This window comes from Macrotis lagotis, chromosome 1, assembly GCF_037893015.1.
Source record: "Macrotis lagotis isolate mMagLag1 chromosome 1, bilby.v1.9.chrom.fasta, whole genome shotgun sequence".
Lineage (NCBI taxonomy): Eukaryota > Metazoa > Chordata > Mammalia > Peramelemorphia > Peramelidae > Macrotis > Macrotis lagotis.
This window is the reverse complement of record NC_133658.1, coordinates 362,648,847-362,937,204: the sequence shown is the minus strand read 5'-3', so window position 1 is coordinate 362,937,204 and position 288,358 is coordinate 362,648,847. Positions and strand designations below refer to the sequence as shown.

At 39.8% G+C, this 288,358-nt stretch overlaps 3 protein-coding genes and 1 pseudogene across 8 annotated transcripts in view; 2 read left to right on the top strand and 2 right to left on the bottom strand.

Moving 5' to 3' along the window:
- The window catches only part of UNC5A (unc-5 netrin receptor A), a 100,110-nt gene extending 41,184 nt beyond the window's left edge, over nt 1-58,926 (top strand). Inside the window, exons 2-15 of the mRNA XM_074212325.1 lie at nt 28,340-28,561; nt 35,749-35,892; nt 36,473-36,576; nt 37,347-37,527; nt 43,271-43,435; nt 45,053-45,241; nt 46,695-46,997; nt 50,666-50,753; nt 51,113-51,281; nt 51,558-51,791; nt 52,045-52,194; nt 57,253-57,420; nt 57,724-57,902; nt 58,144-58,926. Of these exons, the coding sequence (XP_074068426.1) occupies nt 28,340-28,561; nt 35,749-35,892; nt 36,473-36,576; nt 37,347-37,527; nt 43,271-43,435; nt 45,053-45,241; nt 46,695-46,997; nt 50,666-50,753; nt 51,113-51,281; nt 51,558-51,791; nt 52,045-52,194; nt 57,253-57,420; nt 57,724-57,902; nt 58,144-58,309 (2,462 nt within the window). The 3' untranslated portion in view covers nt 58,310-58,926. The remainder of the gene's footprint in view (nt 1-28,339; nt 28,562-35,748; nt 35,893-36,472; nt 36,577-37,346; nt 37,528-43,270; nt 43,436-45,052; nt 45,242-46,694; nt 46,998-50,665; nt 50,754-51,112; nt 51,282-51,557; nt 51,792-52,044; nt 52,195-57,252; nt 57,421-57,723; nt 57,903-58,143) is intronic.
- Nucleotides 58,927-59,372: 446 nt separating this feature from the next.
- Nucleotides 59,373-103,372, bottom strand: HK3 (hexokinase 3). Its single transcript, XM_074202745.1, is given in 21 exon segments — nt 59,373-59,435; nt 59,437-59,560; nt 59,742-59,829; nt 59,832-59,924; nt 82,482-82,581; nt 82,968-83,063; nt 83,764-83,883; nt 84,058-84,206; nt 84,446-84,486; nt 84,488-84,721; nt 87,999-88,232; nt 88,451-88,606; nt 88,821-89,031; nt 89,111-89,172; nt 89,174-89,224; nt 96,065-96,159; nt 96,326-96,445; nt 96,763-96,917; nt 97,245-97,311; nt 97,313-97,417; nt 103,184-103,372. Coding segments are annotated over 21 exon segments (2,388 nt in total). The 5' UTR covers nt 103,208-103,372.
- Nucleotides 103,373-114,080: 10,708 nt separating this feature from the next.
- UIMC1 (ubiquitin interaction motif containing 1) lies at nt 114,081-255,070 on the bottom strand. 6 transcript variants are annotated; one of them, XM_074212321.1, is made up of 14 exons: nt 254,971-255,070; nt 231,985-232,115; nt 198,937-199,024; nt 183,256-183,380; nt 181,218-182,360; nt 178,071-178,135; nt 174,668-174,753; nt 171,996-172,075; nt 167,267-167,432; nt 129,175-129,253; nt 127,075-127,243; nt 125,792-125,855; nt 124,851-124,887; nt 114,082-123,699 (listed from the first exon to the last, which is right to left on the bottom strand). In XM_074212321.1, exons 2-14 carry the CDS (start codon nt 232,105-232,107, stop codon nt 123,501-123,503), a joined length of 2,424 nt encoding a protein of 807 aa, XP_074068422.1. In that variant the 5' UTR covers nt 232,108-232,115; nt 254,971-255,070; the 3' UTR covers nt 114,082-123,500. The 6 variants fall into 6 exon arrangements, with proteins under 6 accessions (XP_074068421.1, XP_074068422.1, XP_074068423.1 ...); XM_074212322.1 differs by lacking the exon at nt 254,971-255,070 and adding an exon at nt 233,885-236,125; XM_074212323.1 differs by lacking the exon at nt 254,971-255,070 and adding an exon at nt 234,045-236,125.
- LOC141505961 (cytochrome c oxidase subunit 6A1, mitochondrial pseudogene) lies at nt 117,587-117,901 on the top strand (annotated as a pseudogene).
- Nucleotides 255,071-288,358: the final 33,288 nt, after the last annotated feature.

Below are 288,358 nucleotides of genomic sequence, written 5' to 3'. Positions count from 1 at the left end.
AAAAAAGATGCGTGATCAGAAGGAGGATAAGAGGGGGCAGAGAGGTGGGCAGATGGAGAAGGGCATTAGAGTTGCTCCTCCACCCAGTGCCTCCCATTCCTGAAGTGTACAACCTAATTTGCACCAAAATAAGAAGAGACCTTATTCTATCTCTCCTTCCTTTCATTCCCAGACTCCTAGACAAGTCTTCTCTAGTCATTGCCTTTACTTTCTCTCTCATCACTTCTTACTGCTTTTCTTTCTAAGTCTGACCTCACCACTCAACTGAAACATTTCTCTTCAGGGCTGCCCAGGATTTCTTAATGAATAAACCTGTCTTTTCTCATTTCATACCCTTCTTTGCTTTAGACCCTCCTGGACAGTCTCTTCCCAGAGCTTTCCTGGTGATCTTTGCTCCTGGTTCTCCTCCTGGTTTTTTAGCCACCTTTGCGGGATCAGCAAAGTCCTCTAACCCTGGATGTCACCTAAGACTCCATCTCTACACCCTCTAGTTTAGAGGCAGCTTGGTGACCTGCTAGAGACTTGGGTCTGGAATCAGAAAGACTTGAGTTCAAATTCAGCTTCAGACACTTAGTAACTATGTGACCCCAGACAAATCACTTAACCTTTTCTGCCTTAGTTTTTTCAATTGTATAACGGAAGACAATAAAACCATCATCCTTCTAGAGGCGATGTGAAGATAAAAGATCTTTCTTAAGCCCTTAGCATAGTTTTCTGGGATGTTAATACTTGTTTCCTTCCTTCCTTCTTCCTTCCTTCCTTCCTTCCTCCCTTCCTCCCTTCCTCCCTTCCTTCCTTCCTTCCTTCCTTCTTCCATCTTTGGTGAGCTCATTAAAGCTTTCCCCTTAACATGTTACAGTCTCTTCATGAGATCTCTGTCTAGCCCTAATCTCTCTCCTAAATTTCAGTTCTTGTCACTGACTGCCAATTGAACATTTCCAGCTAGACCTTCTGTAGTCACACAGCATGTCCAGAATGGAACTGGTCATCTCCTCTTCCCCTGGTCCACTGCCTCCCAGCTTCAGTCATGACTCTCCCTTGCCCTCCCTCCACTTACTCCCATCCATCTCCACTTGAATCTTCTCCACTCAGATAGTCGTCATCCTGGTAGAGGACTTCAAAGGTTCCCATCCCCCTTCACTTGGATCTGTTTCCTTCTCCACCTCTGACCACCATCCTGGTGGAGTGTCAAATGAATTCTTGCCTAGATAACTGATATGACATCCTCACTGAGATTCCTGACTTCTTACTTTCTCTCTCTTCTGTCCACTCTCCACATGGTTATCAGTTATTCTCCTAAAGTACAAGTCTAACCATATCACATCACAAAAACCTTCCATGATTCCCTATTGCCTCAAATTTGTTAGTTTGGTCTGTCAGTGTCTGTCCTGAACCTGCCCTTCAAGGATTGTTTCACATGATTCCCCTTTGTGTACTCTCCATTCCAACCAAGTTGGCATTCCATCTCCTGCTGTCATCAATTCACATGGGCTCATCACCATGCCTGGGATACTTTCACTCTCCTCTATATTTTAGACTCTCTAGCTCCCATTTGTGCTCAAGTGGTGTACCACTTTCTATGAGAAGTTTGTGCTTAAAAGACTTTCCCTCTTCAGTTGATTTTTCATATACATATGTGCACATACTTACATAGATATGTATACTTATACTTAACTCTTGATCTGATGGCATCTCCTCAATAGTATACAAGGGCCTTCAGGACCAGGATGATTTTTTTTCTTTGTATCTCAGACATCTGGAGCTCAGTGCTTTTTATGTAATAGGCATCTAACGTGTTTTTTTGGTTAAGAACTACCAGTTGAACCACAGAAGTGAGCTCACCCTTGAGCCAATAGCTAGGAGCTCCACTTCACCTGCCTCCTTTCTTCTCTTCTACCCCCCACCAGCCATGGAAGGTGCCTCTCCTGCCTCTTGACTCAGGAACAAAATTTCTTAGCCCTCTTATAGAAACTATATCATATGAAGATAAACTTGGAGGAACTGCAATGTTTAACTTGGAGAAGAGAAGTCTCAGGAGAGAGTGGGGAGGAGGTTATGCAAGTTGGCTTCAAATATTTGGAAGATTAAAACATTGAGGGAGGTTTCTTCTTGGCTTTAGAAGGCAGAACAAGAACCAGGAGCAGTGGTTTGGAAGGTTAGGAAAGGGAAGCAGAGAAGCCCATTAAGAAGTTTTTGAAATAGTTCAGTGGAGAAGTAATAAGGACTTAGATTGGGGCTGTAGTAGAGGGAGAGAAGCATAGGAACAAATCTAAATATCATTGCTTGATCACAAAATGTTGATCAAGAATGAAGGAGGAGGCAGCTAGGTGGTGCAGTGGATAGAGTACCGGCCCTGGAGTCAGGAGTACCTGTGTTCAAATCCTGCCTCAGACACTTAATAATTACCTAGCTGTGTGGCCTTGAGCAAGCCACTTAACCCCATTTGCCTTGCAAAACCTAAAAACAAAACAAAAGGAATGAAGGAGAAGGAAGTTTATTCTTCATTTTCCAACCTGAAACTGCTAGCGATGTCATAAAATCCAAGATTTAGCACTAGATGGAACCTCAGAGGCCAGCTAGTCCAGCCCCCTTCTGTTAAAGGATGAAGAAACTGAGGTCCAGTGAGGGTTAGTAACCTGCCCCTTGTCACATAATCATCCCAGATCTCTCAAGTGAGTGCTTTCCCCATTTTAGCAGATACACCTTTCGTGTGTGTGTGTGTGTGTGTGTGTGTGTGTGTGTGTGTGTGTGAGAGAGAGAGAGAGAGAGAGAGAGAGAGAGAGAGAGAAACCTAGAGCAAGAGAGTGCCATTGGGAGAAGGAATAGGTTTGGAGAGGATTATGAGTCCACTTTTGGACACACTGAGTTGGCAGTTCTTGTGACACATCAGGTAAAGATGTCCTTCAGGCTTCCTGGAGAATTGAATCTAGACTGGATACATATATTTGAGAGTCAGTTAATGTGCCAGGGTTGAGACTGTGAAAGATCTTGGAATAATACCCTAACCCTTGTTTTGTAGAGCCCTCATGACTGAACCTTTGGGAACTAGAGAGGAAAGAAATAGTGAAGGGGCAGAGAGAAGGAGAACCCAGTGGGGAAAGTATCATGGAAGCCAAGGGAAAGATAAATAGTAAGGTAGATAGTCTAAGTATCCTCTTAGTATTGTATTGGAATCAGCAGCCAAAGGCCCAGTCCAGTCCATTTATTAAGAGTCTACCATGGGGCAGATAGGTGGTGCAGTGAGGGGCAGCTAGGTAGAGCACCAGCCCTGGAGTCAGGAGGACTTGAGTTCAAATCCAGCATCAGACACTTAATAATTACCTAGCTGTGTGACTTTGGGCAAGTCACTTAACCCCACTGCCTTTCAAAAACAAAAAACAAAAGAGTCTACTGTAAGCAAGTACTGCTAGTCTCTGGGGCTACAAAGATAAAACAAGAAAGCCTTCTTGCCCTCAAGTAGTTTATATTCTACTGGACAGGTACAACATGTGAACAGAAAAAATACTACTTAAGAGACCATGCTACAATAAATACATGTTACTTTGAGAGAGTACTAGTCACCAGGTGGTCCTGGAAAGCTTCCTGTAGGAGGTGGCATCTAAACCACTTCACCCTTGTGAAGAACAGCATCTTATAGGAAAGGAAACACTTTGTAATCCTTAAAGCATTATAGAAACAAATCATTGCTGTTACTGATTTGAGGGCAGAAAAGGATGAGCAATGATGGCAAGAGAAATGAGTTAGTAGTAAGAAATTAAGCAAGAGATGATGATTGTGGAATGAACAGTATCAGGATTAGAGGGAGGGCAGAGGAGTGAAGAATGGGTGGCAAGGCAATGAAGAAAGTTCATATACTCAGCAGGATGGTGAATCGGTTGGGTGACTATTGAGAATTTGAGCAATGAAAAGGAGGAGAGCAGTGTCATTAACTCACTGGATGACTTCAAACTAATCACTTCCCATTTCAGAGACTTGGTTTCTCTATAATATGATGGAGTTGGAATAGATGTTCTCTAAGGTTGCTTCTAATTTTGACATACATACTGTTTTACAATCCATCTCAGCCATGCCATATTCTAAGTGTGATTCTAATTCCCTTCCTTTCTCTGGGTCTCAGTTTCCCCATCTGTAAATTGAGGGGGCTAAACCATGGGATCTCTAAGGGTTTTTTCTCATTCTGATGATCTGTGAATTAGCCTATGGAATAAAGGGAAGAATTTTTTAAGATTGGGAAGACCTGAATGAATATGCTTGTGGGCAGAGGTGAAGGAGTCCTTGAATTGGGAGAGATTGAAGATGCTGAAACCCCAAGAAGCTAAGTGAATAAGCATCAAAGGTGGAATTTTGAACAGATTTCATGGTGAGGAAATTTTTCCTCTTATCAAGCTGAGATCTACCTCCCAGTAAGTTCCCCTCATGAATCCTCTAGGATATTCATGATTATATGATTTTGCTCATCAAATTCCAGGTGCTAAGCCTGGGCCTCTTTGAATCCAGATACTAGATAACTACCATCACTACAATAATAATTAATAATAATATTATAACATTTTAGGTTGGCAAAGCTCTTAACAAATATCTCACTTTTTCATCACAACAATCCTAGAAGGATAGGTGACATTATTACATCCATTTTATAGTTGAGAAAATCAGGACAAATAGAGGTTAATTGACTTGATGTACATCTAGTAAGTGTCTAAGGTTGGATTTGAACTCTTCTTTCTGTGTCCTGTTCATGGCTCCATGGAGCTGCTTAGGTGTAAGACAAATGATAGGAAGCGCTCCCTCATACATCATGAAGTAAATTCATAGGACTTGTTATCCTAAGAAGCAGTACTCACTGAAAATATAGATTCAAGAGCCCTTTAAATAAATTTCTGGTAGGATAATCTTCAATTAACTAGTAGAGGAGTTAGATGTATTTGGGGACATTTTTGAGCAGGCTGTTTGTAAATCTCAGAACCTCAGAGCTGGCAAGGACCTCAGAAGTCTTTTGTCTATCCCATACCTTATAGGAATCTTCAACAAATGGTTATCCTTGACTTGAACACCTCCAGGCAATGGGAAAACCCACCCACCATTCTACATCAAATTAACTCAAATTGTTAGGAAGCTTTTTCCTTTTAAGTCCTCAAACCTGCCTCTGTAATCTCTGCCCATTCCTTCTCTTTCTTCCCTCTAGGCCCAAGCAAAACATCCAGTCCTTCTACACAATGAGCCTTAAAGTACTCAAAGCGCTCTTTCCGCCCAAGAATAAATTCTCTTTCTGCTCACCAAGTCTTCTTTTCTTCAGGTCAAATATCTCCAGTTTGTTCATTCTCGTTCTTAAGTAACATGGTCTTATCAACATTCTGATTTTCTTTAACTGGGGATATTCCAGGTTGTCATTATCATTCCTCATATGTGACACCTCAATCTGAACAGTATTCCAATTGTGGTCTAACCTGTAGTACTCCTTCTAGATACTTTGTGAATCACCATGAATAATCTCATCTTCATGTGGTCAAAGATCGAATTAATGTTTTCTGGCTTTTCTGTCATGCTATTGATTCAGGTAAACATTTACAGTCCCCAGATTTTTTCATACAAACCCTTGTCTAGCTAGGGACCTAGAAGCTGGGTTATCTTAACATCATATGGAGGCTGTATGTTTTTGGATCCTGAATCTGTCAACCAATATCTTAGTCATTCCTCCCATTTTTGTGTTATCTACAGATTTAATTAGCTTGCCAATGTCCTCACTCAAGCCATTGTTAAAACTCTTAAACAACATGGGAGTATAAAAGGACAGATGGCTCCCCGTTGCTCGTTACTAGAGAGTTGACTCTCCATTAACAATCACTCTTTGGGTCTGATCACTCACCCTATACCACCCCCACCTCATTGTACTCCCACATAGCCCACCATGATGTCTACAAGAACAAAGAGATTTCATTGATTTCAAGCTTTCTCCTGATCTACCAGAACTCACCAAGAAGTATAGACACCACCAAAAAGAAATGATGTTAGCTTGTTCTGATGCATTTTTGAGGAATCCCTTAGCACTTAACCACTTCCCTTTCTGAATACTCACAAACCATCCCTTTAATCTCCTCTAGAATATTGCCAAGAATACATTTCAAGCTCACTGGTGTATAGTTAAGAGACTTTTTGCTTTTCTACGCCTTCTGAAAATGAGGACAAGTATATTGAACTTTCTCTGATCCTGTTGATCCCATTGCCATGATTATTTGAGGACCATCACCCTTGGCTCAGCCAATTTCATCTGCCAGTTGTTTCCAGTTCCCTGAGATACAGTTTGTCCAGACTCAGTGATATATTATCATTAAAGGCAACAAGTTGCTCACTTGGATTTCAATTCCCTATTAATCATTTTTGTTCTGTCCTTCCCAGTCAGAAGAACCTTTCCACTGGCAAAGGAAATGAGCAAAATGAGAATTGAGTAGTTATGTTTTCTTTTCCTAGACAAGTCATTAACTTCTCTGAGCCTCAGTGTCCCTGCCTGTAAACAAAAGAATCATATGAGCACTTTCTTCACAGAGTCATAAAAATCAAATGAGATCATATGTACACAGTCCTTTCCAAACATAAAAGTGATATATAAATAGCTACCATTGTATTTAGTATTTATTTCTAGCATCTTTTGCCACCATCCCTCTACCATGAACAGCAGTCCTGTTTTTTCTTGGAACTTTTTCCTCACTCTTGACAAAGAAGTTTAGATTTTTTTAACCTTTTTATTCCAGGGCCCCTGCAACAAACCAATTATGTATTGGTTGAATGAAAGATTACAAGACATTAGGAAAGAGCGCAGGATTTGGGGTCAGAAGACATGGGTTCACATTCCATCTCTGTCACTTTTGTGACTTTGGGCCAGTACCATAAGGGAAAGGGAATGGAACAAGTTTTTATAAAGGACCACTTTGTACTAGTGCTAAGTGCACTGGTGTATACTAAGCTCACTGTGCTCAGAATTCACAAATATCATCCTGTTTGCTCCTCATAGCAACCCAAGGAAGGATCTGCTGTTATTATCCCCATTTTACAGTTGAGGACAGTGAGACAGACAGCAGTGATGTGACTTTCCCAGGGTCAAATAACTAGCAGGTGTCCAAGACCGAATTTGTACCCAGATCACTGAAGCTTAAATACTGCGACCACATGATAAGAAAATTGAACTCATTGGAAAAGGCTCTGATTTTGGGAAGGATTCTGACACAGATGCTGTCAGACACTATACTTCATTTCTAGGTCTCAGTTTCTTCATCTGTGAAATGGGGGAGAGGGGATTGTACTAGATGACCTCTAAAGTCCTTTCACACCATTACTGTTACCTTATGACTTGATTCAACTATTAACTCTGCTGTGGGATTGTGGGCTAGTTCTTTCTTCTCTTTGGACCTCTGTTTTCTCTGTACAATGAGAGTTGAGTTAGATGAATTGTGGTCATTTCCAGCAATGAATACCAGCATCCCTGGGGAATTAGAAGGGAAGGACCTGAAGCTCCTCTAGGATGAGGGCATCTGGAGAGAGAAATTTAATTAAATACAGGAGCCCTGATTTTGATAAGAAGGCAGGATTAGTCTCTGGGTCTGGGCTAGTTGGCCTATGAGTCTATGACCGTAGACTAGGTCTGAGTAGGTTTGCTTAGAGATACAGCTTCCATTTCTATAGCATTTTATATGCATTATACATCTGTATAACAATTTTTAAAGGTAAATAGTATATTATCCCTAATTATCAGATGAGGAAACTGAGGCACAAAGTGCTTAAATGACTTGCCCAAAGTCACTGGCATAGTAAAGGTCAAAGTGAGATTCAAACTCAGGTCTCCTGAATCCAAACGAAGAGCTCTTTCCACAGCCCCATACCTAGGCCTCCTTCTGGGTTTGATAGGTAATTTTGATCTTCCAGATACTAAAGAGGATGGGTTTGCCTTGGAAATTTGGATCTCTTGATCCTGGTGAAGATGAAGTTGCTGTCAGCTTTAGTCTCCCAAAGTCCTAGTAAGGAATTAGGGTTATGGTAGTAGCATCATGTCTAACCTAAAGATAGTTCTTTATTCTTCCTTGTCCTTACCCTGGAGTTTTTTACCTTCTTCCCAGCAGATGAGTCATCTTTGTGAAGTGGGCCCCCGTGAAAAATAGCCACAGTCCTGGCCTAAGAGCCCAGGCTCCTATCCCACCAACCAACAAGTGGGGTGGGGGGTGGGAGGAGGCCCCAGCATCCTTTCTTCTTCTTCAATTCATTAAGACCCGTAAATTTTCTCATTAATATACTTAAAGTTCGTTTTAAGGAGAACGAGCTAGGGGATAATTGATAATAAACCCTTGGTTAATGCCCTGGGTTTACTGTAGGTAATTTATATCTGCTGATAGCGTCTCTTGCTCCCAATTACCCATTTAGCGGCCGAGATAACAGCCAGTTCAATCAGCCCGATACCAACTTTTATATCTTCCCGCTCGATAGCAATAAATACCGATACAGGGGAACTCTCCATACCCACTGAAGGTTTTTTTTAAAGATTTAAATATTCATGCAATTATTAGTGATTTATTAGACACTAATGACCCCTTCCAGGGGCCCTAAATCTTCCCCAAAGATGCCCCAGCCCTCTCCATCCTATCTACCTTCCACCAGGAGCCCTCCCCCACTTTTGTCTTCCCTCTTCTTCCCCCTCCCCCTTTCCCACACACAGCAGGGGAGAGTTGTTGAATTCTGTTGCCAGCCTTCTATAGCTGGCAACAGAGGCGTCTCCATGACGACCTGGGAGGCAGGTGAGAAGGAGGCTGAAGGGACCAAGATGGGAGGTCCAGCTGAGGAGGGATTCTATCAACCCCTCAGGTTGGGAAGTGAGAGATCACACCATTTATACATACCTACACATGCACACACACACACACACATACACACACATACTCACATACATTGTGCCCATATACAGAGATAGATGGACAGATGGACAGACAAATGGACAGTTGGGTGGAAGCCATCTGAACCAACTATACTGAGCCCAATATTAAAGAGCTCTCTTGGCTGGTGGGGGTATGGGGGTCATGATGAGTTCCAGAGAAGGCTGCCCTCTGATGGCATTCTCCTGGGGCCCCTTCCCTGGACATTGTGCTTCCTTTCACCTCTCCTCAACCTATTCCTTCCCCTCAACCCATAGACCTGTTGAATCTCAGAGTCTGTGACCATGGATGGGGAATCTAAGTAGGCCTCACCCTCCAGGATTTCAGATCACACATATACCTTATTGCCTTCTCTCCTCTTCTTTCTTATATAAATACATTAGATTTGGAAGGAGGAACTTCAAGCACTCCATTTTACAGATGAGAAAACTGAGGCATAGGTGCATGAATTGTCTTAGAATCATGGAAGGGATTCTGTCCAGGTCCTCAGAATACATAATGTAGAATATTAGAATCAGAAGGGGCTTTAGCTTAGAGTCTATATAAATTGGAAGGAACCTTAGAAATTCTAATCCAACCCTGTGCAGAGAAGGAAACTGAGTTTCAGAGTGGGGAAATGATGTGCCCAAAGTCACACAGTAGATAAGGCACTTGCAGAGCCCTCCTCTCTACTCTTTGTCCTTCCTCCTTCCCCTTCCTTCATTTCCCTTTCTTCCCTTTCTTTCTCTTCTTCCTTTTTTTCCTGAATTACTTCCTCCCTTCCCCCTCTACCTTGGGGCCCATTAAATAGGGGCAGGAGAGATAATGAACAAACCAAGAAAACATGAAATCAATACCAGGGAAAAAGTGCCCCTGCCATTGAGGGAAATAAACAAGCTGGTAATTATTTGGACAGCGGGTAATTAAAATGGGGTGAGGGCTAATTACTGCCTCATCGGGGGCTGGGCCACGAGGGAGGCTTCAGAGCTACAACCCTAGTGGAGGGGCTGCTGGGTGCATATCAGCCAATCCCCTGCCTAGATGGGAGAGCACACTGCGATGATGGGTAGAGACCATCACTCACTGCCTGCTGCCTTCTGGCTGACCAGTGCTGATACCTGGCAGTCATCTCCCTTGAACACTTCACTTACAAGGTTTCTTTCCTGGTGCCAGTGTGGACAGAAGACTATTAAAGAAACTAGGCATAGTTTCCATTTACATGTGTGATAAAGAGGACTCATCTTCTCCATATGTACACACATACATATAAATACACACACATGTGTTTGTATATTATGTGTGTGTGTGTGTGTGTGTGTGTGTGTGTGTACACACATACACACATCTCAGCCCTCCCCTCTCCTTAGGGAGCCAACTACCCCTTAATTCAGAGGCAACGACTTGTTGGAAGTAATGACAAGAAGAGGCGTTAATGCCACCCAGGGACAGGGACTCTGGGCTGGCAATTTAATTACGACCACTTAACATAATGCAAAGTCCCTTGAGCCTCCAGCCAGTTTGTTTTGGGAGCTCTGGAAATGAGGAGAGGGTTGCATTGGGGAAGGGCTAATGGAGGTGGGCAGTCTGTGCAGTAAAAGCCTTGCGGTCAGAAGACTTAGCCACAAACTACCGCCTTTCTGGAGCTCTTTAAGGTTGACTAAGCCCTTTCTGTCCATCATCTTTATGATCCTTATAATCAACCCTTCAAGGTGGATGGTTTGAGCATTATGATTCCTATTTTACAAAGGAGGAAACTGAGGCTCAAAAAGAGACTTTGACCACAGTCATAATGTTAATCATTCACATTCCTCTAAGCTTATTTATAAAACACCTCTCTCACAACAAGGGAGCAAGGAAGAGAACACAAATATTATGTTATGATCTTTAACAGGTGAGGAAACTGGGTCCCAGGAAGCTAAGCCTCAAGTTCACCTCTTAGACTTCAAGTTCCTATCTACAAAATGAGGATCATGATGCCTGTCTGCTTTTCCCATCAAGCTGTCATGAGTCCAAGAATAATAGCAATAACTCAAACATTTTAAGATTCATTAAGCACATGCTTAGGCAAATAATGTTCTGAGTACAATGAATACAAAGAAAGGGGGATCCCAAATAGTTCTGGTCCTCCAGGAGTTTATATACAAATAGGTGCAAGATACATAACAGAGTAGAAAGAAAGTGACTTTTAGAGAAAGGGCCAAGTGACTAGAAGGCTGGTAAGGCCTCCTGCAGGTACTGTTTAAGCTTAGGGTTAAAAGAAGCCAGGGATGTCAAGAAGTAGAGATAAGGAGAGATAACATTTCAGGCATGGGGAGGGAGACAAACAATGCAAAGGTGTGGAATTGGGAGATGGATAGAATTCCATAGGAAGAACAACAAAAAGTCTGCCATCATTGACTTGCAGGTTGTCTGATAGGGAGTAAATCAGGAGAAGGCTAGAAAGATAGGAAGGGTTTAGGTTATGAAGAACTTTAAGAGTTTTTATTTTATATAGGAGGTCATGGAAGCCACTAGAGTTTATTGAGTAGAGGGGAGAACTAGGGTGGAGAACAAGATGATATGGTCAGACCTATGCTTTCACTTTGAAAGCTATGTAGGAAATAGATGGGTATGGGTAAAGGCTTGAGGCAGGAAGACCAATTAGGAGTTCGTTGCAATAAACGAGGAAAGAGGGAATGAGGCTTGAATTAGGGTGATGGTTGTGTGGGTAGAGAGGAGAGATTAGATGTGAGAGATGTTATGAAGGTAGAAATGACAAGATTTGACAACTGATTGAATAAGGGAAATGAAGAGTGAGGAGTTGAAGACATTTGGGAAATTGGGAGAATGATGGTACCTTCAACAATAATAGAAAGTTTGGTTGGTGGGGTGGGGCAGAATAATGAATTCTGTTAGAATGTGTTGGGTTTGAGATGCCTTTGAAAAATCCAGTTCGGCATGCTGGGAGGGGAGATGAGTAAGGGGATCATCTACACAGATATTAATAGCTATTATTTGTATAGTACTTTAAAATTTTTCAAATTTATTTTTAACATTCATTTTTTAAAAAATTTGAGTTCCAAATTCCCTCCCTCTAACCCATCCTTATCCATTGAGCAGGTAAGAAACATGATTGCTTCAAGATTGACATAGAAACATGATTTTCACAGCAACCTATAGGTTCTGTAAGTATCCCCATTTTACAGATAAGGAACCTGAGGTGGAGAGAAGTTAAGTGATTTGTTCTAAGTCAAACAGCTAGTGTCAAAAGTAGGATGTGAATTCAAGTCTTCCTGAGCATTGAAGCATCTCCTCAGTGGATGAAATGCTAGCCAGTGAGACTGAGGAGAAAATATCCAATAGAAGAAGGTATTTAACAGTGTCACATGCTGCAGAGAGGTTAAGAAGGATGAAGATTGAGGGAAAGGAAAAGCCATTAGATTTGACAAGAGATCATCGATAACTTCGAGAACAGCTTTAGGGGAATGATGAGATTGGAGACCAGACTTCAGAAGAGCATAAGAAAAGAGGAAGCAGGGGTACTGAGTGAGAGTTAGAGAGCAGTAGGAGTGATTTTCCCAAACAACTAGTAAATGACAGATTTAGAATTTGGACTCAAGTCTTCTATTCCAAATCTAGGTTTGTATGTGTAGATGTATATAGATAGATAGATAGATAGATAGATAGATAGATAGATAGATAGATAGATAGATAGATAGATTGATTCATTGAGCTGTCTGTAGACCTGTAGATATAGGATGTAGTTAGATCTAGATATAAATAAAAATCTAAAAATAGATATAGCTATCTGACTACTGAGGAGGAAAGTGCCCATGATCTGTTCAGAGCCTTACCTTGACCAAGAGATTCATCCAGCCTTGTTCTCCACTTCCTCAGATTTGGGGGAAAGAAGTTTTCTCCCTTCCAAATGGCCCAGGGAAAATGGCAGGGTAGCAGTTCTTCCCCACATGCACATCCCATTCTGCATCAACCTTATCCCTAGGCAGCATCACAGTATGAAGAGTAGTTCCTAAAGATGTAGCATCTGATCTGGTTCTTAAAGAACCAGGATTTCAGAGGGAGGAGCAAAGAGGTCCAAGGATTCAACCAATTTATAGACTTAACGTTCTAATTCTACCGATGAGAAATCACCTCCCCAGAGAGTGGAATCAACTTGTTTAATGTCACAGGACTGAGACAAGAACCTAGGGTTTCTGATATGCTCTTCCAGACATCCAACTCTAATCTTTCTCTTAACCACCAAATCTGGCACCATCATCTGCCTGTTAGTTAGCTTTCCCCAGATGTCCCACAAAGCATTTAGACCCAATAACAACAAAAAATATGGTTAAAAGTGGAACATCGTATTCATCTGGTGTAGGTAGTGACTCAGTAGACAGAGTTGTTGGACTTGAAACTGGGAAGACTTGAGTTTGAGACTTGCCTAAGACACTTGGACAAGTGTATTATCACATAAGAGAGATTCTTACTCTCTCTAAGCCTGTTGCCTTATCTGTAAAATAGAGACAATAATAGTATTTGCCTCAGAGCTGTTGTGAGTTAATGAGTTAATTTATGCAAAGTGTTTTGCTAACCTTAAAATGCTAAGTATTATTCTCCTTTAAACCTGTCCTTCCTACTATATTGGACTTTTTGACTTTTCTCTCTCTTACCTCACCCACCAATAGCCAATCAGTTGCCAAATCTTGCCGACTAGAATTCCCATTTTGAACTCCATCTCCTTTCCATTCACTAAGTTACCACCTAGTTCAGACCCTCATTGTCTCTTGCCCGTAGAAGCCTCTTGGTCTCCCTGCATCCATTCTCTCCACTCTATCCACCCACCATACTACTGCCAGAATGGTCTTTCATGGCTCTCCCCTCTCCATTGCCTGTAGGGTAGAAGTTAGGCTTCATAGACCGGCATTTAAGACCTTTCACAGTTTGACTCCCACCTCCCTTTTCAACCTTACTTCACTCCCCTTTCAAACATTCAAACGTGAATATAACCTAGCTGTCTTTCTCCTATCTTCATCCACTGAAACAAGTATCCTTGTTCCTAGAGTTCCCCCCCTTTCTCATCTCTCCATCTCAGAATCTTTACCAAGGCTTCATGGCTCAGCTTGGATACCATCTCCTATGTGAAATCTTCCTCCATCTTCTGCATCAACCCCAGTTCCTACTCTTACCTTCTCCGTTTTCTTTGTGCAAAACTTATTTATATGATATGCTGCTCCCCACCCCTGTCATTAAAATATAGGCTCCTTGAGAGCAGGGATTGTCTTTAGATCCCCATTGCTTCAACAAACATAATAATTGCTTAATTACTGTTTATCAAATTAGAGTTAATTGATTTAAAACTGGAAAAGCCTGAAGAGCTTATCTTGTACAGTTCGCTCCCTATTTTACAGGGGAGGCAAACTGAAGTTCAGAATGATTTGCTCCAAATCACACAGTAACGCCTTCTCTCCCTCCCTTTTCTTTTTTTTTACAATTGAGGAAATAGTTCTAACAGTGGGAAGTGACTCACCTGATGTCACATCAGTAGTAACTGAACCCAACCTTCTTCTGTTGAATATTCTTTCCTCAGTCTCATTGGCTAGCATTTCATCCTCTGTAGTGATGCCTCAATGCTCAGGGCTACTTTGCTTCCCTGGTGGTGACAGATCCTCCTAGACCCACCATGGTAGGGCTGTAGAATCAGAACAGGTCCACCCCACCCCCCAACCTCCTGGCCAGGAGACTCTCCCAAATGAATCACCTGGCAAAAAGACAGAACCGTAAAGAGGGGTCCTATAAAAGAGGGATCCTTGCACCAAACCATAGGCCAAGTTCTTTAATGTTTTCTCAGCTCTTGAAAGGTATAGGCTAGGAGGGTCTTTTCTCCCTCCCCTGGGGCCTGCAGGTAGAATGGAGACATTTGTAGTGGATAACACTCAACCTAAGCCAATAAAACTGGATGAACCCATCTGCAGATGGGCACCCTAGAATCAGAAGAATAAATAGCAGCTTCTTGAGAACAGGGCTAATTTCATTTTGTCTGTGGCCATTGTGAAGGGAGAAAACCTCTTTCCCCTACCCCAAGGAAGTGTAGGCTAGATGTGTTTCTTGGTCAAGGTGAGACACTGAACCAGCATGTAGGCATGACCATGTGAATATGTGTTTTTGCCTTGGTCCATCACTGCATATCTGTTTCTGTGTCTGTGGGTAACATGTGGTTTTGTGCATCCGTGGTTCCTGTACAAGTGTGACAACACGCCTGTAACTGTGTGAGGAGGGAGTGGGGTTGGATGTGAATGAATGTGGCTATGTCATTGTCTGTGGGTGTGACCCAGTGTTCACGTGTGACATGAGGTTTTGTGTGTGTTTATCTGTGTGTTTCATTTTTTTCAGAGCCTGGGTATTTCAGAGACGTGTTCCCTATAGGGAGCAATAGCATTTGCCAAGCAAGGTCACCTACCTAGCACGGGTGATTTCCTGGGGGAGGGGGGAGTCAGTGTGTGTGTGTGTGTGTGTGTGTGTGTGTGTGTGTGTGTGTGTGTGTGTTACTCATCTTGGCTGCTATGACCTTGGATGAGCTACCTCCTCCCCAGGCCTCAGTTTCTTCCTCTGTAAAAGCAGAGGCATACAGTCCAACCCACACCTGAAGAAGGAGCCTTTCTGCAGGATCCCTGAGTAGTGGTCATCCAGGCTCTCTGGCAAGACCCCAGGCCTGGGGCACCTCAAGTCATTAGGAAGTTTTGTTATGGAGTAATGTCACCAGCTCATGTCTGTAAAGTGACTTATTCTCTCTCTCAAACTCTCATTCCATCATGTCACAACTCTGTTTTCTCCTCTGTAAAATGGATACAATTAGCCCTCCTTATGCCTTTCCCCTCACCCCCCAACGAGATCGGGAATGTCAAAGTGCTTTAATACTTCTTGTTTCAGAGGTTTGTTCCTTCCAGCTCTAATTCTGTGTGTCTCTGGGGGAAGGGCCTGAGGGACTCAGTTTGTGTGACTTGTACTTACCCACCTGGACCCTCTCACTGGGCCCCCTGACACTCTCAGGGGCCTCATCCAAGGTTCCAACCTTGGATGGACCCAAACTGTGTGAGGAGCACAGGGATGGGTCTGCAGCCCAGCCGTTGTGACAGGGGGCTTGTTGTTGAGCCAGTGGGATATGAAATGTCTCTATGTCCAGGACAGGGCTTTTAATTAAATTAATTGCCAGCTACGTTGTAAAAATGCTGATGGGACTATAAACGAAGCGTCCTGGAGGCCGTTTATTATCCCCAGTCAGAGGCTGCGGCAGCACCTGAGGCCGGTGGGCTAGGACGTGACCAGGATACAGAGAATAGGGGTCTGCAGAGCAGTCAGGGAGAAAGTATGAAGTGTGAGGATTGGGCCAGACTCTGGCCACCTAGGGGGCCCCTGTTCCTAGCCTGAGGATGATTAAAGTCTTCAAGAATTCCCTTCAGACTGTTCTGCATTTTTCCCCCAGACTCAAATCTGTCCTCCCCATTTGTGGGGGTACAATCTGCATGTACCTAAGTGTGCATGTGTGTGTATAAGCATGTGGACTGGTCCCTTGGAGCCTCAGCTCCTACCTCCTCTTCCTCCTCCTCCTCCTTCTCCTCCTCCTCCTGATTCAGCTATTCTCCCTCCCAATTAGAGCTAGCATTGTCCCCTCCTTGTATCAGCTCATGGCCACAGACCCCTCCCAGCCCTACCAAATGCATCCCCCAGCTTTGTCTCCTGCTGCCAGAGTGCTCCAAGGGAAGCCACGTGGAATAGGCCTTCTATGTCTCCTTCACCCTGGGACTGGGCATCATATCCTGCAGAGCTGGGGCCTGGCATTGATCCAGAGGGTATCCAACAAAGGTCCTCAGCCTTTCAGACTTGGACTTGGACCCCAGCCTGCCAGTAGCTGGTCCCTGTGGGTTCCCAGCAGCTGTTAGGACTCCACATACACACAAAACCCTACTCCCCACATATACCCCAGACAGGCTCTCCATCCAGTCTGAAGAGCAGGGAAACGGGGTGTTTAGCAAACCAAGACGCCGGAGCAGGAAGGAAGCCCTTCTCCCCTGCTCACTGTGGGTTGTGAGGAACCATAATTACTCCGGATTCCATTCCACTTAATTGCAGCTTATTAAATTCTAACCAGCCAATTATCAGCAACAATTACAGCTTAATCCAGGGACACAATAGCTATTTTATCGTTTGCTAATCAAATGCTTATTTAGGGCTTCGCTTTATTAACTGTTTCTCTGGCCTGAAGAGAGGCCAGCCAGCTGGGGGGGGGGGTGATTTTGGGTCCCTTTCTTCCTGCACTGCCCCTCTCCCTTTCCCTGAAGCCCCTGTCTTTCCCCCATTAGGGGAAGGATGGCAGGCACCTGTCCTAGTAAGAAAGGGCTGTGAACGAGGAGCCCCTCCTCTCTTTGCCAGCAGGACCATGGATCACCTGTCTGTTTCCATCTCTGGTCCAGAGAGTATTGGGTACCCACCACTGCTGAACTACAATGATCTCCTGTGTGCTTGGATGTGCCTCTGTAGATAGATCGATGGATGGATGGATGGATGGATGGATGGATGGATGGATGGATGGATAGATATAAATATCTATATATATATGTGTGTGTGTGTATACACACACACACACACACACGGATTTATTGGTGCTTGTATGTGGGGTAGCTATGAATGGGTTTGGGTGTCACTGTCTGAGTAAATCAGATGGTGAGTAGCTACATATATGTTATACACACATATGACTTAGTCGTGACAGCCAGGGTGTGAGTCAATATCATTGTATGTGTGTTGGTATCAGAGAAAGTTGGAAAACATGTCAGTTCATGTAGGTATGATGTGGATGCAAGCTTCAGGGCCGTGTGTGTGTGTGTGTGTGTGCATGCGTGTGTATGCATATGCGCAGGCATTTCCATGATTCGGGGTCTTCTCAGGGTGAACATAGAGACAGTCACACTCCAGGAGAGAGAATGACTTTCCCATGCACTTGGAGATGTTGCTGGGTCCTGTGACACTGTCACAGGCGAGTAACCATGGAAACAGCAGTTGGGGAAGGGGGTGGACACAGCTCTCAGAGGTTCAGCGAATGGGCTGCAGGCTGGAGGGCACCGGGGTAGGAGGGATCTAAGAGAAAGTGGGCCCAGAGCCAGGCCATCTTTGGGCTCCTCTCAGACACCCCCACAGTCATGAAGAAACTAGAGAGCTTGAAGTGCAGAAGGGACCTCAGCATTAACCCTTCCCCTGCTGCTCCCCTCCTCCAGGCAGTCATGAACATAATTCATGTTTAAAATTATAGGATCGCAGAATCAAGAGGGATCACCTGATCCACTCTCTTCTTCATTTTACACTTGAGGAGACAGCCATGGAGGAGCTCAGTGATCTTCCAGACTCACACAACCAATAAGTTTCTGAAGCAAAACTTGAACTCAGATTTTCTTGCCTCCAAGTCCAGTGTCCTACGCCATGATTTTTTTAAACATCACCCACTCTTCCAATGCTTCCCCCTTCCCCATATGTTGATCTCTTATCACAAGTATGTATAATTAAGATAAACCTATCTGTAACACATTGCTCATGCCTGGAAATGTATACCTCACTCTTGCCTGTGACCCACCACCTCTCTGTCAAGACAGGAGATACCCTTCACTTGGGGTCCTGAAGACATGACTGCTGGCTCTTCTAACCAGAGTTCTGAAGGAATATTTAATATTTTTCCTTGACATTACTATGGCCATTATGTAAATCTCAATTTCTTAATCTGGAGTTCATGAACTTGTTTTGTTCTGGGGGGTTTTTCAACATTTTGAAAACTGAATTTCAATATAATAGGTTTGCATTTCAATTCTATTTAAAAACATTATTCTGAAAAAGGGATCCTGAGGTTTCACCATACGGTCAAGGGGTCCACAGTACAGAAAAATATTAAGAATCCCCAGAGGAAAGTGGTGTTCTGCATCAGTCATTATTGGATCGAGTATTGGACTTGGAGTCAGGAAAACCCAAGTTCAAATACTATTTCAGATATTTACCTACTGGTTAAATGCTGGGTAGGTCACTTAACCTCTCTCCACCTCAGTTTATTCATCAGTAAATCAGGAACAATAATTGTACTTATCTCACAAAGTGGTTTTGAGGATTTGCCATCCTTAGGCACCAAATATTTTCTAGTATACTCTTTTGCCCAGACCTCCCCTCTGAAATGTCAACAAACGTTAAACACCTCCTGTATGCATAGAACTTTGCTCTCTGCTACAGTTAAACTAGATAGTTAAGTAAGAAATAATCTTGGCCTTCATGGAGATCCCAACCTAGAGGGAGGCCAATCTCTTTCTGCCTCCAAATCCTACCCATCTTTCAAAGACTAATTCATGCTCTGCCTCCTCCAAGAAGCCTCCAGCTGTCATCCATCTCTTTTGAGTCCTTGTGTCCCTTACTCAGCAGTGCCTCACTTAATGAATCTCTTGTAACAAAATTGTTTTCTATAAAGAAACCACTCATGTGTTGAAGAAGACTCCCTAGGGGCAGCTAAGTGGTGTAGCAGATAGAGAACCTGGAGTCAGGAGAACCTGAGTTCAAATGTGGGCTCAGATATTTACTGGCTGTGTAACCCTGGCCAAGTCACCTAACCCCAATAATTTAATGAATAAATGAAAAACAAAAAAAAGATTTTAAACTGCGCGATGAGAATGGCAGTATGCTTATAGAGATGACTTTGGAGACAAGATCTGAATTCAAGTTCAGCATTAAAGAGAACTGGCCAGGTGACTGAGCAAATCTCTTAATATCTCAGTGCTCTGAGGCAACCCTCTGTTGCAGTGCCTTATAACAGTCAATAGGTCTGCATTTGTAGAGAATGTTTTCTTGCTGGTAGTTCTTTGAGCTGATGAAATCATAGGGCCAGAACAATAATAAAAATCACAGGGTGCTCTTTCAGGGTGCATCTTTCAGAATGTCCCCCAGCAGTTGGGACAGAGGAGTCATCCACCTCCCCCATTCTCCAGTTCTCCCTAGTAGCTCTTAGAATTTGGCCCTTTTTCACACAGTTGGGGCAGGTGGTCAGCTTGAAGCTGGGGGCCCACATCCCAGGCTGTGGTTTCCTCATAGCTAGAAATTGCAGCCATTTACCAGTTCAGTGGTATGGCATAGATTGAGGTGGAAGAAGAGGTGAAGAGCTACAAGAGGAGAGTCGCCATCCCTTGGTGGTAGATTTGACTTGCTCTGGACAGATTCTACTGAGGAGCTCAGCCCTTGACTCTCTACATTTTATCTCATTCACAGAGATCTCATCCAAAGTTTACCTTTCTGCAGAGAACTCCCAAGTCTATGTATGTCCAGCCTTGACCTCTCTCTGGGCTCTAGATCTTCATTTGAGAGGTATCATTAGTGACAGATATATAGTTAGGGTATGAGAGCTCACGTTCTGGCTTTGCCATTTACTGCCATTTAATCCCCTAATCCTCATATGATGAGTTTTCTCATCTAAGTGTCATGAACCTCTTTGGCAGTCTGGAGAAGCCTCTGGACTCCTCCTCAACAAAGGAGGGAACTCTCCTTCAAGTTATGAAGTCTTTCCCTTTAAGGCACAACTCTTTTATCTCTTTCTCCATGAAACCTTCTCTATGCTTCTATCTTCCATACTTCCTGCTTTGCCTGGTCCTCTCCTTCACTGTCTCTTTTCTCTCCCTTGTTTCAGTGATTTGTGTATGTCTTCCTTTGCATTTGAGTGCTGCCTTAGGGATTCAACTTTGACAGCAGGGTCTATATCCGTAGCACCTTGAATAGGGCCTCATATCTAACAGTGACTTTATATTTATTGAAATGAATTGCATTTTAGCCCTAATTAGAGAGACAACCCCAGATAGACTTTTGGTATAAACTTCGTTTTTGTAGGGGTCTACAGCATGTGTTGTGGCGGGGGGGGGGGGGGGGGGTTGGCTAATATTATTACCACTCCCTCAAATATCACTTTTCACATCCTTTTCTTAATTTAACCAATATTTATTAAGCACCTACTTCTAATATTCTACCCCCTTTAGGAAGCCTTCCCTGATCTCCCATATTCTTGGGATTGGTGTGCTTTTCTTCCCCAAATTATTTCATGTTCTCTTATCTATTCTATATGTTGTATGTTCTGATAGAATGTAAGTTCTTTGAGGGCAAAGATGGCTTTCATTTTTATCTTTGTATTTCTACTATCTAATAAAATATTTATACATAATTGTCTTTCAGTTGTGTCTGACTCTTTATGATCCTATTTTGGGTTTTATGGCAAAAATACCAGAGTGGTTTGTCATTTTTTTCTCTAGCTTGTTTGACAGATAGGGAAACTGAGGCTAACAGGGTTAAGTGTCTTGCCCACAGTCACTCAACTGGAAAGTGTCTGAGGCCAGATTTAAACTCAGGAAAAAGAATCTTCCTGACTCCAGATCTAACTCTCCACCTAGCTACTCCTTTATACATAGATGCTACTTTTAAAAAGATTGATTCAAATGGAATACTATAGTCAGAGACAGAATTGTACTGTATATTAGGGGTTTGAGTAAGAAGCAATCCTGTCCCTCTTGGAGCTCACGGCCCAGTAGGAAGATAAGACACAAACACAGCATTACCTACAAGTGCATCTTAAAAGTGCTTATGAAATGGTACATGAAATTCAAGCAGAGACTGCTGCAAATCTGGTCCCTGATAAATGATCTTTTGCCTAATCTGGCCCAAAACCAAGCCTCCTTGTCATTCCTCCTTCCCAGATCTTGCTGCCGGTCTCTGGTCATCTTCCTCATTCCCACACTTCTGGAACTTGGATTCTCCCCTGGGACTCCTCCTCGCTTCCCAGACATTTCCAAACCCCGTACTGACTCCTCTCTATCTGTCCTCTTTACCTTCCTTCCTCCAGAACCTAGACTCTGACTGGGTTACTTGCCAAACATTTCTAAACCATGTCTCTCACATCCTAGTCCCCCCATGTTCTGTCCCTCTCCAGTTGAATGAAAGCTCCCTTGAGAGGAGGGACAGTTTGTTTTGATTTTATTTGTACCCCCAGCACTTAACTTAATACTTGATACTTAATAAATGAGTATTTAATTAAGTAGTAATTTTTTTCTCATTACAATCTCTAATAACAAGAGAAATTCCCAGAAAGGGGAGAGAAGACATACTGGAAGAAATTTTGGTGAAGTAAAAAAAAAAAGACATCAATAAAAAATGTCTTTTTTGAAAAAAAGGGAAATTCAAATCCCAACAACTCAGAGGTTTCACTTCACACCCAGGAAATTGGAAGATGACAAAAAAATCAAAGTAGTCAGTATTGTGGAAAGATAGGAACTCTGTTGGAGCAGTGAATTGGTCAGCCATTCTGGAAAATAGTTTGGAATACTCCTAAGTGACTAAAATGCCCTCACCCGTTGATCTGGATAGCCCACGGCAAGGCAGAGGCACCTGGGAGATCTGAATGGAGAAGTTGCCTAGAAGAAGCATTATCTGAGCTGGGCTTTTAGCAGATGGTTATGAATTCACCAGGCAGAGGGTAGGAAGAAGGACACCAGGTAGAGGGGGACAGAAGGAGAAAAGGCAACAAATCCCAGGGCATGGTCAGTGCTCAAAGAACTGTCCATTTTAATTGGAGTACAGAATACATGGGGATAATATGAAATTAAGCTGAAAAGGTAGGGGGCATCAGACTGTGAAGGGCCTTGAGTGCTAAACAGAAGAATTTGAATTTTATTCAATAGACAACAAAGAATCACTACAGATTTCTGAGCTGACTAGTTACTTGACTCTGTGTGTGAGAAAGATTATTCATCTATTGATCCTCAAACCAGACCTGGAAGGGAAAGGAAAAGGGGATATTGGCCCCATTTTACAGATCAGAGTGATAAAAAGCCACAAGGGCACTCATGCCTGTCACTGGGGACAGTGCCCCTCATCCTGGCCTCAGGACTTATCAGGCTGCCCTTGGCAGGCAGTGTACAGATGTGTCCCTTGGGTCTCCCAGCTAGAGCAAGAGGAGGAGGCGGGTGAGAGCATGGCGTGGCTTGGCGTGATGCAGCCCCCAGAGAAGTGAGCTGTGCCCCTCATTGGTCACGGAACATTTATTTTTCATTAGCAGTTAAATGCAGACATGAGGGATTGTGGCGGGTTCAGCGGGCGCCTGACGCTAGCAATGCTTGGTGCGGTAATGGATGGGCCGACAGGGATGCCGGGGAGGAAAGCTTAGGAAGTCCTTGTGCCTACCCCACCCCCTTCCCTCTTCCTGCTACCTGGTGGACACAGCTCAAGCAGCTGGGCATAGGCATGCCCACCAGCTATGACAAATCCCAAGCTATGCAAGCAAGCCAGCTCTGAGCCCCTTGGACCCTTTCCCTTCCCTCCCTGAATCTCTTGACTAAGTTGGGATTTCAGAACTTCTGATTAGAAACCTCCCCACTCTCGGGGTAGCTAGGTGGTGCAGTGGATAGAGCACCAGCCCTGGAGTCAGGAGTACCTGAGTTCACATTTGGTCTCAGACGCTTAATAATTACCTAGCTGTGTGGTCTTGGGCAAGTCACTTAACCCCATTGCCTTGCAAAAACCTTAAAAAGAAAGAAAGAAAGAAAGAAAGAAAGAAAGAAAGAAAGAAAGAAAGAAAGAAAGAAAGCTCCCCACTCTCCAGCAACCATACCCCAAGGAAGGAAATGTGAGTAGGAAGTTTAGGTCTCAGTTTGTGGCCAAGAAGTGGGTTCTTGAGCATCCTGGAATGTACAATGGAGCTGCAGGTAGAAAGTGAGGGAGCCCCCTGGGAGGGGGTCAGAGGAAGGGGCTGAGCTGAGCAGACCCCTGAAGCATCCACCTGCCAAAGCAGAGCTTCCTGTTTGGGAAGAAGAGGGAAGGAAATGAGAGCTAAAGCATCTTCCTCCACTTGTATGCCCTGGCCATGGGAAGAGAGAGACGCAGGAAGTGAGGAGACCAATGGATGGGTCCAGGCCAGAAACCTGCCCCAGATAAATTGGAGGTTTGTTCCCCACTTCAAGGCCTTAAGGAACTTGCCAAAGTCCCTCTGCTTCTCTGCTACATTGAAATCACAGACTTCTGGATCCGGAGGGAACTGTAGAAATCATAAAATACCATCCACCCATTTTACAAACAAGATTGAGGCTGAGAGAGGCATGGGGATATGCTCAAAGTCTGACAGTGAATTAGTGGCCAGAGCTAGAATTCAAGTCTCCTAAGTCCCAGTCCCTGGGGCTTTTACCAGTACCTTTTTTTTTTAAGGCAATGGGATTGAGTGACTTGCCAAAGGTCACACAGATAGTAAGTATTATGTGTGAGGCCGGATTTGAACTGAGATCCCCCTGACTCCAGGGCTGGTGCTCTATCCACTGAGCCATCTAGCTGCCCCTCTCTGAGTCCTTTTGCTTCTTTTTTCCTCACCTTCACCATTCCCAAGACCCCAATCTTTCTAAATCCAGAAGTAGGGGTCAAGGTAGGGTGGTCAGGAGAGAGCAGGTTTGGGGTTGAAATTCAAAAAGTTGGGCAAGATATTGAGGGTGGGGAAAGCTAGGTGGCTCAGTGGATAGAGCACCGGCCCTGGAGTCAGGAGAACCTAAGTTCAAATCCTCCTTCAGACACTCAATAATTACCTAGCTGTGTGACTTTGGGCAAGTAACTTAATCTCATTGCCTTGCAAAAACAAACAAACCAAAATAAAAGTTGAGGGTGTTGTGCATATGTATGTGTCAATATATATTGACATATGTATATATGTAAGAATATATGTTTGTGTATAGGTTCTTTACAAAAAAAAAAGTTGAGGGTTGGACAGGTTGGCAAGCTGGTTAAGACTGGGGATAGGAAGACATTAGGTTGTTTTTTTTTTTGGTTTTTTTTTTGTAAGGCAAACGGGGTTAAGTAGCTTGCCCAAGGCCACACAGCTAGGTAATTATTAAGTGTCTGAGACTGGATTTGAACCCAGGTACTCCTGACTCCAAGGCCGGTGCTTTATCCACTACGCCACCTAGCCGCCCTGATAGGAAGACATTAGACTGGAATCAAATGAAAGTTAAGATTGGGGTTGAATGTGGAGGGTAGTTTCCCAATTTAGAATTTGGTGAGATGGATTAGAGAGGTAGATTTAATGTGGATAGATCAAATCTGAAATTGGGACAAGATTAGATGACAGGGTTGAGTCAGGGTTAAAAATTCCTCTATTTGGATTTGTCCTAGTGTTAAGCCTGGTTAAGAGGCAGAGTTGCTGCCTTTTCCCTAGTCTCTGGCTGTCCGTATGCTCAGGAATTTGCATGAATGATCCCAACTGCCAAAGGGAGGTCAGATGAAGGGGAGAGAGAGACCCAGAGAAGAGTGAGAGACTAGAGAAAAGGGGAAAGAGATGAGGGAGAAGTTATATAGCATGAAGAAGTGAGGACTCGAGGGAGGGACATGGAAGTTGTCTCTAAGTGTTTGAAGGTCAAACAAGAGATGAGGTCTGCCCCATGTGGTAGAGATTACAAGTTCCTCTCCTTAGAAGGGTTCAAGTTGAAGCTAGATGACCCCTTGTCAGGGATGAACTTAAAAGGAACTTCAGTTCAGCTAGAGGTTGAGCAAGATGATTTAGAAGGTGCCACCCAGTTCTCATTGTAGATCTGCCCTACATGTACAACTATTCCAGCATCCACCAAATGTTTTGCGACAGAAACTCCTGGGAGGGTCATGTAAAGGTTGCTGGGCTGTTCATGGAGAATTTGGGTCGAGAACCCTCCTCCTCCTTTTCCTTCTCTTCCTCCCCCTTCTCCTCCTCCTCCTCTCTCAAATTTAGTAGTTTTGTAAGACTAAGCAAAAGGAGAGAGACCAGAAAGAAAAGAACTGGGTAGGGTGACTGGAAAGCAAAAGTGATGATGGCCCAAACATTAGCTGCCATCTCACTCAGCCAGTAATGGCCTTGTGGAGGAGTGAGTTCTCCTCCTGGTCACTGGCAACATTTAAGAGAAAGTCAAATGTCTGCCCCTCAGGGAACCTGTTTAGGGGACAAATGGAGAAAGATAGGGTGTGCTAAATATCCTTTAAATACCTTCTTCCAGGCATTCCATTATGTGGGGGGCGGGGTGAGAAATGATGGTCTTAAGAATCAGAGAGCCTTGGATTTGAGCCCCAGCCCAGAGACTCTGATGTGCTATGCTACGGAAATTCTCTGACTCAGGATTAACAATACTTGTATTTTTGCTTTGTAAGCCTTCCAAATATTACCAGAAGGGGAACTAGGATGACCTGGGCCCTTCCCTTCCAGCCCACTCTTTTGTTCGCCTTGATTTCAAGCTCCTCTGACTTGGCTGAAAGATACCCCTAAACAAACTTTTGAGTTTCTAAACTGTCCTACTCTTAGTACTCTTTCTCTTGTGACTTTTCTCCTTAATGTCCTAGTAAAGCTTTATTTCAAACCTGAAAATTTGAGTGACAGTTTCTTCTTGGCCAAGGCCATGTGGAAAAATGAGGAGAGCTCTGCCCTTGGAGCATTCTGTAACCTAGTCATTTCTCTCCAGTATCTCTGTTGGGTATGTCTCCCAATAGAATAACTACCAACACCATCACCACCACCTCTACTTCCCTTGTGCTTTCCTGCAAAGCCCTAAGATTGGATTTTATAGCTAAGAGGACTTAGGCTTCAGTAGCTCCTAGGATCAGAGATTCTGGACCAGATGGAATTTTAGAAGTCATCAAGTCTGGCCCTTTCTTATTACATATGAGGAAATTGAAGCTCATAAAGGTTGGTGACATCTAAGCTCTCATAAGTAGCAATTAAGAGAAGTCAGATTTGAACTGAGGTCCTCTGACTCCAAGGGTGGTGCAACAGAGACCACTGGTTAGAGTCCAACCCTTGAATTCAAATCTGCCCTCACACTTAATACAAATCACTTCAAACCCTGTTTGCCTCAGTTTCCTCATCTGTAAAATGAGTTGAAGAAGAAAAATGACAAACCACTCCAGTATCTGTTCAAGAAAATTATAAATAGGGTCATGGGAAAGTAGGACATGATTAATCTTCTAGACAATGAAAACAACCACATCTTCTAACTCCAGATTCAGTGTTCTTCCCATTACACTACATTATCTCCCAGTGACAATGTGAACTTGCCAACATTTGAAGGGATTTTCAGCTTGAGAGCTTAAAGAAAGCAAAAGAACCAGTCTAGAATCCTGAGGGCAGGGCCAAGCTTTCTCTTGTGTTTTCTTTTTACCCTTTTGTCCTTCAGGACCTGGTGCTAGGAGAGAGGCAAGATGATGTTTCCCTGATCCAGGGTCCTTTGTCCCCACTGGTAGACTAGTGATCCCTCTATCCCTCTCTCCCTGGTCTCTGCTCTGACCAGACTTACTCCAGAGAATGTTGTCCAATTGTCAGCCACATGTTTTAGAGGGGACACTGATAAACAAGATCACATTGAGAGAAGGACAGTTCAGGGACTGGACCAGAACACAAGGATCATTTGAAAGAATAAGGAATCTATTGCTCAGGCAAGAGAAGAGTGGGGAAGACATGATAAATGCCTCAAATGGAAGAGGGATTAAATTTGTTCTGCTAGGCCTCAGAGGACAGAACTGGAGAAAGAGAGGGAAGTGATTTCAGCTCAATATAAGAAAAATCACAGAAATAGGAATTATCTCCAAATCAGAACTATCTGAAAGTAGAATGGTTTGTCTTGGTAGGGGATGGGCTGGGGCCTGCCAGTCCCCATCACTGAGTATTTAAGCAGAAAGACTATTTCTTAGGGATATGGAGATTAGACCAAAGGACCTAAGAGAGTCCATGCAGTTTAATGTCTGTGGCTTACCTTTTGTGTGGGAGGGGCCAGTGATGTTAAAGGGAGATGGTGGGGGGAGCTCCACCAGAAGGTCCCACCAGAAGGCAGAGGATTAAGCTGAGGACAAATCTTTGTGATCTCAAATATCCTACTACTCTTTAAAAAAAATTTTTTTTTTACAATTACATGTAAAGAGCATTTTCAACATTCAGCTTTTTTGAATTTTTAAGTTTCACATTTTTTCCCTCCTTCTCTCCCTTCCCTCCCCCTCCCCATAAAAGCATGCATACAATCTGATATAGGTTGATTGTTAAACTTCTTTACATATTAGATGTGTTGTACTGACCTACTCTTAGTACTCATTCTCTTGTGACTTTTCTCCTCAATGTCCTAGTAAAGCTTTATTTTAAACCTGGAAATTTGAGGGAGAAGGAGCTCCTTCTTGGCCAAAGTCATGTGGGGAGAGCTCTGCCCTTGGAGTGTTCTGTACCCTAGTCATTTCTCTCCAGACCTTGGTTTCCCTAATTGGTCTCTCACAGCTCTAAATTCTACAACCACAACTGACCAGGTATGGTCTGTCTGAGGGGACAGATCCTAAGACAGGATGTCTGGGGTCCCCTCCAGAGGTCCACAACACTGTGTTGTGTCTTTGCTTATTTCTAGGTTTTTCATTCTTTCTCTTTGCCATCCCAGGTGCCCAGCAGAGTGCCACTGTGGCCAACCCAGTACCTGGTGCCAACCCTGACCTGTTGCCCCATTTCCTGGTGGAGCCTGAGGATGTCTACATTGTCAAGAATAAGCCAGTGACACTTACATGCAAAGCCAGCCCTGCCACCCAGATTTACTTCAAGTGCAATGGGGAGTGGGTTCACCAGGGAGACCACATAATAGAACACAGCACCGAGAAGAGCAGTGGTAAGACTGGGCCATGGATGGGAAAGGGGAGTGGGAAGGGATGGGGAAGGGGAGGACACCAGGGATGGGGAAAGGGAGTGGGACAGGGATGGGGAAAAGGAAAGGACAGAGAGGAGGGGAAGAGAAGAAGGGAAGGGGAAAAGATGGAGGAGGGGTTGGGAAGGGTCAGGGATGCATGGATCGTAGAAAACAAGATAGGGAGGGCTAAGGAAGCAGGGATATACTAGTGTCTGATGCTGTTAGGAGCAGAATGAGTTTCTGGACCAAGACAGTTTTTTTCTAAAGACTCAACTGATTATCAGGGGGTAGAAATCAAGGAGAGGTGGATTTTGGCTCAGTTTAAAAGCAGTCACAGAAACTTCAAATGTCCCAGCTGGAAGGAGCTTGCATGTCTAGCTAGGGTGACTCCCAGTATTTACTGGTAAAGAAACTGAAGCCCAGAAAGGATGCTTGACTTGTCTCAGATCACACAGGAAATTAATCTTAGAGACAAGAATTGAATTGAGGTTTCTTCCACTTCTGATTTATGCTTCTTTCTTTCTGGCCCTTTGATCTGGACCATCTCAGGTCATCTGGTTCATTACCCTCGTTTTGCAGATTTGGAAACAGACCAGGAGAAAAGAGGGGCCTTGCCCTAAGTCACACCTTTAGGAGATAATAGAGCTGGGATTCAGTCCCAGTCCCTCTCTCAGGCCAGGATCCTGAGCCCAGCTTCCAGCTCTAGTCCTCAGGAAGGGTGGAACCCCCAGAAGTAACAGGTCTGGACACTCTGGCTTAATTTCACCTATGTGCCAGACAATGGATAGAGCAACAGGTCTGGAGTCGAGAAGACTTGAGTTCAGACATTTATTTATTAGCTGTGTGATCTTGGGCAAGTTTCTTAACCCTGTTTGCCTCAATTTCCTCATCTGTAAAATAAGCTGGAGAAGGAAATGTCAAACCACTCCAGTATCTCTGCCAAGAAAACCCCAAATTGGATCATCAAGAGTTGGATAGGACCAAAATGACTGAACAGCAAACGTGCCAGATGTGCTAGGTGCTAGAGATAAAAAGACAAAGAATATCTATTATTAGTAATAAAAATTATCAAGGTCTTCTATTCAGACAAGTTATTTTAGTTCCCCATGCAGCTGTCCCCAAGCTCTTCCTTCACCCAACTCAGTCTAGTTGCCCATGACTTCCCTTCCTTAGAGACATGGGGCAGTACTGTAGAGAACAAAGTGGGGAGAATGTTATTACTTCTGACAAATGCAGGTACCTTAAGGGGCTCCTTTATCAGAACCTTAGCTAGTTAAACTAATCCTTGCCCTTTTTCCTTTTAGATTCAGCATTAGGGAAAGGAGGCAGGGCAGGTAGGAGCTCAGGCCTTTGGGGGAGGGCAAGAGTAGGGGTCCTTAGTAAAGAGGAAGACAAATGAGCCTAGGCATGCTAGGGAGGAGACTCAATTAGACCTGGAATCTGGGGCCTGTATTTCTTTCTGCTCCCCAAGTCCTAGGCCTCCCAGGGGCAGGTAACCTTTTATAACTCCCCAGTGAGCCAACTGACCCATGAGTTGGGGCATTGGAGTGAAAGTTCAGGAATTTGGATGAAAGTGGAATGCAAATAACAGATCCAGAGCTGGAGAGAACCTCATGCATGGAGAACTAGGTCACCATGGGACCAGAATATTGAGAACAATGGTACAGAAATAGCATTGGCTCTGGGGCCAAAGGTCCTGGATTCAAATCCTTCATCTTACCCCACTAGCTGGGTGACAAAACCCTTATCCTCCCTGGGCCTCAGTTTCCTCATCTGTAAAATGAGAGGGTTGGCCTAGATGGGAGAGTTTCATTCCAAAATTAATGAGTTCTAGACTGAGGGTTATTACAATAACCACTCCATTCAGGATCCTCCACATCATTTAACACTAATAGGATGACCCCCAAGGGCCAAAAATGGGCCTGGTCACCCTATACTCCCAACCTTCCTGTCTCACCCTCATTCCTACTCGTGGTCCAGTCCTTTGTGTGAGAGACTGTTTTTCCAGAGCAGCCCCTAATTCCTCTGGTCCTCATCAAAACTATGGTAGCTAATTTACTTCATTACCTTAGGCGAGTCACTCCCTTTTGCCCACCCCTAAAAATGAGGGTATCTTTTTAGGTTCTTCCTGGCCTTGATATTCTATGTTCTGTTTTCTAAGCTCCCTTCCCACTCAGATAGGCTCCCTACCATTTCTTGTATCCTATACTCTCCATCTACCTCTAAATGCTGTGACTGTCCCCATAATAGAGCCTGTCCTGCATCATGGTTTGCATTGTTGGGACTATGGGAATGTTGGGAATTGCTATTCCAGGGAATTGTTGACCCTATTTATTCAATCCTGACCTTGAAAAACAGCCTGCACATTCATTGTCTCTGACTCTGTGTCCTGTCCCCCTCCCTCCCTCTCTCTACTTTTCTTTCTTTTTGTCTCTGTGTCTCCCTGTCTCTTTCTCTATGCCCCACTTCCCCTCCCTCTTATCTTTACTCTTTCACTTCTCTCTGACTCTCTCTCTCTCTCTCTCTCTCTCTCTGTCCCCCTTCCCTGTCTCTGTCTGTCTCTCTCTGTGTCTCTCTCTCCATTGTAATGGACCCATTAATGAGCATGGCCATGGTGCCCAGTGCCAGTCACTGGACTTGTGTTGAGCATAGAGAGAAAAAAATAAGGGTGCTTGCAGGTTCAGCCTGATGACCTCTGACAGTCCTTGGAGTTCAAATTCTTAGATTCTGTTCCATCCTCACAAAGTTAACCAGAATTTAATTTGGGGGGTGGGGAAGCTGAGAAACTGAGCGACCCTTGCTTATTATTAATAATAATATGTATTTATGTTCTTGTTATGTATTTAATTATAATAATATAATTGCTCTTGCTGTAGTGCACAAGATTTATACAATGCTTTCCTTGCAACAGCTTGGTGAGGCAGCCAGCACAGGGCTTACCCCCATCTTACAGATGATGAAACTGGAGTCCAGAAAGGGGAAATAGCTCCCTCCAGGAAGGTCACAGGAGGTAGTGACAAGACAGGGGATGACATCATCAGTCTCCTGACTCCCTCCTCTCCATAGACCTACACTGAAGATGCCAGGGCCCATAAGAGAGCTTTATTTGGGAAGATGGGAGGGTTGTTTGCCTGGGAGCAAAGACCCCACCACCACCAACACTACCAACAGCCAACCCTAGGCAATCAGAAGATGGGAAGAAGCAACTTTTGTTCTCTTCCTAAACTGAAGAGGGTCAGGGTTGGTGCAATGACTTTTCCAGGTCTGAAATGGGAGAAAAAGGGGGGGGGGATGTGATAAACAATATTGCAGAAACTGACTCTATAATAAAGACCCAAATTTGCTGACTGAAGCATTTAAGCACCATCTTTGAAAGTGTAATTTATTGTTTATTAAAGAAACTGATTGGTTATTAGAACCAGATTTATAAGAGGTTGAAAATATAGCAGCTAAGGTCATCCTAGGGGCTTAGTCAACAAACACAAACCTACTTGTGCTGATCTCCACTAAGGCCCATATCATTAGGTCCCTCCCTTCCCTCTGCTCCCCTCTTATTTTCTTTCTGTCTACAGATTCTCTCTCTCTCTCTCTCTCTCTCTCTCTCTCTCTCTCTCTCTCTCTCTCTCTCTCTCTCAGCACTCACTCACTCACTCAATTGCTACCACTGCCCCCAGTTGTCTCTGATTTCTGCAATAGGCCTTTGGAGCTTGGAGGGACAGAACCCAGGCTTTGAAAAGGGAAAGAAGGCCCAGGGGAGGGGAGGTGTCCTGGTCCTGTCAACAGAGCTAAGCCGAGCCCTGCACAGTGAGCTACCCCAAATCATCCCACTTCTTTCTTTACCCAGTCTTTTTCTTAAGGGCATATATTTGTATTATGCTGTACTGGGTGAAAGGCCTCTCTGGGGCAGAAGTGAACAGAGATAACCAGGCCACACTGAGAATGGAGTGCAAGAGGAAAAGGGAAGAGAAGACAGGGTAAGGGAAAGGAGAGGAGAAGGGAAAAGAAGAAAGAAGGAAAAAGTGAAGAGATGGAAAGGGAGAAGAGAAGAAGAGAAAGGAAGTGAGGAGGAGAAGAAGAGGAGGAGGGAAGAGAAATGAGGAGAAGGTAAGGGAGAAGAGGGGAAGAGAGAAAAAAGAAAAAGAGTAGAAAAGGGCAGAAGAAAAAAGATGACAGGAAAGGGAGTTGCTTACCATTATATGGTATAGATAGATACCAGTCTGCTTCCCTTTTCAGGCTTACCAGGAAGGGAGCCTAAGGGAGTCGGACCACAGCTGAAGGCAAGGTTAGGGCTCCATACAGACATTGCCTATTTTAAATGCAATTCAAAGCTTAGGCATGATCCTGTCTAGTAGGGGGATAAAACATCAGAAGAGAGAACCCCGTTATGTAGTGTTAAATTACAGCTGTGTTTTTAAAAAGGAGCAAAACTGGGTAAGATCCTGGGTCAGAGAAGTCTTTATGACAAGATATCAGGGAAGACTTCGTGGAGGAAATGGTACTTGAGCCATACTTTAAATGACAAGTAGGAATTATAACAATGAGGAGGAAGCATTAGGAATGGTGTGAAAAAAAGCTTTGAAAGTCAAGAACATAGAGTAGGTTTGGCGTCTACAGAGTAAGCTGGTTTGGCAGAAATACAGAATTTATAGAAGGGAGGAATACAAGATAAGGCTGGAAAGGTGGGGCAGTGCCAAATTGTTTTGAGGCTTGAAGGCCAATCTGGGCTTTGACTTCAATTCATTAAGTAATAGGAAGTCATTGAAGACTTTTGAGCAGAAGAGTGACATAATCAAATCTGGATCTGAGGAAGATGAGTCTACTGGTAGTATGAATTATGGAATGAAAATATGAAGATCTTTTAGGAGGCCAGGGGAATAACAAAAAAGGGATAGATTTTTTTAAAAGATGTTATATGAACATAAATATGAAGTAGTTAGAAAGAAGAGTAAATTAGGCAGTAAAGATAAATGGTCCAGGGAGGGTCCACATCTTTATTATCAGTCAACACCTTAGCAGAGTTAACTTGGCAAGCCCAGTGGAGAGGTGGACTTTAAGTTTGACATATACTACTGGAGTGACCTTGGGCAGTCTCTCAGTGCCCCTGGGAAATGCTGCAAGACTGGACAGTGTAAATCTGCATAGGGAGAAAAAGTTTCTCTCCTATTCCAGTGAACAACAACAACTTAACCAAGGTTAGGATCACAGGATCTGCAGCTCATCCTCGAAGGGACCTCCAAAGGGATCTATCTGATCCAACCAGGAGGGTATGATTATCCCCATTTGAGAAAGCAGGGCCCGGAAAAGTTCAGTAACTTAGACACCTAGAATGTCAGAGGTGGAAGGGACCTGAGAACATGGAATACCAGAACAGAGACCTTAATCCAGCCCCCTCACCTTCTATTGCAGCACCAAAGAGGTCTAATGACTTGTCCAGGGTTACCCAACTAGGGAGTATCAGAGCAGGAAACTTGACTAGGGACTCACACCCAAGACTCAAACCCAGCCCTCACTCCTAATCTGGTGTTGTTTTAACATGCCATTCTAAATTATAAAAATAGGATCCAGAACCAGAGGTAAAGAGGGATCACCATTAGTTCTTTGGGGGTGAGGGAGCAGGAAGCAAAGGCAAGTGGTATTGGAAAGTCAGGTTAGCAAATTAAAAAGACAGCCCCTACAGCCCTCCAACCACCCCATTCAAACCAGCTGAGCTAAGTTTGGCTCCTTCCGCTAGGCTCAGACCTGACTCCCTGCATTGCAGCCCTAATTGAATTTCTCTGTTAACAATAGAAACACATTCCCATCCCTGCCTCGCTCTCTCTTTCTGATAAGCCAGTGACCCGAGGGAAATTGGGGTCAGGAGGAGGAGAAATTAGAAACAAACAGTTTTTGCTCTCCTGGGCACCCTGCCTTTGGTGGCCAGACACACAGGTGTTGGAAGGGACAGACAGATGGGAGGAGGAAGTGGTGACTGGAAGGATATCACAGTGGCCAGAGGACCATCAAGCAGGACATATAGAAGACTCAGTCTATGGCTGGCAAGGATGCTTCCTGCCTGGATTCCTGTTTGTCCTTCAAAGTCCATCTCAAATACCTCTTCCTCCAAGAAGCCTTCCCTGATGTCTTCTCATAAAGACTCCCCCCCCCCCATCCCTCTGGCAGCCAGAGCAAAGATGGATGACTGGGAAGTGAAGTTGGAAAAACCCCTCTTCTCTCTGGACTATGGGAGGACCCTGTCCTTAGTGCACAAAGAGGAAGGCGATGATTGCCTAGAGATCAGAAATGAAACCTTGGCATTCAAGTCACTGGGCTCATGTCTGTCTGTCACTGGTGTCTCTAGTCCCTCATTCAGTGCCTAGTCATGCAGAATGAAATCTGGGACCCAGCTGGTGCAGCCTCTGACCTCAATGGCCCTCGGGCAGATGAAGTTCGTTCATTCTCTCTCTCCCCCTCCCTCTCCCTCTCCCTATGAGAGAGAGAGAGAGAGAGAGAGAGAGAGAGAGAGAGAGAGAGAGAGAGAGTGTTTGCAAGGCAATGGGGCCAAGTGACTTGCCCAAGGGCACATAGCTACAAAACTATTAAGTGTCTGAGACCAGACTCAGGTCCTCCTGACTCCAGGGCCAGTACTCTATTCACTGCACCTCTCTCCCTCTCTCTCTCTCTCTCTCTCACACACACACACACACACACACACACACACACACACACACATACTTCTGAGCACGGTCATGTCAGGACACACTCACTTGGCCCTGTCCCCAACACAAGCACTTATTTCCTTATTTCATACCCTGACATTTAACCTTTCTGAGCCTCAGTTGTTGGACCTGTAAACTAGAACTGGGTGAAGGTAGGAATGTTGTATGATGACACCATCTCCAAGACCCCTTCCAGCTCTGAAAATCTCTCCTCAGCATCCTAAGATCTCTTATATTCTGTGTTCTCAGGACTATCTACCTGTAACATGACTCCAGGGCAGTTTACACTGATGGCCCTCTCCAACACTTTCTTGGCCAGATTTGAATTTCTGGGTTCCCTGCAGCTCAAATGCCAGTGGCTCCCTGAGGCTGCGATCCTTGCCTCCCCCGAGTCAGCAGGGTTTCTAGCAGGCCCCTGAATAACAATAGTCCCATCCCACCACCCCCCTCATGGTCCTTTTCCTCCACTTCTAGGACTGCCAATGATGGAGGTCCGCATCAACATCTCCAGGCAACAGGTGGAAAAAGTCTTTGGTCTGGAGGAATATTGGTGCCAGTGTGTGGCCTGGAGTTCTTCAGGCACCACCAAGAGCCAGAAGGCCTATGTCCGCATCGCCTGTGAGTACCGTGTGGGTGACTGGGAGGCAGGGCCATAGTAAAGTGGGATTACAGCTCCTTCCTTGGGCAGAGAGTTGGGTAGGATTGAAGAGCCTTTCCCTGGATAGGGAGATCCAGCCGGAATGGACTGGATGGAGGGGTAGAATCAGGCGGGCCTCCTATGGACAGGGACTCAGGAAAGTGCCCAGGGGCCTCCCTCTGCTGGACCTCAGTCCTGGCCTGAACTCTGAGGGGCTTGAACAACAGTCCAGGTCAGACTGGCCTCCCTCCTCTCACCCCAGGATAGAGAATACAGTCAAGGTTAGAGTCCCTTTCCAGCCTTGAGTCTAGCCCAAGAAAAGACTGGATCAGGAACAAGCCTCCGTCTTAAATTGTGGAATCTTTCTTATCTAGTCCCCTCGAAGGCCAGACCCCATTCCCCCACCACCACCTCAAGAGAGCCAGCTGACTTGCAGAGTACAGATGCTGCTTATTAGAGTCTGGATTCTGTTCCAGTGCCCAGGAAAAGTCCTCCTCTTGGTGCCTGGCAGAGCCTGCGCCAGACACAGGAAGCCCTCATCCCTCTCATTTCTCCTCTCAGATTTGCGCAAAAACTTTGAACAGGAGCCTCTGGCCAAGGAAGTATCCCTGGAGCAGGGCATCATCCTGCCCTGCCGCCCACCTGAAGGCATCCCTCCTGCTGAGGTAAGAGGCAGGCTAGGATCTGTGGGCCAGCATAGGGGCAGGGAGGTCCAGCTCACAGCCCATTTTCTCAAGTCCTTTGAAGCCTGTGAAATCCACAGTACAGCCTCCTTCCTATTCCTCTGGATCCCCAGCCCTACACACCAACCAGATCCCTTGGAGCACCTCAGCTCAGGATATAACTCTGGGCAAGCCACAAGAGAGTTAACCATCTTGATCTCAATTTGCTCATTGTGCAATAAGAGGAATATACTTAGACAAGCCCTGAAGTGCCTACCAGTCCTGATATACAGTGATTCTACAAATCCAGTCTAGTCTGTAAACCCTGGGCCAAGACAAGGTTAGTTTAGACCTGACTGGGCATCATATTACTGATCTCTGCCCCCATCTACCACCACCATCTTGTGTCCAGGCTTGGGCAGTATCCAGGACACATTTGTTGCTCATTAATCTAAGGACTTGGGAGATTCTCCACGTTGGCTCCTCTGCCTCCCCACTGACTATCAAGTCTTCTTTCCACTCTGCCCACTGCCACTCCTCCGCTCAGATCAAGACCCTTCCAGGGTCAATTGGGCAGCCCCATGTAGGCAGAGCTCACACCCCTCCTCAGGGCTTATGCAGACAGTGCCCCCTCTAGGAAGTCATGTGGATAAGTCCCAGAGGAACAACGTAGACAGATACCAGACAGTAACCAAAGCCATCCTCTCCCTGGTAGAGCTCTTCTGGGCAGAACCTGTGGAGACAGATCTGCTAGCATCTCCCTGTCTTCCCAGGTGGAGTGGCTCCGAAACGAGGACCTTGTTGACCCATCCCTGGATCCCAACGTCTATGTGACCCGGGAACACAGCCTAGTGGTGAGACAGGCCCGCCTGGCTGACACAGCCAACTACACCTGTGTGGCCAAGAACATTGTGGCACGTCGCCGCAGCTCCTCTGCCGCTGTCACTGTCTATGGTGAGCTATAGCCCTCCCCCTTCCTCTGTGGTCTCTCAGTGATCTTGGCCAGGACTGGAGGGAGAGTATGTGGAACTGTGTGATCTGAGAAGGGTCAGAGGTGCTCTGGTCAGAGAGAGACATGATCATAGATGCTATGGTCTCAGGGGACCTGGGGTGGGGCATGGCTTGGGGTATCATGGGAATGGAGAGGGGGCACATCACTGGTGGTGCTGTAGGAGATGAATGGCCAGGCAGCAGCCTGAATGTGGGAGAAAAGAAGTCTATAGAAGGATAGTCCAAGGAGGCATGGGTACAGGAAGGGGTTGGCCCAGGGCCAGGGGCAACTGAAAGCTAATGACCTTATTCTTTGACAAACAGCATAAGGTGAGTGATGATGTTTCTCCTAGAACAGGCTGGGGTGAGAGGTCACCAGATCTGTTCAGATTGCTGTTGTGGAGCACAATACTTTCTCTGTTTGGGTTTCATTGCAAGTGGCTGCCAGAAAAGTATAACCAAGTATAACCTAGGAGATAAGGTCCCATGTGGGAGCTGGCTAGAGTCTGGACCTCCCACCCACTGCCCTCATCTCCTCTTCCTTCTCTGCCTTGAGGCACCTCCACTTACAACCAGGAATGCACAGGGCTAGTAACAACTAAGGACATTGCATCTGTGGAGTCCTGGCCTCAAAATTTGCACCCCCAAGCCTACCCTGGGGAGGTGCTCCGTGCCAAGCCTTGGACCTCGCTGACCTTGGTCCCTTCTCTGTCCCACACCAGTGAACGGTGGGTGGTCGACCTGGACGGAATGGTCAGCCTGCAGTGCCACCTGTGGGCGAGGCTGGCAGAAACGCAGCCGGAGCTGTACCAACCCGGCACCTCTCAACGGGGGCTCCTTCTGTGAGGGCCAGAGCGGCCAGAAAACCGCCTGTGCCACCCTGTGCCCAGGTACTGGCCCCTCGCCTCCACCACCATGGCCACCCTGCATTGGTCACTCAGCCGCCTCCATTGCACTAGTCCCACCATTCAGGCCAGGCAGGTGGGCCAGAGGCCATTTTAGCTGAGGGTGATAGGACTGCTGTCCTTCACCCCTGTCAAATCCCCACTAGGAAAGAGTGTTTCCAGTTCTGGATACTGTACTTTAAAAAGGACCTTGACAGACTGGAGCATGTTCAAAGGAAGACAGTCAGGATAATGAGGAGAATGGAGAAAGAAAAGATAGACTGAAGGAGTTGGACATGCATAGTTCGGAAAGGAGAAGACTTGGGGCAGGTGGTTATGTGACGATGGCTTTCAAGGAAACTGAGTGGTACATTGAACAGAGTGCTAAACCTGGAGCCAAAAAGACCTTAGTGCAAATCTGACCTCAGGTGACCCTGGGCAAGTCATTTAACCTCTGCCTTAGTTTCCTCATTTCCTAGTGAATAGCACCTTCTTCCCAGGGTTGTTGTGATGATAAGGTGAAGTAATATTTGTGAAGTCCTAGGGGATTTTACTTACATTTCTTCTGTCTGGGACCAGAGAGAACAACCAGAAACTATAGGGAAAAGATGTTAAGAAATAGATTTTAAGCTGAACAGAAGGAAACATTCCTTAGCCATTAGTGGTGACCAGAAGTTGGATTGAATTTCTGCTTTAGTAAATAAAGAATTCCTATCAATGGAAGCCTTTGAGCAGAGGCTTAATATTGGTGATCACATGGAGGTGCTGTTTGGTAGACTTGATGAATTTGGGTTCCTTCCCCTTCCAGCATTCTAAGATTCCATGGAAAATATCCTTCCATTAGTGCTTCTTTCCTGAGTTCCACTTAGACCCTCTTTCAGCAACTTCCCCTGAAGGAAGGACCTTTCCTCTGTAGCATCAGGTAGGAATGAATGTTTGAGATGGCTTTTCCCCAAGAGTAATACTGGATACAGGGGGAGAGCAGGTTTTCAAATATGCTGAGAAAGGAGCCTTGTCTCCTCCCCATCAATGCCACATCTGTTTTTCCTGAGTCAGGGCTCAAACTCTTCCTCTTGCCTTCCATAAGAGGAGTTGCCTCCAGAGGGGTGTATTTTGTAGGTTTTTCTGGCACCAAGACCAGAGAAATCATATCTCCAGTAAAAAGAGATGTAAGGTGAGAAAAATGGCAGAAGGAAGATCAGTCCATTAGGTGTTATGCTAGGAAATCAATGGAGAAAGTGCTAGAAACTTGGGTTCTCCTTTTGGCTGCAGCACCAATCTTCTATAGGCCTCCTTCTCCTCAGCTGTAAAACAATGGGTTGATCTTCTCAGACATTCTGTGTATTCTAGGTTCTGTGGTCCTTTCCAGCTCCACCATCCTATGGTCTAAGATTGTTCTCCAGCTCTAACATGCTTTAAGATCCTTTACATCTCTGATATTGTAGGTTCTAAGGTCCCTTTTGACTCTGGCATTCTATGTTCTAAGGCTCTTTCAATATCTAACATTCTGTCTTCTGGGCTCCTTCCATCTGTGATATTCTGTGTTCTTTGATTCCACATATAGACAAGTATTTGAGCACCAGAGCTGGGATCTGGGCACAGTGCCCTTCGGCTCTGGCTTGTCTTCAGTGAATTGATTTCTCTGTATAGAACATTGATCTCAAAACCCCATTGACACATCCCCTGTGTGTCCCTGGGGCCTTAGTTCAACTGGAGCCACCAGCTCTTTGGTGGGCTGCCACAAGCTGGGCAGTTGATATGTGGTTGTGAAAGGAACCAGGAGGTCAGGAGAGAATGATGAGGGGAAGGAAGGAAGAAGTGCCCACAGTGGGTAAAGGTGGAAGGGTGTCCCTCAGGCAGGCACCCAAGGGTTACTGTAGAGACACCACTACATAGGGTCCACATGGGACCAGTAGTTGGATGGGCCTGCATGAGAGTCTGGTTGAGGTCTGACCCCGCCAGCATTGGATGTTGTTTCTTAGCCTTGACAGTGTTCTAGGGCACAGCTGACCATCATCTGACCATGCCCAGTCACCCACAATCTTCCTCTGCTCTCAGCAGCAATGTCAGTCATCAAGCTTTTATTCCTTGCCTACCCTGTGTCAGAGACTGGCATACAAGGATAGAAAATGAAGCAGCCCCTGCCCTTAAGAAGCATACAGTCAAAGCTGGGGTGGAGGCCACAAAAGACTTTTTGTAGAAGGTGGAACTTGAGCTAAGTTTTGAAGAAAATAAAAGATAATTAGAGGAAAGGGCATTCCTGGCATGGGGGACAGCTAGAACAAAGAAGGTGTGGAGGAAGGAAATGACAAGTTGCATGAGGAAGGGTAGGAAGGTCAGTTTGGCTGGGCCATGGATATGTGAGGGGCAGTAATGTGGAAGAAAGTTGGAAAGGAAGTTTTGGGGCCAAGTCGTATAAGACTTTACGTGCCAAACAGAGGAAGTCATCTGTGGTCCAGAGACAAGAGAGAGCCATGAGAGTTGATTATGTAAAGGGGAAACACCAGCAAACCTAGGCCTATCCTAGAGCAGCTGAAGAGTGGATCGACATTCTTTCCCATTTTAGCACATGATGATTAAGGGGTATGTGAGAGGGTGTCTCCTGCTGGACAGTAGGGAAAGACAAAGGTGAAACTGCAGTGCCCGTCCTTAAGAGAGCTCCCAGGGCCCTTGGGGAGCGGGTGACATGAACTGTGTCCCTGACTCTGGTGTCTTCCTGGTCTGGGATGGCAGGAAACCAAGAGACACTCTGTGTGCCAGAAACTTTGTTTCCAGAGGTAGGAACCATGCTGGGGAAGGTGTGACTCCCAGGTGTAGAGCCTGGATTCAAATAATGTCAGTACATTGATCAACAAGCATCTCAAACATTTGCTGGGTGCCAGCTATTGAACTAGGCACTGGATATATAAGTAACAAGGATGAAACAATTCACACTCTCAAGAAATGTGAATAAGCCCCATCCTCTCTATGAGCCTCAGTTTCCTCATGAATAAAATGGACATCGTACCATTTGCAATACTGACCTTCTGGTTGTGTAGAGAAGAAAGCACTTGGGAGCCATTGACTTCTCCTTCCCAGCCTCAGTCATCCTAGAGCCTGGGCAGGCTGGCTTACAATTCAGTCTAGCAAATATTTATTAAATGTCTAAGTCCCTGTACTGGGCAATGGAGGTTTAAAGATGATACCAAAGCAGGCCTCAAAAATCAGGTACTTACAATCTCATGGGAAAAGATGCAATAACAGAATAGCATAAAGGCATTGCAGAGTTCTATACCATGAACCTTGGAGAGATTCAGGAGGGAAAAATTCACTTTCACTTGGGGGTGAGGGAAGAGAGGAGATGCACTTGAGTCTTAGTGGTAGAAGAGAGGCTAATAGGTCAACTCCATACTTAAGAACAGTGTGAGCCCAAGTCAGAAGAGCCAGACAAGAACAAGGTCTGCAAGGCCTTTTTCTCTGTGCCTCTGAGGTCCCTGCCAGCTCTAATCTATGGTCCCATGAATTGACATCTGGAAATGGGTAGAGAGGCTGGACTTGCTCCCTGAAGGATAAGATAAGATTGGGTAGATAGATTGGAGCTAGGTTCTGGAATGCCTCAAAGGCCAGACTAAGGAGTTTGGATTTTATTCTCTGGGCTAGGGAAAGAAAGATGAGGGCTTGAAGAACTGGGGATAGTTGCGGTGAAAGAAGACAAATGCAAGAAATATTACAGAAAAAGAATCGACCTGACTTAGCAACATATTGGTTGGAGGGTAGGGAGGTTTGGGGGGCAGCGAGGGAAGGAGAGGGAAGAATCAATGATTGGGTGGTTTCAAGCTTCAGTGACTGGAATGCTGATAGTACCATCCACAGAAAAAGATGCTATAGGGAAAGGAGTAGCTTCTAGGGAGAAGATAGCTTAGTTCAAGGTGCTGCTATCATTTGAGGGGCAGCTTGATATAATGAACAGTTAGGCTTGCAGCCAGGAAGATTTGGGTTCTAATTAGGCAACTGAGACACATTAGATCTGTGACACTAGGCAGGTTTCTCTCAGCCTCCTCCCATTTCCTTTTCTACAAAATGGGGTCAGTCATACTTGAAGCACAATATGTCATTATTATACAGGTGAAGATGGTCACCATCCATTTAGAAACCCAAGACTGAACCTTGGGGGAAAGGTTAAGGTTGGAAATGGGCTTTATCCACATGGAGGTGATAATTTAAGCCAAAGGAGCTGATGAGATTGTTAGGGGAGAGAGGAGAAGGCCAATGATAGAATGTGTGGGAATAAATGCTCATTGCTGACCTTATAAAAGCAGAAGACCACATGCCATCATTTGAGATAAAGGCTAGCTAAGACAAGGAAACACTAGCTATGTGAAGGCTCGGGTGTTATAGTCTTAGACTGGAAAATCAGAAGATTCCAGTCAGCAGAAGAGCATGTCTTCACAAGGTCCCTCTGGGGAAGGGCATAGAGCTTTTCATCCAATGGAGGTTCCATTGCTGACTCTCCCCTTAGCACCACACCTAGCCCACCAGCCTTGGCATCATACCACCTCCCACTTCCATTAGCCCTCGCCTGCAGCTGTTGCCATCACTCGTCGCTGCTGCCATCATGTCCGCCGACCACCCTCCCCCTGTTCCACTCTTCATGGTTCAGATGGACAAGCACAGACCTGATGTCTCCAGGTCCCCTGAGGCCTGCTCTCTGAGACATCATCCTTTGTTTTTTCACCAGAGGCGAGAGGTGGAATGGGGTGAGGGAGCTTGTGTTGCCCCTGTGAGTAAGGGATTGACTGTTTCTTTTTTTGCCTCTGTCTGGTGTCCCCGTCTCACATGTGCAGTAGACGGAGGGTGGACTGAGTGGAGCAAGTGGTCAGCCTGCGCACTGGACTGTACCCGCTGGAGGAGCCGGGAATGCTCCGAGCCCCCACCCCGTAATGGTGGGGAAGAGTGTCATGGAGCTGACCTGGATACCCGCAACTGTACCAGTGACCTCTGCATCCACAGTGAGTTTTTTCCATACTGCCACCTCACCCCAAATAATGATGTTTTCCTGAAATTTAAACATTCCACTACACAATGAGTGTTTTCTCCATGTGTCCCATAACCATGAAATTTTCCCCTACAGAGTCCTCTCTTCTCATTCCTCCATCCCCCGTAAATCCCCCCACACTCACCCATCACTTCTTTTCTCCAGCCTTGCCTTGAGTCCTGTACAGTCCTGTGGTCCCAGCAAAGGGTCTCCTTCCCCTACCCCAACCCCACTCAGCTCTCCTGACATATTTCTTCAATCATCTGGTCCAACTCCCAGACCTAACAGCCCTGACCCTCAGCTATGTTTGTAAAGCCTCTCCTCCATCACACTGCTCAAAGGGGAATACCTGAGTTTAGGGCTCTTGAGGCACCCCGTTTGTGTCAGTCCCTTGCCCGCTGATAGCTCCCCTCCAGCAGTCCTGCACCTGCCCTAAGTGGCATGATGGAAATAGAGCCTGGCTTAGAATCTTGGCTTTGTTGCTGTGTGACCTTGGGAAACTCCCATAACCTCTATGGATCTCAGTTTCCTCACCCTGAAGATTGATGGATTTGGACTAAATAACTCCTAATGTCCTTTCTAGATCAAAATCTATGACCCTGGGAGACCCTCCCTCCCCAACACTGCCTCCCATCATGTCAGAGTGGGTCGTAGGTGGGGGAGAAAGCAAAGGCTGGAAGCTCTGGACCAATGTCACTAACACAAAGGTTCTAATACGATATTTCCCAGAAACAACCTCCTCCCCCAACCCCCACCTTCACTTTCAATTAAAAACCTAATTATCTGTGTCAATTCCTTCCTGATGGACCTTCCTTCCATTATGCAGATTCCCACTAAAATCAATATTGATTCCTCCAGACAGCTAATCCTCCCTCTCCCCACCAGGGCCCCTTGTCCTTTCTATTCAGCTCTTCCCCCCCCCCCATCTAAATCCTATTTTAAGGCCCCCACACTTTTATGTGCTATTCCCACACACACACATACCCAGCAGCCCTAGGGTCAAGGAAGGATGACCAATCATGTACCTGGAAGAAAGAAAATATAAAAAGCAGGAGGAAAAGAAAGAACCCTCCAGAGGGGCCACCCCATCTCCTGCCTAGCCCCTCATAAGGGATACAGACTAACATAGGACTCTGCCACAGGCCAGAGTCAACTGGTCTTCCATAGACCCAGGGAAGATATGGGCTTGCCTCCCTCTGTCCCCTCCTCAACTAGAGAGACTTCCAAATCATAGAATCCCACTTAGAGCTGGAAAGTCCCTTCAAAGAGCATAGAATGACAGGGCTCAAAGGAGTCTGAAACAGAACTGGAAGAAATCATAAACTTCTCTAATCAACTTAGATAATTAGGGTGGGGAGATGACTTGTCCAGGGTCATGCAAGTTAGTAATGGATCTGACACCAGGTTCCAAACTACCCTACGGTTTTGTGGCTATTCCCAGTCAGAGCAGCAGCCCCTGGTGAGGACAGATTGACAGCTTCCATAGGCACATATCCACATCCACATCCAATAGAGATGCCCTCTTGTACTCTATGAATCCACAAGTAGGTGGCCAGAAGTCTCTTCATCTTTTACCAAACCCTCCTCACAGCTGCCTCAGGCCCAGAAGATGTGGCCCTGTATGTGGGGCTTATTGCTGTGGCTGTATGTCTCGTCCTTCTCCTGCTTGTCCTCATCCTGGTTTATTGCCGAAAAAAAGAGGGATTGGACTCGGATGTGGCTGACTCATCTATTCTGACTTCAGGCTTCCAGCCCGTCAGCATCAAACCCACCAAGGCAGGTGAGGTCACCCTGCTCTGCCCCAATCTGGCAGGCCTACCCTGGCCAAGGCTCTTCCAAAGCCCTGTGGCGCACTATGAGCTGCCCAGGCATGGGTGGGCAGTTGGATGGACAGCATCAACTAACAAGATGGGCCTGACAAAGGGGTCCATATGTCAATGGCCTTGACCAAAAATTGGAACTTGGAGCTTCCCAATGGTTTCCTAGACCAAGTGACTTGCAAAAAGAGAACCAGACTTGGAGTCAAGTCACCTCCCATTTCAATAGCTTTCCGACCCTGGGTACATCATATAATTTCTTGGAGCCATAATTTGGTTGTCTGTAAATTAGTCATAACTCCTTCCAACTTCCAAGAAGGATTTGAGGGTTAACCTTCAATTTGTGGTTGTTGAGTTGTTTCAGTTGTGTCTGACTCTTTGTGATCGCTTTTGGAGTTTTCTTGGAAAAAATACTGGAGGATTTTCCATTTCCTCCTTCAGTTCATTTGAGTGATGAGGAAACTGAGACAACCAGGGTTAAGTGACTTACCCAGGGTCACACAACTAGTAAGTGTCTAAAGCCAGATTTGAACTCAGGAAGACAAATCTTCCTGACTCCAGGCCTGGTGTTCTCCTTGCCATACTGCTGCCCCCCTAATTTAAGTTCACCACAGCACCATTTCTCAACATCAGTTAGCAGAGCACAAGGAACACTATTCAGTTTGGTTGCTGACTTTGAGGACAGAGTGGGGTTAGTCAGTAGATGCTGGAGCAAAGATGATAGCTGGGTCTCCACATCCAGTTTAGTTTGAGTAAGTAATGTGGCATAGCAACCAAGAGAAGGGGACCATTAGTCTCTGCTACCTTGTGTCCCCCTGATGTGACCTCTTCTGTACATGCTGGGTCTAGTTTGGGGGCTGGAGGTTGTCTTGAGGACAAGGCATAGCATCGGGGAGTGCCAGTTCTTGAGATTGCACAGTGCTGAACCAGCATAGACTGGAGTTTGACTCAAGAATGGCCACCAGAATAGAAAGAATACTAGAAAACCCAATTTGTTGGATGAAAGGCAATGGAAATATTTGTCTGAAGGAAAGAAGACTGTTCTTCAGTAAAAGAGAGAATTTGATAACTAGACAGGCATATGAAGAGCTATCACAGGTATGGGGGGGGGGGTTCAGTTTGTTCTACTTCCTTCTCAGAAGGAAATACTAAGAACAGCAGGGGGGACAAGAAGAAGACCCCAGCTCCATATAAGGGAAAAAAACTTCCCAGTAGTTAGATCTGTCCTGGAGTGAAATGGACTGCCTTAGGAAGACAGCAAGTTCCCCATCCTTGGAGATCTTCAAGAGAAACCCGAATGGCTCATCTTAGAGATATATCCAAGGGTTGTTGTGCCAGCCTAGAAGACTCGTAATCTTCTTGATCTCAATTTTTAACTTTTTCTTCCCACCCTTTTCTGTTTTCCCTTCCTAACAGACAACTCTCACCTGCTGACCATCCAGCCGGATCTTAGCACCACAACCACAACATATCAGGGCACCCTCTGCCCTCGACAGGAAAGCTCTGGCCCCAAGTTCCAGCTCACCAATGGACATCTCCTCAGCCCACTGGGCAGTGGCCGGCACACCTTGCACCACAGCTCGCCTGCCTCTGAGGCCGAGGATTTCGTAGCCCGTCTCTCCACCCAGAACTACTTCCGTTCTCTGCCCCGAGGGGCCAGCAACATGGCTTATGGGACCTTTAACTTCCTGGGGGGACGACTCATGATTCCCAATACAGGTAGGGCTTGCTGTGTGTTAGTGAAGCTCTCTCATCAGGCCATGTTCGGCATCCTACTGGAAGGGGAGGACCAAGAGAGAAGGGAGTAGCTATGGGAGAGTAAGAGGCAGATTTTATGGAAAGCCTTCTCTAAGACGGGAATGACGATACATGCCCTAAATCCCTCACAGGGCCATTGTGTGGATAATACTTTATAAAACTTAAAATGCTACTGTTAGTACCACCATAGCTTGTTAGATAAATGTGTCTAAATGGGCTTGGGGTAACAGGAGCTTTCAGGGAGACAGAGGGATGGATCACTAGGGACATCTCTTTTACAAATTTGAAGTGGATCAGCAAGGGAATCCTGGTGGTCTTTTTGCTATCCCAGTCCCTTGCTCATCTACAATATAGGAATTTTACAAGTATAGCAGAAAGAGGGGCAGCTAGGTGGCGCAGTGGATAGAGAACCGGCCCTGGAATCAGGAGGGCCTGAGTTCAAATGTGACCTCAGACACTTAATAATTGCCTAGCTCTGTGACCTTGAGCAAGTCACTTAGCCCCATTGCCCCTTTAATTAAAAAAAAATTCTTAAAAAAAAGAGAAAGGATAGCAAAAAGATTGGGAACATCAGTAATGGGACAGTGAGTGAAGCTGGAATTACACAAAGCCACATGGAACAGAAGGTTTGTGAGGCTGAGTCAGATGCTGAGGGTGATGTCAGCGAAGGGATCTCTGCAGGAGATAGGGGATTCCTTGCCCCTGCCATGTAATCACACATGGTGGGCCGGTTCTCCTGGCTTTGATGGAAGCCAGCCATCCATTCCTGAGCTGCATCTAAGTAGCTCAGGACAAGGCCACAAAAAGCACTTCTGAGTGTTTAGAAAGTGAAGCAGTGATCCCTGAGAGCCAGCATGGGTTCATTGAGAATGGTAGGACATACTTGTTCCTGGACTGGATTTCAATCTAGAGGGAGGTGGATAATAAATGGGGCTTTCTTCTGTTCAACATTTTTACAAGGGACTGGGGAAAGGATGGAAAGAGGGTGGGAAAGGGGAGGAGGGAAGGGAAAATGAAAAGAAATAAAAATCAGTGCAAGGGAAGGAAAGGGAAGGAGGAGAGATAAGGAAGGATGGGAGGGAAGAGGAGGGAGGGAAGAGGGAATTAATAAACATCTACTATGTGTAAGCATTTGACATTTAATTCTCACAACTGTAGGAGGTAGTATTATTATTATTCTTCCCTTTTTTACAGTTGAGGAAACTGAGGCATATAGCAGTTAATTGACTTGCCCAGAGACACAGAGCTAGTAGTGTCTGAAGAACAGATTTGAAGTGTGGTCTCCAGGCCCAGCGCTCTATCCACTGCGCCACCTAGTGGCTTCTAAATGACATATACAACATTCTTATCAAATATGCAGATGACATGAACCTGCAATAACTAATCCATGGATGACAGAATTTGGGATCCAAAAAGATGATGAAATATTTGAATATGGACCAAATTTAACAGGGTTAAGCATAAAGTATTCCACTGAATTCAAATAATCCAGTTCTTTAACTACAGAATGACTGGTGGAGATGTGGCTAAACACTAGTCTATGCAAAAAGAAGCTGGAGATCTTAGTGCACTGCACTGCACTGCACTGCACTGCACTGCACCAGGGCGTCTAATGGTGCTGTACTATGCCTCCTCCTGTCAAGCAGCTGACATTTATGTGGCCCTGGCATGTTCTCAGAGTCCTTTATGGACATTATTTCCTTTGACCTTTACATCCATCCAGGTGAGGTGCTGCAGTGGATAGAGATCTAGACCTGGAGTCAGGAAAACCTCAGTTCAAATCTAACCTCAGACACTAGCTGAATGACGCTGGGCAAATCACTTTACCCTGTTTGCCTCCATTTCATTATCTGTAAAATGAGCTGGAGAAAGAAATGGCAAACTCTTTCTGTAGCCTTCACAAGAAAACCCCAAATGGGGTCATAAATGTGACTCAACAACAATAGAAAATAAGAATTGAATGGTAGATTGGTGTCAAATCATGGAGGGCCCATAAAGCTATCGTATATTCTAAAGACACTATAAAGCCCCTAAAGACAAAATAAACCACCTAAAGGTGGTTTGAAGGATGGATTAGAGAGAAAAAGAGACTGGGGAAAGGGAGTGCAAGTGAGGAACTACTATAATGTAAAAGGTGAGAGACTGAATGCGAGTGGTGTCTATGGTAGTTGAAAGAAGGGATGTAGAAAGTAAAAAGAAGGTACAAAAGATACTGCAGAAAGAACTTTGATACTAGGCAGCTAGGGAAGCAGTAAAGGAGATGGAAAAGTGACACATAACTGAGATTACCAGCAAGGGTAACTGGAAGGCTAGGTGTATACTTCATACAAATAGGGAAGCTTGGGAAAGATGCAGATTGGGGAAGTCATAAACTGGGAAATAATTGAGTTTGAAAGACCAGTGGGGAATCTCTTTGAAGATGTCCCATGGGGGCTAATGATCTGAGACCAAAGATCAAGAAATAGAGAAGTTGAATTTGGGGAACTGTCGGCATTGAAATGAACCCATGGCAACTGATAAGATCAGCAAGCAGAGAAAGAACCCTTAATGTATAGAGATCAAGTCTTGAGCAACACTCACCCTTAGAAGACAGGAGATGGATGGGAGACTGAGAATGAATGGCCTGACAAGTTGCTGAGAATTGTCACAGAATCCAAGGGCATACAGAGCATATCCAGTAGGAGAGGGAAAGATCAATAGTTCAAAACTGCAGTGAAATTAAGGAGTTAGATAGTCATGAACTGCAGAAGTAAAGGACCAAGAAAGGGCCATCAGAGTGAGCAGGGAAGAGACCAAGAGAGCAGTCTCAGCTAAGCCATGGGGTCAGAAACCAGGCTGCAGAGTCAGGCAGCCAGTGGGTAGTGGAAGATGCCGAGCCAGGAGAAGAGACGGCTCTTCCTAGGAGTCTGGCAGTGAAAGAGAGGAGCAAGATGAAACAATAGCTTGAGTGGAAGCCAACAGATGTTTCAACCTCTTGCCCAGATTTTATTTGAAGATTTATTCATGGTCTCTTCTCTCTCCCTGCCCCTCACTTCCTCCAGTGTATGACCTTCTAGAATCAGACTAATGGAATTTCAAGTAAGAAGAGAACTTAAGAGAGCAGTGAGTCCAACCCCTTTATTTTACAGAGAAAATAATAGGTTCGGAAAGGGGAAGTGACTTATCCAGGGCCACATAGGTAGGAAATAGCAGAGCTAGTATATGAAGTGCGGTACTTGGAGGGGCAACACAGGTAGAATAGACAAAGCAACAGATGTGGAGTGCCATTCTGTCTCAAACACTTACTAGATGTGTAACCCTGGGCAAATCACTTAACCTCTCTGTGCCTCAGTTTCTTTGTAAGGTAAGAGGATTGGATTTTTACCTCTGAGGTCCCATCCACCTCTGAATCTATAATATTATGCCTAAAATCCAACATCTTCACAATGGGTCTATGACAAAAACAGACTTCATACAATAGAAATCACATGTGATTTCCACCCATAAGAGAAAATATTTATGGATTATGACACAGATGTTTGAAGGGAACAGGGGAGAGGAAGGGATACAAGAATGGTGGATAAAGAGTGTCTATACTCAGAAGGTAACAGTGGAGTCAGAGGCTACCTTCCCAACTTCATTCCTTCTAGGAATCAGCCTCCTAATCCCTCCAGATGCCATTCCCCGGGGAAAGATCTACGAGATCTACCTCACACTGCACAAGCAGGAAGATGTGAGGTGTGGACATGACCTGGGCCCTGCTGGGGAGGGGGCCAAAGGGAGGGTTGTCCCCAGCCCTGCAACTCTCAAGGGAGAAGGAGGCTTAGCTTGGTCTTCATCCCACCTTCTGCAACCAAGTCCTCTCAACTCCTGCCAGCTCCATGGGCATAACTCAGTGGGCAGGAGTTCCTTTGTCCTTTGGCCTAGTCTAGCTCATATACCAGGAATTCTTCACCTGCCCAGGGAGCTGGGGGGGGGGGCGGTCAGCATTAATCCTAGGGCATCCCCTTGGAATGACATCATTGCTCCTTAGTCCTTTGCCCTTCTCCCACTGATGCCTTTCCTCCCTTCCCCTGTCCCATATTTTCCTACTTGAGGCTGCCCCTAGCTGGCTGCCAGACCCTGCTGAGCCCCATCATTAGCTGTGGGCCTCCTGGAGTCCTCCTTACCCGGCCAGTCATCCTCTCCATGGACCACTGTGGGGAGCCTAGCCCCGAGAACTGGAGTCTGCATCTCAAGAAACAGTCTTGTGAGGGCACCTGGGAGGTGAGAGACTGGGTAGGGTAGGGACGGGTAAGTGCCCCTGAAGTATAGCCCCCTCAAGTGTATAGTGACCTCAAGTGACCAGAAGGATGACAGGACAATGGAAGAGGAGGAAGAAGAGAGGCAGAGGTCATCTGAGTGTGGGAGGGAGGAGAGCCTTGGTTCTAGGAACCCCAATATCAAAGCCTGATGGCAGTAACCCTGTAGGATCCCTTCCCCCAGGGTGGTGCCTGAGTTAGCACCCATGCTCCTTACTTCCTCCTCCTTCCCCCCCCCCAGGATGTGCTGCACCTGGGTGAGGAGTCACCCGCCCACCTGTACTACTGCCAGCTGGAGACCCGAGCCTGCCATGTCTTCACAGAGCAGCTGGGCCGCTTTGCACTAGTTGGGGAAGCCCTCAGCTCAGCTGCTGCTAAGCGCCTCAAACTTCTGCTTTTCGCCCCAACGGCCTGCACCTCTTTGGAATACACCATCCGTGTCTACTGCCTCCACGATACACACGATGCACTGAAGGTGCCTGGCCCAGTCCCAAACCCTCCTGACCTAGGGGAACCCCACTTCTCCCACCCCCAGGGGCAATCAGACATCTCCTTCCTCAGCAGCATGAGCACTGGGGAGCTTCTCTGTGCAGGTGGGAGTTGGGGGTATGGAAAGAGAAGATTCATGATTGGGGGCAGAAGAGTGTGGGGGCCTCTGAGGGCCCTGCCAGCTCTTAGGTGTTTGTACCCTGGAGCATGACTCCCGACATGACTTGTCTGGGGGGCAGGAGGTGATCCAGCTGGAGAAACAGATGGGAGGACAGCTGATCGAGGAACCCCGAGTCCTCCACTTCAAGGACAGTTACCACAACCTGCGCCTCTCTATCCATGATGTGCCCAGCTCCCTGTGGAAGAGCAAGCTGCTTGTCAGCTACCAGGTGAGGGATAAGGACATCTGTATCTCACCTGAGGTCTTCCTCCTTGGGGCATGGAGGATCAGTCCACCAAAAACAGGAAGTGACAACTCATCTGGGGGTATTCCACCAGGACCAAGGGAAGTTCACTTATAGAGAAGCAACTGGGATCTTGCCCACCCACCACATTGCCCCACTAGAGAAATTCTTGGGGAACTTGTAGGAACTTGTAGGCTCTCCATCAAATCCTCCATTCTTTCAATGAGATCCCAAGAAATTCTCCACCAAAACTTCCCAAGTATTTCTTTTCTGGGCTACTGGGCTATTTAGCTTAGCAGGATAAGTTAGAGGGGTAGATCTAAACGATATAAGAAAAACTTCCCAATGAGCTGCCTTGAGCAATAGTTAGCTCCCTCTCATAAGAGGTCTTCAATCCAAAATTAGATGACCACTGACATGTCATTGGTGGGACTTTGTAGGGGTAGGGAAGAGACTGGATCATCTTTCTTGCCTTGTCTAGCCTTCCAGCTCCAGTTGGCATTATTTCTATACTGGAATCCTCTCTGGCTCCCCTCTAAAAGGCATCATTTCTTCCTGACTCCAGTCAACACAGGTCCTGAATTCATGGCCCTTTTGTATCCCAAAACCTTCCCAAAACACCCACGCCTTTCTTTCAGACAGAGAATAGGATCAGCCAACAGAGGGCCTGAGCTCATGGCCCTTATGTCCCAAAGCCTTTACAGGGCAACTTCCTTTTTCTTTGATATAGAGAATTGGTCATTCAGAAGGGCAGAAGAGCTTTCTTCATTAACACTGCAGGCAAAAAAAAAAAAAAAAAAAAAAAGTGAAATCCACCAGATGTATAGGATCAAAGTCCACAAACAAATTCTTATCATGAGACCCCCTGATTTCCTAGTAGACAGAAGCAAACCTTGCTTGTGGAACCAAATGCATGTTTTCCATGTATTTGAATCTGACAGACACCTGGCCATGTGTTTGCTGTCCCAGAAGCCAATGACTTCTCCCTGGTTTTATCTATACCAGTATTTCTCAATCTAAACCATGGTGCAGATGAGGCAAATAGTTAAAAGCTCTACTGCAAATCACCTTCCTCCATAGTCTCAACAGAGTATAACTAGGGGGGTACAGGGGAATACTCAGGGAGAAGGAAGGAACCTGGTATTGGAGCAGGACACAGGGAGAAATGTGACAGAACTGTTTTCCCCCATCCACAGCCCTCTAGTTTCATTTAGACCATTTAGACTCATTTAGATATCAAACTCAAAAAGAAAAACAAAGGCCACTAAATTATCCATAAGGATCCCTGCAGGCTACATATACATTTAGAAAACCACTTGTTAAAATTATCTATAATTTGGTATTTATTCTGTTAAATACTTGATAATTACATTTTAATCTTATTCCGGTCATGTGTTTGACACCTCTGACCTAGACTGTTTCGGTAGCCTCATCAGATATAATTCCCTTTCACTGTTAATCTTGTCCTTCATGCCATTATCAAACTAATCTTTCTTATACATAGAAATGGTCATGTTACTCCTCAAAAGTTTTCCATGGCTCCCTATTCCCTATTGAATACAGATGAGACTTTTCTGCCAGGGGATTTCAAGCCATTCACAGTCTTAAACCAGCCATAATTTTTGTTTTCTTTCCTATTGCCTTCCACATTTTCTGGGCTCCAGCCCAACTGACCTACTCCCTGTTTCTGATCCAACCAAACCATGCTCTCCATCTGTGACATTGTGCCTGCTCTTCCCTTTTCCTGAAAGACCCCTCCTTACCTTTCTTTGCCTGCTGTATCCGTACTCATTAGTAAAAGCCTTACTAACTCAGAAGTAACTGGGCAGAAATATTTTGGTGACATGTCTTAACAAGTGATCATCCAGGGGTGTTGTGAACTAGGGCTGGGGTGAACTATTTGTTTTTGTTTCTATTTTAGGTTTTTGCAAGGCAGATGGGGTTAAGTGGCTTGCCCAAGGCCACACAGCTAGGTAATTCAGTGTCTAAGGTTGGATTTGAACTCAGGTACTCCTGACTCCAGGGCTGGTGCTCTATCCACTGTGCCACCACCCCTGGGGTGAACTATTTGTAAAGGGCTTTAATACGATGCCTAGGATAGAGTAGATGCTTAAATTTTACTTGAAGACATTCAGTGATGGAGAAATCACTACCTTTCCAAGGTAGAAATGACCGAGTTTGGGATATTTCTGATCGTTTGAATTAAAATGTATCCTTTGCAGCCTTCATCCATTGCTTCTCACTTTGTCCCCTGCGGCCAAACAGAACACGACTGATTAATTCTTGCAAATGATAACTCTCCAACTTAGACATCCTTAGTCCTTCATACAAACTCAAATGGATTGATCTTAAGTACTCTCCCTCCATCCTGGTCACCCTATTCTGTATAAGTTTTAACTTGTCAGTGTTTACTGTGAAGCCCAGGATCGAACATTATATTTCAGATATTGTCTGGTCAGCTGAGGGCACAGTGGAACTATTCATCCATTGTTCTGGGTCATTGGCTTTTCAGTGAGTAGCTTTTGGGCCTGGTCCTTCATCCAGTTTGTAATTTGCCTAACTGTACTATTGTCTAGCCCACATTTCTCCATCTCATCCTCAAAGATAACATGAAATACTGTCAAATACCATACTGAAATCCAGGTGTTCTCTGTCTACAGCATGACCCTAGCTTATAAATCCAGTTGTTCTGTCTTATATGATCTGTTTCAATGATGAGTTTTAATAGTCATTTTTTGTTCAGTTGTATCCTATTCTTTGTAACCTGTGGACCATACTGGCCACAGGGTTTTCTTGGCAAAGATCTGTCATTTCCTTCTGCAGTAGATTAGTGATCATAACTTCCTTTAAAATTTTTTTCTTCTATCTTCTGTTTTTACATCACCTCCTTTTTCCATGGTATCCTTCTCCAGAAAGCAACCCTTATTACTAAGAATTAAAAAGTAAAACATCCTCTGTAATGTTCAACATTTGTATTCCCCCTCCTCTGCAGAGGTACAGGTGGTGACATTTTGTATCTTTTCTTTGAGAATAAGCTTGATTATCATTATTTTGTAATAGTTATTCTTGATTGATGTTATTTTCATTCTTTGTTGTTGGTTGTTTTTCAGTGATCTCCAATTCTTCATGACCTCATTTGGGTTTTTCTTGGCAGAGACACTGGAGTGGTTTGCCTTTTCCTTCTCCAGTTCATTTAACAGATAAGGAAACTGAGACAAACAGGGTTAAGCAACTTGCCTGAGGTCATATAGCTAGCATATTGAACTCAGGAAGATGAACCTTTCCAACTACAGGCCTGGTCACCTGCCTGCTCCCATTCTTTGTTGTAATATATTTTCTTCTTGGTTCTGTTTATTTCACTTTGTGTCAACTTATGTCTTCTTGTGCTTTTCAGAATTCTTCATATTGTTTTTTTATGGCCCAGTAATGGTCCATTATATTTACATATTACACTTTGGTAACTACACCTAATAAGGGACATCTACTTCGTTTCTAGTTCTTTGAGAACTACAAAAAGTGGCCATTGTCTCCTTTTCTAAAAGCCCAAGAACCATCCCTTTTAATTTAGCCATCTAGAATTTTTCCAGGAATAGAAATTCATTTTACCAGTTTATAATTAAACTCTACACACTTTACATACTTAAAAATTGCCCTGATCTTTCAGAGATCACTATCAACCCCTTCTTCAAGCAACTGTTGAACTCAGTTCAGGATTTTTGGTGCTGTCATGCTGTTTTTGCTGGATTGTCTTCAGTTTTAATTCCCCATTAATCATTTTTATTAAATCTTTCTCAGTCTGAAGATCACAATTCCTTAGGAGAGACTGTAGAGCTAACATAAGAACTCAGCAGTTTTGCCTTCTGTCCATTACTAGTATTCTATTCTACACAAACAGTGGTTCTGTTCCTTCTCTGGTCTTCCTCTTGTTCCCAATACTATATTCTCATTGATTGGGATCTCCCTCCAACTAGAATGTAAACTCCTCGAAGGCAGGGAGTGTCTCCCCTTTGTATTTGTAACCCAGTTGAGTTGTTATATAACATTTATTCTTCTTGTGCTACTGACATTAAGCTACCCATTCGTTATCCTTTATCTGACAGTTCTCCCTATATTTTCCACTCATAAGCTTCTCCAATGACATGCCTGACTCCTTTCGATTGCCCACTGAGTATCAACTCCAAGTCCTTAAAAGTGTTAGTATTTCATAACTCACAGTTATCAGTCTCAGGAAAAATTGGCACCTAACAAAGGCTTAATAACAACTGTATACCTTTTGTCTTTAGTATTCATCCCCAGCTTCATTCTGCTGCTTCTAAACTTTAGCGAGTCTTACCCTCATTGGTTATATTTCTATTGCTTCGATCTTTTAAACATGTCTTTTACAAAGCTTAGCTGGTCGATGAGCTCCCTACCCAGCCCCATCTGTCTCTAGGACTCAGGGTGATCATTAATGATGGGATGTAACCCTGACAAGAGGTCTCCAATAGTGTGCTTTGAGGATCCATTGTTGGTCTTGTGCTATTTAACACTTTTGTATAATTACTTGGATAAAGGCATAGATGCCCTGCTTATCAAATCTACAGGCAACACAAAGTCTGGGAAAGCTGGCATTATTAATGTCATAGTCAGTTTTCAAAGAGCTTCCTACAGGCTAAAACACAAGGTTGAAACTAAAAAGAAGAAATTAATAGGGGTAAACATGAAATCTTACAGATGAGTGCAAAAACAACAAAAAAAAACTTCCAAATTACAAGCAGTTCTCCTGCCCTTTTATTTTCTCTTTGAAATGAGAATGATACTTTCACACTTTGCAGGGTTCTTAGAAAAGCACTTTGGTGACTTTAACATGATCTAGAAATGGGCATTATGACTCTTTGCCCTCTCCCATCTGAGACCACTGAAAGGGGCCAGCATCAGACCTGCTATCCCTGAAGTATGACTCAAGTCCTTAGCCTGGTGCAGCAATCTATCTTCTCCTGGGGCCACTGCAGTCCTGAACCCCCAGGCTCCCCAGTTTTAAATGCTCTCCTCTCCCCCCCCCAGGAGATCCCGTTCTACCACATCTGGAATGGTGGTGCCCAGCAGTTTCTTCACTGTACCTTTACCCTGGAGCGCTTCAGCCCCAGCACCACTGACCTAGCCTGTAAGATCTGGATCTGGCAGGTGGAGGGTGATGGGCAGAGCTTCAATGTCAACTTCAACATCAACAAGGTGGGAGAGGGAAGGAGGGTGAGGATTCCTCATGATCATCCCCACTCACCCCAGATCACTTGCTCTCATCCATACTGCTTGACTGGTAGATCCTCTTAGGCCAGCTCTCTCAAGGTCCATATTGGATGGTTCCTAGCTCCATGAAGCCCTCCTAGACCACTATCCCATGATGCTCCCACTTCTAACCACCTAGAGTCCTCCTTGAACACACCCTTGGGCTCTCATATGGTCCCTTGGCTAGATGGAAGACACCATGAGGGCTCGGGGCAATCTGCCATCTAACATCACTCCTCCCTGCCACAGGACACGAGATTCTCTGAGTTGTTGGCTCCGGAAAACGAAGGGGGGGTCCCAGCCCTGGTGGGCCCCAGTGCCTTTAAGATACCCTTCCTCATCCGTCAGAAGATCATCAGCAGCCTCGACCCACCTAGTAGCCGGGGAGCTGACTGGCGAACTCTAGCCCAGAAACTTCACCTGGACAGGTAGGTAGGGCTGGGAGGTCAGGAAGCCTGATTAGTCCACACCACCTTAGGCTGGGCCCCTTCCCCATATCTTCTACTCACTTTAGGCTGTAAAGGGCCTTCGTTTCTCCCATTTGCCCCTCGTTTCTGGGGAGGGATACTAAGAAGAGGAGGGAGCCCCTCCACGGCAGAGTGGGGTCGGACCCCTCGGAAAGCGGGATGGGGAGGGCCGTGGTAGAGCACTGACGCCTCCCCCCCGCAGCCACCTGGGCTTCTTCGCCTCCAAGGCCAGCCCCACCGCCATGATCCTCAACCTGTGGGAGGCCCGGCACTTTCCCCACGGGAACCTCAGCCAGCTGGCCGCCGCCGTGGCCGACCTGGGCAAGCAGGACACCCCGCTCTTCATGGTGTCCGAGGCGGAGTGCTGAGGCCGGGGCGGGACTGGCCCCCACACACGCACCAGCATGGGGGGCGGATACCAGCTGGGCAGAGGGGTGGCCCAGCCAGGCCGCTGGGCGAGGAGGGAGGGGAGCGCCCCGGGCCAGGGCCAGGGCACGTGTGTCCGCGTGTGTGTGTCCTGCTACCTCTCCCTCCGCCCCCCCGGGGCCACACATGCACCCGGACACAGACGCGGGGGCAGCGCGGGGGTCCCCTCGCCCACCCCGAGCCGGGCCTTATGCAAACATTTCTGTGCCTGTGGGGGTGGGGCTTCCGCCTCAGCCCAGGCTTGGCCCGTGCCCACGTCCCCCCGCGCCCCCCACGCCATCCCCACGTGTCTCACGCCCCCCTCCATGTGCCCGTCACACGTGCCACACACGTGCCTCACGCCCCGCCCCGCCCGCCCCTCCCCTCCGGCCCCGCCGGTGTATATGCAAAGGGAGGCCGAGTGTCTGTGCTGTAGTGTCCCCCGGCCCAGCAGGCCCGCGGCCTGGAAAGACCGTTTCTTTTTCTAATTCTGTATTCAAAGTGCATTCGAGTACTTACACTTGGCCTTATGTACATACGCCTTGCCCGGGGCGGGAGGGTTTTAGCGGACGTGAATAATGTAAATAAATGATCTATATATTGCTAACCGGTCTCGGTTCTGGGGGCGGGGTGGGGCGGGGCAGCCAGGAGCTCCATCCAGCCCCGGGGCGGCCTCAGGCCGGGCCTGCTGGGCCAGGCTGCAGACCACCGGGGCGGCCCCTCGGGCCATGATCTGATGCGAGGAGCTGGGGGAGGGGCGCCCAGGCCGGCCCGCCCCCGCCCGCGACCCTCCCAAGGGCAGGAGCTGGCAGAGGGCGCCGGCCGCGCCCACCCGCGCCCACCGTCAGGCCCAGCCGGCCCGGGCCGCGTTCTCCCGCATCTTCTCCAGCACGGCTGCGCGGCCCGCAGGGAACTGGCCTGGCACACCTCGCGGATCACCTGCTCGGGCATGACCTGGACCCGGCGCCTCCGGAGGAGCCGCCCGCCCCTTCCCCAGCTCCCCCCTTCACCCCAACTCTAGAGCCATCAATGTGCCCCCCAAGGGGCCAGGCACCTTTCGACATCGCACAGGAACTTGATCTCCAAGATAATTCTTGTTCATGAGACACTGGCACATCTGGCCATCCTCCAACAGGACTCCAAGGCGGGTCAGGTGCAGGAGGATCTGGCAGACTGTCTCACCCATGTACATGCTGCTTATCAGCTTTTCAAAACTGGGCCGTGTTGGCATGGAATTGGAGGGTCAATGGAGGAAGATTGGCCCTCACCCCTCTCCTCATCAACCCCCTCCACTCCCACCCAGGCCACAAGCCAGGGGTCCCTTAGGCGAGCTTGGCCTCCTGGCCTCTCCTCCAGACGGACCTCTGGTTCCTCCCCACCTCCCCGTCCTAGCACCTTTGTCTCTTCGGGTTGTTGGAAGATTGATCCACATCGATGTCAAAGGGTGTACAGAATTCACACAGAAAACGGCTATCCCCAAAAGACCCCACTCCATGTTGATGCACATGCAGCCTGCATCCCCTGGCACAGCTGATACATTGCACATCTCCTCCATGTAGCACACATTGGTCCCCATCCCTAAGAGAAGCAAGGATGGCCCCGTCTAACCACTGACAAGATTCCTATCCTTCCCCTTTTCCCAGGCTGGAAACCAGGCATCACAGTCTGTCCATTCTTTTTATTCAATTATGAAAACATTTCTGGATCACTGCTGTATTCGAGCCTTTCCAAGCCACACATGAAATTCAGAGAGCAGGACATCTGGAGTCAGAGGTCTTAGGTTTTAATACAGACTTTGCAATTTATTAGCCAAGTGACCTTCTAGTGATGGGAACAGATGACTTAACTAAGCTGAATATTAGCTTCCTCACCTGCAAATGGAGAAAGTTGGACAGGAAAAAATCAAAGGTCTCTTCCCCACTCCAATACAGCCTCAACTAAGCTGCCAACATGATCTTTCTAAAGCATAGGTCAGCCCATGTCATCACCTCGCCCCCTAATGAGTTCCAAGATCAAATAGAAACTTAAGTGTTTAACATTTAAAGCTCATCATAACCTGGACCCCTCCTTTCATTTCTTACACCTTATTCTCCAGTCCGTTTGCAACACACACCTATCTCTCTTAGTTCCCTAACTTCCTTCAAAATCAAACATTCTACCTCCAGGAGACCTTTTCTCATCCACCACCTGTAAGACCTTCCCCACTCAGGTGCAGTTTCATCAACTCTGCATGTATCTAACTACTTCTTTAACAATTGTCTTCTCCATTAGAATGTAAACTCCTTGAGGACAGGCCCTGGTCTTTACCTTCATTTCTAACTTCAGTGTTAGGCATAGGACTAGCACATCATAAGTGCTTCTTGAATGACTATCCCTACCCTTGGAAGGTCATGGTCTACTTAGACGGAGAGGCATGGATAAGACATGAACACAAATGACAGTAATATGTGGGCCAAAAGGAAGGGACACGGCTATGCTATGGAAGTTCAAAGCTGAACCCGGAAAACTTCAAGAGGGAGGTCATCAGGCAAGTCCCCTCTAAAATCCCCCCTTCTGCAAGATTTTCCCAATCCTTATTCTAGTGCTTTCCCTCTGTGATTCTTTTTGATTCATCCTATCTCTAGCTTGTTTGTTCATAGCTGTTTGCCTTTCCTGTCTCCCCTTAGAATTTGAACTCATCAAAGAAAGGCACTGACTCTTTCCTTTCATTGTATCCTCAGCATGTGATCCAGTGTCTGACACATAGTAGGTTCTTCATAAATCTTTATTGACTGTATCAAGTGCTGTGAATACAAAGAACAGTCCCCATCTTCAGAGACACTCACATGTCACTGAGGGAGATAACATGCAAAGGACTAAGTCCATAGAAGAGAGGAATAGGGGAGTGGGGACCAGGAAAGGCTTCTTGCAGAAGGGAAGATTTAAGCTGACAGAAACCAAGAGGCAGAGATGAGGAGGGAGAGCATCCTAGGGATGGGAACACCCAACAGGCCAGCATCATAGAGTATGGGAAGGGGAGTAAAGTGTAAGAAGACTGGAAATAGAGGAGGGGGTCAGGTTGTGAAGGGTTCTAAAAGTTAAATAGGGATCCTAGAAATAACAAGAAACTACTATAGAATACTGAGCAGGATGATAGGAGGAAACATGGCCAAACTTGTATTTTAGGAAGATCACTTTGAAATTTGAGTGGGGATGGGGGGGGGGGTAGACAGGAATAGGAAGAGACTAGAGGCAAGGAGACCCCATCAGGCTATTGCAATAGTCCAGGTGTGGGGTGATAAAAGCCTACTCCAAATCAGAGGTAAGGACAGAGGAAAGGAGACATTCAAGAATTACTACAAAGGTGACATTAACAGGCCTTGGCAACAGTTTGATTGGCGGGTGGGGAAAGAGTAAGGAATTGATGATGACTCCTAGGTTTAAAACCATGCCTGGGAGGTGGTACCCTTAACAGAAATAGGAAGATGGGAGAAGGGGAAGGTTCAAGGGGTTGGGGGGGATCAGTTTGGGATGTATTGAGTTTGCTGTGTCTATGAGTCATCCACTCAAGATATGACACTGAAATGAGGTTTTACCCCACAAGTGAAGGGAGTTTTCTAAAAAAAGAGGTACCAATAAGGACCAACTGAGGATATTGCTTCCAGTTAGTACAGAAAGAAGGCACAAAGAATATTCTATTGACCTACATAGAATGAATAATGTTTGCTTTTCTGACTGAGTAATAGATGGCTCAAAGTCCAGCCTAGTCCCCCTCACACAAGAGAACACAGAAGGCCTCCAAAAATCCCTCTTCTTTCTCCAGGTTTCTGGAGAGAATGACTTTTTATAAAGTAAGTATGAAAGAAGAGTTTCAAGATAATTTAAAAAAAACAAAGAGGATTGAAAGATGGAGATAGAATGGGACACACTGAAAGAAAAGATCTCAGAATGCTTTGAGAGAAACAATGATCCAAGATCCTTCCCATAAAGTAGGAAGCTTGAGCTTCTGAGGAGGAAGCAGCTATTTACACTTAGAGGAATGATTATATACATCCTTAGATGAATCAGGAGAGAGATCATCCAGTAAGCAACAAGGGAAGAGGGAATGAGAAGAGGCTGGTAATATTTGAGTCAGCATTGAAGAACAGAATGTGGATTTCTTAAAAAAAAAAACAGCTTAAATTACAGAAATGATGGGCTCTTGGCTAGGGATGAAGTACATTTAATAAGGGCTGGCAAAAACATGTATTTGTAGAGCCTTTCAAATCTAATTAAAAGAGCTTTAAACTGAAAAGGAAGGAAAGGGGGAAAAATTGGCTACATATGTCTATCAAGATAGATATCAACCAAAATAAAGCCAGGGTAGGAAGGAGAAAAACAGTAGAGACACAGCAGAGAAATTCATACAAGGAACCATAAATAAATTCCATGTCTATTTCTACATGTGGCAAGGAAGGGAGGGAGGGAGAGAGGGAGGGTGCACAGATGGAAAGGAGAGAGAAAAATTTATTAGGTACCTGCTGTGTCAGATGGCACTGTGATAGGCACATTATCTCATTTTGGTCCTCACCACAACTCTGGAAGGTTGGTGCTAATATTATCCCCACTTTGGAGTCGAGAAGACTGAGGCAGGCAGGGGTTAAGTGACTTGCCCAGGTTCATAAACTAGTGTCTGAGGCTGAATTTGAAATCAGGTCTTCCTAACATTTAACCCAGAACTCTATATACTACACCATCTTGTTGTCTCTAGAAAGGTGAATAAGTATTGTGTGGGTAATAAGCAAGAAAAACTTATGATCCTAACCCAAAGAAGAATTTTTGACTCGCAGATGTCACTGAGACTTGAAGTTGAATAGGATCTATGCAGAATATGTGGAAGGATATACGTGATTCAGAACAAAATGAACTAAACAAATGGGAAAGTCAAGGAACTCAGTGGGGGGAGATGGGTGAGAGCATTTGGGGATGGATATATAAAGAGGAGGAGGAGGAAAAAACAAATCAATATGGTCAGAGGGTTATACTACAAGGGGCTAGAGCTGGAGAGAGACTCAAATACCATCTAATCCAGTCCCCTAATTCCGACAATTCCCAGAAGACTGAGGGAGGTAAGGTCACATGCCAATGGTTACACAGGGAATAAGCAACAGAGGCACATTTTCTGGATTTCTTCTCTCTCTCTCTCTCTCTCTCTCTCTCTCTTTCTGTTTCTACCTTTATCTCTCACTGTATTTGTCACTGTATTTGTCTCTCTTCTTCCTTCCCTCTCCTTCTTTCCCTTTCTCCCTTCTCAAAAGCTGTGCATCTAATAGATTTTTTTAATTTGATCTAATAATTTCATCTTTCCAAAGGAAGAGGACATGACAAGAAGAATAGAACCTGATGCTGACCCATAAGAGTTACTGGAGTAAACATGGTGGGAATCTCAAGGCAAAGTGACCCATTGTGGAATTCATGTCTTTTTTCTTTTTTTTAATTTATTTTTTTATTCTCATTTTGTACAAATTTTTTTTTACATTAATAAAAATATTCTTGTTTACAAGTAAACAAAATACCCCTCCCCCCATGAATATAGATAGACTTGCTTGGGCTAAAAAAGTAAAGGGGAGAGAAAAAAATTAAAATTAAAAAAAATAATAGTAATAATTGTAGGTATGGCCAGGTGGCGCAATGGATGAAGCACCAGCCCTGAAGCCACGAGCACCCGAGCCCATATCCAGCCTCGTAAACCCAACAATCACCCAGCCGTGTGACATGCAAGCCACCCGCTCCCCACTGCCCTGCAAAAACCAAAAAGAAGAAAAAAAAAAGACCCAAAATAAAATAAAATAGTAATAATAGTAGGGGTGGCTGGGTGGCAGACAGAGCATTGGCCTTTGATCCAGGAGCACCTGGGTCCAAATCCAGCCCCAGACACCCAAAGATCACCCTGCTATGTTGCCCCAGGCAGGCCACCCAGCCCCACTTGCCCTGTACCCTCCCCCAAATAATAATAACAAAAAATGTGCTTCAGTCTTTGTTCCAACACCAACAACTCTGTCATGGGTGGATCACATTCTTTATGATAAGTCCATCACAAAAGTTACTTCCATATTTTTCCAACGTTGCCATTGCTGATCGCAGCTCCCTCCTTTCTTATTTTTCCACTACCATGTACTATATTTTCTCTCTCCTTTCACTCTGACTCTGCTGTAGGGTCGCTGAGTGGTGCAGCAGACAGATCCCTGGTCCTGGGGCCAAGAAGCCCTGAGCCCCCATACCACCCCTTAGGCCCAGAATCCACCTGCCCCTATGGTCCTGGGCAGGCCTTCCAATCCCAGCCCCTTGCAAGAAGTAAAAAAGAAAATGTGTTATATCTGACCACTCTCCCCCCATGGTCCATCCTCTCCTTTATTCACATCCCCACCCCTTCCCCCTGCTCCCCGCTCCTTCTTACTCCAGATGTCTATACCCCATTGAGTATATTTGCTGTTTCTTCTCCTAGCCATCTCTGATGAGAGCAAAGGTTCCCTCATTCCCCCTTGCCTCCCCCTTCCATATCATTGCAATAGCTCATTGTAATTAAAAAAAAATCTTATTATGTGAAATATCTTGGACTTTTCACCCTCTCCTTTTTCTTTCTCCCATTCCATTTCCCTTCTTTTCTATTGACTCCATTTTTACACCATATTTTATCTTTGAATTCAGCTTTCTCCTGTGCTTCAACTAAAAAAAACTCCCTCTACCTGCTCTATTATCTGAGAAGGTTCATATGAGTATTATCAGTGTCATTTTTCTATGCAGGAATACATGCAGTTCATCCTCATTAAGTCCCTCATATTTCCCCCTTCTCCTCCAATCTCCATGCTTCACCTGAGTCCTGTATCTAAAGATCAAACCTTCTGTTCAGCTCTGGCCATTTGGGCTAAAAAAGTAAATTCCCCTGGTTCATTGAAAGTCCATCTTTTTTCCCTGGAAGAGGACATTCAGCCTTGCTGGGTAGTTCATTCTTGGTTGCATTCTAAGCTCTTTTGCCTTCCGGTATATTGTATTCCAAGCCCTCCGAGCTTCCAATGTAGTTGCTGCTAAGTCCTGTGTGATCCTGACTGTGGCTCCACTATATTTGAACTGTGTCCTTCTGGCTGCTTGTAATATTTTCTCTTTGACTTGGGAGTTCTGAAACTTGGCTATAATAGTCCTAGGGGTTAGTTTTTTGGGATCTCTTCCTCGGGGGGATTGGTAGATTCTCTCCATCTCTATTTTGCCCTCTGCTTCTAGAATATCAGGGCAATTTTCCTGTAGTAATTCTTTGAAAATGATGTCAAGGCTCTTTTCCTGATCATGACTTTCAGGTATTCCAATAATTTTTAAATTATCTTTCCTAAGTCTGTTTTCCATATCAGTTGTTTTCTCAATGAGAGATTTCACATTTTCTTCTAATTTTTCATTTTTTTGGTTTTGAAGTATTGATTCCTGATTTCTGGTAAATTCATCAATCTCCCTGAATTCTATTCTTTGTCTGAAGGATTTGTTCTCCTCGGAGAGTTTTCTTATCTCTTTTTCCATCTGGCCAATTTTGCTTTTTAAAGCATTCTTCTCAATAACTTTTTGAACTGTTTTATCCATTTGACCTAAGCTGATTTTTAGCATGCTATTTTCTTCAGCATTTTTTTTGGATTTCCTTGACTAAGCTGCTGACTTCATTTTCATGTTTTTCCTGCATCTCTCTCCTTTCTTTTCCCAGTTTTTCTTCCAACTCCCTCATTTGCTTTTCAAAGTCTTTTTTGAGCTCTGTCATAGCCTAAGCCCAATTTCTGTTTTTTCTTGAAGTCTTTAGATGTAGGAGCTTGTGCTTCCTCATCTTCAGACTGAGCATTTTGATCCTTCTTGGGCTCATTTGCAAAATATTTCTCAATAGTCTTCCTCTTATTTCTCTGCTTGCTCATTTTCCCAGCTTGGGCCTGGTTTTGGGGTGTTTCCTGAGCTTTTGGGACACTCCCACAAGGGTCTCACTGTGTGAGGCTCTGTCCTCCCTCCTGGTCTGTGAATGACCATAAGTGTCCCCCTCTGCCACAGGGCCGAGGTGGGGGGGCCCTGTTGTTCTATTGGGGGGGGGTCTAGACTGCAATCAGCATCTGAATGTGGTCAGAACCCCAGAGTCCTCAGAATTCATGTTAAAGGAAGGAAAGATAGGGCACGGTCCAGCAGGCACTCTAGGACTTGAGGAAAGCAGATTTACTCCCAGCAGCCCTCTTTATGGTTAAAAAGAACTGAAAACATTTGGGAACTGACTGAAAAACTTTGGCATATGGATGCAATGGAATGACAAGTGGATGGACAACTAGAGTCCTCTACAGAGTGATCCTCATGCTATCGGGAGAAAGGAAAAAGGGGTGGGGGGGTCTGGGCAAAATGTCTGTCTGAGCAGAGATGGACAGCCCAGTTCCTCTGCATCTACTCTAACAAAAAATGTCACAGTCAGACTGTATAATGATCAAGAAATACAATGAGAAACTATAGTAAGCATTTATTTCTTCCACTCCTGAACTCCATAAAAGTCCACAGGAAAATAAGAAAGGGAGCCTACCATGAAAGTTAATCCCTCTATTTGGGCAAGCCCAGTCACCTAGCATAACTAGACTGCAAGGAGCAGAAACAAAGTTCCCTAGAAAAAGACACAGAGTGAGAGGAAAGCCATAGTGGGGATACCATGGAAGTTACTGGGAGCATTATCCAGCATCCTAGGCATGGCAATGCTCAGACCAGGACTCCAAGGTCCCCAGAACTCTAACCTGAGGTGCCATAAAGAGTCTTATAGATCTAGAACTCTAAGTGTCAAAAATCCAAAATCCCAAGTAAAGACCAAGACTAATTACCTTACCTTGGCCATGGAAGACAGAGACTGACCTTGGTACAAAGAACAAATGCAAGAAACAAGGTTTGAGAGATGAGTAAAGACACAAAGGTACAGACCACTATGAATAATCCAGAGAAACCAAAAAAATCCAGTCAAGGAGAGAGGAACCACATAACAACTGCAAACAAAGACTCAAAGGAAAAAAACAGAATATTCCCCCCAAAATTATATGACTATCTAGAAGAAATGAAGCAAGCAATAAAAAGACAGATAAATAAAAGTTCTGGCAGAACAAATTGGGAGGATATAGCTTAGAACAGAAAATGAAAATCTTTGTCCAGATAATGGAATCCCTGAAAATTATTAAACAGAAATCAGTGACTCCTCAAAACAGCAATAAGTAGAACAAAATCAAAAGATTGTAAAAATGGAAGAAAATGTTAGTTAGCTGTGATTGAAAGCAACTGATCTATAAATCGAATCAAGGAGAAATGATTTAAGAATCAGAGGGGCGTGGCACAGCTAGGTGGAGCAGTGGATGGACCACCACTTAATAATTACCTGTGTGACCTTGGGCAAGCCATTTAACCCCAATTTTTAAAAAGAATTATCAAGGATGAAAAATGACTCCCTAAAAACCATAAGGAAGAGAAGCTATTATTTGTTTTTGGAATCTGTCATTTGTGGGGTTTGGAAGTTTATCAAATTTAGGATAAAAAAGGAAAGTTCCAACATGTAAGGTGGTCGCTCATAAGGAACTTATGGGAGTTCATAGGTAAGAATCGCATAAATAAGTAGGCGTGGATGGAACGCAATATGTATCTTTGGAGAGAACTTCCAAATTGATAACTATTATAGATTGATTTGAATATTAAGTATCTTGAGTAAGAAATTATGAATATACTTCTTTTATGTTTTTCCTTTATCACGTTTTTCCCCCTTAGTTCTAATTCCTTTTTCACTACATGACTAATATGGAAACTTTTACCAGATTGTTCACAGCAATGGGGAAGGGGAAAAGGGAAGCAGAGGGAGGATGACAGAAAAATGTGGAACTCATAAACGTGCAAATGGATGAATTTCCTTTTTTTTTAGGTTTTATTTTTGCAAGGCAAACGGGGGTTAAGTGGCTTGCCCAAGGCCGCGCAGCTAGGTAATTATTAAGTGTCTGAGACCGGATTTGAACTCAGGTACTCCTGACTCCAGGGCCGATGCTTTATCCACTACGCCACCTAGCTGCCCCCAAATGGATGAATTTCAACAACTACCTTTGCATGTAATTGAAAAAACTAAATACAAATCATTTAAATTTTAAAAACTATGCATAAATACAAGGAATTCAAATAAACATGAAAATATCTAGATGAACTGAAAAATAAAATAAGTAGAACTAAAAGAATATATGCAACTAAAACAATTCAACTGAAAAGATCACTAAAAGGAAGCCAATTTCTGAGAAACTGAAAAACCAATAATGGTCCTAGAAAACAGATAATGAAATTTACTTGCTAATTCCTATTAGGGAGACTGAGTATTACTAAGACTGAATGTCAAATATAGTCACTATATCTACATTTTCACTTAATTTTTCTCTGTTACAAGGGAGAGTTCAGTTAGGAAAGATGAAGTCTTTTTTTTTAAGGAAACACTGTGATCTAAAGACAAAAGACATCCATAAAACATTTTTAAAATAATATCCTAAAGTGATAAACAATTCTAATAAGGAGGAAAAAAGGAAGTTGTTCAAATAAACCAATATGGATGCACATGGAACTCATCAACCAATTTAGATTTTTTTCAGATGTATTTAGATGAGGAAATTATAAAAGAGGGTATTAGAAGATGATTATGAAAAAAGTGTTGGTCCATGAAGATTAGTATCCAAAGTGATAACCCAAAATCAAAACCCCCCCAAAAAAAACCCAGAAAGAACTAGAATTAAATTAATCATTTTATCCTAGATAATGATAATAATGAAACAACATACCAAAACCTATGGGATTCATTCAAAGAGACTCTCAGGGGATATATTATAGCTCTAAATGCTTACATGAATAAATTGAAGAAAGAGGAAATCAATGAACTAAACATGCAATTAAAAAAATTAGAGAAAGAACAAATCAAAAATCCCCAATTAAATACCAAATTAGAAATTCTAAAAATTAAAGGAGAAATTAATAAAATTGAAAGCAAAAAATTTATTGAATTAATAAATAAAACCAAAAGTTGGTATTATGAAAAAACCAATAAAATTGATAAACCTCTGGTCAATTTGATTAACAAAAAGAAGAAAACCAAATTGCTAGTATCATAAATGAAAAAGGTGAACTCACCATCAATGAGGAGGAAATTAAAGTAATAATTCAAAATTATTTTGCCCAACTCTATACCAATAAATTTGATAATCTAAGTGAAATGGATGAATATTTACAAAAAATATAAGTTGCCCAGGTTAAATGAAGAAGAGATTAAATACCTAAACAACCCTATCTCAGAAAAAGAAATTCAACAAGCCATCTTTGAACTCCCTAAAAAAAAAATCTCCAGGGCCTGATGGATTCACAAGTGAATTCTACCAAACATTTAAGAAACAATTGGTTCCAATTCTATATAAACTCTTTGGAAAAACAGGGAAAGATGGAACTCTGCCTAACTCTTTCTATGAAACCAATATGGTGCTGTTACCTAAACCAGGAAAAGTTAAAACAGAGAAAGAAAGTTATAGACCTATTTCCCTGATGAATATAGATGTAAAAATCTTAAATAAAATCTTAGCACAATGATTACAAGTTATCACCAGGATAATACATTATGATCAAGTAGGATTTATTCCAGGAATGCAGGGATGGTTCAATATTAGGAAAACTGTTAGTATACTCAATTATATCAACAACAAATCTATCAGAAATCATATGATCATATCAATAGATGCTGAAAAAGCTTTTGACAAAATACAGCATCCATTCCTATTAAAAACACTAGAGAGTGTAGGAATAAATGGACTGTTCCTTAAAATAATTAGCAGTATCTATCTGAAACCATCAACAAGCATTATATTCAATAGGGAGAGACTAGAAGCATTCCCAATAAGATCAGGGGTGAAACAAGGGTGCCCATTATCACCACTACTATTCAATATTGTATTAGAAATGTTAGCATCAGCAATTAGAGAAGAAAAAAAATTGAAGGAATTAGAATTAGGAAGGAAGAGAAAACTCTCACTCTTTGCAGATGATATGATGGTCTACTTAGAGAATCCCATGAAATCATCCAAAAAATTACTGAAAACAATTAGCAATTTTAGCAAAGTTGCAGGTTATAAAATAAACCCTCATAAATCCTCAACTTTTCTATATATGTCTAGCAAGATACAGCAGGAAGAGCTAGAAAGAGAAATCCCATTCAAAGTAACCTCAGACAATATAAAATATTTGGGAGTCTATTTGCCAAGACGGACTCAGAATCTTTTTGAAAACAATTATAAAACACTTCTCACACAAATTAAATCAGATTTATAAAACTGGGCAAATATCAACTGCTCATGGATAGGTAGAGCTAATATAATAAAAATGACAATTCTACCAAAACTAAACTATCTGTTTAGTGCCCTACCAATCAAAATTCCAAAAAATTACTTTAAGGAGTTAGAAAAAAATGTAAGTAAATTCATATGGAGAAATAAAAAGTCAAGAATTCCCAGGAGCTTAATGGAAAAAAAGTGCAAAAGAAGGTAGCTTAGCCCTACCTGATCTAAAATTATATTATAAAGCATCAGTCATCAAAACTGTTTGGTATTGGCTAAGAAATAGAGTGGTGGACCAGTGGAATAGACTAGGTGTAAAAGCAGGAGATGATTATAGTAATCTGCTGTTCGATAAACCCAAAGAGTCCAACCATTGGGATAAAAACTCCCTCTGATAAAAACTGCTGGGATAATTGGAAGTTAGTATGGAAGAAACTTAGATTAGACCAACACCTCACACCCTTTACCAAGATAAGATCCAAATGGTTACAGGACTTAGACATTAAAAAAAAATACTATAAGCAAATTAGAAGATCAAGGACTAGTTTACCTGTCAGATCGATGGAAAGGGGAGCAGTTTATGACTAAGGAAGAGTTGGAGAACATCACCAAAAACCAATTACATGATTTCAATTACATTAAATTAAAAAGCTTTTGCACAGATAAAACCACTGTAACCAAGATCAAAAGAAATGTAGTAAATTGGGAAACAATCTTTACAACTAATGATTCTGACAAAGGACTCATTTCTAAAATATACAGAGTACTGAGTCATATTTTTAAAACAAAAAGCCATTCCTCAATTGACAAATGCTTAAAGGATATGCAAAGGCAATTTACAGATGAGGAGATCAAAGCAATCCATAGCCATATGAAAAAATGCTCTAAATCATTATTAGAGAAATGCAAATTAAAGCTTCTCTGAGGTACCACCTCACACCTCTCAGATTGGCCAATATGACCAGAAAGGATAATGATCATTGTTGGAAAGGTTGTGGGAAATCTGGGACACTACTACACTGTTAGTGGAGCTGTGAACTCATCCAACCCTTCTGGAGAACTATTTGGAACTACGCCCAAAGGGCAACAAAAATGTGCATACCCTTTGACCCAGCAATACCACTACTGGGTCTATACCCTGAAGAGATGAGGAAAAGGGGTAAAAACATTACTTGTACAAAAATATTTATAGCAGCCCTGTTTGTGGTGGCAAAGAATTGGAAATCAAGTAAATGTCCTTCATTTGGGGAATGGCTTAGCAAACTGTGGTATATGTATGTCATGAAACACTATTGTTCTATTAGAAACCAGGAGGGACAGGAATTCAGGGAAGCCTGGAGGGATTTGTATGAACTGTTGCTGAGTGAGATGAGCAGAACCAAAAAAACACTGTACACCCTTACAGCAACATGGGGGTGATGATCAACCTTGAAGGACTTGCTCATTCCATCAGTGCAACAATCGGGAACAATATTGGGCTGTCTGCAAAGGAGAGTGCCAGCTGTATCCAGATAAGGAGCTGTGGAGTTTGAACAAAGTTCAAGGACTATTCCCTTTAATTTAGGAAAAAACCAGATATCTTATTGTCTGATCTTGTTACCTCTTAGAATTCTTGTCTCTTCTCTAAGGATATGATTTCTCTCTCATTACACCCAATTTGGATCAAGGTACAACATGGAAACATAGTAAAGATTGACAGATTGTTTTCCGTGGGGGAGTAGGGGGAGGGAAGTAAGATTAGGGGGAAAATTGTAAAACTCAAATAATATCTTTAATAAAAATTAATTAGAAGCCAAAAAAAAAAGAACTAGAATTAAAAGACTTTGTAGAAGAACTCTAAAATATAACAAAGAAGAGATTGTTATTGTTGGTGGTAGTGGTTGTTGTTGGAAGAGTCAAAGAAGAGAAAGTACTCCTGCTTGCTGGGTGAGAACAGAACCATTGTTCTGCTTTTGTTTTGTTACCAAGAGGAATGATCTTTGGACTGAAGAAAAGAGAACAAAAATAGTTAATAGAAAACCGAAAACCAAGGATAAGAAGTCCTTAGCTAATCTTGAGCAGTCCAATCCAACTAGGCCAAATGAGTTACAACCCAGGACGCAGATGTGCTTGCTGAGCCACCATCAATGAACTTTGAAAAATGACAGAAAATGGGAAAGGTGCCATTACACCTGAGAAAGGCAATAGTTAATATAATTTTCAAAGAGGGAAGATAATAGAATCTGCAAACTATGGGCTTACTAGTCTTCTAGTATGTTGTCTTATTGAGGTTTTTGGATCAGTCATGTCTGTTTCTTCATGATCCCATTTGGGGGTTTGGGGGGTTTTTTGTTTTGTTTTTTTGTTTTTAGTTTTTGCAAGGCAATGGCTTGCCCAAGGCCACACAGCCAGGTAATTATTAAGTTTCTGAGGCCAGATTTGAACTCAGGTACTCCTGACTCCAGGGCTGGTGCTCTATCCACTGTGCCACCTAGCCGCCTCAATTTGGGGTTTTCTTGACAAAGATACTAGAGTGGTTTACTAGTTTTTTTCTCCAATTCATTTTACAGATGAAGAAACTGAGGGAAATAGGGTTAAGTGACTTGACCAATATCAAGATATATTAGCCCAAAAAGCTAATGTGATTTTGGGGCTATATTAAAAGGGTAATAGCTTCTAGGACCAGAAAAGTTATAATTCCACTATACTCAGTGTCACACAATCTCTAGGTTAGAGAGGACATCTGGGGCTGAAGAATCCCTTCAGCAAATCAGATGAGCTTTTGCTCTTCTTTGGCCTGAAAAACTAATTGTTAAGGAAGTTTTTCCTTCTCTTAAACTTAAATTTGACTCCCTACGATTTACAGACTAGGATCATCCATTGTCCCTAGTTCTGTTCTCTGGGGCCAAGCAGAACAAGTATGATTACTTTTTCACAGATAGCCTTTCCAATAAGTGAAGCAGTTAATAAGTCCTTCCCAAGAATTTTCTTCTCTAAATGACACATTCCCAGTTTCTTTTATCTTATTCTCCCATGATGTGATTCTTAATATCTTTCACCATCCTGGCTGCTCTCCTCTGGACACTCTCCAACTTATCAGCATTCTTCCTAAAATGTGAACTTATCATTCCAGATGAATCTGATGAAGACAGAGCACAATAGGATTATCTCTTTTCTAGCCTGGCCACCAAGCCTGTCTCTCTTAATGCAGACTAAGCAATAATGACAAGTAATCATGCATCATGTTAAAATTTGCAAAGTGTACTATAGATATTATCTCTTTTATCTTCATAGCAACCTTAGGAGGTAGATACTATATTATCCCCATTTTGCAGCTGAGGAAACTGAGGCAGATGGAAGTTAAGTGATTTGCCCAGTATCCCACATACAGTAAATATCTGAAGCTGTGTTTGAACTCTGATCTAACTGACTCTAGGTTCAGCCCTCCAGTCATTGTGCCACTTAGCTGCCATGATCATATTAGCTTTCTTGGCTGCCATGTTAACTTTTATTGAGATAAAATTCATTAAAATTTCAGGTCATTTCCAGATATTCTTCTTTGGTTAGACCACATCTAGTTCAGTCTTTAGCTCTGAATACCACATTTTAGAAAGAAAATTGGCAAGCTGGTAAATATCTAGAGGATAGAAGCCAGGATGATGAATGGTCTTGAGATCATTCCTCTGAGTCAGTTTTAAGTCATTATGGATGTATAATTTAGAAAACAGAAGACTTGGGGGGTATGATTTCTCAATGTAGAAGAGAGATCATATTTTCTCTGCTTGGCTTCGAGAGATCAAACTAGGAATAATAATTAAAAACTGCAGAAAGGAGTTTTGCGTATATATAAGGAAATTCACTAGTGATCAGAGCTACTCCTAATTATATTGGTCTGGAAGGTAGTCACTAAAAGACTTTAAAGGAAAGAAGATTGGTCTACTTTCACGGTAGAATTTGGCCAGGTGTGGGTTAACATACTAGATAGACTAAATCTCTTTCAATTCTGAGATTCAATTCTGAGATTCAATGATTTAGTGATTCTATGTAGGTACAGGTTAAAAAAAATATCAAAGGCATGGAGGTCCAACCAATCAAGGTACTAAAGGATGGAGCCAACCAGGACAGGTAGGGAGCCCTTCCTTCCACACCCAGACTACCTCCTATTCAACTTTCACCAAAATCTTCCCTTCCCAACAGTTGTGGACCCAAGACTGAAGAGCAGACTCATACAAAGGAGACTGCTGATAAACTCTAGGCATTAAGGAGGAGGGGAAAGTATACCAGACACACTTTTAAATTTAACCTACATTTTTAACATTTTCTCCATCATTTTCTTAAATCTATACAAATAACAATAAAAGTCCTTATTTATAGCATTTACTGATTTCCAAGAGGTAAAATATTCATACTGAAAATTTAACAATCAGTTCTCATGAGTCAACCTTTCTTTGACTACAATCCTCCCAGTAAGAAGAAGACTATCTCCTGTTGTCCTGATCCTTATCTGGCCTCTGGACTCAGATGACTCCAGAGGAATCAACCCTTTCTCACTTAAATTGAATTCACTTTCATGTCATGGTATCACATCCCTGATGTCTTGGTCCACTTCTAGAACAAAGGACAAACAGCAACAACCCACTAAGACAGGAAACTACAAAGCCTTACCATCTGCCCTGGTGCTGTATCATAAGAGCCAAACCTTTCTATCTACCCTGCTGTTGAATTCTCTTATCTGTTTTTTAACTTCCCTAATTATAATTTGAGGTCTCTGAGAGTAGGGATTATCTCACTTTTCTGTTTCATACTCTTAAAATGTTGCACAATGCTTCATACATAATATATGTTTTTTCCAGTCCATTCCATAGAAATGGAAGATGAGAAAGTATGTTCAGAGAACAATGAAGAGTTTCTGATTTAGCTCTAGAGGCCAAGATATACATAGAAGAATAGTGAGAAATAAGACCGGAAGAGTAGAATCAACTTGAAGGTCAAAGAATTAGGAAGATTCATTCCTTCTGAAAGTCTACCTAATTTGTTCCTTCTGCTACACTTTCACAATCCCGGCTTAATTCAGATCTTTAGTTGTCCTCCTCTGAACAAATATAAATTACTGCCTGCCTCCAATCTCTCCTCTCTCCAGTCTCTCCTACATACAGGTGTGACTGTCACACCAATACCTTCCTCTTCATAAAACTCCCAACAGTTATTAAAACCCCACATGATCAAAAAAAGCTAAATTATTCAGCCTGGTATTCAAGGCCTTCAACAAGTCAGTCTTAGCCTGTATCTAAATAAACCTCCTTCTGATTACTTCTACTTCCAACCCACTCATTCCCCTTGAGGGGGTCCTATCCCATAAGCTTTGTTATTGTTAAGGGATTTCAATTGCATCCAACTTTTCTTGACACCACATGGGGTTTTCTTTGCAAAAATATTGGAATAGTTTGGCATTTCCTTCTCCATCTCATTTTTATAGATGAAGAATTGAGGCAAACAGGATTTAGTGACTTGCCTGGGATCACACAGCTAGTAAATGTCTGAAACTGGATTTGAACCCATGAAGAGGAGTCTTCCTGACTTTTTTCACTGTGCCACTTTGTTGTCCAAACATGGTGATAAACTCTGTGACAGGTTCTTCTTACATGGCCCAATTACTGATTCTACAGACTTTTTTCCCTAAAAAAACCCCAAACAAACAAGGAGTGGCTAGGTGGCACAGTAGATAGAGCACCAGCCCTGGAGTCAGGAGTCCCTGAGTTCAAATATGGCCTCAGACACTTTAATAATCACCTAGCTGTGTGGCCTTGAGCAAGCCACTTAACCCCATTTGCCTTACAAAAATCTAAAAAAAACAAACATAAAAACTGGAGTGCTTTGCCATTTCTTTCTCCAAGCTCCCTCCTTCCCTTCTTCCATATCCCTAATAACAATAATAACAGCAATAGTAATTATGTAGCTCTTTAAGGTGAGTGAGGCATTTTATGTATATTTGTCTCATTTAATCCTCATAAAGATTCTGGGAACCCCATTTTACAGATGAAGAAACAGACAGAGTGACTGACTTGCCCATATAGCTAATAAATATCTGGGGCAGAATTTGAACTTGGGTATTCCTGATTTCAAGTCCAATACTCTATCCAACATACCACCCACCTGCTAAGTCCTATTCTATTAAGTTGGACAGTGAAGAACATCAGGGATGACTCAGGAAGATGTACAACAGGAGGCATCTAATAATTCCCTAAAGGTAGAGATATTAAATTGATTCTGTATAATTTGATAATTGATTCCACAGTTATTGATCCTGGTCTGTATTACCAATCTATTTTGTATTTTTTTTATTTTTTTATTTTTTTATTTGAATTCACGAATCCAGCTCTCCCTAAAAGTTAGTTCAAAAGAAAAGTTATTCTTCATGCTGGTATCCCCTAAGATACTTCATGGATATATTTGTTTAGCCACATAAAATCACCACCTCCAAAAAATACAACATCTGTCCTTTACTGTCTTTGTGTAGTTAAGGAAGTTTTTAATCTATTCCAAGGAAACAGCAAGTCCATTAGTTCTTTGCCCCAGCAAAGATTACCAGATTCAGATGGTTCCTATAAAACAAATAGCATCCCTTAAGTGCTAGAGGGTGGCATGATTAGCCTCACCAGAATGCCAGTCCACCTTTCTCAGCATAGCCCATCAATCATAATATTCATGCCTCAACCATACAAACTATCACCTTTTCTCCTTTCCTTCTCTAGGTCTTCTCTAGTTTTCCTTGGGTTGCTCATATGAAATGCTTTGGGTTTTTTTAATTTTTTTTAATTTTTATTAAAGATATTATTTGAGTTTTACAGTTTTCCCCCAATCTTGCTTCCCTCCCCCCACCCCCACCCCACAGATAGCACTCCGTCAAGTCTTTACTTTGTTCCCATGTTGTACCTTGATCCAAATTGGGTGTGATGAGAGAGAAATCATATCCTTAAAGAGAACAGAATTCTCAGAGGTAACCAGATCAAACAATAAGACATCTGGAGGTTTTTTTTTCCGAATTAAAGGGAATAGTCCTTGTACTTTGTTCAAACTCCACAGCTCCTTATCTGGATACAGATGGTACTCTCCTTTGCAGACAGCCTAAATTTGTTCCCAATTGTTGCGCTGATGGAATGAGCAATTCCTTCAAGGTTGAACATCACTCCCATGTTGCTGTTAGGGTGTACAGTGTTTTTCTGGTTCTGCTCATCTCACCCAGCATCAGTTCATGCAAATCCCTCCAGGTTTCCCTGAAATCCCGTCCCTCCTGGTTTCTAATAGAACAATAGTGTTCCATGACATACATGTACCACAGTTTGCTAAACCATTCCCCAATTGAAGGACATTTACTGGATTTCCAATTCTTTGCCACCACAAACAGGGCTGCTATAAATATCTTTGTACAAGTAATGTTTTTACCCTTTTTCCTCATCTCTTCAAGGTATAGACCCAGTAGTGGTATTGCTGGGTCAAAGGGTATGCACATTTTTGTTGCCCTTTGGGCATAGTTCCAAATAGCTCTCCAGAAGGGTTGGATGAGTTCACAGCTCCACCAACAGTGTAGTAGTGTCCCAGATTTCCCACAACCTTTCCAACAATGATCATTATCCTTTCTGGTCATATTGGCCAATCTGAGAGGTGTGAGGTGGTACCTCAGCGAAGCTTTAATTTGCATGAAATGCTTTGTTAACAGTGACACACGCATCACTGTTAACAAACTGATCTTCTTCAGAGTCTGTACTTCAGATTATCTTTGCTAAAATTAATCAAGACAAAGGAAATACCTCAGCAAAGAATGAGGAAAAATCTTTATGCCCACAGACAGCTATATGCCAATGCACAAAACAGGAATTGGCAAATCACATTCATGGGCCAAGTCCAACAAGGCATCTTTAGCTTGGTGGAGGTGCTAGGATGTATCTCTCAGAATAGGTGGTAATTTTGCTGACCAAAAAAAGCTACTTTAACATCTTGATGCTAGGGGATCAATAAGATATCAGATCTATTAAGTGACATACAGCATCACAAGGTTACTAAGTCTCAGGGGTGGGACTTAAACCTGTATATTCCTAAACTGTGATCCAGAACTGTATACATTTCACCACATTGCTCTGCTATTGTTGGTGCCATATGACTTTGAGTAAAATCCTCTCTAGAATTCAGTTTCTTCTTCTGAAAAATGAGAGGGTTGGAGTATATCAGTGGTGTCAAACTCAAATAGAAAAGAAGACAACTAAATTGTACATAAGGATTCCTGTAAGCTACATTTGGACTTAGAAAACCACATATTAACATTATCTACATTCATTTGTATTTTTATTTATTTTGTTAAATTTTGGAATTTGAAATTGCAATGCATGTTGGATGCCACCTGGGGTGGAGGAGGCAGTTAGGTGGCACAGTGGATAGAGCACTGACCCTGGAGTCAGAAGGACCAAAGTTCCAATTTAGCCTCAGACAATAGTTATATGACCAGGAGTAAGTCATTTAATCCCAAGTACCTCAAAAAAAAAAAAAAAAAAGACATCATATCACCATCTGGTATAAATGATCTCCAAGTTACTTCCTAGCACTAAATCTATGGTTTAGACTTTAGGGGAACAAATTTTAAGAGTTCAGAAGAAAGGGGAAAACATGAATCTTTGGCCTAAAGTCCTAAAAAGAAGCTAGTTCAAGAGGAATGGGAAGTTCAGGGATGAAATTCTAACAGTGCAAATTTCTATTAGAAAATAGAAAGCAGAAAATTTATTAAAAAAAGGCTTTGGAAATTTCTTTATGTTACATGAAGAGGTTATCTTATGAGCTCAAACATTTAAAAAAAAGAGGAAGCAAAGACATAGAACTAAAGACAAATACAGAAGGGTAGCAAAGACTTGTTGAACAGTGTCAAAAAGGCCAAAGACTGAAAAAGACCCCCTTAGAACCATGAGCCAGTTTGGGGTTGAGGAGGTCTGTGTGTCCTTGGATGGGGGAAACAATTTACACCTTTTTTCCCCACTAACTTCTAACTAAAATTTAGCACTTCTTTCAATTCTTTAGAAACATTATTCTGAGAAAAGATACATAAGCTTCACCAGACTTCTAGAGAGGCCCATGACACCCAGAAAGCTGTGTCCTAGACTAGGACAACCAAGGCCCATGATAAATGCTTGTGATAATAAAGGTTATTTAAAAAGCTTTGTTGGGAGAAAGAAGAGCAGGGATAGGATGGATGGACCAGTGACCAGCAGATGATAAACAGTTAACATCCATTTGGTATTTGTTTTCTATTTCAAGGAGTATGATTTTCAGACTGGGAAATATAGATCAAATATGGTTAAGAGGTGAAATAAACGTAAGGGAACACCCAGTTATTCTAAATGGGTTTGTCTCCTGGACTGAAAAAATTACATCCCAGAGCACAGAAAGAGCTTGAAAATGTAACTGCTGAACAGTTGCCAGTTATCTTTAATGATAATGAAAAAATAGTAAGGTCCTCAGGACTGAAAATGGATAAACAGTGTACCTTTTTTCCCCAAAAAAAGATGGGTTCTAGAGACTACAGACCATTGACCTTGAAAGTCAAGCCCTGGTGGAATTATAGAATCAATTAGTCATTCAATGGATGATAGGTCAGCACTCAGTTGATGGCAATAGCCATCACAAGGAGTCAACTTAGGCTTATTGAAAACAAAGCTTGACGGATTCAATAAATTTATTTCCCCCTTTTTTTTGAACAGTTACTCGACTTTGATAGATCAGGAGACTGTCTCCTCAGATCTAGTGAGCTTTTGAAAGGGTCTGGCAAGTTATCTCTGTGGAGGAGCAAAGAGAACCTAAATGACAATACAATTAGGTAGACTCATAGATGAACAACTGAACCCAAGAGTTAATTAGGAGATTGTGTCGACCTCTGACTGGGGCTGTGCCACTGGGCTCTCTTTCCTTAGCTTTGTCTTAATCAACATCTTTATTTTATTCAGACACATGAATGAAGGTAAAGATAGCATGCTTATCAAAATTACAGATGGAAAGAAAAAGCTGCTATGTTTAATGACAGAATCAAGATTTTTCTAAACCTTAAGCTGGAATGATGGACCAAATCTAATAAAAATGAAATTTAATAAGGGACCATGTAAAGACCTGCAACTAAGTTAACAAAAAAAAAAAAACTACAAGTGCTGCTTCCCCCAAAGAAAAACTCAAAGATTTAGTGGACTACAAATGTAAGATGAATTAGCTGTGAGATATGGAAGGTTAAAAAAAAGTTAATGTGACTTCAAGATAGATTAAGAAAGATCTAATAGAAGAAAAAGAAAAGTATTATCCTCTGCCCTATATCAGACCACACTTGGGAATACTGAATTCAGTTCCATCAGTCAATTAAGCACATGCTCTGGGCCAACTGGTAGTGATACAAAAAGAGGCAAAAGACAGTTTCTGCCCTCAAGGAGCTTAGACTCTAATGGGAGAGACAATAAGCAAATATTTATACAAACAAGCTATGTACAGAATAGGAAATAATTAACAGAAGGCACCAGAATGAAGAGGGATTGAGAAAATTTTCCTTGTCAAAGATAAGATTATAGCTGGGACTTGAAGAAAATCAAAGACAGTGGAGATAAGAAAGAAGAAAGGAAGATTGCCAGAGAAATTGCCCAGAGCTGTGAGATGAGCTGTCTTATTTGTTCAGTTATGGACACCATATTTTGGGGAAAAGATGGGCAAGCTAGAACTTATGTGGAGAAAGGCCAGTAGGATGGAGTGATGGGGAATAAGAAGGAACCATGTCCCAGTAGAATTGGTCAAAGAAACTGTTTAGTGCTGCTTAGCCAAGATTCAAGCTAATGTTTCCAAATAGCCTATGGGTAGTCATGTAAAAATTGCACTATGGGGGCGGCTAGGTAGCAGTGGATAAAGCACTGGCATTGGAGTCAGGAGTACCTAGGTTCAAATCCGGTCTCAGACACTTAATAATTACCTAGCTGTGTGGCCTTGGGCAAGCCACTTAACCCCATTTGCCTTGCAAAAATCTAAAAAACAAACAAAAAAAAAAAACAAAAAATTGCACTATGTTGGATCTGTGTGACCACAGGGAGTAGAACTAGGAAGACAAAAGCAGAGAAGAAAGCAAATATAATTTCACTCAGCACAACAAAATTAATTTTATAATGATGTGAACTGAGCTGTCACTAGGACTTAAAGCAGAGCTGAATATCTCTGTCTCTCTCCTTCCCTCCATCATCTATCTCTCTCCCCATCTCTTTTTGTGTCTCTCTCCCTCCCAAATTCCTCTCTAATTCTCCACTAAACTTGTCTCTCTGTCTTTATCTCTATCTCCCTCTGTCTCTCTGTCTCTGTCTCTTTCTGTCTCTCTCTCTGTCTCTCTCTTTCTCTCTCTCCCTCTCCCCCTGCCCCCCGCAACAACAGCTTTCCTCCAGGAACCTTCTTTGTTTAGTTTCAACCCACAAAGATCATTTCTTCTCTGAAGGTTTATTGCCAATACCATTACAGTCAGGAACCATGATGTTTCCCAGTTTACCAACTCTTCCACCATTTTACAACTCTGAGTCTTGACTCTGGCTCCCCATCACAGCAAATATGAGCTTCTCTGAGGGCAGGGACAGTGTTTTATACTCTTGGGGGAAGTAAGAGGAGAATTACCAAGAAAGGGTTCAGAAAGGACTTCCAGACCAAATGACAGACATAGGGCCTTGTAGTCCTTAGGACTAGTGGGCTGCAGATCAAGGACATATCCATGGGGGAAGGGAAAGTATGCTTACCACTGAGCCTATAAAGGCTCTCCTGCACTTACCTACAATGAGGCCAACCTCACAGTTGGGGTCCTCATACCCACAGGACATCATGGTACCCACTGTGTCATTGACAATGGCCATCGTTTTCAGCTCCACCCACTATGCACAAAAGGCCACCAGTTGCCAGGCAACAATCATCATGGCAACAGATGCTAGGCCTACAGCCTCTGGCAAAGAGGACCCTCCCCAGAAGCAGGGAGCAATGTCCTTGCCTTCAGTGAAACCTGTATTTTAGTAAAGGGACTTAAGAACTCCCAAGATGGTAAATTACACCCTATCTCCCAAACCCACTCCTCAACAATCCCATGTGAAGGCTTGAATCACCCTCCCCTGGAAAGGTTCTCTAGCCAACCAGAATAGATCTTCCATTCTCCCTAGATGAAATGTCCCCTAGTATCCTTAAAGTGAGAGCCTCCCACATGTCTTTCCCAAATGAGAACTTCTGGGTCCACCACTCAAATCCCACTGTCCCAAAGAGGCCCTACCTCTCTGTGTTTGGTGGCATCTCGAAGCAAGGACACAACATCTTTGCCCTCACAGCCTGATGCCTTAAAGCCCTTGGTCCAGTTCAAGAGGATAGCCTGCAAGTCAGGACATAAATAAGGGGGCTCAGGACAAATCATAGATCAACTATATCAAAGGCTCCTTTCTTCTACAGTCCTAATACCCTCCATTAACTTGTCCAAGAAAGGTTTATGTCAGTACCCCAAGACCTCCTCCAAATTATATTTATGTCTTTTTTACTTCATAATATAGTTAGATTTCATTAGCTGAAAGGTTTCAAAATATTTAGAAAAGATAGTAATGTGGACCTTTTAGAAGGCAAGCCTAGATAATATAGTACAGAATGAATAAATTAGGAATACACTGGGGTAAACACAAAGTTATTAGCATTTTCCCCCCAAAGGTAGTTCAAAAGCATTACAGGGAAATGGGCAAGGGGAAGAAGTATTCTATGAATTCACAAGATTTATATCTAGAAGGAACCTCAGAAAACTTCAAGTCCAATCTCATCATTTTGCAGAAAAGGAAATTGAGTCACACAGATGGTAGAAATATCCAAGAGGCAATAAATACAGAAACTAAGTTTAATTGGTTTAATTAGTAACCAAGTAGTTAAGTAGGAACCTCCTGGTGCCACAAGGCAATCCTAGAAGCCTTCTCTCCCCAGTCTTGTTAGGCCCCCCACTCCCTACCACATTTTGCATGTGTCCTTGCTCCTGTTCCTGCTGTTTCTGTCTCCACCTAATCACTTCCCTCCATATTTCCAAGTCTCTTCACCTTATCCAGGCCAAGCTGTTTGTAGGGGAAGGAGAAGGTGAAACCCAAGGGCAGAGTCTGCCCACTCAGATCATACTTCTTCTAGAAGTCCACTATGCAATCTACAATGTAGTCAAAGAGCTTCAAAGGGTAAGAATAGAAGACAAGGTTCAGAGATCTGTACCAGAGAGTTTTTTCTCCAACTCCCCCACCCTGCCATTTTCTCCCCAGCCAATGCTGCCCCAACCTCCAGCCTGAGGAAAGGAGTACCCTAAACCATTGGTTAAAATGATGACTAAGGGGCAAGGCTGGTACCTCTTGCCCAGTCCCCTGGGCCACGTTCTCCAGAATAGTGAAGACCTGACTGGTGATCTTGACACCTCCCTTGCTCCTACCGTCCACTTTCACACAGAGCACACGGAAGTTAGTGCCCCCAAAGTCCAGAGCCAGGAAATTAACTCTCTCTGCAAAGCAAATGAAGCCACACTCTCAGAATCCCATTTTCTACTGGGAGAGAGGTCAAACTTAGGCTTTCTGAAGCCCTAGGCAGAAGTCTAGAACCACTCACTCCCCCAAAACCCTCAGAGTCTTTGTCATCCCCCTAGGATTTCAGGGACCTCGGGGCAGGGATCAGACATGAAATTCCCATTGCTCCTTTCTGGGCACCCATGCCCTGGGATGCAGGGGGAAGCATTCCACTCACCAGTGCCATCAGGTGTAGAACAGATGTAGGTGGGCAGCAGACTTTTCTCCCCGCACCATGGCCTCCCTCATTTGGGCCTTCACAACCTGTAGCTGCTCACTGTTGAGCTTAAAGGGTGCCAGAGTCTCCTCTAGCTGATTGCGATGTAATACCATACGAAAGGCCACAGCAGTCACCATAGCCACCCCCCAGCCTCTGCCATCCTCTGAGGGTACAAAGGTGATATCTGAATCTGGCATCAGGAGCTTCACTGTCTGCTGGAGCATGGTGCTGAACCTGGCCAGGGAGTTGAGAAAGATCTCAACTTGGCACTGCTTCCCCCCTATCCCTTCTGGGCTAGAGATGGAAAGGAACTTAGAGCCACCTAAATCCAAATTGCTCATTTTAAAGCTAAGGAGATTGGACCCCAGATCAGGTGCAAGTGACTCGTCCAAGGAGACACAGTTAGGCAACAGAGAAGAAAAGGGAATAGACCCCTTCATTGTAATCATCCTTGGAAGCAGGTGTTATTAATCTCTCCATTTTGCAGATGGGAAAACTGAGGCAGAGGCTAGGTGACTTGCCCAGGGTCACCCATCAAGTGACTGAAGCTGAATTTGAACCCAAGTCCTATCACCGCCTATCCTCTGCCAGCAGCCATCTCTATCTACACCCAGAGCCCCTGACTCTCTATTTAGGACTGTGTCTAGTAGGCAGTCTCTTGAGGTGGGGTATTCTTTCCCTGAAACATAGGAGACCTGAGTTGTACCCACATCTGCTATTATCATATTATCATATTTAGATGATAAAGTAGACAGAGTGCTAGATTACAGTCAGGAAAATCTGAGTTCAAATCTGACCTCAGACAGTTACTAGCTGTTTGACCCTAGCCAAGTCACTTCAGTTCTGTCTGCCTCAGTTTCTTCCACTGTAAAATGGGGATATCAATAGGACCAACATCCTGAGTATCAAATGAGGTCATATTTTTAAAGCACTTAGCACAGTACCTGCTTAGCAAATCATTTCTTCCTTACTATTTCCCCATCCAAACCCCCAGGGTCCCTAATAGTTTCTTAGGCTTCATTTGGCACTGTTGGCCACTACCTCCTCCTGGGTACTTTGCTATTTTTGTGACATTCCTCAGTTGTGGTTCTCCTCCCACCTCTCTGATTGTTCCTCCTCAGTCTCCTTTGATAATATTATCCATGTCAGGCTCCCAAACTGACTATTTCTGCAATGCTCTGTCTTAGATCTCTCCTTCACTTTCATTTGGTGATCTTATCAGCTACCATGGGTTTAATGATCATCTCCATGCCATTGAGTCCCCTTCCTATTGTCTCTCTCCTGAGCTTATCCAGGATCACCAACCAACTACCTACAGGTATTTCCCACAGAGAATCTCTTTTCTTAAACTGCCTTTTCAATTGAAAATCTTACTTTCTTCCATCCCCCTCTTCCCTACACCTCCCACCTCCCTAGGAGAAACAAATTTTTTTAAAAACCCTTTATAACACATATGTATAGTCAAGCAAAACAAATTGCCATGTACAAGAATATTTGTCTCATTCTTCATCTTGAGATCATCACCTCTGTTATAGAGCTCCAAGAAAAACATCAAACTTTTACAGGAAAAAAAAACTCATTATTTTCCTTAAATTCCATGCTTCTTCCTATGAGGTTTTATTTCCATCAAGTTTATCATCTTTGCTCTAGCAACTCAACTTTTCAACCTGAGTCATCCTCAGCCCTATCCTCTCCCCTACTACAAGATTCAGTGAGTTGTCAATATTGTTTATTGGGTTGCTTTTTCATTGATATTTTACTTTTCCAATTACAGGTTATGGGAGTTTTTCAACAAGTTTTTCAACATTCATTCAGTTACATATTTCTAAGTTACACATTTTTCTACCATCCTCCTTTCCCAACCCCCTCCCCTTGGCAGCAAATAGTCTAGTAAAAGTCATGCATATACTTTTGTGTTTAACATAGTTACATATTAGTAATTTTGTGTATGAGAAATTAGGTTTAATGGAAAAGAAAGAAAAGGAATAATGATAAGAAGGAGAAACATAAGAGAATATTTAAAAAATAGTATCCATTCAGATTCTGTGATTTGTTTGTTTTTCCCTCTGCATGTGAATGTTAATCCTACCAGCACAATATCTGTCACATCTGCCCCTACTCTCCATTCAGACCTTTAGCATTTCCCCTCCTAAGTGGTCTCCCCACCTCCAGTCTCTTCCCTCTCTAAACCATCCTCTTCTACCAGCTTCCCAAGTGACACTCCTAAAAAACAGGCCTGGCTCCAATCCTCCTGGAACACCAAACCTCTAGTGGCCAATAGAATAAAAGACAACCTCCTCTGTCATTCAAAAACCCTTCAGATTGGTTCCAACTTGCTTTTCCAGGCTTATTATTTTTGCACATTCTACATTCCAACCAAGCAGGCCTAATAACTGAACCTGGTACACAACATTTTTTCTCCATTCCTATCCACCTTGTTGAAGGGTCCCACTCCCAACCTCTACTTCTCAGAACCCCTGGGTCCTTTCCAAGCTGAGCTCAAGCTCAAGTGCTTGACCAAGACTTGCCTGACTCCCCTCAACTGCTAGGGCCTTGGCTCTTCCCAAGTATCTGCAGTGACTTTGGATAGTATTTGTGTTTACTTATATGTGTATTATATTTGCATTTCCTGATATGTATTAGATGTTATGTTTGTATTTACTTATAAGTCATGAAATAAAAGCTGCTTGAGGACAGAGACTGGTTTTTTTGTATGCTTAGAGCCTAGCACATTGTCTGGCAAACAAGCTGATGCATAATAAATGATTGTTACTTGATTCCTCCTCCTTCTGGTTGGATCCATGGGTTGGCTGAGCTGGTCTGGAAGTCATCTGTGGGAAGGAGACTGGGAGGAAAACAGCAGGGAAAGGGGTCCTGGTAGGAGTGGAGGAGTTGGGAACAGACCTTCCTCTACCACATAGCAACCCCTCCCCACCATATTGTTGTCATTTTTTCAGTCAAGTCCAACTATTCGTGGTCCCATTTGGGGTTTTCTTGGCAAAGATACCAGAGCAGTTTGTCATTTCCTTCTCTAACTCATTTGACATATGAGGAACTAAGGCAAGCAGGGTTAAGTAACTTGCCCAGGGTCACACAGCTAGGAAGTGTGGAAACTGAGGAAGAGGAGTCTTTCTAACCCCAGGTCTGGCATTTGATCCTCTGTGCCACCCAGCTGTCCCTACTAACCCTGCTTCAGAGCCCAAAGTCACACACTCTACTTGCCACCAGGGAGAGGGGTCCTGAAGCAATCCTCCTGTTCTTCCCCACCCAAATCAAAGTTTTGGTCAAGACTTCACCAGGTGGGAAAACTAAGGAACAGAGGCAGCAAACCTGGGTTCACCACCTGACCCTGATTCTTATCAGTTATGTGGCCCTAAACAAATCCCTTTCCCTCTTTCTTCTCTGAAAAATGAGAAGGTGGAGTAGACCCCTTCTACAAGTACTCTCAACTCTCAGGCCCACGATTCTAGGGTTTGGGACTCCCCCAGCCCTCAGCCCCAAACCTAGGTACCTGGGATACTTCTCAAAAATAAAACCACAAGTAGCCATGGCTGTGCCTAATTTGGATCTCTCCTGGTTGTTCTTCACTCATTGAAGGATGACAGTGAGGGCAGCAGCACAAAGTTGGGCAGCTCAGGTAGTCACAGCCTCACACACCATCTGAACTAGCTTACATTCCTTGATGCTGGGGTTCAGTCCCAGTCCCTGCAGTATTACTTGGGCCCGAGCACCGTCCTGAGAGGGACTATAAAGGGAGAGGACTGAGTTGTGTCCCGGCCTGAATGCACAGGGGTCAGTATCAGATAAAAGGGTGCCCCATGTATCATCAGCCCTTTATCCCTTATTCCTGTTCCCCCCACCCCATGAATATACACTGTCCTCCGCGTCAGGAACCTCCAACAGGCTTCTCAACTCAGGCGACTTATCCACAAATCTGGATCTCCCAGTGTTCCCCCAACTTATTCTTCTATCTCCAACACATGCTCTGTGCACACAAACCCACTGGTTAGCAGAGCAGGGGTTATGATGCCACCAAAAAGGACCTCCTGGCCCATCAAATGTATCAGCACCAAGTGGACGAGTTCTCCCAAGTACATACCCCCAATCATCTTCTCAAACCTGGGGGTCCAGAGCAGAAAGGGACAACTGGCATTAGAACTGTCCTCAAGACAGGGAAGCAGAATAAGCACAAAGGCTCTGACCCAAAGAGACCTGGCACTAACATTCATTTTCTCATTTTTTTCAAAAAGAGTATATGGGTGTTGGGGAGGGAAAGAGATGAATCAGGACAAAAAAACAAAGCATTTCAATCCTTCCCCAACTCTAGCATTACCTTTGAGTCCCAGGGTTCAAGGATTTCTGGTCCAGTTGGAAGTCAAAGAGTGTCTGCATAGGCTCCAGGATCCCATTGTCTCCAAAAGAACCCCACTCAACATTGATGCACATTCGGCCTTGTTCTTCCCCCAGCTTCATCACATGCCAGACCTCTTTCATATAACAGGCATTGTTACCTGTGTCGGAGGCCAGAGGGGATTGATTTCAGTCTCTCTAAGTGAGTGGGCAGTAGTAGAACCACCCCAGTGTGCCCAGGCCCCGGAGGCCACCAAGTAGAAGCATCCTCACCTACAACAAGCCCAATCTCACATGCCTGGGGCTTGGAAAAACAGCCCCTCATGGTACCCACTGTCATTCACTGAAGCAATCACATCAATGGTGTAGACCTGAGGAGAGAGGTCAGTAGGGGGTGGCCAGAGCCTGAGGAGACAGGTTGCCATCACCACTACCCATGAGATACATTTCTGAGCACTTGGGGCTATATCATGACTGAAATCTAATTTTTTTAATCTTGATAGAATTTTTACCATTTGCATGTAAAGATAGTTTTCAACATTCATTTTTGTAAAATTCTGAATTCCAAATTTTTCTCTCTCCCTTTCCTCCTCCCACCCCCAAGACAGCAAATAATCTGATATAGGTTATAACATGTACAATCATGTTAAAAATATTTCCAGATTAATTATGATGTGAAAGAAGAATCAGAACAAAACAGGAAAAACAACAAAAAAGAAAAAAAATTTTTAAAAAGTGAAAATAATATGCTTTTATCTGCATTCAGACTCCAAAGTTCTTTTTCTGGATATGGATGGCATTTTCCATGATAAGTCTTTTAGAATTGTCTTTGTTCACTTGTACTGCTAAGAAAAACTAAAGTCTGTCATAATTGATAATCCCACAATGTTGCTGTTAACTATGTACAATGTTCTCCTGGTTCTGTTCACTTCACTTAGCATCAGTTGATATGTCTTTCCAGGTTTCTCTGAAATCCACTCTGAAATGCTCATCATTTCTTATATAACAATAGTATTCCATTACATGGAATCTAATTTTGATTCACATTCCTGGAATCAATGGAATTTAATACATTATTCATTCAGCATTTATTTAGCACCTACTGTTTGCAGAGTACTGGGTTAAGGATTAGGGAAGGTACAAAGTTTGGATAAGTCTCAGTCTGGTCAGGGATATCTCAGAAGCTGAATTGGAAGACACTCTCTTCTTCATCTGGTTCAACTCATAACAGAACAGGTTCCCCTTAGACAATACTGCCTTGGAGCAGCACCTAAGGAGCCCCTAGAATGAAAGTCTACTTGGTTCCAAGTTTACTCACTCTACTTTTGGAGAATTCTATTCATTAGAAAGTTTTTCCTCTACATCTTCTATCCATTGCTCCTTGTTCAGCCTTTGGAGCCAACACAAACCCAGTTAAAGCCATATTACAGCCTAAATTCATATGAAAAGAACTTGAGTGCCCTTTAGCCGAAAGTTGTTCCTGACCAGAGGACTGAGAAAGGTTTCCTGAAGGAGGCAGATTTTAAGTTGGGCTTTAAAAATCTATTGTATATGATTTACATGGAAATGGTTTGCATGACTACATTTGCAAACTGCTTGCCTTCTCAATGGGGAGAAAAGGAGAAAAAGGAAGGACGGAGATCATTGGAAACTCAAATTTTGAAAAAAAAATAATGTCAAAATTGTTTTTACATATAATTGAGAAAAAATGAAATATTAAAGAACAAATAATGGACTTGATGAATAAAATGGGGAGAAAAATATTGCAAGCAGAGAGATATAGTTGGGGAATAAATAATCAATATGATAAGAAAGTTCAGGGAGGAGAGAAATCAATTTCTGTAAAGGACCTTGAATGTGAGCCAAAGAAATGTGACTATAACTAGGTAGCCAGTGTATAGTATTGAAATCTATTTTCAAATCCTGATTTTTTTCTACGGTTTCTGTGACCTTGAGTAACCTCTCTGGTACCGTTTCCCTGTAAATAAGGAAGTGGATAAGATGATCTCCAAGGTTCCTTCCAGTAAATGACATGCCCTCACTTATCACTTTGAAGATTCAACTTTATTGTGTCATTTATTATGGGTCCATTAAGTGTCAGGAAATATGCTGAGGGTGAAGTTACAAAAGTAAAAATTAAACAGCTCCTAACCTCAAAGAACTTTCTCGTTCCTGGGGGGGAGGGGTGGGTGAAACAACTAAACTCAAAAAAGCAATTGAAATATTTACAAGTCAATAAAACACCATTGGGGTTGGGGGTAGAAGGATGTGCACCAGGAAGAATCTGGATAAGCTTCAGGTGGCATTTAAATTTAGTTTGAAGGAAGCTAGGGATTCTCTGGGGGTGGAGGTGAGGCAGGAGTAGAACCCAGGTATAGGCAACAGCTTGCCCAAAGGCATGGATGGAGATGGGAGATGAATGTTCTGTTCACCTAGTAGCAAGGTGGCTAATTTGATTGGAACATTAAGTTTGTGAAGGAGTATAATGCATAATAAACCTAGAAAGAGAGACACATTGGCACCAAAAAAGCTAAGTGCCAATGCCCCAGCCTCCATGGCATGACTCTTATCTTGATGCTGGCCATACCTAGCTGACTTGGTCTCCTCAGCTGGATTGACATCCATGTTCTGCTCCAGCTTAAGATAAACATGGGGCTCTGTTGTAAGCCCTCATGGTGATCTCAGTAATTCCCAGGGATTCACTTCATATCTATATGCAGATGGTTCTCAAATCTAAATGTCCAGTTCTAAAATCTCTCCTGAACTCTAGTCTGGTATTGCCAACTGCTTGCTGGATTCAAAGCCAATCTAGTCAAATTGAACTCATTCTATTTGCTCAAAACCCATCTCTTTTCCATATCCCCTTATTTCTGACCAGGGCAGCATCCTTCTTCCAGACATCCAGTTTCACAATTTCAACAACATCCTCTACTCTTCCCTCTTCCTCAGACACTTACCAACTGTGTGACCCTAGGCAAGGCACATAATTCTGCCTTAACTGGAAAATGGGTATAAAAATAGCACCCATGTTCTAGCATTTGTGGTGAGGACCAAACAAGATAGGTGATTGGCACAGTGACTGGCACTCTCTTAACTCCCACATCCAGTCAGCTGCAAGCCTCATGGTCCTATCTCCACAGTATCTTTCACATTCATCTGCTTCCCTCTATTCACAGTGGAGAAGACCTCCACTTTGGGGCAGTTTTTGTCATCAGGATGCTTTTTCTGACATTGAACCTAAATTTTTTCCCCTTCAATTTTCATTCATTGTTCTTGTACTCTGGAATAAACTCCCTTTCCCTCAAACCCATAGCTAATCAGTTGCCAAGGCTTGTCATTTCTCCCCCCTCTCCTTCCCATCTCTCCTATTCATTACCCTCCCCCCTCCTCCACTCACATAGACCCCCCCTCAAGTTCAGGTCCTTACCACCTTTCTGTCTGGACTAGTTCTTAACACTCCTAATTGTTCTCCCTGCTTCCAGAATCTCCCCTCTCCCATCCATCCTCCACATCACAGTCAAACTAATATTCCCAAGATGCAGGTCTGGCCAAATTATCACCTGATCTTGTGGCCTCTAAGGATAAAATACAGAGACATTCAGAATCCAGCTCAGACCTTTTCTTTCAACCATTATTTGTTAAACTCTTCTTTATAAACTCTACATTTCAATCTGTCTTGCCAGGAGGATCCATTCACCATCTCCACACCTTTGCATAGGCATGCACTTTCCTGCAAGGTTCAGTTCATGTGCTTCCTGCTATTGCAGGTTGTTCTTGGGCTGTCTTATTCTAGATTCTTAAATTACTTTAATTAAATTATTTTTATTTATCTGTTTACATTTTCTATTCCCCCAGAAGATTGTTAGATCATTAAGGGCAGGGTTCTTTGTTATTATTTGTTATTATTATCTGCATCCCCCAATATCTAGCAATGCCTGCATCTTGTAGGCCCTTATGAAATGTTTGTTGAAGACTGTCGTATATATATATATATATATATATATATATATATATATATACACATATGTGTGTATGTGTGTGTGTGTGTGTGTGTGTGTGTGAGATAAAACACTATTGTTTTGTAAGAAATCATGAGGGATGGGATTTCAGAAAAGCTTGGAAAGACCTGCATGAATTAATGCTGAGTGAGATGAACAGAACCAGAAGAACACTGTACATAACAACATGGGGTGATAATCAACCATGACAGACTTGCTCACTCCATCAGTGAAATAACCAGGGACAATTTTAGGGGATCTGTGATGGAGAATACTATTGGTGCCAGAGAAGGTACAGTGGAGTTCAAGACCAAAGATTATTATCTTCAATTTTTTTTTGTTTTTGTTGTTTTTAGATTTTTGCAAGGCAAATGGGGTTAAGTGGCTTGCCAGAGGCCACACAGCTAGGTAATTATTAAATGTCTGAGGCCAGATTTGAACTAAAGGTACTCTTGACTCCAGGGCTGGTGCTCTATCCACTGCACTACCTAGCCGCCCCTATCTTCAAGTTTTAAAAGTTGTCATATATATTATGTAATTTTGCTATCTCTAATGTTTTCTTCCTTTTAGAACTGTTTCTTCTCTCAACACATTCAATTTGGATCTATGAATATGATGGAAGCATATGTAAAGACTATTATCAGAATGCCTTCTGTTGAGGAGAGGTGGGGAGGGAAGGGAGGGAGAAAGAAAAAAATTGTAAAATCCAAAACCTTGCAAAAAATTGATTGGCAGAAACTACCATTTTTTGTAATTGGAAAACAAATAAAATATTTATATAATTTTAAAAAGAAACATCTGTTGAATTAAAAGAAATGGATATGATGGGGTAAGAGAGTGTGTCAACCAAGTGGCGCAATTCTTATAGCACTTCTGAAGAAGCTATGTAGATCCTGTCTGGTTAAATAACCTAACTGACAAACATCAATTTTTTACCCATTATCACATGAGTGTTCTTTATACACACGCTAGAAGCCATGTCAACCATTCTTATCCCCAGTAAGGAGATGCACCAGAACCATTTCCTTTGCCTTCTAGCATTGCTTAAATTGAGGGGAAAAGATCTTCTCTAAATAGTATCCCACTCTCCTTGAGTAATTACTCTAATTCCATCCTTTCCTTTCCTTCACTATCACATTCTTCTATTGAGTAGCTACCCTTTCTCCCTCCTTAAATATACTCTAAGGTCTTTCTCAGCTTGTGAGGTATCTTTCCTACCTCAACAATCACTACTTGGCTTTGGTTCCCATCAACCTAGTGAAATTACTCTCTCCATGGCCACTTCTGACTCCTGATTATCAGATCTCATGATCTTTTGGCAGCCTTCATTCTCCTTGACTCTTCTGCCTCAGTTGGACACTACTGACCACTATCTCCTGCCTTGCTTTCCATGATACTCTTCTCTCCAAGATTTCCTCCTCCCCCTGTGTCTTCTTCTTGGTCCCCTGACTCTGGTCTCTCCTCAAGGTCTCTCCCATCTTTTCTTTAGCTATGTTATCTGTTGAACGTAAACCTTGAAACATCAAACTAATTTCCTCTTACACCCACTCATATAGTACTATAAAAATCAATAGTCATCTCTCCCTTCTGGTGTCATCCCTTGTCAAGTCATCCACTCCCAATAATTTATTACTGATTTCCAGCCAACTTCCTTATCTCTTTCTCCAATCCTTTATCTGAATTCAAAACTCTCAACTATCCAATTCAACAAGTTCAAAAGTGAACTTGATTTCCCAAACCTATCCTTCCCCTCTTAACTTTCTAATTTTTGTCAAGTCATAGGCACTTGGGCTAGAAACCTCCAGTGTCATTTCTGACCTTACTCTCTTATAAAATTCTATCCACCAACACACACACACACACACACACACACACACACACACACACACACACACACACACATCTCAGCAATTCCAAAGTCTTATAAAGTTTTCTTATTTCCAGTTACTATCCAAGGTCAAGCCCTCATAGCTTTTGACTCAGACTACTATAATTGCCTCTTAGTCTTTCCTCCTGTCTCCAATCTCTCCTCCTTCCATTGGGCATATACAACCAGATTTGCCTGTCTTCAAAATGTCAACTTTGTCATATACCTTCCATGGCTCTCCACTTCCTATAGAGTGTCATCCACACTATTCAGTTCAGTCCCACCTTTCTTTTATACCTTCATCTCATGCCATTGCCTAATTAAGCCAATCAAGTGACCTCTCCCTGCTCAGAGATAGGACAAGCTCCTTCCTACTTGCCGTCCAGCCTGCCCCTCCATCACTGCCATCTTCCCTGCAGGCTCATCTAAGCCTTTCCCATTGTCTGAGGATCCATTCCATACAACTAGGGAATTTTAGAGCTAGGAGGGTGAAGGGTTCTGGCTGACCCAGCACAATCTGAGGTCTTTCTCTTCTGAAAAGAAACACTGACTTTTTCCTTAAACCTGTACCAAAGGCTGCTTGGTGATATTAGGAAGCCTTTGTATGCACATCATCTCCCCTATGGCGTGAGCTCCTCCAGGGCAGGTTTTAATCATTTAGGGCAGGTTTTAATCATTTTTGTCTTCTCTAAGAGGACTGAGCAAATAGTAGACTTTTGATAAATTCTCAGAGTAAAAAATACAACAGTAGAGGTGATAGACACCTTGTTGTTGCTGTTCAGTCAAGTCCAACTATTAATGATTCCATGTCCTATAGCACACAAGGTTTTTTCTCTTCTCCACCATCTCTTGTCAATCCAAGCTCATGTTTATTGTTTCCATGATACCATCTATCCATTTAATCCTCTGCTGTCCCCTCTTCTTTTGCCTTCAATTTTTCCCAGCATAAGGGTTTTTTTTTTTTCCAAAGAGTTCCCTTCTCAGTATTTGGCCAAAATATTTAAGCTTCACTATTCACTATTCCAGTGAATAATCTGCATTAATTCATGTATTGGCCTTAAGAGACCTTAGAGATCATCTCTTCCACTTATTTTACAGAAGAGGAAACTAAGTTTCACACAGTGGTTAAGTGAGTGACTCAGAAATAAATCTTTTAATTCCAAGTCCACATTTCTTTCATTGTACCATAACTTTTCAGGCTAATTAACTACATGTCCACAGTTTACTATTTAGAGTGAGAAGGCGATACCCCACCCCCAATCCTGCTGAGGTTAATCCTGGAATTTCTGGCACCTCCAGCTCCAATGTATCTTTTTTACCCAAATTCCCCCTTCCTTAAACTATTCTCCCACTTTTCTCATCCCCTGTCTCTGGATAGCCTCTCTCAGCAATTTTACCACATCCTGGCCTTCCACGCCACTGCACTTGAAGCCCTTGGTCCAGGAAATAAGGGTACTCTGAGGAGAGATTAAAAAAAAGGGTGATTAATCCTCTCTGTTTTCATCCTTCCTCTATTTCTCTCCTAAATTCAGCTCTTTCCTTAGGAGATGCTTATCAAGGGAGTTGACAAGTCAATTCCTAATTCTCCATAGACTGAAAACTCCCAAGACTCCTCCATCACACCTTGGCAAGACCTGTGTTGTGACAGGGGAAGGAGAAGTTGAAGCCCAGTTGTATGATCTTGGATCCCACCTTCAGCTGGTCCAGGAATTTCATCAAACATCCAACAACAAAGTCAAAGAGCTGTAGGAGCAGGAGGTGAGGTTTTAGGGGGTAGGAGGGCATTAGGGAAGCTGCAGACAAGTGATCAGTCCACAGGGCAGTGGAAGATTCTGTCTTCAGAATTTTCAGCTGACAAAGTCCAGGTTTTAGTAATGTGAATACTGCACACTGGTCCACTCTGCCCAACCAGTTGGCTTAACAGCCAGAGACCAGGTCTCAGGAAATGTCCAACATATTGAGTGCCTCCAGGGGATGCTAGGCATCATTTTCTCCCCACAGGGTTTGCCAAGGATGTCCGGGTATCTGAGCATATGAGCACTGCAGACTCAGCATCTTACCTGTTCTCCAGGGCCTTGTGTGATTTCTGTGGGGATGGTGAACTCCTGAATTATTGGTTCTTTTCTTGGGCCAGTGACACCTGTGAGTGTCACCCACAGCACCCTCAAAGTGGCTTCTGATGATCCTATTTCCAACACCAGGAAATTGCCCTGCTCTGGGGTTGGGGATGGGAGAATGGAATAGAGAAATAGGGATAGGAAGGTTGTTTCCTGCTCCTGCCCTCCCTAGGAGAGCTCTTCCCCTATAAGTCCTTCCCTTACTCTATCTCCTCACTTCCTAGCCTACTGAACCTCCCAAGACCCCCCTCTCCCAATAAGGGGATGGAATAGTAAGCTGGAGGCATAGTCACTAGAGAAGAAAGAAGAGGAAGAAGCTGTCCACTGACCCTTCTTTGAGGTAAACAGGACTCTGGCCCTGGGTCACTTCCCCCTTGGTATGCATTTGTTTCTGGAGCCTGACCCTACTAAACCTAGAAACCTACCAGTGCCTTTGGGGGTGGATCAAACATAGGTGGGCAGCATCTGGACAGTGGGGGAGGGGTCAGTCCGGCTGGGCCAAGGTCTGCTCCATGTCCCACAGTAGGTATTCAATTCAATTAAATTCAAACTGTTTCAGGCACTCCTTCAATTCAAACTGTTTCAGGCACTGTTCTACCTGGAGAGGAGGATGGGCAAGTGGGGATTATGTCCCTAGTAAAAGCCCAGCCTTGGCTGGAATCCCAAAGAATTGGGACAAGTGGTTGGCAGACTCTGAGAATGTGCCTAGGCCACTCTCATCTTGAAGGACCAGGCACTGTTGCTCATGTTTAAGAGTCTTCAAAGGTTTACAGCGTACTTCCTCAAAAAGGGGGGGGGGTCCTGTGGATAGAGCTTTAGAACTGGGTTCAGGACTGAGTTTAAATTCTGCCTCTAACAGCTAGGAGACATTAAGCAAGTCATTTAACCTCTGTTTTCCTCAGGTTCCTCCACTATAAAATGGGATGATAATGGGCCCTACCTCCCAGGTCATGAAGAGGATCAAATGAGATTAATATTTCTATAGTACTTAGGACATTGACACATGGTAGGTGCCTCAATAAATGATTGTGTCCTTCAGAAGCAGTATGTCCTATAGGTTCAGCAGATATTACTGTTCCCTTCTAATATGAGTCAAACTGAGTTGTCTTGGTGAAATGACTTGTCCAAGGGCACACACTTGGGATCAGAAATTTAGAGCTGCTAAATGATTAATTATTAGAGAAATGCAAATTAAAGCTTCTCTGAGGTACCACCTCACACCTCTCAGATTAGCCAGTATGACCAGGAAAGATAATGATCATTGTTGGAAGGGATGTGGGAAATCTGGGACACTATTACACTGTTGGTGGAGCTGTGAACTCATCCAACCCTTCTGGAGAGCTATTTGGAACTATGTCCAAAGGGCAACAAAAATGTGCATACCCTTTGACCCAGCAATACCACTACTGGGTCTATACCCTGAAGAGATAAGGAAAAAGGGTAAAAACATTATTTGTACAAAAATATTTATGGCAGCCCGGTTTGTGGTAGCAAAGAATTGGAAATCAAGTAAATGTCCTTCAATTGGGGAAATGGCTTAGCAAACTGTGGTATATGTATGTCATGGAACACTTTTGTTCTATTAGAAACCAGGAGGGACAGGATTTCAGGGAAACCTGGAGGGATTTGCATGAACTGATGCTGAGTGAGATGAGCAGAACCAGAAAAATACTGTACCCCCTAACAGCAATATGGGAGTGATGTTCAACCTTGAAGGACTCACTCATTCCATCAGTGCAACAATCAGGAACAATTTTGGGCTGTCTGCAAAGGAGAGTACCATCTGTATCCAGATAAGGAGCTGTGGAGTTTGAACAAGGTGCAAGGACTATTCCCTTTAATTTAGGGGAAAAAAACAGATATCTTATTGTCTTATCTTGTAACCTCTTAGACTTCTCTTTAAGGATATGATTTCTCTCTCATCACACCCAATTTGGATCAAGGTACAACATGGAAACAAAGTAAAGACTGACAGAGTGCCTTCTGTGTGGGGGGGGAGCAAGATTGGGGGGAAATTGTAAAACTCAAATAATATCTTTAATAGAAATTTAGAGCTGGAAAGGACTGGAGGGATCATGGATCTGTTTTTCATTTCACAGATGAGAATACTAAACCCAGAAGAAAGAGCTGGATAGTCAAAAAAGGACAACTTTAGCAGAACCAGGTTTGAATAGACTTCTCCCTCCAAATCTAGTGTTCTTTATGTGACACCATGCTTCCCCCCACCCATAGGCACAGCCACAAACCCTGAGGGCTGGGGGTCTGGAAAGAAAGAGAAGCTCCTTCTGTTCTTCTGACCCAAACTCAATATCTCTCTGCTCTCTCTCTCCCCTCCCTCCCTCCCCCTCCTCCTCCCCTTCCCCTCCCCCCTCACAATGGCTGTTGGAAACCTTTGCTTTGCTCAATCTCCATATACTGTGCTCCCTCTTAGCAAAGTTCCTGACTATCTACTTTACTGAGAAAACATTGGCTATCCATCATGATCTTCCTCTTCTTCCCTTTTCTCTCTCATAATTCTTCTATATCATCCCCCATCCTCCTCTTCTTTGCTCCAGTTTCTAAGGAAGAAATGAACCTCTTTCTTGCCAAAACCCACTGCTTTGGCTTCTGTCCCTGACCCCATTCTTGCTCTTCTGTGGAAATGGATCCCTTTCATCATTCCTTCTTTGTGTCATCTTCAACCTCTTTCAATTTCTGACTCCTTCCCCTCCTATTTTCAAACAAGCTCTAGTCTTCTCTATACTTAAAAAAAAGATCCTTCACTTAACTCTGCTATTCCCTAAAGCTATCATCCTGTATCTATCCTCCCTCTCACAATTAAATTCTTAGAAAAAGCTGTCTATGCTCACTGCCTACATTTCCCCATCTCCTTTTTATTTCTTTTAATCTGGCTTTCAGTCTGCCACTTTACTGAAACCACTGTCTCTATGAATATCAATGATCAGAGTCATAATTAAGGATTCCAGAACCTGGAGCAAATTCAGCTAAGGTAGAGACAATTCTCCCACAGTTGAAGTTCTACCCCACCCCCACCCCACCCCAGAGCTCCACTGCTGAACATCCCTGCTTTCTTCCCCTCTCCACTCTCCGTCATTAGGTCATCATCCAGATCCCATCATCGAACCTTGGGTGTCTCACAGGATTTACTTCTTGGCTGCCTTTTCTTCACTCTCTCTATTACTGCACTTCCCATGGATTTAAGATTACCATCTCTAGTCTATCCAGGTCTCCTACACTAATCTCTCTGCTGCCCTCCATTTTTCACAGCTCTCTTCAAGAATATAAGCTTCCTTAGGGTTGCAAATGTTTCATTTCTGTTTTTGTAGCTCTAGCTCTAGCCACAGTGTCTAGAATATAGTTGGTGCCTAATAAATATATGTTGAATTAGCTTCAAATCTATAGCCTCCTTCAGAGGCCACTTCCTACAGTGACTTTTTCTAATATCTCCCCTCCCTCTACTCAGTTGTTAGCATTATTTTTACATTTTAACTGTATGTTTACTTTGATGTACTTTGCATTTTTAAAAAATCTTTGTACATGTTGTATCTTCCTATTGGAATGGAAAAAGCTGTCTCCCTTGTACATGGTAATTAATAAATGTTTGTCAAATTAATTATGTTCAATGACATGTATTAGGGACATTATTATTGAGATCATCATTCAGATATAAATTGGGTTAGCTTATGAAATTTCTTTTAGCTCTAAAATTCTGTTATTTCATTGCTCAGAATGGGCACCAGTCTCTGGCTAGGCTAATATCTGAAGCCAAAGGGAAATCAAATCTAGTTGTGTCCACAGCTAACAAAGAGTTTGGAGACTTCCAACAGAGTTCTTGTTTTGGATCCCCAAGGAATTTCTCCATTCAGTAACTGATGGGTTATAATCTTGACCAAGACACATCCCACTTCTCTGAGACTGTTTACTCATCTTTGAAATGAGGAAAAGTTGGATGCAATAATCATTACAGAATGAGTTTATTAAGATACCCTACCAGAGGCAAGACATCTCACATCACCCACCTTCAACCTCACTGAGGACTAAGAGGCCTTTCTAATTTCATGACTTCTCACTCTCATTCCCCTTGTTTTTACTTCTCCCATACCCACCCATTCTCAAATCTAGTCATCTGGTTCAAACAAGCCCAGATGTTTTCACAGAGAAGGACTTTCCTATAGAAAAAAAGATTCTGAAAGGTGTGGGAACATCTCAAAAAAATGGAAGAGAATAGGGTCCAGGAACAATCAAATGAATGGGTAGATGAGATAAAATTGGGATCAGGGAGAGGACGGGATCAATACATTTCCCAAGCCCTCAGCTCCTGTATATCATAAATGACAACAGTGCCTCTCTCCTTAATACTGTAGCAAATTCTTTGAAGCCAGCAATCACTACTTGAAAGTTCTGGCTCTGCAGAACCAAAAGAACATTGTACACCCTAACAGCAACATGGGGTGATGATCAACCTTGATGGACTTGCTCATTCCATCAGTGCAACAGTCAGGGACAATTTTGGGATATCTGCAATGGAGAATACCATCTGTAATTAGAGAAAGAATTGTGGAGTTTGAACAAAGACCACCTTTAATTTAAAAAAACCCATTATCTTATTATGTAATTTTGCTATCTCTTATACTTTATTTTTTTAAGATTTCTCTCTCATCACATTCAACTTAGATCAATGTATACCATGAAAACAATGTAAAGACTAATGGACTGCCTTCTGTGGGGATGGGGGAGGGAAGCGAGATTGGGGGGACATTGTAAAATTAAAAATTAATTAATTAATTAAAAAGGAAAAAGAAAGTGCTGGCTCTGATGTCAGGAGACCTGGGTTTACCTCCAGCGTTTAATTATTTTGTGACCATAGGTACATTGTTTCCTTACCTATAAAATGGGAAAAATAATAACTATAGTATCTACCTCTCAGGGTTAGTGTGATAATACACAAAAAGTGTCTAACATTGCAATTACCTACCTTTGCCACAGAGTTAACAGGTGCTGGGACAAGGGAGGAAAACAATGGGACAAGACCTCCCTTGAGAGGCCACAGGTTCTATTTCCCCACCAAACCAAAGCATATGCTAATACTTAGCTACTTGAAATGCAACTGCTAACATCCAACTCATTCTGTATGTTTTTCATTCATTGCTTAGCTCAGGATATATCCTGGAGGTTTGGGGCCCAGGAAGCCTCAGGAAGGTTAGTGTGGTACAAAGAAAAGGGAAACAGGACACATGGATCTGGATCCTGACTCCTGCTTATCAACTGGGAACCTTTGCCAAAGCAGTTCACTTTTCTATGCTTCAGGTTCCTCATCTCTAAAATGGAAGTTATAATACTTGTAATATTTACCATAGGGATAAGGGAAAAAGTCTTTGTAAATTCTCATGTGCCATTGAAATGCAATTATTACATAGCTCTGACTCAGTGACACAAAGAAAAGGGTAATATAGACAAAGGATTTAGTGCTGGCCCCTCCACTGACTCTCAGTGGGCCATTATTCAAACTATTATCCTTTTTCTGGGTCTCAGTTTCTTTCTCTGTCAAGTGAGGAGGGTTGGGCTAAATGATTACTAAAATTAATTTGAGTTTATGAATATACATATTTAATAAAACTCCAGAATTATGAAAGGCCAGAGCTGGAAAAGACCCCCCCAAAAAATCATCCTGTCTATATCCCCCCCAAATCCTCTGGGATAGAAGAAAGAGGACAATGATAGTCCAGAAGGTCATAGCATCAAAGATTTAAAGATCTTAGTGATCTCAGAGGTCATTTATCTGATCTTCATCCTTCATCTCACTGACAGATGAGAAAATTGAGACCTAGAGAGGTTGTGATTTATCCAAACTAATAAGTAGGAGAGACTACAGATCTCTTTCTACCATCCCATTATGCCAACCTGGGGATGCAACATACCTAACCTATCCCAGGGCTAAGGAGCCTTATTGACAGGATATTAACAATAGGAGCTGTTAGTTCCATAGTGCCTAAGTTGTTTACAAAGGACTTTCTTTACCATGACCCGGGGGGGGGGGGGGGGGGGGGGGGGGGGAAGAGACTCAAAAGTGTCATTAGACCGTTTTACAGAAGATCAACTAAGGCTCTGAAAGAAATGACTTGCCCAGGATAACCTAGTTAGGAATAAGGAGAGCCAGGAAAACTAATTAGGAATAAGGAGAGCCAGAGAAGCCTTGAGCCCAGATTTCCTGGTTTGGACTGGTGCTCATCTTCAATGTCTTGTTGCTTCTCACAGGGCTGCCAAACCATCGAGGCAGGCTTGCTGACAGGAGGTGAACTGGGTGGGTGTGAGGAAGAGGGAGGCAGCCCTGCAGCTCATTCAGGACTAGTGTCTCTGAGCTTACCACCTCCAGCTTCTTCTCATTCATGGTCCTTGGGTTCTCAGGTAGAGCACAGTTCAGCAGAGTTCCAAATTAAGGCACAGAAAGAGATAAGGGGATGCCCATATCATCTCATTGCCTTCAGCCTCTTCAGTTTCTTCCTCTTCCACAGAACCAGAGAAAAAGTTATGGACAGAACTGGCTCCAGTTCCCTCCCTCCAGGAGGGAAGGAATGGGAAACACTAGCCCCTCCCACCCTTTCTGCTCTTACCCATTGAGTCATTCCTTTATTACATGGAAGACTGAGTATACACATTCTGGACATATGCATTCATATGGTTGCAGTCAGATCTTTCTTCTCCCAAAGACAATAAGCACACTTTTGATTCAATAAACATTAAGGAAAACACTAGACACCGGACATACAGAAAAATAGGAACAAGAGAGTATTTAACCTCAAGAAGTCATAGACTACAGTATTTACCCAGATAAGCAAGGTAATCTGAGGTAATCTGAGAAGAGAGAGAACACAAAAGATTGAAGGATTAGGAAAAGCATTCCACAGGAGGGAGTACCTGGGCTGAGCCTTAAAAATAGGATTCTGAGAGGTAGAGATAAGGAGGGAGTATATTAAGACCTGAAAGATAACCTATGAGAAGGAATGGAGGTAGCCCTTGTGAAAGCATATTAAAGCAGATGGCAGGGTCAGGAATTTCTGCTATCTTGGAGGCAGAAGCTGGTGGGTCCCCATCTCTGGAGCTCAGAGCTGAAGTAGAGCTAAAAGCAGATTGGGCACCTCCTCAAAGGTCAAGCACCAAAATGGTGAGCCCCTTCCCCAAGAACAGAGGAAGGAGGTCACCAAAAGGCCAAAGAAGGGACAAAATGGCTCAGGTTGGAAAAGTAGCAGCTTTGCCACTATTAAGGCAGGAGCCCTGAGGTCAGACAGGTCCTAGTGGGATAAGGACTGTTAGAAGTGCTTAGTCACCCCTAAGAAATAAATAAAACAACATTTATTAGGCATCTACAGTGTGCTCTGGGGGTACAAAAAAAGGGGCAAAAGATGGTTCCTATCCTTGAGGGCCTCACAGTCTAATGGGAGATGCAACAAACAAGTGTAAATGCAGGATAACTAAGAATTATGCAAGGAGGGAAGGCACTAGAATTAAGAGGGGTTGGGAGAAGCCTCCTGGAGATGAGATTTTAACTGGACTTTAAAGGAAGCCAGGGAGGTCAGTAGATATAGAGGAAGAGCTGTGTCTAGCACAAATGTTTATTGAGTGATTAAGGAGAGAGAACATTCCAGGGACAGTAAGAGAAAACACTGGAAGAGACAGATGGCAAGTCTTTGTGGATGAGGTTGGAGGATGTAGAAGCATGTAGAAGGAATAAAGTATAAAAAAGACTGAAAAGTAAGAGGGGGCTCTTGATCTTGGAGGCAATAAGGAGCCTCTGGAGTTTAAGTAGGGGTAGTGGTGGGTAAGGGTGACAGAGTAGAACCTGCACTTTGGGAAAGTTACTTTGAAGGCTGAATGGAGCATGAATTGGAAGTGGATGAGAACTGAAGCAGACAGACCCTCCAGCTGGATATTGTTGGGCACAAGTGGCTTCACTAGAATGTGGAATGTCAGGAGTGAAGGGCACCTAATCAAGAGATGTTACAAAGGTGAAATCAATGGACCTTGGCAAGAGATTGGAAATGGGAAGGGAGAGAGTGAGGAATTGAGAATGACTCCTAGATTATGAGCCTGAGATACTGGGAGGATGGTGATGTTCCCTACAGTAATACAGAAAGTAGAGGGGGATTAGGATTTAGGGCAAAGATAATTGAGTCCATTTTGGATATAATGAGTTTAAAATGTCTACATCCAGTTTAAGATGTCTGAAAGGCAGAGATGTGAAAATGAAGGGCAGTAGAGAGATCGGTGCCAGAGAGGTAGATAGGAGACCAGACATGGCAATTTAAATCCATGGGGTGTGATGAGATCACCAAGAGCAGTAAATGAGAGAGTGAAGAAAAGACAGACAAGGAGAGAATCCTGTGAGACATCCAAGGTTAGAGGATAGGATCTGGATTAGCATCCAGTGATGGAGAGGGTAAGAAAGCAGGGATGCTCAATGGTAGAGCTCTGGGGGAAGGGGTGGTGGGGGTGTGGAACTTCAACCATGAGAGGATTGTCTCTCCAGGGGCCTACCTCACCTAAATGTGTTCCTAATTCTGGAATCCCTAATTATGATTCTGATCACTGATATTCATGAAAACAGTGGTTTCAGTAAAGTAACAGGATTGAAAGCCATATTAAAAGGATTGAGAAAGGAGATGGGGAAATTGAGGCAATGAACATAAGTTTTTCTAAGAACTTGGTGGTGAAAGGGGGGATAGATATAGGATGATAACTTTAGGAGATGGCAGAGATAAGTGAAGTTTTTTTTAAGCATAGAGAAGAATTGAGCTTGTTTGAAAATAGGAAGGGAATGGGGTGGTTAGGTGGTACAGTGGATAGAGCACCTGCCCTGGAGTCAGGAGTACCTGAGTTCAAATCCGGCCTCAGACAATAATTACCTAGATGTGTGGCCTTGGGCAAGCTGCTTAACCCCATTGCCTTGCAAAAAAAAACTTAAAAAAAAATAAAATGAATAAAGAAGATGAGTAAGAATGGGGTCAGGGACAAAAGCCAAAACACTGGGTCTTGGCAAGAGAGAAGCTCATTTCTTCCTTAGAAGCTGGAGCAAAGGAGAGGAGGATGGGCAGTGATATAGAAGAATTGTGAGCAAGAGAGAAAAAGGGAGAAGAGGAAATTCATGATGGAGAGCCAATATTTTCTCAGTAAAGTAAGGTAGTCAGGAACTTTTGCTAAGAGGGAACAAAGTATATGAAGATTACACAAAGCAAAGGTTTTCAACAGCCACTGTGGAGGGTGGGGAGAGGAGAGAGAGAGAGAGAGAGAGAGAGAGAGAGAGAGAGAGAGAGAGAGAGAGAGAGAGAGAGAGAGAGAGGAAGAGGAGAGAGAGAGAGAGAGGCCTCTAGTTAGGTCAGGGCAACAGAAGGAGCTTCTCTTTCTCTCTAGACCCCCAGCCCTGAGGATTTGTGGCTGTCCCTATGGGGGAGAGGGGAAGCATGGTGTCACATAGAGAACAGTAGATTTGGAGGCAGAAATCCATTCAAACCTGGTTGTGCCAAAGTTGTCTTGCTTTGACTAACCAGCTCCTTTCTCTGGGTTTCAGAGCACTCATTTATCAAATGATAAGGATTAGATGACCTTTCTAGTCCTTTCCAGCTCTCAATCTCTGATCCCAAGTGTGTGCCCTTGGACAAGTTATTTCACCAAGACTACTCAGTTTTCCTTTTTATAAGAAGAGAACAGTAATAACTGCTGTACTTACCAGACAAACTGCTTTGTAAAGACACAAACATTGATTGACCCCCCCACTATGTATCAAACCCTGTGCTAAGCACGCATTTGATCCTTTCTATAACCTTGGGAGGTGTAGGGGTCATTATTTTCCCCATTTTACAATTGAGGAAATTGAGGAAAGCAGAAGCTTCCTAACATCACCAAGCAGCCTTTGGTACAGGTTTAGGGAGTAAGTCAGTGTTTTTTTCAGAAGAGAAAGACCTCAGATTGTGCTGGGCCAGATAGAATCCTTCACCTTCCTAGCTCTAAAATTCTCTAGTATGGAATGGATCCTCAAACGATGGGAAGGGCTTAGATGGGCCTGCCAGGGCAGATGGTAGTGATGGAGGGGCAGGCTGGAGGGCATGGAGGAAAGAGCTTGTCCTATCTCTGAGCAGGGAGAGGCCACCTGATTGGCTTAATTAGGTAATGGAATGAGATGAACATATAAAAAGAAGGTGGGACTGAACCGGATATCACCCTATAGGAAGTGGAGAGCCATGGACAAAGATGACATTTTGAAGAGAGGAAAATCTGATTGTATATGCCCAATGGAAGGAGGAGAGATTGGAGACAGGAGGAAAGACTAAGAGGCAATTATAGTAGTCTGAGTCAAAAGCTATGAGGGCTTGACCTTGGACAGTAACTAGAAGAAGGGTTGGGAAGACTGAAGAGAAAAGCCTTTATAAGACTTGGGAATGTGTGTGTGTGTGTGTGTGTGTGTGTGTGTGTGTGTGTGTGTTGGTGGATAGGGTTGTAAGAGTAAACTTAGAAGTGATACTGGAGGTTTCCAGCCCAAGTGCCTATGACAAAAATGAGAAAGTTAACAGGAAGGAAAGGTATGGAAAAGCTAAGTTCACTTTTGAACTTGCTGAATTGGAGGGTTGAAATTTCTGAACTCAGATAAACGATTGGAGAAAGTTGGCTGGAGATAAGAAAGAAATTAATGGGAGTGGATGACTTGGTAAAGGATGATACCAGAAGGGAGAGGACTATTGATTTTATAGTACTGAATGGTGGGCATATACAAGAGAAAGTTAGTTTGATGTTTCAAAGTTTACATTCAACAGATAACATAGCTAAAGAAAAGATGGAAGAGACCTTGAGGAGAGACCAGAGTCAGGGGACCAAGAAGACACGAGGGGAGGAGGAAATCTTGGAAAGAAAAGTATCATGGAAAGCAAGGCAGGAGATAGTGGTCAGTAGTGTCCAAATGAGGTAGAAGAGTCAAGGAGAATGAAAGCTGCAAAAGATCATGAGATCTTTTGATCAGGAGTCAGAAGTGGTCATGGAGAGAGTAATTTCACTAGGTTGATGGGAACCAAAGCCAAGTAGTGATTGTTGAGGTAGGAAAGATACCTCACAAGCTGAGAAAGACCTTAGAGTATATTTAAGGAGGGAGAAAGGGTAGCTACTCAATAGAAGAATGTGATAGTGAAGGAAAGGAAAGGATGGAATTAGAGTGATTACTCAAGGGGAGTGGGATACTATTTAGAGAAGATCTTTTCCCCTCAATTCAATCAAGATCTGAATATGCTAGAAGGCAAAGGAGATGGTTCTGGTGCATCTCCATACTGGGGGCAGGGATACTTGGCATGGCTTCTAGGATATATATGAGAGAACACTCATGTAATATCTGTAAAACTGATTTTTGTCTATAAGGATAACTAGCTAGAGAGAGTCTGCTTAGCTTCTACAAAATGCTAAGGGAATTGTGTCACTTGGCTGACTCACAATCTCTTTCACTCTTAGGGCCCACTTCCCCTTCTCAAGGATCTACAAGGTGCAAGCATTGGCTATTAGGCATTAAGGATGCAAAGACCCAAATAATAACAAAGAGCCCTGTCCTTAAGGGTCTTATAATCTTCAGGGAGAATAGAATATTTAAACAGATAAATAAAAGTAATTTAATTAAAGTAATTTAAAAATAGAATAAGGTAGCCAAGAACAGCCCACAGTGGAAGGAAGCACCTGAACTGAACCTTAAAGGAAAGTATATTACAGTCATGGTAGCCATGCTTTTGCTAAGGTGTGGAGACTGGCAATGGATCCTGCTGGCAAGACAGTCAGGTGTTTTGTTTGGCTGAAATGAAGAATTTATAAAGAAAAGTGTTATCAAATAATGGACAAAAAGTAAGGTTGGAGCTGGATTCTAGGAACTCTGTATTTTATCCTTAGAGGCCACAAGATCAGGTGATAATTTGGCCAGACCTGCATCTTAGGAATATTAGTTTGACTGTGATGTGGAGGATGGATGGGAGAGGGGAGATCCTGGAATCAGGGAGAACAATTAAGAATCTATAGAACTAGTCCAGGCAGAGAGGTGGTAAGGACCTGAACTTGAGGGCGTCTATGTGAGTGGAGGAGGGGGGAGGGTAATGAATAGGAGAGATGGGAAGGAGAGGGGGGAGAAATGACAAGCCTTGGCAACTGATTAGCTATGGGTTTGAGGGAAAGGGAGTTTATTCCAGAGTACAAGAACAATGAATGAAAATTGAAGGGGAAAAAATTTAGGTTCAATGTCAGAAAAAGCATCCTGATGACAAAAACTGCCCCGAAATGGAGGTCTTCTCCACTGTGAATGGAGAGAAGGGAATAAATGTGAAAGATACTGTGGAGATAGAACCATGAGGCTTGGCAGTTGACTGGATGTGGGAGGCAAGGGAGTGCCAGTCACTGTGCCAATCACCTATCTTGTTTGATACTCACTACAAATGCTAGAACATGGTGCTATTTTTATTCCCATTTTCCAGTTAAGGCAGATAGAATTATGTGCCTTGCCTAGGGTCACACAGTTGGTAAGTGTCTGAGGAAGAGGGAAGAGTAGAGGATGTTGTTGAAATTGTGAAACTGGATGTCTGGAAGAAGGATGCTGCCCTGGTCAGAAATAGAGGGATATGGAAAAAGAGATGGGTTTTGAGCAAATAGAATGAGTTCAATTTGACCAGACTGGCTTTGAATCCAGCAAGCAGTTGGCAATGCTAGACTGGAATTCAGTAGAGATTTTAGAACTGGACATTTAGATTTGAGAGCCATCTGCATAGAGATATAAAGTGAATCCCTGGGAAATACCGAGATCACCATGAGGGCTTACAAACAGAGCCCCATGTTTATCTTAAGCTGGAGCAGAATATGGATGTTAATTCAGCTGAGGAGACCAAGTCAGCTAGGTATGGCCAGCACCAAGATAAGAGTGATGCCACGGAGGCTGGGGCATTGACCTCTGACTCCTATCAGAGTTGGCTACATGCAGCCACCTCTCTGGTTCAGCACCTACTTGTTTAAGGGGCTCCTTGTCCCCAGTCCTGCCTTCCTAGTCCTGCCACAATAATCTTTGATTTTTCAATCACATAATTAGTAAGCAATAATCCAATACCTTCCATTTCTCTGGTGCTGTAAACTAGATCCTGAGGATTCAAAGATAAAATCGCCCTCATTCCAGCCTTTTATAATTTGGTGCCAATCTGTCACTCTTTCTAGGTTTATTATGCATTATACTCCTTCACACACTTAACATTCCAATCAAATTAGTTGACTTGCAATTAGATGAACAGAACATTCATCTCCCATCTCCATCCTTACCTTTGGACAAACTGTTGCCTATACCTGGGTTCTATTCCTGCCTCACCTCCACCCTCAGAGAATGCTTAGCTTCCTTCCAAACAATTCAAATACCACTTGAAGCTAGATTCTTCCTGCTACAAATCCTCCTCCCCACAAATATTTACTTTGTAAATATTTCAGTAATATTTTATTGAATGGTTGTTTCAGGACCCTGACTTCTATATTGCCCCATTCCCTGCCTCTCTTAATTCTAGTTCCTTCCCTCTGTTAATTATTTTCCATTTATCCTGTGTTATCTGTGTTATACTTGTTTGTTGAATTCTCCATTATATTCTGAGCTCCTTGAGTGTAGGGACCATCCTTTGTCTTTTTTTTTCCTATCCCTAGAGGAGGGCATGAAGGGAAATAGTATTAAATATGTAAAGGTCGGATGGAGCCAGATTGCAAAATGCCTTAAAAACCAGGCTGGAAAAATATTTTATCTTACAGGTGGATGAAAGTTACTTAAGTTTTATTAGTAGTAGAATGACACAATCAAGACTCATACCTTACTTTGGTAGTTATGAGGAGAGGAAAAAAGACTAAAAGCAGGGAGAACCATCCGTGAAGCTACTGTAGTAGTTGAGAAATCTTTTTTTTTTGTGGGGGGGTAGGTTTTTTCAAGGCAAATGGAATTAAGTGGCTTGCCCAAGGCCACACAGCTAGGTAATTATTACGTGTCTAAGGCTGGATTTCAACTCAGGTACTCATGACTCTAGGGCCAGTGCACCACCTAGCCACCCCAGTAGTTGAGAAATCTTAAGCTAGGGTGATGGTAATAAGGGTGTGGAGAAGGGGATGGAGCTGAGAAATAGCAGGGAGGTAGAATCAATAAGATAAGGAAATATTTTGGATATATATTTGGCTTAGTGAAGAGTCAAGATTGACCTTACAGTTGTGAACCCAGGTAATAACTAAGAGCATAATGATGTTTTTGACTAAGGGAGAAGCTTAAAGGAGGGCCAGCTTTAAGGGCAAAGACAAGGACAAAGGTAGTCTGCAAATACTGAATTTGTGATAACAGGAAAGAGAGAATTGTATGAATCAAACTGACTCATCCTGTAAAATTGACTTCATTTTGAAAGTTTCATTTTCCCATAAATTCCACCTGCTTACTAATCATAGGAAATGAGTGACAGAGTGTTTCACATCTGGAAAAGCCCTCTTCTCCCCACTCCCAACTCTTAGAAGGTCACTCATCCTTCCTACCCTCAAGTGGAAAAGTTCCTAATCTCTCTTCCAACTAGAAATTAAATTACCTACTCTTGTGTCCTGGTTTATTTACTGATAATTGTCTTCTTTTAATTATAAAAATCTGTCTTTCCTTATATTCATGGTCCAGTGCTAAACTGAAGAAGCCTGGTCCTGCTTTATTATGCAACTGGCATGCATTGATATTCTTGCAAGCTCAAACTTTTGTTATTTCAGATTTCACTATCACAGTTTCTAGGTGGAAATATTCAACAGGTAATTGGGATGGATTGGAATTCAGGAGAGATTAATATATGTGTATATGTATATGCATATTATATATTTATATGTGATTGGTAAGGAATTAGTACTTGAGGAGAGACTAATGATGAGTAAAAGGTAATAGGATGGGGAAAGTTTCCAGAGGAGATAAGAAAAGATTTAATAACCGCAAGAATGATTATATTAAGAGCAGCTAACATCTATAGAGTGCTTTGTTTGCAAATGCATTACAAAATTATTTCATTTGAATTTCAAAACAAGTTGTAAAGTAGGAACTATTATTATTTTACAGATGAGGAAATTGAGGAAAGACAGAAGTTAATTTCTTGCTTAGGCTAATATAGCTAGTACCCCCTTGAGAAAGAATTTGAATTTGGGTCTTCCTGAGTCAAAGTCCAGGGTCACTATGCCATTGGACCACCAAAGGCCTAAGTAAAGAACTGGCTTTGGCAAGAAAGGAAAAGGAGAACCCTCATGACATATTCTTTTCATAAAAGTAGGAAAGAAGAAGGAATGGTGGCATAACATTGTTGAGAAACAACCATTACAGGGCAGGTGAGAGACAGAGTCAATTAAGAGAAGAATAAAAAGTGTCATGCTACAGTGAAAGTTCAACTAATTAGATAACATGAATCTGCAGAGGACCTAGTTGGAAAAGTTATGTACATTCACTCACTTGAAAGCTGGAGAGAAGGGAGATGATGGGCATGACCAAGGATTAAGGATTGGCAGATTATGCCAATAGTAAGGGGGAAAGGAATTCAGCATGGAGGGCAATGTAGAGTTGAACTGATAAGCTAGACAGCTAAGACAATGAAGCAGGAAGTGAGGCCAGGGCAGGAGTGAGAGTCTGGGAAATTAGGTAGGGGGAGAGGCACCAAAGCTTGCATTGCAAACAAAGGGTAGATTTATGAAGAATAACAATTCACACATAAGTTCAGATACCCCAAAGAGAAGGCAACATGTCAATGGAAACATACACATCCTTCCTCCTCAAACTCATGGATAAATATCTTCTCCTAACACTTACATGTAAGAGAGACAAAGAGGGAGACACAGGAATGGTCATATCACTAAGACAGATACATAAACACTTGCCCCCTCTCAACACATACCAAAAATAAAGACACATTCCTCAAGGTCTTAGTACAGTTTTAAATTTTAATAATTTTTAATAACTTTTAACAGTTATTAAAACCTTAAAACTGAACTAAGACTTTGGAGAGAAGAGGGAAGATGAAGTCTGTAAGAAGTCAGATAATAAGGAAGATATATGAGGGAGTCTCCTTTACTCTCTTTCTTTCCCTTCTGCCGTAGGGAGATGTACTCATCAGGACCAGGATCAGGAGGCTGGAACCCCCTTGCCTCCTACCTCTTTTCCTTCTCTAGAAGAACCCGTAGAAGTCACAGAATGGGAAGGGACGTTTTAAGAGTTAGGGAGGAAGAGGAAGGGAAGAGGAGCTTGGCAGCCTTGTGGTCTATCTCTTACCTGGCCGAAAACAGTGACACTCCTTTAATCTTTCTCTGGAGCTTTCCCAGTGCCAACCTTACCTCTCTTCTTAATTGCTTTCAGAATCTTCCTAATGACTCCATTCTGCTCCGGAGAATGAAACAAAGCTTTGATACACTGGATTATAAGGCCTCCAGCCCTGTCTCCTTCCTCCAAAGGCATTTGCCCCCACAACTCATGCTATAGGCTGATGACCTTCTGAGCTGGGTGTTGGGTTAGTCTGAAAGGAGCTCAAGGAGAAGCAGAGCTGGGCATTTTTCAGGGTCAGGAAGAGGTTACAAAAGTTGAAGTCCAATGGGGACTGATAAACTGTATCTAATAAGGTGATTAGGTTTGCAAAGCTCTCTACATAGGTTTTTATCTTTAGATCTTCGGAGGAACAGATACTCATTTTATACATGAGGAAACTGAGGCTGAGCAGAGATTACATGATTTACCCCTGATCACAGCCCTTGTAAAGTGGAATTATGGTCTCTCTGGCTTCCCAGACCAGCACTCTGTACTATGCAAGACCTAATTAATAAATACTTTTTTGAATGGAGAGCTTCAAGGTTCTTGAGGATGAGGAGAACCCTCTAGGAGGGTGTGTATTGTTCATTTTATGTATTCTTTATGCAAGTTCAAGCCCCAACTGCCTTTGCTCTTCGGAATAGTTTTGGAAATTTCACATTTTACAGAACAGGAAGAAATCTTGGAAATCATCCAATCCAACCTTCTCATGTTAAAAAGAAATGAGGGCAGCTGATGGCACAGTGAATAGAGCACCAGCCCTGAAATCAGGAGGACCTGAGCTCAAATCTGGCCTTAGACCCATAATAATTACCTAGCTGTGTGACCTTGGGCAAATCACTAAATCCCACTGCCTGGTAGAAACTAAAAAACAAAACAGAAACAAAAACAAAAACAAAACCGAGGAAATGGAAGAGCAGAAGTTGTAATTTGTTCAAAATCTCAATGAAAGTGGCAAAATCAGGATTTGAAATCAGACCTTTAGATCCCACCTTCAGCTCTTTTACATCCTATCACATTGCCTCCCTTCCTCAAGGACAGCCAGCATTCAGAGACCTAGTGGGTTAGAGAACCAGATAGAGGATGACTAGAGAAGGAGGAATAATTTAAGTAAATTGAAAAAGTTGGGTGATCAAGCTAAGAGAAAGTGAAAGGATGAAGAATTAAACTAAGAGACACCCACTACAAAACTGTTTTACTTAATTCTGGTTTCATGAACATCATGGTGTTTAACCTAGGGAACATAGGAGAAGATCTATAAGCACAATTACAGAAATGGGACAGAGGAAGGAGTTCAAATTTAGTTGTTCAGAAGCTCTCCACTTCCAAAAGGGACAAAGAAAGAATAACAGAAGGAAAAGGGCATATCCCTCAAACTGGCAAATAGAATTCAGAATAGAATAGAATGGAAAAGAAACAATCAAGAGGATTAAAAAAAAAAGAAAGTTTCATGGGAAAGGGGTGTGACAAATGAATGTTACTTAAAAGAAATTGAAGGGGAGTGCAGAGGTAAGAATTTGAAATAAGCCTGTAACAACCCTGGGAGATTATTGGGACCATGTCATCCACACTAAGATTGGGGGAAAAAAACTCAAACCAAAAAACCACAGAATCTGAATGAACACTTTGTTCACTTTTTTAAAAATTCTCTTCTTTTTCTCTTCTTATCCCATGGTTTTCTTTCTTTTCTTTTATTCCTAATTTCTCATACAGAAAATGACATATTATAAACATATTAAACACAAAAAATGTACATGTACAACATTCACTAGACTGTTCGCCACTAAGGGGAGAGGGAGGGAAGGGAGGGTGGAAGAAAATTGTGTAACTTATAAATATGCAAGTGGATGAATGTTGAAAAACTTTCATAACATGGGACTGGAAAAATAAAATATCAACCAAGAAAAAAATAAGTCTGTAGACTTGGTTGGGAAAGAGAGTCAGGTCAAAAGAGGAAAGAGTTAAGTTTTAAAAAGAAAAATATACAAAGTAAATCAATTTAAGGAACTTGGAAAAGGGCAGGTATATAAGAACAGGGAAGAAAATGGAGGGACAAACTAACATCAAAACAGTGTATATAGGGATAAAATTAATCATAGGAATTAAATACTGATTTAAAAGAGGACAAAAATCAATACAAAAGAAATAGGAGAAAAACCACAGTCCAATAATCATAACTTTAAATGTGGATGGAACTATCTAATATAATCAGAATAACTGAATAAATCAGAAAAAATTTATCTACTGTTTGAGAACTATGTGATGTTTATCTTAAGCTTATAATAGCTAACATTTATTTAGCACCATAAGACTTCACAAATATTCTCTCTTTTAACTTCCCAAGTATTCTTGGAGGTGGGTGTCATTTACAGAGGAGGAAATCAAGACATACAGGCTGCCCAGGGTCACACTTGCTAGTCTAGCGGACTTTCATTTATTTTGTCCTTTTTGGACAAAATTTTGTCCTTTTTGGACAGTTAGTTCCCTGCTCTATAAAATGAAGGGCTGAATGATATGGTCTCTAAAGTCCTTTCAATCCCTACAGCAAAACAAATTCCAGTTCTGGTGTTTTTTCATTTATTCATTCAATCTTAAGTGCCTACTGTATACATAGAATACTGTTCTAAACAGTGGGAAAGACAGCTTAGATAAGGTCCCAGACAGCACTGAGTAGTAGTAGTAGATAGGGCAGTGGACTTAGGATCCTATTTCATCTCTTACTAGCTTTGCGATCTTAGGCAAATCATTTAATGGTCACGTTTCTTCTTGTGTAAAAGGGTCAAATCTGATGCCTCCAAAGTTCCTTCCAGTTCTAAATCTATACATCTGAAAGTGCTAAAAAATTTTAAGGGGATGCTTAGGAGGATCATCATGGAGGTAAAAAGTTAGGAAACCAACGTCCAAAAGCTGACTCTAGCATTTTACCAACTAGAGCGCTTATTTGCTTGGTTCTATGATAGAGTGAATACTTTCATTCTTTTGTACAAACATCCTAGATTTACGGGGAGAAAGGGTCAGCAAACTTTAAACTACTACAGAAACATGAATTGTTATCACAAATGATGCAAAAGAGAAAGAAAGAAATTATCCAAAATTACACAGTGTAGTGAGGGGAAGAGTTAGGATTACAGGGCAGCTCTCATTATCTTTGTGATGAAAAAGAGATCACCTTTTTTCTCAGTTCGTAACTAGTTCTTAGTCTTAACCCTATACCTATCCCCTACCAACTTACCTCAAACCCTTACAAGGTGATTTACTAGGCTTAGACCAAGGCAAACATGCTTTCAAAGCATTTTCACAATGTCATTGAAGGGAGGAAGGTAGTTACTATAGAAGGTACTAGGGGACACCCATTTTTCAGGGATGAAAAGGACTATCAATATGATGAGCACATAGCATTTTTGTCACACAACGAAGTGTGGCCAAATGAGTAATCATTTTCCCCTTACAAGCAAACTGAGGGAAGCTGGCTTCAAATATCAAGCCACTAGGTGGCATAGTGCACAGAACATTAAAACTGAAGTCAAACTAGTCTGAATTCAGTCCCAGACAGTTAAGAGATTGGGGCATGGGGGGAGGCGCTAGCTGGCACAGTGGATAGGGCACCAGCCCTGGAGTCAGGAGTATCTGGGTTCAAATCCGGCCTCAGACACTTAATAATTACCTAGCTGTGTGGCCTTGGGCAAGCCACTTAACCCCATTTGCCTTACAAAAACCTAAAAAAGAAAAAAAAAAGACTGGGCAAGTCACTTGTCTGTCTCACTTTCTTCATCTGTAAAATGAGAACAATAATAGCAAATACTTCACACAGATGTTCAGGTGAGGTTGTAAAGAACTACAGAATTCCAAAAGCACTATATATAATTACTATTGCTTTCTATCTCCTGGGAAACTCTCAGACAAATGTCCGTCTGTGAACAGTGACTTGAACTAGTCAAGTACCTGCATAGTATATCACGCATAAACCTCTGAACTCCTCAGGAGGGTCAGCATTGGATAGATGTCAAGTCTGAAAGACTGAGAACCAATTCTTTTGGTACCAAGGAAGCCTTTCCAATTTTTTTTTCAAAAAACTGGGAAAAAATCCTTTTGTTTTGCTCTAAAGAGACTTTAAAAGACTTCACTGTATATTAAATGGAGCTACTAAACTACACCTTTAAACCCAAATCATTGGTTCATTGAAAAGTCATCAACAGCCCCCAACACAAGCCTCCATGGCTCATTGTTTAGTTTTGGATTGCTTAGAATGAGTGCAAATTATTTTCTGTTCTGGTCAGAAAACTGTGGGTCTTTGCCTCCCCAGATTGATATCTTTGTGATGATAAATAGATCACCTTTTTTCTCAATTCTTAACTAGTCCTTAGCTATTGAGTGAATGTGGCCTTGGACAAACTGGGACCTGTAAAGACCTTAATTTAGAAAAGCCAAGCTCTTGGAAAGATGGCTGCAAGGGGAGCTGGGTGTCTGCTGGCCTTTGGGGGTCAGGCCCACGCCCCAGAAAGGTGGGCCGCATCCAGCGCTGTCCGTGGCGAGGAGGGCTTGGGCCGCCTGTGGAAGATGCTGACCTTCCTGTCGCTGCCCGGGGTGGCAGTCAGCATGCTGAACGCCTACCTGAAGTCGGGGGAGCATCACAAGTGCCCCGAGTTCGTGCCCTACCCCCACCTGCGCATCCGGACCAAGCCCTTCCCGTGGGGAGATGGCAACCATACTGTTTCATATCACCTCAATCCTCTCCCCACTGGCTATGATGAGTAAAGAATACTTGGAGCAGACAGATCAAGCACTGGGGACCACAGCAGTTGTTGGACCATCCTCTTCTGTGTACGTGGATCAGAAAATTATACGGGACCTTAACTTATATCACACAGTGACAAACATGCTGACCTTTTATCATTTTGCTTGTGCTTGGGATAGCTTAAAATAAATAATTCTCACCTTAAAAAAAAGCTAAGCTCAACTATTTCATTCTGAGTCATGGTCAGTTTTTTTTTAAGGTTTTTGCAAGGCAAATGGGACTAAGTGGCTTGCCCAAGGCCACACAGCTAGGTAAATTATTAAGTGTCTGAGGGCAGATTTGAACTCAGGTCTTCCTGACTCCAGGGCAGGTGCTCTATCCACTGCACCACCAAGCCGCCCCATTGTCAGCCTTCTTGACTTTTCTCTTGCCACTGGACTTCTAAGACTCGAGAAGAAAGTGAGGCTAACAACTTTATGCAACTCTATTCACTTAAATCTAGTACAGACAGAAGTCAAAACATTACCCTCTAGATGTCATTGTTCCTCTTTGAGAATGATGGAAAAAAAAAGCAGAGTCAATCATCAATAACTTCAGTCACATACTATCCAATGATACACTGAGAAAGTCTCTCTTTGGAGAACGTCAAGTGTGAGGTACTGAGTTTCCCATGGGGCTAATGGTCTGAAATAGTAGCCTTACTTTCTCCAGTCAAAAACCAGACATTACCTTTGCTGCTTTCCTAAGGTATGTTATACCACCAGCCATTCGTTCTCTTCTCCACAGATCAATACAAAATCACTCTCAAATTTGCATCTCTCTAGGTTTGTCTGAGATGTGGGTGCACAGACACACCATCCTTCTGTTTTGATTCTTCCCATACACAAATTCTCCAAAGACAAGTGGTCAACAAAAGAAATAGTCCAGGCTAAAGTGCATGGCGGGGGGAGAGTCTTAGACTGAAAACAAGTACAAATTCTGGTTTTTGACACTTTTCTAAAGCAAATTACTTTTCTATGGAAACCAATTTCTTCATCTAAAAAATTAAAGGATTTGTCATGGAATAATTGAGGCAATCCTTCTTACGACCTCCTGGAAAAAGATGGGCTCAATCTTGTGTTCATTCTTGAAGGTATATAGACTTCCTCTAGAGCAGAGGGCAACAAAAAAAGGTGTCAGTAGCTCATTCCAGAATCAGAGGTCAGTGAGTTTTCTGACTTTTCTAGCTCTGGTCATACCCTATGGGTAGAACTTAATTCTAACTAGATGGCAAAGTCTTTAAAGACAAGGAGGCAATTTTATAATTAGTCTTTTTGCTAAATGTGGTTAGTCAATTTACCTTCACTAAGATTCTTTATACCTCCTTGCATTTCCCACTGCCAATAATAAGCACCCAAGGTAACCTATAACTACCATATTTTCAATAAACCATTAGCTCAACAATTCTAAATTGGGAGATAGAAAGGACCTCAGAATATAAATTGATGATTTTTGTTCTGAGGCTCAGAACAGTTAAACAATTTGTTGAAGGTCAAAGAGCAACAGAGATGAGATTGGAACCTTGATACTCTGGTCCCAAATTTCTGGTATTATATATATAAGAACAATGAAACCTGGAGACATACCAGATGCCCATTTCTTCATCTAATAAAGAACTCCGTTCAATTGCTCCAAAAGCTCAGAAAATATGTCAGAGGAAATAACCAATTCAAATTTGATGATGATGTTTGTCCTTCGTTTTCAAAGAAGAGATCATGAAATCAAGGAAATGGTGTCATGACAAGCACATGAACTGGATTTTAGTGAGAGTGGCCAGATATGAATCAAGATGATGACTGGAGATGGCCTCAGATTTGAGACAATCAGGGTTAAGTGATATATCCAAGGTCACACAGTGACAGGTGTCTGAAGCCAGATTGGAATTGCCATCCTCCTGCCTCCAAGGTCAGTACTCTATCCACCTAGGAGCCAGAGGGATGAGAAAGTGTGACACTAGATCACAGAAAACCTTTATTAAAGTCCTGGCTCCCATACACACCTATTTTGGGCTGATCATTTCACTGATACAGTTTCTTCTTCTAAAAGATGCCTACTACTTTCTATAAACCTTTCCAGGCACCAATATCCTATCTTTCTATCTTTACACTACCTACCTTCCAGGGCTATAGCAAAGAAAGGGCATAAATAAATGAGTTGCTATGGGAAAATGCATTTTGGTTTCATTCAATGGCAGCACTAGTTCTGATACATAAGAAAAATCACTTTTAAGTTCTCAAAGTTCCAGTCTCATTTGCAAAATGAGTATAAATTTTTGCACTACTTCAGGATTGCTAGAAGTAAAACACTTTGTAAATCCTAGAGTTTTACAAAGACAGTTAGGTGGCACAGTAGATAGAGCACTGGGCCTGGACTCAAAAGTTCCAAGTTTGAAGCTAGACTCAAGATACTTCCTAGCAGTGCAACCCTGGACAAGTCACTTAATCCAGATTGCCTCAGTTTTCTCATCTGTAAAATAGTAGTACCTAAAATAATAGTACCTACCTCCCAGGGTTGTTTGTGAGGGGATCAAATGAAATAAAAATTGTCAAGTGTTTACCCTAGTCTCTGGCACATAGAAGGTGTCGTAGAAATGTTAGCTATTATTAACATACAAATGTAGTCTGTTAACACTAGTTCTGACAACTGATGTTATAAAGTTCTTCAAGTTCAAGCATATTCTTCAAAAATCCCTTCCAGTTCTAACATTCTAGGTTCTTTGGGGGTAGTACAAATAAAAAAAAGCTCTTAGAACTTATAAAGTCAACCAAGAGGTTGCAAAATGGCAGCTCCCCCATTTCCTAGCAAAGAGGAACCTCCTATGTTGAGGTCCTTATGGAAAGAAAATCCAGTGATTAGTCTGACTTCTTGACTATTACTTGTAAGGCAAAGCAAGGTAAGAAAACAGGAATTTATTAAGTATTCATTAGACTAAGCTCTAGGGATACAAATAAATGTAAGCAAAAAGACAGTCTTTGCCCTCAGGGAGCTTACAATCTAATGGGAAAAGACAACATACAAAATGAAGCTGGAAAGGTACAAGAGAGGGGAAAGCCCTTGGCACATGGTATTTAAGTCTGGAAAGTCAGGAACAGAAGCAGGAAGCAAATGAAGGCTGGCCAGCCTGGAATCTTTCCCAAAACAAAGGCCCCAGAAGGTACTCACCAATGAGATGTTCCAAGGTGAGAAGGCCCAGGGACTGGGGGAGATTCCAGACTGAACTGAGATATGATGTTGGCAAAGGAGAGAAAGACTTTATTAAGAGGAACCACCCAGGCAGCTAGGTAGCACAGTGGATCAAGCACTGGCCCTGGAATCAGGAGAACCTGAGTTCAAATCCGGCCTCAGGCACTTAGTAATTACCTAGCTGCCTTTGGGCAGTTTTTGCCTTGCAAAAACCAAAAACTAAAAAAGAGGAATCATTCCCATCCCCACCCCTAAAAAAATCCTGTTAGTGAATTTAGGAGCTAGTTGGGACTCTTGGGTTTCCATTTTCCTAATCTATATCCTTCAATTGATCCAAACTTGCATGGTAACTGTTCAGGTTTTTTTTAGGATTTTTGCAAGGCAAATGGGGTTAAGTGGCTTGCCCAAGGTCACACAGCTAGATAATTATTAAGTGTCTGAAGCCAGATTTGAACTCAGGTACTTCTGACTCCAGGGCCAGTGCTCTATCCACTGCATCACCTAGCCACCCCATAACTGTTCAGTCTTAAGGAAAAGTAATTCATTTCCCAGAAACAGTTCTTTGCTTCCTTTATCTTCAGACAAAGAGATAAATACTATATCCCCTGTTTATGGAGATCTACTTTCAATAAATTGCCATTTAATGAGATAGAAAACTAGCATGAATTGAGCTGATGGTGCATAACTGATAAACTGCTTTGCATTAGAAGGAAAACAGGTAAAGAATCAATACCACAGTCAAAATACAACATTTTTCTCAGTAGTGAAAAGAAGTAGAGGGATCTCCCTGCAAATGTCAGATTGTTCTCCCTTGGGAGCATTTTGGAAGGAGCAAGAATGATAACAGATTGCCCTATGGTCTTCCCTTTCACCAAAAAAAGAATCAGATTTTTGTATTTCCTTATTTCCCAGCTTCTTCCAAAAGAGTAAAAACCACACTCTGAAAGTATGGAGGGTAGTTTCAGTTAGAACTCAGACCTGAATTGTGCCTTTGAATCCTAAGTGCCTTTGGAAATCTAGACCAAAGTCTCCTGGATCTAACATTCCAGTTTTCAAAAACAAAAATATAGGACTTTAAAAGAAGTCAGAGGGGGCAGCTATGTAGTGCAGTGGATAGAACCTGGTCCTGGAATCAGGAGGACCCGAGTTCAAATTTCACTTCAGACACTTAAATTTGCCACCTCCTTTACCTTCCTAGTATACCTTCAAAGTTCCAAACCTAGCTCTTTGTCAATATCTTTCCAAGCGGATCATGAGATTTAATGTTACAAAGAATCTTACAGAAGAGTCATTGGATTTAGTGCTAGAGATTATGTAATCCAAACTTTGTCTTAAAGATAAGGAAACCAGTCTAAAGCTAGTGACTTTTCCAAGGTCATTAAGCAGAGCCAGGTTCTGGTTTTGAATCCAGGCCCCTAATGAATCCCAGACCAGTGAATATTATCCCATTATATCCAGCTTCCTCTCTCATACTTTACACATCTTTTCCTATTGCATTAGTTTTATCATATTTAGAAGCTTATATTCTGCTAGAATACCTGATAAAGTTTGGGTCACATCTCTGCTCTACACTGAAGAACACAATGGTGCAACTCACAATGAAATCAGAGATGCTCTCTGCTGCCTCTCTTACCTCTGGCATTAAGCAGAGTTGAGCTAATTTCTGTGAGGTTATCCCTGGCATTCCCACTGGTTATGCTGTGAAGGGAAAGTGGCTACATCTAAGAGGGTTTTGGTGAGGCTAGACAAATGACTGATTTCAAGACATTCTCTTTCTTTAGGGAGAAATACTGCTATGAATGGCCACCGAGAATTTTGACTGATGTGTATGGATTGTAAAATGAGGTCAGGAATCATCAAGGTAATTAAAGAATGTTAGATAGATGGAGCTTCTTAAAATGAAGTTCAGGTGACAGAAAGAAAAGGGAATAAGTTAAAGGGAAAGACCACACTGCTTGGGAATATATAGTGTGTACTAACTGACCTAAGATCAAGAAGAATATTGGTGACACATCCAAAACCAATGATGCATTTAATTCTGAAATCCATGATCTATAATTCCTTATCTTCAAAACTAATATGTCTGACATCAGGAACCAGAAACAAAGGAAAGAAAGGAAAACCTTAATTGTTTCAGAGTTTCATAGAAACATACATAAATATATTTAAATTTTCTTTTAACTATAAGCAATTTCAAACAAGCAATTAGAAAACACAAAATCTATACAATGTTTCCCTATACAGATCATAGAAAATTTTTTTAAAAGATTGTGTAGTTGTGCTGGTAATGGTATAACCTGACCCTAACCAACAGGTAAAGAATAGTGAGGGCCTGCTGAAAGAAGTCTGGCCATGTGTTTCTTCCAGCAGATCTGTCAACCTCCCATTGTAAGAAGCTCAAGATTTTCTCCTCTTTCCTCTGCTTGCTTTGGTCCGTTTCCGACTGCTTGGTCGAATGGAAAGTTGCTTTTTAAAGTCCACCAGGCAATCCTTGGCTTCCGAAATAGAAACAAAAGACTTGATGGGAGAGTCATTCAAGTTAAAGGAGCTCTGTTCTCCTCTGCTAGAATCTGCCTTTTCTGAGGAAAGATGCCTGCTGAGAAGGGGAAAATGAAAAAAATTCAAATGGGTCTAAAAGAGTCATCAGTACATTTTCTCAGCTGATCTCTATCCCAATTTATAGTCAACCAAGTTTTAGAATTCCTTTCTTTCTGTACTAACCCTAAGGCTTATGATGCATGCTCACTCAAGTTTTCTTGTGAAATAGTTTTATACAAAGAGTTTCCTAAAAGCCTCTTAAAAACAAATACTAGGCATCTTCAGGCATGAAACAAGATTAATTTTTAAAGGCTTTCTCTATTACCTACTTATGATGAAATTATTGTCTGCTTTTCCTTTCTACAATGACAACTAAGGAAAAGGTAGGAAAGGCTAAGCAGTCACAGTCTATCTCTGGATACACACAGCAGTTCCAAATGCTAATCCACATATTTACAGGTCAAATTTACTAAATCTCCCATTTTCTAAAGGAAAAAAAAATCTTCAAAATTTGGGTACTGGTGCCACAGCAGAATAGCATCTGGTACTTGGCCATCTAGGAAGCCCATTGTCCTACCTTTGTTCATAATGTTTTCTCCCTGCTTGAAATGTTTCACTCCCCCCTAACTCCCTATCCTTAAAAATACCAACTCCAATGCCATCTCCTCCATAAAATTTTAACCCCAGTTAATGACCTTCTCTCAGGGACCTGAAGAGTACCTAGCTTGCAATTCTTTAATGAAAGTTACCATGTAACCTTGTACATTATAGTTAGACATGTTTCTCATTCTCTTCCTAGAATGTTAGTTCCATGAGAGGATGGACCAATGTATCTTCTCTAAGCTTTTTATGTCTTCCAGTAACTAATTAAGTGCTCAGCACAATCAGGTATTTATTAAGTGTTTGTTCAACAAAATGCCACCTTAAAGGGGTGGCATTTTCAGGTCTCTCAAAGCTACATCTCCTTTTGACACAAATTTCCAAGCACTGCTAACTCCAGTCAGAAATCTAAGTCTATATTTCAGCTTTATCCACCTTGACATAATACTTCTTTTGCTTGGATTATGAACTCTGCAATAGACATACTTAGGCCACAGAGATATATCCAGTTGTGTGGTGTTTTCCATTATTACCAAGTCCTATTCCCTTCAGTGTAACTAGGTCTCTATTTCCCAGATTCTCAAAGTACTAAAGCAGTCCTGAATTCACCTGAAAGCTTCTGATGACTCTGTCTTCATATCAGTATCTGTAATGAGAAAGAGAAAACTTGTTTTTTCATCACATGATGCTTCAGATCACATAATTTGGTGTCAAACCTTCTATTATATACTCCTCCAATAAGGCTGGCAGCACTCTGACTTCAGATTTGTTGGGTGGGAATGAATTAGGTGAATCACTCAGGTTGATTCAGTACATATTGATATCTGATTAAAATTTCCTTGCTTAGTTGTATCTACTACATAAGAAAACTTCTTAGTAAGATTGGGTTAGGGCTCTGATCTAATTTCAACTACAGCATATATAAACCGAACACAAGGTATTGGAGAGTCAATCAAAAATACTTGAATGCCAAGTTTTTCCCACAAAGATTCACTGAAACAGAGAATATTTATATCCTTCCCATTTCAGAAAGGCAATTATCCAAATTTACAAGATTTTGCTGACACTATTAAAGAGCTGGAAATGAAACAGTGAAGAACACAGAGCTACCTTCCTTGGGGTAATATAGGATTTAAAGCTGGGAACAGAGGTCAAAGATCAAGTCCTGACTATTTCATAGAAGAAGAAACTGGATAATCAATACAACTGGAATTCATACTCAAGAATTATAAATCTAGTTCTCTTTCCTCTACATTATACCAATTTGGAACAATTGTAAAAGGGTTAAATGGTTGAACCAGGGGACAGTTAGATAGACAGAATCCTGGAGTCAGGAGGACCTGAGTTCAAATCCAGCCTCAGGTATTTGCCAGCTGTACGACCCTGGACAAGTCAGTTAACCCAATTGCTTCAAAAAAATAAAAATAAAAATAAAAAAATTAGTTGAGTCAATTGTCATCTAAACAACTATGAAGAATGGTCAAAGTTTCTGTCTGATAGTCTCAATAAGAAAACATTTTGGGAGTTTTTGAAAGTAGTTTTATGCTCACCTGCAGACTTATATTCAGACTGCTCCAACAAGCTGAGGAGTCGGCCTCCATTCCTACTCCCTTCCTGAAAGAGACAGGACAGTCACCTTTCTGCTGAATAAGTCACTAAGCTATTCAGTTCCTAAAACTTGACCCTAAACTATGACTTCAAATCACACTTTTCTCTATATGTATAAAAATCTATAAAGCAGTTTCACAAATAATATTTTGCATTCAAGCAAATAGGTACATACAGATAAGAAGGGTAAACAATGAGTTATAAACAACAACAAATGAACTATTCAAGGAACTATAAATTATGAATTGCATGTAAAGAAAACAGATAAAAAATGGATTAAATAGATCAACCTATGAACTGACTAATTATGCAAATTAAGGCATTTCAGAGAAATAGTATCAGGGACAATGTTGGTATTATCTTAAAATTAAAGCATATTTTCTTTCAAGAAATATATATGGCATTGCATATATTCTAGTAAGTGCTCTTGTGCTGTTTTAAATAGAAATTAAATAGTTTGAGTCTCTATATTTTTCCGTCATGTTAAAAAACAAAATTTATCAATAAGAAAGATAAGGAAAAAGAAAGCAACCATGAATAATTAAGAGTATAGATGAGGCAAAAACAATATTATCCAAGGACAGAGATCAGTCTGGCAGTCACCTGATATTTATAATCAATGATCAGGGTAAAGAGTTCGTCCAGTATTAGCCCAATATGACCATCTCAAAGACCATAGATTTATGGTGGACTAGGGAAGGTCAAGATACCAAGTAACATAAATACCAGGTAGTAAATAAATAACTTGAAACCTAAAGAAAAAACTTGTCCTAAAAGGAATAAAAATTCTCCTTCAGATCTTTACATACAATTGACTGTATTGCCTTCATGCAGTGACTACCTTAAATAGTCTCTTTTACCTCTAAATGCTAGATTGATGCCCATATTTTGGTCTCTGCTCTAAGATGGACTATTCAATTAGAATCCAGATTTTGGAAAATGTCTATCATTTAATCTTTAATGAAGGTTGCCAACATGTTTGCTCCAATTTCTGGTCAAGATATAGCCATCCTACAGCTGGTAGGACAGAAGTACCAGGACCAAATTGGACCCCCCCCTGCAATTGGCTCTTCCTGTTCTTCTCAGGAACTCTGGCCATTTCAGAGCTCTAGAGATCAAGAAAACAGATACTTCCGAAATAAAAAGACAAGATGGCCTTAACCAAGAACTCTATATAAGTGAAATAAATGGTTAAGTAAAGCCCACCTCACCTTCCAGGACTTACCATCATGTTCCTCTGCCTCACATCTTTTCCTTCAATATCTGAAGGTTGCCCATTGCCTCCTTCCAGTTTACTTCCTTGGTCATTTCTTGCAAGCTGAAGGCATAAGTCTACATGACTTGGATACTCTTTGAAAGGAACCAAGGATTTGCAGAGGTAACATTTCTCACTCCTATCCAACCAAGAGAAAAGGAAAGTGGTTTTAGTATTCTGTTATGCCTCTGAGCTCTTGGCTATGTCTCAAATGGTGTTTTTACTTCTCCAAGCTATTCCACAGAGAAGACATGTCTAGCAATGCAGATTTGCTCAGCAGGATCACCAATAAAACTAACCCGATGCCAATCAAAAGGACTGAGTGATTAGCAGTTTTCCCTGGCTGTTCTCCTGTACCCTGCTGCTGAAGCAGTGGGATGGTAATGAAATCAGCTCTTCTAACTATCTCAAACAATGCTGATTGCTCTTCAGACATAAAACATTCTGTCAAACTCTGCTGAAATTAAGTGTTATGGTTTTTTTCAAAGGAGAGTTAAAATTTCGACAGAAAAAGGAGCAAGAGCATTAAATCAAGATGACATTTTACTGGGGGTGGATGTACTCTTTTGATTAGTAAATCAACTCAATGCACTTACTTCATTTCACAATCTGCATCATAAACTAAGAAGTTACCCCAAACTCCTGGTTCTGATGGATAGTTCTACATAATTTTTTTTTTTTTAGGTTTTTGCAAGGCAAATGGGGTTAAGTGGCTTGCCCAAGGCCACACAGCTAGGTAATTATTAAGTGTCTGAGACCAGATTTGAACCCAGGTACTCCTGACTCCAGGGCCAGTGCTTTATCCACTGTGCCACCTAGCCACCCCCAGTTCTACATAATCTTAACATCTCCCCAATAATTTGTTTCTTCTGTCTTACCCTAACCACCTGCAATTTCTAGAGTAGTTTGGGCTAGAGACTGAAAAGAAAGCTAAGTCTATAAAATAATCTAACCAGGGCATCGAAAAGAAAGATAGTAAATATCAAAAGCACCACATTAATGATAAAGGAACGATGTCTTGTTTCTCTGGAGCTAAGGGGAAAGTTCACATTTAGCAATATAAAACACTATAGTGCCATATAATTCCAAATAAAGCCTCTCAGGCATGATACCTGAATTTGTCATTCTGATTATTTGTATTTAATGACCACAATAATAAGAGATAGATACAATAGAGAAATTTATATTACTAAAAAAGTTTACAGGTTCCCTTCTATGGACACATTTTAAAAAGAGCAAATACTCAATTGCCTAACCAGCAGCACAGTGCCTTAAAAGAACAGGCCCTTGGGCGTGGTTACGTGGAGTAGTGAATAGAACAACTGCCCTAGAGTCAGCAATACCTGAGTTCAAATCAGGCCTCAGACACTTAATAATTACCTAGCTGTGTGTGTGGCCTTGGGCAAGCCACTTAACACTACTGCCTTGCAAAAACCTAAAAAAAAAAAAAAAGAACAGGCCCTTTAGAAATGTTTGCTGAATTTGTTGAATGGAGATGGTTGGAATGGAGAGGTTTTGCCTGAAGTAAAGAATGGATCAGATGACCTCTAAAAGTTCCTTCTAGTCCTAAGATTTATAATCTAACATCTGTGTCGTGATGCTAATTATTTTTGCCTTTAATTAGTCAGTATAATTTAACATTAGTGGTTTCTCAACTATTTCCAGGAAAGAGAATCTGCAAACAGTCTCTTCTTCTTTAGGAAGCTTTCAGCCCAGTCTATGTCACTGCAAAACCTTCTGCAACCCAGTTCACAACTACAAAATGGGAATATGGTCCACACTTTTCCAAAAATTGCATGACGTTCCACATAGGAATGTGAACTCCAAGCAAATGAAAGTCTAAAATTGGTATAGGTTGATGTGATTCTAATTTTTTTTTGTCTTGAGTTTGGAGAAAGGGCAACGGGGCCAATCTATGTTAATGCAGATTGAGATGAAGGAAAAGAAACTCAATAACGCAGTGACAGACGTGCTACAGAAGCACAATTAGAAATAGGAACTGAACTCTTCATTTAGTACAAATGATTTTATATGAAGCAAGAGTGCTAAAAACATAGCATACCTACTTACTTGTCAATGTCTAAGGATGGCTGGATGTCTCTTCCATTGCTACTCTTACTCGTGTCCCGTTTCCTTTTCCGAGTCAACACTTCCAAAAGAAAAGAAGTCTGTTAAGATTGCAGAGGCTTTGCTCCTTTTCCAGCAGAGTTATGGCATTTCACTGAATGTCTTACAAGATACCCAGACAGAATTTGAAGGTCACTTTGTACATGTCCAAATTCCATTCCTCTAAGTAGAACATCATGTACAAAGTCACTGTGCAGCATGCACCATAACACTGAGGCACCTCTGAGATTTTATTAAGTTATCTTCCTCCCATCCCCTTAGGAGCTGCCAACAGTCAAACCAATCCACTCAAGGGGCAGGCTGATATTTCCAGCCCCTCTGATAAAGTTCTTTTTGGTATCAACCTACTTGAGGAAGATTTATCCAGGAAAAATAAATGCTGGAGTTAACTTTGAACATTAAAAAGTTAACTCTTCTTTTCCTCTGCTCCCTCCCTCTATGACACTGAGGTGGTATGATGCAAGCTAATGATAATACTTTAGCATTTTTTTCATCTACTCATTCAACAGACATTGATTACCTATATTTTGTAAAGAACTGTGCTAGGTGCAATGGAAGACTTATGTAAGTTTGTAATACATATATATATATATATTCATGCCATCCTGAAGCAGCAAAGGAATATGATACAAACACAGAAAACATACAATATTAAATGTATTAAATGATGACTATATTAAAGATATGCAAACCAAAGAGAAAGAAGTTTGTTACTGACCAGGAGGATCATGGAAAGTTTTATAGAGGATATGGTACTTAAGATGAGTTTAAAAAAAAAAAAAATGAATCAGGAATTCATGAGGCAAACAAAGATGTGGGAAGGATATTCCAGGGTCAGAAAACAACATGAATAAAGGCAGAGAGGTAAGGGAGTGCAGTGTGTCTTGGGGGAAGAGGGATGTCTAGTCTGATTGGATATAGGGAGTATGGAAACAAGTGATATGAGACAAGGCTAGAAGGCAGTGAGGGGTGGAACATTAAACTACAGAACAACCTGAATGTTAAAGGAACTCAAACTTTGAGAGGAACCAGGAAACACTGAAGATTTCTGCATTGATGACACATGACTAGATCAAGTGCTTATCCAACCTCTGAGTGAAAATATCTAATAATGAGGAGCCCACCCCCTTCTAAGTCAGCTAATTTTTTTTTAATCCCCAACACCTATCATAGTACTTGATAAAGTAGCATAATAAATGTTCATTTATTGACTGATCTGATTAGTTGAAAGGAAGAAGAAATCAAAGCCAGAAACCATATTAAGAGATTAATGTCAATAGTTCAGGTGAGCATTATTTCAGTGCTTTAGTTAAATGGAATAAGGAAAGAGGGGAGGGGAGGACAAATGTTAAATGTCTATCACAGAGGTGGAATGGATAGAATTTGGTCACCTGAATATGAAAAGGAAGAATCAAATATAAAATCAAAATCACATATGGGAGAGACACAGTGAATTATGATGCTAATGTTTAGACACATCTAGTGAGGGTGAGCTTACTACTCCATGACTAATTTTGGACGGACATATAAGGAACTTCAATCTTATGTTAAAATGAAAACTGCCTCCCTACAGCTTTCACAAATCAATTCTAGTTGAATCCCACTGGAATCATACAGAACAAATCTATTTCCTTTTTTCATGACAGCCTTTCAAATATCTAAAACAGTCTTCTAATCTTTTCTTGTCCAGTTCCTTCATTTGCATCTCCTGTGATGTACTTTCTAGATCTTTAACCATTCCAGTAACCCTACTTGAGAAATAATTCAATTAATTAGTGCTGTTCTTATGTGATGCCTAAAACCAGATACAATATTCTAGACATGACCTTAGCAGTACAGAGTAGTATTAGACAATAACTTTCCTTGACAGGGCAACATTGATACATATTAAGTTTACAGTAGCTAAAACTATAGTTTTTGTTCACATTGAGCTAGGTCTTTCCCATAATGCATTCAAACATCAGGGTTTCTGAACCTAAATAGAAGACTTGTGATGCTTTACATGTAAAAATGACATAAAAGACAATGCAAAATGTTAAAATAGCTATTCATGAAATATTAAACGAAAAACTCAAAAGCCTCAAGTGAGTGGAGCAAAGTGAGCACATAATAAATGTTAAAAAGCTTTATTTTTTTTAGGCTTTTTTTTTTTGCAAGGCAAACGGGGTTAAGTGGCTTGCCCAAGGCCACACAGCTAGGTAATTATTAAGTGTCTGAGACCAGATTTGAACCCAGGTACTCCTGACTCCAGGGCCGGTGCTTTATCCACTGCGACACCTAGCCACCCCTAAAAAGCATTATTTTCAGAAAAATGGAAGGAAAATCACAGAAACTCCAGGGTCATCTAGTTAAATACATTTCTCAATGGAAAAATTCCTGACAAGTGCTCATCCAACCTCTGTGTGAAAATATCTAAGAATGGGGATTCACCACGTTCTAAGGCAGTTCATTCTACCTTTGGACAACAGTAATTACTGAACAATATTTTTATTTATATTGAATTCACATCTTCCTTTCCTTACCTCCCCTCCCCCAATACTTCTGCCAAATGGGATTCAAGAAGAAAGAAAAACTATGTAGTTACTAAAGTTTGGTGAGCCAAGGAGACAAAGGATTAAAACTTTTGCTGCTTTGTTTCAGAGTATCATCAACAAAACAAGAGAAATAATTACAAAAGGGAGAAGAGGATGGCAATGTGAAGGAAAGAGGATAGCAGTTCATCTCAAAGGATATTTATATTTTGTAGGGATAAACAATCCTTTGAAGCTCTGCCTTTGGGAAGTCTTGCCACTAGCAGTCCAGTTTTCCCCAGGAAACCCTATCCAGTGGCCTGATACACTCTCAGGAAAGCTTCTTGATTTAGTCCAAGGACTTAGCCTGACCTAGAAATCAGTGCTTCAGAAATCAGAACCCAGTACAACAAATTTGTACTGGACATCAATTTTAAAAGACAGATATAATAGAGGTTTCAAGATGTAACTGTAAGTATAGATCAATATAGACACAGGGACAAAGAAGTGACTTAAGCAACCCAGAAGCTTTATTCTTAGTATAAATGAAGCTGTAGCTTAACAAGCAATCAATAAGTGAAGCTGATTGAGTAACAAAGATACAGAACCACAGCAATTTTAAGTGTATCATCAATTACTCAAACTGAGTGGAATAACAGGATAATAACTTCTGAGCTGCAAGAGACCCTAAAGGTGATCTAATTAAATCTATTTTACAAATGAGGAAACTGAGGCCCAGTCACGGGAAGTTACTTGCCAAGGTAGGACAGGTTGTGAATGGTAGCTCTGGAATTTGAAACTCAAGTCTTAAGCTTCTCTGATTCATGCTGTCTAGCTAAAGGAAAATGTGAAATAACCACTATTCAAACTTTTTTCTTTATGATGTAAATGTGGTTACAATCCTTCAAGAGGGAATTTAAAGTAAATGGTGATGTTCTAAATTACATTACTTGAAGATGATTTATCATACTTGTCTCCATATTTACAGGTTAACTACTAAAAGGAAGTTAGGGATTGAGTGGGATAGTAGGAATAGACTGGGAAGACATGACTAAACACAATTTTTGTGAAAATGACTTGGAAATGGCTAAGGTGAATTAAAAAATTCAACACCAAAAGACAAAAAGTGATAGTGGTTGCAATTTCTACTTTGGGCTAACCAAATCTACAATACCCCATCCAGCTCTAAATGTCACATTTTACTGAGCAAGAACAGTGACAAACGAGTAGGAGTGAATAGGATGGTGAAAGATATAAGAATAGTTGAAAGAACTAGGAATGTTTAGCCTAGAGGGAAAAAAATTTAAGAGGCAAATTAGAATATGTCTTTAAGAATTTAAATTAGCTAATCTGGGGAGGATGGATTCCTCTTCTGTTAAATACAAAATTTGCCCTAAGATGATCTCTGAAGTCTCTTCTACCTTTGGATCATAAAGATATAGGCTAGTTTTGCTTGGTTCAAAGGACAAAATTAAGAGCAATGGGTGGAAGTTTCAGAAAGGCAGGTTTTGGTCCTAGAAAAACAAAAACCTCCTTACAGTGTTGTTCAAAAGGGAAATGAGCTACCTTTAGGGAGCAAATTCACAGATGGGGTCTCTTATGGTAGTACAAATTAGAGTAGATGACTTCTGAAGTACCTTCTAACATCTGAGTTTCTGTAAGTGTTGTTTCCCAGCTTTAAACTCAAAATTAAACCAACCCTACACAAATTAAATGTTTCCAAAGACTGAACTACAGAAAGTTCAAGAAAGGAGATGCTCTTTCTGCCTTTTAAATAGTCTAGGGGGCAGCTAGGTGGCGTAGTGGATAAAGCACCAGCCTTGGAGTCAGGAGTACCTGGGTTCAAATCCGGTCTCAGACACTTAATAATTGTCTAGCTGTGTGGCCTTGGGCAAGCCACTTAACCCCATTTGCCTTGCAAAAATCTAAAAAAAAAAAAGGTCTAGCAACAGATTCTTTCAGATTTGCTATCACCTTAAAGCCCTGCTCCAGAGAAATCTGATTTCTAACACACAAAAAAGGGATACTTTTCTCAGTACTCCAGGAAAAAGTAAGTAAGCCAAAGGATAAAAACGTAGAGCTTTCCCTCAGATCTGTTTCAAAGTTTCATAAATGGTATATATACTCTTGGGAGAAAGAATTTTATGATTGCCACCATTTTGGATTTTTTTTTTCCTTTTTATGGGGTTGGGTGGGAGGATCTGAATAGGAACAAAAAAGATCCCCAGACCCTAAGACTCCACTCGATTTAGGATTTTGAAATAAGCCAGATTTTTCCAGTATGTACTTGAATGCTTTGCTCTTCAACTTAATATCTGGTGTTCCTGGCGTCAGCTCTGCTAATACTAGTTTTATTAGCAAGGACTTGGCAATTCTTATTGCAAGGATAAATGTCATTATTAAGAAATACAGATCTTCTTGAAGTCTATGAAGAAAAATCTGTATGGGAAAATTCAACTAAACCTAAAAATCCTAGGCAACTCTAAAGAATTACTGAATTGTGAATCTTTATGTTTAATCAACAGTTTGAAAGAAAGTCATTCTTTTAAAGTCTAAAAGACCTAGCCAGGAGTGTGCATGTCACCTAATTAAAAGTCATCTATGTTACTCACATTTATGTAGTGATCTACAATTTATAAACTATTTCCCCAACTACTACTTTGTGAGATAGAAAGTACAAAAATTTTCCCCTTTACAAAGGAAGAACCTGAAGGTCAGATAGATGAAGTAGTAATATCACACAACTTAGAAGCAAAAGATCCTGTTTTCAAGTTCAGAGCTGCCTATGCTCCTGATTGGTTCTGCCAGAGCTTCCTGGCTGGGAGTAGGGGAAGGAAAAAAGGAATAGGACTCAAACCTAAGTCTTTTCCACCTCCAAATCCAGTCTGTGAGGCTTATGAAATAGGTTTATGATTCAACATTGAATAATAATTTGGAGAGCTTTATCCCCTATATAGGAGAAGTGAGAGAAAGCAGGTATTGAATCTTCATGCATTAACAACACCTTAAATAGTATTAATCAGGGGCGGCTAGGAGGCACAGTGGATAGAGCACCAGCCCTGGAGTCAGGAGTACCTGAGTTCAAATCTGGCCTCAGACACTTAATAATTACCTAGCTGTGTGGCCTTGGGCAAGTTAACCCCTATTGCCTTGCAAAATGAAATTGCCTTGCAAACAAACAAATAAATAAATAATATTAATCAAAAATAACTGACCATTTCTGAAAAGAGAGAGAGTGAGGATGGGATAGAAGTGGGACCCTGGAGATACTGGTGGTACTGAGATGGAGCACTAGACCTAGAGTCAGAGGATTTGTTCAAATATGAATTCAAACAATTACTAGCTATATGACCCTGGGAAAGTCACTTAACTGCTCTATCTCAGTTTTATCAACTATAAAATGAGAATATTATTAACTAACTTTCCAGAGTTGCTATAAAAATAAAATGAAAGATTTATAAATCACTTACAACAGAAAGGCTACTTGTCCACCATCACACAATTATTAAGTATATTAAGCAATATTTGAACTCAATTCTTCCTGACTCAGTCAGTTCCCCCCACTACCTAATACCCCACCCACCTGCCTAACCAAGAAATTAAGTTCTCTAACTACTAAGTTCAATCTTTCATTTTGTAAATGGAAAAATGGAGAACCAGAGAATAGACTTGCCCTAAATCATGAAATCATCTTTTTCATCCTCTCCAGGAACTTAGATTCTACCAGGTAGAACAACATGTCAATCAAAGAAATGTACTTGGTGATTTAAGGAGATTGAGCATAAACAATCAGGGGAATTGGAAAAGGAAACATCTGAGAAGGCAGTACATCCCTAACCTATGTGACACCTTGGGCAAAGGCAACATGAGGTATTGGGACTCCAATCTTAGCCAGCTAAGATAAATAAAATGAATAAAAATCACAACCTGTGATGGGAAGCTTTGTTTTTTAGACAGGCAGGGCAAGCTCAGCCTGTGATAGGTTTTCAACTCTAATCTAAGGATATATTTTATCACAGGAGCAACAGGAGCTAATTTGGGAGGAAGAACAATCAAAAGAACTCTTCAAAAGAAGAGTCAGATATGAACTTTAGAAAGAATATTTTGGCAGTAGCATGGAAGATGGATCAAAGAAGAAAAGGACAAGAAACTGGAAATATAACTGGAAAATGGTAGCAGTAGTGCAGGCTACAGGTCTTCAAGGTCACTGGCTAAAAGGAGGCAGGGGATTGTAGCAGATGAATTCTACAAGCCTTTTCAACTAATGCTGTGTGCAAGCCTGGAATATGTTTCTTCCTCACCCCCACCTGCTGGAGAAACTGGTCCCCTCAAGACTTAGTTCCAAGTACCACCTTCTATACAAAATCCTTCCTGATCCCCCAATAGATCAAAATCTTCCAAAATCAATATATATATTAATTATATATATATTATATATATATATATATATATATATTAGATTTAGGTATAGATATATATTTTTCTACATATTTGTATGTTTACATATGATGTATCCCCATTAGGATGTAAACACCCTATATTCCTAGTGCACTGAATAGGGACATAGAGACTTAATAAATGATGATTGATTTGTGGACTGATTATGCATGCAGTATCTCCAAAGTGGAGCCTTAAAAGAACCACCAGGGTTCTGGCCCCACAGCTGGGAGACCAAGACCAATAAATTTAACTCAAAAAAACATTTATGAAGCAGCAATCTACACAAAAAGCACTATGATAAATACTAAAGATACAAAGACAAAAAAAGCAAAGAGTCCTTGCATTTAAGGAATTCAGTTCTATTAAAATATATTCTATTTTCTAAAGTCTCTTTCTACTCTTATGGTCTTTGGTCATTAGTTTCTGTAATATTATCTTTTGTAGTCTAAAGTCCCTTCCAAAGAGGAAAGTGATTTTGTAACTAATTTGTTAAAGTTCATTCTCTCTCTCTCTGAGAAACAAAAATAAAGTTACATATTTATACACATAGATATTTATATACATACACATTTATACACATACATAACCTTCCAAAAGTAGATCAAAAGAGGTTAAGTGACTTGCACCGGCTCACTTAGCTAGGTAAAGTGTTAGGAGACAAAATTAGAGCACAACTTAATATGATCTCCAGACAGAGTTGGAGAAGATTGAAGGGGAGGCTTAGGTGGCTCAGTGGATAGAGCACCGGCCCTGGAGTCAGGAGTACTTGAGTTCAAATCTTCCTCAGACACTTAATAATTACCTAGCTGTGTGGCCTTGGGCAAGCTACTTAACCCCACTGCCTTGCAAAAATCTAAAAAGAAGACTGAAGCTTAATTTTTTAGACATATAGTTTAACAAGGTAGTAACCAAATTGCATATACACATGGTTAATTGGATACAAAATAGCTCAATCCTAAAGAACTGGTTGATCAAAGAATAAACCATGGAAACAATAGAGAAACGTTATCAGAAAAAACAACGGAGACAGTAAACCAAAACTTTTTAAAATTTTTTTTAATTTTTTAATTTTTTATTTTTTGCAAGGCAATAGGGTTAAGTGGCTTGCCCAAGGCCACAAAGCTAGGTAATTATTAAGTGTCTGAGGACAGAGTTGGACTCAGGTACTCCTGACTCCAGGGCCGGTGCTCTAATCCACTGTGCCACCTAGCCACCCTAAACCAAAACTTTTGAGATTCAGTCAAACTGATCTTGGGAAAATTTTTATCTCTTAATCAGTTTCATAACAAAAAAGAGAAAGAACAGACTGGTGAATCTGGCATGGAACTAAAAAAATAGAAAGTCAATAAATTTTTAAAACATTTAAAAATTAAAATAAAATTCTGAAAAATCAGAGAGAATATAAAAATTGAAATAAAAAAACATTTGAACAGATAAATAAGCATTTATTTTCTCTCCATTAACACCACTATCATTTGATAGTGCTAGAGATGATGGCTATAATAAAACAAAACAAAAAGAAATAGAGGTTAATTAGCATAGGAAAAGGGGAAACAAAATGATTGCTTTTTTGCAGATGATGTGATTATGATCTACATAGAGAACCCAAAAAGTCAGGTAAAAAAATAAATGAAACAGTAGTAACCAGCAAAGTAGCACTATCATAATGATCTAACTTTCATATAGTACAAACCATATATGAGAGAAAGAGAATACCACACACATATACACTAACACATATACAAAGCACTTTCATAGAAAGGATATCCCAAAAATCTTATTGGAGTCTTAAGCTATTAAAGCTTAATATATGATACCTACACCTGACAGAGTGGGTGACACATCTTTCTGGACAATGTCAATGTATAAATTTCTTATGTTTGATTACATGCTTATTTGCAATAAGAACTATGAGTATTTTTTTTTCTTCTGACAGAGAGGGATCACAACAAAAAATAGGGTCATTTAAGTATTTTTTTTAATGTGTAAAAAAAAGAACAGAAAGAAGGAAACACAGAGAAGTATATAGCTTTGAACGTAACATGCTATATATATTATTTTTTTTAAAGCAAGTTTTAGGGGCAGATAGGTGGTGCAGTGGATAGAACACCGGCCCTGGAGTCAGGAGTACCTGAGTTCAAATCTGACCTCAGACACTCAATAATTGCCTAGCTGTGTGGCCTTGGGCAAGCCAATTAACCCCATTTGCCTTGCAAAAAAAACCTAAAAAGAAAAAGAAAAAAGTTTTAAGTTAAAGAAACCAGTAAATATTTCCATTTTACTTTGTATTTGGAAGGGGGTGTGTGTAGCCACATTTTTGTCAGAGACTGAAAATGGGAAAAGAGGACTTGGGATGATGGTAGAACCCAAGAATAAGTTAGGGCCGAAACTGAAGTCTCCTCACTTGTCTACCAATGATTTATTTCTGATATGGCAATCTTTGGGTTCAATCAACCTCAAATTTTTATGTAACTACTACTACTTACAGAAGTGGTCAAGGTCTCACTTAACTTTAGTCTCCTTCTAGCCCACTTTATCTAGTTAAACAAGTTTTTCTCTCTACCCTATTCTCCATTTCTCTTCATCTCAAAATCTCTTGATTTCAACCCTGTACTCTCTTTTCCTATCTCTCTTAACAAAGAGGAACATCTCCCCTGCCAAAGTCAAGCCATCCTACATGTGCCCTTTATCCCCATTCCCTCCCATCTTCTCCAACAGATTGAACTTTCAATTATTCTGCCCTTTCTAATATTCAATCTATCCATATCCTTATCTATATGTCCAAATCTGCCCATTCTATAAAAACTTCCACTTATCCTATCATTCCTTGAACCTATACCTCTCTTCATTTCTCAGAAAATTTCTAGGGGAAAAAAAAAAAAGCTGTTTATATTCACTGGTCTTCAATTTTCCTCTCACTCATTAACTTTGCAAATGGCCTTCTAATCACCATTCAAATTAAATCACTCTCTTTGAACATCACTAAAAACAAACTAGATGATTTCGATTACATTAAATTAAAAAGCTTTTGCACAGATAAAGCCACTGCAACCAAGATCAAAAGAAATGTAGTAAACTGGGAAACAAGCTTTACAACTAATGTTTCTGACAAAGGATTCATTTCCAAAATATACAGAGAACTGAGTCATATTTAAAAAAAAAGCCATTCACCAGTTGATAAATGATCAAAGGGTATGCAAAGGCAATTTACAGATGAGGAGATCAAAGCAATACATAATCAAATGAAAAATTGCTCTAAATCATTACTTATTAGAGAAATGCACATTAAAGTTTCTCTGAGGTACCACCTCACACCTCTCAGACTGGCCAATATGACCAGAAAGGATAACGATCATTGTTGAAAGGATTGTGGGAAATCTGGGAAACTTACATTATTGATGGAGCTGTGAACTCATCCAACTTTTCTGGAGAGAAATTTGGAACTACACCCAAAGGGCAACAAAAAATGTGCATACCCTTTGATCCAGCAATACCACTACTGGGTCTATACCCTGAAGAGATGATGAAAAAGGGTAAAAACATCACTTGTACAAAAATATTCATAGCAGTCCTGTTTGTAGTGGCAAAGAATTGGAAATCAAGTAAACGTCCTTCAATTGGGGAATGGCTTAGCAAACTGTGGTATATGTATGTCATGGAACATTACTGTTCTATTAGAAACCAGGAGGGACGGGAATTCAGGGAAGCCTGGAGGGATTTGCATGAACTGATGCTGAGTGAGATAATCAGAACCAGAAAAATACTGTACATCCTAACAGCAACATGGGGGTGATGTTCAACCTTGATGGACTTGCTGGTTCCATCAGTACAACAACCAGGGACAATTTGGGGCTGTCTGCAATGGAGAATACCATCTGTATCCAGATAAAGAACCGTGGAGTTTGAACAAAGTTCAAGGACTATTCTCTTTAATTTAGAAAAAAAACTGATATCTTATTGTCTGATCTTATCTCTTATACTTTATTTCTTTTTTAAGGATATGATTTCTCTCTCATCACACTCAATTTGGATCAAGGTACAACATGGAAACAATGTAAAGACTGACAAATTGCTTTCTGTGTGCAGGTGGGGGGAGGGAAGTAAGATGGGGGAAAAATTATAAAACTCATAATAAAATCTGTAATTAAAAAGAAATAAATAAATTGCTCTCTTTAAGTCACCAATTAATTCTTATAATGGTCTTTTTTCCACTTATTTGTCATCTTCTAGAACCTCTCTGCTGCATCTGATAGAATTGCTCACCCTCTCCTCCTGGCTATTTTATCTCTTCTGGGTTTTTGTAACCCTACTCTAACCCTACCTATTTGACCACTTCTTTTCAACCTCTGGCTAGCCATTCTTATCATGCTCTATAAATGTACGTATACCCTCAGGGCTACTTCCTGGACTCCTCTTCTCTCTCTATATTTCTTGAAGGAACTCATTAGCTCTCACAGGTTTAATTATCATCTCTAAGCAGAGCAGATGACTAATATCTAAATATCTAGTTAAAGTCTCTGCTTCAAGTTTTAATCAATCATCCATTGTCTAGGCAATCACACATTTCAAAATGGATGTTACAAACACATCAAACTTAACATGTTCAAAAGAGATGAGCAGAACCAGAAAAACATTGTATACCCTAACAGCAACATGGGGGTGATGATCAACCTTGATGACTTACTCATTCCATTAGTACAACGACCAGGGACAATTTTGGGCTGTCTGCAATGGAGAATAATACCATCTGTATCCAGAGAAGGAATTGTGGAGTTTGAACAAAGACCAAAGACTATTACCTTCAATTTAGAAAAAAAGAGTTCTTATTATTTAATTTTGATATCTCTTATACCTTATTTTTCTTCCTTAAGGATATGATTTCTCTCTCATCACATTCAACTGAGATCAATGTATACCATAACTAACAGAATGCCTTCTATGGGGGGGTAGAGGGAGGGAAGTAAGAATGGGGGAAAAATTGTAAAACTCAAAATAAATAAAATCTTTCTAAAAAAAAAAAAAGAGAACTCACTCTTTTTCCTCCAAAACCCATTCTTTCAAACTTATCTATTTTTGTCAAAGGCACCATACCACCATGTTTCCAATATTCCAGGTTCATAACCTCAGCATTGTTTTCAATTCCTCACTCTCTCACCCTGCAACATCAATCAGTTGCCAAATATTACAACCTTCACAATCTACCTCCACAACATCTTTCCTTCACCATTTAAATCCTTCTCTGTTCAGATACTATTCTAAATTTACTGCTTACTTATATTGCTATTTTCACCTCCTAATTGGTCTTTCTGTCTCTAATTGCTCCCTATTCTGGCATCCTGCACACAGTTGTTAAAGAGATTTTAATTAGATACAAATCTGACCATGTCTTCTCCCTAATTCAATAATCTCCAATTCTCTTCTCTAAGATAAAAATATAAATTTCTGTATTTCGTTTTTAAGACCCTCCACAACCCAGTTCCGAGATATCTTTCCAGCCTCCCTGCACATTACTCCTCTTCAAGGTCACTGCCACCTAGCTGAACAGACCTTTTGTTTTATTCTCACATAGGGTCCTACATGCCTTGCTCTTTGTGCTTTTGTTCTCAGTGTCCTTCATGCCTGGTATGCACCCTCTTCTCTTGTCTCACAGTGTCACCTTCTACATGAAGTCTTTCCAGCCACTCCATGCCCTACCTTTTAATTCTTTAGGGTTATTCTGCATAAATATGCTTATATGTGTACTCAAGGGCTCCTGTAATAAAAATGCAAACTCCTTGAGAACAAAAACTATTTGTCTTAGTTTTTGTATCTGTTGCAATATATAGCATCATGTCATGATTGGCACAGAGAAGGAATATAATAATGCATGTTAATTGTTTGAAATATAAAGCACTGAATGTTATGCAAAGGTCTAAGACCATCATATTATTTCACTGAAGTAGACAAATCATCACTTCTGGACAGATTCAGATGTCAAGTTTATATTCAGATACCAGCAACAGCAATAAAACAAAAGAAATTATTTAAAAGAATAAAGATGATAAAGAAGAGATAAAACTATCCTGGTTTGCTGATGATGCAATGATTTATTTAGAAAACTCCAGGGAATCAGTAAAGATACTGAGGCAATGGCTTCTGCAAAATTACAGACTACAAAATAAATCCTCAAAAATCAACAGCATTTCCACATAACAAAACACAAGAAGCAATAATAGAAAGGAGAATCTTATTCCAAATAGCTACAAAATTCAAATAATATCTGGGGATCACATCTCCATACAGAGGTCAAATGCTCTATGTTACAACATTCTTGAAACTTGTCTAAACAAAGGTTTCCATAGACACTGATCATCTTCCTAACATTTTTTAAAGTATTTTCCACAAGTAAGGCAGAGATGCCAGGTTTTATATATGCAAATATAATCATTGATATAGATCCTCCCTTAGTGACTAAACCTGTGATGAGAAGTCTCTACACTTTAGATAAGATGATCATTGACTGACAGACAACATACAAGTCATTACTGTCACATGTACAATGTTTAGAACTCAGAACCTCCTTTCTAAATAGAAATACATCTGAGGGAGGTTCTAAAACATTGCTTCAATATCATTTCTCCAATCTAGTACAAATTAAGTTGGTTCTGAAGTAGCATAATTTTCAAAAATTCTTCAATATAAACATATATTAATATCTTCCCACTCACTGTAATAAAGGAAAAAGAAATGAAAGACCCAAGACTGATATGGAGACCACCCACACACACATAAATCCTTTTTCTCTCTAGATAATAAATTCTCCAGAGTTAGAAGGGGTCTTTGAAATCATTTTGTTCAAACCACCTTCTTGTCTTATTGCACAGGAAATTAAGTCTCAATTTGCCCAAGAAAACACAGCAAGTGACAGAATTGGTACTCAAATTTAAATCTCTTGACTGCTACTCTAATGTTCCTTCAATCTTGTGGCTACCATATTGATAGTTATCAGGTCTATACTTAAGCACCTCTAAGCTTGGTAGTTTCTGCTAGACTAGCAAAGCCTTTAAGAATTCCAAGGTTCACTCCCACAACATAATGAGGCACCTTGGGATTATCTAAGTTTGGGCTTGCTTTCTTCGCAAAGTCTTCATGAATTTTATTATAACTGAAAATGGCCTGCATGGGATATTGATGTATGCAAATCATATGCTCAATTATATATGGGCTTATTTCATAGTCCATATTGTAACTCCATTTAAGTTATAATAGAGATCACTGCTCTGTAATTAATACCATATACTATCCAATTTCCTAAAATGTTCCAGGCAATTGAACAAAAAGTGTGACTAGATAGAACAGTGAAAGCATTTCTTCAAAATAGGTGCTTGGGTATTAACTCAAGTATTAATCAACTATTTTTTCCTAGAAAACAGTGAGCAAAGAACATCTGGCAGAAGGAACCTGTTAAAAGAAAACTTGAAGGGGCGGCTAGGTGGTGTAGTGGATAAAGCACCAGCCCTGCAGTCAGGAGCACCTGGGTTCAAATCCGGTCTCAGACACTTAATAATTACCTAGCTGTGTGGCCTTGGGCAAGCCACTTAACTCATTTGCCTTGCAAAAAAACTTTAAAAAAAAAAAGAAGAAAACTTGAGGACTACTATCTTTAGTAGCAAGTCAGAATGGTAAGGTCAACAGCTGATGTGTCAGCAGTAACAAGAAAATCAAAGGTGATATGAGAAAGACAATAAAATCTAAGACTAATGGGCTCAAAAAGCCATTCAAAAGTTTTATCATAATCAATATAATAATGCATCTTGATAGATTTTACATGATAAAAAGCTTCAGTAACTGATTGCAAAGAATGTAAGAATAAAACTAAACAGCACAAAGGGGAAAAAAGATTGCACCTGAAGTTTTTCAACAGAGTTCAGCAAAGAAATAACTTGATTCTTAATTCTAAGATTTCTTGAAGTTTCTTCCAAGTTGCAAATTCCTAAGCACCACAATACCTATATCAAAGAATTATTTCTGCATGAAACACCAAAATGTGGCTATAAGAATATCCTCTGTTCAAACATCAAGTATCTGTGGTACCTATTTCAAAGCTTTATTCTAAGAGGTAGTATTCATGAAGCACCTTGTAATACTTAAATTGCTATGACAATATCAGTTCCTCTGAAGACTAGAGGAATCTCATTTTTTTTCTTAAACATGATATAAGTGCCTAGGTCTTTCCCTGAAGATTTCCCCCACTGCACCCCCAATAGGCTACTGAAAACCTTTAGTTTTTCTTGTTACAAACATTTCCAGCAAATCTGAAATTCTTTCCTAATTCCCCTGCCTTACCCAACTAATACCCTGTTGGGGCAAAAGGATCCTGCTGGCACTCAGCATGAAACTGCCTTCTTTGATCTTTTGCTGACCCCTCCCCATTATCAATGGCAAAGGTTTTTTTCCCCCCTAACTCTTTATAGTAACTGCCCTTCTTGTACATTGCCCCTTTTTTTTCCTATATCTTTTCTCATATCCTTTCTCTTACATAGTAAGTAAGGTTTTTGCAACACCAGCTTCACCTCTGCCGCAAACACTGGAGGCTTTGCCAGTTTCTACTCAAATCCACTTGAAGAGCAAATAAGGGGCTTGTTGACTCTGGGTTTTAGTCTCAATCTGGGGAGCAGACTATTATTAGGGCCTTAGAATAATCTTTCTAAAGTGCCATTCTTTTAAAGATTTTCTCATGAATCCCCATTACCTACTGAATAAACTGCTGATCTAGGGCATTTAAGGCCCTATGAAATCTGTCTCAAACCTACTAAATCCAACCGTATCTCATTCTACCTCAATTCATCAGCTCTAAGTTCCCATCATAATCTATCACCTATCCTTATCCTGTCTTCTCCTAATTCTGAGCTATTAGCAGAGAGGTTAGAAGTACTAGATTTGCAGTCAAGGCCCACCTCCAATACTAGTTCTGTGATCATGGTCAAGTCACATTGTTTTTCCCCTCATAAGCTATTCAACTTCTTCATTGTTACCAGTAGACATCATGCATACAGGTCTCAGTTTAGGCAAGCTTTATAAACTGAGGGAAAAGACTATCTTAATATCTCAGAGACAAGAGAAGATACATTTATAAAGAACACCATGAGGTGGTGGATCAGTAATTCTCTGTTATTTCCATCAGTGTCTGGCAGTAGAATAAAGGTCATTATGAGAGCTTCCTGAAAAAAAAAGTAAAAAAACAGAACACTGAGACATCTTTACCATCCATGCCATTGGTTGTTTATTCACCTGTCATTTCTATCAACTAAAAGTGGCAGGGTTGGAAGAGACATAGCTTGGAAAATGTCAGATTCCAAAAAATGTCAAAATACAATGATCGATGGTCAAATCTATCCTGCACAAAGATCATGGACAGAACCTGGAATCTAGAAGGAACAGATAACATAGCCTAAGTTGGACTGTCACCATCATCTGTAAAATTAAGTGGTGTATGGGGGTGGCTAGGTGGCACAGTGGATAGAGCACTAGACCCGGAGTCAGGAGTACCTGAGTTCAAATCCGGCCTCAGACACTTAATTAGCTAGCTGTGTGGCCTTGGGCAAGCCACTTAACCCCGTTTGCCTTGTAAAAACTAAAAAAAAAAAAAAAATTGTGTGTGTGAGTGTGAATATATACAGATATGTGTGTGTGTGTGTGTATATGTATATATATATATATATAGAGAGAGAGAGAGAGAGAGAGAGACAATAATTATTACTTAGGCAAAAGTAACATAAAATCTCTCAGCCTTAATTTCTTCATCTCTTAATTAGAAAAATAATGCTACTTTCTTCAGTTTATTATGAGAATCAAACAAGATAATATGTACAGTGTTTTGAAAACTTTAAAGTGCTATATAAATGTGAGGTACCGTTATTGTCATTACTGTTCATGTTCTTCCCCTTGCCTGGAATCAATTCTTCCCCTCTTCTACCATGTCCCAATTCTAGGGTGTAGACCCCTACCTCATTTCAGGACCCAAATTTGGTGCCAGCTTCCTCCAACAAACCTTGTCTGAAATGTTAGCTTTGCCCTCAAATCCCATTTCAGAAGAAAGTGATTTCCAGCTCCTCACATCTCTCACAAAACCTCACCTGGCCATCACCTCTACTCTTACCTAAAGTACCTTGGCTCACAGCCTGCTATCTGAGTATAAGCTTTTCTATCCTTCCTACCCCCCCCCCCCCCATATAGCTGAATTTTGTCTGAAAAGAAAGGTCTATACTAGATTTTTTTTAACCCCAACCCCAAGCAGAGAATTTGCACACACAGGAACTTAATGGATATTGGAATATTAGAGACAGATAGTTTGAAACCACTAAAACTCAACTCAAGTTATGTCTTGACTTCATTATGAATTTCTAGAAAGTATTCATGACTGATGCATGGCACTGTACTAAATCTCTAAGATAATAGAATGTGAACTTCTAAGAAACCACCCATTTCTCGATTGTACTGAGGATTCATTGTATATAATAAATACTCTTTTATTATATCAATGAGACAAGTGAAGTTTAAAACTTTTTAAATGTAGAAATGGCAAGGATGAGAAAAATATTTCATTTGAAGCTTTTAATTTTTCTACATGAGAAGGATTTAATTGGTTAGATCAAGGAGGAAAATGAAGGCAGTATTCTTAGAAATTGTGCTCTGGGGGAGGCTAGGTGGCGTAGTGGATAAAGCACCGGCCTTGGAGTCAGGAGTACCTGGGTTCAAATGCAGTCTCAGACAATAATTACCTAGCTGTGTGGCCTTGGGCAAGCCACTTAACCCCATTTGCCTTGCAAAAAAAAAAATTGTGCTTTGATCTCTCTCCATCATTTGTACTCTTACCGTACTGGGAAAATATTCCTATTTGTATTAGTTATTAGGAAATATGACTTAGTACTCTACTAAACTAAACAAAATAAGTCAAATAATGGTTATTTTATGAACAATGGGTTCTCCCTCACTAGATATTTTTTGGGACCAGGTTAAACAGATTGTCCTGGAGGCCCAAAATTTTGAGACTATATAATTCTAAAGACCTTAAATAACTCCTTTTATCTTATAAGTAAATAGATAGGGACGGCTAGGTGGTGCAGTGGATAGAGCACCAGCCCTGGAGTCAGAAGTACCTGAGTTCAAATCCGGCCTCAGACACTTAATAATTACGTAGCTGTGTAGCCTTGGGCAAGCCACTTAACCCCATTGCCTTGCAAAAACAAAAACAAACAAACAAAAAAAAGTAAATAGATAAAGCACTTATTATAAGCACTTATCATTGTGCTAAATTCTGGGGCTACAGGTAAAAGAATGCTAGACATGGTAGATGGGGTAGAATGTAGTAGATTGTTTTTCTTTTTAGAATTTCCAGAAATTATATCACTTCATAAGACCTCTGAGAGAAACCTTCCTAAACCCAAGAATTTCAAGGAAACTGAAAAGGGAAGGAGGAGAGGACAGTATAGGTGATGACCAAAGTAGAAAGGTCCCAAATAGATATGTCTAGATAGTTCTGTGGAGCTCTGAAAGCAAAGCTTTGTTAAACTCCTTTATCTGGCTTTCAAGATTTTGAAAACTTGGTCCTCCTACTTACTAAACCTTTCTTGCTATTCCCAACATAAATCCTTTACTGAAACAAAACTTATTGTGTCCTTATATAATACACACACTTTAGAAAATTTTGGGTTTTATGAACTAATTCAGAGTTAAGTGAGGAGGAGCAGGTATTAAACATGTGCCATTTATACAACAGCAATATTGTAGAGAAAAATAACTTTGAAAGATCTAAGAATTCTGATCAGTGCAATGACCAATCAACAAGTGACAGACTCAGATGGTGGAGCTAAGAGTCAACTTTTTTTTTTAGGTTTTTGCAAGGCAATGGAGTTAAGTGACTTGCTCAGGGCCAAACAGCTAGGTAATTATTAAGTGTCTGAGGCCAGATTTGAACTCAGGTACTCCTGATTCCAGTGCTCTATCCACTGCGCCACCTAGCTGCCCCTTAAGAGTCAACATTTTTAACCAGCTCTCCCCACACACCTTCTCCATTACAACTTGGAAAATACACCAGACCAAATTCTGATCAGGACAACCAAGGAAAATTCACAGTGGGTCATTCAGCCCAGGTTAGCTTAGGAAGACAGAGATTTGCAAACACTGAGGTGGAAGCTGGCCAGGAATGCAGTACTACCAAAGCAGTGGTGGAGGGCATTCCAGAGTCCAGGAATGGTGAGGAGGCCAATATTGAACACCAGAACTTGAAAAACTGGGGCAGAGATTTCAAAGGGACTCCTGGACTAACACCGGAGGAAAGGATGTAAGCTGATAGGTCTGCTGTCCATTAGCTACTTTCAGGCTACAGTTACAGAGCAGAAAGGAGTTGCTAGTGAAAGAAGCCCTAGCTGAAGAAGTTCTAAAAACAGCTATATGACTGCAAGTTCAAGAACAGACTAGATAAATCTAACCAAAAGGGGCAGCTAGGTGGCACAGTGGATAAAGCACCAGTCCTGGAGTCAGGAGTACCTAGGTTCAAATCCAGTCGCAGACACACTTAATAATTACCTAGCTGTGTGGCCTTGGGCAAGCCACTTAACCCCATTTGCCTTACAAAAAAACTAAAAAAAAAAAAAATATATATATATATATATATACACACATACATACACACACACACACAAAAAAAGTTAAAGATATAAACAAAATTTTAGAAAAATTTAATATGACAGACCTATGGAGATTACTGAATGGAAATAGAAGTATACAAATTTTTCAGCTTGCATGACATCTTCATTAAAAAAACTCACTATATATTAGGGTATAAAAACCTCACAAACAAATGGACAAAAGCAGAAAAAAAAATAAAGCATAGTGAAAGAAAAATTGCATTCAATAAAGGACCTTTAAAACAAAGATTAGAAATTAACTGGAATCTAAATAACCTAATCCTAAGGAATTAAGTAGGTCCAAGAACAAAACGTACAACAACCAATAATTTCAGTCAAGATAATATCAATGTAACAAGATAAAAAATTTTGTTTGATGCACCTAAGTTATAATTAGGGGAAAATGTATACCATTAAACACACATCAATAAAAACGTGAAAGCATATTAACAAACAGGACATGAAACTAAAAACCTCAACAAAGAACTACTATTTCCTCGAATTATTAAACACTAAAATTGAAACTCTGAAAATAAATGAAGAGAATAATAAAACTGAAAATCAAAAAAAAACACTAATTAGTATTTTTTTTTAAAAACCAAACTATTGGATAATTTGATTTTAAAAAAACAATTCCTCCTGGCTCAAGGGCCAATGCTCTGTCCACCACCCAGCCACCCCTACTATTATTATTTTATTTTATTTTGGGTCTTTTTTTCCTTTTCTTTGGTTTTTGCAGGGCAGTGGGGTTCGGGTGGCTTGAATGTCACACAACTGGGTGATAGTTGGGTGTATGGGGCCAGATATGGGCTCAGGTGCTCCTGGCTCCAGAGCTGGTGCTCCATCCACTGTGCCACCTGGCCATACCTACAATTATTACTATTATTTTTTTAATTTTAATTTTTTCTCTCCCCTTTACTTTATCGCTCAAGCGAGTCTATATTTTTTGGGGGAAGGGGGTATTTTGTTTGCTCTTAAACAAGAATATTTTATTAATGTATAAAAAAATTATTTGTAAAAAAACAATGCATACCCTTTGATCCAGCATACCACTCATCGGTTTATACCCTGAAGAGGTGATGAAAAAGGGTAAAAACATCACTTGTACAAAAAAATTCATAGCAGCCCTGTTGGTAGTGGCAAAGAATTGGAAATCAAGTAAATGTCCTTCAATTGGGGAATGGCTTAGCAAACTGTGGTATATGTATGGAACACTATTGTTCTATTAGAAACAAGGAGGGATGGGAATTCAGGGAAGCCTGGAGGGATTTGCATGAACAGATGCTGAGTGAGATGAGCAGAACCAGAAAAACACTATACACCCAAACAGCAACATGAGGGCAATGATCAACTTTGATGGACTCGCTCATTCCATCAGTGCAACAATCAGGGACAATTTGGGGTTATCTGCAATGGAGAATTCCATCTGTATCCAGAGAAAGAACTGCGGAGTTTGAACAAAGACCAAGAACTATTACCTTAAATTTAGGGGAAAAAAACCCTGATAGCTTATTGTCTGATCTTACTATCTCTTATACTTTATGTTTCTTCCTTAAGGATATCATTTCTCTCTCATCAAACTCAATTTGGATCAATGTTTACCATGGAAACAATGTAAAAACTGACAAACTGCCTTCTGTGGGGGTGGGGATGGGGGGAGGGAAGTAAGATTAGGGGAAAAATTGTAAAACTCAAAATAAATAAAACCCTCGATTCAAAATAAATAAATAAATAAATTTAAAAAACACTTCATAACAAGAATGAAATAAAAGCAACTGTTAGGAGGTATTTTGCCCAACTAAATGCCTATAAAATTGACAATCTAAACAAAATGGATGTTATTAAACAAAAATTAAATGCACAGATTAACAGAACAGAAAATAGAATACATTAAAAACTCCCTTAGAAAAGGTAAGGAACTCCCCTCAGGAAAAAAACTCCCAGAACTAAATGGATTTACAAGCAAATTCTACCAAACATTAAAAAAAAAATTCATCCAATCCTATAGAAATTGAAAAAATAGGCAAAGTCCTACCAAATCTCTTTTATAACATAAATATAGGGCTAATACCCAAATTAGAAAGAGATAAGCCAGAGAAAGACAACTTTAGACTAATTCTCCTAATAAATACTGATATGAAACTTTTAAATAAATTACTAGTAAGGAACAACATATCAAAACAATATCTCAAAATTGGTTGTGGCCTTTCTTCAATGTTCATTGTGTCTGACTATGGCTGATCAGACTGAGTTCAGAAGGCTTTACCATAGGTCAGATACAAATAGTTAATATGAACCTTAGGAAGAGTTTTTTTTTGCATAATTATACATTTTTGTAATAGATTTTATTTTTCTTGTCCTCTCACTGGATAGGTGAAGGGGGAAGAAGAGAATGTGCAACTGAAAAAAATTATGCCTTAAAACAAAAAAAGGGAAAAAAGAAAAAGATATCAGAGTTTTAGGAGACTTCAACCACAATGTCGTCAATACAAGGACAAAAGTCAATGTTGCAAGAAAATGAAAAGAATAAAACAATCAAAATATAATGAAAAACTTGGCCTGAAAGAAGAGTTGAGAAGATAGTATAAACATAGGAGTGTTCTAGAAGTAACTCAAATCAGCTCTTAAGAACAAATTGTTAAATTTACATTGTGAGCTTTCACACCTCAGAATTTGACAAATGAAATAAATCAGGGCTTCATTTATTGTTTTGTTGATTTTCTGGACCTAAAGTAATGTAGAAAATGTTAATAATTCTTATTAGTCTTAAAAAATGTGTGCAAATCTCCCCTCCCCCACCCAAATGTTAAATATTTACCAGTATTACTCTGACTATGGTCAAACTATTTTCATATTTTGGTTAACTCTGATGAAATAAGCTTTCCCCTGTTCATATTTTTACTATAAGGCATTGCTCTCTAGGAGAAGGAAGTGGAAAAGCAGATGATTTAAAAAAAAAGATAGCACCAAAAATGTATTTTAAAAAAAGGCAATACTATCTTTGGGTATACTAAAAGTAGCATAGTGTCCAAAGGGAAGTATTTTCACTAAATTCTACCTTGGTCAGGCAATATCTGGAATATTCAGCAAGAAATACCATTTTATAAAATTCACAGGCAATAATAACAAAAAACAACAACAATATCACTACCACCACCAGCAATAAAACATGTTGGTTACTGACCTAAGCACTTTACAAATATAATCTCATGTGATCCTCACAATAAACTTCAGAGGTAGATGCTAATATTAATGCCAAAGCAAGCTAGAACATGTTTAATAGAATGTGACTTAGAGAGTGAGAAGATAGGGAAAAGTTCCCCTTAAGAATTATGCAGAAGGAAAAGGGGGGCAGAGACAAGATGGCAACAAGAGAGGAAAGTCTGTTAGGCACTCTCTCATAAAACTTATAAACTAAGGACTCTAACTACATTTTCTCAAGACAGAATCCACAGAGCAGTTCTCCTACTCAAGGTAACCTGGAAAAGTGCAGAAAAGCTCTGCTCCCCCAGGGTTGGAGGGACAGCCCACCAGAGGGGTGACCTGCCAGAGCAAAAGAACTTCAGCCTCCAGGGCGCTGGGAGCGACAGCTCACAGCAGCAGGGGAGTTTCCTGAGCTACACCCCGGGGAGCACCCAGGTACTACCTGGGGGAAAAGCAGGGGGACCTCTGCCAGAGCCCTCAGGGCACACAGCAGGCAGCCTGGCCTCAGCAGGGCAGATCCAGGAAAAAGAAGCAGGCGGAGCCAGCAAGCAGGAGCCCCCAGGGCATGAGCCCATTGAACCTAGGGAGGGGAGTGAAGAGAGAGACTGCCTTGCTCTGTCCTCTGTCCCTGGAAACAGGACTCTGGGGATCTGACCACATTCAGAACCTGATCGCAGTCTAGGCCCCCCCAGAGAACAGCAGCTCCCCTCACCTCAGCCCCATGGCAGAGGGGGGCACATATGGTCATTCACAGACCAGGAGCGAGGACAGAGCCTCACACACTGAGACCCTTGTGGGAGTGTTCCAAAAGCTCAGGAAGCACCCCAAAAACAGGCTTAGATTGGGAAAATGAGCAAGCAGAGAAAAAAGAGGAACACCATTAAGAAATATTTTGCATATGAGCCCAAGAAGGATCAAAACACTCAGTCTGAAGATGAAGATGCACAAGTTCCTGCATCTAAAGACTCCAAGAAAAACAGAAATTGGGCTCAGGCTTGACAGAGCTCAAAAAAAGACTTTGAAAATCAAATGAGGGAGGTAGAAGAAAAACTGGGAAAAGAAATGAAAGCAAAAAAAAAAAACACCTAAAAAAAAGAAAAGAAATGAGAGATGTAGAAAAAACATGAAAATGAAGTCAGCAGCTTAGTCAAGGAAATCCAAAAAAATGCTGAAGAAAATAGCATGCTAAAAACCAGCTTAGGTCAAATGGATAAAACAGTTCAAAAAGTTATAGAGGGGGGCACAGCTAGGTGGCGCAGTGGATAAAGTACCGGCCCTGGAGTCAGGAGTACCTGGGTTCAAATCCAGTCTCAGACACTTAATAATTACCTAGCTGTGTGTGGCCTTGGGCAAGCCACTTAACCCCACTGCCTAGCAAAAAAGCCTTAAAAAAAATTATAGAGGAGAAGAATGTTTTAAAAAGCAAAACTGGCCAGATAGAAAAAGAGATAAGAAAACTCTCTGAGGAAAACAAATCCTTCAGACAAAGAACAGAACTCAGGGAGATTGATGAATTTACTAAAAATCAGGACTCAACACTTCAAAACCAAAAGAATGAAAAATTAGAAGAAAACGTGAAACATCTCATTGAAAAAACAACTGATATGGAAAACAGATTTAGGAAAGATAATCTAAAAATGATTGGAATACCTGAAAGTCATGATCAGGAAAAGAGCCTTGACATCATTTTCAAAGAATTACTACAGGAAAATTGCCCTGATATCCTAGAAGCAGAGGGCAAAATAGAAATGGAGAGAATCCACTGATCCCCCTGAGAAAGAGATTCCAAAAAACCAACCCCTAGAAATATTATAGCCAAGTTCCAGAACTCCCAAGTCAAAGGGAAATATTACAAGCAGCTAGAAGGACACAATTCAGATATTGTGGAGCTGCAATCAGGATCTCACAGGACTTAGCAGCAACTACATTAAAAGCTCATAGGGCTTGGAATATAATAAACCGGAAGGCAAAAGAGTTTAGAATGCAACTGAGAATCAACTACCCAGCAAAACTGAATGTCCTCTTCCAGGGAAAAAGATGGACTTTCAATGAACCAGGGGAATTTCAACTGTTCCTGTTGGAATGGCCAGAGCTGAACAGAAGGTTTGATCTTCAGATACAGGACTCAAGTGAAGCATAGAGAGTGGAGGAGAAGGAGAAAATATGAGGGAATTAATGATGATGAACTGCATGTATTCCTGTACAGAAAAATGACACTGATAATACTCATATGAACCTTCTCAATTAACAGAGCAGGTAGAAGGAGCTTTTATAGATGAAACACAGAAAACTGAATTTGAAGATATATTGTGAAGTAAAAATGGAATCAATAGATAAAAGGGAAATGTAATGGGAGAAAGAAGGAGAGGGGGAATAGGCTAAGATATTTCATATAATAAGATTTTTCTTTATTACAATGATCTATTGCAATGATATGGAAGGGGGGAAGGCAAGGGGGAATGAGGGAATCTTCGCTCTTATCAGAGGTGGCTAGGAGAAGAAACAGCATATATACTCAACGGGGTATAGGCATCTGGAGTAAGAAGGAGGGGGGGACAGGGGGAAGGGGTGGGGATGTGAATGAAGGAGGAGAGGATGGACCATGGGGGGGAGCGGTCAGATATAATACATTTTCTTTTTTTACTTCTTGCAAGGGGCTGGGATTGGAAGGCCTGTCTGGGACCATAGGGCCAGGTGGATGCTGGGCCTAAGGGGTGGTAGGGGGGCTCGGGGCCTCTTGATCCCAGGGCCAGGGAACTGTCTGCTGCGCCACTCAGTGACCCTACAGCAGAGTCAGAGTGAAAGGAGAGAGAAAATATAGTACATGGTAGTGGAGAAATACAAAAGGAGGAAGTTGCGATCAGCAATGGCAAAGGTGAAAAAATATGGAAGTAACTTTTGTGATGGACTTATCATAAAGAATGTGATCCACCCACGACAGAGCTGATGGTGTTGAACACAGACTGAAGTACATTTTTTATTATTATTGGGGGGGGGGGTGCAGGTAAATGGGGCTGGGTGGCCTGCCTGGGGCCACATAGCAGGGTGACCATTGAGTGTCTGAGGCTGGATTTGGATCTGGGTGCTCGGGGCTCAAGGGCCAGCACTCTGTCTGCCACCCAGCCACCCCTACTGTTATTACTATTTTATTTTATTTGGGGTCTTTTTTTTTCTTTTTTGGGTTTTTGCAGGGCAGTGGGGTTGGGGTGGCTTGCATGACACACAGCTGGGTGATTGTTGGGTGTATGGGGCCGGATGTGGGCTGGGGTGCTCCTGGCTCCAGGGCTGGTGCTCTATCCACTGCACCACCTGGCCATACCTACAATTATTACTATTACTTTTTTATTTTAATTTTAATTTTTTTCTCTCCCCTTTATCGCTCAAGGAAGTCTATTTTTTTGGGAGAGGGGGTATTTTGTTTACTCTTAAGAATATTTTAGTAATGTATAGAAAACATTATTTGTACAAAATGAGAATAAATATTAAATTTTAAAAAAAGAATTATGCAAAAGAACTAGGTTTGTTTAGCTAAGAGGAGATAAGATCTAAAGGGGCTATGATAGCTTCCAACAAGTATCTGACAGTATAACAATTAGATTTGCTTGGTTTGGGCTCAAGAGGGTATTAACAGAATGCATAGAAAGAGTTGAGGTAGATTTAGGCTTAATGCAAGGAAAAGTATCCTAACAACTAGAGGTATTCAAAAGTGGAATAGATATCTTTCGGTAAAATGATTTCCTCTCAATGAAGGTCATTAAGAAGCAGTTGGAAAACAACTTGTTAAAGATAAAAATAGGACAGCTAGGTAGCACAGTGAATAGAGCACCGGCACTGGACTCAGGAGTACCTGAGTTCAAATCCAGCCTCAGACACTTAATAATTACCTAGCTGTGTGGCCTTGGGCAAGTCACTCAATCCCATTTGCCTTGAAAAAAAAATGTAAAAAAAAAAAAAAGATAACTATAGTCCTCCCTTATGCTCCTAGAGAACAATCTTATAGCAAAGAAGAACTTTTTAAAGTTCATCAACCACATTTAATTTTATGTTCCATATCTAGGGTCTCTCTTCTTTGCAAAGAAGTGGGAGGAAATGCATTCTTCTGGCTCTTCTTTGGATAAAGTCTAGTTAGTCTAATATAAGAGCACTCGGTTTCAGTTGCTTTGCTGTCACTGTTCTTTCTATTTATAAATGATCTTGTTTCCAGGGTTCTGCTTACTTATTTTTCAATTAATAAGTATTTTCATCTCTCTTTTCATCATATTAATTTTTTTTTTACAGTACAATAGTATTCATTTACAGGAAAAATAATACTGTGGAGAAACATGCTGGATTGGGAGTTAGAGAATCTGAGTTCAAATCTCAGTTGTAGTTTTCAGCAAGTCATTTCATTTCTCTTGGCCTCAAGTTGTCTCATCTGTAAAATCAAAGGTAATACTAATCTGAGACACTGATCCCTTTCAGCTGTAATCCATGAGCCCATGTAACACAATTTGGCAAGCCATTCCCCAAATGGTGAGGACCTGCTTTGTTACTAGTTCTCTGTACCTACTAAAAAATACTGCCTTAAATATTTAATTTTTAAATATTAAATAAATTTAAAATTTTAATTTAATAGTTAAATAAAAATAAATATCTGTTAACACCTTGCCTTTTATCAATGACTTTCTAGGTATATATGCATAATACAGGTAACTATGTGCATTAAATGGTTTAGACACTTCAGTCATTTTCTTAACACAATTTCAAAGTGCTCTCCAGAATGACAGATGTATTTCTCAGTTCTACCAACAGGGCATTAATGTGCCCAACTTTCCATTGCTCTCAAATTCTGGATATTCTCTTGTCATCTCTGACAATTTGCTGAGTATAATATACTGCATTACGTTGCATTTTTCTAATTATTACTTATTTGAAGCAAGGTTTCCAACAGTTACCAATAGTTTATGATTATTTTCAGAATAATTTATCGATATCCTCTTGACAGCCTATTCTTTTAAGAATGATCTAGGTCGGGACAACTAGGTGGTGCAGCGGACAGAGCACCAGCCCTGAAGTCAGAAGGACCTGAGTTCAAATCCAGTCTCAGACACTTAATTGCCTAGCTGTGTGACCTTGGGCAAGTCACTTAACATCACTGCCTCAAATAAATTTTAAAAAAAATCTAAGTCTTACAAAACTTGTGCTAATTTCCTTGGATTTAAGATTCTTATCACAAATACTTGATATAAAGATCTTTTATCCCAAAAGACTACTTCCCTTCAAATCCCAGTTGCATTGTGGTCTACAAGTTTTCACGTCATGTAATAGTTATCTATTTTATCTTTGTGATTGTTTCTATCCCTTGTTTAATTATCTTCCCTTTGCCTGATCTCTTCTTATTTAAAAAAATACAAAATAGGATGACCTTTAATATTCGGATCACCTATCTACTTTAAACTTATTGCAGTATACAGTATAAGCTGATGATCTAAATCAAATTTCTGTCAAAGTGCTTTCTAACTTTCTAAGCAGGAAATTCTCAAGTTATTTATGTTCTCAGGCTTATCAAAAACAATTTGTTGAGTTCAATAAGTTACTTTGTTTAGTGAGCAGAAAAAGTAATCAAATCCTAATTAAAGTTGTAATGTCTATATGAGAGAATGGGCAACTCTGTAGTGTCCTAGGTTTGAAAAAGATTCTTTACATACATATGAAAAATCAATGTTATAACCTTCAAGGTGTCAAAGAAAACAAAAAATGGGAATAGTCAGTGATGGAGAAATTGTGGGAAGATAGGTACACTATTATTCAACTGAACTGATCCAACATTCTGAAAAACTATTTGGAATTTTCTGAGAAAGTGACTAAAATGCTCACATCCCTTGATTCACAGATCCCATTACTAAGCATGTAGTCTGAGAGGTCCATGATAAAAATAAAAGGAACCCATACATACACATAATATTATAGCATTATTTGTTTTAGCAAAGAATTAGAAACAAGCCAGATGTCTATCAATTGAGGAATAGCTAACTATGAATATAATGAAATATTACTGTATTATAAGAAATTAATATGAAGAATACTTAGAAGCATGGGAAGACTTTCATCAACTGAGTAAAAATGAACTAAAAAGAACCAAGATGATAATATGCACAATGACAACAACGTGCCAATAAAAAGAAAAACGACTGAAACTTAAAGTTGGGAGATTATAAGCCTATCTATAGAGAAGAAATAAGAGAATGAATCATTTTTTTGTATAAGTAGAAGGCTATAGTTATGGAACACTGCATGCAATGTTGTATTTATATACTTGAAGAATATTGCTAAATTCTACTGAACTTTTCACCCCTTTTAATCTTTATTGTAAAGGATGATTATCTCAGAAAAGGATGTGAAAGAGAGAAAAAGAAAATGAAGAGGTTATAAACACAAAAGTTACTAGCAAAGAATTCATTAAAAAAAAGAAAAAGAAGTTAAAATAATGAAAAAAAAAATGAATGTACCCAAATTTCCTTGCAAAGAACTAGTGTTAATAGGGTATAGTGGGCTTCTTCAAATGATAGCTTCAAAGACTCAGTTCAGAGCTACTGAAGTTACAGAATTAAAGACTTGAAGACTTTTATGAGAGGAAACATTTAAGTCTATAATGGTTTAAATGGTCCTTTAGACCTAGAGTGTAAATCCAATTAAAAAAGCAGAGATTAGGTTACTGACCCTGGGCCCAGAAGAATAAGGAGAACCTAAAGCACTTTCCCTGAATGGATTATGAAGACATTCTAAACATATCACTTAGATTCTATTCTGTATTATGCTATTAATACACTGGATTCCTGCTGCTAAGGTTAGAGAGTTCAGAGGAAGTAAGATTTACATTTTGGTTGAAGAAGATTCTGAAACAAGGAAGCAAGTTCAAAGTCAATTTCAAGGTGAAGTATATGAAACTGCTGGGTTTTTCTTTTATCCTGAGTGAAGAAGAAACAAGATTAAGAACAAATTTCATGCTGGTGAAAAGTGCCTGACAGTCATGGAGAATAAAGCTTGATGCTGTGCCACAAGATAGCATCTCAATGTGGAAAGGTAGCAGTGTTAGTTTTTCAATATTAGCCCTTACTTAAGTAGATCTTAATTCTGATCTGGAAAAACTAACCCATATAACTGCTGAAATTTATTAATTTCTGGAACTATATGCTCAGGATCAAGATGATTAACAAACTGCCCTTGTGAACATGCTTGACAAAATGTACCCTCATTTTCCTGTGGTTGTTACCCTAAAAGTGCTTTTTTGTCCACTGAAATTCATTAATCATGTATCAAGCACTGCTATGGCTAAGGCATTAGATTAAGGAATAGAGATATCAAAAATGAAACTGATAGTTTCTTATATCAAAGAAATTTGTAATCTAATAGTTGGAATAAGATAAAGAAGATATAATACAAGGCAGAATGTAATAAGGTTTAAGTATCATGAGGGTGATGATAAACCTTAATGGACTTATTCATTCTATCAGTTCAACAACCAGACACAATTTTGGGCTATCTGCAATGGAGAATACCATCTGTATCCAGAGAAAGAATTGTAGAGTTCAAACAAAGACCAAAGACTATTACCTTTAATTTAAAAAAAAAAACCTGTTACCTTATTATGTAATTTTGCTATCCCTCATATTTTATTTTTTTTCCTTAAGGATATGACTTCTCTCATAACATTCAACTTAGATCAATGTATACCATGGAAACAAATACCTTCTGTGGGGGGGGGGGCAAGATTAGGGGGGAAATTGCAAAATTCAAAATTAATTCATTAATTTTAAAAAAGAAAGTAATAAGGTTTAAGAAGAAATACAAACAAATTGCTGTAGGAAAATATGAGGGAAAAAATATTACTTTTAATGGGGGGATGGGATGCTTTGGGAGTGAGTTAGGAGAGAGAAGGGGGGCATGGATCAGGAAAGGTTTCATAGAGAAGGAGGTACCTGATATTTGTTTTGCAGGAAGAGTTGAGGCAGCAATGAATGGTAACTGTGTTCCAGGTATGCTGGGATTAACCTGAATGAATACATGGTGATGGGATACATACAACATAATGAAGTCATCTAAAACCTACCAATCCAGACTGGTTAGAGGATGATATATGTGAAGAGAGTGTGTAATACAAAATGCAATTGTAAGGGGAGGTCAATAACAGATTGAGGAGGGATTTAAATGAAGGTTGTATTTTATCCTACAAAAATTAAGACAAAATACCATTCATTTCTGTTTACTACTTCTATGTCCAAAACAAAGAATCTTATCCAAAGATATTTCTGTCTATCCAGATTAAATTATCCTCAAATTTCCTTATGAGTAAAAGTCTACAAGTTTAGGTACTTCCTTATTTAATGAATAAGCAGTATTGCTTCAGCAAAAGTTGAGAACACTGTCTTTCCTTCCTGGCAATTTAACTCACCCTTTTCAAGTGCTTTATATAAAGACACAATTTGAATGTCAGTCCCCATAAATTAGTGAAGGTCAAGCACATTGAGAAATGCACAAAACACTCTTAATGGTATGGACAGAAAGTAGCATGCTTCACTATACTACGTTCTTTTGAGGAGTATAAAGGTAAAGAAATAAAGAAAGTGGTGCTTCCAGGGTCAACAAAATTCACATCAATTCAATATTCAACCCACAATTAAATAACTATGGGGGGGGGGGGGGGGGGGGGCGGAGCCGAGATGGGACAAGAACAGATCCTGTCTTAGGCACATTCTCATAAATCTTTGAAACTAAGGACTCTAACTAAATTTTCGAGAGACAGAACCCACAGAGGGATCCAGTGAGGCAGTTCTCCAACCCAAGGTAACCCTAGAAAAGAGCAGAAAGGCTCTGCTCCCCGGGGTCAGAGGGGCGGCCCACCAGAGGGGTGGCCCTTCAGAGGAAAAGATCTTCAGCCTCCCAGAGGCAGCCCCAGGGTGCTGGGAGCCATGGGAAGTTTCCTGACCTATGACCCAGGAAGCAGCAGGCACAATGGAGCAAGCACATGAAGCCCAGCCCTCAGGGCACCCAGCCAGAAAGGTGGTCTTGCAGCAGCCCAGATCCAGGAAACAGAAGCAGGCAGAGGTGGTAAGCAGGAGGCCCCAGGGCATGAGCCCATTGAGCTGAGGGAGAGGAGTAAAGAGAGACTGCCTAGCTCTGTCCTCTGCCTCTGGGGCTCTAACCACATTCAGATCCTGATCCCAGTCCAGGCCCCCCATAGAACAGCAGGACCCCCCCAACCTCAGCCCTGTGGCAGAGGGGGGCGCATATGGTCATTCACAGACCAGGAGGGAGGACAGAGCCTCACACACTGAGATCCTTGTGGGAGTGTCCCAAAAGCTCAGGAAGTACCCCCCAAAACAGGCTTAGGGTGGGGAAAATGAGCAAGTAGAGAAAAAAGAGGAACACCACTGAGAAATATTTTGCATATGAGCCCAAGGAGGATCAAAATACTCAAGAGTGAAGATGAGGAAGCACAAGCTCCTGCATCTAAAGACTACCAAGAAAAACAAATTGGGCTCAGGCTATGACAGAGCTCAAAAAAGACTTTGAAAATCAAATGAGCGGGTGGGCGGCTAGGTGGCGCAGTGGATAAAACACAGGCCTTGGAGTCAGGAGTACCTGGGTTCAAATCTGGTCTCAGACAATAATTACCTAGCTGTGTGGCCTTGGGCAAGCCACTTAACCCCATTGCCTTGAAAAAAATCTGAAAAAAAAAAAAGAAAATCAAATGAGGGAGATAGAAGAAAAACAGGGAAAAGAAATGAGAGAGATGCAGGAAAAACATGAAAATGAAGTCAGCAGCTTAGTCAAGGAAATCCAAAAAAACGCTGAAGAAAATGGCATGCTAAAAACCAGCTTAGGTCAAATGGATAAAACAGTTCAAAAAGTTATAGAGGGGGGCACAGCTAGGTGGCGCAGTGGATAAAGCACCGGCCCTGGAGTCAGGAGTACCTGGGTTCAAATCCAGTCTCAGACACTTAATACTTACCTAGCTGTGTGGCCTTGGGCAAGCCACTTAACCCCATTGCCTAGCAAAAAAACCTTAAAAAAATTATAGAGAAGAATGTTTTAAAAAGCAAAATTGGCCAGATAGAAAAAGAGATAAGAAAACTCTCTGAGGAAAACAAATCCTTCAGACAAAGAATAGAACTCAGGGAGATTGATGAATTTACTAAAAGTCAGGACTCAACACTTCAAAACCAAAAGAATGAAAAATTAGAAGAAAACGTGAAACATCTCATTGAAAAAACAACTGATATAGAAAACAGACTTAGGAAAGATAATCTAAAAATTATTGGAATACCTGAAAGTCATGATCAGGAAAAGAGCCTTGACATCATTTTCAAAGAATTACTACAGGAAAACTGCCCTGATATTCTAGAAGCAGAGGGCAAAATAGTAACAGAGAGAATCCACCGATCTCCCTGAGAAAGAGATCCAAAAAAAACAACCCCCAGGAATATTATAGCCAAGTTCCAGAACCCCCAAGTCAAAGAGAAAATATTACAAGCAGCCAGAAGGACACAATTCAAATATTGTGGAGCTGCAGTCAGGATCACACAGGACTTAGAAGCAACTACATTAAAAGCTCATAGGGCTTGGAATATAATATACCAGAAGGCAAAAGAGCTTAGAATGCAACCAAGAATCAACTACCCAGTAAAATTGAATGTCCTCTTCCAGGGAAAAAAATAAACTTTCTACGAACCAGGGGAATTTCAAATGTTCCTGTTGGAATGGCCAGAGCTGAACAGAAGGTTTGATCTTCAGATACAGGACTCAAGTGAAGCATAGAGAGTGGAGGAGAAGGGGAAAATATGAGGGACTTAATGATGATGAACTGCATGTATTCCTGCATAGAAAAATGACACTGATAATACTCATATGAACCTTCTCAGTTAATAGAGCAGGTAGGAGCTTTTATAGTTGAAGAACAGGAGAAAGCTGAATTTGAAGATAAAATATGGTATAAAAATGGAGTCAATAGAAAAAAGGGAAATGTAAGGGGAGAAAGACAAAGGAGAGGAAGGAATAGGCTAAGGTATTTCATATAATAAGATTTTTCTTTATTACAATGAGCTATTGTAATGATATGGAAGGGGGGAAGGCAAGGGGGGATGAGGGAATCTTCTCTCTCATCAGAGGTGGCTAGGAGAGGAAACAGCATATATACTCAATGGGGTATAGATATCTGGAGTAAGAAGTGGGGGGACAGGGGAAAGGGGGTGGGGATGTGAATGATGGAAGAGACGATGGACCATGGGGGGAGAGTGATCAGACATAGCACATTTTCTTTTTTACTTCTTGCAAGGGGCTGGGATTGGAAAGCCTGTCCGGGACCATAGGGCCAGGTGGATGCTGGGCCTAAGGGGTGGTAGGGGGGGCTCAGGACCTCTTCGCCCCAGGGCCAGAGATCTGTCTGCTACGCCACTCAGATACCCTACAGCAGAGTCAGAGTGAAAGGAGAGAGAAAATATAGTACATGGTAGTGGAGAAATACCAAAGGAGGGAGTTGAGATCAGCAATGGCAATGGTGGAAAAATATGGAAGTAACTTTCGTGATGGACTTATCATAAAGAATGTGATCCAACCACGACAGAGTTGGTGGTGTTAGAACAAAGACTCAAGCATATTTTTTATTATTATTATTTGGGGGGGTGCAGGTAAATGGGGCTGGGTGGTCTGCCTGGGGCCACATAGCAGGGTGATCATTGGGTGTCTGAGGCTGGATTTTGACTTGGGTGCTCCTGGCTCAAGGGCCAATGCTCTGTCTGCCACCCAGCTGCCCCTACTGTTATTACTATTTTATTTTATTTTGGGTCTTTTTTTTCCTTTTTTTTTGGTTTTTGCAGGTCAGTGGGGTTGGGATGGCTTGCGTGTCACAGGGTTGGGTGATTGTTGAGTGTACAGGGCCAGATGTGGGCTTGGGTACTCATGGCTCCAAGGCTGGTGCTCCGTCCATTGCGCCACCTGGCTATACCTGCAATTATTATTATTATTTTTTTAATTTTAATTTTTTTCTCTCCCCTTTACTTTATCGCTCAAGCAAGTCTATATTTTTGGGGTGGGGTATTTTGTTTACTTTTAAACAAGAATATTTTATTAATGTATTAAAAATTATTTGTACAAAATGAGAATAAATAAATATTAAATATAAAATAACTATTATGTACAGAATATTGGATATGGTGCTGGGAGAGGTAAGATCCAAAGTTTAGATCACAGGATAAACTGGAAGAAACTTTTTTAGATCATCTTAGTAAAATCCTCTCATCTTGACAAATGTTGCCTAAGGTCACACTGATAAAAAAGATAGAGCAAGGATTAAAATCCCAGTATTATCCCTTCTCATTTTCTCTCTCTCCCCTCCAATCCCAACCCCAAATAGCTTATATTAACTTTGAATACATTTTGTATATACTTCTATTTCTATATCTTTTTCCCCTAAAAAATTTAAGTTCCAGGGACAGCTAGATGGTGCAATGAATAGAGCACTTGCCCTGGAGTAAGGAGGACCTGAGTTCAAATCCAACTTCAGGCACTTAAATAATTAACTAGCTGTGCGACCTTGGGCAAGTCACTTAATCCCTGAATAGCAAGAATTACTTAAATTTTGTCTTGGTATTCCTCAGAGGCTGTCATAGGACCTAGCATACAGTAGGCATTTATATAAATTAAACAAATTTAAACAAATCCAGGACTCTTTACACTCTACACCATGCTATCTCATGATACTACATACATATCATTCTGTTGAGGAAAAATAAAATTAAACATAATATTTAAGAATATTAGAGAGGTACAAGCAGCATGGCATATAAGATTCATTCTACAAGCAAAGTAGGGGAAGGTAAAGGAACAAAAATATCCAAAGCACTAATGAAGAAGAGCATAAGGTGTGTTTGGAGGGAGAAAATACTTTGGGCTGGAGCACTCAGTATTTGAAAAATGAAAAAAAGTAGAAATAGTACCAGACTGAATGTTCTGAATGATAGGCAAAAGATGTTTTTCTCCTCTGCAGTCTAGTCCCAAAGTGAGTTTCCTTAAGCAAGTCTGACCATATCAAAGCCCTTTTCAATAAAATCCCATAATGCCTTCTTATCTCTAGGATCAAATACAAACTACAAATATATATGAATGTACATTTGTATGCATATGATCACAGATATATGTATTCAAGTTGTATGTGAATGAAAAAGTATTTATTGTTTATTATATTCTAAATGCTATTCTATATGCTAAAGATTAAAGATAGTCCCTACTCTCAAACAGCTCACATTCTAATTGGGGAAAGTTCAGCTTCAGGATAGATAGCAAGGTCTGGGGATCTCTAAGGTTTAGGGGCAGAATACAAAGTACTGTGGGCAGCTAGGTGGCGCAGTGGAAGGAGCAATGGCCCTGGAGTCATGAGTACCTGAGTTCAAATCCAGCCTCAGATATTTAATAATTACCTAGGTATGTGGCCTTGAGCAAGCCACTTAACCTCATCACCTTTCAAAAAAAAAAAAGATACAAAGTAGTGGAAGCATCAGGGAAACTACTGAGAAGACCAAGGAATCAAAAAACTATAGCTGCAGTCTGCTTTTGTATTGCCGGGAAACTAATATAATTTTTTACATTTAAAGATAAAAAAATCATTCTTAGCTAGTGCTAAAGAGGTAGAGGGCTAGATTTGATTTTTAGACTATACTTTGCCAAACCCTGGAGGAGATAGATGTGAATGCATGGAAAGACATACACACACACACACACACACACACGCACGCGCACGGGCGTGCTGATGGGGGGGGGGGTGTGAGTACACAATGGTACTGATCTTGCCTGGAAAGAAATCAGGGATTTGTGAGGAAGAAGTGAAGCATTATAAGTGAGGGGGACATCCAGTATGGAGATACTGAGATGGGAAATACTGTGTGTGTGAGGCACACTAAGCATGTCAGTTAATCTAGAAAACCATAATGTGAGGACTTAAAGTTAAGTTGGGGTTGGGTTTTGAAGGTAATAGGGAGCTACCAGGTTTTGAAGGGAGGAAAACATTTTGTTGTATCCCTTGAATAGTGCTTGGTACCTAGTAGGTGCTTATTGTTGGCAGGAACCAGAAAGACACCAGGAATGTGTAAGCCTACAAAAGACCTGGCTATCTGTACATAGAAAAAAACTCTTTGGATAGAAATACAAAAACTAGTTAAGTGGAGCTGGAAAGTAGGAAGAGGCTCCTCTGATAATTCAGATGGACAGGGGGCTTAGTATAGCCTCAACAAATTGGTGGCAGTGAGAATAGAGAGGAAGGGAAGGGTACAAATGATGGTGTGGCTTCCTAGGTTCCTCTAATTAGAATGCAAGGAGGAAATAGGTAGTAATGAACACTTCCTTTATTTACCTGCTAGCCTACTTCAGTTTTAAAATTTTTAAATCTGAATCTCTGGAATTCTGTCCCCCAGGTCCTAAAGAAGATTCAAAAAAGATACTAGGGAGACACAACCATCCCAATGCACTGGCCTTTGACAAAAAACTAAGCTGGGGCTCTCTATTTGCCTAAGAGCTAAAGGGGAAAAAAAAAATAAGTGTAACTGAAATTACCAGATAGAACAACTTCCTCTGCAGATTTTCACATGGATTGTACTAGATTACAAAATAATCATACAGATATTCTGAAGCAAAAATAACTTAGAATGGTTTTGAGATACTTTCTGAGGCAGCTTTGAAGATCTGATCTGTCTGGAAAAAGTTCCTTAAGAATTAAAAGCTAAGGGGTAGCTAGGTGGTGCAGTGGATAGAGCCCCGGCCCTACAGTCAGGAGTACCTGGGTTCAAACACTTAATAATTACCTAGATGTGCGGCCATGGGCAAGCCACTTAACTCCATTTGCCTTGCAAAAAACAAAAAAGAAAAAAAAAGCAAAAGCTCAAAAAGAATGGGAGAAACATATACCATAACTTAAATTTTGGAGCAAATAAGTAAAAAATTCCCTTGCACAAAACTACTCAACAAAAGAGAAAGAAGCCACAGTATAAGCTCAAGCATAGGTATCTGCAAATCTAGTCACATACAGATGAAGGCTAAAGAAAATCCAGAGTCAAAAGTCATTTTTAAGCTTTCTTTTCACCTAAAATACTGTACTGATGCTTCTCAGAGTTTTGTAACTAAAGACAAGAGGAGTGACAAAGAGATTCCCTGGCAGAAACTCAGAGAAATTAGGGTTTGACTGACCTGGTGAGTGTCTGCTTTCCTCCCCCATTAAACCATTGCAATACATGGCATGAAGTTCAATTTCTGTGGGCGGGAAACCCTTGTCACACATTGGGCAGGACACCTGGACATGGGTCGAGAAGATGGAGGCAGACATTTCCTTCTCAATATTTTCATTGACAGCAGCCTGAAGGACACAAAGAACATAATTATCAGAAAAAAGAATCACAATACCTTCAATTTATAAAGCAAGGAATTCTATGTGTTTCCCACTCATTCAATTCCATAAACATTTGAGCATCATTACACACCACACAGTATGCTAGGTCATTGGGGCACAAAAAATGAAAAAAAAATGACATAATCCTTTGCCTAAAGGAGTTTTCAACATTTTTGAAGGGGTGAGGGGGATGACGGGGGTTGAAGGGGAGTTGGGAGTGAATGACATTTAATATGAAAATTAAGCTGCCTTTGCTTTATGCTGGAACACATTTTTCATTGAGGCAGAAAAGTAGGATGGAAAGAGCAGGTTTAGAATAAGAAGCCTTGGATTCAAATTCAGCTTTGTGAAAGCAATTTCATCTTTCTTAAGATTCATTTTTCCTGTCTATAAAGTATAGCTATTCATACTTATACAACCTACCTTATGGATTTGCAAGGAAAGCATTTTCTAAACCTTTCAGCACTAAATAAATGGGAGCTCTTATTATTATTATCACCATCGTGCAGCTGTTATTCCTCCTGTAATGCTTACATCTTACCTGCACAGGTCAGAGCTGGGAACTCTGCAGTTATTAACTCAGCAGCATGAGTGAGCACTGCAGCACAACTACCTAATGCGTGTTTCCAAGGACAGTTTGTCCCAACCAATCAATACTGAGGCTGCTCTGGATATCCACTGTTTCCATTTAGACCAAGGATCAACAGTGCTGCTACACTACCCCATGGGGGGGGGGGGTATTAAATCTTTCCCTAGTTTAGAAACAAACTAAGTTCAAAGAGAAGATGGAATGAAAATCCAGACAAGTCAAATCCTCATTATGATCTGTAAAATAAGACTCCCTCCAAAATAGGCTGCATTGTTTATGAAATGAAATTGAGTGGTAGAAACAAAAAGACCATTCAAAAAAATTAACTCAATTTGGAGCCAGAAGGCCCGAGTTCAAATTCTAAGCCAACCGAATACTTTTTGTGTGACCCTGGATAAGTTACTCAATTTCCCCTATCCTCCTCTCCCCATCCCAGATACCTTGTCTATAAATTGAGGCTAACCTAGGTAATTAAAGTATTTTCTAGCTATAAGTTCAAAATTCTTAAATAAAACTCTTTTCTACAACCCCTAAAAAGTGGCCTGATTTTAAAAGAATAGAACAGAACAACTTAACTGAGTAGCAAAGACCTCAAATCTCTTCCTAATAACATTAGCTCGTGTGTGTCCTTTTGCCCTTGGTTCTCCATCATGTTTCGAAGTCAGAATTTTGCCACATATATGAAACCTCATTTGAATAAGAAAAATCAATTATGCCTTATCAAAATGCAAGCAGTTATGAATGCCTCAGAATTGGTGGTCATCTCTAACAGTTATATAGCATTCAAAGTTCTCTAAACATACTTATGTTGTGGGCCCTGAATCTCACTAAAACACATACCTGGCTCAGCACTTTTGTCTTTGCATTCATAACCAGCTCTGTGAAACGCAAAGAATGTACCTTCAACTATTAATGTATTCAAGAGGATAGAAGTCTATTACTGCCTTACTGTGAATTCTAGAACACTTTCACTACATTCATGGACAATCCAGAAGATTTCTGAATAATTTTATATTAAAAAAAGATTTCTTCCTAGAACCATTAAAAAGGTCTATTTAAATATTAACTACCACAGAGGAACTTCAAGAAGGAAAAATGTAACAAAAAGTTTTTATTAAGACCATGTAATAGGGGCAGTTAGGTAGTATAGTGGATAAAGCACCGGCCTTGGAGTCAGGAGTACCTGGGTTCAAATCCGGTCTCAGACACTTAATAATTACCTAGCTGTGTGGCCTTGGGCAAGCCACTTAACCCCATTTGCCTTGAAAAAATGTAAAAACAAACAAACAAACAAACAAAAAAACATGTAACAGAAGACTAGAGTTTTGGTAGAAATATTTCTACTTCATATCACATTAGCTGCTTATCAAAAAAGATCACAGGGGTGGCTAGGTGGCACAGTGGATAGAGCGCCGGCCTTGGAGTCAGGAGTACCTGAGTTCAAATCCAGTCTTAAGACAATAATTACCTAGCTGTGTGGCCTTGGACAAGCCACTTAACCCCATTGCCTTGCAAAAAATAAAAGAGGAGGGGGGAGAGAGAGAGAGAGAGAGAGAGAGAGAGAGAGAGAGATCACAGACACTGTGATAAAATTTCTTAATACGATGACCCATAACATTCTAGTCCCCAAAAGTCCACTACAATGGGAATTTTAAAAAATAAATAATTTTTAAAATCCTTTTTTAAGTTTTTGAGGTCCCTTTGAAAAGAGATTATCATCTAGGCTTGTCACTATACAAAAGTTTTTCCCCACCATCTACCAACTAGTACATAAACCTGAGAAATTTCCACAGAAATCACTGGAGAAGAGGGAAATGATCTAGTACCTTTAAGACAAGTTTTCAAGAACATTAAAGAAATGAATATGACTTCTGTAGGAAAACAAATTGAGAGGGATCTCAGTTCAAGTGCCAGTTTTTCAGCTACCTCAGAGATACTGTCAAAGTAGTTTTCAATATTTGCAATCTAGTGTCACAGAATAGTCACAGTGCATTATAAACTGATATGGCAAGAATACATATCAAGTGAAACATTTTAGTTCAAATGATCTACACTCAGATATGAGAATCCATACCTTTGTGATCTTCAATATTCTAACCTGAACACATATGAAAGGTTCAAAGAACTTCCACAGTCCTAGTAAATAACTTAAAACTAATCAAGCAATTTGTTTACAATAATTAAAAAAGAAATTTGGAATTAAAAAGCAAATTGGAATCTTCGAAGATACTTGGGAAAGTAAACACAAACCATAGCCACATTCTTCTAATATGTAATGGTGCAGACACATGCACTGTAAATTCAAAACAGCATTTGTACGGGCAGCTAGGTGGTGTAGTAGATAAAGCACCGGCCCTGGAGTCAGGAGTACCTGGGTTCAAATCTGGTCTCAGACACTTAATAATTACCTAGCTGTGTGGCCTTGGGCAAGCCACTTAACCCTGTTTGCCTTGCAAAAAAAAAAAAAACCCTAAAAAACCCCCAAAACAGCATTTGTGCTCTTTGACCATATAAAGCAGTGTCCTTTGCAACTGTTGCATAAGGAATCATCTTAAGATTCACTTCAAGCTTGCAAAGACTTCTACGTGACAGAATGTGACTGAATTCTCATCCCAGAATGAGAATGCAGAGTTTGGGTCCCTCACAAGGACATGGATCCAGAGACCTTGCCAACAGGATCTGTGAATGGGCACTATGCTATAAGAAATGACAATTTTATATCTACCACCTCTCAGCATCAGGAATTTTATCAACTGTCAGTGGTGTTAGATCATGTTCCAATACACCAGGTTGCATGAATGATTACCAAAAGAGATGGTCATTGTGGCTACCTGAAACAGACACTAGAGAGATCTAACTCACTGAGGCAAAAACAGCTTGAAGAAACCTAGAACATTATGGAAAAGAGAATTCAGTTCTCAGATTCTTTAAGGTAGCAGAGGACAAAACAATTAGGTATACAAATGTAACCAAACTTCTATACCAACATGAGGATGAAAATTTCATACACAGATCCTCTATTTACAGCTACACATGTACGAAGCACACTGACAGGACATTACTGATGGTCACATTTCTTTGTCAGAATCACAAGAACATACATATGGAGTTTTGAATAGAAGGAGAAACTTGAATTAGATTCTGTTATTGCAGCACCTACATTGTTCTTACTGAAGATGTGTCATAAGATTGGAAATGTAATCATGAAAGTAGAGACTAACTTTTACCATGTCTTCATATTTACTTGAGGCTCAGACTTGTCAAGCCAGAGACCAAGATTCAAAATAAAATCCCATAGTGATCTTAGAAGCACTTCATTTCCCTCTTGCAAGGGTCATGGATACAGAACACAGATATTAGGATTTTAAGTCTGTTGGTTAATTTTACTGAATCCCCCCCTTTTGTATTCATTAATAAGGGAGATTATTTAATAATAATTACTTCTGTGAGAGGGATTCATTGAGAAAGGCACTGAAATCAAAAGAGAGCAATAAAAATGAATTTTTAAAAAGATAGTGAGTTCATCCTGAAAATGTGCATTCTAATAAATACGTTACTAGCAACAATATATATGTGAGCTACCCTCCCAAATAAAGAATCGTAGAGCTAAAAGAGACATTAGAATTCATCTAATCAATATCCTCATTTTAGAGGAGAAAATTATAACCAGGAAGAGAATGACACTTGTCCAGTGTTACACAACTAGTTAGTGACAGAGTGAAATTCTCTTAAATCACAGTCCAAATCAGCTATTTTCACTGGACCACACTGCTTCTTTCATTTAAGTGGGCAAAAGTTATAAGGGCCTACCATCTCTTTTCTAAGACATCAAAAGTAATACTGCTTCAGAGATGGGTGACTTACAGAAAGAAAATACTAGAGAAAATTTAGAGAAGTTTCAGAAGGCCTACATAGTTCCTTCATGACTCCAGTGCTCTTACCTTAATAGGTCTTTCTTTACCAGATAGGTCCTCTTCTTCTCTTGCTAGTTCAAGAACTTCAGATGTACTTAGTTGTGTCTCTGTAACATAAGAACAAATTCTTCCACATTATTTCTATTCTCCAAACTCAAACTTTATTAGGTAATAATGCAGTTTTAATTTTGCTGTGTCATCATAATGTCTACAAATGAATCATTTTCTCTTAAGGTTATTAATATAGATATGACTAAATCTGTACACATAGATATTTATTCAGTCAGGTGAAGCTATTCCTATTATTGCTGAAGTTGAAGGTATATGAGGAAGTTTACAAAAGAATGAGGTGGAAATTTAAAATAAAGGCAAACTAAACAATTATTTTGCCTTTCTTATATGGTTCTTATCTGTCCATCTACCTTTTGAGAGCTATTTGGTTCAATGACTAGAATGCTGGGCCTAGAATCTGGAAGATCTGAGTTCAAATACAGCCTTAGATACTTTATTAACTAGTTGCAGAAATGTGGGCAAGTCACTTAACCTCTATTAATCTCATTTTCTTTATCTGTAATATGAGAATAATAATAATAGTATTTACTTCAAAGGGCTAATGTGAGAAGCAATAGTATTTATAAGCTCTTGGTATGATGGTTGACACAGAGTAAACATTACATAAATGCTTATTTTAAAAATACACACACACACATGAAAATACTTATATATGTATATGTCTGTACACACCCATGAATGTACACACACACAAAACTATGTTACATTCTACCTACACTAGGAAAAGTAGTAAATAAATCTGGCAAAATGCTTTGTGTCAGTACACAAAGTTTTAAATGAAATTTTATCAAGGACAATTAAAGCTAATATACATATGGCAAGTATCCCCTAGGTTGTCAAAGAAAGATTCCATTTTACTGTATGTTAATATTATGAAATTACTAATTATATAGAAACATTAATAGCCAATATATCTGAACAAGCTATTTCCTACCATCCTGAAGAAAATAGAGGTTGTTGTATATCTACTACAGCATCTTTTCTGTCAGATTTTACTAAGAAGTGTTATGAAAAAAGGCAGTCAGTCTCTTCAAAGGCAAGGGCTGATTACTGCCTGGACTACTGCAATCATAAAAAGACTTCACTTCTGATTTTGAGAAATGACTGAAATACTTGACAATAATAATGGCTAAAGTGGACATAGCTCCCCATAAATACATGAAGTTAGAAGAATTCATAACAGGATAGCCTATGCTACAACACAGCTATTAGAATTGAACACCCAAAGTAACCACATTGTTAATGGAGAGCTGGAAGCTTAGAACTGCCAGAGATTGTAGACAAGATTTCAGAAAACTCAGATGAACCATCTCTCTGTTTCACCTAAAAGGATCGAAACAAAAAAGCACATATAAACACACACACACACACACACACACACACACACACACATACACACACACAAACACATACACACACAGATTTATGTATCCATGTTAGATGTATATCTACCTATCTATATATTTTATATATACATATATAATATATACACACAAATATATCTCATACACAATGAAGAGAAGGTTTGATTTCTCTGGTATGATACTCTCTTTAGATAAAAGGAATATTAATGGTATAGAAACTCTTTGCAATCTCACTTAGAAGTAGTTTATGTCAGCTAACGGTTGGACTTAATTACCAGACTAATGACAGTGAGTCATGATCATAAAAGTCATCCAACCTCAGTCATGGAGTGTTTGCCTTTTCCTCTCATTAATTGTGGCTTTTGAGATCATTGTTATTTCCAGGTTCCTCTCTGTTGGAGCCTGCCATGATGTCAGATGCTATCATTCTAGATAATGGAGTTAGTGCCTTAGGTTGGAGTACAATAGTAGCACTCAGCAAAGAGAGCTAAAGTTTTCTTTTTCGTAAAGATAACATTCCTAGGGAGTACAATCCTACCAAAAGCAGAGAAATTAACACATGGGTCTTCTGCAAGAATCTCATTTTATTTAAATTAGAAAAAAAAAACTGTAAAAAACCTACTTCTAGCTCTAACTTCTTACTTTTAAAAATAAAGATCTTTATAATAACCCCAAGCTATAGTGTCAGATTCGAGTTCCCAAGGACAAAAACTAGGAAAAAAGCAAGTCTCCTTGATGGACCTACTAGGACCTTAAAAAAAGTGAGAAATGAGGTAACCAGCAAGGTCAACTGTTTTATCTGAAATGAACAGAAAGTCAAAAGACACAACAAATTCAGTTATAGCATAAACTCAGTCTTCTGAATTTCTATTCAATATCATATAATCATAACAAAAGAAAAACACTTTAAATAATTCTTTAATGACAAATAACAAACCAACTTTGCAGGATGCACAAAACCAACACACAAGATCCAATGGATCTGAAAGCTGAAGTTAATTTAAGCAAATGCTATCTATGATGCTATGCTGGTATCTCTGAGGAGGTTGGTGAGCAAACAAAACTCATGTTAATTCCAACACTAAAAAAAAGAAAAAAATCCCTGGAAGAGAGGGAAGAAAAGAAGAACTGAAGATTTAGATGTAATCAAATGAGTTGTGGATTTAAAACAAATCAAAAGAACTTTTTAAAAGTGAATTGTAGGGGGTTTTGAAAACTAAGCAGATAAGCATGCAAATATTTATAAAATTAAGGGGCTCTCACCTGGGCAGACAGTAATCTCTTCTTCAGGGCTTCCCCTGTCAATGACTGGGCTTCTCTTCCTGGTCAACAGGCTTAGAGCAGTGGGGCTAAAAAAGGATCAACAGTCAAATAAATTCCCAGTGAAATAAATCAGAGAGCAAGACCAAAGTAATGCTTAGTAATACTGACAGAATATTAGATACCTGCAATCACACAAAAAACAATGGCAATGTGAAAGTGGTAGTGAAAATATCAGGAGAAAAATGTGGAAAAAACAAATATGCTTGTAACTTCAGTCCCAGGGAAATCACTACGTGAAAAGGAGCTCTTTTGAGAAAACTCACAAAGGAAGGTTGAAGGGTAAGCACTGCCTGTATGCACCAGAGAAGGCAAAAATCTCCACTCCAATCTAAAGATGTCAAAGGTTTGTTTTATATTGCCTATCTCAGGTAAGCCTGAACATTGCAGTGATTTGTACACTCAGAGCAAAGAACTTGGAGAGCCTCCTGACATTGCACTAGCTTCTTCTCACCTTGCTGTTAATTTTCTTTTTTATCTCAAGAGACTTCTTTCTAAAGCAGCAAAAAATAGGCTACAACTCTCTAAGCTGCCCTACAGCAAAAATCTGCCCACACAAGTTGAGCATCTATTTTGTGCAGAGTTTAACTATGCATGGCTTCTTCCTATCTGACCTTCTGGTTCTCCCTGCCTGTTCACGGAATGCAATCTATTCCTGACATAAGAACACGTGGTTTTAGCTATGAGGGCATTCAGAGCTGGCCCCCTCCCGCTTCACTGAGCTTTACGATTAGTTTGATCAAGTATGCAAGAAAACACTTTTAAAAAAACACAAATCCCCATGTCAACTGAGAACCACAGAGAAGAGAGAACAGCCACCATTGATTCATGATAAATAACTAAATCCTGATAGGAAACCACAAGTGATTTCTCTCTCTAAATAAAACATCTCAAAGCATTTGTTAGAAACCCAAGCCAGGCACAGTTTACTCTGCATGTAACATCAGGGCTCTATTCAAAGGGTCCATCACAAAACAATTTGCTGACATTTATAAAATGGGCTAATCAATTTGAAGTCAAACCGCATTGCCTGCTACTCCAACTATCTCCTGGTGACAAAGCGTATAATCATTTATTAAAACCTACATCTGCTCTGCACAGGGCTCACCACAACAAAGCAAAGAGGCCCGCAGGAAGCAGAAAGCCTTCTCTAGTTAAAACCCACTTCCAAAACCATTTGAATAGCCTGAGAATCCAACCAAAGCCATATTTTCCAGCATGGAAAAAAATTCTTCTAGACTGGTACACAGGTTGTGCTAACCCTCTGCTTTGCTGAGCTAAGGCCCACCTCCATGGAAAGCCTTGTCTCAAATTTCAAAGAGTTTTCCTTGACTCCACCAACCCCTTTTGATCTCTCCCTGGTCAGAGTACCTCTGTGGACTCATCACCACCCTAATCTGAACTTGTTCTTAATAGGATTTGGTTAGATAGAGAAAAGAAAGAAAAACTGTGGGGCAAAGACAGTGGGAACAAGAATGAATCTTGCAGGTAGAGAATAAGATTATCAATTTGTAAAAAGCCCAGATTGCACATAAATTATAACCACTTGGATATGCGACACCTAGGCCTCACCTTCAAAATAGGGAATACCAACAACTCAACCCAAAAAAGGAACTCCTAATCCCCCCCCCCAGCTAAGAGCAAAGTACAGTCAGAGACACAGCTGGACATCACAACTAGCCAGTAAGCTGATGCCATCACATTGTTATAAAGAATGACAATGGAGGGGTGGGGGGAGGGAAGTAAGATTGGGGGGAAAATTGTAAAACACAAATAATATCTTTAATAAAAATAAAACTTACTTAAAAAAAAAGAATGACAATGACTCTCCCAAATCAAGTTACCAGTGGCACCTGGGGAAAAGACAGTCCCTGTCTTTAAGGGGTTTACAATTTAATCAGGAAGATATTTATAGAAAATAACTACAAGACCATATATAGTTGTATTAAATAGTACAATAAGATTATCAATAGGAGATTGTAACTAGCAGTAGAAGAATCAAAGAAGTTTCATAGGGTCTATGAAACTGAAGGGAACTTTGGAAGACGCCTGTTCCTTAGTCAGATGGAAAGACATGGGGGAAGCACAGAGACAAGGAAAGAAGAATTAACATGATACAAAATTACTATATGGACATATGGAGTGATGTCTGATGGGTAAAAACCAGGCTAAAACCACCCATTTGGAGTTGAGCTTCTTATAAACACAATAAACAAGCCACTCTGTGAAGGCCATGACAGGTGCTGTTTAAAAAGATAGACATCACCCTCCAGAAGTTTAGTGTTTAAGAAGGAAAAGTTAAAGTTAGATAAAAACAAATAACATCACTAAGTGTCTTAGAAAAATTCAAAGAAAAGTACTGCTCAGAGTGCAAAATGCAAAGCCAGAAGATCATTACAAATGGGGAAGAAAAATCAGGAAAGTCTGCCTAGAGGAAGTGACCCTTGAATTGGACATGCAGAGGTAGAGAAAGTGGTAGGCTATCTATGGCTATTTGTTGTGACAGACTCTGTTTTTCTTACCTTCTCTGCTAATGAGGAGGGGAAGGGAGAGAATTTGGAACTGAAAAGAAAATGAAACTGGGGGTTGGAGAGTGGGGGTAAGGATCATCACACCCCAAAAGGTCAGCAAGCAGGTAGAAACAGGACTAGACACAAAGCCCCAATTCAAGAACCAAGGATGGGCAGCTAGGTGGCTCAAAAAGATCAAGCACCAGCCCTGAAGTCATGAGGACCTCAGTTCAAATCCAGTCTCAGACAGTTGATACTTACTAGCCATATGACTTTAGGCAAGTTATCATCCGGTATAGAATAAGTTTTTAATAAAGGCAGTGTGTTGACTATGACTTGTGTACTTGTTTTAGATTGACCCCCTCTTCCCTCAAAATAGAACCTCTTACACATACATTTAAACTGTAAATTCCTTGAGGGCACGGACTGTGTGTAACCCATTTTTTGTGTTGTTTTTGCAAAGCAAAGGTCACAAGGTCACACAGCTAGGTAATTATTAAGTGTCTGAGGCCAGATTTGAACTCAGGTCCTCCTGACTCCAGGGTCAGTGCTCTAGCCACTGCACTACCTAGCTGCCCTATATAAGCCATTTTTTAAAGAGTCCCAAAGAACCTAGAAGAACACCTTAAATGGGGATGAAATTGAGTCAATTTCATTGAACTGACATAAATTTCTTATAAAGTTTTCAATGAAAATACCAGAAGCATCAAAGCAATTTTCTTTGCCTTACCCTACTCATGCAGTTCATTTTCTTACTACTGTTAAAGTAGTAAGTAGTAAAGTAGTAAAGGTACAGAACTCAACCCCAAAGCAATACAAATCAGATGTAATCTTACCTTGATGTTATCGTCACTACTTCATCCTCTTCAGGTGTATCCTCAGTAAATAGGACCTGGGAATTCTGCAATGAAACAGAAAATATCTTAAATATATGTATTACACAGTCAAATTGCATTTTCTCCTTTCCTTCTTTTCATTGTTTTAGCCCTTTCACCAAACAGAAAATGAAAACTATATATACTGCTTAAGTCAGAAATGAATGTATGATTTCATAAAAGCAATTGTCTCACTGTATGGATGGAGTAGTTAAAAATGGAGGAAAATATATCTCAAAATTAAGAATTCAGAGCTAACTTTCAATTTGGCTTACAAATTAGATTTCTTTAAAGTATTCTGGACACAATAGAGCTAAAACAGAACATCTACAAGAGTCTAGAAATGTACAAGTTAATATACAATTTTTCATTATGGTTTTAATATTCAATTATATATGTGGTCAGACATCTGAAATATTGTGTTCAATCCTGAGCACTTCTTTTTACGAGGCAAAGTGGCAAAACCAAAGTTTGTCCAAAGGAAGATTGCCAAGATGGTGAAGTACAACAACTATTTACTATAGTAACTCACTCTCCACTGTTTCCAGTACATCATGAAAAAGTGAAGGAGCTAGAGATACTTGGCTTGCAGAAAGATTTTTACTTGGGGGAAGGAGAAAGGGGAAGACTTTCTTCAAATTTCTGAAAAGTTATCATATGGAGAAGAGCTTGGCTCCAGAGGACGAAACTAGAAACAAAGGGTTGAAGTTATGTATGATAGGCAGATTTATTCTCAAAATAAAGAATTCCCTAAAAATCTTAACAATCTGAAAATGGAATAAACTTCCATACTGTGAGTTAGTGAGTTCTCCATCACTTGAAGAATTTGACCAGAAGTTAGATAATCACTTCTTTAGACTATTACAGAAATGACTCATCCTTTTAAGTAGATAATCTTGTAGACTCCCATGACTTTTAAGAGGTATAGGAGAAGGGCGGCTAGGTGGTGCAGTGGATAAAGCACCAGCCCTGGAGTCAGGAGTACCTGGGTTCAAATCCGGTCTCAGACACTTAATAAATACCTAGCTGTGTGGCCTTGTGCAAGCCACTTAACTCCACTGCCTTGCAAAAAAAAAAAAAAAAACACCTAAAAAAAGAGGTATAGGAGAGAAGAAAGATAAAAATAGCATTTTATTTAACCAAAGTAAATATATTTGGATTAACATCAATTCACTGAATATAGGTAGAGAGGAAGATATCACTAGAACAAGACTAGGAAACATTTCTGACAAGGGGCTTTGCTTCAATTCTGTTACTTAGAGAAAAGTTATGGTTTTCCACATCACCTACCTACCAGAACACAAGTGACACAAACAAGCTAAGTATGTTTTTACCCCCACTCAGGTAAATAATTAAATACACTCAAAAACAGAATAAAAGTTGACCTTTCAGTCTTAAAGAAGATATTTATACAATGACCTAGGAGTGAAGTCATCAGGCAAAATGAGAGGTGAAAAATTTGTAAAAAGATGAAATTGTGAGAGCAATAAATATTACACTTTACTACTTAAACTCGAAAGTAACAAAATGATGTTCTAACCTAGAGAACATCAAGAAGGAAAAGAAAAAGAAAAACAACACTGACATCTAGTGTCTATCTAACATTGTATTATAGAAAAAGAAAACAAAAACTTAAAAGTTTGCCAAGATATTCAACTGTTCCCTCATAAGATTATAGTTCTAGATGATCATGGTAATAAAAGCCTGGCTGCTCTCCTGCAAAATCCACATCATCAACTTTTTCTTTCCAAAGTTAGATTTTGCCCCATCAATTTCCATGAGCCCTCTCCCAGAAAGCCTGTTTGTCAATCAATAGAGAAACATGACTTCAAAGTCATATTTTTTAAAATTTCTGAACAAATATTAAAATATTCCTTTATACACAATTTCTCTCTCATTCTAAATTTTACAAAATTTGCATAGGTCAGATTTACCTGGAGATCATGTTGTTTTCTTAGGACTCTCTCCTTACTTTTCATAGTTTTGTTCTTCTACCATCTCTACAATAGTCCAGTAAGGAGGACCAAATGTGGCCTCTCCCCATCAAGGCCACATGTTCAATGCTAAGTGTTTGACAGTGCTGACCACCATTAAGTCCTTCTTCCTTCTGTGAAAAACTCACCTCCAAAAATGAAAGATTCAGAGAAGGTGTAGAAAATTATATGCACATTACCTATTTCTCTATTATTCTATCACAACCCCCAAGTTAAAAAAAAATAAGACAAATGGAGAAAATGAAACTCTACCTGCTACTGTCATTCATAGACTATGAGAGCTGGAAGGCTTCAGAGATCAATCTAATCCAAACTCCAACATTATGCAGATAGAAAACTGAAGTACAAAAAAGGAAATGACTTGCCTAAGGTCATTCATCATCAAAGAGGTAAGAGAGCTAGACTTCAACCCAGATCTTTCAATTCCAAGTCCTAAATTGTTCCACTACCACTACAGCCCATGAAACTTTTCTGCCCTACAAATTAGAGAATGTCACTTTTGTAGCTATTCAAAGATCACTGCAAAATTCTTGCCTTCAGACTAAAAAACTTGCAACTAATCTGCTCTCCTCAATACTCAAGCCTCTAGCATTTTTCAAGTTTGCAATGTGAATGACAATAAACCATTAAGTGTTGACTATTCTGGAGTCAATTATTCCTTTAAAAAGATATCTCTGGGTTTATGAGTACTATCACTAACACATCTTATTGTATCTAAACTTCCCTTCTAGAAGGAAAAAAAATGTGTCTTAGCAGTGGTTGGATGACCACTTGTAGAACATAATGTAGAAGGGGAGTCTTATTCAGATACAGGTTAGACCAGATGGCCTCTAAGGCCTCTTCCAACTCTTAGGTTCCATGATTCTACAGAATTCAGAGAAGGTTGGGAACAGGATATGAAGGGATAAGATTTCACTTCCTTTCCAGGAATCTATCCCTACTTTTATGAAGCAAGCTGGTAAAAACAATGATTCCCAAAGAAGTAATAAGTTCCAGCTAATTTAACAATACTAGGTTTCTAGTTCCTTTAAGGAACCAAGTAACAGGTTATGGTAACCATATTCCTGTTCATTCTGTAGGTAAACCACCCTGTCCCTGTTATTCTTGATCTTACCTGATGATGACTGGTTGTTGGTTCTTCCTCCGACAAAGGCTTTTCTTTCAAACTCTGCAATGGGCTCTCATGGGACTTCTTACTTTTTCGGCGCAAGGTAGATGCTCTTGATTCTTTTCTTGATTCTGTGTTATTTCCTATCTCTTTTGTGATAACTTCATTTATTCCTTTGGTTCTCTTTCTTTCATCATGATCCTTTTGCAGTAGGGAATATGGGTCAGGTAATATTGGTTCTCCAAATCCTTTTTTCTGAACAAGTTGTCGCTGAGCCAATTTCAGGCTTTTCTGATAGACCTCTAGCTGACATAAAATAACCTTAGTATACTGGTTAGGGTCTACTCCGATAGGACAGAATGGGATACCCCAGTAATAGTGCACAGTGCCTTCAATTTCCTCCTGCAGACTCTTGATATTAATTGTGCTAGGGAAGTAGAGTTGAGATGTCTTTTCTTTCCCTTGTGTGGTCATGAGAGAACCACAGCCTAGCCTACTACTTTCTTCAGGCTGTTTACACTTTGTATCCTCAGTCCATTGGCTAGTTCCGCCATCAAAAATGCTAGAGTTCTTACTCTCAAGCATTGGCTGATTGAGTTCATCCCCAGTTCCTGAACTACCAGTGACTGGCTGCATTTTCAAGTTTCCAGTGTGATCCAGACACTTCTCTCTTTCCTCAACTTTCTCTTCTTGGCCAACATCTGACTTTGCAAACAATTTCCGAGGTACCAGTTGCCATGTTCCTAGAGGTACTCGAGAAAAGGTAGGACTCAGGACAAACTGTTTTTTACCAGGAGGTCTTAATAAATTATCACTAGAGTCACTTAACACAGGTGATGAAGGTGCTTCATTGGATTTAAGGGAAGGGTGGATCTTTTCTTGAGATAAAATTATGCTTGATAATAATGAACTTTCAACTACTTCTTGACTTAACCTCTTCAGCATCACCAGAGGGCTTTTGGTTATTTCTGTCTGTTCAGACTGAGATCCCTGAGACAGGGATGTGACAGATGAATGTGAAGATTCAGAACAGGAAAACAAACATTTAGCAGTCTCAGAAACCACTGGTTTCTCTTGGTGATACTGTGAAGTCATTCCAGTGAACAAAGTTGCAGGGCTTGTAGCAGGAGAATCAGAAGGCTGGCAACTCTGAAACAAGTTACCCCCACCCACCATAAAATTATTAGTGTGGATGCACATGAGGAGCAATTAAAAAAAAAAGAGGATACTGCACCTATAAGTTCTTCGTCTCCAATATTTGAAGACTCAATCTTTTTCCAATCGCCTTCAATAATCTTTTCAATAAAATATTAACTGAAATAAACAATGGCTTAGGAATGCTATCATCTCCAACCATATTAGATACCTTTTCATTTAATTTGTGTTTATCCACTAAGGAGTTTCTATCCAAATATTAAGAAAACAGATTTTATATGATTATAATTTGAATCCACAAAAACTACCAAATTTTATTTTTAATCTCTAGTTTTCATCCCACCTCCCAGTCTCCACTAACTTCTATCCCAATTTTTTTACTCTCTCTGCTTTCCCCACAGGATACCATCCTGTGCCCTATTATTTTTAGTCCTATGTACCCAAATACCATTATTTTAAGAGTTATAGTAGCTAAGAATTTTATAATTTGCAAAGGACTTTTCTCATAACAACCCTGTGAAGCAGGGACTTCTTACCCAATGAAGCTTATGGAAATCAAACTATCTCACAACTAATAAGTACCAGAGCTCACATCTGAAGCCAGATTTTTTTAATTAGAAGTTCATCAATCTTCCTTTTTTCATAACATCACAGTATAAGAGAAAAGTATTTTTTAGGAACTAGTGAACACTATTCTTCTTTTCACAACAGCCTAAAAAATCTACAAAGAAAATGCTTTCATTCTCTTTCATGGGTTCTTTCTCATGTGGATTTATAAACTGCTCCTTGTCACTTTAGGTAATACCCTGTTTTCCAGGCACAAGTCTCTGACTGGGGGAGTGAAAGCTTGCTAGTGCCACTAAAACTGTTTAAGGAGAGGTATAATTACATTCAGGCTTTCAGCAATGGCCTTCCTCAAGAGCTCCTCCTCTTCTTCCACCTGGTCATTCACTTGCTGTGCTTCCTGTTCACTCATTTTCAGAGCCAAAGCAAACTGTTCATCTTCTGTCATCTCTGAAAGGGAAAGGGAAAAAAATAAATCGTGCATTTGTTTGAATTCAAAGAATAGAATCACAGAATATTAGGAGCTAGAGACTTCAGGGATCATCTAATCAGGCACAAACAAAGAAAATTTCCTCAAGTCTAGAACTCTATTCTGAGCCTCTTGCATCCCAAGCCTAGGCTCTCTTCCACGTTTGCCAGGTTTAGTTTTGAAAGATTCCATAATTATCACAATATGGATTTGACACCAAGTTCTCAATGCACATGAAGCACAAGCAAAGCTAGAAATGTTTCTAGTAAAATCCTGGAGATGGAGCCTGTGTGTCACTGGAAGACCAGTCCAGCTAATTTTGGAAAGGTTCATCACCAAAGGATTGAACCACCAGGTTTCAAGTTTTTCAACCACAATACTTCAAAGGATGTATCTTCAAAGGAAAGCATCATTGATGGGTAATAAATCCCTTCAATGATCTAAACTGAAACCTATTAATACCTCCATACTCTGAAATTTTATTCATCCCATATGTTCACCAAAGGAAGGAAAAAAAATACTAAAATTTTTTAAATGTATTAGTTTTCCCTAAGTTTTATCTCCATAGTAAGATGAGCATGCAGTAGACTTAAAACAAGTAGATGTGTTCAAAGACTGCCTCAGAGACTTACTATTGACCCTTGTATAAGTAACAAAATCTTTCAGCCTCTATTTTCTCATCTGCTAAATGTGGATAAGAATAGTCCTGCCTCAAACAGTTATGAAAATCAAATTAAGACAACATAAGTAAAACACTGCAAATCTTAAAATATTATATAAATGCTACCTAAGATCATAATGATGATAAATATCAATTAAGACTTTAGTGGAGATCCCAATACATACTGAATTAATGTTTGATTCCATGCTGTTGATGATTTTAAAAAAATCTGTCAAAGGAAATTTTTGTGTAGGATTTGTGTTTCAACACATTGTGCTGGAGGCTTTCCTCAAGCTCTCCAGATATTCCATGAATACCAATGAATCACTTAGTCTTCTATCTCTTGTTCTCACTATGTGTGTGATGAACTCATTTTTTTCCAGTTATACACTGCTCTAATGACATCTTATAAAGTCACCTGTCCTACAAAATTCCTCTCTTACATGGTACTTTGGCTTGCCCATGTCCTCTACAATTCCCTTCGAATGATATTAATGATTCAGACTACACTATTTCACAACTTGAAGTCAAACAACATCACCAGAAAAACTCTGGTATGAAAAAGTCTTTTGTTTAGGAAAAAACTGGTGTTACTACAGAGGATGGAGCACCAGCCCTGGAGTCAAGAGGATCTGAGTTCAAATACAATCTCAGACACTTAATACTTACTTAGCTCTGTGATCTTGGTCAAGTCACTTAACCCTATTGCTTTGCAAAAAAACAAAAAGAAAAAACAAAAGAAAAAAACTATGTAGTTTCTTAAAAGCAATCCAACCTTCACTCATCCTATTCAATTCTGGACCCAAATCATTGTCTTTTATAATGAATGCTCAAAATAAATACACTGAACAAGCTCTATACTTTAGTTTTCCTTCCAACTGCATAATCATTAATAGTTATTTTTCAATCAATCAAGTATTTTCTTGAGTAGTTAGGACAAATTCACATTATATATCTCATTAAATGAATGTATTTCATTACAGGTGTGCTCAACGAGCCACATGTAGCTCCCAAAGTCTATTCATGTGGCTTGCTATCCATTGGTAAAATGGTATACATTGTAGTCAAAAATAAAATCTATATGTAGCCCTTGACAAGTTTTTGTTGAGTGATGTGGTCCAGAAGAACTAAAGTGTTGTATATTCATGATTTACAAAGTTCTACAATGTTCCAAGACGTCATGAAATCAGCACGTTGTCATCTACAAACAGAAACACCTGGAAGAATTCACAATTCATAAAGAATACAACTTTTATTTGAATTGAATTGGCATTCTACCAACACTGAAGAATACCTCTGGTAAGCATCTGTTTTTATTCCTTGTTTCATGGCATTACTGAATGTAGTTTTCTCTGTTGTTCTAACTTTCAATGTATCTTGTATTATTCTGCCACATGCAGACATCTTGTTAAGAGGATGAACACTAAAGAGGAAGCATTAAATTCTTCCAATTTAAATCAATGAACAAAAGTATAGCAGAATTTTGTATTCTTTAGACCATTTGGTCAGTCTAACAACTAAAGATATGATCTATTATGGAGTATAATTTAGAAATCATTGCACCTCCTTTCTAGTGTCCTAATCAAGGACACCCTCAATTTGAGTGTTATTTTTGTTCAGTCATTTCAACTGCGTCCAACTCTTTGAGATTACATTTTGAGGTTTTCTTGGCAAAGATAATAGAGTGGTTTGCAATTTCCTTTCTCCAAGTCATTTCAGATGAACTGAGACACAGATTTTTAAGTGACTTGTCTAGTGTCACAAGCTGTTAAGTCTGAGGCCAGATTTAAATTCATGAAGCTGAGTCTTTCCAAGTTCAGTGCTCTATTTACTGATCTACTAAGATACCCTATCAATTTGTGTATAAAGTCACATAAAAATATTACACAAACGTAAAAGTACAAATATAAGTCAGTAGTAATGGGTATTTTATTGGTAGTTGTTTTTGGAAATAACCTTTCTCCCTTCCATAAACTTTGGCAATCAATGTACCATCCCCCCAAACCTTTATATTCAACTTGAACCTGCTTGTGAACTAACTTGGTCTAAAGACAGTTGCTTTCTCCTTCTTTGATTTCCTTAATGCCATATTTACTTCCTCCAGCAACACAACCTGGACTAGAAGATAAGAGTCTAAAATGTGATGGTTCCACTATTATATATATCAGAAGATGGTTTTATGTAAAAATTCTTATGTATCTTCCATTTTCATTTATCATCCTATCCTTTCAATTTCATTCTTAAATGTTTTAAAGATGATCTTACTCAAACAAGTCATTTGCCAAATTTAGTGTAAAATTATTTTTCTCTCCATTGTTTCTTGTTGGGTTTTTTGAGGAAATACTGCTCATAATTAATTTCCCACTACTCAAGGCTGCCCTTGGTTGCCTTATGTTATGTGCCAAGAAACTCAAATGCTACTACTGACTAGCGTACTTACTAAATGCTTCTGTTTTCCTCATTGTGGCAAGTGATTTTTACAAGTTAAACTTCTGTATAAAATTGTTATAATCAATGTTGATGTCCTTCATCCATTTCCCATTATTCAGTAGCAATAACTTGTTTAAATTCAGGTTAGGACTATGCCCAAAGGACAAGAAAACTGCTTATATCCTTTGTTCTAGCAATAACACAAGTTCTATATCCCAAAGAGATTTAAAAGGGGGGGGGGGGGGGACCATCCAAATCCAGAGAAAGAGACTCTGCAGAAAAAAAAATACTATTTTCAATTTTTAAAATTTATTTTATGTTTTATGGCAATTTTCTTCTCACGGTTTTTCTTTTTGTTCTAATTCTTCTTTTACAACATGATTAATATGGAAATAGGTTTAACATAGTTATAAATGTAAAACCTGTATTAGATTACTCACTGTCAAAGAGGGGGAGGGAGAAAAATGTGGAACTCAAAAACTTACAAAAAAATGGCTGTTGAGAACTATCTTTACAAATAGTTGGAAAAATGAATTTTTTTTTAATTTTAAATATCAAAATTTGTTTTTATATGTAATTGGAAAAATAAAAATTATTCAAAAAAGAAAAAGAAAAAAGAAAGAAAAGCCTAGAAAGACTTGCAAAAACTGATGCTGAATGAAGGTGCAGTGAGCAGAGCCAGGGAAACATTTTCCCCCTTAATTCTAATTCCTCTTTCACAACTTGACTAATATGGAAATATGTTAAACACAATTGTACATGTATAACATATATAAGATTGCTCACTGCCATGGATAGGGAGGAGGAAAGGAAGGATGGTAGAAAAAAGTGAGACTCAAAAGCTTGCAAAAAGGGCAAGTCAGGAGGGAATTGTTTTTTTGTTTTTGTTTTTTAGGTTTTCTTGTCCTTCATTCTTGAAGAAGACTGTGACATTAGGGAGATCTTTGCAAGTCAAAGTCATCTTTGCAAATGAATTGTATTTAATTGAGGGGGTGCTGTGCAAAATTACCAGCTTTACTTTCTCCTCTGGAGCCATCTGGGTCCAGTGGCCAGATATAGAGTAGGATTACTGGGAATGGCTCTGGATGCATTGGTCATTCTTGGCCTCCTTGCCTCATCTATTTCTTACCTATCATTGTCAACTAATGAATCCCACACAGCAACAAATTGCTTCCAAGCTTTTAAAATATAATTAATTTCACTTTTGAAGATATTATGAATTTTTTCCATATCCAGAGTCTAATGAGTCTTTTCTCATAGGTGTTTATGATAATTATGAGACTTCTGTATAGTCCATAAGTCTTTGGCCCCTTATTACTTACTCCTAAAAATCATATATTTTGTATTATTTACCTACATGCATTTTTGCATTGTAGTAATGAAATATAATTTAATTTGGAGAGTTCTCCACAGAATTTCTCCCATCTCCTATTTTGCAACTGATGAGCTTAGGAGCCATGAACATAGAATCAACATCCTTTGATCAATGTTGGAGAGGTTGTGGGAGGATTGGGACACTGGTGCATTGCTGGTGGAATTGTGAGCAGTTCCAACCTTTCTGGAAAGCAATATAGAACTATGTCCCAAACAGCAATAAAACTGTTCATACCCTTTGACTCAGCAATTCCAATTCCAAAAAAATGGAAAAGTCCTACATGTTCAAAAATACTCAAAGCAGCCCTTTTTGTAGTGCCAGAGAACTGAAAATTGAAGGGATGCCCATCAATTGAGGAATGGCTAAACATGTTATGGTACGTGAATACTATGGAATATCATTGTTCTATAAGAAACCATAAATGGTTCAACTCTAGAGAAGCATGGAATGACTTACAAAAACTGATGCTGAGAGAAAGGAGCATAACCAAGAGAACAATGTACACATCAACATTATGAGATGAACAACCTTGATGGAAGCAACCCCTCTTGGCAGTTCAGATACCTAGGACAACCCTATTTGATAGATTATGGACTATATTATACCCAACCAGAGGAAGAAAAACAAAACAAAAAAAAATACCCCTACAAAATCTGAATACTTTATAAAAAAGACACTCTTATGTATGTCTTTCCTGGGGCAGCTAGGTGGCACAGTGGATAGAGCATTGGTCCTGGAGTCAGGAGTACCTGAGTTCAAATGTGGCCTCAGACACTAATTGCCTAGCTGTGTGACCTTGGGCAAGTCACTTAACAGGGCAAGGCAGGGCAGGGCAGGGCAGGGCAGGGAAGGGAAGGGAAGGGAAGGGAAGGGAAGGGAAGGGAAGGGAAGGGAAGGGAAGGGAAGGGAAGGAAGATCTCTTCCCTTAATCCTAATTCTTCATGCCAAAAATTACTAATTTATAAATGTATTTAACAAAATATGTATGTAAAATGCTAACCTGACTGTTCCCAACTGAGGGGAGGGGGTAGGAAGGGAGGGTGGAAAGAAACTTTGTAATTTGTAAATATACATGTACAAATGCATACAATTTTTTAAAAAAGAATCAACTTTCTTTTGTATCATAGTCTCACTATGAATAAGAATGTCAAGATTCATACAATCTTTCTAGTAAGTCTACTTTTTTGCATCTGAACAAATACCACAAGTACCGCAAGTCACTTAACCCTTAAATAAGTAAAAAAAATTTTAAATAATCTTATCCTAATCACTTAATTGCAGATGACAATCACAAGCACTAAATTGTAACTTAAAAATAAAATTACATGCTGAATTTAAACATCTAATTAAAAAAAGAAAAAAAGATATTCCAACATAATAAATTTATATAAAAAAGAAAATAATTAAAGTAAATTGACATTTTCCAAAGACATCATTTATCTATTATCATAGTATACATGTGTACACAATAATACATACATGTATATATGCATGTATGTTTGAGTATTTAGCCCCAATCTCTCTAGCAAACTGCATTCCTGAATTATCAAAAGCCTCAAGAGTAAACTCAGGAATCTAGAAGAAAATATTTCTAAAACACAACTCATTTTCCCCAAAATTCATCCTTCATCGAAATATCCTTTATTCAGTTGAGAGCATCATCATCTTTCAATATAAGCCAGATTCCTGGTCAACTTTTCCCCCTTTCTCTCACTCTCCATATTCTATCACTTTATACACAACTCCTTTTCACTATTCACAAAGGCTATAACCTAATTCAAGCTCTCATCACCTCTCATTTAGATTACTTTAATTGTCCTAGTTGGTCTTCCCATTTCCAATTTCTCTCTTTTCTAATCCATAATCAATATAAGATCAATTGCCCCAAGTTAACTGCACTCTAGTCATGTGTTTAATTCCTTCCCCTTCACTAGAACCTTGGACTTTGTTCTTGAGATGCCAGGCTTTGATAGGCAAACTTCATCTATTTTCTCGTGTTTAATATTATATTTTTATATTATATATTATTATATATTATATTTTATATTTTAATATTACATTTTTACCCAATTACATATAAAAACACAACATTCTTATTTTTGAAAATTCTGAGTTCCAAATTCTAGCCCCCCCATCCCAAGACAGTAAGAGCACTCTGATACAGATTATACTAAATATTATAAAGCTTTTCTATATTAGTAATCTTATGGAGGAAATTTTGAAGAGAGAGAGAGAGAGAGAGAGAAGATGGAAAGAGAGGAAAATAGCATAATTCTTTCTCTGGATGTGGATAGCATTTTTCACCAGGAGTCCTTTGGAACTGTCTTGGATCACTATTGCTCAGAACAGTTAAATTATTCACAATTCTATATCATACTGTCATGGGAGAAATTTGTGCCACCACTTAAGATTGAGAGTTGTTGGAAGTGAAGAAATTCACATCTAGTCCTGGAATTGAAATAACCCAGAATTTATTATACAATTCTGCAAAGTTCACAGATTATGCAGCATGAGAAAATGTCAAATGACAAAGGTTTAGGCAAGGTTGTCTGAGAGCAAGGGAGAGCAAGGGAGAGCAAGGGAGGAAGGAAAGAAGGACCTAGTTCTCCTAGGTCAAGAGCACATGGAAGGGGAAGGAAGGAAATTGTTTCCTCTTCAAGTTCCCACATTTAAATGCAATTCCACAGTGAGTTGGACATGGGTGGTGCTTTGGGGAGTGGTTTAGCACTTGTCTCCAGGTATGTATGCCTTGGTGGGGGGGGGGGTCCTCCAAAGGGCCAAGACAGCATTCATTGTACATGGATAATACTCGTGGGACCCACCAAGCCTTCCTGCCCCAAAGTATGTGACCTTCAAGTTCAACATATCATTTCCAATGGAAGATGACTGCCCTACCCATGTCATCAAACTTGACCAAGATCAGAGTGAAAGCCAAGAAGGAAGTTAATTCCCTCCATCAATAAAATATTGATATCATTGTGTACAATTTTCTCCTGTTCTGCTCACATTGTGTAATGTAAGTTTTTCCAGGTTTTTCTGAAATCACCCTCTCATCATTTCTTACAGCACAATAATATTCTTTTTCAATCATATACCACATCTAATTTGGCCATTTCCCAACTGATGGACATTCTCTCAATTCCAATTCTTAGTCACTAAAAAATAGCTGCTATAAATATTTTTGCATTTGAAGGTTTTCACTTTTTTAAAAATAATTTCTTTGGGATACAAACTTAAAAAATGGTATCACTAGATCAAAGGTCTTACAGATCTTTGGGCATAATTCTAAATTAGTCTCCAGAATGGATCAGTTCATATCACCATCATGCATTAGTAAAACTAGTTTTCCTACATTCCAACATTGATCATTTTTCTTTTCTATCTTATTAGCCAACCTGACAGGTGTGAGGTGGCACCTCAGAGTTTTTTAAATAAGCATTTCTCTAATCAATTATGATTTAGAATTTTTTTTCACATGGCAATAAAATAGCTTTGATTTCGTTTGTCAGTTTTCAGACAAACTACCTTTGATCATTTATCAATTGGGAATGATTTGTATTCAGGCAAATCTTATCTTGCCTAAGATCTCTACATCACTTCCTGGCCCCCATTTCCAAACCATGCTGTCACTTCTACTTTCTCCCTCTCCAAAACCCTCTTCAGTTCTTCTTTAAGTATAGTCTTCTCCCATTAAAATGTAAGTTTCTGAAGGGCAGTTATTATTTTGCTTACTTATATTTATCAGTTCAGCAAGCATTAAATGTTACTATATTACCAGGTTTTGTAGGAGATACAAAGAAAGGCAAAAATATAGTTCTTGTTCTCATGGAATTAATATCCTAATGGAGAAAATAATATGTATAATTATGTACATACAATGTAAATGTAAGGAAGGCTATAATCAGAAGGAAAGGACTAGTAAATGGGAGGGGACAGAAAAAGCCTCCTGCACAAAGTAGGATGTGGGCTGAGTACTGAAGGAAGCCAAAGAAGCTAGAATTGGAACCAAGGAGGAAAAAGTATTTAGAAGCATGAGAGACAACCAGTAAAAATGCACTAACTAGAGGACTCATCTGAAAACACCAGAAGCTTAAATCACTAACTTTTGAGGACTGAAAGGGATTCCTACATAAGTAAGGATTATACAAGTTGAACTCAAGATGTCCCTACCAAGTCTGAAATTCTGTGGCACTGAAATATATTTGCTTTAGTTCTTGATCAAGAGGCACTGGTTTGGGGGCAGCTAGGCAGTACAGCGAATAGAGCGCCAGTCCTGGAATCAGGAGGACCTGAGTTCAAATCCAGTCTCAGACACTTATTACCTAGCTGTATGACTTTGTACAAGTCACTTGCCTTGAAAAAGAGAGAGAGAGAGAGAGAGAGAGAGAGAGAGAGAGAGAGAGAGAGATACTAGTTTGTTCATTATATTTTGATTAATGATAAAGGTTATTTCTTGGAGGAGTTTGTGAGAGAAAGTGACTAGAAGAAAGTTTTTTGAAGCACTGAAATATATTAGCAAGATGGGGGAGGCTAGGTGGCGCAGTGGACAGAACACCAGCCCTGGAGTCAGGAGTACCCGAGTTCAAATCTGGCCTCACACACTTAATAATGACCTAGCTGTGGGGCCTTGGGCAAGCCACTTAACCCCACTGCCTTGCAAAAAAACTAATATATATTATATATATATATATTAGCAAGATGATTTTAGTAAAAAGTAAAAATTAAGCACCTATTTAGTATGTGCCAAAAACTGTGTTAGGGTCTGTGTATATAAAAACTGATCTTGTCCTCAAGAAGCTTACGTTCTATGGAGACAAAGAATGCAAAAACATACACGCACACACACACACACACACACACAAAGATAGGACAAAACATATATTAAGATCATATTGTGGAAGAAGCAGTACACGAAGTGCTGGACCTTAAATCAATTTCTCTGCATCAAGTGTCTTATCATCCACTATTGAACTACAAAAGTGTTCTTCCAACCACCAAAACAAACTCCAATATCTCTATATTATCTTCAGGAACAAATATAACATTCTCCACTAGGCACAACCGAACTCTTCCTACCTTTCTAGTTTTAAATTTTATTTCTTTCCCTCCATGGACTCTACAATCCAGCAATGCCTCCTTACAACTCCATGAATTTTTATTGGATGTCTTGTCTCTGCCTCCTGTATTACCTGCCATGCTTCACTCTTAAATCCTATTTTCTCCAAGAAGTCTTTCTTAATGCCTAAATACAAGTATCTTCCCTCTGATATTAACTCCCACTAACTCTACACAGTTAGCATATATAGTTGTTTACATGTTTTCTCCCACATTAGAATATTATCTACACTTGGGGAAAGGACTTATTCTTTGCCTTTCTTTGTATTCTGAATGTTTAGCATAGGACCTGATATATGACAAGAACCTAACAAATGCTTGTTGACTGATTATTATTGCTCTATATTCTTCCCTAAAGGGCCAAGGAGAACAAATATACATATAACAGTTTCCAAATTCTAGACTAGAAGTTGCCCTATTTATTCAAACCTCCAGACTACATATTTTCAATCCTCTTCAACTAATACTAAGTAGAAGGTATTTAGTACAGCTATCCTACTCCTACCACCTCACCTGTTCTTCAACTATAACAAAGGTGTCATGGCAAACATCTAACTGAACAGGACCAGATTAAATTGTAATTGGGAAATATTTACCAAAATACAGATTTTTAAGTTCACATAGCACAGTTTAGTGATCCCTAAACTGTCCTATGTGAAGTTAAAAATCTATTTTTTGTTTCTATTTGAGTTTGACACCACTGGACTAGAATATTGTAGAAAAGCATCACAGGCTTTCAGTTACTACCTTTGAAAATCATCAAGGCATCAATTAGGAAATTGTAGCATATTATTGTAATGGATTACAATTGTACTGTAAGAAATTGTTAATATGAAGGGTTCAGAGGAGCAACAAAAAGAAATGTAACTGAACATTGTAAATATCACCCAAGTTTTCTCCCAAATAAGATGTGAGAAAATATACCTTGCTCCCTTCTTTCCAACAGGGGAGGCTACAACTGTGAAACACTGCACATATTATGCAATTAGAATAATATGTGAGTCAATTCTGCCAAACTGCCATTTTTAATCTTCATTTTTATTCTTTGTTATAAGAGATGGCTCTCTACATAGAGATAGAGGAAGGATATTGTTGGGAATGAAACAGGATATAAAAAATCATCAATAAAATCATTTTTTAAAAACACACTAGGCAGAGATACAATCCATCCTCAATACTAAGGATAGTGGAAGGCAGTAGCTAAATTTCTTAATGGTTTTCTATTCCCTCAGTTAAGGGAAACATCATATTCCAACCCATCCTAAGAGATAGTAGCAAAAGAATGTCAGTGTCTAATAGTGCACAGAACAATGTTTACAGTGGTGATCAAGATACAGTTAAATGATGTTTAGCACATTCAGTTCAGTTTTAAAAAGCAAAAAAGAATGTAATAAAGAAGGATTACTGTCCAAAATGGTTAAAATGAAAAAGAAATTGGGCTACTTAAGGGGACAAAATTTCAACTTGTCAGACAATTTGGCTCTACTGAATATTATTTCCTGAGGGTTTTAGAGAGTACACCAAAGCATCATTTCAGTCCTCTTTGTCATTACTAAAAATCATGAAGGCAGCAAAACAGAAAAGAAAAGGCACTGGCACTGGAGTAAAGAACACTGGCTTCAAACACTAGCTCTGCTACTCACTAGCTGGGTGACTTATCAACAACTCACATAACCTCTGAGTCAACTTTTCCTCATCTGTAAAATGGGAAAGTGATAACAAGTGTGTGATGAGGAAAATACTTGTAAAGTTTAAAATGCTATAGAAATATAAGTTATTATAGTAAATTCCTTGGAACATGAATATCAGTTTTCAGGGTGTTATTTTGCTTCTCAGAGAAATGGCAGAGTCCTTTGTTATTCAATAATGTGATTTCATTGATATGGAGAACCTTTGGTGAGGAAATATCTCTGCCAAACCATACGGACATGTTCTATTCTACTTAAGGTCTTAGATGTTTGTTTAGAATGCTGAGAAATTTAATGCCTCTCCCCATGACAAATAGACCCATATAGAAATAGATTTTGGAATTTCCTGCTAATTTTCCTGCTCTCTATCACTAGTCCACATTGCCTTTTATTCATAAATAATCATGTAGAAGAAGAAATATCTAATTTTTAATATTAAGAAAATGTTATTTTTGCCTGTCTGATGTTTTCTGAGGGCTTCCTAAATAACATAGGTCTTAATCAAATGTAAATTTCCTTCTATTGCTCAATTATCAACATCATTGTTGATAATCACCAAGAGAAGAGCAACCTCAGCTCATTCCTTTGTCTCTCCTCCAGCTTCCTGACTTTCAGAATGGGTACCTCACCTCAATCACATGGAGGTGGTTTTTACCGACTGTTTCACTACACAAGAAGTGGGCAAGACTATAAAAATTTGGCCAAAACTCTCCTCCTGGCCAGACTCTTTCCTTCAGGCGCTCTTACCTGGACCTTTGTTATTCACCCTGTCCTCAGTTTATTCCAGGAAAAATCTGCAAACTCTGCAGGCTTGTAAAATAAAAATAAAATTGTAAAATAAAATAAAATTTAAAAATTCTGAGCTTTTCTATTTCCAGGGCTAGTCATGAGTTTTTTTTTAGTCATGAGTTTTTCACTCTCAAGAGGGCACCATAAATTTTTCCCATATTGGTCATAAAAAATGATTTGACTTATAATATAATTATATACAAATTATTTTATCACATTCCACTCTCTCTGCCACTTAGAATTACAAGATGTTAAAGCTGTAAGGAACAAGCTATCAAGCCCAACACCTTCATTTTACAAATAAGGAAATGGAGGTCTTGAGAAGTAACTTAGTAGATGCTTAATATATTATATCAACTGGATACTACTGCCCAAAGTCTGAGTATGCACATTTGAAACTAGGCTTTAAATTTTCAAATCCAGTGTTTTTTTATTATGCCATACTCCTCAAAATCTATATGGCCAGGAGATAAATTACTTGAAAAGCAATTATGATCACCTACCCTCTCTGGGTCTCAGTTTCCTTATCTGTAATAATCTATCCTAACTACCTCAAAAGTCTATAGAAGGATCATATTTAACAGTCTGAAAAGCAATTTCAAAGCAATACAAATATGAGATATTCACAAGGCCATGTTGTTTTTTCCAACAATAAGTAGCCTCTAGAGAAAAGAAAAAACATTCAGCAGTTCATTTCCTTCTTTCATACAATTTAGCCAAAAAAGATGGAAGATTAGGCTCTGGGCCATCACAACAAAGATGTTAATCAAAATATATTTTACCCCTAATTCTTAGGTGTTCCAGAACTCAAGAGGTAGTACAGAAAAGTACTTATAGCAATACCACCTGTAAGCATGTATCCTAAGGGAAAATATTAGGCAGAATTCACCCTCAGAAACCAGAGAAACTGATTAGGCTTCAACAAAATTAACTCCTCTGCAAGATATCTGATAATTCTGTTGACTGTCTCATCTTTCCCAAGGACTGTATGTATATGTACATAACTTGGGAGAGGCTGGTGAAATCAGGCGTAATTTATGATGAACAAGGACGCAAGATATTCTTTAGCTTTCCTGACACGTGGGCAAACAGACTAAGACTTTGAAACAAAAAACTAGATGCTTCATCCATCAGAAAGTTCTCAATACCCATTTATCAAAAGATAATGAAGCTCAAATATAAAGAATGTTTTTAAGTTTACATAATGCTTTCCTCACAACAGCCCCCAAAAAAGGTAAGTAGCACAATTTAAGAGAAAAGGCCCCAAAAGGTAAATAAGCACTTTGCTCAGGGTCATTCATCTTTAAATCCAGATCTCCTAACTCCAAATCAATTTTTCTCACCACTCACAATACCATACCACATTAATTCCTACTAATACCTATCATAATTCCAAATAAACAAGACAAGTTCCTTCTTCACCTAAATCTTTTTTTATCTCCTTCAAAAATACACTTTTTTCCTCTGCTAAGATAAATGCCCTATACAATACACTAAGATTTAGTGATGATATATTATGTAATGAAAAAACACGATGATCTTATCCAGAATTAATTCATTTAACTACATTAAAAACTACCAAAGAAGTAACTTCTGAAACTTTGTTGTCAGAAAAATGCTAACAGTAATTATTCAAGTTGTATTATTTTTTACTTATATAAACATTTTTATTTTAAAGCATTCACTTAAAACAGGACCGGGAAAAAATATGTTTAGACTCTGTGTTCCACTTTAAACTGCCTGAATAAAACATCACACCTATAGGCTCCAATGAGTAAGTGATGGCATGGACTTGGAAATAGTTCTTACTAAAACTGAAATTCAATGAGAAAACATTAAACTTACAGAGATAAACAAAATACACAAAGTATAAGTGCCCTACTATGAACATTGAACAATGGACTCCTTAGGATCAAAATATTATCTGCAATAAACAGGAGAGTATGAACAAGACCTAAACATGTTTTCTATACAGTAAGTATTAAGACATAATAAAAAAGACTTGCACTGATAATGAAGATGCACTAGTTTGTAGGAAGGTGCTAAGTAAAAAGGAAACTGGATTTAGAATTAAGAGAAGATATGAGTGGAAGTTCCGGTACTATCACTTAGTTATTGATGTGAATTAACTTCCTTTAGCTTCAGTCTCTTTTTCTGCAAAATAAACTTTAAATAACCACTTGAACTATCTACCTTGAAGGACTGAAATGAGAAATACCTTTAGTAAACTTTAAAAGAATGATATAAATGTTAAATTATACTTGGAAAGATTTAAGAACTCTAATTAAAAAGCAATAACCAACCACAACTACAAAGGTATATGCCACTCACCTCCTGACAGAGAGATGTTGGAGTCAAAGAGTATACTGAGAGACAGATTTCTTTGGACATGAACAAAGAAGTAATCTGGGTTTAACATATTTATGACGTTAAATATGACTGTACACGTGTAACCAATATTAGATTACTCACAGTCATGGGGAGGGGGGAAGGAAGGGAAGAAGGTAGAAAAATATGGAACTCAAAAGCTTACAGAAAATAAATGTTGAAAACTATCTTTACATGTAAGGAAAAAATAAAATAACATTCAAAAACCTCCACCCTCATCCCTGCCTCCACAATAGCCTATTTGTTACAAGGCTTTGTTTTCCTTTTTTTAATCCATGTGGAGAAAGTGAAAGGAGGGAATATGCATTTATTAAGCACTTACAATGTGCAAAGCTCTTTAGAAACAGTATTTCACTTGATGCTCATACCAATGCTTGAGGTGGGTGTTCTTTTAATCCCATTTTACAGCTGAGGAAGCTAAAACAAAGATTAAGTGATTTTTTCCAGGGAAAAACTTCAAAGTCTTGGAAGTCAATTTAGAATTCAGCTCTTCCTGTATCCAGACCTACTGTTCTATCCCTTATACCATGTAGCTTCCCTTCTGGGAAGATTTTTTTGTCAAATTTTGAAAAAACTAATTTAAAAAAAAAAAAAAGTTTATTTGCACAAAATGAGAAAAATCCTAATTAATCTATCAAGGTGAGACTGAATAGGGATAAACAAAAAACTAACAATCCAATTACAGAAAGAGTGAAATTAGATAAGCCAGAAGCAGTTCATGTGACCCAAGGATTTTAGTGAAGTACAAATTCAAAATGTAACAATGTCTTAGGCTACATTAACAAGTCTTTTTTCCTCTTTATTATGGACTCCTTTGACAATCTAGTTCATGAGGAAGTTAATGCAACCCTTCCAGAAATAATCTCTGAAAATGTATAAAATAAAATAAATACCATTACAAAGGAAATTAATTACAGTGAAACAGAGGTATGAAAATATTTTTTAAAACAAATTTATGAATTCCTGTTAAGAATCCCTGGTCTAAACCAAGGAAGAGCATTGTTTTCTCTTCCTAGGGGAAAAATCAGCAACATTATAGCATCCAAACTAACTTTAACTAAAGGCCTCCTGCTTCCCAAATTAAAACATACGTGTAATTTTTCTTTTAGCTGTACATTTTGCTCTATCCGACTGCTGCATTGTCCTTGTCCTCAGCAATCCACTCTCTTCCCCAGATTCCTGTTGTAAAGAAAGAAATTGGATCAGTTTAAAAACAAAACTCATTAGTGCACTCTCTTACCTTCTCTGGAACTCAAACTCTGTAATAAATGGTCCCTGACCTCCTTCATGGAGGAAGTTGCCATTTTTGGAAAACAGTGTTTTCATATCTGAAAGGATAACAAAAATCCTCATTCTAACAGCTAGTTATGCTTCAAGAATCCATGACTCTGGGGCAGCTAGGTGACACAGTGGATAGAGCACCGACCCTGGAGTCAGTTCAAATCTGGCCTCAGACACTTAATAATTACCTAGCTGTGTGGCCTTGGGCAAGCCACTTAACCCCATTGCCTTGCAAAAAAAAAAAAAATACACGACTCCATTAGTCTATCAGTGTGAGCATTCCTTCTTTCAGTAGTCTGCTATCTATTTATTCCCTCTTTCATCCTGTTTCAAATTCATTAATTCTAGAAATTCTCAGAAGATCTACCCAATAAACTAAGGGCATTCCGGTGGTACTTTTTATTATTTCATGGATACTAGTGAAACCTTTAGGTTGTCCACCTGTTATATCTCATTCTTTAATGAATCAAACCAAAATTTATTAAGTATCTTTTATGCTAAGCACAATGTAGTTTGTATTTGTCACAGAAGGGAGCCACTGGGGGTGGGGAGGAGGTATAAACAAAGTAAGTGAGGGGACATTGTAGACATGATCAGACCTGTACTTAGGAAAATCACTTTAGTGTTTGAGGGGAGAATAGACTTGGAGACTTCAGCCAGGTAGTAGCTCTAGAAGGTTACTGAAATAATCCAGGTATGAGGTGACAAGAGACTGAACTGAAGTGGCAATGACTCTGGCTAAATTACTAACAGTGATTATTAAAATAGGAAAAAATATTAAATCTCAACCCATCAAAATGTACAAAAATAATCCCCACAGAGAAAACTGGACCTTTTGAAGACAGAACCTGCCCAAGTACAGGGAAAAAGTTTATTTGGGTTTTTTCTCAGTAATTGTTAAGACTGAATTTTTTATCACAGGAGAAGTTTACTTTTAAACACAACTTCCACCATAATATCCTACTCTGAAGTCTCATCATATTGTGGTAAATTCTCAGAGTAATCAAAGGCTAAACCAGTGAAACGTAAGATGAAAGATTCTTGCTACCGCCCTGGTCTGAACCCATGCCTTCATGATCCAAGATACAACCTAAGTTAATTCAAAGAGGTTCTTTACCAAAAGTGAACCCAAAAAGCGAAAGTTTATGATTCACTCTAATAAAGATTCTTAATCTAGGGTAATTGAAAGGAAAAATAAACATATCTCTATTTTACTAATAAAATAACTGAAATTAAGCAATTTCTTCTATTGTGAATATTAAAAACAACATTATTCTGAAAAGGTGCTCATAAGGTACTCATCACAAAAAAGCTCATTATACCAAAAAAGTTAAGAACTCCTGATTTAGGGGTTTCATTCTATAACGAATAGCTATGGAATTACTTTCTTTTGAAAGATTAAAGAATTTACTTATTAGAACATATACTTTGTAATTTTTTCCCAGTTTTTATTCTTGAGTCAGGATCTTCCTATTCTTAAGCAGATTTGTGTCAATTTGTGAATGAACTACCCCCTTGCTATACAGGTTATTCTTTAAAGTATTAGTTCCTACTCTTAAATGTGGAGAGCTAAGTTTGTACTAAATAAGAAAGGATTTTAAGAAATGACAAAGGTAGGTAGGGGGGAAAATCATGGTTGTGGAAACAAAAGAAAGGTGTTCATTCCTTCATTGAAACTCCAAACTCAATTCATAAGCCAAAGAGTTATTTTTCATGTAATTCCCATTCCAGGACATGCATGCTTTCTAGAACATTATTTCTTTTTTCCTTCATCTTATCTTTCATAACTGATTTATTATTCCTCCATCCATGACAAAACTTACAGAATACACCCTAATCCCAGTGACCTTGGTGGCAAATAATTGTAATCAAAACCTGAAGCAAAATTATTATGTAAAAAAGAAGTGTGTGTGTGTGTGTATACTAACTTATTTGATTAGTTGCCCAGTTACCCATAGTTAAGTCATTCCAAAGCACACAAAAAGCAAAATCTGGAGGAACAGTTAAGGAACTCACTAACAGGAAGAACAAGGACAAGTCAGGATGTCGCCACAATTATGAAGAGGAGATAAAATGAAGTAGGAGATAAAATGAGGCAACTTCATAGTAGAAAATCAAAAATATACTCAACAGGTCACTCTAAGGATCTAGACAAGAATGGTAAACCAACTTGCCTACACGACATCCCCACAAGAAGGAGGTGTGTGTGTGTGTGTGTGTGAGTGTTTTTAATATTGTTATTTTTTCAATTATATGTAAAGATAAGTTTTTAACACTCATCTTTTTGTAAGTTTTTGAGTTCTACATTTTCTACCCTTTCCTCCCCAAGGGTAGAATTTTTTTTTTAAAGCTATTTAGCTTGGTAACAATTTAGTTTGGCTTGAAATTTTTTTTTTTTATGTTTTTGCAAAGCAGTGGCTTTAAGTGGCTGCCCAAGGGCCACACAGTTAGGTAATTATTAAGTGTCTGAGGCCAGATTTGAACTCAGGTACTCCTGACTTCAGGGCCAGTACTCTATCCACTGAACCACCTAGACGCCCCTGAAATTTTTAACACATACAGAATCCAACTAAGAAAATTTAATATTACAATACTAATTATAGGCAAAATATAACAAAGTGAAAAGAAGAACACTAGACTTGAAAATCTGAAGACCAGACTTCAAGTCCTGGCTCCAATTTACTGAACATTTTGGGGCATCGCTTCTTTTGGGACTTTATTCATTTGCAAAATGGGGGAATAATACTTATATTTCCTCATGGAATTGCTGAAAGGACAATAATTCAAAAGCCATAATGTAACATATAAACATTATCTTTACAATCACATAGCCTTTCTCACAAATTATCTTAGAGTTAGATCTCCACGTATAACCTTTTAAAGTAAAGCTTTTTTAGATTGATTGATATTCATGGAATGCCAGAATAAGGAGCAAGGAAGATTAGGGGGAATATTTCTATTTAAGAATTTCATGAGGGAAAAAATTAAAGTGCAAAGCTACTTAGTGAGTCGAAAGGAAATATGAGTAAAATTACTCAAAACACATTTTTTAATAAGTCCTCCAATAGTCCATGATTTTTTATTATTCCCAACCACTCTCTAAAGTATGCTACATGTAACTGAAATAAAAAAAAATTAATCCTTATAAGCCCCTCACAGAAATAAATAAGCATGCAGATTGGTTCACTTTCTACAGCTTCAATCTTAAGGAAGTTTTAATTCCTATTTAGCTAAGTTTTACTATTACTATTACTATTAACTATTACTATTACTGCAGGTTATCCCCAATTTATAAACAAGGCTGGTTCTGAAAGCTACATAAGTTTACAATTTTACTTATTTTCAAATCACTTATTTTTTGTTAGTTTATCTGAAGATCTATATTTTTGATGACTACTAAGAATATAATAAAAAAATAGCTTAAGTTCAGTTGCTAAAAACAGAAAAGTACTTTCCCACAGAGATACTATGCCACCCCATAAAAGTGTATTTAATTCTGAATATGCCTGAAACAGACTTGCTTCAATATTTCAAATGATGATTTCACTGGTCTGGGAGTCAATCTCTGATGAGAGTTAAAGTACAATGCTAAATAAAAACTAATCTATAAGTTGACCAACACAGGTCAAATATGATGGATTGCATTCATTCTACATGCAAGTTTAAAACTTTTCATTAAACAGTAAAACTGTTTGAAGTAAATTTGTAAGTATTGACAGCTGTAATCGCTATATTAGATAGTTATTCTTAACTGTTTTTTAGTGTTAAGGTACTATAGAGAAGGTCATCTGGGTGGCACAGTGGAAAGAGTCCTGGGCCTGAAGTCAAGAAGGCTAATCTTCATGAGTTTAAATCTGGACTCAAATACTTATTAGCTATGACCCATGGCAATCACCTAATCCTGTTTCCTCAGTTTCTCACCCATAAAATTAACTGGAAAAGGAAATGGCAAATAATTTTAGAATCTTTGTCAAGAAATCTCCAAAAGGAGTTATGAAGAGTCAGTCATGAATGAAATGACTGAACAACCACAACAAAAACTAGAGGGGGTTCCTTTATAACATGTCTAAATAAAATGAATCATTAAATCATTTTAGTTCAGAGGAAAAGAGTAAGCTTTTAGATAGTCCCTAAGTGCTTTACAAATATTATTTTCTTTGAGTCTTACATTGTGAGATATGTACTGTTATTTTATGATGAAGAAACAAGGCAAAACTGACCTTAAGTGACTTGCCCAAGATCACACAAATAGTAAAGTGTCTAAGGTAACATTTGAATGTAGGTCTTCTTGTCTCTAGGTTCAATATTCTACCTACTGAGTCACCTAGAAGCCTCAAGGAAAAAAAAATGAATTAAGAGTTCCAGCTTGAAAGAACAGAAACAAATACCTTTCTTTTCTATCCTCTTTCTAAGGTGCTCTTCTTTTCTGGTTTCCAGGGAAAACAAGGACTTACTTTAGTTCCAAACAACTAACAGTGGCATAACATTACAAATATTCATGAAGAAGAAGGTAAAAGGTTGAGAATTCAAGAGGTGAGAATCCTGGACTGGAAGATAAGGGTAACTATGGGGTTAGGGAGAGGAAGAATTCCTAAAGACTCATTTATGTACAATAGTTTTCTTTATTTCTCCTATGAATACCTCTAAACCCCATAGGTGAAACTTATCAAACTTCATTCAGGATATTAGGGGCTTCTTTTTCGGGGGGGGGGGGGGGGTGGCAAGGCAAATGGGGTTAAGTGGCTTGCCCAAAGCCATACAGCTAGGTAATTATTAAGTGTCTGAGGCTGGATCTGAACTCAGGTCCTCCTGACTCCAGGGCCAGTGCTCTATCCACTGTGCCACCTAGCCGCTCCAGGATATTATTAGTTTTTAAAATACATAAAATGAGAAAGAAAATCCATTATTCTGAAACATGGCAATAAACTTTTTAAAAAAGTTTGTAAGGGGCGGCTAGGTGGCGCAGTGTATAGAGCACCAGCCCTGAGTTCAAATCCAGCCTCAGACACTTAATAATTACCTAGCTGTGTGGCCTTGGGCAAGCCACTTAACCCCATTGACTTCTATAGTTTCATACACAGTACCTTATAAGTTTTTCTTTATTTTGTCCTATATAGACCACATTTATTTCTGCAGTAATAGTAGCAAAGTAATTTAAAAATGGACAAAAATGCTAAGAATTAGTTTTTAGAACTTTTCATGTACATTAACTGTTGGTACATGAAAAGTGGGGGGGGGGGGGGCAGAGCCAAGATGGCGACAGGAGAAGAGCCTCTCCTAGGTGTTCTCTCCATAATATTTCAAAAATCATAAAATTATGACTAACAAAATTTTCGAAAGACAGAACCCACAGAGGGATCCAGTGAGGCAATTCTTTAGACCAAGGTAACCTGGAAAGGCTCAGCTCCACAGGGTTACAAGGGGTGGTCCGCCAGAGAGAAAGAACTTCAGCTTCCCGGAGGCAGCTCCAGGGCACCTGGGAGCTGGGGCTCATGGCACCAGGGGCAGATTCCTGACCTATACCTCGGGGAGTACCAGGCACAACTTGGAAGATCAGCAGGGGGGGACCTCTGCCAGAGTGAGCACCTGAAGCCCAGCCCTCAATGCACAAAGCAAGCAGCAGTGGCCACTGCAGCCCAGATCCAGGAAACAGAAGCAGGCAGAGCCAGTAAAGAGGAGTCCTCAGGAAACTGAGCCTTGAGAGCTCAGCCTGCCAAAGGTAGGGGAGTGGACAGAGACTGCTGAGGTCTGTCCTCTGTACCTGGAACAAGACTCTGGGGTTCTGACCACATTCAGATCCTGACTGCAGTCTAGGCCCCCATAGAACAGCAGGGCCCCACCCCCACCCCAGCGGCAGAGGGTACATTTGTGGTCATTCACTGACCAGGAGGGAAGAGAGAGCTTCACACACTGAGATCCTTGTTGGGGGGGGGAGTGTCCCAATAATATTCAAAAACTCAGGAAGCACCCCAAAACCAGGCACAGGCTGGGGAAATGAGTAAACAGAGAAAAAAGAAGGAACACCATTGAGAAATACATTGTCTATGATCCCAAGAAGGAGCAAAATACTCAATCTGAAGATGAGGAAGTACAAGCTTCTGAATTTTAAGACTCCACAAAAAATGGAAATTGGGCTCAGGCAATGACAGAGCTCAAAAAAAGACTTTGAAAAATCAAGTAAGAGAGATAGAAGAAAAATTGGGAAAAGAAACGAGAGAGATGCAGGAAAAACATGAAAAAGAAGTCAGCAGCTTAGTCAAGGTGATCCAAAAAAATGCTGAAGAAAAAAACATGTTAAAAACCAGCATAAGTCAAATGGACAAAATAGTTCAAAAAGTTATTGAGAAGAATGCTTTAAAAAGCAGAACTGGCCAGATGGAAAAAAAGAGTTAAGAAAGCCCTCTGAGGAAAACAAATCCTTCAGATGTAGAATGGAGCTAAAGGAAGCTGTTGACTTTATGAGAAGTCAAGACAAAATACTTCAACACCAAAAGAATGAAAAATTAGAAGAAAATATGAAACATCTCATTGAAAAAACAATTGATCTGGAAAACAGATTCAGGAAAAGATAATTTTAAAATTATTGCGATATCTGAAAGTCTTGGTCAGGAAAAGAGCCTTGACCTCATTTTAAAAGAATTCCTACAGGAAAACTGCCCAGATATCCTAGAAGCAGAGGGCAAAATAGAAATTGAGGGAATCCACTGATCTCCCCCCTGAAAGAGATACCCCCAAAAAAACCAACCCCCAGGAATATTATAGCCAAGTTCCAGAACTCCCAAGTCAAAGAGAAAATATTACAAGCAGCCAGGAGGACACAATTCAAATATCGTGAAGTTGCAGTCAGGATCACACAGGACTTAGCAGCAACCACATTAAGGGCTCGTAGCCCTTGGAATATAATATTCCAGAAGGCAAAAGAGCTTGGAATGCAACCAAAAATCCAGCTACCCAGCAAAACTGGACATCCTCTTCCAGGGGAAAAGATGGACTTTCAATGAACCAAGGAAATTTCAATTGTTCCTGCTGAAATGACCAGAGCTGAACAAAAAGTTTGATTTTCAAATACAAGACTCAGGTGAAGCAGAGAATGGAGAAGGGTAAAATATGAGACTTAATGATGATCAACTGCATGTATTCATGAATAGAAAAATTATAATGATAATACTCATATGAAACTTAATAGAGCAGGTAGAAGGAGCTTTTATAGATGAAGCAAAGGAGAGAGCTGAATTTGAAGATATAATATACTGTAAAAATGGAGTCAATGACTAAAAGGGAAATGTAATGGGAGTAAGAGAAAGGAGAGGTGGAATAGGCTAAGATATTTCATATAATAAGATTTTTTTATTATTATTGCAACGAGCTACTGCGATGATATAGAAGTGGGAAAGGCGAAGAGGAATGAGGAAACCTTCGCTCTCATCAGAGGTGGCTCGGAGAAGAAACAGCATATATACTCAATGGGGTATAGACTCTAGAGTAAAAAGGAGAGAAGGGGGAATGGAGGGGATGTGAGTGATGGAGGAGAGGGTGGACCATGGGGGAGAGTGGTCAGATATTAACACATTTTCTTTTTTACTTCTTGCAAGGGGCTGGGACCACGGGGTCAGGTGGTAGCTGAATCTTAAGGGTGGTATGTGGGCTCAGGGCCTCTTGGCCCCAGGGTTGGTGATCAGTCTGCTGTGCCACTCAGCTACCCTACATCACATTTAAGAAGAGGGACAGAATGAAAGGAGAGACAAAATATAGTATATGGCAACGGGGAGATATGAATGGAGGGAGTTGGGATCAGCAATGGCAATGATGGAAAAATATGGAAGTAGCTTTTGTGATCAACTTATCATAAAGAATGTGATTCACCCACGACAGAGTTGGTGGTGTTGGAACACAGACTGAAGCACATTTTTTTAATTTTAATTTTTTCTCTTTCCTTTACTTTATTGCTCATGAGGGTCTATATTTTGGGGGGGAGGGATATTATGTTTACTCTTAAACAAGAATATTTTAGTAATGTATAAAAAACATCATTCATACAAAAATAAATAAATACACAAAAATAAATGTGAACTCAAGGAATATTCAGGTATATTTTTTGAAGAACTAATCATATTAATACTGATTATTGGTACTTTTGGTCAAGATGGCTTCCTGAACTGAAGGGAGAGCCCCCCCCCAGTAAACTCTGGAAAATTCCAGCAAAACTGAAACAAATAATCAAAATATATAAATAATGAGAAAGACAAACTCACAGAAAAACCAAAAAAACAAGGTTAAGAGTGAAGAATTTTAAAAGGACAAATCTGGGGACAGGATAGTTATAAGCAAAATAAATTTCAACATTGGTATAGAAGAAAAAAGAAAGAACAAAAGGGAGATAAATTATGTATTAAAAACCAGATAGCAAGGTCTCAGTTTGGTGAAGAAAAAGTGAAGAAAAAGAATAACAACTGACCATTTCAATTATAAATCAATAGTGTCAAGCATTTTCTTTTCTACCTACTCCAACTTTCTAAAGTTCTCTACAGAGAAAAAGATTAAAGAATATTAAGGGAAGCATACAATTAACTATCAGTAACATGAATGAGAAAAGAATGAATTCTCATAAAAAGAGAGGCAAGAGAATAGAGTAAGCAGCCAATTCAACAGTATTTTATTTTTTCCAGGTTAAGAGTAATTTATTAAAGATTTTATTTGTTTTTGAGTTTTATAATTTTTCCCCTAATCTTACTTCCCTCCCCCCACCCCCCCCACAGAAAGCAATTTGTCAGTCTTTACATTGTTTCCACATCAACAGTATTTAATTTGTAAGAAACGTGCTAGAAAAAAGATTCACAGGGAGTTAAAATGGGGGACTAGAGAAGAATTTATTATGCTTCTGCTGAATTTTAAAAAAAAGAGTAGGAAACATGATTTTAGTCAAAGCAACTGTAAAATTGACATGATTAAAAGAGAAGGAAAGCTATCAAATATTATGCTTAAGGGTATCATAGATAAATAATACTTAAAATAAATGCAACAAATAGTGCAATTTTAGGCCTTCCTTTAAAATCTAAGTACTTAAGAGAAAGTTAACTGAATTACAGGGAGAAATAGAAAAAAATTTAGTAGTCTTCAACATGTCCTTTTCAAAAATGGACAACTCTAACAAAAAACGAGAAAAGTTAAACCACCTCACAATTTTTTAGAAGAGGTGGATATAAGAAGTCTCTGGAAATGATTGAATAGAATGAAATGTAAACATTTCAATGCAAAGGATATACACATTTCTTAGATGTATCTAGCACTTTTACAAAAAGGGATCATATGCTAGAGCAAAAAAAATAGTCTCTTAAGTGCAGAATAAGAGAAATACTAAATATATATTTTTCTGACCACAATAAAACAAAATTATAATCAAGAATAAAATGGATTTTCCTCTTCTCAGAGATTCCAATAAATGGAAACAATCCTAAATAACTTATTACTAAAGAATCAGTGGGTCATAGAACAAATTACAGAAACAAATGATTTATTTCATCAAAGAACACACCAAGAGTTTTTCAGATATAACCAAATCAATCTTTGAAATCAAATATATACTCTATATATCTAAACACTTCCATCAATAAAGAAGATAAGGAAAGAGACCAAAGAACTGAATACGTTTTCTGGGCAGGGTCTGATTCAGGCCAGTTCCTTGGTAGTTTAGGTACATATTAGAACAAAATAAGACCTGCAGATAATTCAGCAGTTAACAAAATGATATCTACTTAGTCAACAATTCAACAAAGTTATTGGGGACACTCTGAGTTGTTTCAACTAAGCACATTTCCTGACTCTTGGTTACTCATCACAATCAATCAGCAAAGCACCAGAGAGAGGATAAACCTCTTTGTGACCACTTAGTATTTGAGTGACTGGGATAAAGGATATCAACAGCATGAGCCTTTAGTCCTCTAAACCATTTAAGTGGAAACTAGACTAAATTGCAGGGGAGGTGGAATAAGGTGGTTAGGAGACTGCTCCCAACACAACATGCAACTGAAAATTCAAACAGAGAAAGGAGGGGGAGACAAAAAAAAAAGGTTTTAATCAATTTTTTAAATAAATAGAAATTCTTAAAATCAAAGAGATAAAATTTTTAAATCAAAGTAATATTACAATCAATTATTTAAACTAGATTAAGTTTGAAAAACAAAAACTAGCTACGATGATCTGAAAGAGAGAAAAACAAAACTGCCGATATCAAAAATTAAAAGGACAACCTTTGTAATAAATGAAAATGAAATAGGGGAAATTATCAACAACAATTTTGCCCAGTTACATTCCCCCCCCACAAAATGACAATGTGAATTAAATGGATAAATATTTACATAAATGTAAAAGACTCAGATTAATGAACATTGATACAAAAATTTCTAATAAAGCATTAGCAAAGAAACTATATAACAATATATAAGAGTATATATTATGACCAGATTGTATTTCTACAAAGAATACAGTGCTGAAACAATATTAAGAAAATTATTAACATGTCATATTAATAACAAAAACAATAAAATTCACATGATTGTGTCATAGATACAGGAAAACTTAAAACTTAAATAGAATAGGAATGGATCTTTCTTTAAAATACCAAACAATATCTAACTAAAAACAAGAACTGGAATTATTTTTATTTTAGGGTTTTTTTGCAGGGCAATGGGGTTAAGTAGATTGCCCAAGGCCACACAGCTAGGTAATTAAGTGTCTGAGGCCAGATAGAATTATTGTTAATACAGAAAACCTTGTGGTCCTTTCAGGAGAATGAATGATAGAATAAGAATGTCTATCCTCACTACTATTATTTGTTAGTGTTCTAAAAATACTAGCCATAACAATAAAACAAGGAAAAGAAATTCATCAAATAAGCATAGGCAAAAAGAAACAATATAAATGAGTTTCAAGAATATCAATGGAGTTTATCTCTTAGAGTCTGTCCTTGGACTAAAGCTGCCCATAGGGACCCCCTCATTATCATGATAACTGAGGACACTCACTGGGATCTAAGGAAATCATGCCTTAAAAAAAGACTTCGTAAGATCATGAAGAGAACAGGAGGAAATCTCTGAGAAGAGGAACATCAACAAGAAATACACAAAAGCAAGCACATTTACAGATCGGCCAAGAATCACTTTAATGACAAAACCAATGAAGTATTCATAGAAAAGATTCTGCACTACAGATTATCTGGAAAGCAAACTGAGGTATATATGTTGACGAAGCCCAAATGTGTGCATGTTCCTAAACCAGTTGTCCAGAGCATAGTTATGCCACCCCAATTAAAGATCAAGGTGACTACAGTTAGTGCTGAATTTTTAGTGCCCTGCAGAGTACCTTAAGTTCTTCCTCAAGTAGGCAAGCCAATATTTCTGAAGAAAAACTAGTAGACCTAAAATAAACAGAGGACAACAACAGCTAAAGTTGAATTTTTTCTCCATTTCCATTTTCAATAGACTGAACATTTCTATCTTTATGTCGCTGAAAATAAAGCAATACAAGTACAAGGTAGATTTTCTGTTGTCAATGACTCAGATTTTGCTACTATGCCCTCATGAAAGCCCTCTAGAAGATTATGGTTACTACAAGGTCAATCTTTGTAGATAATGAAGCTAGCTGTGACAGCTTCCAGAAAAATCTTGATCGCACAATTCCAGTAGTGATGTATGGCTTTGAACAATAAGATAAAAGCCATTAAAATGCTAGAAGTAAAGTCCAGCTAGGTGGGAGAACAGGAAAGCCTGCAGGAGGCTTAGAGTCACAGTACAGTCCAGGTCCTAACAATTTAACAACAGCTTAGGTCCCAGCAGCTATATAGCAAGCTAGCAGGGAGGCATCCAATTCCAAACAAAGTCCAAACCCTGGGAACACTGGGGCAAAAGATAGGACTAAATTGGGAACAAACCACTGCATAGGCAGAACCTGTATATAAAGAAGAAAAATCTCTGCAAAGGCAAGGACTGGGCTGCAACAGGCAACATCTTGGCCAACAAGCCAGAAATCAGACTCCAGCCCCAGCATGAAAACCTCGGGTCTATACTTCCTATACCCGGAGATGATTTCAAGATGAGCAAAAAGTTAAAAGCCATCACCAATAGAAATCTACTTTGCAGATAAAAATGAAAACAATGCCATATCAGAAGAAAAAAATAGTCATAAATGCTCACAGGAGAAGTTTCAAAAGTATGTGAATCGGACTCAAATCCAAAAGTTCAAGAACTTAAAAAAGAATTTAAAAACCAAAGAAGAGAGGAAGAAGAAAAATGGAAAAAAGAAACGATAGTCATGCAGGAAAATTATGGAAAATTGAACAAAGAAATCAAATCCTTTAAAAGGAAAAATAACCAACTGTAAAAGAATATAACTCTTCAAAAAATAAAATCGATCAACCAGAAAAGGAAACACAAAAACTAACTGAAGAAAATAAAATCCTAAAAATTAGAATTGAACAAACAGAAACCAATGATTCTACAAGACTCCAAGATTGCATCAAAGTAAAAAGGTTGAAAAAAATTGAAGAAAATGTAAAGTATCTTTTAGGAAAAGAAATGATCTGAAAAATAGATCCAGAAATAATTTGCAAATCAGAGGACTACCAGAAAGCCTAGATCAAAAAAAGAACCTAGGAAGCCTTTAGATGGTACAGTGGATAGAGCACTGGCCCTGTAGTCAGAAGGACCTGAGTTCAAATCCTGCCTCAGACACTTAATAATTACCTAACTGCGTGACCCTTTGGACAAGTCACTAAACCCCACTGCCTTGCAAAAACTAAAAAAAGAAAAAAACAGCCTGGAAAAAAACTCAGAGGAAATTATCAAGAAAAACTGTCCAAATCTGATGAAGCAAGAAAACAAAAGAAGCATTGAGAGAATAAACAGAACTCCTCCAGAAAGGGATTTGAGGATGAAAATTCCAAAGGTTATCAAAGAAAAATTCCAGAATTCTCAAATAAAAGAGAAACACTGCAAGTAGCAAAAAGGAAGAAATTTAAATACAAAGGAAACACAATCAGGCTTACATAGCTTCAACCTCAAAGGCCTTAAGGACTTGGATTACAACCTAGAGTTTACTACCCTACAAAATTCAATATGTACTGTCAGAGGACAGTAATAAGACAAAAAGAGATTAAAAAAAGACTGATAAAAAGACTAGAACTGAACAGAAAATTCAATCACCAAATACACAACTCAATAGATGCATAAAAATGTAAACAAAAAGGGAAGGAAAAAACTAAACAAATGTTAGTCAAGAACATCAAATTATGGGGCGGCTAGGTGGCGCAGTGAATAGAGCACTGGCCTTGGAGTCAGAAACACCTGGGTTCAAATCCGACCTCAGACACTTAATAATTACCTAGCTGTGTGGCCTTGGGCAAGCCACTTAACCCTGTTGCCTTGCAAAAAAAAAAAAACCAAAAAAATTATATACAATCCTGTAAGGGAAAATATAGTACAGGGCTGAATATAATTGAAGAGACTGGATTTTTAGAGGATAGAGCTATGGTTGGTTCTTGTCTCTCTAATGAAGAGGACCAAGATCACAACATTATGTTTGAGACCAAAAGCCCAGATGAAAAGAAGGGATGTATACTCTAAACTTGTGTCTCAGTTTTCTTCAACCTACCTTAATTCTGCTTGTCTAACAAAGCTTAGCACTTTTTCTGATGAGGACATGCTATGTTAGGCAGTCCTTAGTCAGTCTCCTACAGCTTACAATCAGCTGTAAAGTTCTTAAGAGGAACCTTCAGAATATCCCAAACTTAGAGCACTTTGAGTCTCAATAGTTAATTAAATCAGAAGTGATTTTAGCAACAGAGGGTGAGAATCTACTTAGAAGGATTGGACCTAATCTATACTTCAGGTAACAAGGGTTTAAGTACCCTGGTTGGGGAACTAAAAGGGGGGGAGTATGTGAGGGGTGGGTGATTTTGGCTCATGAGGATTGTGTGCCTTTGGAGAGTACTTAAAAAGGGCATAAGGCATGAAATGATTATAATTTGAAGTAATTAAAGATTCTTGATAAATGTATTTATAATGAGACAGAAGAGGGAAGGGTACTTAGGCAACACTACTTAATAAATAATCAATCAATAAATTTGTAACTGTACTTTGACAATACTTTGACCTTATAAAGCAATCAATTAATCAAGCTTTGATGGATGATCCATGATTGATGATACTTGATTGAAGGTGAAAAGGCATATAGATCAACTAATTAAAAGGGAAAGAACATTAGAAAGAGGGACACAGGAGGGCGGAGCCAAGATGGCGACAAGAGAGTATCATGTCTTAGGCGCTCTCTCATAAATCTTTGAAACTAAGGACTTTAACTAAATTTTTAAGAGACAGAACCCACACAGGGACCCAATGAAGCAGTTCTCCTACTCAAGGTAACCTAGAAAAAGAGCAGAAAGGCGCTCCTCCCCGGGGTTGGAGGGGCAGCCTGCCAGAGGGGTGGCCCACCAGAGCCAAAGAACCTCGCAAAGGCAGGCCCTGGGCACTGGGAGCCGCAGCTCACAGCAGCGGGGGAAGTTTCCTGAGCTACACCCCAGGGAGCACCAGACACAAATTGGGGGAAGAGCAGGGGGACTTCTGCCAGAGCCAGCATCTGAAGCCCAGCCCTCAGGGCACACAGCTAGCAGCATGGCCACTGCATTCCAGATCCAGGAAACAGAAGCAGGCGGAGCCAGTAAGCAGGAGCCCCCAGGGCATGAGCCCATTGAACCTAGGGAGGGGACAGAAGGGAGAGACTGCAGAGCTCTGTCTTCTGCCCCTGGAACAGGACTCTGGGGTTCTGACAACATTCAGATCCTGATCACAGTCTAGGCCCCCTCATAGAACAGCAGGGCCCCCCCACCTCAACCCCATGGAAGAGGGGAACGCCTATGGTCATTTACAGACCAGGAGGGAGGACAGAGCCTCACACAAACTGAGACCCTTGTGGGAGTGTCCCAAAAGCTCAAGAAGCACCCCCAAAACAGGCTTAGGCTGGGAAAATGAGCAAGCAGAGAAAAAAGAGGAACACCATTGAGAAATACATTATCTATGATCCCAAGGATCAATATACTCAGGCTTTAGATGAGGAAACACAATCTCCTGCATCTAAAGACTCTAAGAAAAACAGAAATTGGGATCAGGCTATTACAGGACTCAAAAAAGACTTTGAAAATCAAATGAGGGAGTTAGAAGAAAAACTGGGAAAAGAAAGGAGAGAGATGCAAGAAAAACATGAAAATGAAGTCAGCAGCCTAGTCAAGGAAATTCAAAAAAATGCTGAAGAAAATAGCATGCCAAAAACCAGCTTAGGTCAAATGGATAAAACAGTTCAAAAAGTTATTGAGGAGAAGAATGCTTTAAAAAGCAAAACTGGCCAGATGGAAAAAGAGATAAGAAAACTCTCTGAGGAAAACAAATCCTTCAGACAAAGAACAGAACTCAGGGAGATTGATGAATTTACTAAAAATCAGGACTCATTACTTCAAAACCAAAAAAATGAAAAATTAGAAGAAAACGTGAAACATCTCATTGAAAAAACAACTGATGTGGAAAACAGATTTAGGAAAGATAATTTTAAAATTATTGGAATACATGAAAGTCATGATCAGGAAAAGAGCCTTGACATCATTTTCAAAGAATTACTACAGGAAAATTGCCCTGATATCCTAGAAGCAGAGGGCAAAATAAAAATGGAGAGAATCCACTGATCCTCCTGAGAAAGAGATCCCAAAAAACAAACCCCTAGGAATACTATAGCCAAGTTCCAGAACTCCCAAGTCAAAGAGAAAATATTACAAGCAGCCAGAAGGACACAGTTCAAATATCGTGGAGCTGCAGTCAGGATCACACAGGACTTAGCAGCAAATACATTGGAAGCTCAGAGGGCTTGGAATACAATATACCAGAAGGCAAAAAAGCTTAGAATGCAGCCAAGAATGAACTACCCAGCAAGGCTGAATGTCCTCTTCCAGGGAAAAAGATGGACTTTTCAATGAACCAAGGGAATTTCAAATGTTCCTGTTGGAATGGCCAGAGCTGAACAGAAGGTTCGATCTTCAAATACAGGACTCAGGTGAAGCATAGAGATTGGAGGAAAAGGGGAAAATATGAGGGACTTAATGATCATGATGAACAGCATATATTCCTGTATAGAAAAATGACACTGATAATACTCATATGAACCTTCTCATTTAAGAAAGCAGGTAGAGGGAGCTTTTATAGATGAAGCACAGGAGAAAACTGAATTTGAAGATATATTGTGGTATAAAAATGGAGTCAATAGAAAAAAGGGAAATGTAATGGGAGAAAGAGAAAGGAGAGAGGGAATAGGCCAAGATATTTCATATAATAAGATTTTTCTTTATTACAATGAGCTATTACAATGATATGGAAGGGGGAAAGACAAGGGGGAATGAGGGAATCTTTGCTCTCATCAGAGGTGGCTAGGAGAGGAAAGAGCATATATACTCAATTGGGTATAGGCATCTGAAATAAGAAAAGGGGGGGACAGGAGGAGGGGGGGGGGGATGTGAGTGATGGAGGAGAGGATGGACCATGGTGGGAGAGTGGTCAGATATAACACATTTTCTTTATTACTACTTGCAAGGGGCTGGGATTGGATAGCCTGTCCGGGACCATAGGGCCAGGTGGATGCCGGGCCTAAGGGGCAGTAGGGGGGCTCGGGGCCTCTTGGCCCCAGGGCCAGGGATCTGTCTGCTGTGCCACTCAGCTACCCTATAGCAGAGTCAGAGTGAAAGGAGAGAGAAAATATAGTACATGGTAGTGGAGAAATACCAAAGGAGGGAGCTGCGATCAGCAATGGCAACGGTGAAAAAATATGGAAGTAACTTTTGCCCTGGACTTATCATAAAGAATGTGATCCACCCGCAACAGAGTTGTTGGTGTTGGAACAAAGACTCTAGCATATTTTTTATTATTATTAATTTGGTGGGGGCTGCAGGGCAAATGGGGCTGGGTGGCCTGCCTGGGGCTGCATAGCAGGGTGACCACTGGGTGTCTGAGGCCATATTTGGACCCAGGTGCCCCTGGCTCAAGGGCCAATGCTCTGTCTGTCACCCAGCCACCCCTACTATTATTACTATTTCATTTTGGATTGTTTTTCTTTTTTTTTGGTTTTTGCAGGGCAGTGGGGTTGGGGTGGCTTGCATGTCATACATCTGGGTGATTGTTGGGTGTATGGGGCTGGATATGTATGGAAGAAACTTAGATTAGACCAACACCTGACACACACCCTTTACCAAGATAAGATCCAAATGGTTACAGGACTTAGACATAAAAAACAATAATATAAGCAAATTAGAAGATCAAGGACTAGTTTACCTGTCAGATCTATGGAAAGGGGAGCAGTTTATGACTAAGGAAGAGTTGGAGAACATCACCAAAAAAACAATTAGAATGATTTTGATTACATTAAATTAAAAAGTTTTTGCACAGATAAAATCATTGTAACCAAGAAATGTAGTAAATTGGGAAACAATTTTTACAACTAATGATTCTGACAAAGGACTCATTTCTAAAATGTATAGAGAAATGAGTCATATTTTTACAACAAAAAGCCATTCCCCAGATGACAAATGGTCAAAGGATATGCAAAAGCAATTTACAGATGAGATCAAAGCAATCCATAGCCATATGAAAAAAATCTATACTACTTTACAGGGAAGGGAGGAGGAAAAAGGGAAAGAAAAGAGAAAAAGGGACTTAATAAAAGAGAATGTGAAGGTATAAGTGAAAATAAACGGAAAGTTAAATTCTAAAAGAAAAGTTAAAGAGGAAAGGGAGTAAAATTTTGGTGAGGAGGAATAAGAGGAAAGGAAAGAGAAAAATATAAATGGGTAAAGAAAGCATGGAGAGAAAAACAAAATTAGTAATCTTAACTATAAACTGAATGGGCCAAACTCTCTCATAAATTGGAAACAGATAGTAAAATGATTTAAAAACCAGAATCCTACAATATGTAGTTTGCAAGAAACACATTTGAAGCAGAGAGATACACAAAGAGTAAAAGTAAAAGGATAGAGCAAAATATATTATGCTTCAGCTGAAGTAAAAAAAATCAGGCGTAGGGGGCAGTTGGTAGTGCTGGCCCTGGAGTCAGGAGGACCTGAGTTCAAATCTAGCCTCAGACACTTAATAATTACCTAGTTGTGTGACCATGGGCAAGTCACTTAACCCCGTTGCCTTGCTAAAACTTAATCAATCAATCAATCAATTAATTAATTAATTAATGGTCAGGGGTAGCAATCCTGATCTCAGATAAAGCAAAAGCAAAACTTGATCTCATTAAACAGGATAAGGAAGGAAGAAACTACATCTTCTTAAAAGGCAACTTAGGTAATGAAGCTGTATTATTATTAAACACGTATGCACCTAGTGGTATAGCATCCAAATTCCTAGAGGATAAGCTAAGTGAATTACAAGGAGACATAGACAACAAAACTTTAACAATAGGGGACCTCAACCTCCCTCTCTCAGAACTACATAAATCTAACCACAAAATAAACAAGAAGGCGAATAAAGTCTTTGAAAACTTAGATATGATAGATCTCTGGAGAAAACTGAATGGGAATAGAAAAGAATATACCTTTTTCTCTGCAGTATATATGGTACCTATGCCAAAACTGACAATGTACTAGGGCATTAAAAATCTTATAATCAAATGGAGAAAAGCAGAAATAATGAATGCATACTTTTCAGTCTATGATTCATTAAAAATTACATGTAATAAAGGTCATGGGAAAGATAAATCAAAAATTAATTGGAAACTAATTAACTTAATTTTAAATAACGAATGGACCAAACACCAAATCATAAAAATAATAATTATATTGAAGATGATAACAATGAGACAACATAACAAAATTAATGGGATATAGCCAAGGCAGTTTTGAGGGGAAATTTTATATCACTAAATGCCTAAATGAATAATAGAGAAAGAGGAGATCAATGAATTAGGCATGTAACTAAAAAAGCTAGAAAAGAACAAATTAGAGATCCCCAATTAAATACCAAATTAGAAATTCTGAAAATCAAGGGAGAGATTAATAAAACTGTAAACAAAAAAACTACTGATCTCATAAATAAAACAAAGAGTTGGTATTATGAAAAAAAATAAAATAGATTAAATTTTGTTTAATCTGATTAACAAAAGAAAGATGAAAAATGTAACGGTGAACTAACCCTATAAAGGGAAAATTAAAGAGAGAATTCAGATCAATTTTTGCCAAACTGTATGCCAATAAATTTAATAACCTGAGTGAAATGGATGAATATTTGCAAAAATACAAATTGCCCAGATTAACAGAAGAGGAAATAAAATATTTAAATATTTTCAGAAAAAGAAATTGAAGAAATCATCAATAAACTCCCTAAAGAAAAAGTCTCCAAGGGGAGGCTAGGTGGCGCAGTGGATAAGCACCAGCCCTGGAGTCAGGAGTACCTGAGTTCAAATCTGGTCCCAGACATTTAATAATTACCTAGCTGTGTGGCCTTGGGCAAGCCACTTAATTCCATATGCCCTGCAAAATACCTAAAAAAAAAAGTCTCCAGGTCTAGATGGATTTGCAAGTGAATTCTACCAAACATTTAAAGAATAATTAATTCCTATTCTACATAAACTATTTTTTAAAAAGAGGAGAAAAATTCCTTTTATGACACCAATATGGTGCTAACACCTAAACCAGTAAGAATCAAAAACAAAGAAAATTACACACCAATCTCCCTAATGAACACTGATTCAAAAATCTTAAATATTATTTTAATAAAGAGATTACAGCAAGTTATTACTACAAGGATAATACACCATGATCAGGTAGAATTTATACCTGGTAGACAGGGATAGTTCAATATTAGAAAAACACTCAGCATAACTGAATATATCAATAGTAAAACCAACAAAAATGATATTGATTATCTCAATAGATGTAGAAAAAGTCTTTGATAAAATACAACATCCATTCCTATTAAAAACACTAGAAAGTTTAGAATAAAGCACATTTTCCCTTAAAGTAGTATCTATCTAAAAACCATCAACAAATATTTTATGTAATAGAGGTAAACTAGGACATTTCCAATAATATCAGGGGTGAAACATTACTATTCAATATAGTATTAGCATTAGCAATAAGAAAAAAAAGAAATTGAAGGAATCAGAATTGGCAATGAGGAAGCAAAGCTTTCACTCTTTGCAGATGAAATGATTATATGTTGTACCCAAAGAGCGAGACAGAGACCAGAATTTGATGAGGTTGGAGATCTTTATTCCCAGGGACTGTCTGGGGATTGAGTACCCAAATTAGACAGTACCTGAGTGTTCAGGGGATACAGTTTTTATAGTGTTTTGAGGGGGAGGTACTGAGAGCAAGCAATAAATGATCAAAGGATATGAACAATTTTGAAATGAAGAAATTAAAGCTATTTAAAACCATAAAAAAAATGCTACAAATCATTATTGATTAGAGAAATGCAAATAAAAACAACTATGAGGTATCACCTATCAGATTGGCTAAGTTGACAAAAAAGGGAAAATGATCAATGTTGGAGAGGTTGTGGGAGAATTGAGACAATAATATATTAGCTGTGAATTGATCCAACCATTCTGGTGAGCAATATGCCCAAAGAGCAATAAAACTGATCATACTCTTTGACCCAACAATTCCAATACTAGACCTATATCCAGAAGAAATCATAAAAAAATGGGGAAAGTCTCACATGTTCCAAAACATCCATAGCAGCTCCTTTTGTAGTAGCAAAGAATTGGAAATTGAGGGGATGCCCACCAATTGGGGAATGGTTGAACAAGTTACGTTATATGAATGTTAAGGAACATTATTGCTCTATAAGAAACCATGAATGGTTGGACTCTGGAGAAATATGGAGTGAATTACAGGATCTGATGCTGAGCAAAGGGAGATGAACCAAGAGAATATTCAACACATTAACAACAACACTGTAAGTTGAACAATCTTGAGATACATTTCCTCTCAGTATTTCAGAGAGCTAGGGCAATCCTATTAAACCAACTATGGACAATACTATCCCCAGAGGATGAAAAACAAAACAAAACAAACAAAAAAACCATTCAGAATCTAGCAAACATTATATTCAGTTTTTAAAAAAATTTCTCTTATGTATTTGTTTCCTATCCCATGATTTTCTTTTGTTTCCCTTAATCATAATTCTTCATATCTAAAATGACTAATCTGTAAACAACAGAAATGTGTATGTACAATATTCACCTGACTGTTCAGTGTGGAATGGAAGGGGTTCGAAGGTAGGGTGGAAGGAAATAATATAACTTAAAAATATGCTCTAAATCACTTTTCCATACAAAAAAATGCAAATAATAACAACTCTAAGGTACTACCACACATCTATGAGGTAGCCTATTATGACAAAAAAAAAAGGAAAATGATCAATTTTGGAGAGAATATGGGAAAACTGGTACACTAATGTACTTTAGTGGAGTTGTGAACTGATCCAATCATTCTGGAGAGCAATTTAGAACTATGCTCAAAGGGCAATAAAATTGTGCATACCCTTTGATCCAACAGTACCACTACTAGGTCTATAACTCAAAGAGATCATAAAAAAGGAGAAAAGACCCACACCATATAAAAATATCTATAGCAGTTCTTTTTGTTGCAATAAAGAATTGGAAATGGAGAGGATGCCCATCAAAAAGGGAATGATTGAACAAACTGAGGTATAGGAATGTATTCCATCAAATATTACTCTTCTCCAAAAAATTATGAGTGGCTGGATATTAGGAATGACTAGAAAGACTTTCATGAACTGATGCTGAGTGAATTAAGCAGAACCATGAGAACATTGTACACATAACAGCAACATTGTGAGATGATCAACTATAATGGATGCAGCTCCTCTCAGTTCAGTGATTAAGGACAATCCTGAGAGACCTGTTATGGAAAATACTATCCATATCCAGGGAAAAAACTATATAATCTGAATGCAGAGCAAAGCATACTATGTCCACTTTCAAAATTTCTTTTATTTTTTGTTATTTCTTTCTCGTGGTTTCCCCTACTTTGTTCTAATTCTTCTTCCACAGCAGCAGCATTTTTTTAATTAAAAAAAGGAAAAAAATCAATCTGATCAATAAAATGAAAAAGACTAAAAACATGCTATGTGTAACACTTGTGAACATCCCACCTGTACAGAGGCGAGGGATGGGAGTGTTTTTCACATTTCTTCTTTCATATGTCAAGGTTGTTCTTTATAATTCTCAAACTTTTAATTTATAATTTGTAAGACGTCACGGGGCGGAGTCAAGATGGCGACATGAAGGGATCGAGTCTTAGGAGCTCTCTGATAAAAACTCATAAACTAAGGACTCTAACTAAACTTTCGAGAGACAGAACCCACAAAGGGACCCAGTGAGGCAGTTCTCCTACTCAAGGTAACCTGGAAAAGAGCAGAAAGGCTCTGCTCCCCGGGGCTGGGGGGGGGGGCAGCCTTCCAGAGGGGTGGCCCACCAGAGCCAAAGAACCTCAGCCTCCCAGAAGCAGCCCCAGGGCGCTGGGAGCCTCAGCTCACAGCAGCGGGGGAGTCTCCTGAGCTGCACCCCGGGGAGCACCGGCACAAAGTGGGGGAAAAGCAGGGGACCTCTGGACTTTCGGCAGCCCAGAGCAGGAAACAGAAGCAGGTGAAGCCGGTAAGCAGGAACCCCAGGGCATGAGCCCATTGAGCTGAGGGAGGGGAGTGAAGAGAGATTGCAGAGCTCTGTCCTCTGCCCCTGGAACAGGACTCTGGATCTCTGACCACATTCAGATCCTGATCGCAGTCTAGGGCCCCCCACACCTCAGCCCCGTGGCAGAAGGGGGCGCCTATGGTCATTCACAGACCAGGAGGGAAGACAGAACCTCACACACTGAGACCCTTGTGGGAGTGTCCCAAAAGCTCAGGAAGCGCCCCCAAAAAACAAGCTTAGGCTGGGAAAATGAACAAACAAAGAAACAAGAGGAAGACCATTGAGAAATATTTTGCAAATGAGCCCAAGAAGGATCAAAATACTCAGTCTGAAGATGAGGAAGCACAAGCTCCTGCATCTAAAGACTCCAAGAAAAAACAGAAATTGGGCTCAGGCTATGACAGAGCTCAAAAAAGACTGAAAATCAAATGAGGGAGTTAGAAGAAAAACTGGGAAAAGAAAGGAGAGAGATGCAGGAAAAACATGAAAATGAAGTCAGCAGCTTAGTCAAGGAAATCCAAAAAAATGCTGAAGAAAATAGCATGCTAAAAAACAGCTTAGGTCAAATGGATAAAACAGTTCAAAAAGTTATTGAGGAGAAGAATGCTTTAAAAAGCAAAATTGGCCAGATGGAAAAAGAGATAAGAAAACTCTCTGAGGAGAATAAATCCTTCAGACAAAGAACAGAATTCAGGGAGATTGATGAATTTACCAGAAATCAGGAATCAATACTTCAAAACCAAAAAAATGAAAAATTAGAAGAAAATGTGAAATATCTCATTGAAAAAACAACTGATATGGAAAACAGACTTAGGAAAGATAATTTTAAAATTATTGGAATACATGAAAGTCATGATCAGGAAAAGAGCTTTGACATCATTTTCAAAGAATTACTACAGGAAAATTGCCCTGATATTCTAGAAGCAGAGGGCAAAATAGAAATGGAGAGAATCCACCGGTCCCCCTGAGAAAGAAATCCCAAAAAACCAACCCCCAGGAATATTATAGCCAAGTTCCAGAACTCCCAAGTCAAAGAGAAAATATTACAAGCAGCCAGAAGGACACAGTTCAAATATCGTGGAGCTGCAATCAGGATCACACAGGACTTAGCAGCAAATACATTGGAAGCTCAGAGGGCTTGGAATACAATATACCAGAAGGCAAAAAAGCTTAGAATGCAGCCAAGAATGAACTACCCAGCAAGGCTGAATGTCCTCTTCCAGGGAAAAAGATGGACTTTCAATGAACCAGGGGAATTTCAAAGGTTCCTTTTGGAATGGCCAGAGCTGAACAGGGAAGGTTTGATCTTCAGATACAGGACTCAGGTAAAGCATGGAGATTGGAGGAGAGGGGGAAAATATGAGGGACTTAATGAGGATGAACTGCATTATAGAAAAATGATACTGATAATATTCATATGAATCATCTCAGTTAATAGAGCAAGTAGAGGGAGCTTTTATAGTTGAAGCACAGGAGAAAGCTGAATTGGAAGATAAAATATGATGTAAAAATGGAGTCAATAAGAAAAAAAGGGAAATGGAATGGGAGAAAGATAAAGGAGAGGGCGAAAAGTCCAAGCTATTTCACATAATAAGATTTTTTTTTATTACAATGAGCTATTGCAATGATATGGAAGGGGAGAGGCAAGGGGGAATGAGGGAACCTTTGCTCTCATCAGAGATGGCTAGGAGAGGAAACAGCAAATATACTCAATGGGGTATAGACAACTGGAGTAAGAAGGAGGGGGGAGCAGGGGGAAGGGGTGGGGATGTGAATAAAGGAGGAGAGGATGGACCATGGGGGGACAGTGGTCAGATATAACACATTTTCTTTTTTTACTTCTTGCAAGGGGCTAGGATTGGATGGCCTGCCCAGGACCATAGGGCCAGGTGGATTCTCGGCCTAAGGGGTGGTATGGGGGCTCAGGGCTTCTTGGCCCCAGGGCCAGGGATCTATCCACTGCGCTACTCAGCGACCCTACAGCAGAGTCAGAGTGAAAGGAGAGACAAAATATAGTACATGGTACTGGAGAAATAAGAAAGGAGGGAGTTGCGATCAGAAATGGCAACGTTGGAAAAATATGGAAGTAACTTTTGTGATGGACTTATCATAAAGAATGTGATCCACTCACGACAGCGTTGATGGTGTGGGAACAAAGACTGAAACACATTTTTTGTTATTATTATTTGGGGGAGGGTGCAGGGCAAGTGGTGCTGCGTGGCCTGCCTGGGTCCACATAGCAGGGTGATCATTGGGTGTCTGGGGCCGGATTTGGACCCAGGTGCTCCTGGCTCAAGGGCCAATGCTCTGTCTGCCACCCAGCCACCCCTACTATTATTACTATTTTATTTTATTTTGGGTCTTTTTTTTCTTCTTTTTGGTTTTTGCAGGGCAGTGGGGATCGGGTGGCTTGCATGTCACATGGCTGGGTGATTATTGGGTTTACGAGGCTGGATATGGACTCAGGTGCTCGTGGCTCCAGGGCTGATGCTTCGTCCATTGCACCACCTGGCCATACCTACAATTATTACTATTATTTAATTTTAATTTTTTTTCTCCCCCTTTACTTTTTTGCCCAAGCAAGTCTATCTATATTCAATGGGGGAGGGGTATTTTGTTTACTTGTAAACAAATATATTTTATTAATGTAAAGAAAAAAATTTGTATGAGAATAAAAAATAAATTAAAAAAAGACTTGTCACAATTTGTTACTTCATTGTAAGCACTGTGTATACTGTTTTCTACTTCATTCTGCATCAATTCAAGTAGATTTTTGCACGATCCTACGTATTAATTACACACTTTTTATAACGCATATCTTATTCTGTAACATTCAAGTACTACAATTTATTTATCCATTTCTAATCAATGGACATCTACTGTGTTTCAAATTCTTTGCTATCACAAAAGGGCAATATAAATATTTGGTGTGTAGGGGGCCTTTCTTATCATTGGCTTCCTTGGAGTCCTTGGAGACACTAACAAACCTCATAATGAAATTTCTAGATCAAAAGGTAGGTATACATTATGTGACACTTTATTTGCATAGTTCCAAACTGCTTTCCAAAATGTTAGCACAAATTCACTTCAACAACAATGCATTATGGGCTTATCTTCCTACAACCTTTCCAATACTGATTATTCTCATCTTCTGTTATCTTTAATAATTTGCAGAATGTTTATTAAAGGTTATCATGGTTCTCAAGGTTATCATGAATGTTCAAACTGCAGAGAAGCATGGAATGAATTACAGGAACTGATGCTGAGCAAAGAGAGAGCAAAACCAAGACAACAGTGTACACATTAACAACAATGCAAATTCATCAACCTTGATGGATGCAGCTTCTCTCAGCAGTTCAGAGAGCTAGGAAAACCCTAGGACACCTACTAGGGACAATGCTATCCACATCCAGAGGAAGAAAAACAAAACAAAACAAAAAACCTACAGAATCTGAATGAATACTGTATTCACTTTTTAAAAATTTCTCTTATATTTTTCTTTCTTATCTCATGGTTTTCTTTCTTTTACTTAATCTTAATTTCTCATATAGAAAACGACTTAATCTGTAAATATGTTAAACAGAAATGTGTGTGTACAATATTCACCAGACTGTCGCTGAGGGGAGTGGGGTGGGAAGGGAGAGTGAAAGGAAATTATGTGACTTAAAAATATACCTATGTATATGGATAAAACTTTCATTACTTATAATTGGAAAAATAAAATATCAATTGGAAAAAACCCTCAAAATTCAAAAAAAAAGAAGAAAACATCAAGGCTACTCTGATTTGCATTTCTCTTATTGATTTTGAACATTCTTTTACGGAGTTAATGACAATTCTTCTTTTGAAAAGTTTGTTAATGTCCTCTGACCACTTACCTATTGAAAAATAGCTTCTGGTCTTTATTAATGAATTGTTTATATATTTTGGATATTTAACTCTTATCCAAGAAATGTGATACAAAGATCTTTCCCCCATTCATTTGCTTTCCTTCTAAGATGCATTCATTCTGCCTACAGAAGCTTTTCAATTTCAATCAGTTATCTACCTTATTTTTTTTTTTAGGTTTTTGCAAGCCAAATGGGGTTAAGTGGCTTGCCCAAGGCCACACACCTAGATAATTATTATTAAGTGTCTGAGACAGGACTTGAACTCAGGTCCTCCTGACTCCAGGGCCGGTGCTCTATCCACTGCACCACCTAGCTGCCCCTCTACCTTATATTTTAAAATTGCCTCTATCGCTCATTTGATGAATAATACATTACCTACCTAATGTGATCTACTTCTCTTCTCATTTTTTTAATAATACAATCTTTAATATTAAGATCTATTATCAACTTAAAATATACTGTGGAATGTGGTACCAGTTGTTGGCCCAAGCTTTAATTTCTGTCAGATGGCTTTCCATTTTTCCCAGGAGTTATCACAAAATAGAAGTTCTTTCCCAAGTAATTTATGTAATAGAATAAAGGGCAATCTATGACAATTATAAATAACAAATGGAAAAGATTCAGAGAAATCTGAAAGAATTTCTATGAACTGATGCAAAATGAAATGAATAGAACTAGAACAATTTACTCAACTATAATTCTGACGAGGAATAAACAAACAGAAAAAAATCAAGATTGATTCAATGGCCAATCACAATTACAGATGATTTACACCGTCTTCTTTCTTAGCAGAGTCAATGTGCGAAAGATACAAAATGAAACATATTCTCAAACCAACCCAATGTACATTAGCTTTGCTTGCCAATACTAAATTAATAAAAGAAAAAGGGGGTTTTTTGGGGGGAGGGGAGTGGTAGAAAAATATGAGAGAGGTTTTAAGTAGGTAGCAATAAAAATACAAAAAAAAATTAGAAAAGAGCATCAATATATAACATCTTTAACTACAGAAGTACCAAGTCTGAAATCAGAAAGACTTTCATAAGTTCAAATATGGTTTCAGATACTTAGCAGCTATGTGACCCTGAAGTCACTTAATACTGTTTATCTCCTTTCCTAATATGTGAAATGACCTGGAGAAGGAAATGGCAAACCTTTAATATCTCTGTCAAGAAAGTCTCAATATAGAGTCAGAGTCAGATATGACTGAAAAGAACAGCAGCAACAAAAATCTGTATAAGAAACTGATAAGAAATAAAGAGAACATAACATTAAATCAAGTTCATCAGTAATCCAAAACTTGGAAAATGTATAAATGGAGGGGAGGAAAAATATTACTGTCAAAAAACCTTTTTAATTTTCAGCAAAGTGGTAACTGAACTATAGGACATGTTTTAAAAGGATATAGATACATTAACACACAAAAAAGCTGCAGATTCAATAAGTGATTATCTAAAAAACTGAAAAAATATTATGGCATCCTGAAACAGTTTTTCAATGTCTCAGGAAGGAAAAGGCTTTTATCCAACAGGAATACTTCAAAGTGACAGCTGAGTATCTTAAAATAGAGTATGTAAAAATTGAAATAGACAGAGATAGATAAATCCAATTCATCAACTAGCCACAAGAACTGCTTTCATACAAAATCTAACTGGTAAGTGACCCATGTGAGCAAATTTCTTCTGGCAGTATGACAGATACTCCTACCAAAATTTTCAAAGGGGTAATTCTACAAGAATAGACTTTTCAGAAAGATTCACATATATCAGTGTATTTTACAGTACAGTGAAAAAGACCCTTGATGTAGATTCAGAGAATCTCAGTTCAAATATGAGCTCTGCAATTTACTACCTTAAATAACTTCACCATTCTAGGTATCAGTGTCTCCTTCTATAAAATAATGATATTAAAGAGGATAATCCTTAAGGTACCAATCACTTCTAAATCCTATGATCCTACATCTTAAAGGCATTTAGAAATTAATAGTGGCAAACAATAACACAGAATCAAATATAATCACTCAGGGGCATACTCTGATTCCCAGGTTCTTGGTTCTTGGAGAACAACACTAAAAGCAAACTAGATGATTTCGATTATATTAAATTAAAAAGCTTTTTCACAGGTAAAACCCACTGTAACCAAGATCAAAAGAAATATAGTAAACTGGGAAACAATCTTTACAACTAATGTTTCTGACACAGGACTAATTTCTAAAATATAAAGAGAACTGACTCATATAAAAAAAAAGCCATTCCCCAGTTGACAAATGGTCAAAGGATATGCAAAGGTAATTTCCAGATGAGATCAAAGCAATCCATAGTCATATGAAAAATTGCCCCAAATCATTAATTATTAGAGAAATGCAAATTAAAGCTTCTCTGAGGTATCACCTCACACATCTCAGACTGACCAATGTGACCAGAAAGGATAAAAATCATTCTTGGAAGGGTTGTGGGAAATCTAGGACACTATTACATTGCTGGTGGAGCTGTGAACTCATCCAACCTTTCTGGAAAGAAATTTGGAACTACACCCAAAGGGCAACAAAAATGTGCATACCCTTTGATCCAACAATACCACTACTGGGTCTATACCCTGAAGAGATGATGAAAAAGGGTAAAAACATCACTTGTACAAAAATATTCATAGCAGCCCTGTTTGTGGTGGCAAAGAATTGGAAATCAAGAAAATGTCCTTCAATTGGGGAATGGCTTAGCAAACTGTGGTATATATATGTCACAGAATACTATTGTTCTATTAGAAACCAGGAGGGATGGGAATTCAGGGAAGCCTGGAGGGATTTGCATGAACTGATGCTGAGAGATAAGCAGAACCAGAAAAGCACTGTATACCCTATCAGCAACATGGGGGCGATGATCAACCTTGATGGACTTGCTCATTCTATCAGTGCAATAATCTGGCACAGTTTAGGGCTGTCTGTGATGGAGAATACCATCTGTATTCAGATAAAGAACTATGGAGTTTGAACAAAGTTCAAAGACTATTCCCTTTAATTTATGAAAAAAACTAATATCTTATTGTCTGATCTTGTTATCTCTTATACTTTATGTTTCTTCCTTAAGGATATGATTTCTCTTTCATCACACTCAATTTGGATCAATGTACAACATAGAAACAATGTAAAGATTGACAAATTGCTTTTGGGGGGGAAGGGAAGTAAGATGAGAAAAATTATAAAATTCAAAATAAATAAAACCTTTAATTTAAAAAGGGGGGGGCAGGTGAAGGTGAGTGAGGTGGAGTCGGGAGTACCTGAGTTCAATTCCGGCCTCAGACACTTAATAATTACCTAGCTGTGTGGCCTTGGACAAGCCACTTAACCTCATTGCCTTGCAAAAAACTAAAAAAGGAGGAGGAGGGGGGAGGGGGAGGGGGAGGGGAGGGGGAGAGGGGAGGAGGAAGAGGAAGAAATGTCTTCCTTTATGCAGTTAACAAAGTTGTTTTTTCAGCTGTGGTGATGTCTCCTGCTTGGTCCCCTGGGAACCAGTTTTCCCCTAGAGAAACCTAAAGCACACAGCTTTAGGGTTTAGTGTTGAAGGAGAGAAGACACCTATGCTTCAACGATACCAACCACCTACTAGAAGGTAAACCCAAGAGCCCCCAAATCAGTATCAACTACCACTACAGTGATACATCCCCTACTTCCTTAGCAGTCACAAACTACTAAAGACCCAAAAAAGAAAGCTCTTACCACCAAAGGACTTAGCACTCTCAAATAATTTAACAGAAACAGACATGATCTTATCACTGGAAAAGACATTCAGAATTTGTGTTTTAATAGTAAATCCTTCAGTATCAGAGGTCCACTCTGACCAGTCAGGTGATTGGTGGCGTGACTTGTACAATTATGTTTATTACAGTGAGTGTATACTGTACAAGGTATCCTTCTCAGTTACTTTTACCAGAACCACTCCAGGACATAGCCTAATTGAATATCACAGAACTTGAGAAAATAACAATACAATTAAAGATTTAGACTATCAAAGGAAATAAATGAAATATAGGGACAAAGAGGGAAATAGTACTTCCAGACTACTTATTAAGCAGCAGTCATCAAAACTATCTGATGATATTAGTTAAAAATGGAGAAGTAGGGGCGGCTAGGTGGCGTAGTGGATAAAGCACCAGCCCTGGAGTCAGGAGTACCTGGGTTCAAATCCAGTCTCAGACACTTAATAATTACCTAGCTGTGTGGCCTTGGGCAAGCCACTTAACCCCATTTGCCTTACAAAAACCTAAAAAAAAAAAAATGCAGAGGTAGTTCAATGAGATATACTAGACAAGGGAGAGGTAGAAACAAAAGAAATCAATAACTAAGAATCTGAGAAATTGGAAAATATAAATTAACTAGGGAAAAATTTCTTTATTTGATTTTCTTTTAACTAAAAAAAAAAAACTTCTGGGGAAAACTAGAAAACAGCTTGGCAGAAATTATGCTTAGACCACCATTTTACATTCCAAATGGATGTATGTCCTTAATATTGAATATCATTTTATAAAAGAAATTAGAAAAGAAGCAAATCATATATCTCTCACAGCTATGGATAAGAGATATATTAATAAGATAAGAGATGAGGGATAGTAACAATTATAGAAAATAAAACAGGTAACTAATTACATGAAAATGAAAAGCTGCTACACAGACAAAATTAGTGCATCTAGAACAATGATGAAATGGGAAAAAATTTTTTTTAGCAAATTGTTCTATAAGGCTTTGGCATTTAAGATAAATAAATAATAAATATATTTATAAGCTTAAGTTCTGCAAAGTATTCACAACCACAGGAAAGAATGTTCCAAATAATTAATAAAAAAGAGAAATGTAAATCAAAACACTGAAAATTCACTTGGTAGCTTGAACACTGGTAAAGATGACAAAAGGATAGGGAAAGGCAATGTTGGAGGGATTGAGGGAAGACAGGCAAACTGATGCACTGTTGGTGGAACTGTGACTTCATACAACTATTTTTGGAAAGCAATTTGGAATTATGCAAATAAAGTGTCTAAAATGTCCATAGTTTTTGTTTCAGAGATGTGAATATGAGGCTTGTATCTCAAGAAAACCACTGATATGAAAAAAGTTCTCATATATACTAATATATTATAGCAGCACTTTTTGTAATAGTAAAGAACTGCAAACAAAGCGATGTCAGTCAATTGAAAATGACTACAAAAAATGTGATACATGTAATGTAATACTAGTATCCTGTAAGAAATAACTCATGCAACAAATACATTGAAGCTTGATAGAGACCTCCCTACACTGATACAGAGTTAAGTAGAGCAAAGAAAGCAACATACCCATTAACTATAGCGATGCAAAAGGAAAGAACTAAATACCAAAAATTCAAGTGCATATAACAAAATTATAATGATCAAAAGAAGATATGTAAGAAGACACCTCCAATCCACCCTTTAAGAAGGGAAAGGTTCATTACTGTTACATAGTGCATGGTTTTGAATTTCAGTAATGTATTGATCAGTTATGCTGATTTTTTCTTTTTAACCAATACTTTTTTTTATATAGTATGAATATCTGGGGAGAAAGGGAAAGAATACCTGGAATAATTATGATGATGTAAGAAGCTGAAGAATCAATAAAAGCTTATTTTTAAAAAAGTAAACTAAAAAAGTGGAAAGTAGCAAACTTGTTGAATTACATATAGCATCAACAGCAATTACAATTAAGTAGTTTTGCTTAAGTTCTTTAAGTAAAGATTATTTTCAAAAGTTTTTTATTAGGTTTTACTAGGTTTGTCAAAACAAATTTTACCTTGGACCTGATAAATTCCAACCAATGAAGATTCACAACTAGACATTAAAAGAGAGTTGAAGGTATACACAATTTATGCCAGGACAAAGACTTGAACTCTGGATGTTCTGGCTCTGAATCAAGCTTTCTACCAACTGTACCATAATATATTTAGAGAAAAAAATAGAGAGCAAATGACATCAAAAACATAACCTGAATCCAAAAATAAGTAGGAATAATTTATAAATTGTAACTATAAAATGCTGAAGCAATTTCAGACCTCATCCAGTCCACCTCCTTAGGAAAGTGAGGATCAGAGAACTTAAGTAATATATTGCACAGGTAGTAAAGCACAGAGACTGGATCAGAATGCAGGTCTTAATGATTCCAAATATGGTCATTACACCATGTTATCTTGGGTAGTTAAGAGTCCTGCTTTTCATAATACCAACCTCATCACTATCAGAGATGACAATAAATGAATTTTCCTTCTTCTTTACTTTGAGGATCTGATTCTCCTCCTCCAGTCTCTCAGATCCAGGAGATTCTGTAACTTTCTTTTTCCTCCGAGGCATCTTTAACTCTGAAATGTATGAAAAAGTCATTTATTCCAAAATTGTTCTATTTGGTCAATGAAAGGCAAATGGTCCTATTCTGCCAAAGTTCAAAACAGTATTAAGTTTTTCAGGAGTATCAAAAATCTACTAAACAATAAAAACCCATACTATTTCTTACAGAAATAAAAATACTACATTCATCACTATGACCAAAAACTAAGGAAAGATTTTGAAGTTTCTAAAATAACTTGTTTCTTTTCAAAAAAGGTTACAATTCTAAGATTATAATAAGATATTACAGTTGATCTATATGGCCCATACCCTTTTTTTAAAAAAAAGAGGAAACAGGATCAGAAAGGGAAAGAGTCTGATGCATGGTCACAAAGTATTTAGTAGGAAAATTGGGATTTAATTCTTCCAGAAGGTATTTTGCTAGAAGAAAGTCAACAAAGAGACTATTTTAATAACATATAGTACGGTCACTCACATAGATATTCCTCAAAACTTTAAATTCTGTGTGACCTGATTTCATCTTTGCCAGCAAATGCCCAAAGCACTGACGCAAACCATAATTAATTCCAAAGTTTTCAATTCTAAAGTCTTCTCCATTGTGTCAATCTACTTGTAGATAAAAAACTCCCATCAATTTTCCCAGTCAAATATACATAACTGTATAATTAGTTCTAAGCATTTGAAAGAGTTCAAATACCACTCAATTCCACCATAAAGTTATTTTATAGGGTTCACCAATACAGAAGAAAAGTGATTAACCATTTCTCACAAGTATAATGATATACTGAAAGAAAATGGGATCTATAGAATAAATCTTCCCATGGCAAATTCTGTAACATCTAAATAAAAGTGATCTTATTAGTTTCTGTTAATATTACATTTAATTACAAGTAATGGGGAATTAAGCTAGCAGAGTAGTAGAAATAAGCAAATCTCAGTTCTCCCACCAAACTCCTTCCACAAAAACCTAGAAAACACTACAGAAATAATCTTGATAAGGAAAAATAAAAAAAAAACCCCCACAAGTCATTTTTCCATTCCAGATTAGTATAGGGAAACAGAGAGGTCTGCAGGGAATAGAGTCAAGACAGGAACATGTACTTGTACAATATCTCAGCACTTAGGGAATGAAAAATGACTCAGGTTGTGCAAAGGGGCAGAAAGAAGAACCAGGGTTCCCAACCTGGAGCAGGATCTTACAAGACTATTTTAGTAATGTGTAAATAAAAATGTAAATTAAAAATAAAATGTTAGCCAACAGGCTGTGACAGCATATCTCAAAAATTATATACTATTACCAGGCTGGATTTATACGAATAATGCAGGGTTGGGTTAATATAAAGAAAAGTATAAACTTTAATTCTATCAATGACAAAAATAAAAATAAGATAATTATATCCATAGGCATAAAAAAGCTTTCAATAAAATATAAGATACTTTTTTGTTGAAACAAAAGAATAAACAAGCCTTTATTAAACTAATAAATAGCACCTATCTAAAAGCCAAAAACTAAAATTACTTGTAATAGAAACTAGCTTCACAAAATGGCGGCACCCTTAGAAGAGAATGTGCGGTTGCCTCGGGTCCATTTTGTGAGAGGACAGAGATTTGCCCGCGGCGCCCCACTTGGGAAACCCCACCAAAGGAACAAGAGTGAGAGATCAGTTCCATGCCAGGCTTCAAGGGCTTTCAGGACGGTACTCGCCGGTACACCTTTTCACCATGGTGGAGGACAAGGGCTGAGGAGCAGTTAAGGGCCGAGCGCCGCCGCGACTTTCCTTACTCGCACTTCTGGGAAGACCCTTTCCCTAAGGGGGGCTGCTGGAAGGGAAACGCCAGGTTGCGTGGAGGTGCCGAGCCGGGAAAGGAGAAGGGCCCTGCCGTGGTCGGCTGCACTCGGGGCTGACGAAGGAAGCCTGTGTGGCTCCTGGGGTTAGCTTTACCTAGAGATTTTGCGGATGATGTCTAAAAAAAGCCAAAGATCTCTTCGAAACCGTCACCCCCACAAATTCTGGGTTCTAGCAATTTCCCTTTTGCTCCTTGTTTCAGGACTAAGGTTTCTGCGGGACCCCAGGCTTCCCAGCAGAGGCAATAGTGATTAATGTAATGGAACTGGAGAATGAGAATGAAAGGCATTGATATTTAAGTAAAAAATACTTTCCAATTCTTAGGTTATGTAATTATATATAAACAGACAAGTCAAGTGGTTAACAGTCTATCTTTATTTTTCATCAAAAGATCTTTTTCTTAAAGGGGAAGCAGAAACTTGAGAATTTTTTTTATATTTTATGTTGCTGTGTATAAAAATATATAGTGCATATGTAGCTCTATCCTTAAAAGTATTTTAATTAACCTTTTATATAAAACTATAGATTGTATAACCCCTTCCCCCCAGAAAAGGTTACCTTTGTGAGAAGCATTTGCCCAGAGTTCAGATTCATAACTTTTAATGTATAAACTTGTTAAAAATAGAAAATGAAGTGTCTAAGCACTAAGATAAAAATATAATACTAAAAATTTACCATATTTATTTTTTTACATTGTAATGGAACAATTGTAACAAGCTCCTAAATTTAACATGAATTAGGTTAGAAAAAACAATGAATGTATGAATTAGAAAAATAACCTATTTTTAGCATTTTCAATAGTCATTTGGTTGAATCTCCACTGCTTGTTTTGTGGAAAGGGAGAAGAGTTGTTCATTTCTATTTCTAATGTACAGCTACATCTCAACACTATCCAATTTTCTACTCTGCAGTGTGAATCACAATTATGTATACAAAAAAAAGAGAAACTAGACCCCTTCCCAATAAAATTAGCAGTGAAACAAGGATATTCATCCATTATCAGCACTTCTAATTTGGCTAAAACTAAAATTACTGATTCAACTTTTAGACAAAAGAAATTAAGAAAAAAAAAAGCCTAAGAATAAACAAAATGTAGTAGTGGCGGAGGCACAGCCTAACGTGGCTCTGCTTTGCCAGGTGGCAGGGGCAGGCCCTGCCTGTTGCCCAAGCCTGGCCCAAGGTCTACACGGCAGCCCCTCCTCCTCCTCCTCCAAGTATGTCAGTGTGCAGGAGCTCCCCACGGACCCACCAAGTCCAGGCCCTGCTGTTGCTGGGGCCCTCCCAAGGTTTGGGGATGACTCTGAGTGATCCCTTTGGGAAGGGCCGGGCCACACCTTGAGGCTCTATCCATGGGGAAGGGGCAGTGTAGCCCCTCAAGGCAAGACCAACTGCCCAGCTCAGGCCATCCCAACTTGGGTGAGCCCAGAGGGGGCAGCAGCTAAGACATGGACTCTGATATCAACATGGGTACGGAAGGTGAGGTCACATTTTATGGAAACCTTTCATTCTTTTCTTTGTTGCTGGGGTAGATCTGCACAAGTACAATGTAACTCTGAAGACTAACCAGGGAGTCAAAAGAAAGGGGGCAGGAAGGAGGAGGGGAGGCTTTAGGTCATATCATCTTGCTTGACTGTCACCTCGGGGCAGCTCCTTGATCTTCACTACCTTTGTGACACTTGGTTTGTGCCCCTTTCTCAAGAAAAACCAAAATAATTTTTTTTTTTGCTCAGAGAAGTCTCTATGTTTTTTAAGTGGATTTTTATCCTACACTTAAGTTATATTACAACCTAAATTAATTTGTTTATTTAATGTCACTCCAAACTTGAAAGGATTTTTTGATATAAGTAGGGGAAAAAAATTACATTTAAAGAGAAAGAATCTCAAAGGAAATAATTGGGGGAAAAAAGTGGGAACAAAGGAGTCTTGCCTAGTCTATCAGACTAGAACTAAGTTACAAAGCAAGAAATCTAGGGGGCAGCTAGGTGGCCTAGTGGATAGAGTACTGGCCTTGGAATCAGGAGGACCTGAGTTCAGATTCGACCTGACACTTAATTACCTAACTGTGTAACCTTGGGCAAGTTACTGTACTAATTTAAATTAAGCAAACTGAACAGTGGGAAAAGATCAGATATATAATATAAAGAAGAAAATAAACCTAATAATTGATTAGTATTCAATAAATACAAAACAATCAGTTACTAGAATAAAGACTTGCTACTGGGTAAGGACTCACTAATTCAGGGGGAAAAACTGTTGGGAAGAAACTAAATTTAAACACCTCAATCTTATACCAAGATACATGCCAAATGGCACATGACCTAGCTGTCAAAGATCACATCATAAAAAAATTAGAGAAACAAAAAAACTGACTTAGGTCTATGAAGAGAAGAAAATTTAACAAGAGAAAGAATCACAGCAGATAAAAAAGGATAAACTTTATTACATAAAATTTAAAAGCTATTGCAAAGATAAATTTAATATAGCTAAAATTTAAAGGGGAAATAAATCTGAGAAAAAGATCTTTGCAGGGGCGGGCTAGGTGGCGTAGTGGATAGAGTACCGGTCCCAGAGTCAGGAGCACCTCAGTTCAAATCCAGCCTCAAGACACAATGATTACCTAGCTGTGTGGTCTTGATCAAGGCACTTAATCCCATTGCCTAGCAAAAACCTTTAAAAAAGAAAAAGAAAAAAGATCTTTGCAGCAAATTTCTCTTATAAAAATATTTCCAAAATATATAATAAATTTATTCAAATTTAAATAGTCATTTCCCATTTGATAAATGGCTTAAGGATAGGAATAAGGCAGTACTAATGAAAAGAAACCCAGGCTATCTATATAGTCTTGTGTTGTTGTTTTTTCATTTTTCAAGGCAAATATTCGAGATACAAAAGAGAGAAAAGATAATCCCTATCCTCAATTAGCATCCAATCTAACAGGGAGATAATATGGAAATAAATATATACTAAGTAAGCTATATGCAGGATGAATAGTAAATACTTTTAATTAAAGGCACAAAATTAAGTTCAACTCCTTCAACTATTACCTCCTACATGGAAGTAACTCCCAAATTACTATCACCCTTCCTCTAACAAGTAGTTTTCCTTAAAAGGAGACAAAGCAATCACAAAACCTAATTGTTACCCATTTCTATGACACAGCTTCCTGGTCATCTAAAGGCATAAAAATTCAAATTCGGGTATAACTGTGATCTTCCAACTTGGTAGATTTCTGAAGACCACAGTAAGTCATCATATCCTTTACTATATCCTTCCCTAATGATGAGAAGTGTCTTTACATGAAGATGACAAAGACCAAGTTCAGAGAAGTTAAGTGTCACTCTATTTTTGTGGCATATCCTTGTTGTGTTAGGGCAAATTATTCCTCCTACTATTAACTCTTCAATGACAAATGCCCCCTCATCCCAACACTGAATCCAAACTAAGAAATTCCTAGAATTAGAGATGCTTCAAACACTAGCCCAGAATCTTTCCTTAGCTCCAGTATCAGCAACTGACTGATATCCCTACCTGAATTTCCCAAAGGATTTCCATTATGCCATCTAGCTTCTGAACTTGCTTATTTCTGTCAAAAATATCTTTATCTTTCCCATTACTAAGGATATGTTCTCAGGGACCTCTCCCAAGGACAGAACCTTGGAATCACATCCTTGACTCCTCAAAGTCCTTCCCCATAACATCCAATGAGTTACTGTTTGCCAGTTAGTATCAAATGTCTTCCCAGTATCTGGCAAATTTGTCCTTTTCTCTCTCCCTACAATGCTACAAGTTCAAGCCCTTATCAACTCCTGTCTATACTACTGCAATCCCACAATCTTACTTTTTTTCAGTCTCTTCCTTCTCCAAGTCATTTCCTATGAGGCAGGTAGGTGGCACAGTGGACAAAGCACCAGTCCTAGAGTCAGGAGGACCTAAATTCAAATCTGACTTCACTTAATAATTACTTAGCTGTGTGACCTTGGGCAAGTCACTTAACCCCATTGCCATGCCAAAAAAAACCCAATTCATATCCTATGGGATTGCTGATATCCGACCATTGCCTTGCTCAATAAATTCCAATGGCTCCACCTTGAATTCAGGATTATAAATAAACTTCTGGCAGGCATTTAAAGCCCTTTATGATCAGATTCAAACTATCCTTCTAGACTTTTTTCACTCTTAATACCTTTATCCACTTTACATTTCAGCCAACCTGGCTCACATATACAACATTCCATCACCACACAACTCCAACCCTTCCATTTCATCCCCTGTCACCACCTCTCACCCACCTCTGGGAAATTTCCCTTTCTATCCAGTTTTTAAAATCTCTAGCTTCCTTTCAAGCTTCAGTTCAAATAACACTTTCTATTGGAAGACCTTTCCCGATTCTTTCTGCTTTTGGTTTTCACATCCCCAAATTACTTTGTATTTATTTTATATTTATCTTCACATCTGTTATTTTTTCCAATGGGGAAAGAAAACTCCATGAAGAGTGAGTCTATTTAATTTTTGTCTGCATTTCTGATGCCTAGATCATGGCAGGTACTTGATAAATGCTAAATGAATTTGAATCCTCTTTTTTCCCAATGGGCACTGACTTATGTTTTCTCATCTATAATTAATAATGTTTTGGCTTTCATTCTCAAAGAAGACCATGAGATCAATGAGGTGATGCCATGACAAGCACATGAACTAGATTTGAGTGAGGAGGACTGTGCTATGTCACCAGCCTCACTTTCTCCTCTGGAGTCATCGGATCCAGTGGCCAGATATGAATCAGAACACTGGAGATGCCCTGCAGAAGCAATCAGGGTTAAGTGACTTGCCCAAGGTCACACACCTATTAAGCGTCAGTTGTCTGAGACCATATTTGAACTCCGGATCTCCTGACTCCAAGGCCAGTGCTCTATGCAGCTTTATCAAAAGAAAGAAGAGTCTATATGGTAGAGTAAGTATCCCAAAAAAGTAAGTATAGCTATGATCAAATCTTAAAAAACTGGAAACAACTAATAAACATATGAATGTTTTAAATCACTAATTATAAGATAAATTCAAATTAAAACAAATCTGAGATTCTTACTTTAAAGATCATAAACATGATGGGAATGGTTGCATTTGGAAGGGTTAGAAAAAGGCAAAATAACCAATACACTACTGGTAGAGCTATGAATTGATAGAAGCATTCTGCAAAGCAATCTAGAATTATCTGAAAAAAGTGATTAAAATGTCTACAATCTGGGGCGGCTTGAAAAAAGTGATTAAAATGTCTACATTCTGGGGCAGCTAGGTGGTGCAGTGGACAGAGCCCCGGCCCTGGAGTCAGGAGTACCTGAGTTCAAATCCAGCCTCAGATACTTAATTACCAAGCTGTGTGGTCTTGGGCAAGCCACTTAACCCCACTGCCTTGCAAAAAAATAAAAATAAAATAAAAAACCGTAAAGAAAAAATGTCTAGGGGAGGGGGGAAGGCAAGGGGGAATGAGTGAGCCTTCATTCTCATTGGAAATGGCTTAGGGAGGAAATGGCATAAACACTTAATAGGGTGAGGAAATCTGTCTTGCCCTGAAGAAGGATGGGAGAAAAGGGACAGGATGAGGGGAAATAGGTGACAGAAGAGAGGGAAGATGGAGGGAGAAGTACTCAGATGCAACACGCTTTTGGACAGGGCCAGGATGAAAGGAGAGAAAGAATAGAATAAATGAGAGTGGAGAGGAATAGAGTGGAGGTACAGCTAGTGATAGCAACTGTGGGGAAAATATAGAAGCACTTCTCTGGTGGACTTATGATAAAGAAAGGAACTCACCCCAGAGACAGAGCCATTGGAATCTTTACACAGATTGAAATACAATTTTTTTCTCTCTCTCTCTATTCTTGAGGTTTCCCATCTTCTTGGAGGGAGGGGGTTTATGTTTATTCTTATGTTTACACTTATAACATTCAATTTACATCAATGTATGGCATAGAAAGAATGTAGAAACTGTCAGACAGCCTTTGGGGGGAGGGAAGGGGGGGGGAAACTGTAGAATTCAGAGCCTTGAAAAAAATGATGGGTATAATTTTACTGTTGTATATAATTGGAAAACAAATAAAATGTTTAAAAAAAAATGTCTACATTCTGTGACCAAAAGATCTTTCTGCTAGACATATACCCCAAGAAGTTCAATGGTAAAAAAGCCCTATATATAAAACAAAATATATCAGTACTTTTCACTATGAAATCATGTAGATGCCCAAATTGTGATACATGAAGACAATGGAATATTATTGTCCTGTAAGATAAAAATAGGTAGACTGAAAAGCATAAGATGGAGAAATTTAGACAATGTAAAAACAAAAAATGTCGTCAAAAATTTTTTTTCTAAAAGTATTAAGGCAAATGCAATTATAATTGTCTTTCTGGCAAGGTTTGGACTGGCTTTCTTGTGAAGATGTCTAAGTTACATAAGACTCTGGGAGTTACACTTCTTCCAAACCCAGAATAAGAGATCAGAAGTGAAAATACAAAATACAAAAATTAAGAATTTTAAAGGGGCAGCTCAGTGGCGCAGTGCATAGAGCATCGGCCCTGAAGTCAGGAGGATCTTTGTTCGAATCCAGCCTCAGACACTTAATAACTACCTAGCCGTGTGACTGTGGGCAAGTCACTCTTAACCCACTGCCTTCAAAAAACAATAATAATAATTTTTTCAAGAATTTTAAGAAGGAAAATCTGGAAGAAAGAAGGAAGGATAGAAGGGGACACACCAAGAGAAAGAGATGGCAGTACTACCTATAACATAAGATACCAACAAAAATTCCCCTTCTCAAATCTAAGTTTTCTCTCAGTGGCAAAAGCAAAAACGGCAAGGTATCAGATAATGTTTTCTTATGCTGGTTGTTTGCTCACTCAGGTGACTAGAGTTGTGAAGGGAAAAAAAAGATACTCAAGAAGTGTCAACCTTATGCTTTTCTCCCTTTTTTTAAAAAAGATTTTTCAAGGCAATGGGGTTAAGTGGCTTGCCCAAGGCCACAGGGCTAGGTAATTATTAAGTGTCTGAGGTCGGATTTGAACCCAGGTACTCCTGACTCCAGGGCCGGTGCTCTATCCGCTGTGCCACCTAGCCGCCCCAAGGCAAGATTAGTCCAATAATACAGATTTCAGAAAGGTAGTAAAATACATCTAATTCTATCTTTTCTCCCTCTTAAGATGGATACAACTGCCACCAATTTCTACAGGTGTTCTTTTAATTGTTTAAGGCTGTAACTGATAAATCTTATTACATTTAAGTAATTGTAATTTACTTTAGCAAAAAAAATAAACTACTTGAAATTATAATGCACAATCTTGGCCCCGAAAATAAAATGTAAGAAAGCACCACAACATTCTCCATTAAGGGGGGGGGGGGGGACTATGAACAAAGCACAAATGTGGGGAGGCTAGGTGGCACAGCGGATAGAGCACCGGCCCTGGAGTCAGGAGTACCTGGGTTCAAATCCGACCTCAGACACTTAATAATTACCTAGCCGTGTGGCCTTGGGCAAGCCACTTAACCCCATTGCCTTGGAAAAAAAAATTAAAAAAAAGCACAAATGTACAATGAAAGACTTTAATGAAGTATTGAATATTTCTGCTAAACTATTGTCTTCCTTCTTTATTCTTTGTTATAAGAAATGAATGTTTCTCTATTAAGTAGGAGAGATGAATCATTGGGAAATTTAGAATATTAAAATAAAGGATTAAAAATGTAAGCAGAGTGGATAGAACAAGACCTGGGTTCAAGTCCTACCTCTTACAAATAAAGGTTGGGGGGAGGAAGGGGTGAAAGTTACTTAAACTCTTAATGCTCTAGGTAAATCTCTAAAACAACAGATTATACAAAAGCTTTATTGGTAGAGATAGTTTCCTTTTAAGGAGTTCCATATTCCAATGAAAAGTCCCATTCTTATTCCCCTTAAAAAAATAAAAGAAACTATAAAAAAAAATTAAATAGAAAAAACAAAAAGTTTCTCAACTAAAGTATACAGAGAAACAAAGATCTGGTCCTAAAAAGTGAATGAGGGGTGGCTAGGTGGCGCAGTGGATAAAGCACCGGCCCTGGACTCAGGAGTACCTGAGTTCAAATCTGACCTCAGACACTTAATAATTACCTAGCTGTGTGGCCTTGGGCAAGCCACTTAACCCCGTTTGCTTTGCAAAAACCTAAAAAAAAAAAAAAGTGAATGAAACTATAACCAATAACAAAATGGCAGACTCAAATAATTTGGAATCCCTAAGGGACCAAAAATGTTGATTGACTTTTTTTTTCCAGACAGAAAATGGTTTAGAAATGGATATGGCATAGCACACAAGGGCAAGACTGTTTAGGCTCCCTCACCTTGCTCTGTCAGTATCTAACTAAAGAAAAGGAAGGGTGAAGGTGATGAAGATAAGGATGGTCAATAAGGGCTTTTGTTTTACACTGACAAATTGGAATATGTCAAAAGGCAACGGGGTAGTGAGAAGGTTGGAGATCAAGCCATAGAAACAAATAAGTAGAAATAAAGGAACATAAGAGTTAGCTTCAAGTATTTAAAGGGATATTGTGTAGAAGGGGGCCATATTTTATCTACTTGGCCTATGGAAAAGAGTTGACCTAAATCAATAAAATTCCTAATAATCAGGACTGTCCAAAAGTAGAATAGAGAAACTAAGCTCCCTTTCACTGAAAGGATTCTAGTTCAAGCTCAATTACAATTACAGTTTATCAGTTATTTTGCTTAAGGTAGGAGTAAATTGACCTCAAGTTTACTTGATTTTAATTATATCCAAAATCTTCCAGAGTAAAGGGTGAAAGGTTAAAATGAGATCTTCCCTATCAGCTGTCATGGTCCAAGGAGAAGGAACTTATAGAGCACACTGAACCAAAGCATGATCAATCAAGGCATGTTCCAGGGAAGGGAGTGCTGGGGAAACATTCGTTGTAAATATGTATTTGGGGTCCATACCTGGGAACTTGGACCATCCCTGGGTGTTTACCTCAAGACACCTGGAGAAAGTGATTGTGCTCAGGATCTGAGAGTGTTTTGACTGAAATTCCCTGGATCACTAAGTTCAGTCTTGTAAACCCTGTGCCACTTTTGTGTGAGCACTATAAAGGTCTTACTTAGGAAAGTGGGCTTTAGAAGTGAGTGGGATATTCCCTCTTAAGAGTTAACATTCCAGGGGTGGCTAGGTGGCGCAGTGGATAAAGCACCAGCCCTGGAGTCAGGAGTCCGCGAGTTCAAATGCAGCCACAGACACTTAATAATTACTTAGCTGTATGGCCTTGGGCAAGCCACTTGACCCCATTGCCTTGCAAAAAAAAAAAATGAAAAGGAGTTAACATTTCTAGTGAAGTCCTCTCAGGGTTAAAAATCATTAAAACAAAGACAGACTATTACTCAGACTATTCTTAGAAGAAAGAGGAAGAGAGACCTTGCATTTGAAGTCAGACACCCTGTTGGGGGGAGAAATAGTGGACTATTTTCCAGAGATACCTTGCATTTTTAGTCACTTATTTGATGATAAAACTATCTTAACTGGGAGAATGGTATACTGTTCCCCTGAGAAAAATCTTGTATCTCAACGAAGTTCATAAGACTCCCCTTGTTTGATGAAAAGTAGACTATTACTTCAATAAGATAGTGATAATCCTGAAGGTTATTCTCACCATCTGGATAGTGAGGTAATATTTTATGTAAACCTTTCATTCTTTTCTTTGTTGCTGGGACAGATTTTCACAAGTAGAATGTAACTCTGAAGACTAGCCAATGAGTCAACAGAGAGGGATGATAGGGAGGAAGAGGGGATCATGTTAGGCCATATAATCTTTTTTTTGTACTTAAAGATTTTATTTATTTTGAGTTTTACATTTTTCCCCTGATCTTACTTCCCTCCCCCCAGCCCCCACAGAAGGCAATTTGCCAGTCTTTACATTGCTTGCATGGTATACACTGATCCAAATTGAATGTGATGAGAGAAATCTTATCCTTAAGGAAGAAACATAAAGTATAAGAGCTAGCAAGATCAGACCATAAGATATCAGTTTTTTTTTTTCAAAATTAATGGTAATAGTCCTTGGTCTTTGTTCAAACTCCACAGTTCTTTCTCTGGATACAGATGGCATTCTCCATTGCAGACAGCCCCAAATTGTCCCTGACTGTTGCACTGATGGAAAGAGCAAGTCCATCAAGGTTGATCATCACCCCCATGTTGCTGTTAGGGTGTACAGTGCTTTTCTGGTTCTGCTCATCTCACTCAGCATCAGTTCATGCAAATCCCTCCAGGCTTCCCTGAATTCCCATCCCTCATGGTTTCTAATAGAACAATAGTGTTCCATGACATACAAATATCACAATTTGCTAAACTATTCCCCAAATAAAAAAACATTTACTTGATTTTCAATTCTTTTAGGCCATATAATCTTGCTTGACTGTCAATTCGGGGCAGCTCCTTGATCTTCACTACCTTTGTGAGACTTTGGAGTGTGCCCTTTTCTCACAAAAAGTCAAAATAAATTTCTTTTTTTTTGTTGTTTGTTTTTAGGATTTTGCAAAGTAAATGGGGTTAAGTGGCTTGCCCAAGGCCACATAGCTAGGTAATTATTAAGTGTCTGAGTCTGGTTTTGAACTCAGGTACTCCTGACTCCAAGGCCATGCTCTCTCCACTGTGCCACCTAGCCGCCCCTTCTCTCTATACTTTTTTAAGTGAATTTTTATCCCACATAGAAGTCACCCCTGTTGGAGAGTATGCTCTGCCAAAGGGACTTTCCCTGGAGGCTTTGCTATGACTTGACCTCACCAGCCAGTCAGATTTCCAGGTGTTGGAGCCTCCTGGGTTGGGTAATTCTTTCTCTTACTGCTTATATTTCCTTTTCTTTATCTATGTTGATGTTTTCTTTTCAATATATATAAATATATATATATATATTCAATATATATTCATATGGATAATTGGATATGTCTTGGGTTATATTAATCTTGAATTATAAGTATATTATCATTAAATTCTCATTTAAAGATTTAAGATGGGGCAGAGCCAAGATGGCGACAAGAGAGAAAGGTCTCTTAGAAGCTCTCTCATAAAACTTCGAAACTAAGGACTCTAACTAAACTTTCGAGAGACAGAACCCACACAGGGACCCAAGGGCATGAGCCCATTGAACCTAGGGAGGGGAGTGAAGAGAGAGACTGCCGAGCTCTGTCCTCTGCCCCTGGAACAGGACTCTGGGGCTCTGACCACATTCAGATCCTGATCGCAGTCTAGAACCCCCAATACTGAGACACTTGTGGGAGTGTCCCAAAAGCTCAGGAAACACCCCAAAAACAGGCTCAGGCTGGGAAAATGAGCAAGCAGAGAAAAAAGAGGAAGACCATTGAGAAATATTTTGCAAATGAGCCCAAGAAGGATCAAAATGCTCAGTCTGAAGATGAGGAAGCACAAGCTCCTGCATCTAAAAACTTCAAGAAAAACAGAAATTGGGCTCAGGCTATGACAGAGCTCAAAAAAGACTTTGAAAATCAAATGAGGGAGTTAGAAGAAAAACTGGGAAAAAGGAGAGAGATGCAGGACAAACATGAAAATGAAGTCAGCAGCCTAGTCAAGGAAATCCAAAAAAAATGCTGAAGAAAATAGCATGCTAAAAACCAGCTTAGGTCAAATGGATAAAAACAGTTCAAAAAGTTATGGAGGAGAAGAATGCTTTAAAAAGCAAAATTGGCCAGATGGAAAAAGAGATGAGAAAACTCTCTGAGGAGAACAAATCCTTCAGACAAAGAATGGAACTCAGGGAGATTGATGAATTTACGAGAAATCAGGATTCATTACTTCAAAACCAAAAAAATGAAAAATTAGAAGAAAATGTGAAACATCTCATTGAAAAAACAACTGATATGGAAAACAAGACTTCGGAAAGATAATTTAAAAATTATTGGAATACCTGAAAGTCATGATCAGGAAAAGAGCCTTGACATCATTTTCAAAGAATTACTACAGGAAAATTGCCCTGATATTCTAGAAGCAGAGGGCAAAATAGAAATGGAGAGAATCCACTGATCTCCCTAAGAAAGAGATCCCAAAAAACAAACCCCTAGGAATAGTATAGCCAAGTTCCAGAACTCCCAAGTCAAAGAGAAAATATTACAAGCAGCCAGAAGGACACAGTTCAAATATCGTGGAGCTGCAGTCAGGATCACACAGGACTTAGCAGCAACTACATTGGAAGCTCGTAGGGCTTGGAATATAATATACCAGAAGGCAAAAGAGCTTAGAATGCAGCCAAGAATCAACTAAACCAGCAAGGCTGAATGTCCTCTTCCAGGGAAAAATGAACTTTCAATGAACTGGGGGAATTTCAAATGTTCCTGTTGGAATGGCCAGAACTGAACAGAAGGTTTGATCTTCAGATACAGGACTCAGGTGAAGCATAGAGACTGAAGGAGAGGGGGGAAATATGAGGGACTTGATGATGAACAACTGCATGTATTCCTGCATAGAAAAATGACACTGATAATACTCATATGAACCTTCTCAATAGAGCAGGTAGAGGGAGCTTTTATAGTTGAAGCACAGGAGAAAGTTGAATCTGAAGATAAAATATGATAGAAAAATGGAGGCAATAGAAAAAAAGGGAAATGTGATGGGAGAAAGAAAAAGGAGAGGGGGAATAGGCCAAGATATCTCATATAATAAGTTTTTTCTTTATTACAATGAGCTATTGCAATGATATGGAAGGGGGGAAGGCAAGGGAAATGAGGGAAACTTTGCTCTCATCAGAGGTGGCTAGGAGAGGAAACAGTATATATATTCAATGGGGTATAGGCATCTGGAATAAGAAGAAAAGGGGGGACAGGAGGAAGGGGGGGGGGTGTGAGTGATGGAGGAGAGGATGGACCATGGGGGGAGAGTGGTCAGATATAACACATTTTCCTTTTTACTTCTAGCAAGGGGCTGGGAGTGGATGGCCTGTCCAGGACCATAGGGCCAGGTAGATGCTGGGCCTAAGGGGTGGTAGGGGGGCTCAGGGCCTCTTGGCCCCAGGGCCAGGGATCTGTCTGCTGTGCCACTCAGCTACCCTACAGCAGAGTCAGAGTGAAAGGAGAGAGAAAATATAGTACATGGTAGTGGAGAAATATGAAAGGTGGGAGTTGCGATCAGCAATGGCAATGGTGGAAAAATATGGAAGTAACTTTTGTGATGGACTTACCATGAAGAATGTGATCCACCCACGACAGAGTTGTTGGTGTTGGAACACCGACTGAAGCATATTTTTTATTATTATTAATTTGGTGGGGGCTGCAGGGCAAATGGGGCTGGGTGGCCTGCCTGGGGCTGCATAGCAGGGTGACCATTGGGTGTCTGAGGCCATATTTGAACCTAGGTGCTCCTGGCTCAAGGGCCAATGCTCTGTCCGCCACCCAGCCACCCCTACTATTATTACTATTTTATTTTATTTTGGGTCTTTTTTTTTCTTTTTTTGGTTTTTGCAGAACATTGGGGTTGGGGTGGCTTGCATGTCACACGGCTGGGTGATTGTAGGGTGTATGGGGCCAGATATGGGCTCGGGTGCTCCTGGCTCCAGGACTGGTGCTCCATCCATTGTGCCACCTGGCCATACCTACAATTATTACTATTTTTTTAATTTTAATTTTTTTCTCTCCCCTTTATCGCTCAAGTGAGTCTATATTTTGTGGGGGAGGAGGTATTCTGTTTACTCTTAAACAAGAATATTTTATTAATGTATAAAAGAAATTATTTGTACAAAAAGAGAATAAATGTAAAAAAAATAAAGATTTAAGACCAGGGCGGCTAGGTGGTACAGTGGATAGAGCATCTGTCCTGGAGTCAGGAGTACCTGAATTCAAATCCAGCCTCAGACACTTATTACCTAGCTGTGTGGCCTTGGGCAAGCCACATTTGCCTTGCAAAAACCTAAAAAAAAAAAAAAAAAAAAAAAATTTAAGACAGAGTGAGTGTGTCATTGTGGGGACAGATCTGAACCAAACAAAAAGTGTGTGCTGTCCCATAACCCTTTCTGTTGGATCAGCAAAGCTGTACATCATGTCATCAGTACAGGGGTATCAGTAAGAAATAGAAATAGAAAAATAGAAACTGGGGATACATAAAGATCACCTGGGTTACATGGGTTACATATTAATTTAGAAAACCACATATTATATTAATATTACCTATATTTGATTATCTCTTTATTTAGTTTGTTAACTAGTTCCTAATTATGTTTTAATCTAGATCGGTTTCACTAGAGAGTGTTTGTGGGATACCACCAAGTCTGGACACCTCTCTTAGTCTAACTCCCCCATTTTTGCTGAATTTTAATTTGGTTTTTTTTAATCATGTAAATAAAATTTCCTTTTTATAATACTTTTTGGATTATAGGGCAGTATAACATAAATACAGTTGATTACTTGGTAAGGTCCTTAATCCATAGAGTAAAAATTCTGATGGATAGTATAGATTTACCACAGACAGAAAACATGCCTTCAGGGTATGTAAATAAATAAAACCCTTTCTCCTTAACCTGCAGTCATCAGCAGACACAAAGGTGAGGAATGATCAATATAAGTACTATTAAGGGGAGACCAGTCCAGTATAAATCTCTTAAATTAACAATATTACATGAAGCTTTTTTTTACAATTTATCACTAAATTGTAAAAAAAGAGGTTATTCAGAATTCAGATTAATCAGGAAAGCAAGTAAGAAATGCAGTTCGTTATTTATTTTAAGTGCTACCTTTCACATTAGATAGCAGCTCTTTGATAAAATGACAGAGTTGCATGAGTAGTGTTAAAGACTAAATTGTGGGGCACTGGATAGAGCACAGACCCTGGAGTCAAGAGGACCCAGGTTCAAATTTGGCCTCAGACACTTAATAATAATAACCTAGCTGTGTGACCTTGGGCAAGTATATTGCCTTGCAGAAAAACAAGAAACAAACAAAAAAGACTAGAAGAAAGGATATCAATAATCTAGATGCCAGTAGACGCTCATTCATCAAAACAAGTTAGGGCCAAAATGGCTTTGAATGAATGAAAATAGTATAAAGCGATCCCATAATGAGAGATTCACTTTTGTTAGGTAACATTTTTTGATGATGTCCTTGAAAATCCCTACTTTGTGATATTATTTGTCATTTTCTCTACACTTATGCATCAAAAGAGCCATCACTAAGAAGATAATGAAAAACCTGTCAAAGCTTCCATGATTGCTGAAGGAGGAAAAAGTACCTGAAAATTAAACTTCACCAAGTAAGTCAGGCATAGCTAAAGGTTCTTTTTAAAAAATGAACAAACTCTGAAATAATCACTATTTTACTCCAAACCACAGTTTCTGTACCTTTAGTCCAGATGAGACAACAATAATTTATTAATGACTAACTATATGTGTGTGGCACTAAGAGAAATACAAAGGCAAAATAGCGTTACTGAACTCATGGAGCATGCAATGTGAGGGAGAAGGTGACAACACATACAAACAGGCAATACTGCTAGTAACTATAGTACAGTCCAGAACAGAAAACAAAACATCAAGAAGGTATATACATGGGCAACCAAGTGGCACAGATGATAGACCTCAAGACTTGGGGTCAGAAAGGCCTGAGTTCTTATCAGAACTTGAATGCTTACTGTGTGACTCTGGGCAAGTCACTTATTCACCTTTTGCCTCAGGGAATGATAATAGCACCTACCTCCCAAGGTTGTTGTGTGAGGCTCAAATGAAATATTTGTAAAACATTTAGCAAAGCACCTGGTGCAACATAGGTTCTATACAGCTGTTAGCTATTATTAGCTATAATCATTTAAGTGCTATTCAAGAATTTAAACAAAAACCAAACAGGATGCAAACACAAGGGATTTTGCAAGGGATGATGGAAGGCAATCTGGAGTAGGTAGTTCCAATTCAATAAATGTTTATTAAGCATTATATCAAAATACATAGGAAGGTGCTGGTGATACAAAAACAAAAAAATTTAACGATTCTTGCATCTAAAGAGCTTACATGATATTGAGAGAGGTTATTATAAAAGGATAGGGGTGGAGAAAAAAAATGGCAGAGGGCTTTGAGGAAGTGGTACCTGAGTTAAGCCTAGAGACAAAAATGAAGGAAAGTATTCAAGTGGAAAAGCATTTCTTAAATACTACAAGCAGGAAGGTGGGTCATAGGGATACACTAACAAAGGACATGGTGACACAAGATGGAATGCCAAGTTTAGGCAAAAGGTAGAAAGCTAGTTTGGTTGAAACATAAACAACAAGAAAGTAAATGAAGTACAAAAAATCTGCAGAGGTAAGGGGCAGCTAGGTGGCACAGTGGATAGAGCACTGGCCCTGGAGTCAGGAACACCTGAGTTCAAATCTGACCTCAGACACTTAATAATTGCCTAGCTGTGTGATTTGGGCAAGTCTCTTAACCCCATTTTCTTAAATAAATATAAAAAAAAATGGGAAAGATGCAGGTCTCTTATCTTTGCAAGAATCAGAGAAATTGTCAGTGGTTAACTCCATCAAGCAATTAGTATTTATTAAGTGCCTCTGAAAAGCCCTATAAGCTGGAAGGTCTCAAGAAAAGTCTAACTTAGGAGGGAGCAGAAGCTAAGGAGAGGAGGGAGCACATTAAAAGCACCAGGCATAGCCTGTTCAAACTTCAGAGATCAAATGTGAAAAGGTCAACAATTAGGCCAGTTTGGCTAAATCATAGTATGGGAAAGGGAGAAATATGCAAACTTTAGAAAGGAAAGTTGGAATCACACTATAAAGAGTTTTATTGTTAAACAGAAGAGTTTGTAAACATTTGAGAAGGAACCAGTGGAACTTAATGAGTAGAAAGAGGACATGTTCTATGCTTTAAGGAAGAGCATTTTGTCAATAGCTTGGCAAAGAAAAAAAAATGGAGTCAGAGAGACCAAATCATTAAGTATGTATCAAGCTCCAACTAGGTTGGGTATAGTACTAGGTGCTTGAAACACAAAAATATAAAGAAGATACCCTATGTCCTTCAAAAGCATACACCCTAATAGGGAAATTGTACACACGTAAGTGTTTACAATGATAACTCTTTAGGGGAGAAGATGGCAACTTAGAGGCATGTCATTTAAAGGTCTCATGTATAGGGTAGACTAAGAGGTGAAGTTTGAAGGAAACTAGGGATTCCAAGAGGCAGAGGTGAGGATATAATTCACTCAGGCATAAGGGGCAGCACCCACTGCTCAGACACAGATGGGAGGTATGATATTCCTGAGGAAGACTGGCAAGGACAGTTTGACTGGACCACAAAGTGTGGAAATGAAATGTATTAAGTTACTATGAAATGCAATTAACCAAAAAAACTTAAATCTGAACCTATAGAAAACATTGGGAGAGTGTAGGGGGAACAGAAAATGGTCAGACCTGAGTTTCAGGAAAATCATTGGCAGTTATGTGAAGGATGGATCAGAGTGAGGAACAGCTTGAGGTGGATTTGGAAGGCTACTGTAAAAGGGTAATCAAGGGGCAGCTAGGTGGCACAGTGGATAGAGCACTGGCCCTAAAGTCAGGAGTACCTGAGTTCAAATCCGGCCTCAGACACTTAATAAATACCTAGCTGTGTGGCCTTGGACATGCCACTTAAGCCCACTGCCTTGCAAAAAAAAAAAAAGTTAAAAAAAGGGTAATAAATATGAATGAAAGATCTGTGAAAGATAATGGTGGCTATAGAGACTTCAACAGAATAGGAAGTTCAGTGGAATGGATTTGTTTTGAATGTGATGAGTTTGAGATGCATATAGCATGTCAAATTCAAAATGCCAAATCAGTGATTTCTGGTTTGAGAATGGAATTGAGTAATACCTTAACTAGACAGAGATCTGAGAGACATCTTTATAGAAATTATAATTTAACTAGTGGTTAAAATCATCAAGAGAGAATAGAAAGAGAAAAAAATGCACAAGGGTTTTTGAGGTGATATCATAGTGCATAGTTAAAACCCCAAACGAGCACACTAAGTGAGAAAGAATGTCAATCATGTACTAAACTCTGTAAGAAAAGCAAAATGACATGAAGGGTAGATGACTATACCCAAGGATCTAGATAGGTCATTCAGGCAGTTAAACATTCATTAAGCACCTGCTGTATTCCAGGCACTATAATAAGCTGATGTGTCAGTAGCTGAATGAATCTAAAAAGGATAGGTTCCTGTGTGGAAGAATGAGTACAAAGGGGACAGAGACAAAGAACAACAGAAATCATAATACTTGGGGCCAGGGACAGCCACATAGGGGGCCTCAAGAGATCCAAGAGAAGAGGAGAAGGGGACCATCAATGTGCACCAGACATGTTGGTGCCAGACAAAAATACATGTGGCAGACACATAGTTGAGTTTATGTTTCGAGGCAAAGATCTCCTGTCTCAGAGCCCCATGATCCCAATTCAAGCCCCTAATCTAATAGATCTCTCTCTCTCTACCTCCATTCTGCTTTCAGTTGGAGATGAGTTTTTTTTTTTTGGGGGGGGTTGGCAGGGGAATGTACATAATGTAAAGTTAAAACAATTTTTTTTTTGGAGTGTGGATTTCTTTCATAATTCTTTATGCAAAGCTGAATTTGTGAAAGGCAAGAACTGTCTGTATACTTATTCCTCCCCCGGCTCCAGTAGGGAGATGCTGAAGGAGCCCATTCGGCATCTTCCCCTGCAGATTGCATAGACTTGGGAAATCACAAATTAACATTATCTATGTTGTACAGTTATCTCTATTTATTAAATTTTTAAAAGTTAAATGTATTTGTTAAACATTTCCTAAATGCATGAAGGTATTTGCATGGCCCAGAAATTTCTAAGGGTGAGGTAGAAAAGGATATGAGAAGAGGTCTAAAATTAAAGTTTGCTATCAATAGAAAGAACTCTCCAAGGGATAGAAAGGAAAGGAAAAACAAGGAAAAAGGGAAAAGTTGTAGCTGAGAGTGGATAGAGATGAGGGAGAAATTTTACTCAGAGCAATTCAGAATCAAAAGGATTCAGATTTACAAAGCCCTAAAGCTGGTTTTCTTAGAGACTGAAACAGAGCACTCTAGTTCCTTCCCTTGATTTCAACACTGCAGATAGTTTTGCAGATGGAAACCCTGACCCCATGGAAAGTGAACTTTGTTTCAAGTGAGATTCAGCATTATAGGTTCTAGAGGCAAAAGAGCTATGATCCAGGCATTAGTTACAGTTGAAATTCTTTTCTAAGGTTTAGTTAAACAAGACAAAACAAAGCAATAGGAGGCCTTTAAATCTAGTTCCAAAGAGGGATTAAAACTCCACCCTCCAGAAGCTAGAAATGGTACCAAAAGGAATAAGCGTAGGGGGAGGTAGGAGGGTAAAGGGGGTTTATGTGTCAGTCATTCTATTTAGAAGTATCATAGTTAGGGAAACTGCTGTTTTCAAATACATAGCAGGCACAGTAAGTTCCTCTTCCACCCTACCTAGGAAAACGTTCAGTGGTAAAACAGATGAGGCATATTCTCAGATGGTTAGGCTCTGCACATGGCAGCCTATGACAATAAAAAATTCCAAGGTAAGGAAGGCTACAAACTCAGTTCCTCAAAAAAGGTCTAGGATGGGGCATTAACCCAAATCATTTGAGTAATGCAAGTTCCACATCTCTCTGGTTTCCCCAAGAGGCACTCACAGAGAGATACACATCAGAAAGCAGTTTATATATTCCATACAACCATTCCAGTTTGGAGAATTTAGACTGAATTTCCAACGTAACTTCTATCTGCAAGTACAATCCACTCCCCCCTTCTTGGTAATTCCCTTGAAGACAGCAGAAAATTATTTCCACTAGGTCCAACTTATCTGGGCTAGTCCAGTATCAGAACAGTGGCTTTGGAGTGAAAGATCCTGTGTCTGAAAAGAAGCTCAGTTAACTTAGAGTGGTTAGGGCAAATAATTTGGCAGTTTTAAACCCTTTCCTCTACAGTTTCTTCCAGTTCTAAATCATATGATTCTATGAAAGCAAAAACTAACCCACAATCAAGCAATAAACATTTAAGCACCTAACTATGGGCCAGGCACCGTGTTGAACAATAGGACAAAACCTCTCCTTTTCAAGGATGTTCACTCTACCTCATCCACAGAGGTTCTAGGGTCACCTGGGAAGGACAAGGATTTAACATCCTGGCAAAGAAGTTATTAATAGAAAACAGGAGTTAGGAAACTTGGGGGTCCAACCCAGAGGCCTCTATAACCCAGTAGGAAAATTCTGTATTTCATTTTTAATCACTCATAAGAACAGGTCACTGCTACAATAAAGGTTGGAAGACTCTGTAAACGATATACTTGGTAATCCTGAGAAGCAAGTGCCCTAACCACTCAGGTGAGTAAACTGAGCTTCTGTTCAAACATAGGACCTTTCACTCTAAAACCAATCTTTTGGTTCTGAACTAGACCAGAAAGTTGGAAGCTGCTGGAAACTATTGTCTGCTGTCTTCAAATACGTCTGTCAAAAGAGACAAAGTGAGGGAAGAGCCTGACAACAAATGACGCGTGGGGAGGGAGGGAGGAGAGGGGTTAGAAGTTGAGCGACGATCCATCTTAGGAGGCCACAGGCTGGGTGTGAGGATGCTCTAAAGTTCCTGAACGCTCTCCGGAAGGAGACGGAGCTGACAATCAGCTCCGACGCAAAAGGCCAACTAGGCGAGAACGACCAAACGGGGAAGGGGACCCTGGGGGGAGCCGGAAAAGCCCCCAGGCATCACGGGCCACGCTTTTCCAGAGGACAGCGAGTCTGCGCGAGTCCAAGGACCAAGCCAAAGCCACCGGTCCCCGGCGCGGAGGCAGGGTCCACACCCTGGCCCGGCGGCTTGTGAACCGGGTGGGAAGGGCAGGGACGGAAGGAGAGCGTGGGGTCGGGGGAGGGCTCGGGGGGCCTGGCCGGGGGCCCGAGAGGCTGCCGGGGCCGCGGCGCCCAGACCCGAGAGCGAGGCGGGGATGCGGAGCGCGAGCGGCCAGCGGCCCTGGGGGCGGGACGAGCCGGGCGGCGCCTACTCACCGCTCCGAGCCCGAAGTCGGCCGGCCCCGCGGGGCCGCGGGCTCCCGGGGCTCCGGCGGTGCTGGCGCGGGGGCAGGCGCGGGCGGAGCCGCCAAGGCGCACGGAACCGCGCCGCCCCGGCGGAGGGGCACGGCCGGCCTGGAGGAGCCCGGCGGAACTCTGGGAGCGGGCGCGGGCGCGGGCGCGGGGGCGAAACCAAGTCCGCGCAGGAGAAGGGGAGGCCGTGGCCGATACCACCTCCACGGGGGCCGAGGGGAGGCGGCGGCGGAGGCGGGGCCCGGCCGGCGGAGGCGGGGCGAGGCGCCTCCCTCCTCCCGCGCTGCCTTGGGGCATCTCCCCTGCCCCGCCCGCTCCCCGGCCTCCCCAGTGCCCACCATGAGCCAAGTCCGAGAGGGAGGAGGGCACACGGAATGTCCTCCCCCTGACGCTCACCGGCTGTGTGACTCGGGACAAGTCACTTCATCCTCCTGTCTACATTTGCAAAATGAACTGGAAAAAGAAATAGCAAATCACTTCAGAATCTTTGCCGAGAAAATCCCGAATGGGGGGTTATGGAAAGCCAGACATGACTGAAACAAGTGAATAATAGAGAAATGCATTTTTTGAAAAAGCACTCAATGTATTTGGAGGCAAAGGACGAAGGTTCAAATCTCAATTCTGCTATTTAGTTGTGTGATCTTGGGCATGTCACAAAACCTCTCTGGGACTCAGTGTCTGCCTTTGTGAAAAGAGAGAGTTGGACTATATAACCCTAAGATCCCTCTCAGCTCTAAATCTGTGGTCCCATGAGTCAGTCACAGTACTTGAGGTACAAAGACAAAAACAGAGACCCTTCAAGAAGATTACATTCTGTTGAGGGGGCAGGGAAAGGATTATACACATGCACATACAGAGTGAGAGAGAAAGATTGGGTCTGGATTTAGGACTTCAGTGATTCAGAAAACTCCCAGATAAAAGAAAGTCCCTCTCCCAGTTCAGGATTACATTTTCCAAAATGACAATCTAGGAGAGTTGCCCATGCACTGGAAAGTGAAAGGACTTGCCCAGGGCCACACATGTAGTAGGAGTCAAACATGAGATTTGAACCCATGTCTTTCTGGTTCCAAAGCCATCTCTTCTATCCACTACTGTATGCCTCTGAATCAATGTTTGTACAATATACTAACAAGCAAGGCAAATAAGGAAGGCCTTGTGTGCTTGTACTGAACCTGGAAGGAGGTACAGATTTTAAGGGAGAACATTCTAGGTCCAGAGGACACCTTGCACATGCAAGAAGATGAAAGGGAAATTGTTCCATACAGGGAAAAAGTAAGACATCTAGTTGAGTAGAAATTAAAGTGCATCTGGGGGAATGACAAATTGGTCTAGAACATAATTAGGTTGTGAAAGGGCATTAAATAACATTTAAACAGTCTGTATTTTACTCTTCAGAAAACAGGTACTAAAGTTCCTGGAGCAGGTCAGACAGGACTGGGCCTACACTTAAGCAATATCAATTTACCAGAATTGTGGAAGTTGTATTGGAAAGGTAAGAGACTAGAGGCAAGGAGACCAATTAGGAGGCTACTGCAGAGGTCCAGCCACAGGTGAGAAAGGCCTCAATTAGGGCCATGGATGTGCAAGTGGAGAGTGATGCCAGAGATGTAGTGGGAGGGAGTCTCCTCCTCTTATCAATGGAGAGAGCTGCACTACAGACAGCATCTAGAGTCCCTCCTAGCTCCTCATTGATGATCCCATGATTCTAAAACAAAGCATGACTGACTGATCCTGGCAAAATGTGGGGTCAGAGAGAATGGAGAGTTGAGGATAATAACAGATTGCATAGTTGGTGATCAAAAATATGGTGATGTCCTTAGACAAACTTCAGAAAGTTGGGAGGGAGAGGGAATTAGGGAAAGAACAAGCAGTTCCATTTTATACAATATAATCATATCATGTTCAACAAGAAGTAGCCAATAAACAGTTACTAGAGATAAAAGACTGGAACTCAGGAATGAGATAAAACCTAGATACAGATTTGGAAGCCATATGTAGCAGAAAGGATTACATGCCATGTAGATTTTTAATTTGATCAGCTCAAATCTGTCCCACAATGACATGCTTTGTCTCTTAAGTCATTAAAAGAGAATTTAGGGGCAGCTAGGTGGCACAGTGGATAGAGCACCAGCCCTGGAGTCAGGAGTGTTCAAATCCAGCCTCAGAGACACTTAATAATTACCTAGTTGTGTGGTCTTGGGCAAGCCACTTAACCCCAGTGCCTTGCAAAAAAAAAAAAACAAAACTAAAACAAAAAGATATCATTAAGAGCACTAATTTAAAAGCAGAAGAAGGCGCAGCTGGATAGAAGATGCAGTGGATAGAGCACCAGCCCTGGAGTCAGGAGTACCTGAGTTCAAATCCGGTCCCAAACATTTAATAATTACCTAGCTGTGTGGCCTTGGGCAAGCTACTTAACCCCATTTGCTTTGCAAAAAACTAAAAAAAAAATTTAAAAAAAGAGGAAGAAGATAAAAATCAATACAAAAGAAACACAGAGGACTCCTAGTTTTATAAAGTTTAAGACAAAAAATTTTGAAATCATTTTACAAGATGCTATGACAATTTGAGAAAAATTCACCAAGAAATAGAAACTTTTATTAAACCTTTAGTTTTTTTAAACCTTTTATTAAACCTTTCTATGCATAACTATATATAAGCTTCAGGAAGTACTTGGAAACTGATTAGTAGGCCTTTCTCCCAGAGGATAAGAATATATTGCAAAGGGTCAAAACTTTATAATAGTCAGTGAGGGAGTATCTGAAGAAAGGGAGTATAATAAGAACTATAGGAAGTGAGTGGGATATTCTCTCTTTAAGAGTTAATATTCCTAGTGAAGTCCTCTCAGGGTTAAAAATCATTAAAACAAAGACAGACTTACTCTTAGACTATTCTTAGAAGAAAGAGGGAGAGAGACCTAGCATTAGCAGCCAGGCACCCTTCCGATTCTGTTAGGGGCGGGGAAAAGTGGACTATTAATTTCCAGAGAGGCCTTGCATTTTTAGTTAATCACGCATTTGATGATAAAACTATCTTAACTGGGAGAATAGTATCCTGTTCCCATGAGAAAAACCTTGCATTCCAATGAAGCTCATAAGACTCCTCTTGTTTGATGAGAAGTAGACTGTTACTTCAATAAGACAGTTACAATCCTGAAGGTTATTCTCACCATCTGGATAGTGAGGTAATATTTTATGAAAATCTTTCATTCTTTTCTTTGTTACTGGAGTAGAGTTTCACAAGTAGAATGTAACTCTGAAGACTAACCAATGAGTCAACAGAAAGGGACGATAGGGAGAAGGAGGGGATGGAGTTAGGCCACATAAATCTTGCTTCACTGTCAATTTGAGGCAGCTCCTTGATCTTCACTACCTTTGTGAGACTTGGAGTGTGCCCTTTTCTCCAGAAAAGTCAAAATAAACTTTCTTTTTGTTCAGAGGAGTCTCTTATATTTTTTAAGTGGATTTTTATCCCACACAGGGGTCTATAGTGGACCATCTACAATCTAAGGAGATCAAGATTATTTGATCAGTGACCAGACTTAAAAAGAAAGCTGGAAGAACTAGTTACTCATATAGCCACACAAACTTCATCAAGAATAGCATACGTGGGGCAGTTAGGTGGCACAGTTGATAGAGCACCAACCCTGGAGTCAGGAGTACCTGAGTTCAAATCTGGCCTCAGATACTTAATAATTACCTAGCTATGTGGCACTGGGCAAGCCACTTAACCCCATTGCCTTGCAAAAACCTAAAAAAAAAAAAAAAAAAAAAAAAGAATAGAATAGAATATGTGTGGGACAAAAATCCACTAAGAAAATTTTCAGAGGTTTGTCTGAGCAAAAGAAAGTTTATTTATTTGCTTTATAGAGAAAAGAGCAAACCCCAGATCTCTCACCAAAAATGGCAAGGATCAAAAGGCACTCAAAAGGACAGTCAAGCAAGATTATATAGGTCCTAATGCAGGTCCCCCTCTCTAACCACCTTCTCCTTTAACCCACTGACTGAGTCTCTGGAGGCACAATCTTATTCAAGGAATATCTACTCCAGCAACAGATAGAAAAAAGGAATGAAAAGTTTTCATATTTTTCCCACCAGATGGTGAGGTAACTTGGGTCCTTAAGATTTTTCAAGGCAATGGGGTTAAGTGGTTTGCCAAGGTCACACAGCTAGATAATTATTAAGTGTCTGAGGCCGCATTTGAACTCAGGTACTCCTGACTCCAAGGCCGGTGCTTTATGCACTGCACCACCTAGTGGGCCCCTTTGACTACTATCTTAATGAAGTAATGTCTATGGTTAGACTGTCATCCCAGTCTCCAAAAATAGTCTTATCATAAAGCAGGTGACTCTGTGCCTATTTTGGAATGCAAGGTTTTCTTGACAAAAACAGTTTTTAACCCTGGAAGGACTTCACCAGGAACATTCCCACATATACAGAATATTTTGCTATGAGCTGTTTCCTTACTGTGGCTGCAATGTTTTACCTAGATTACTGATCTTGGAGTCTCTAAAACGTACCATTGCTCTATCTGTGCAAAGACTTTGTTACTACATTATACATATGGTCTTCAATTGTAGGATACAATAAGTGTATAATGCATGTCATGTAAAAAGTATATTACCCCTTGTACTGAACAGACAAAGTTAAGGGTGCATTCTGTTCAGACAGATGTAACTCTTGTAAAGGGTTATCCCCATTTCAGATGTGAGAATCTTTTCATACACTGCAAAGGATGTAAAATTTTAATAGCTAATGAAAGACCAGTAAAGTCACTATGTAGGCATCCTACACAATGGACATAAACTGCTTCTAGATTTTTAAGTCATTTGCAAGAATCAACAGGAGAGATTTAGAATTGATAAAAGTGGGGAATTTTGCTATTTGGAGATTACTGGACAAGTAGTTACTGTCTAGTTTTGGCCTAAGCTGCAGGGATGAAAACTTAGGAAATCTACTATATTACCTTAAGTTAGAATGAGGTCTCATCATGGAGGGATCAGCATCATACCAGGAAGAATGGCAGAAATGAAAGATTAAAGGGCATTTATAATCTGGTGATCCCTCCTCTCCCTGCTTGGTCATGAGGAAAGAGGATTTAGGGGATAATATCTGAGACTTAATTTCAACTCAGATGTTTCAGACTCCAGGGCCAGCATTTTTATAGTGTTCCACCTGACTCTGGGTAAACTTGTACACAGCAAAACAGAAATCTATAGACAGAGGAAATTATTCAAAAGTAGTAGGGGATGATTAGAGGGATGAGCCCTATAATGTTAGGTCTCTGAACTAAATGGTTCTTGTCCTTCATTATTGAAGAAGACTAGGTTTGAATCAAATTACAGTGGCTACTCTCAGACCAGTAGGAATTCAGAATGCTCTACCACAGGTTGGGCACAGTTCATAGGAATACCTGGGATGGGTACTCTAAACTTACATATGTCACATTTCCTTTAAGCTGCTTCAATTCTGCCCTCCTCATAGAGTACAGTACCCTCATTGATGAGGGCATACCACGCTGGGTGGTTCTGTGCCAGTGTCTCCCATGCTGTGCAATAAATTCTAAAAGTCTTCAATGAGACCTTCAGGGTGTCCTGGAATTGCTTCTTCTAACCCCCTTGTGTGAGCTCTTCATAAAATAGTTTTTGGTAAGGACCACTCCCATCAGGTACAGACTAATCTCATTTCTCAATGATAACTTTTTTGGGGGGGGGTTTTACAAGGTAAATGATATTAAGTGGCTTGCCCAAGGCCACACAGCTAGGTAATTATTAATTATCTGAGGCCACATTTGAACTCAGGTACTCCTGACTCCAGGGCCTGTGCTCTATCCACCCCTCCCAATGATATCTTTTTTTTTTTTTTAGGTTTTTGCTAGGCAATGGGGTTAAGTGGCTTGCCCAAGGCCACACAGCTAGGTAATTATTAAGTGTCTGAGACCAGATCTGAACCCAGGTACTCCTGACTCCAGGGCTGGTGCTTTATCCACTGGGCCACCTAGCCACGGCCCCCCATTGATATCTTAATGAAGAGCTAAGTTGACACCTATCCCACCTCCTCATTAAAACGTCTACCAAGAGGGGCCTGGAGGTGGAGAAGTGGATAGAGCACTGGCCTTAGAGTCAGGAGGACTTGAGTTCCTATCTAGCCTCAGACACTTAATAATTATATAGCTGTATGACCTTGAGCAAGTCACTTAACCCTAATGCCTTATGAAACAAAAATGAAAATGTCTACCAATTGCTTTACCCTTATATGTAAATTATTCTATTACTGTCTATAAAAACAGGCAGGAGCAAGTAGCTTTGAAGGAGGTCCACTCCAACTCAGTTGAATCAAATCCAGATTCAAACACTGTATCACCCAGGGCAAGTCACTTAAACCCTATTTGCCTCACTTTCCTCATCTGTAGAATGAACTAGAGAAGAAATGGCAAACCACTCCAGTATCTTTGACAAGAAACCCCAAAATAGGGTGAAGAAGAGTCAGACAGGATTGAAAAATGACTGAACTGTTTTTTTGTTAAAAATCCACTCCAACTTTTTTGATGCCTTGGGGTGACAATAAGCTCCTTTTGTTTTGTTACCCAATTTTGCTTTTAATTCAGCAGGATGGATTAAATTTTTCCTTTAATAGCTCCTGGAGCAAATAGGGTTCAAGGGCATTAAGTAGAAGCATTGACATCCATGCCAAAAACAGGTCATTCTGACTGAGAAGATATGAGATAGAGATTTAGAGAGAACAGAAGCTTCAATTTTCCCAGTCAAATAATGGGGTGAGTCCCTCTGCTGAAAGCCTGAAGAGTGATGAAACTGGCCTAGGAAAAGAAAGTCTCAGATGCAGTGGGGAGTGCCAAAGGAAATCAATCAGGGAAGAGTAGAAAACGGTTACAGTGCAGAGGTGAAGGCCCAGATAAAGTTAAATAACAAAATATAAACCCTTAATCTTGACATTCAAGGCTTCATAAAGGTACCTTTTATCAAAATTCAATAATAATAATTACTATAACTATTGAGAGTAATGGACCTTGTCCTCCTTTAGACTTGGAAAGAAGTTCTTGTCCTGCCCTCCTGGTACTTCAACTCATTACAAAAAGTTACCTCCCTTAGGCAAGATAGTATTGTAGAGGGATGATTCTCTTTGATATCAAATAATAGAATGGTCTCCAGGAAATTTAAAGTTTTGTCTGCTCCTGTTTTTTATATTCTATTCCCATCCCCTTGCTGCTGTAGAAATTTTCTGATCTCCCTCAGTTTGGAGTGGTCATTACCAGATTGACTTCCACCTATCGGTTAATGGTAAATCCCAGAGAATAAAACTTCATGTCTAACCTATATTTTTCTGTCATTTTATTTTAATTCTATGTTTTTAAGGTTTATAGTTCTAAGCTTAACTGGTTTTGTGTCATAAAAATGCAGAAATGGACTGGAATTTTGAAAAAAATGCTGGTCTCCACTCAAATATTCTCCTTGGAAAGAAAAAAGGTCTATAATTTATCAAATCCCTGCTCTATTCCGAACCAGTATTTTATAAAGATTTTATTTTGAGTTTTACAATTTTTCCCCTGATCTTACTTCCTTCCCCACAGAAGGCAATTTGTCAGTTTTTACATTGTTTCTTTTTTAAAATTTTTTATTTTTATTTTTTAAAGTTTATTTAGAGTTTTACAATTTTTTCCCCCGTTCTTGCTTCCTTCCCCCCACCCCACCCCCACAAAAGGTATTTTGTTAGTGTTTACATTGGTTCCATTTACATTGTTTCCATGGTATACATTGATCAAAATTCAATGTGATGAGAGAGAAATCATATACTTAGGGAAGAAACAAAGTATAAGAGATAGCAAGATCAGACAAGCTATCAGGGTTTTTTTTTCCTATATTAAAGGTAATAGTCCTTGGTCTTGGTTCAAACTACACAGTTCTTTCTCTGGATACAGATGGTATTCTCCATTGCAGACAGCCCCAAATTGTCCCTGATTGTTGCACTGATGGAATGAGCAAGTCCATCAAGGTTGATCATTGCCCCCATGTTGCTGTTAGGGTGTATAGTGTTTTTCTGGTTCTGCTCATCTCACTCAGCATTAGTTCATGCAAATACCTCCAGGCTTCCCTGAATTCCCATCCCATGCGGTGGCTAAGTGGTGCAGTGGATAGAGCCCCAGCCCTGGAGTCAGGAGGACCTGTGATCTCAGACAATTATGACTGACTTAGTTGTTTGACTTTAGGCAAGTCAGTTAACCCCATTGCCTTGTAAAACCCCCACAAAAAAAAGGGGATTCAAAAATAATAGTTACTGGGGCTGCTGGTGCAGTGGATAGAGCACTGGCCCTGTAGTAAGGAGTACCTGAGTTCAAATCCAGCCTCAGACACTTAATGTGTGGCCTTGGGCAAGCCTCTTAACCCTATTTGCCTTGCAAAAACCTAAATAATAATAATAATAATAATAATAATAATAATAATGATAGCTATTTAGGTTTTGATTCAGTTTTAAAGGTTACAAATTAAGAATTATTTTATGAAAAATATTTTGATTTAAAAGGTATACTGTACAAATTTAGAATTTGAATGCAAATCATATGAAACATCAATTCATTTTAAAAATTGAGACAAATCTCCATTTTAAATTTTCATCTGTAATTCATTTCATTGTAATATTAATCTGATATTAATAATAACAGATGTGCAACTTTGATTAATGAAATCAAGAACAGAAAACCCTGTATATTTTCATTGTGTTGCTGTTTTGATACAGATTTTGTTTCTGACTCAGCTGAAATTGACTGTTAAAAACAATTTTTCTGCCCTATTAACTTGACTCAACAACTTTGAATTCTCTTTATGTCCCTGAGGTGGTGCTGGTGGAGACAAGATGACAGAATAAAGGCTAGGTCTCCCCCAAGTTCTCCCCTAAACCATTCCAAATACCTTTAAATAATGATTCTAATCAAATTCTAGCTGGAAAAGCCCATAAAAAGACTTAGTAAAACAATTTTCCAGCCCAAGACAACTTGGAAAATCTGAAGTAAAGATCCATTGCACCAGGATTAGAAAGGACCCAAAGCATAGACCAGGCTGAGCAAACCCACTCTGTGCATCCAGAAACAGATCATGGGACACCTGGGTCCATGACAGCGGTGGCAGTTTCCAGACCTCTCAGTCCAGGGATTGCCAAGGACAATTGGGAAACTCAGCAGGAAAACTCTGCCTCACCAGAGTAAGAAGAAAGCCAAGTCCAGTGAAGGCCTCAGCTCAGACTTGGCCCTGGGAACCAGAAGCAGGCCTGGGGAGCCACCAAGCTGGGAACCACCCTGAAGCTGCTTTCAGAGTTCTCAGTCCACAGATGGTAGGGGTATGGGACTGTAGAAATTTCTTTGCTATCCCTGAGGCAGGACTCTGTTGCTTCACCCATACTCAGATTCAGGTAATAGTCTAGGGCCCCAGTCTCAGTCAAAAGAGCAGAAGCACAATAAAGTTTACTGTTTGTAGGAGAATAGGGACTCTTCACATTGTTCCAGGGAGAAGGGAAGTGCTTAGGTGTCATCCACAGACCAGAGCACAGGAGAGTCAACCTTTCATGAGATATTGGAGGACCTGAGAACTTGCAAATCCCTAGGGGGTATCCATGACAACAGTTGCAAAATCCCTCAAAAACTTGGGAGCGTTGGGGCGGCTAGGTGGCATAGTGGATAAAGCACCAGCCTTGGAGTCAGGAGTACCTGGGTTCAAATCCAGTCTCAGACACTTAATAATTACCTAGCTGTGTGGCCTTGGGCAAGCCACTTAAACCCATTTGCCTTGCAAAAACCTAAAAAAAAATTCTTGTTCTATAAGAAACAATAAATTGGCCAGACTCTAGAGAAGCATGGAATGATATATGGGATCTGATGTTGAGCGAAGAGAGTAGAGCCAAGAGAACAATTTAAGATGAACAACTTTGATAGAAGCAACTCCTCTCCACAGTCCAGAGAGCTAGGACAACTGTGTTAGACTGGTAATAGACTATGTTATCCCCAACCAGAGGAAGAAAAACAAAACAAAACAAAATACACAGGAAAAAAAACACCCCTACCAAATCTGAAGAACACTTTACAAAAACTATCTCTTATGTATCTCTTTCCCTTAATCCTAATTCCTCATGCCAAAAATTCCTAATTTGTAAATATGTTTAATAAAATATGCCAATTGATAAATGGTCAAAGGATAGCCAATTGATTAATGGTCAAAGGATTATGAACAGTTTTCAAATAAAGAAATTAAAGCTATATATAAGCATATGAAAAAATGCTCTGAATCATTATTGATTAGAGAAATGAAAATTAAAACAACAATGAGGTATCATCTCACACCTATTAGATTAGCCCAGATGAGAAAAAGGAAAGATGGTCAATGTTAGAGAGGTTGTGGGAGGATTGGGACATTGATGCATTGCTGGTGAAGTTGTGAATGGATCCAACCTTTCTGGAGAGCAATATAGAACTATACCCAAAGAGCAATAAAACTGTTCATTCCATTTGACACAGTAATTGCAATTCTAGATACTTCCAGAAGAAATTATAAAAAAATGAGAAAAGGCCTATATGTGCCAAAACATTCAAAGAAAAGGCCTACATGTTCCAAAATATTCAAAGCAGCTCTTTTTGTAGTAACAAAGAATTGGAAATTGAGGGGATACCCATCAATTAGGGAATGGCTAAACAAGTTCTGGTACATGAATACTATAGAATACTATTGTTCTATAAGAGACAATAAATGATCAGACTCTAGAGAAGCATGGAATGACTTATGGGATCTGATGCTGAGCAAAGGGAGTAGAGCCAAGAGAACAATTTACACATCAGCATTATGAGATAAACAATGGAAGCAACCCCTCTTAGCAGTCCAGACAGCTAGGAAAACTGTATTTGATAGATTATGGCCTATATTATCCCCAGAGGAAAAAAAAACAAAACAAACAGAAAAAAAAACACCCCTACGAAATCTGATGAACACTTTATAAAAATTATCTCTTATGTGTCTCTTTCCCTTAATCTTAAATCCTCATGCCAAAAATTACTAATTTATAACTATGTTTAACAAAATATGTATCTAAAATGCTAACCTGACTACTCCCTACTGAGGGGAGGGGGGTGGAAAGGGTTGATGGAGGGAAATTTTGTAACTTGGAAATATGCATGTACAAATAAATGAAAATAAATATGTAAATAAATACTAGGGAGCATGTCTTCCACCCTGGAAGCAAAGCCCTACCTTAACAAAGAGTTAAAATCAAGTCATAGGCTGGGGAAATGAACAAACATCAGAAGAAAAAAAATCCAATCATAGACAATTACTATGGTCCTATGGAGGATCAAAAATACACACTCAAAAGGTAACAAAGTCAAAGCTCCTACATCCAAAGCCTCCAAGAAAAATATGAATTAGTCTCAAAAAGATTTTGAAAATCAAGTACAGGAGGTAGAGGAAAACTTGGGAAAAGAAATGAGAACAATGCAGCAAAGTCATGAAAACCAAGCATCTTGGTAAAGGAGATACAAATAAATACTGAAAAAAACAACATCTTAAAAACCACTTAGGGTCAAATGGAAAAAGCAGTTCAAAAAGCCAATGAGAAGAATGCTTTAAAAAAAAGAATTGGAGGGGGCGGCTAGGTGGCACAGTGGATAAAGCACCAGCCCTGGAGTCAGGAGTACCTGGGTTCAAATCCAGTCTCACACACTTAATAATTACCTAGCTGTGTGGCCTTGGGCAAGCCACTTAACCCTATTTGCCTTGCAAAAAACACTTTAAAAAAATGAAGAAGAATTGGCCAGATGGAAAAGGAGATACCAAGTCTCTGAAGAAAATAATTCCTTAAAATATGCAATGGAGCTAAGGAAAGCTGATGACTTTATGAGAAACAAGAAACAATAAAGCAAATCCAAAAGAATGAAACATTAGAAGAAAATGTGAAATACTGCATTGAAAAAACAATTGACCTGGAAAATAGATCCAGAATAAATAATTTAAAAATTATTGGACTACCTGAAAGTCATACTCAAAAAAAAAGGGGGGGGTGAGATCTCATTTTTAAAGAAATTCTTGAATGTGTGAGAGGCAGCAAGATGGCGGCAGAAAAAGAGCCTCTCCTAGGCCCTCTCAGAACCCACAAAAAGATCCAGTGAATCAATTCTCCAGAGCAAGGTAATCTGGAAAATAGTGGGAAAACTTGGTTCCACAGGGTTGGAAGTGTGGCTGTGCCAGAGCAAAGGAACTTCAGCCTCCCAGGAACAGCCCCAGGGCACCTGGGAGTGGCAGCTCCTGAAAGCAGAAGCTGTTTTCTGCCCTGCACCCCAAGGAGTACCAAGCACATCTTGGAAGATCAGCATGAAGACCTCTGCCAGAGAGCATGAAACCCAGGCCCTCAGCACAGTGGTTGCACTCTGCACAGCCCAGTCCCTTAGCAGGGCCATGGCAGCCTAGATCCAAGAAATGGAAGCAGTCATGTGAAGTTTCCCAGCAGGAACTTCCAGGCAGCTGTGCCCTGAGTGCTCAGCCCACTGAAGTAGTGGAGGGAGATTGCCGAGGTCTGTTCTCTGTCCCTGGAATAGGACTCTGGGGCTTTAACTATATTCAGACCCTGGTTGCAGTCTAAGCCACCCATAGAGCAGGGACCCCACCCCCGCCTCCCACAGTCCCATAGCAGAAAGGTGAGCTTGTGGCCATTCAATAGACCAGGAGAGGGGTCAGAACCTCATACAATGAGGTCCTTGTGGGGGTGTCCCAATAATACTCAAAAGCTCAGGAAGCACCCCAAAACCAGGCACAAGCTGGGGAAATGAGTAAACAGAAAAAAAAAAGGAAGCTGATCATAGACATTTACTTTGGTCCCAAGGAGGACCAAAATACTCAATCTGAAGATGAAAAAGTCCAAGTTTCTGCATCTAAAGACTTCAAGAAATATAGAACTTGGGCTCAGGCTATGACAGAGCTCAAAAAATATTTTGAAAATCAAGTAAGGGAGATAGAAGAAAAATTGGGGAAAGAAATGAGAGAGATGCAAGAAAAACAAGAAAACAAAGTCAGCAGCTTAGTCAAGGAGATCCAAAAAAAAATGCTGAAGAAAATAACATGTTAAAAATCAGCTTAGGTCAAATGGATAAAACAGTTCAAAAAGTTATTGAGGACCACTACTGGGTCTATACCCTGAAGAGATGAGGAAAAAGGGTAAAAACATTACTTGTACAAAAATATTTATAGCAGCCCTGTTTGTGGTGGCAAGGAATTGGAAATCCAGTAAATGTCCTTCAATTGGGGAATGGCTTAGCAAACTGTGGTATATGTATGTCATGGAACACTATTGTTCTATTAGAAACCAGGAGGGACGGGATTTCAGGGAAACCTGGAGGGATTTGCATGAACTGATGCTGAGTGAGATGAGCAGAACCAGAAAAACACTATACACCCTAACAGCAACATGGGAGTGATGTTCAACCTTGAAGGACTTGCTCATTCCATCAGTGCAACAATTGGGAACAATTTTGGGCTGTCTGCAAAGGAGAATACCATCTGTATCCACATAAGGAGCTGTGGAGTTTGAACAAAGTACAAGGACTATTCCCTTTAATTTAGAAAAAAAACAGATATCTTATTGTCTGATCTTGTTACCTCTGAGATTTCTGTTCTCTTTAAGGATATGATTTCTCTCTCATCACACCCAATTTGGATCAAGGTACAACATGGAAACAAAGTAAAGACTGACAGAGTGCTATCTGTGGGGTGGGGGTGGGGAAGGGAAGCAAGATTGGGGGAAAATTGTAAAACTCAAATAATATCTTTAATAAAAATAAATTAAAAAAAGTTATTGAGGAGAAGAATGCTTTAAAAAGCAGAATTGGCGAGATGGAAAAGGAGATAAGAAAGCTCTCTGAGGAAAACAAATCCTTCAGAGGTAGAATGGAGCTAAAGGAAGTTGATGACTTTGCAAGACATCAAGACACAACAGTTCAACACCAAAAGAATGAAAAATTATTAGAAAATGTGAAATATCTCATTGAAACTGATCTGGAAAACAGATTCAGGAAAGATAATTTAAAAATCATTGGGACAGAATTGAGAGAAGCCTGGAAGGATTTTCATGAACTGATGCTGAGTGAGATGAACAAAACCAGAAGAACATTGTACACCCTGACAGAAACATGGAAGTGATGATCAACCATAATGGACTTGCTCATACCAGCAGGGCAACAATCAGGCACAATTTTGGGATATCTGCAATGGAGAATGCCATCTGAATCCTGAGAAAGAATTGTGGAGTTTGAACAAAGACTAAAATAAATAAATAAAATAAATAAATAAAATAAATAAATAAAATCTTTCTAAAATTAAAAAAAAATTATTGGGATATCTGAAATTCATGATCAGGAAAAGAGCCTTGACCTCATTTTTAAAAAATTTCTACAGGAAAATTGTCCTGATATCTTAGAAGCACAGCATAAAATAAACATCGAGAGAATCCACCAATCTGCCCCAGAAAGAGATCCAAAAAGAAAAAAACAACCCCCAGGAATATTATAACCAAATTCCAGAATTCCAAAGTCAAAGAGAAAATATTACAAGAAACCAGAAGGACACAATTCAAATATTGTGGAGCCACAGTCAGGATCCCACAGGACTTAGCAGCAACTACATAAAGGGCTTCTAGAGCTTGGAATATAATAGTCCAGAAGGCAAAAGAACTTGGAATGCAACTGAGAATCAATTACCCAGCAAAACTGAACATCCTCTTCCAGGAGAAAAGATGGATTTTTAATGAAACAGGGGAATTTCAAATGTTCCTGTTAAAAGGACCAGAGCTGAACAGAAAGTTTGACCTTCAAGTATAGGACTCAGGTGAAACAGAGGGTGGAAGAGAATGGTAAATTATGAGGGACTTAATGATGATGAACTGCGTGTATTCCTGTATGGAAAGATGATACTGATAATACTCATATGAACCTACATATTTAATAGAGGAGGTAGAAGGAGCTTTTATAGATGAAAAGCAGGAGAAAACTGAATGTGAAGATGGAATGTATTGTAAAAATGGAGTCAGTGGGTGAAAGGGAAATGTACTGGGAGTAAGAGAAAGGAGAGGTAGAATAGGTTAAGATATTTCATATAAAAGATATGTCATGTCATTTTTGCAATGGTATAGAAGGGGGGAAGGTGAGGGGGGAATGAGGGAACCTACATTCTCATCAGAAAGGGCTAAGTGGTGCAGTGGATAGAGCACTGGCCCTGGAGTCAGGAGTACTTGAGTTCAGATCCAGCCTCAGACACTTAATTACCTAGCTGTGCGGCCTTGGGCAAGCCACTTAACCCCATTTGCCTTGCAAAAACCTTTAAAAAAAAAAAAGAAAGAAATGGCTCAGAGAAGAAACAGCATACACATATATAGACATCTAAAGGAAAAAAGAGAGAAGGGGGACAGGGGGAGGGGGGGATGTGGGTGATAAGAGGAGAGGGTAGATCATAGGAGAGGTTAGTCAGATATAACACATTTTCTTTTTTACTTTTTGCAAGGTGCTGGGATTGGGAGGACTGTTCAGGACCACTGGGCTTGGTGGTTGCTGGGTCTCTAGGGTGGGATGTGGGCTTGGGGCCTCTTGGCCCCAGGGTCAGTGATCAGTCTGCTGTGCCATTCAGCTACCCTACACCACATTTAAGAAGAGGGACAGAGTGAAAGGAGAGAGAAAATATAATTGATGGTGGGAAAAAGAATGGATGGAGGGAAGTACAATCGGCAACAGCAATTGTGGAAAAATATAGAAGTAACTTCTAAGATGGACTTATAATAAAGAATGTGATCCACCTGAGACAGAGCTGATGGTATCAGAACAGACTGAGATACATTTTTTTTCTCTTTTACTTTATTTTTCATGAGGTTTTATATTTTTGTGGGAGAGGGGCTATTATGTTTACTCTTAAATAAGAATATTTTAGTAATGTGTAAATAAAAAATAAAATCTAAAAAAAATAGATGTATGAAAAAAGTACTTCAAAAATATCTAAAATGTGCCAGCTATTTGGGCTAGGCTAGCAATTAATTTAAACCAATTCAACCATGCTCTATTCATTATGTTTATTGTAACCACAGATGGTTTGGATTGTGTGCGTGTCCATGAAGCAAACACAATCTCATTGAAACTGAATTTGAGGTAGTAGCAACCTAGAACCTCATAGTAAGTGGACTGCATTTCAAGCAAGTTCTTTTTCACTCTTTACAAAAGGAAGATGTGCTGATAGGAAGGCTGATAAACCAGTCCATGTGCATTACAGTAAAATGGGGATAATAACAGTATCCACCTCTCAGGGGTATTGTGAAGGTCAAATGAAATATTTGTAAAATGCTTAGCACAATTGACTGGTACATTGTAGATGCTATATTTTCTCTTCATACACATTGTTAGTCCTATTAAAGTTTAGGATCCCTTAAGCCATGAAATGGTTTTGTTTTTAATTTCCAACTTTGTTTCTCCAACATCTAACATACTAACAATACATATTTACTCAATTAATGTTTCTTGAATTAAATGGGGGAAAAAATTCTCCAGGAAAACTTCCCTGATATCCTAGAAGTGGAGGATAAAATAGAAATTGAAAGAATCAACTGATTAACCCCTGAAAGAGATGCCAAAATGAAAAGTGCCAGGATTATTATAGCCAAATTTCAGAATTCCCAAGTCAAAGAGAAAATAATACATGCAGCCAGAAAAAAATAATTCAATATTCAATAATTCAAATATTGTTAGGATTTAGCAGCTTCTACATTAAAGGGCTCATAGGACTTGGGAAAATGATAATTCTGCAAGGCAAAGAAGCTTGAACTACAACTGAGAAGCAACTACCTAGCAAAACTGAATTTACTCTTTCAGGGGAAAAGATGGACATTAAATGAAATAAGGGAATTTCAAAATTTCCTGATAAAATGACCACAGTTAAACAGAAAGTTTGATCTTCAAGTGCAAGACTCAGGTGAAGCATAGAGAGAGTGGATGGGAAGGCAAATCATGAGGGACTTAATGTTGTTGAACTACTTATATTCTTACATAGGAGGATGATGCTTATAATTCATATAAACTTCATTTATTAGAGCAGTTAGAAGGAGCAAAGGCACAGGAGGGAGTCAAATTTGAAGGTTTAATATTATTAAAAAGATGAGTTAATGGGGGGAGAAAGGAATGTACTGGGGGAAAGGAAAGGTAGAATGGGGTAAGTTATTTCTCACAAAAAAAAGGCAATAAAAACCTTTGGCAGTGGAGTGAGTGAGCCTTACTCTCATCAGAAGTGGCTCAGAGAGAGAATAACATATACACTCAACTGAGCATAGAAATCTATCTTATTCTAGAAGGGAACAGGGGAAGGGGGTGGTAGGTGATAGAAGAGAGGGAAGACAGTGGAAGAGAGTAGTCAGATGCACATACTTTTGAGGAGGAACAGGGTGAAAGGTGAGAGAGAACAGAATAAACGTGGGTGGCAAGAAATAGGATAGAGGGAAATACAGCTAGCAATAGCAACTGTGGGAAAAAATATTGAAGCAACTTCTCTGATAGACTTATGATAATGAATATTATCCATCTCAAAGACAGAGCTGATGGGTCAGAATACAGCCTGAAGCATACTTTTTTTTTCTCTCACTTTCTTTTTCTTAAGGTTTCTCTTTCTTCATGGTGAATAGGGAGGAGGGTTATGTTTACTTTTACAACATAACCATTATAGTAATGTTTTTCATTTTTAACCTACACGAACTTGCTTTCTCAATGAGTGTGAGGGAGAAAATTTGGAACTCAAGATTTTAGAAGTAAAAGTTGAAACTTGTAGCTGTGGGAAATTTTTAAATAAACTAACCTATGTCCCTGCTTATATTTTTCATAGAAAAGATTCTATTTTTCAAGGTAGTAAAGGTAGAAATTTATTATTTGTGCATTTTGTCATTATATAGAAGTACTTAAAGTTACTTTGATAATTGCAAAGTAGAAAGGATCTTGCTGTCTTGATCTAAATTTGTTGTCATTCCATGACCTAAACAAAAGTTATATTAGCATTTTGCAATTATCATATAAGATTAAATTCCTCAAGAATCTCAATTTCTTTTGAGATTAGTATATTGGAATACAAGTAAATTTATAAAACATAATATGTAAAGTCATTGTGTTTATAAGGTTAAAATTAAGAAAACTTCCATGCTATTTTGACTGTTCTAAGAGATAAGGTTTGAGTATGGAAACATTATGTTTAATGAAATATAATACATGTTACCCTGTTTGGAAATCTGATTGTTTTTATGGCTGTTTTGTTAAATTTGAAATTAGTAACACCTGTTGAAATTTTAAAGTCACCTAAGATGTTCTAATTGCTTAAAAGAATTCTAAAAGTAATGATTTGTATTTGTCTATTTTTAAAAATGGTTAATAACTAAATATATTCTACTATAAAAACATTTTTATCTTGTTTCAAGAGGCAACTGAGATTATTGATCTATTTTTAAAATTCTAAGATTATTCCATTTTTAAGCACAGTCATTATGCGCAACAATAGAGTGAGTTGTGAAGGTTTTCTGTGATATTAAAATCTCTACATGGCACATTCTGATCTTTTAGACTATAAAGTTTGAAGTTAAATCACTATCTGATTAAAGGAAATTGCTATTAAAGATTTCATGAGACTGAAAATTGGCCTTCTGAATCTGAAATCCAGGTATCAAGGAAATTTAGGTTGGACCAATGCCTACAAGGCTGGTAACCCTATGGGGATCATGGTAGGCTCATTCAGAAAAGTTGGCTAAGCAATTTTCAACAAATTCTGAGATTGCATTTTCCTAACTTGGTTTCTCAAATATGACATTTGGAAATGTCTCACCTGACAGATTTAAAATCTGATTCAAGGCATTTGTTCATCCACATAGATGGCTCACCTTGAAACTGACAACAAAATGAAAAGGACTAGTTTTCCTTTCCTATAGCCTTGTCTTTGTGGTTCTAATTCTAATAACCAGCTAGGCAAATGTATAACTTCAGCATTTGTTGTTAGCTATATGCTTCTATGAGAATTAAGATCCTTCAGCTTTTCAAAATGCTAAGAGGTATTGAAGCAAGTATGATAAAAGTTGTGTGACATTAAGGATATTATTCTATATCATATATACATCCGAAGGATGAGATGTGTAGTCTATTTAAAATTTTTTTTTCATCTTTGCTAATTTTGTTAAGAGGACTCCATGTCTAGCTAAGTTTTTTTCTGATAGTTTTTAAACATAGGCAAAAGGTTAAAACTGTTTTTATAAGTCACCTACTAGATATACCTTGATCAAAAAAAAATGATTATCAATGAATATTTCTTTACTCTTAAGAAAGCTATTTTTGTTAGTGGAACAGCATCTTCCAAGGGCCAAGTATTTTAAAATGAATATTTTAAAACTGGATTGTATAAAACTAATTTGGTTCTTTTTTAAATTTCTTTTTGAACTTTACAATTTTCCCCCCTAATCTCACTTCTCCCCCCCCCCACAGAAGGCAGTCTGTTAGTCTTTATATGGTTTCCATACTATACATTGATCTAAATTGAAGGTGTTGAGATGAGGTGGCTAGGTGGTGCAGTGGATAGAGCACTGGTCCTGGAGTCAGGAGTACCTGAGTTTAAAACTGGCCTCACTTAATAATTACCTAGCTGTGTGGCCTTGGGTAAGTCACTTAACCCCATTGCCTTGCAAAAATCAATATTTAAACCCAAAAAACAAGTGAAATGTGTTGAGAGAGAAATATCCTTAAGAAAAAAAAATAAAATTTAAGGGGTAGCAAAATTATATAATAAGATAATGCTTTTTTTTAAAATTAAAGGTAATAGTCTTTGGTCTTTGTTCAAATTCCACAATTCATTCTCTGGATACAGATGGTATTCTCCATCACAGATAGCCCAAAATTGACCCTGATTGAGCAAGTCCATTAAGACTGATCATCAGGGCGGCTAGGTGGCACAGTGGTAGGGGTGGCTAGGTGGCGCAGTGGATAAAGCACCGGCCCTGGAGTCAGGAGTACCTGGGTTCAAATCCAGTCTCAGACACTTAATAATTACCTAGCTGTGTGGCTTTGGGCAAGCCACTTAATCCCATTGCCGTGCAAAAAAGATTGATCAACACCCCCATGTTGCTGTTAGGGTGCACTGTGTTCTTCTGGTTTTGCTCATCTTGCTCAGCATCAGTTCATAAAATCCTTCCAGGCTTCTCTGAATTTCCATCTCTCCTTTTTTCTAATAGAACAATAGTGTTCCAAAAAAGAACACATACCACAATTTGTTCAGCCATTCCCCAATTGAAGGACATTCACTCAATTTCCAATTCTTTAACACCAAACAGAGCTGCTATGAATATTTTTGTACAAGTGATGTTTTTACCCTTTTTCATGTTCTCTTCAAGGTATAGACCCAGTAGTGGTATTGCTGGATCAAAAAGTATACACATTTTTATTGTCCTTTGGGAGTAAATCCAAATTGCTCTCCAGAAAGGTTGGATGAGTTCACAACTCCACCAACAATGTGTTAGTGTCCCAGATTTCCCACATCCCTTCCAACATTGATCATTGTCCTTCCTGGTCATATTGGCCAGTCTAAGAAGTGTGAAATGGTACCTCAGAGATACTTTAATTTACATTTCTCTAATAAGTAATGATTTAGAGCAATTTTTCTTTTAATATTTTATTAAAGATTTTATTTTGAGTTTTACAATTTTTCCCCCAATCTTACTTCCCTCCCCCCCCCCCAGAAGGTAATCTGCCAGTCTTTACATTGGTTCCATGGTATACATTGATGCAAATTGAGTGTGATGAGAGAGAAACCATATCTTTAAGGAAGAAACAAAGTATAAGCGATGGCAAGATCAGACAATAAGATATCAGTTTTGTTTTTTTTTCTAAATTTAAGGCAATAGTTCTTGATCTCTGTTCCAACTCCACAGTTTTTTCCTCTGGATACAGATGGTATTCACCATTGCAGACAGCACAAAATTGTCTCTGATTGTTGCACTGATGGAATGAGCAAGTCCATCAAGGTTGATCATTGCCCCCATGTTGCTGTTAGGGTGTACAGTGTTTTTCTGGTTCTGCTCATCTTTAGAGCAATTTTTCATATGACTATGGATCACTTTGATTTCCTCTTCTGTAAATTGCCTCTGCATACCATTTGTCAAGTGGGTTAATTTGGTTCTTAAAATTTTCTTTTTGTAAACCAAGGTCTCTGTGTGACAATTGGTAATAAAGAGATTCCAAAATCATAGGATTTGACCTAACATTTGTGTTGAGAAGTTCTTTTTTTGGGGGGGGAGTTGGAAGGCAATGGGGTTAAAGTGACTTGCCCAAGGTCACACAGCTAGGCAATGCTTTAGTGTCTGAGGTCGGATTTGAATTCAGGTCCTCCTGACTCCAGGGCTGAGGCTCTATCCACCATGCCACCTAGCTGCCCTTCAGAAGTTCTTTTACCAGAAAAGAAGATACTTACAAGTGACCTGAAAGCACCTGGAAAATCCTAGCCATTAACAGACTCCCGAGATATGGAAGATGTCTCCAGAAGAAGGAAGAAATGAACCAGAAGTTTATGCTATTGGTTACTTTCTCCCTTTTGTGTTTCCTGATTGTATGGGCTATGCAATTTTGGTTTTTGTAACTTGCCTATTACTCTGCAAATGCCTTGTCCATCTGAAGATCCCCATCAACCTTCCCCACAGACAAGCCTTTCATTTGTTGCCTGCTCGTTATTCTAGGGTCCAAGCAAAGCTTAGAGAGATTCAGGACTCTTGACTCAGTAAGAAAGCAAATGAAATTCAATTTTATGAATACAGTAACAAATGAAAATGCTTTTATGACACCCTGAAGGCTATTTATGGGTCAAAAACCTTTGGTGTATCTCAACTACTCAGAGCTGATGGATCCACACTGATTAATGACAGGAACATGATCTTAAGAGAGATGAACTGAACACTTCCATATTACTCTTAAAGGACCAGCATCAATCAGTAGTCATTGACCTTTTACCTCAAGTCAATCAGTCCCTAGCTGAAGTTCCAACTGAAGAAGAGGTTTTGAATGACATTAGCCTCCTTTCAAGTGACAAAGCACCTGGTGCTGATTTTCTTCCAGCTGAGATCTACAAGGTGGGGGATCCAATACTCTTTCAAAAATTGACTGAAATTTTTCAGATTATATAGCATGAAGAGGTTATCCCCCAAGAATTCAAGGATGCCTCTACTGTCCATCTCTATAATGGTAAAGGACATAGATTGTCCTCTGACAATCAAAGGGGTATTTCTCTTTTAGTCCTTAATGATAAGATTCTTGCCAGAGTCCTTCTCAATAGGCTGATCCTTCACCTGAAAGTTGATCACCTTCCTGAGAACCAGTGAGGCTTCAGAAAGGGAGAGGAACAGTCGATGTGGTGTTTGCTGTCTGACAACTCCAGGAAAAATGCCAGGAACAGAATAGAGGTCTATATACATTTGTAGATCTGACCAAGGCTTTGCTACAGTGGAGGATGCTGTAGAGATTTCCTAATCACCAATGGGGTAAAACAAGGATGTGTCCTTGCTCCCATACTTTTTAGCATGATGTTTTCAGTCATGTTATCAAATGCCTTCACTGAGGATGAACATGGTCTCAAGATCAACTACTGCCCTGATAGCAAATTCTTCAACTTGAAAAGGCTACAAGCCAAGACCAAAGTGGAGGGAGTGTTGGTGTATGATCTTCTGTTTGAATATGAGTGTATACTCACTGCAGCCTCTGAGGCTGAGAAGCAACAAGATGGATTATTTCTCTGCTGCTTGTGCTAATTTTGATCTAACAATTAACACCAAGAAAACAAAGGTGGTCTATCAGCTAACACCACACCATCCATATGTAGAATCATTGATTACTGCAAATGGAGAAGTTTTGAATACTGTGGACAAGTTCACTTACCTTGGTAGTGTACTTTCCAAGGAGATACACATTGACAATAAGGTTGACACTCATAGTGCCAGAGCTAGCTCAGTATTTGTGAGAATCTGAAAGAAATTGTGCAAGAGAAGAGGTATTAGATTGACTAGCTACATGTCAAGAAACTGAATCACTCCCATTTAAATTGTCTTAGGAAGATTCTGAAGATCACCGGGCATGAGAAGATAGCAGACACTGAAGTCCTTTCTTGGGCTAAACTGCCTAGCATTCCAACATTACTACAGAAAGCACAACTAAAATGTGTTAAGACACATTAGAATGCCAGATATACACTTGTCAAAAAAACTATTTTATGGAGAACTCATACAGGACAAGCACTCTCAAGGTGGTCAAAAGAAGTGATACTGAGATACCTTGAAGATCTCATTGAAGAATTTTAGAACTGATTGTACCCAGCATGGGAAACATTGGCACAGGAGCACCCAGCATGGTGTATCCTCATCAGTGAGGGTGTTGTACTCTTTGAGGAAGACAGAATTCAAACAGCCCAAAGGAAACATGACAGATTCTAAGTTTAGAGTACCCACTCTAGGTGTTCACATGGACTATTTGTGCCCATCCTGTGGTAGAGCATTACTGAGCTTGTATTGGTCTGCTAAGTCACAGTAGGATACACCACAATTTGTTGCAAACATAGTGCAAACATAGTCTTCTTAGATAATAAAAAACAAGAACCAACTAGACCATTCTTCAAGCAACCCTAGGTCTCCTGGAGATTGCTTTCTCTCCAAAATCCCCCTCATTTTTTCTTTTGTTGATTTGTATCTGACTTGATGTCATCTTTGATCAAAATAGGAAAATGTAAAAGTTTAACTTTTTAACAACTATATTCCTGGTCAAAGGTTGATTTTCTTAGCTATTGTGAGGAATGAAATGTGTCCTCCTTTAGACTTTGAAAAGAAGACCTGTCATGTCCTCCTCGTAATTAAACTCACACATACAAAAAAAAGTTACCTCCCTCAGGTAAGACAGAAGGATGATTTTCTTTGATCTCCAGAAAAGTTAAAAGTTTTTGCCTACTCTTGATATGTATACTCTGTTCCCCTCCTCTTTGCTTCTGAATAAGTTTTCTTAAATCCCTCATCTTGGGGTGGTTATTAGCAGAATGGCCTCCACCAATAAATTAATGGCAAATCCCAGAGAATAAAACTTCATATCTAACCTATGTTTTCTCTCACTTTATTTTAACCCTATATTTTTAAGGTTTACAGTTTTAGGGTTCATACTTTCTAACAAGATTTTACCCATTCTCCTTCAAATTATCTATCTGCCAGTTAAATTAAACTAGTCTCTCTTTCTAAGTCTATTCATCTCCAAATCTTTTATGCCTAGTTTGGTTCCTATGTTTATGTGGGGCAAATCTAACCCTTCCAAACCAGAATTTGCAGACTCTGGGAAAAGAAACTGGAAGCTAAGAGGAAGTAAGGAGCCCTCCAAAAATGCAAGGAATGTCAGCAATTGTCACATTGGCAGTCTAAAACAGAAGTCAATTGTTCTGTAAGACTTTTAAGGTGGAGACCTGGGGAGCAATTCTGAGTAGAGTTGCAGGGGTAACTTAGTAGTGCCCTACCCCCCTTAGAGTTTGTTTCTTTTTAATTTCTCAAAGTAAAGCTACTCTAAACTAAGATGGGAATGTGGTTTCCTTTTGAGTCACACAAAATGGAAGAGAAGAATTTTAATGGGAAATACCATATTTCCCCATGTATAAAATGCTCCCCATGTTTAAGATGCACCTTAATTTGGGGGTCTGAAATTTTTTTTTTAGTTTTTTGCAAGGCAAACGGGGTTAAGTGGCTTGCCCAAGGCCACACAGCTAGGCAATTATTGTCTGTGGCTAGATTTGAACTCAGGTACTCCTGACTCCAGGGCTGGTGCTCTATTCACTGCGCCACCTAGCCACCCCCCACCCCAAATTTTTTTTAAAAATGTATTACATAAAGCTATTGAACTCAAGTTTTGTTCATCATGAAATTTCAGGACCTTCTGCTCATAGCTTTCAGGCATCTTTTGGGCAAGTCTGGTGTGTGTACACATTCTTAGTCCATTCCATTTCATGAACCTGAAGCACCAGTTGTATGCTCCTTTGAAATCAGTAACTTCTTTTTCATCAGCAATTTTTCTTGCCTCATGCTGAACCATTTTTGTGGACAGAGGAATTCCAATTGCCCTTAGCTCTTCAATCCATAGCTTCAATTCCTCTCTAAATCAGGCCATTTTGCTGACTTGCCTCATGACCTTCTTCTGCCACGGCATCTTCAGCAGGGTTTCTTCTTCCCATAGCCAGTCTTGGACTGTTTTCTCAGTTGGAGAAGGAAAAATCTCAAGTTCAGCAGCACGATTTCCATTCACTTTTTTGCAAATTGGCTCACTTGGAACTAGAATTCAGCACTATATGAAAATCTCTTCTGATTTTCTGGGCAGAAGATGGCAAAATGTAATATAATATACCAATAATAAATGTGAAACAATGAATGCAAAGAGAAAAAGCATGAAATACAAGTTTAAAAAAAATCTACAACCACTGTATAAGATGCTCCCAGTGTTTAGATCCCAAATTTTTGGAAAAAGGCTGTGTCTAAAAATGGGGAAAATACAATCAATATATAGTTCTAGAGATTTCTGATGTGAGCTAGATAACCAACTAATTTTGTGGCAAATGTATAGAATATTTCATGCAAATGATAATTTAAAAAGTTTTAGGGGCGGTTAGGTGTTACAATGATTAGAGGCCCTGGAATCAGGAGCATCCAAGTTCAAATCCAGCCTTAGACACTTAACACTTAGTACCTGAGTGACCCTGGGCAAGTCACTCAACCCACAGTACCTCAAAAAACAAAATTTTACATATACATACATACATTTTATACACACACACACATACACACACACACACACACACACACACATTATGAGGAATTATGAGGGTGTTTTCCACAAGAATGTGGAGAATTTTGGTTTACAATTACAGAAACTGAGGTCTGCCTGTATTGTGCTGCCTATGGTCAGATATGTGAGGTCAGACAAAAGACAGCCTCAATCTGATCAAAATTATATCAGGTCTGCCCCATCTAGTAATTATTAAGTGTCTGAGCTCAGATTTGAACTCAGGGTCTCTTGACTCCAGGGCCAGTACTCTTATCCACTGTGTCACTTAGCTGCCCTCATCTAGTTCTGGGTTAAACTAGGGTCCATGTCCTTCTCCACTGTGCCTGCTCAAGGCATTGTGCATTGTGCCTGTTCACTCCACTGTGCTCATTAATATAATGAACAGGGTGGGGGGGAAACATATGGGTTGTATGTATCAATTAGATTGTGACCCTGGCCAATGATTGGCAGAAGGGGAAGAACAAGTCTTACAAACTGCATATAAGACCCAGCCTTGCCATGATTCAAGGTCTCTTTCCTGAAGAGAGGTGGTCCTTTTATTAAGATGTCTTAATAAGGGGTGGCTAGGTGGCGCAGTGGATAGAGCACTGGCCTTGAAGTCAGGAGAACCTGAGTTCAAATCCAGCCTCAAACACTTAATAATTACCTAGCCATGTGGCCTTGGGCAAGCCACTTAACCCCATTGCCTTGCAAAAAAAACTAAAAAAAAAAGTCTTAATAAAAGCCATTTAAATCACTCTGGCCTAAGTATTTATAACGAGCCATTGATAACACATGTATGTGTATATATACTATATACCTAAATACACACTTTAAAACCTACATTGAGTCTAGGGGAACCTGGACCACTGTGCAGGAAGAGTTATTAAGGCAACTTCCTAAACTATAGGCACTACAGTATAGGCCCTTTATCCAAGGGCATGGAACCAATTCACCCAATTATACAGATGTTTTCACACTACTACCATCCTTATCCATTACCACTTAATTTCACTAGAATAATGAACTTGCATTTGTTAAGCATTTCAAGATTTACATAGGAATGACTTCTCTATAAGTCAGTAAAAGCATTATTATCATCATTGCTTCCATTGCCTGGAATCCAATGACCAGTAAAGAGCAAGAGAAAATTTATATTCTGCTCTCCTAAGTTCAAAACCAACCCAGCCCTTTCCATTCCACTACATTTCCTTCCAGATAATTTCTCTGCTCTCTGCATCAGTTTCCCAATCTGTCTACAGAAGTTCAACACTCAACTCTAGTGCTTCTTCTTCCATAAAATATTCCTTCATCCTGGGGGCCATCTCCAGTTGTCCTATTCTATAATGTACCAGGGGACCCATATGGCTCAAGAAGAGAGATCAAGGTTGATGATTTTACACAGCCCCACCTACTTAATCCAATTCACTTGTAAGTCATGGTATCACCTTCCTGATGTCATGGTATCTTTCTAGAAGAAAGGACAAACCCAACCTTTATCCCAAACATCACTTGAAAAATGATCTTTTTCTTATTAAAATTTTCATAACACTCTATGTAGCTATCAGATTATTTGTGTATGTAACATTTTCCCACCACTAAATTGCAGTAGCAGTGTGTCTTTTAATCCTTGAGACCTAACACAATATATAGTAAAAATCTCATATTTCTCAAATTAAATGCTTTTTGGGCAAGGAATTATTTGAATGGAAGTAACAACTAGGATTTCAACAGGCAAAAATTGCAAGGCAAGAACTTCAAGAAAGTTACTTTGACAAAGAGAAAACACAGAATAATTTCTACGAAAGTTGAATACTACAATTTCAAGACTACTACAATTTCAGTTCTTGTAATGAGTTGGGCCCTCTTCAGGAAAGGAATCAACAGCTTCAAGCTCTAGGGACAATTTTCAAGTTAGCCAAATTGACAAAACTCTGAATTATAGGCCAAAACTAATTATTAATTTAGCATGAGTGATCCATCTCATCATTACCTTTTGACTCTAGTTGAAGGGTAGGACCATGAACTCTAAACCTCTAAGAGGAGGACTCAGCCTAGAATCTCATCTCTCACCTGGGTAAACTACTTGCACAGTTTTCTCTGATTGACTTCTTTACCATGCTCCTGGATAGGGTGGCTTTCCCCTGGCCTTCCAATTTCCTTTGGTTGTTTCCCCCCATTTATATCCTCAGCATTTAGCATCATACCTGGCACACAGCAGGACCTCACTGTTTATTAGCTATTGATAAACCTGGCTATCTAGAGAAGTCCTATTCTACTCTCTCATCATGGCCTGGAAATGACCCTGTACTGTCCCTAAAGGCTATGATGCCAATCCAACACAGGGCAAGTACAGGCAGCAAAACACGTCAAAAAACCAGTAGGGTTAAGGCTTATAATCCCAAAAGACTAGACAGCAAGGGAGTAATTTTTTTCAGATACATACCTTATAAAGAACTTCTGCTAAGATCTATGCTCACAGCTGTGAAATCACTATATATGTTTGAAATGCATAATGTCTCTGTCCAAGGCACTTTCCAAGTATTTCTTTCCACAGAGATTAAAAGGGAGGGAAAGTTTCTTGGTGAATTTTTTATCATTTTGCGTGGCCCTGTGTTTCATTAGTACTTATAATTCCTGTTGAGAAAACTCTATCGATCAATTTATAACCTTTCAAGTCTTAAAAACTTGTATAGTGCACTAGGATGTTAAATGACTTGGCCCATGGTCCTGTGACAAGTTTGTCAGAGGAAAGTACTTGAACCTAGGTCTTCCAGATTCCAAAACTACCATGCTACCTCCATCTTCAACAATCTGGGATAGTTTAATGAATTGCCTTTTCCATTCAAAAGCTTTTTTAATCTAAAGAATTACAATACCTTCTACCCTAAAGTATAAGTTCTTATTCTTTAGCTTTTTTCAATATTCCTTTATAAGCGACTAAAGTGGCCAGCACTAATAATCCATATACATTACAGTTAACTAAATTTTAACTTGGTCTATGCTAGCTTACATTATGGAATGGTATCTTTTTGATTTGAATGGGGTATTGTGGGCTTCTTTGTAAAGGCCTCCACCCTAACAAAATCAGTTCAGATGGCTATAAATGGGTTTTGTCCTAGAAAGATGTCCACATTGTCTATTTTTAACCTTTGATTCTTCTTAATTTATATTTCAGAAGATCCATTTTATGGCTTGTGTTTAAGAATAGAGAGCCTTTATGCATTGTTGTATTGTTTTAACAGGGTGTGCTTAAGACTCAATTTCCCAAAGTGAAAAGGATAAAGCTTTTTATATTGACTGGTTGACAATATAGTAAGAGAAAAAAATCTTTCCTTTCGCTGTGGCTGTTTTCTATCCTTTTGCAAGGGCTTTCTTTCCCCTGGGAGCACTTGTCTTCCATGGCAGTAATGCACAGTGGAATGCTTGTTAGAAGATGGCCCCCAAGAGCCCATTTATCAAGCACAGGGAAGGAATTGAAGATGGCAAATGCATGTTATTTCTAGTAGTGTCAGTCCCCAACAGGATCCTGGGTCTTGGCATTGCCTGGCATATCATATGTAAGATAGGTCAATGAATGGCTAAGTATTAAGACTATTAAAATGAATATCCAGTATGGGATCCAGGAATCATACTATTAAAACACAAGAGACTACAGTTTTGAAACCATTTCTTGGAGAACTGAAAACTATTGTGAGGATCTAATTGGACTCAGGGGATATTATTTTCTAAATCCATTGCACAGTCATTTCAACATTCAATCTTTCTGCAGAGCATGAAAAAATGCCCTAAGATCTGTGCCTCTAACCAATACCTTTTATCATCCTGTATTTCTAGATGAGTAATTCTAAGTCTATAGGAGTGAGTTCCCAATATTTAACACGAATTTCTGTATGCATAATCAGTATAGGCACTCCCTTGACATTTATAGATTACTAGTTCTCTGAGTTCTGTCATTCTGTGTGACTTGATGTCCTTCTGTAAATTTTCTATAGAGAATCTACCCAATATAGCTCTAACTTTTAATATGGTCCAACTCCTCATTTACACTCTCAACTTGTTGATCATTGGACAAAATTCACACATTTATTTACATAATAGCCTAACTAAAGTAGCAAGACATGCTGAGGAAGAAACTAGAGGTTACATGGACCTCCATGTTGGCCTTTCATGGGTCAAGCAGTCACATCACTACCACTACTGTCCTCTCAGACCTAGATGGAATCATGTCCTGAGTTTAAGACTCCACCTCCATATATCCTACCCAACCTTTGCAACCATTGCCAGGAAATCAACCCTTAAGGATGTGATTCATAACTTTAAGTGACACAGCCACTTCCTCTTAAAAAGCCATTGCTATTAAAAACCTCCTAAAGAAAATTCTTACCACCAAAGACTTCTATGGACAAATGGTTCAACATCAAAAATGGATATATGGGGGCAGCTAGGTGGAGCAGTAGATAGAGCACTGGCCCTAGAGTCAGGAGTACCTGAGTTCAAATCCAGCCTCAGACACTTAATAATTACCTAGCTGTGTGGTCTTGGGTAAGCCACTTAACTCCATTTGTCTAGCAAAAAAAAAACCCTAATAAAAATGTATATAGTTTAAAAATAACATTAAAGAAAACTCATCTGCTCTAATACTGAACCCTTCAGGACCACAGGTGTTTCCATCTGACTTGCAGCTGAAACTTCCTTTAGATACTGTCTTCTTTTAGACTATAAGCACCATCTGAGCAGCAACTATCTTACTATTTGCATTTCCAACAGTACTGGGTTTGCACATAATGTCCAATGGGGTGGTGTTTTTTTATTCATTCTTTCACTAAGAATATCAATAGTTAAACTGATTTTGTAGATTATTCTCAACAACTCGGCATCTTTTCTTCCTCTTTGTCACTGTCTCTATGGAAACAACAGTTGTACAGGACTAAAGACCATTTTGCATCTTTACGTTTCATGAATCTTCAGACCAAAAAAATTAATCACTTCTGATGTAAAGCAACACTATACTTAGCTAGTAAGCTGTTGGACCACAGGACTCAGAAACCCTTCATGCAAGGTAGTCTCTAGCAATTTGCAATCTAGTAGGATAGCATTCTAGAATCCAAAGTAACCTTCACACCACAAGGAAGCATCAGGTCTTCTGTACAAGGGATTCTCAATACAATTCGTTAAAAGAATCAAGACTTGCACATCCATTTGCTTTCAGAGATAATTGATCCCAATGATTAGGTCAAAATTAAGGGTTCCAATAGCCTTAGTACAAAAGTCTTGTAAAGCAACAATTTTACCTTTATATTCTTGCCAGATCTTTCTTAGGTACAAATCTGATGTCATTCTTCTGCTCAAAAATTTTCAGCAGTTTCCTCTTCACTAAATAAAGTTCAAATTCCTGTCTAGCATTTACAACCCTCCATAAATTAATACTATCCTATCTTTCAAATCTTATTCCACATTATTACCTTTTATATACTCTATACTTCACTGGATTATTTTGATTTGAATATATTTATGCCTTTTCTCACTGTTCCATAAAGCCTGGAATATCTTTTTCTTTATTTCTTCAGTTTTTCAATGATGTACGATTCTTTGTGACTCCTGCATGGAATTTTCTTAACAAAGATACTGGAGTGGTTAGACAGTGATCAAATGCCTTGACCAGGGTCATTCAGTTAGTGGTGATCCGAGGTCAGAACCAAACTCAGTTCTTATTGATTTCAAGTCCTGCATGCTACCCACTGAGTCTTCTAGCTTCCTCCTCTCTGCTGAGTACCCACTTTCCTGCCTCCTTCAGGAAGTCTTCTTGCATGATACCTAGTTCCAAATCCATACCCTGGGCCTCATCTTGAGCAGTAATAACTCCAAATATTTGCTGTGCGATACTTAGTACTTACATCATGCCTCTACCAAACTATAATTTTCATAAGAGCAGCAACAATATCTTGATATATTCACAAAGCAAAAATACTTCAGAATAAAAAAAAAAGACCTGGACCCTAGAAGCAGAGAGGAGCTTATTACCTAAGATTTGCTAATACCAGAATACCTGGAAAATTCAGCTTAATTCAAACCTTTGCCAAAGTTGGGCTTCTATGGAGTATGTTGGTATTTGGCAAGGGTCACAGATTGGGAGAATGATTATCCAGAGTTGAATAAGATATGGTTCATTTCTCCAGAGGTTCACAGAGTAGTCAGTCTAATATATATAAGAGAAATAGGAACAATTGCCAAGTCATATTCATAGAATATGAATTCTATCTCCAAAAGATCTCCACTCTTGATGTTTATGCCTTTAACATCTCTGCCTGGACTACTATAAAAGTCTTGTTACTCCTCTAATTTGAATGTATGCCCAAAAAGTCACTAAAGCAAGCATACCTTTTTTCCCAAGATAACCACAACTAGCTCTCTGCCCAAAAAAGATCTAGGAGGGAAGGAAGCCAAAAGCATATTAATATTTATAGCAGTTCTAGAAACTAAAGTGTCACATATTTGGGGAATGACTGAACAAGTTATGGTATATGAATGTGATGGAATGTTATTATACTACAAGAAAGGATGCTCTTTTGTTGAAGTGAGAGTGAACAAAACAATTTATATACTAACAACAGCACTGTAAAAAATAACTTTGAGGGGCAGCTAAGTGGCGCAGAGGATAGAGCACTGGCCCTGGAGTCAGGAGTACCTGGGTTCAAATCCGGCCTCAGATACTTAATAATCACCTAGCTGTGTGGCCTTGGGCAGGCCACTTAACCCCATTGCCTTGCAAAACCCTAAAAAAAAAAAATAACTTTGAAAGACTCAACTCAATGAACTCAACACAATGACGAACCATGATCCAAGAGGACTGATTGAAAGGTGATGAATTTAGGATACAAAATGAGACATAACTAATGTGGAAATTTAACCAGAATTGTTCCTAGAGTTCCCCCTCCCCAATAAGGGAGAATTAGAAGTTAAAGAAAATACATTTTTTTAAAAAACTTCTTAGGGTTTTTTTTTTGTAAGGTAATGGGGTTAAGTGGCCTGCCCAAGGCCACACAGCTAGGTGATTATTAAGTGTCTGAGGCCGGATTTGAACTCAGGTACTCCTGACTCCAGGGCCAGTGCTCTATTCACTGCACCACCTAGCTGCTCCATTATATTTTTTTTTAAATGTTTAAAATCTTTCTTCAGTTCCTTCAATCACTCTCCCATACCTACAAGCTTTTTTTGGTCTTTATTCAAGACCTTCCATGACTTTTGTAGATTTACTTCATATAACTCATCCTGTTTTTCAAGACCTCTATATTCTAGCAAACTATATTACAAGCTGATTCTCTCAGCCCTGAACCCACAGGCTGCTCTCTCCCCCTCACCTTCCCACCCCCATCACCAAGTACATGAGTACATAATCTACTTTTTGAAACCTTTCCTTTCTTTTAAGGTTCAGTTCCAGCACTACAATGGGAAGAGAACTGGACCTAACTTGAAGATCTACTGGGTACTT

Excerpts from the sequence above, each read along its gene's own strand:
- UIMC1 (XM_074212319.1), bottom strand. The coding sequence starts at position 232,137 with ATGACTTTTTCATACATTTCAGAGTTAAAGATGCCTCGGAGGAAAAAG. Across the intron at positions 125,856-127,074 it reads TGAGGCAGAGGAACATGATG|GAAGGGAGTAGGAATGGAGG; the intron begins GTAAGTCCTGGA and ends TGTCTCTTTCAG. Across the intron at positions 124,888-125,791 it reads GTCTGAATATAAGTCTGCAG|ATACTGATATGAAGACAGAG; the intron begins GTGAGCATAAAA and ends TTCTCATTACAG.